The sequence below is a fragment of the Scyliorhinus torazame genome, chromosome 28 (assembly GCF_047496885.1).
Source record: "Scyliorhinus torazame isolate Kashiwa2021f chromosome 28, sScyTor2.1, whole genome shotgun sequence".
NCBI classification, from domain to species: domain Eukaryota; kingdom Metazoa; phylum Chordata; class Chondrichthyes; order Carcharhiniformes; family Scyliorhinidae; genus Scyliorhinus; species Scyliorhinus torazame.
The window spans coordinates 8,153,981-8,442,338 of NC_092734.1; the positions used below are offsets into that span (position 1 = coordinate 8,153,981).

Genomic DNA, 288,358 nt, shown 5'->3' on the forward strand with positions numbered 1-288,358 from the left:
TGGGTGCTTATTAATTGTCATTTATTTCTGCTTCAGCAATGCCTCAATTTAAAAATTCTCATCCTTGTTGCAGATCCTTCCGTGGCTTTTCTCCTCTCCATCTCTGTAATCTCCTCCAGCCCCACAACCCTCTGGGATCTCTGCGCTCCTCTCATTCTGACCTTTTAGCACCCCAATTTGAATTGCCCAACTATTGGCAGGCAAGGCTCATAGCTCTGGAATTCCCTCCCTCGGTCCCTCAACCTCAATCTCATTCTTCCCTTAAGAGACCCCTTAAAACCTACTTCTTTGATCAAGATCCTCTGTCCTAATATCTCCTGAAGTAGCTCCATTTCAACCTTTCCTTTATAACATCCCCATAAGGTGCCTTGGCACATTTTGTTATGTTAAAGGTGCTATAAAATTTAACTTATTGTAATCTAGTTTCTGCTTAAATGCATCTATGCTATTAGCCTCAGTCACTCCCTGTGGTAGCAAGTTCCCCATTCTCATCACTCTTTGGGTAAAGAAGTTTCCCCGATGGGTTTATTAGTCACAATCTTAGAATAATAGGTAGTAAATTTAAAACAGATTTGAGGAGAAATTACTTCTCCCAAAGGGTTGTGAATCTGTGGCATTCACTCCCCCAGAGTGCGGTGGATGCTGGGACAGTGAGTAAATTTAAGGAGAAGTTAGACAGATTTTTAATTGGTAATGGGGTGAAGGGTTATGGAGAATGAGCAGGACAGTGGAGTTGAGGCCAGGATGAGATCAGCCATGATCACATTGAGGGTGTTAGGCTCGGGAGGCTAAATTGCCGACTCCCGCTCCTAGGTCATGTGTTCTAAGGAGGAGATGCTCTGGCTGATTTTGCAATCCAGCTCTTGGTCTGTAACATTGTAGGTAACAGATGAGGAAGACATCAGCCATGATAGAATGGCGGAGCAGACTCGATGGGCCGAATGGCCAAATTCTGCTCCTATGTCTTGTGAACGCCTGGGTTCTTTTAAAATTTAAAGTACCCAATTCATTTTTTCTTTCCAATTAGGGGCAATTTAACGTGACAAATCCACCTACCCTGCACATCTTTGGGTTGTGGGGGCAAAACCCACGCAAACACGGGGAGAATGTGCAAACCCCACACGGACAGTGACCCGGAATCGAACCTGGGACCTCGTCGCCGTGAGGCAGCAATGTTAACCACTGCGCCACCGTGCTGCCCTAGCTCCTGGTTTTGCCCGTAAGTGGAAACATCCACTTTACATCTACCCTGCCAAGCTCTTTTGTCATTTTAACTTTCGATCAGCCCTCAGTTTTCTGTGTAGGGGAAGATCGTTCAGCTCGTCAATCTGTTCAGAACTTCTCAGTTCTGATATTGTGCTGGCAAATCTCATTTTGCACTTTCTCTAGTGTCTCAATATCATTTTTATTCTGGTTCTGATCTTCATACTGTGCTGTTGATTAAATGGTAATTTATTCTGATGCCTCAATTGTAGCAGGACGTACATGTGGAATTTATGGCTGTGTCAATTCACAGAGGTTCTGCATTTATAAAGCACCTTTGATGTAGTAAAGTGGCTTGAGGTGTTTCACAGGAGCCTTATCAAACAACATTTGATATACATCCACATAAGGAGAGATTAGGACAGGCACGATAGTTTATAAGGAGCATCTGAAAGGAGAGGGCAGCACGGCAGCATTGTGGCTGGGCAGCATGGTAGCATTGTGGCTGGGCAGCACGGTGGCATTGTGGACAGCACAATTGCTTCACAGCTCCAGGGTCCCAGGTTCGATTCTGGCTTGGGTCACTGTCTGTGCGGAGTCTGCACATCCTCCCCGTTTGAGCGTGGCTTTCCTCCGGGTGATCCGGTTTCCTCCCACAGTCCAAAGATGTGCAGGTTAGGTGGATTGGCCATGATAAATTGCCCTTAGTGTCCAAAATTGCCCTTAGTGTTGGGTGGGGTTACTGGGTTATGGGGATAGGGTGGAGGTGTTGACCTTGGGTAGGGTGCTCTTTCCAAGAGCCGGTGCAGACTCGATGGGCCGAATGGCCTCCTTCTGCCCTGTAAATTCTATGAGAGGGAGAGAGATGGAGAGGTTCAGGGAGGTAATTTCAGATCTCGAGGCCCAGGCAGCTGAAGGCACAGTCTCGAATGGGCAGGGGCAGCAGGCACATGGGAACACCATCACTTGCAAGTTCCCCTCCAAGCCACTCACCCTCGCAACTTAGAAATATCTCACCGTTCCTTCAATGTCGCTGGGTCAAAATCCTGGAATTCCTGTCCTAACAGCATGGTGGGTGTACCTACACTACATGGACTTCAGTGGTTCAAGAAGGCAGCTTGTCACCATGGTCAATTAGAGATGAGCAATGAATGCTGATTGAGCCAGTGACTCCCTTGCCCCCATGACCAAATAGCGCTGAATGTGAGCTCTTAAATTAGCTGTTAAATGTACCTCCTAGTGGGCTCGAACTTGGAGCTCTCTGAGGGAGATTGCTACCACTAGGCCAAGCTGACACAACTGAGTAAGTTATCGGGCCGTGCACAAGTTGTTATATACCGTTTTCTACTTTCTCTAATTGAAAGGTATTATTACTGAACTAGTGGTTCCTCGCCTGTTAATTTTTATGTAGCTGCATTCTGCACAAATTATAGGAAAGCATAATGTAATTATACTGAAGTCATTTTATATAACACACTTTCACTTAATATCTGCAGTGGTCCTGTTTGAACAGTGTTTAAAAGAACGGTCACTAAATATCCTGTAGTCACTCGTGCGATATTGACTCCATTACCCTGACTGTTTGAGCAATGTAATTTAATGTTTGTGTGTAATTACCTGCCCCTTTGGTTCCTCCATGCATCTGTCGTCTGGGGAGCTTCCTATTGTTATTAAACCTTCAGGCTAATCCTGGATACTCGCTTGTGAAAATGTCTTTAATAAACAGGAACAGCACAGTTCGAGATTCACTACGGCTAAAAAGTACAATGCGTAGGCAGGATCCATCTCGACTCACCACAGGGAATAAGACCATAAGACATAGGAGCAGAATTAGGCCACTTGGCCCATCGAGTCTGCTCCGCCATTCAATCATGGCTGATATTTTCTCATCCCCATTCTCCTGCCTTCTCCCCATAACCCCTGATCCCCTTATTAATCAAAAACCTATCTATCTCTGTCTTAAAGACACTCAGTGATTTGGCCTCCACAGCCTTCTGCGGCAAAGAGTTCCACAGATTCACCACCCTCTGGCTGAAGAAATTCCTCCTCATCTCTGTTTTAAAGGATCGTCCCTTCAGTCTGAGATTGTGTCCTCTGCTTCTAGTTTTTCCTACAAGTGGAAACATCCTCTCCACGTCCACTCTATCCAGGCCTCGCAGTATCCGGTAAGTTTCAATAAGTTTCCCCCTCATCCTTCTAAACTCCAAAGAGTACAGACCCGGAGTCCTCAAACGTTCCTTATACGACAAGTTCTTCATTCCAGGGACCATTCCTGTGAACCTCCTCTCAACCCTTACCAAGGCCAGCACATCCTTCCTCAGATACGGGGCCCGAAACATGCTCTTTTGCAAAGGAGATCTTAATTAGTTCAAACTGTCGGAATGAACTCCGTGTCTCTTTCGACGATTCCCCAGGTGTGTGAAAAGGAAAGAAGCGAAATGCTGGACGTGTAAAAATGAAAACGAAACATGCTGTTTTGTAAAGGAGATCTTAATTAGTTCAGACTGTCGGAACTAACTCAGATTCCCACCCATAGAGCCCAATGTGACTGAGGATTTTACAAGTTGAGAGGATTGTATCATTCGTAAGTGGATACTGGGTCTGTTGAGTACATAGAGAAATGTTGAGTTGGCCTGAAATCTAGATCTGATCATGATTGCAAGTATTTTGGGAAGCATTTTGGGAGATATTGAAATTTGCCAATGCCTAGGTTGCCAGAGTTGAGTGGATTTGTATTCCAAGGTAGCACACAAATTACCCGACAACTACTGAGCAGCTCATTTGGTTGCCTGTCCTGCTCTGAAAGTTGCCAATGCTAACTCTTACTATTAGCTATGCCCAACAGTATTGGCCCACTTGCCAGCCCAGATGTACACAATCTCAAATCAGGTTTGATGTAAGACGTAAAACAGCACAAAATAGCACATGATAGGTTTTGCTTTAGACACCGATAGAGTAGAATATCTCAAAAACATCATTGATTTATATTCCTTCTGCCTCTTGTAAGTAAACGTGCCACTGAACTTAGAGAGCACATTATTGATTGGCTGCAGACTGACAGCACTATTGGTATTTGTCAGTGCATTAATCCAGCACTCTCTGAAAGCATTCGTTTGCACAACTCTGCCTCAGTCTATGAGCTCACGTGGTCAGATTTTGTTTTTCATTTCGCGTTGCTTTGTTGCTCATCTGGCCTGATTGCTTTAGTTGATGCACCCAGCATAAACCTGTCTGTGAAATCCAGGATCATTTCTTTTGCAAAAAAATAAAATTGTGAAAGGTTATCTCGTTATTTTATATCTGTCTCTGCAGGCGCTGAGAAAATTTGGTTGATTCACCTTCCAAATAACTTTTCTTTCAAGTTTTAGAAAGTGTAGGTCATCATCAAGTGTGTGAATATCTAAACAGTAATAAGACTGGACTTGCCAGGTGAGATAGTAGTCCTGGCAATTCACACTCTATTTGTTAGCTGTGCTGTCAAGGTTTCCCTTGGTCACCAAATTAAGCTGCGGGATGGGGCAGGGGAAAGTGTGGGGAATGAAAATTTTGATTTCATGAATCGTAGAACTGTAGTAAACTTGTGTCAGCAATTACAGTGTTAACTCTGTAGCAGTTTAGTCCACTCTTGGGGTGGCATGGTTGCATAGTAGTTAGCACTGCTGTCACTGTCCGTGTGGAGTTTGCGCATTCTCCCCGTGTCTGTGTGGGTTTCACCCCCACAGCCCAAAGATATGCAGGTTAGGTGGATTGGCCATGCTAATTGGAAAAAAATAATTGGGTACACTAAATTTATGTTTAAAAAAATTCAGTCCATTGTAAGGCGGAAGCTCCTCTATACAGTCAGCTTCACTCCCTCAGTGTCCCTCAGATAACAATCTGGGCCAAAATGGTTTCAAAGGTTGTAAATGAGGATATTAATTGCAACCTGTTAGAGTCTCATAGAATCGTGGAATCTTAGAATTTACAGTGCAGAAGGAGGCCATTCGGCCCATGGAGTCTGCACTGACCCACTGAAAGAGCACCCCACGCCCACGCCCACCCTATCCCATAACCCAGTAACCCCACCTGATCTTTTGGACACTAAGGGCCAATTTAGCGTGGCCAATGCACCTACCTTCACAACTTTGGACTGTGGGAGGAAGCCCACGCAGACACGGGGAGAACATGCAGACTCCACACAAACAGTCACCCGAGGCCGGAATTGAACCCGGGTCCCTGGAGCTGTGAGGCAGCCGTGCTAACCACTGTGCCACCACGCTGCCCCAACTTTTCGTGAGCGTCTCCGCGAACCTTTATGTCCACCTATCAAATCCGCTGCCCAAAAACTGGACACGCCCACAGTGGTGGCCACCACCATTCCCGTCGCATTCCCGTCACTCCCAGTCCACCCCCTCCAACCCAAAAGGCACTGGGAACCAACAAGAACATGGGAGCTTATCTGCTCTACTCAAAGCCCAGTTGTGGCAGGGATGCCCAGGAGCACTTGGCAAACCCTTTAGGGAGGGCACGAAGAGGTCACACGTCCTCGCAGACTCATGGGGGTCCTTGGCCTCTGACCATGCAGCAGAAGGGGATGAGGACAGTGTCAGGGTTGCTTACGTCCACCTCACCTGAATGGCTCCCGGTGCTGTCCCACATTGAACTGTCCGCTATCTGACATCACACCATTGACTTCAGCAAAATGGAAACAGCCATCAACGTCTGGAATGAAAACAGGTACTGCTGGATAAACACAGCATTAGTGGAGAGAGAAAGAGAGTTAACATTTCATGTTCATTTGCCCCTTCTACAGAACTGGAGAAGAATGGCGCAGATTCGAAACCTTGACTCTGTCTCACTTTCCACGGATGCTGACAGACCTGCTGAGTTTTTCCAGCGTTTTCTGTTTTAACCGGGTCATTGCTGCGTTGCTGTCTGTGGGATCTTGCTGTACGGAAACTGGCTGCCACCTGCCCAACAGGTAGACTCCAAAAAGTTACTTCATTGGCTGTGAAGCACTTTCGAGCATGCTGAGATTGTGAAAGGCGCTATATAAATGAAAGCTGCAGCGGATGATTTCACTTAAGAATGAACCAGATACAGTGAGGCTGCTGTAATGGGGGTTTGCCCGTGAGCAGAAAAGGACTGATTAAATACGAGAGCATTCCCGCAAGCCCGCTGTCTTCATCTACCATGACACATTTGGCAAGCACTTGCCCATTCGTTTGCAAATACACTGCATAATAATGCCAGGTCCTTCACAATGCCTCATTGCTTGTGACATTAAACTCTCTTCACCTTCCTCAGAGGAAAAAAGGATTTGTCACTTTCCATGAAGACAATCTCGCTAAAAGAAGTTGGCTCAGTTTCACCCAGCAGGCTCCAGATAGGATGTTGTTGTTTTTTTGTGCGTCTGGGAGTCAATTTAAATCTGGCACAGGAAGATGTGATTAAAGTCTCCTGACAAGGGACATGGGCTTCGAACCAATTCGTCAGTAGCGACTATGCAGACCTGTCCTGAATTAAGATCTAATTGATACTCATTTAGCAGCTTTCCCTACAGTCAGTCTCGGGATACAAAGAGTGAATTGCTTCCTGAGATTTCAAAACAGCAAAATGGAGCTTCCCACCCATCACTTATGATTCCTTCTCTTCCCATTACATCACCTGCATCTCCCCCACCATTACTCCCATTACACTTCCTACCTCTTCTGCACTGAACAATTTGCTTAGATTCTCATAGATTTCATAGAATTTACAGTGCAGAAGGAGGCCATTCGGCCCATTGAGTCTGCACCGGCCCTTGGAAAGAGCACCCTATTTATGCCCACACGCCCACCCCATCCCCGTAACCCAGCAATCCCACCCAACATTTTTGATCACTGAGGGGCAATTTAGCACGGCCAATCTGCCTAACCTGCACATCTTTGGACTGTGGGCGGAAACCGGAGCACCCGGAGGAAACCCACGCAGGCACGGGGAGAATGTGCAGACTCTGCACAGACAGTGACCCAGCCGGGAATCGAACCTGGGACCCTGGAGCTGTGGAGCAACAGTACTAACCACTGTGCTACTGTGCTGCCACGGCACCCTCACTGGTCCCTTCTGCTCTCTGACAATCAGCTTCAGGAAGGCCAAAGTTATGGACCAGGATGTAGAGACTCCGTCTTCCAACAGTGGGGACAGTCTCACTCTGGAGGTGGTCGACACCCCGGAGATGATCAATCACCTGCCCCTTAATGCCGAAATCAGCACCGGGATTGCCAAGGCCGCAGATTGCTGAGAGGCCAATTGTAGACCAACAGCTAACTGGAAGTAGAAAGACCCGCGTGTACCAGGCCTGAATTCTCAGCACCCTCCCTGAGAGCAGTGAGGCCTGGGCAACTTATACAAGCCAAGAAAGGCACTGAACAGCTTCCACCTCTGCTGCCACGGATGAACATTAGGCAACCCCTGGTACGGCGAGAGTGCTGTAGCGTTCCTGGAGCCCTGGCATGTTTGGCCTCTGTCATGATATACAGACATCCAGATAATGATATACAGACAGGCAGCTAATGAACACAGAGAACAGGACCAATAAGCAGGCAGAACACTCAGGGGTGGTATCTCACTATAAAAGGCAAAAGGCACTCACACTCTGCCTCTTTCCACTGATGAACATCTACAGAGTGAGTCAGGGTGTTGTCATGATATTCAAACATACATCATAACACATACATAATGATAGACAGATCAACGGACCAATTAGCACACATAACACGACAGCCAATCACAGACAAGAGCAGACACAGTATAAGACAAGAAACACGACACTTCCTGGGCAGTCCATCTGGAGACAGCACAGGGTCAGGGCCTCATTAACAAGACACTCACGCAGTCACCACGTGCTGAGTACACCTCAGATGTGTAAATAGTTAGTTGGAATAAAACTGCGTTGTACCAATCGCAACCGTGTTGGTTCGTCTGTACCTCAGAGCACCCAACACCTCAGGTGTATGTACAGTATCACACCTCCAGCACATGGCTAAGAGCTAGTCTGGTTCAGTCAGACAGAGTAACCACACTTAGGTTAGCAGAGAGTCGAACTCATAGAGAACTGTGCTAACTGTGCTACTGGTTCAATAAATCAGATTGAACTAACTTCAAGGTCTGGAGTGTCCTTTGGTTAAAGCTGAATCCAGTTGCAGCCTGTGTTATCCCAGAGTACATAACACATCAGCCTCTTGAGTCAGTGGCACCTCCACTGCTCAGAATGTTTACATTGTCTAATTCGCCAAGGGGTTTGGTGCTGTCACGGGAAGGGGAGCCAAAACTAATTTCATTCTGTGATGGTGTGATGTGTCATGTCATGACTTGTCAAGAGAAAATGAAAACAGAACCAAATGAAGGGCTATGCGACCTTGAGTGGCTGATGCTGCATGCCCTTCATTGCAAACCTTCACATCATGTCGATGTTATCTAAAATGATACGGAATGCTAATTTCAACATTAGTATCCGTCAGATACTAATGCTGCCGCATCGTATCGAGACAGAAACAGGCCATTCGACCCAACTGGTTTGCTCCTACTTCATCTCACCCCATCAGCTAATCCCCCCCCCCCTCCCCCCATTGTATTTCTCCTACAGAATGAAGAGATAACCCCTTTCTGAGTGAGCTACTGAAACTCCTTCACTGCGTAAGACTGCACCAGGTAAATGCTGAGTGAAAGATAATCTGGGAGCTGCGCTGATGACTCTTGTCTGATTGTCCCTGGTGTGAAGTTCAGTTCATTTTCCATTCACTGGGAGGCTGTCTCACGGCTGTAGAACGATTGCCCTGATTCCCATGGCGTCTTCAAGCAGCCAATTGCGCCCTCCCTGTAGGCTCCTCTCATTACTCTGCATGATCCGAAATGACACATCAGCAAACGATGCTGCCCATCAATCCAGGAGGTGGAGGGAACAGGGGGAGGGGAGCACAGGATGTGTCATTGACTCATGGAAGAAGCATGGACTGAAAGCAAATAATATTCTGAGAAAGGATACCTCTCAACACAGTGAATAAACTTGATCATCAGGTCAGCTCCAAGATCACATAACAATAGCAGGAAATGAGGCATCACCTCACCACCAGCACGGTAGCACAGTGGTCAGCACAGTTGCTTCACAGCGCCAGGGTCCCAGGTTCGATTCCCCGCTGGGTCACTGTCTGTGCGGAGTCTCCACGTTCTCCCCGTGTCTGTGTGGGTTTCCTCCGGGTGCTCCGGTTTTCTCCCACAGTCCAAAGATGTGCAGGTTAGGTGGAGTGGCCATGATAAAAGTAAATCCCACTACTGGCCAATAGCAGGCCTCCTCCCACTGCTGAGAGACACGCTGGGAGGAGACCAGAAAATCGTGGTCCACATCTTTGTTCTTCAGTGATGAACGTTACTCTGTTCTTCGACCCACTTCCAGTCACTGGATGTCCACGCCACTGCATCAAATGCTAAAGCCTTCAATGATCTCCTCATACTTAGTCTGTGTGTGTTTTTAATGTGTTAGCAATTTTACCGATGAATGCACAAATTGATTAATTAAATTGATTCCTCCAAATCAGCTCTACAAACGATTCTATGTTTTTCGGAAATCTTCAATAAATGAGTAACTTGCTCTGAAATGGGATATTCTGTTGTCAGTCCTGTCACCTCCCACTGAGACGCACGTACGGTTTATAGTTTAACTGTTTGAAAGAAAGAAGACCGAACCTGCATTTATACATTACCTCTCACTACCCCGTGAGGTTCCAAAGCACTTCACAGCCAATCAAGTACTTTTTAAAAAGTGCAGTCACTGCTGTGATGAAGTTTATCCCGCAGTCAATTATCGCGCAACAATAACAAAACACAAAAGGTACCATCCCCAGCAACTACAAAGACCATGGGCGGGATTCCCCGTCTCGCCAGGCCAACATTAGAGAAAAAGCGGGGGGGATTTGAGTAGATGGGCAGTAACTTGATTTCTTCCACTTTGCAAATCCACTTTGCAAACAATCTGCAAAGTGTCTGAGCCAGAAATAAACGATTTCACAAGACGGCTGTTAATTCATTGTAAAAACTTCAGGGAGGCTTGTTGTTTTTCAATACATAGTGATATAGTTATTTCTGTGAGGGGCCAGAATATTCGCTGCACATGGCTGCTATTCCAGTCCTGCTTGGCTGCATACAAATCACTGCTGCTGGATCTATTTCAGCTCCTTTGCAAGAAAGGCTTGCTATCTCGGCTGTTAATTTCAATGCATTATAATTGTGCGTGCGTGCACACATCCAGCCTTGTGTAACCAGTTGCATCATTTTACCGTTTACCAGCCCTGACTCAGTGCATTTATCACACTGAATATAGAGCTTGTGGGCACAAAGGACACTCCAGACCCAGTGTGAAATCTCGGATAGATCAGTGCAGTACTGGAGGAGTGCAGCGTTGTTGGAATTGGCATTTCCAGATGAGATATCAAACCCAGGCTTTCATGAGAAGTTGTCCACTTCGGACAAAGAAACAGAATGGCAGAGTATTATTTAAATGGTGATAGGTTGGGCAATGTGGACGTACAGAGGGACCTGGGTGTCCTTGTACACTGGTCACTGAAAGCAAGCATGCAGGTACATCAAGCAGTTAGGAAGGCAAATGGTATGTTGGCTTTCGTTGCAAGAGGACTTCAGCACAGCAGCAAGGATGTCTTACTGCAGCTGCACAGGGCCTAGGTGAGACCACACCTGGATTATTGAGTGCAGTTTTGGTCTCCTGATCTAACAAATGATGTACTTGCCACAGAGGGAGTGCAGCGAAACTGATTCCTGGGAAGGCAGCATTGTCGTGTGAAGAAAAGTCGGGCCTGTGTTCACTGAAGTTTAGTAGAATGAGAGGGGACCTAATTGAAGTGCAAAACGTTTGACATGGTTGGACAGACGAGATGCAGGGATGATGTTTCCTCTGGCTGGGGGGAGTTGGGGGAGGGGGGGGTCTAGAACAAGAGGCCACAGTCTCGTTGTGGCGCACAAAGACTCCGTGAGACAAATAGAGTGAAGTCGATGAGGCTTTATTAAGCGTGTCTGTTCCCCAGCAGCCGGATAGTAACTGGCCTGCGGGGGAAGGCACCGGCTTCTTATACTTCGCCTTCAGGGCGGAGTATGAGGTCAACGGCCAACCAGGACCCGGGATCTGTCAGCCAATGACATTAGGGCTTCCAGTCCCACATGACCCCCAATACATACTACCACATTCACCCCTTGTCAAAAATGAACCCGGCGGGGTGATGCTTCGTATGGTGGTAAGGGTTTACAGTACTGGTCCTGGGAGGATAGAACAGTTACATGGTAGTTGGGGTAGGCCATTTAGGACTGAGATGTGGAGAAACCTCTTCACTCAGAGGGTGGTGGACCTGTGGAATTCCCGACCAGAGAAAGCTGTGGAGGCCAAGTCACTGAATATACTTAAGAAGGAAATAGATAGAATTTGAGATTCTAAAGGCATCGAGGGATACGGGGAGAGCAGTGTTGAGATAGAGGATCAGTCATGATCATATTGAATGGGCTCGATGGGCTGAATGGCCTCCACCTGTTCCTATTTTCTATGTAAACCGAAACTATCATCTGTCTGCTCGGGTGGATGTCAAAGATTACACGGCATTATTTCAAAGAAGAGTAGGCGAGTCACCCTGGTGTCCTGCCCAATATTTATCCCTCAATCAACATCATTAAAACAGATCACCTGATCAAAAACCCTGTGTTCCCCAACAATTCTGGAATGTTATTTATGTCGTCCTTTGTGAAGACAGAACCAAAGTATGTATTTGGTTGGTCAGTCATTTCTTTGTTCCCCGTTACAAATTCTCCTCTTTCTGGCCGTAAGGCAGATATTTTTCACTGATATTTTTCTCTTCACATACCTGGAGAAATTTTCACAGTTTTTATGTTCCCAGCAAGCTTACTCTCTTACTCTCTTTCCCCCTTCTTAATCAATGCTTTTGTCCTCCTTTTGCTGAATTCTAAACAGCTCCCAATCCTGAGATCTACTTTTCTTTAGCCAATTTGTCAGCCTTATGCTTGGATCTAACGCTATCTCTAATTTCCCTTGTCAGCCATGGTTTGGCCACCTTTCCTGTTTATTTTTGCACCAGACAGGAATGAATAATTGTTGCAGTTCCACCATGCTCTCTTCCAATGTTTGCCATTGCCTATCCACTGTCATCCCTTTAAGTAGCATTCCCCAATCCAATGTTCGGCCAACTCGCGCCTCATACCATCGCATTTTCCTTCATTAAGATTCAAGATCATGATCTCAGATTCAACTACGTCATTGTCCAGCTTGATATTATGTTTGCTCATCCACAAGGACCCTCGTACCACTGTATTGCCAATTATTTCTTTCTCATTGCACGCTACCCAGTCTAGGATGGCCTGTTCTTGAGTTGGTTCCTCAACGTATTGGTCTTGAAAACCATCCCTTATACACTCCAGGAATTTCTCCTCTACGGTTTTCTGACTAATTTGATTTGCCCAATCTAAAGTCACCCATGATTTCTTTCTTTTTTTAAATTTAGAGTACCCAATTAATTGTTTTTCCAATTGAGGGGCAATTTAGCGTGGCCAATCCACCCACGGGGAGAATGTGCAAACTCCACACGGACAGTGACCCAGAGCCGGGATCAAACCTGGGAGCTCGGCGCCGTGAGGCCGCAGTGCTAACCCACTGCGCCACCGTGCTGCCCTAAGTCACCCATAATTACGGATGTTCCGTTATCGCACGCATCTCTAATTTCCTGCTTAATACTATTTCCAACATCACCACCATAGTTTGGGGGTCGACATAGTACCTCCACTAACATTTTTTGTCCCTTGATGTTTCTCAGCTCTGCCCATACTGATTCCACATCTTTGCAGAGAACAACGTCTCTCACTCGTGTTAATTTCCTCTTTAAATAGCAATGCAACTCCACCGTCTTTTCCTTTTTGCCTGCCCTTCCTAAACACTCAATACCCCTGGATGTTCAATTCCTATTCCTGGTCACCCTGCAACAATATCTCCGTAATCCCGACTAGGTCATACCCGTTTACATCGATTTGCACGATTAATTCATCCATTTTATTGCGAATGTCCCGCATTAAGGTACAGAGCCTTTTCACATTCCTTGTCCTGATCCCATTATTTTTCACTGTTCCCCTGTTTAATTCTGGGTTTGGATTGGATTTATTGTCACGTGTACCGAGGTACAGTGAAAAGTATTGTTCTGCGTACAGTCCAGACGGATCGTTTCGTACGTGAAATAAGATAGGACATCCAATAAATACACAATGTAAATACATAGGCGCAGACATCAGAGTGTAGTACTACGCAGTGGAGAGCAGCCTTGATTTCTCTGTCTGTCACTTTTCTTATTCCCCTTTCTGCCTTTTGTTTTAGTCCGTGATTCCCCCTCCTCTGACTCCTTGCATATCTTCCCAGCCCCCTGCCATTTTAGTTTGGAGATGGCCCAGTTGAGACAGTTCTGATGCAAGATGGCCCAGTCTCCTTCAGATGTCTCCAAAATCAGGGCCTCCTTATATAACCTACCCCTCGTTTAGCCATGCTGCTTTAAGAACACAAGTATTGATAAAGCACAGGAAATGGTTCAAAGTTGACCATTGGAAACCCGCTGATAGAAACCTCAATCTGACGTCCCAACCTTACCTCTGGAAAATTGGACCCATTCAACGCCAGCAAAGTCATGTGATGTCTCGGGTGAGTGGACTCAATCCATTAAACTTGGATTCTCCTAGGTCACTGGCCCCGTTCCACATTTATCGCTAATGTATTCTAATCATTCTAACAGTTTTTATCAAATAAAATGAAAGCTATCATCCCAGTACAGCACAGGGCCAGGGGAATGTAACTAGAGAAATCCTCTTGGACCAGCCTCTAATAATAACAATTTGGCAGTCCCTCAATATTCATTTAGTTGGTGTGAGGTTATTCATATGAACTATCTACAGGCTTCAGGGAATATTGATTGTGGGTGTTAAGTACAATACATCATAATGTGCCTCGCTACACAGTGTCGTTTGCAGTTCATATTTGGAAGTATATTGAATCTGCTGGCCCCCAACAGCGAATTATTCTAACAACTCAACGAGCCTGGTTTTAAATAGCAGGATAATGTACTGTAGCTGCTTTAGGCTAAAGTACACATTTAGATTTTTATTTTCAATTAATAGATTTTCAGTTGCTGTACCTCATAACTGAGCATGTAAATGCTTTGCTCCTGTTCCCTCATGTTGAAAATATAAATCCCAAAACGACATAAATGGAAAAGAAGAAAGCTACATCACTGGCATCTATCCCCCAATGTGTAAAATTGCCCAGGTAAGTCTTGCCCATAAGAAATAATAATAATCGCTTATTGTCACAAGTAGGCTTCAATGAAGTAACTGTGAAAAGCCCCCAGTCGCCACATTCTGGCGCCTGTTCGGGGAGGCTGGTACGGGAATTGAACCCGTGCTGCTGACCTTGTTCTGCATTACAAGCCAGCTGTTTAGCCCACTGAGCTAAACCAGCCCCTGCAGGCGAAATCTGACCCTGCCAGTTACTACCCATCAGTCACCTCGATCATCTGCAAAGTGATGGAAGGTGTTGTTGACGGTGCTATCAAGCAGCACTCACTCAGAAACAACCTGCTCACTAATGCTCAGTTTGGGTTCCGTCAGGGCCACTCCACTGAACTGAACTAACAATTTAAATACTGTGGCTACACAAGCAGGTCAAAGACTAGGAATTCTGTAGTGACTAGCTCACATCCTGACTCCCCAAAGCCTGTCCGTCATCTACAAGGCACAAGTCGGGAGTGTGATGGAATACTCTCCACTTGCCTGGATGAGTGCGTCACCAACAACACCATCCAGGACAAAGCAGCCCGCTAGATTGATGCCCCATCCAACGCCTTCACCATTCACTCCCTCCACCACAGACACACAGTAGCAGCCGTGTGCACCATCTACAAGGTGCACTGCAGGAACTCACCAAGTCTCCTTCCAAATCCATGACCTGTACTATCTAGAAGGATAAGGGCAGCAGATGCATGAGAACGCCACTATTTGCAAGTTGCCCTCCAAGCCACACTCCATCCTAACTTGTGTCCATAATCGCCGTTCATTCACTGTCGCTGGGTCAAAATCCTGGAACTCCCTCCGTAACAGCGCTGTGGGTGTACCTACACCCCATGGACCGCAGCGATTCAGGAAGGCAGCTCACCACCACCATCTTCATGAGGACAATTAGGGATGGGCAACAAATGCTGGTCTAGGCAGCGATACCGACATCCCGTCAACGATTCATGGATATCTCTTTGATCGCCACTGTCCATTGCAAATATTTACCTCATGGTCTTGGGACTGTTTGTGTCTGCTGTGGAGGTTTCCTGTTATTAATAGAGAAAATCTGAATGTGACTGTGGGATAGTGGATTGTGCCAGAAAGGAATTTGTTGGATAAACAACAGCCTGCGTTTATATAACGGCTTCAACACAATAACACATCCCAAGGTTCTTCACAGGAGTGTTAGAAAGCAAAAGTAGGCACTGGGCCTGAATGGAGGAAAGGCAGGTGGAGAGGCTGAGCGGTTCAGGGAGGAAACTCTACAGCTTGCGGCCCAGGCAGCTGAGGGACAGGGCCAAGGTTGGGGCAATTAAAGTCCTGGTCGCCCACCAGGCCAGAATTGGGGATCACAGAAGGTTGTGTGGCGAGGGGAGATTACAGGGATAGGGAGTGGCAAAAAACATATAGAGGGATCTGAAAACAAGGACAAGAATTTAGGATCAAACCACTGCTTAACCGGAAGCCCATGTAGGTGAGTGAGAATAAAAGTGACGGGTAAGAGGAATTTGGTTGTAGTAAGGTCACGGTTCACAGTCAGTTCTGTGAAGTGTATCAGCATGTCTTACTATATTGAAGCCACGAGTTCTTGTTGTTGTGACTTGGTCGTGAATTACACAGACCCCCTCACATCCTTCCTGTCGAAAATATGTTGCACTCCAGAACTTTCTGCAGTGTGCAGCCTTCACCTTTCTTGGTTTTGGAGATAGGACAGTAAGAAGTCTTACAACGCCAGGTTAAAGCCCAACAGGTTTATTTGGAATCACTAACATTCGGAGCGCAGCTCCTTCACCAGGTGAGTGAAGAGGTAGGTTATCCAAACACAGCATAGAAAGACAAAGCCAATGATGGAGGTATCATGTTGCACATTGGCTTTGTTTTTCTCTGCTGTGTTTGTGTAACCTACCTCTTCACTCACCTGCTGAAGGAGCTGCGCTCCGAAAGGTAGTGATTCCAAATAAACCTGTTGGACTTTAACCTGGTGTTGTAAGACTTCTTACTGTGCCCACCCCAGTCCAACGCCGGCATCTCCACATCTTGGAGATGGGAGACACACGTGTTAGGATTTTACGCTTAAAAGAACGTCCGGATTCTTGTTTGATGTTCTATGTCATAGGAAGGAGGTGAAGGTTGTTCTTTTTTCTTTAATTTAGAGTACCCAATTATCTTTTTCCAATGACGGGGCAATTTAGCGCGGCCAATCCACCTAGCCTGCACATCTCTTGGGTTGTGGGGGCAAAACTCACACAAACACGGGGGGGGGAATGTGCAAACTCCACACGGACAGTGACCCAGAGCCGGGATCAAACCCGGCACCTCGGCACCGTGAGGCAGCAGTAGAGGTGAAGGTTGTTAAGGTTATAGCAGGTATGCTGCTGGAAAGGACCTGCACTACTTGCCTGACGTTTCAGTCAATGCCTTGCGTGTGGCCAGGCAGTCAGTCTGGCTGGATTACATTTGAGAATTGTGGTGATATGCATCACTGTAAATACACAAGGGGTTAATGTAAATACACTAGAACTAAATAAACACTAGAGAGAGCACCAGAGACATCATGACACACAGACATTCAACCAATAGGCCAGTTAGATAGGACACGACTAATGGGCAGTCAAGACACACCCAGAGGTGACACTACCACAAGGGGACTACCCATATAAAAGGACAGGGCACACATGCTCTTTCTCTTTACATAGGCGACATTCAGAGAGACGGGCAGATCAGAGCATCACACCCACCGCATGGATTAGAGCAGACTGGTTAGTTAGGTCGAGTAACTATATGTAGTACCCTCAATAACGACACAAGAGTGTGGAATGGTAAATGAAGGCTTTAATAAGCAGAGAACTAGCCAGCTACAGAGACGTGTGCTTATTGAGTGCCGCCTACAGGGCATCACCTTATATACGGCTCCCTGGTGGGCGGAGCCGGAGGTGGAGTCCCCCAGGGTTCCAAACCCAGTCTTAAAGGGGCATCACCTCCATTCATCACACTACAGTTAGATTAGCAGGAGAGTTGAACCCAAGTAGGAGAATTGTTAACTGTTCAATAAACGTGTTAAATCTATCTCCAAGTCTGAACCTTCCTTTGTCAGAGTGTACATCAAGGAAGCAGCTGATGCTACGTGAAGAAACATAACACAACAAGAATGATGCAGGGAGAACATGCAACCAAAGTTAGAAATGAGAAAGTAGGCTAACCATCTCTTTGCCCAGCTCCAACAAAGAGAAATTACTTATCCACAGGCCAGTCATTTCAATTTCTTCCCTTTAGTCACCAGTATGGAGCCCAGTTTATCATGCAATGTGTCGAGCAATCCTAAGAGAGGAGGCTGAGATCACAGGGTTCCCTAAAGCTAAGTCAGAATCCTACTATTTCAGAATTGAGCAGCTACTACTGCAGGAAAAAACAATTAGGAGCCAGCATGCTGGGCCGTTCTGGAATTGGGGCAGATATAAATCTTTTGAAGAGACCCATAAAAATCTCAGGAGACTGTAACTGAAATGTGAGATGTGCTTTCATAGGTTTTTTTGGTGAAATTTGCGCAGGTGAAGCAAATAGTATCAAGACATTGGTTGTGAGCTAAGATCAAATAGTGTCCTAACGAATAATAATCGCTTATTGTCACAAGAAGGCTTCAATGAGTTTACTGTGAAAAGTCCCTCGTCGCCACATTCCGGCACCTGTTCGGGGAGGCCGGTATGGGAATTGAACCCGCGCTGCTGGCCTTGTTCTGCATTACAAGCCAGCTGTTTAGCCCACTGTGCTCAACCAGCCCCTGAGAAACATATTCAACAAGGGGGCGCAACAACTTAATCGGAGTGTGTGTCATGAGGAATGGAGTACTGTGCTCTGGGAAATAATATTAGGAATGGATGGGAGATGAGTGGTAAATGTGGCTGCATTATTTACCATCCCGTGGCTATCAAAATATACAGGCCTACTTTCCCTTCTCCTTGAGACAGGCAAGCCCAAAGTTACTCAGGGACATTTGTGAGTGATTCTGTAGAGCTGAGTGCCACGTTCCTCAAACAATCCTTGGGCACTCAGTCCTAATCATTTGTTTTCTCGGGTTACATTCACTCAGGAACTTTCTTCAATACAAACTCCTGGGGACAGGCTTCACTAACTTTAGCCCACCTTAAGAAATGAGTAAAGCGTAAACTCCTTTAATTGTTTTACTTTTCTGTCAGAATTAACAACCCCAGGAGTTTCAGCCGCTGTTTTTTCAGCCTATGGCTCTCCATTCATTGTGGGAAAGTCAGGCTAACTTTCTCAGACGCCTTCGGCCTGAAGGTGGGGAAGATGGGCTGTGCTGCAATTTGACTTTAAGGGATATCAGCATGACATCACGAGTATATCATAGAATTGTAGAATCCCTGCAGTGCAGAAGGAGGCCATTTGGCCCATCGAGTCAGCACCGACCCTCTGAAAGAGTGCACCACCCAGGCCCACTCCCCCGCCCCACCCCCGTAACCCCACCCAACCTTTGGACAATAAGGGGCAATTTAGCATGGCGAATCCACCTAACCTGCACATCTTTGGACTGTAGGAAGAAACCGGAGCACCCGGAGGAAACCCACGCAGACATGGCAAGAATGGCCAAACGCCGCACAGACAGTCACCCTAGGGTTAAATTAAACCCGTGTCCCTGGTGCCAAGAGGCAGCAGTGCTGACCACTGTGATCCAGTCTTAGTTTCACTGTTGCTTTGAGCAGAGCACACACACAGCTCTGATGTCTTCAAGCTTTATACCTATCTACAAACGTTCCGTGTGCCCAGTCTTAATAAATAAACCCACAGTGTGTTTGCCCAATCCCTGGTGGGTGAGTGGTGCCTTGTGGCTTGTACAGTAAATAAGCCCAATTATTTCATTATAATAACAAGACAAGGGGTTGGGGTTCGGGTGCAGGGAATTTTATTCTGCACATTGTATGACTGCTCCATTCTCCCGGCAAAGGATAGGTGGTGGGGTGGTCAAGGGACAGGGCTGTGCTGTAGTGCCACCGCTGGAAGGAGGGTATAATTGAAGTGTGACAAGTTTACCGAGGCAATTATCATTAAAAATACAACCACAGATATTTATAATGCAAGAAACAAGGCAGAACTTAAGACTTCAAAATTAGGACTAAATTATGTTTGGGCACCCTGGCCTAATTCTCACACAGTCTCTTAAACCGACGATGCTTGAAGGCCATGTTTGATACTGACTTACTATATGAGGTGACTACAGGAGTGCACTGCACAATTTATCTAGTTTGTAATTGGGAAGTTTGCAAGTCGTCTAACAAAAATGTTCCCTTACAGTTCCGAGTGTCAATCAGAAGACAGACACCCGTATATTTGAATGAATTAGTCTGATCCCCGGAAGGAGAGCTTTGTCCTCTGAAAAGTCATTGAGTGGAATAGATCTCTGCACTTCGGAGTTCTGAGGAATAAGAGGTGATCTGCTTGAAATGGATAAAATTCTTGGAGGGCTTGGCAGTGTTGATGGCGAGGGGTTGGTTCCCCCTGATTGGAGAGTCTCGAACAAGGGCGCAGAATCAAGGATAAGGGGTTGGCCATTTTGGACTGAGTTGTGGAGAACTTTTTTCGGAAGGTTGTGGGTTTTTAGAATTCTCTATTCCAGAGGGTTGTGGACGCTCAACTGTTGAGTATTTTGAGGACTGAGATCAATAGATTGCGAGACACTTGGGAAGTGAAGGGAAATATGAAGAGGGCGTGAGTTGAAGTAGTTGATCGGCTGTGATCTTATTGAATAGCAGAGTAGGCTCAAGGGGCTGCATGGATATTCCTGCCCTATCCCTTACATTCAAGCACAGGGATATTCAGTTAGTTTTACCATAGAGCACAGGACTGGAGTGACCAGTCAGCCATGGAGCACAGGGCCGGAGTGACCAGTCAGCCATGGAGCACAGGACCGGAGTGACCAGTCAGCCATGGAGCACAGGGCTGGAGTGACCAATCGGCCATGGAGCACAGGGCCGGAGTGACCAGTCGGCCATGGAGCACAGGACTGGAGTGACCAGTCGGCCATGGAGCACAGGACCGGAGTGACCAGTCAGCCATGGAGCACAGGACTGGAGTGACCAGTCAGCCATGGAGCACAGGGCTGGAGTGACCAATCGGCCATGGAGCACAGGGCCGGAGTGACCAGTCGGCCATGGAGCACAGGACTGGAGTGACCAGTCGGCCATGGAGCACAGGACCGGAGTGACCAGTCGGCCATGGAGCACAGGACTGGAGTGACCAGTCAGCCATGGAGCACAGGACTGGAGTGACCAGTCGGCCATGGAGCACAGGACCGGAGTGACCAGTCGGCCATGGAGCACAGGACTGGAGTGACCAGTCAGCCATGGAGCACAGGACTGGAGTGATCAGTCAGCCATGGAGCACAGGACTGGAGTGACCAGTCAGCCATGGAGCACAGGGCTGGAGTGACCAGTCCGCCATGGAGCACAGGACTGGAGTGACCAGTCAGCCATTGAGCACAGGACTGGAGTGACCAGTCACCCATGGAGCACAGGACTGGAGTGATCAGTCGGCCATGGAGCACAGGACTGGAGTGATCAGTCAGCCATGGAGCACAGGACTGGAGTGACCAGTCGGCCATGGAGCACAGGACCGGAGTGACCAGTCGGCCATGGAGCACAGGACTGGAGTGACCAGTCAGCCATGGAGCACAGGACTGGAGTGACCAGTCGGCCATGGTGCACAGGACTGGAGTGACCAGTCAGCCATGGAGCACAGGACTGGAGTGACCAGTCGGCCATGGAGCACAGGACTGGAGTGACCAGTCAGCCATGGAGCACAGGACCGGAGTGACCAGTCGGCCATGGAGCACAGGACTGGAGTGACCAGTCGGCCATGGTGCACAGGACTGGAGTGACCAGTCGGCCATGGAGCACAGGACTGGAGTGACCAGTCGGCCATGGAGCACAGGACTGGAGTGACCAGTCAGCCATGGAGCACAGGACTGGAGTGACCAGTCCGCCATGGAGCACAGGACTGGAGTGACCAGTCAGCCATGGAGCACAGGACTGGAGTGACCAGTCAGCCATGGAGCACAGGACTGGAGTGACCAGTCAGCCATGGAGCACAGGGCCGGAGTGACCAGTCGGCCATGGAGCACAGGACTGGAGTGACCAGTCAGCCATGGAGCACAGGACTGGAGTGACCAGTCCGCCATGGAGCACAGGACTGGAGTGACCAGTCAGCCATGGAGCACAGGACTGGAGTGACCAGTCAGCCATGGCGCACAGGACTGGAGTGACCAGTCAGCCATGGCGCACAGGACTGGAGTGACCAGTCAGCCATGGAGCACAGGACTGGAGTGACCAGTCAGCCATGGAGCACAGGACTGGAGTGACCAGTCAGCCATGGCGCACAGGACCGGAGTGACCAGTCACCCATGGAGCACAGGACTGGAGTGACCAGTCGGCCATGGCGCACAGCGGTGGTCAGTTGGATTTTGATTTTTAAAAATAAATTTAGAGTTCGCAATTCATTTTTTCCAATTAAGGGGCAATTTAGCGTGGCCAATCCACCTACCCTGCACATCTTTGGGTTGTGGGGGTGAAACCCACGCAGACACGGGGAGAATGTGCAAACTCCACACGGACAGTGACCCAGGGCCTGGATCGAACCTGGGACCTCGGCGCTGTAAGGCAGCAGTGCTAACCACTGCACCACCGTGCTGCCCCTCAGTTGGATTTTTATTGATCTACCAGCAGCTTTCCTGGTCATTTTACTTGGCGCTAACCCACAGATGAGACAAGTGACATTTGTTTAATATTGACTTTTCATATGATCTTTGGGTCTTATAAAGAGTTCACTGGTAATCTGGGTTCTATACTACCCATATGGCCGTGTTAATGAATCACACGCACTCCTGGATTGGATTGGATTTTGTTTATTGTCACGTGTAGCAAGGTACAGTGAAAATTATTTTCCTGCGAGCTGCTCCTTGGCTTTTCGTTGACTGTTACAAACACACGGACACGCAGAAACACACACACACAAGCATCTCGGTTTGTAGCCCAAGTCAGTTTAATTGGCTGGATTGCCAGGTTTGACAGAACAATCACTTGTACATTGGATGACCCCGACTAACTATCCCAATTACTGTTACATTCACATGGGAACCACTCACATAGCCTCCAGATCATGAAGAGTCTAACTGCATTTACTTAATAATACATGAAAATAAAGTGATCTGTTGAATATTTAGTAAGGATGACTTCAATTTGGTGAATATTATGTCGAAGCAAAACACTTTGCAATCTTAATTGCCATTTTATTTTCAATTGGCATAACTAGACATTGTCAATTCTGACATTGGCAGAGTTAAATCCGACAATACGTTTACATCAGAGACTGGTTAATACGTAGACTATTCTTACCACCTGCATCCCTTCAAAAGTGAGTATAATTTAATCGACTGGATGAGTTTTTTAAAAACCATACTTTGGAGGGTTTAGAAAATGGTTGGTGTGAGACTTGTGTCAGTTGTGGACCCATTCCAGAGTGGAGTAATGTGAGATCTCCCAGGGAATGTATCCCATGTTCAACTTGAAACCTGTGGTCAAAATGCTGTACAAAGCTCTCCACTGAATTTGCTGGTACTCCATTTTATTTTTTATTATTTAAAAATTATTTTTTAAAATTTGGAGTACCCAAATAATTTTTTCCAATTAAGGGGCAATTTAGCGTGGCCAATCCACCTACCCTTGGGTTGTAGGGGTGAGACCCACGCAGACACGGAGCGAATGTGCAAACGCCTAATGGACAGTGACCCGGGACCGGGATCGAACCGGGTCCTCGGGGCTTAGAGGCAGCAGTGCTAACCACTGCGCCACCGTGCCGCCCTTTGGTACTTCATAGCCATACCCAGAGTTTAATCAAAGGTTCAGAGGGTTCGGTGATCCCCCTCTTGTGTTCCCAAAGCATTGGGATTTTCTCCACTGACATTGGAGAGCTGTTGTCTGTCATTTTAATTCCCCACCTTGCTCTCACATTCACTCCCGTTTCCTCGACCTCCTGTCGTGTTCTAATGAAGCTCAACGTCAGCTCGAGGAACAGAACCTTTGTCTTTCGACTTAGGCACTTTACAGTCTTCTGGACTCCACATTGAGTTCCTACGTACATGCAAATATGGAGCAGGAGTAGGCCATTCAGCCCCTCGAGACTGCTCTAAGATTAATAATATCTCGGCTGATTGCATGGCAACCTCAAATCTGCATCCCGCCGACCCCTGATAAACATAACCACGTACAAAAATCTTTCCACCTCTGCATTAAAAATACTCAAAGATTCTGCTTCTCCCGCCTTTTCAGGAAGAGAGTTCCAAAGACTAACAGCCCTCTGACAGAAAAATGTTCACCTCATCTCCATTTTAAATCAGCGACTTCTTGGCTGGGATTCTCCCTTCTGGGGACTAAGTCCCCACGCCGGCGGGAGAACCGGCGCCAACCACTCCGGCGTCAACAGCCCCCGAAAGCGCGGAATTCCGGAGGGGTTGGCGCCCCTCCAGCCGGCGCCGAAGAGACGGTGCGAGTTCGCGCTTGTGCCGAAGGGCCGGCGTGATGTCGCGCATGCGCGGAACCGCCGGCGTAGGTCTGCGCAGACCGGCCGGGGTGTTTTGGCGCATGTGCGAGGGATCTCTTCTCCACACCGGCCATGGCGGAGCTCTACGGGGGCCGGCGCGGAAGGAAGAAGTGCCCCCACCGAACAGGCCCACCCGCAGATCGGTGGGCCCCGCTCGTGGGCCAGGCCACCTAGGGGCCCCCCCGAGGTCAGATCCCCCCCGCGTGCCCCCCCCTCCCTGAGGACCGCCTCCGCTGAATTACCTGTCAGGTCCCGCCGTGTGGGCCCATACGTAATCCACACTGGCGGGACTGGCCAAAAACGGACAGCTGGTCGTGCCCATCGGGGCCTGGAGAATCGCTGGGGGGTCCGTGGCCAACGTGGCCGTGGAGCTAGTTCCCTTTGAGCTATACTCTGGTGGGCCAGTGATGGAGCTAGTTCCCTTTGAGCTATACTCTGGTGGGCCAGTGATGGAGCTATTTCCCTTTGAGCTATACTCTGGTGGGCCAGTGATGGAGCTAGTTCCCTTTGAGCTATACTCTGGTGGGCCAGTGATGGAGCTAGTTCCCTTTTAGCTATACTCTGGTGGGCCAGTGATGGAGCTAGTTCCCTTTGAGCTATACTCTGGTGGGCCAGTGATGGAGCTAGTTCCCTTTGAGCTATACTCTGGTGGGCCAGTGATGGAGCTAGTTCCCTTTGAGCTATACTCTGGTGGGCCAGTGATGGAGCTATTTCCCTTTGAGCTATACTCTGGTGGGCCAGCGATGGAGCTAATTCCCTTTGAGCTATACTCTGGTGGGCCAGTGATGGAGCTAGTTCCCTTTGAGCTATACTCTGGTGGGCCAGTGATGGAGCTATTTCCCTTTGAGCTATACTCTGGTGGGCCAGTGATGGAGCTAGTTCCCTTTGAGCTATACTCTGGTGGGCCAGTGATGGAGCTAGTTCCCTTTGAGCTATACTCTGGTGGGCCAGTGATGGAGCTAGTTCCCTTTGAGCTATACTCTGGTGGGCCAGTGATGGAGCTATTTCCCTTTGAGCTATACTCTGGTGGGCCAGTGATGGAGCTAGTTCCCTTTGAGCTATACTCTGATGGGCCAGTGGTAAAGCAGGTTGGAAGCCAAGCCCACTAATTTTCAGCTATTTATTAACCAATTGGATTTAATTTTGCATCTAATTTTCTTTTGTACGTTCTCCATCACTCACTTGACGTATCATTTTGGTTGAAGTTACATTGTCAAACACAAACTCTGAGACAGTCCACGGCCCCCAACTCAATTTCTGTTTGCGTGGCATCTTACGTCTGATATTCACTTGATCCACATTAAACAAAGGGGTAGGAAATAAACCCGGTGAGGAAATTGATATTTTGTCAAGCTGAGAAATCATTTGTTATTTACATCTAAAATTGAACAAAAATATACAATTCCAAGCACAAGGTTATTTGGGCATAGAAACAATTGAGTTAATGTGGAGTTAGTCACCATATCTGGATTGAAAAAAACTAAGTCTCACAATTGTCAGTTCACACCGAGAATGTGTGTCAGAAGCTCTCATCCCTTGGTAGTTATGTGACAGAGAAATCTCTGGAGAATCCGTTACCGCTTCAAAAATACTTATTTCAGAGGGATTGCTTCAAGCAGTTTTTGTTACTGAAATTCTGAATATTTAATGTGAGTGAGTGTGTCCTGCCTGGCCAGGCTCTTGTCACTCTGGAATTTGCCCCAGGAACCTCATTCTGTTCACCCCAAAAAATTAACCATTTAATGAATTGCTAATGTTTCCGTTTATTAACTTAAGGTGGCAAGTCAATATTGGTGGAACACAGTCTTTCCCCCCCCCCACCCTTTCGTTTTAATTTTTTGGACGCCAAGGGGAAGGTCAGGGGAGTGGAATTGAGGGAGGTGATCGTCCATGATTTCATTGAAAGGACGAGCAGGCTCGAGGGACTGAATGCTGGACTTCCTCGCTGCTTGTGTTTGTTTTCAGGATGTTGGTGATGGCGCCAAGGTTGAGGTGACTGGCTGTCTCTTATGTTCGCTGAGAAAGTGGTGTTTGAATGGCTTCTTGTCCTTGCAGACGATGCTACAGCTCATCCAGGAGCTTCTGGAGCGACTGCCTTGTGGACATTGCCAAGGACTGGGTGTGCCGACGGTAACACCAGATGTAGATGTTTTTGTTTCGGTGCAAGTAGATCTCTCTGTCATGCTTTCTTTCATCTTCTGCCGTTTGCACCATAAATTACAGTGCATTCGGGGTTACTCCAAAGTCAATCCCCAAAAATAAATTTAACTTGACTTTCTGATCATCGCAAGACTTTTCACGTGGCTCCCTGATCGCTTGTGAAAGTCGAAGGGCGCGATTTACCGACCTCGTTGCTCCTCTCGCGAGATTCGTGATGCTCGAAACATCTCGCGGGATTTCTGTTGAATCTCGCGATACGTCGCTATCTGGATCTCGCCCTCGCTGGCCATGATCCAGGTCAGCATATTTAAATAAGCCAATAGGCTCCCAGCACCCGGGATCTGACGGCCGCCCATGGGAGACTTCGCCAGAGCGCCGTTTAGCATTGGTCGACACAAGCCAGGCGTAACGGCACCTAGGAGGATTATCCCAGGACATTAGAGACCTCCGGGTGGTCGGGCTCTGGACAGGGTGGCACCCTACCACTCCTGCTGGCACATGGGCATCTTGGCACTGCCACCCAGGCATCCTGGCACTACCAGGCTGGCAAGGGCACTTCCAGGATGCCAGGTCAGCAATGTCAAGGTGCCTGGGTGCCAGGTTGCCTGTGCCAGAGGTGCCTTGCCCATAAGAGGTAAGTTCTGTGCAGTGGGTGGGGGGGGCGTCCGGAGTCCAGTGGGGTCGCTGAGGGGGGGGGTTGATAGATCAGAGCGGCTTTAAAAATGGCGCCTCGACCTGTGAATTGCAGGAGATTATGTAAGTGCAGCCTCGATGGGCCTTCTCCATTGAGGCCAAAGAACCCCGTCAAATGCCGATGAATAGGGGGGGTCTTCCCTGTCGCTGCAGGCGACAAAAACACACTGCTAAACGTGCCGAAAACGAGGATCTGTTTTCGTCTTGTTGAATCGCGCCCTATATTTGTGAGACTCCTTTCCGAAATCCCCTATTTTCCTTTGGCGCTTCCTGTTGGACGGAGACACAAAGATGTAAAGTCAAACAACACCCTAACTTCAAAATCCTAATTCTTGTTTCCCACTCGGTCAATGGCCTCTCCTTCTGCAGCACAACAACCCTCTGACATATCTGTGCTCCTCTAATCCCGGCCTTTTGTGCATTCCCAACTAGAATTGATCCAGTGTTTTGCAGCGGCGGAGAGGTGCAAACAATAGGAAAGCCCGTTGTCAGCGGCAGAACTGGAAGATCTCACCACTGGCCAATGGTGAACCGCCTCCACAAAACACACCACGCGGGGGGGAGGGGGGGGGAGTGGAAAATCCGGCACAGTATCTCCTTCTGTGGATCGGAGCCATTTTCAGACTTATGAGCCAGGATTCTCCGACCCTGCACCGGGTCGGAGAATCCCCGGTGGGAGGCACGAATCCCACCCCGCCGGTCCGACGCTGGCTGACCTATTCTCCAGCGCCATTTTTGGGGGACCGGCGGGTATCCCGCAGGCCGGTTGGGGCCGTTGACAGTGCCCCCCCCTCCGGTGATTCTCCGGGCCCCGATGGGCCGAGTGGCTGTCCGGTTTTGCCCAGTCCCGCCGGCATGAAGTATTCACCTCACGCACGGCGGGAGCTGGCAGGTAAGTGTGCGGGGGTGGTCCTGAGGGGGGCGCGGGGCGATCCGACCCCAGGAGGGGCCCCCACGATGGTCTGGCCCGCGATCGGGGTCTAGTGATCTGCGGGCGGGCTGGTTCCGTGGGGCCTTCTTTCCTCTGCACCGGGCCCCTGTAGGGCTCCGCCATATTGCCCGGGGGCCGACGCGGAGAAGAAACCCCCCACGCATGCGCGGAAACACGCCGGCCGGTCTGCGCATGCACGGAAATACGCCGGCCAGTCCGCGCATGCGCAAGACTACGCCGGCCCGTTCCGCTCATGCTCAAAGTCGCGCCAGCTCTTCGGCACCGGCAGGAGCGGCGCCAACCACTCCGGCATCAAACTAGCCCCCGGAAACCTGGAGAATTCCTCACTTTTGGGGGTTGTTGACGCCGGAGTGGTTGCCCCCGGTTTTCCCACCAGCGTGGGGACATAGCCCCATTTTCGCAGAATCCCGCCCATGATGTTCTTGGGAAGAGTCTCGGCGTTTTATTTCATTGAGCATGCTATATAAATACAAATTGTGTTGTTGTTGAGATCTTGCCGTTCCGCCCAGCGTGTTTGTGAACTAGCGGATAATATTTATCTGTTCTAAGTTGTGGGTGGCATTGCTAAGATAAGAGAAGAAACATATTTTTTTGAAATGAATAAATAACACTGGAGTAATGCCTTTCAGTTCTGTAAAGCTTCGAAGCGTCTCTATGAGTCAGGCTACCTGGAGTCAGTGAGCAAACCAGTGCTAAAAGAGCTGGCTAGGGAAATTGCAAATGCACTAGCGATAATTTACCAAAATTCACTACACTCTGGGGTGGTCCCGGCGGATTGGAAATTAGCAAACGTGACACCGCTGTTTAAAAAAGGAGGTAGGCAGAAAGCGGGTAATTATAGGCCAGTGAGCTTAACTTCGGTAGTAGGGGAGATGCTGGAATCTATCATCAAGGAAGAAATAGCGAGGCATCTGGATGGAAATTGTCCCATTGGGCAGACGCAGCATGGGTTCATAAAGGGCAGGTCGTGCCTAACTAATTTAGTGGAATTTTTTGAGGACATTAACATTGCGGTAGATAACGGGGAGCCAATGGATATGGTTTATCTGGATTTCCAGAAAGCCTTTGACAAGGTGCCACACAAAAGGTTGCTGCATAAGATAAAGATGCATGGCATTAAGGGGAAAGTTGTAGCATGGATAGAGGATTGGTTAATTAATAGAAAGCAAAGAGTGGAGATTAATGGGTGTTTCTCTGGTTGGCAATCAGTAGCTAGTGATGTCCCTCAGGAATCAGTGTTGGGCCCACAATTTACATAGAGGTTTTGGAGTTGGGGACCAAGGGCAATGTGTCCGAGTTCGCAGACGACACTAAGATGAGTGGTAAAACAAAAAGTGCAGAGGATACTGGAATTCTGCAGAGGGATTTGGATAGGTTAATTGAATGGGCTAGGGTCTGGCAGATGGAATACAATGTTGACAAATGTGAGATTACCATTTTGGTAGGAATAACAGCAAAAGGGATTTTTATTTAAATGATAAAATGTTAAAACATGCTGCTGTGCAGAGGGACCTGGGTGTGCTAGTGCATGAGTTGCAAAAAGTTGGTTCACAGGTGCAACAGGTGATTAAGAAGGCGAATGGAATTTTGTCCTTCATTGGTAGAGGGATAGAGTTTAAGACTAGGGCGGTTATGCTGCAATTGTATAAGGTGTTAGTGAGGCCACACCTGGAGTATTGTGTTCAGTTTTGGTCTCCTTACTTGAGAAAGGACGTACTGGCACTGGAGGGTGTGCAGAGGAGATTCACTAGGTTAATCCCAGAGCTGAAGGGGTTGGATTACGAGGAGAGGTTGAGTAGACTGGGACTGTACTCGTTGGAATTTAGAAGGATGAGGGGGGATCTTATAGAAACATAAAATTATGAAGGGAATAGATAGGATAGATGCGGGCAGGTTGTTTTCACTGGCGGGTGAAAGCAGAACTAGGGGGCATAGCCTCAAAATAAGGGGAAGTAGTTTTAGGACTGAGTTTAGGAGGAACTTCTTCACCCAAAGGGTTGTGAATCTATGGAATTCCTTGCCCAGTGAAGCAGTAGAGGCTCCTTCATTAAATGTTTTTAAGATAAAGATAGATAGTTTTTTGAAGAATAAAGGGATTAAGGGTTATGGTGTTCAGGCCGGAAAGTGGAGCTGAGTCCACAAAAGATCAGCCATGATCTCATTGAATGGCGGAGCAGGCTCGAGGGGCCAGATGGCCTACTCCTGCTCCTAGTTCTTATGTTCTAATCCCATCCAGAGAGGACAGATCACAAAATAATAAATGGAGCACTAAAAGGAGATGGCAGCGGGTTTATAATTTAGCCTTCTTGAAAGTTTAATCTTTGCTTAATTAACTCCCTCAGGAATTGTAACTGTTAAGAAGCCATAACAATCTAAATTTTATATGGTAGACTGCATTACGACAGTGACTATACTTGAAAAGTACAACATTGGCTGGAAAGTGCTTTAGGATGACTGAGGTTGTGAAAGGTGATCTAGAATTCCGGGCCGGAGGGAATGGTCTGGATGGACAGAATGGCCTTTCACCCGTTCTCCAGATCACTTTCCTCCTCCTCCGAGGTGTTCGCTGGATTATTTTAGAATTCTTTATTCGAAATAGCCAGGATGAATCTGGGAAATAATTGCTAAAGGATGGTTGTGTGTGCCTAGAGCTCTCAGAGGCTGCTGATGGCTAGTTTGCCTTCTGGAAGAGTGGGCCTGATGTCCGCCTGCTGCTAACTGTGCCAATTGCATTGTGGTCAACCTTGTCAATACACAAACATCGAGATAATTGTGGCAGGCTATAGATTGCTCAACTCATTCACGACGGTTGTAAATGTTTGTAAATTTCCAGCTTTGAATTAATAATGGGGCTTAATTCATTTTGTTTTAGTCAAAGTGCGATGTCGGGAGTGCGACATTTGCAGTTTAGGCCAGTTTGTCAGTATTATTGTACTGCTCGTATCAGAAAGTCAGCCACTTTAAAAAGAATAAAAACACAGATTTTATTTTTATTTGAATTCGCTGTAAAGTGTCATTAAGTTGCCACACTTGGAAGAGACGCACCTTAATCAGAAAGTGATGGTCAAGCACCTCGGTCAAACGAGCAATTGGTTACAGCTAAACACCCGCACAACGGCCTAGTGGATTCACAACCACAAATTGAAACTCGTTCTAATGGCCACACAGCAAGATCCCCAAAACAGCAATTGCACAAATGATGAGGTCTTTGAAAAGTGCCCACAGATCTTCACTGAATCTCTGAATTGTCCAAAATCTCCGCAATTCCATCCGTGAGACATGAGTCAATTGGATGATCTCAAATCTCTGATGTGATCCTCAGGCAGGTCATTTTCTCATTTGGTAGCAAACAAGCTCCAGATGAAGTTAAACCGATGCTCAGAAGATAGTGCAGACGGGACAATATGTTGGCTATGGTTCAGTGGGTAGCACAATTGTGTATTTTTAATTACTCTGTCACGGGACATGGGGGTCAAGGGCTGTGCCAGCATTTTTCATTCTCATTCCTGTGTTTCCAAGCCAGAAAGCCCTGGGTTCAAATCCCACTCCAGAGACCTGGGAACATAACCCAGGCTGACTCTTCAGCACAGTACGGTGGGAGTGTCATACTGTTGTGGGCGCCGCCTCTCGGAAGAGACGTTGACCATTGACAGCTCGCTGTAAACGATCCATTGGCGCCATCCAAACAGAATGGGAAGTCCTCCTGATGTCTCGACTACTTGTTATCCGTAAATCATTATTACTGAAACAGACCATCTGGTCATTATCACATTGCTGTTTGTGGGATCTTTCTGTGCTCAACGGGCTGCTACAATTCTTACATTATAACACTGACTACACACTTCAAGGTACTTCATTGGTTACAAAGCACTTTGGATTATCCTAATGCTGTGAAAGGCACTATATCAATGCAAGTCTTTCTTTATCACTGGTATTCCAGTATGTGAAACTAGTGAGTTATTCTCAAGTGTCCCTGATTAAACTATCGTCATGCATGTAGTGCAATTATATAACATGGTAGTGCAAAATTTAGTTATTGCACTTGATAGCTGTTTGAATTAAAATTCATACAAAATTATTATATTTTCCTTTCTTTTTTTTCTCTTTTACTTCAGTCTTCCCTTCCCTCTCTTTATTTTTCTTTCTGAATCTGATTTCACTCAAAATGTGACCATTTCCTTCCCTGGCGTTTTTTTCTCAATTCATAAATCTCTTTGGTTAAGGAGCAAGACTGTTCGCCCCATCGTTCATAAGAACATAAGAAACGGGAGCTGGAGTAGGCTCCATGGCGCCTGAAGCATAGTCCCTTCATCAGCAGAACCCCGACTGGCCCTCTCCTCAAATCCACTTTTTTCCTGACTCACACATCCGTCATTCCCACACAGCTCCAAAACCTATTAATCGCAGCCTTGAATATGCTCAAAGACTGAGGGTCCACAGCTCTCTGGAGAGGGGAGGGACTTCCAAAGATTCGCAACCCTCTCTGATTGAAGGAATCTCTCCTCATCTCAGTCCTAAGTGGACTGAAACTATGGGTGGGATTTTCCAGCCCTGCCCACCTTCTGCTCCCTACTGAAGCATGACCCGCCACACTGAGGCTGGCGCAACCTGGCCAACACCACCTATTCCAGACTTTATGTGCAGTAAGAAGTCTTACAACACCAGGTTAAAGCCCAACAGGTTTGTTTCGATGTCACTAGCTTTTGGAGCGCTGCTCCTTCCTCAGGTGAATGAAGAGGCATGTTCCAGAAACATATATATCGACAGATTCAAAGATGCCAGACAATGCTTGGAATGCGAGCATTAGCAGGTGATTAAATCTTTACAGATCCAGAGATGGGGTAACCCCAGGTTAAAGAGGTGTGAATTGTGTCAAGCCAGGACAGTTGGTAGGATTTCGCAGGCCAGATGGTGGGGGATGAATGTAATGCGACATGAATCCCAGGTCCCGGTTGAGGCCGCACTCATGTGTGCGGAACTTGGCTATAAGCTTCTGCTCGGCGACTCTGCGTTGTCGCGCGTCCTGAAGGCTTACTGCATGTGGTTTACTGCAGTCCCAGATGTTCTGCTTAAAACCCCTTTGAGATGAAGAATGGGAGAAAAATATAAAAGTAACTACTTTGCAGACTAGCACCTTCGAAGGGCAGTCACTGGTGCAATGTAGGAAAGGCAGCAGCTATTATGAGCACGGCAGGATCCCACAAACAGGAACGTGATAATGACCAGATAATCTGTTTTAGTAATAACGGTTCAGGGATCAACATTTTTAAAAAAAATTACTTTTTCTGAGTTACCAAGCCAGGGCTCAGAGTGTGAACAGGGGCGAACCCCTAACCCAGCTCCTCGCCTGCTCCAAAAACCAATTCAAATTGAATCCAATTCATGGTCCCCGCAAGAGTGACACACCAGATCTGAGCCAAAAGGCAGAGCAGATACTACACTTGATCTTAGCCAAAGGGCCGAGAAGCGATTTCAGGGGTCAACGTTGACCAGGACATCAGGAAAACGTTTGCTCTCCTCTGAATTGTGCTATATGGGATCTTGTACATCCATTCGAGAGGCTGAATGTTCCACCTGAAACTTGGCCACGGTCCAAGGTGGCCCTCTCCTGCAAAGGTCTGGACCATTATCTCCTATTACACCAGTCACAACTCTGGGTCACCGTTGCATCTTTAACCATCAGTAAGTTCTGCTCGAGAAAAAAGGCTTGGAATAATTTGTGTAAGGACAGCGCTAACATAGCGGGAATTGTACCTGACTTCAGTGTCTCGTGGGTTGCTAATTGGCAGTGCGGCAAATCTAATAAAATATTTAACGTGTCTAATAAGCCTCTAAAGAAAAGGAACGCTTTATTCCTGGAGCAACTTTTAAATAAATGACCTCAAGATGCTGTGTGGTCCCTGTGCCATTTAAAATGTTGATGAATAAGGTTAATTGATAATAGTTTTAGGAACCTGAAACTGTGGAACTCCAGGCAAACACAAGGTAAATTAATAGGACAGAAAATTGCTTCAGGATAAAATCATCACAGAAGCTGAGAAAATATATAAGTTATGTAAAGTCAGTAGTTTAACTGTTTGTGGACCAACAATGCAGGAGTTGCCTTTCTAATATTTACCGTCATGTTCCTGTGGTGTTACCTGTGTGGTCGATAACACGCGTTACTCAATCCTTGGTTGATGGTGAGGTCCTCTGAATCTTGTTGAAGAAGACTTGAACTCATCCAGTAACAACAAAGATTTATTGAGTAACTATAAGTGCATAAGTTCTTTACCTTAACTTGGAAACTAAGGATAAGGTTAACAAGATTTAACAACAATAACTAAATGTAACTCCACTAACTGTCTAAACTATTATAATGTTACCCTGTTCACAGTACACCCACGGGAGAGAGAGACCCTGTGTGGCTGCTTTTTATACCCCTGTTGGTCCTACCCTCTAGTGATCATGTGGTGCTGCTATTTACCCATTAACCTTTGTGTATATGCACCTACAGAGATCACTACAGTTCCATGCACGAAGAGTCAAAGAGGATATTACACTGCACATTCTTGCAAAACAATCTTTGATTTACCTCGATCCAAAAACAGTTGGCATAGCGATCTCACTAACCTTCGGGCACACAATCCAGGCTTGTTGACACTTCAACACTATTGAGGGAGTGAGATCTGGGCACCACACTTTAGGAAGCATATATCGGCAATTGGAGGGAATGTAGCAGAGATTTACTACCTGGAATCCAAGGATTTAGCTGCGAAGGGGTGATTAAACAAATTAGCTATGAACTCTTCTGAAGAAGATGTAAATAAATAAATAAATAACCTTTATTGTCACAAGATGCAGCTGTACAAAACCTTGGTAAGGCCACATTTGGAGTACTGTGTACAGTTCTGGTCGCCTCATTTTAGGAAGGATGTGGAAGCTTTGGAAAAGGTGCAAAGGAGATTTACCAGGATGTTGCCTGGAATGGAGAGGAGGTCTTACGAGGAAAGGTTGAGGGTGCAAGGCCTTTTCTCATTAGAACGGAGAAGGATGAGGGGCGACTTGATAGAGGTTTATAAGATGATCAGGGGAATAGATAGAGTAGACAGTCCCGGGTGGAACAAACCATTACAAGGGGACATAAATTTAAGGTGAATGGTGGAAGATATAGGGGGGATGTTAGAGGTAGGTTCTTTACCCAGAGAGTAGTGGGGGCATGGAATGCACTGCCTGTGGAAGTAGTTGAGTCGGAAACATTAGGGACCTTCAAGCGGCTATTGGATAGGTACATGGGTTATGGTAGAATGATGGGGTGTAGATTAATTTGTTCTTAATCTAGGACAAAAGTTCGGTACAACATCGTGGGCCAAAGGGCCTGTTCTGTGCTGTATTTTTCTATGTTCTATGCTCTAAGTAGGCTTACATTATCACTGCAATTAAGTTACTGTGAAAAGCCCCTAGTCGCCACATTCCGGCACCTGTAAGGGTACACAGAGGGAGAATTCAGAATTCTCAGCTGGTACGGGAATTGTCTAATCGTCTTGAAATGTTAACACTTGTGTTCCTCTCTCCACAGATGTTGCCAGACCTGTTGAGTATATCCAGCATTTTCTGTTTTTATGAAATTAACCAGTGTTGTATTTCCTGGAATTTGGATGGTTAAGGGGTGAATTTGATCCTCGTTTTTAACGTTAAGAAGGGCAATCAGGGTGGATCGTGCCACCTCGACAGGAAGCAGTGACTGAGCTAAAAAAGTTGGCACCATCCAAAATCTTCAGTTTAAGTCGGAGTTCCAAGGGTTCCAGGCACAACGTAATTGCGTTGTTGAAACTCCCTGGGAAATTTCCAGGCAGTCCTTTCACGGACATCTCCCGGGGCATTCCCCAGAACATCTCGCAGGGTACTTCCAGGCTGCAATCTCCTAGGGAATGGGAAAACTGGGACAATAAATCCTGTTCAGCTCAATATAAAAGATTCCCTTGGCACTATATGAAGAAGTGGAGGAGAGTTCATCTTGTTATAAGCAGTAAATAATAATAATCTTTATTATTGTCACAAGCAGGTTTACATTAACACTGCAATGAAGTTGTTGTGAAAATTCCATAGTTGCCACACTCTGGCGCCTGTTCGGGTACACAGAGGGAGAATTCGGAATGTCCAATTCACCTAACAAGCATGTCTTTCGGGACCTCTGAGGCCCCTAGTATACATTCAATATTCTTTAAACTAGAGGGAGAACAGCAAAGGGAGTAATTTAAGGGTAGGTCATGGCAGGGCAGCTGGCCATTTGGAATGCTCCTTCTGTGCAATGTGGGACGTCAGGGTCATGTGCAGGATGTGTCTCCAGCTACAGCTGCTTGAAATCTGCATCTCATGGAGCATCCACAATGCTAAGATCTTTGTGAACAGTGCTACAGTGAGATGGTCACATCACAGGTCAAGAGTGTACAGGCAGAAAGGGAATGGGTGACCACTAGATAGAGTAAAAGCATTAGGCAGATAATGCAGGAGTCTCCTGGGTCCATCCCCCTCTCTTACACATTTTCCATTTTGGATTTTGCTGGCGGAGATGATTTCCCAGGAAAATGCAGCAAGAACCAAGTTTGTGGCACCACGAGTGGCTCAGGTCTTGGTCTATACCGGCACCAATTTCTCTTTATAAGTACTCTAAGTACTCAATTAAACAAGGCCCCTCATCTGCCTATCTTAACAGTATAATTAATTTAGCATTATACTTACTTGTTCAGGTCACATTCTGTTTACAGACTGTTTTCTTTCCAATTTACTGGTCTGTGAATGCTCCCCCCTGTATTCTGGGGTCAAGGGCAATGACAATGAAGTCCACCAGGTATCTTCGTTCCAAGAGCGAATCTTGCCAAAGGGAGGCGCTGTCCAGAGTGGGTTTATTGTCAATTGTGGCGGATATCGCTCCCACTTAAAGCAGACTGGGGAAAACTTAAGATGCAGAAGGTCACAGTCTGATGATGTCACTGGGAGTGTCCGACCGGCCAGGGTAGTAGCAGGACGGTGTTCAAACTCTCCTTCTCTCTGAGCACCTTATGGACATGGTGTCCCATACCCCCAGCGAGGTCAGTCACCCTCACCAGGCACCCTGCACCCTCCCTGCCCTGTCCGCCCAGCTCCCCCTCACCACCCATGCAGGAATCAAGGTTTTAGCATCACTCTCGCATTCCGTAAATGAAGGAAAGTCTGTATTGTTTTTGAAGTAGCAAAGACATGCAATATGTAAGGAGTTAAAATGGGAGCTACCAAAGACTTTTATGAAACAACTCACATTTAGAACGTTTTTTAATTTATTCTTTCTTGGGGTGTGGGTCTCACTGGCAAGGCCAGAATTTGTTGCCCATCACTAATTGCCCTTGATCTGAGTGATTTGCTCGGCCGTGCCAGGGTGCGGTTAAGAGTCAACCACATCGCTGTGGGTCTGGAGTCACATGTAGGCCAGACCGGGTAAGGACGGCAGATTTCCTTCTCTCAAGGACATTAGCGAACCAGATGGGGTTTAATGATCATCAACAATGGTCATCATTACTGAGACTGGTTTTATATTCCAGATTTATTAACTGAATTTTAAATTCCAGCAGTTTCCACGGTGTTATTTGAACCCACATCCCCAGAGGGCTGGCCCTCTATCCAGTGACATCACCACCAAGCCACCGTCTCACAGATGTGCCTCTTACAACCTCAAGATGCCTCAAAGTGTTTCAACGACAAGTACAAAGCATTGCGAGAATGTAATCATTTACAAATTACATCATACAACACTCAAAAACACTTTTCAGAACACTGGCATCTATCTGGCAATATGGAAAACTGCCCAGATGGGTCCTGTCCACAAAATGCAGGACAAATGCAACCCAGCCAGTTACCACCCCATCAGTCTACTCTCGGTCATCAGCAAAGTGATGGAAGGGGTCATCACCAATGTCATCAAGTGGCACTTACTTCGCAATAACCTGCTCACAGACGCTCAGTTTGGGTTCCACCCAGGGCCACTCAGCTCCTGACCGCATTACAGCCTTGGTTCAAACATGGACAAAAGAGCTGAATGCCAGAGGTGAGGTGAGAGTGACTGCCCTTGACATCAAGGCAGCATTTGACCCAATTCACTTCAGCTGCTTTGTCAATTTCCTTTACTCCAACCTAAGGTTAGAAGTGGGGATGTTTGCTGATGGTTGCACCCTGTTCAGCACCATTTGTGACTCCTCAGATTCTGAAGCAGCCCCTGTCCAAATGCAGCAAGACCTGGACAACATTTAAGCTTGGGCTGATAAGTAGCAAGTAACATTCACGCCACACAAGTGGCAGAAGATGGCCAACTCCGACAAAAATGTATCAAACCATCTCACCTTGACATCCAATTGTAAAATCCCCCACTGTCAACATCCTGGGGGTTACCATTAGCCAGAAACTGAAATGGACTAGCCATGGCTACAGGAGCAGTTCAGAGGTTGGGTAACTCCTGACTCGCCGGTGTTTGTCCACCATTTACAAGGCACAAGTTAGGAATGTGATGGAATACTCTCTGTGGTGATATGCATCACTATAAATACACAAGGGGTTAATGTAAATACACTACAACTAAGTAAACACTAGAGGGAGCACCAGAGATGTCATGACATGCAGACATACAGCTAATGAACACATAGAATAAGACACGACCAATGGGCAGTCAAGAAACCCAGTGGTGACACTACCACAAGGGGGCATTACACAACCCATATACAAGGACAGGGCACACATGCTCTGCCTCTTTCCACAGGCGACACTTGGAGAGTAGGACAGGGGCAGATCAGAAGCATCACACCCACCGCGTGGCTTAGAGCAGACTGGTTCATTAGACTGAGTTACGAAAGCAAGATTAGCAGGAGAGCCGAACTCATAGAGAACTGTGCTAATGGTTCACTAAATCACATTGAACTTACTTCAAAGTCTGGAGTATCTTTTGGTCAAAGCTGCATCGAGTTGCAGCCCGTGTTATCCCAGAATACATAACACAACACTCTCCACTTGCCTGGATGAGTAAAGTGCCAACAACGCTCAAGGTGTTTGACATCATCAAGGTCAAAGCAACTCTTGATCAGCGTCCCATCCACCACCTTCAACATTCCCTCCCCTCACCACCGATGCACAGTGGCAGCCCCATGTACCATCTACAAGATGCACTGTCGATATTTAACAAGGTTTCTTCAACAGCTCCTCGCAAACCTACAATCTCTAGCATTTAGAAAATCAAGAACACTACACTCTGCAGGTTCCCCTCCAAGCCACCCACCACCCTGACTTGGAAATATATCACTGTTCCTTCACTGTCGCTGGGGCAACATCCTGGAACTCCCTCCCTAACAGCACTGTGGGTATACCTCCACCACATGAACTGCAGCAGTTTAAGAAGACAGCTCGCCACTATCTTCTCAATGGCAATTAGGGATGAACAAAAATGCAGGCCCAGCCAGCGAAGCACACATGTAGGCCAGACCGGGGAAGGACGGCAGATTTCCTTCCCTCAAAGACATTAGTGAACCAGATGGGCTTTTACGACAATCAACAATTGTTTCATGGTCACCTTTAAACATTTAATTCCAGATTTTTATTGAATTCAAATTTCACCATGTGTGTATATGTGTGTATGGCAGCACGCAACACAGTGGTTAGCACTGTTGATTCACAGCGTCAGGGTCCCAGGTTCGATTCCTGCTTGGGTTTCTGTCTGTGCGGAGTCTGCACATTCTTTCCGTGTCTGCGTGGGTTTCCTCCGGGGGCTCTGGCTTCCTCCCAGAAGCCTCGAAAGACGTGCTTGTTAGGTCATTTGGACATTCTGAATTCTCCCTCAGTGTAGCCGAACAGGTGCCGGAATGTGGCGACTAGGGGATTTTCACAGTAACTTCATTGCAGTGTTAATGCAAACCTACTTGTGACAATAAAGATTATTATTATGTCTGAGTGTTTGTGGATATCTGTGTATGTGTGTGTGTCTGTGTGCGTGGATCTGTGCATGTCTGAGTGTGTGTGTATATCTGTGTTTATGTGTCTGAGTGTGTGTGTACAATTGTATGAATCTGTGTGTGTCTGTGAATGTGTGTATATCAGTGCGTGTGCGTGTGTGTATTTGTGTGTCTGTGTGAATATAATAAGCCTGTGTGCCTGGATGTGTGTGACCTACCAGCGGGAATGAATGACTTTTTGAAAGAGTCACCAGAGGTAGGGAAAGATCGCCAATGTACAAGCACATTACTCACGTCGCAAGGTGACCCCCATGTAACACCACCTTGGGGCAAACACAGCCAATTTACACACGCTCATTGCCGCAAAGGTGTGCAGGCTGAGAGAGCCAGGTGCCAGGATGAAAGATTGAGGGTTCAGATCAAGTGCCAAACCGTGGAGAAAAAATATTTCACATGGACTGGAAAAGGGCTCTGGGGTGGTTACTGTCATATCCCGGCAATAGGTCATCTGTACAAATCTGCAACTGGAACATTAGCATGTGAAATTAACCTGCCTTGGCCTCTCACACTCAACACCCCAGATCCAAAATTATTATTAAACTGGAAGATTTAATGTGGAACAGAAGAGCAAGCCTTCTGATCCCTCACAGTGCTGTTTGCTTAAAATGACCTCCAAGTTACTTCACGATTAATTCTTTCCATTTATTCACAATTATCTTGATGGATTTAGAAGGATTTTCATTAGAACTTGACTTAAGATAATGATTTGGACCATCCTTCTTTAGTGTTGGAGCATAAGTGAGCAGGATTTAAGCACTAAACTTTGCCAGAAACATTAAAAATTGCTTCATTACTCTGACAGATCTCCCATGTGCTGAGATTGTGATAATGCTCCCACATCATCATCAGTATCTCATTGGCAATTCAAACACCACAAGAGAAATGAAATTGGGATTGAAATCAAAGCAGAGCTAGGAATGCATTAGTTGTGTTCCAACTGCAATGTTCACCAATCTGGGATAGGGCCGGTACTTAAAGTAAAATCCATGTTTCAGACAAAGGAAGAAATGAGAAATTCTGCAAACAATCCATTTTATTTTGTCCCCCCCCCCCCCCCCATTAAATTAAGCTTCTTGGATTTGACTCTATGGGTAGAATTCTCTCCAACAATTTCCAAGTGGGGTTTCCAGCGAGGACAAAGAACAATAGAGCACAGGAACAGGCCCTTCAGCCCTCCATGTCAAAGTGAGGTGCGATTCCCGTCGGTGGTTAGGAGCGATACAGATCGCAATCCAGCCACACTTAGAAAGTGTTTTTTGGGGGGGGGTTTGCACTGGCATTGAGGGGTGCCAGTGCAAACCCCCTCTGGGGGGGCCTAAGCACACCAATAAGCCTGATTTTACAGACTCAAAGTGACAGTAAAGGGCCCGCCCCCCACAAAAACTCCAGCATTGGGCCTTCAGTGCCTCCCCCCCTCCCCACCACCATCACCAGCATTGGAGCCCCTCCCCAATGGGTATCCCTTCTGGGCCCCACTTCTCACCAGCATCACACGGCCCCTCCCACCCCCAATCACTGGTTTCAGAAGACCCCCCCCCCCCCCCTGGTGAGCAGTACCCCGCTACGGGGTCACCAAATATCACTGCCTTCAAGCCTCACCCCCATACCCCCTTTTAGGCCCCGCCCCTTGGCTGTGCCAACCCGACACTGTCCCCCAGCACCCTGTCCATGCCAAGCTGGCAGTGCCATTGTGCCAGGGGCTGCCCTATCTCTGACCATCTGGGGGCTCCAATGTCCTCAGAGCCCCGTGACGTGGTCATCACACCTGGTGTCCGGTGGTGGAAGCAAGCGGTGATTCCCGCCGGCTTGGCTTCTGCCGGCAGATTGGAGAAGGCCGAGAGCCGGGAGAATCCGGCTTCAAACTGTCCCGACATAGTTCAACAATTTAAATTTGCTAGTCTAGTTGACGTGAACCAGATTACGTACGGTCCAGCAGGCCGGGAGATCGGCACTGTTTGACAGCCGGTGTGAACCCCATTTAGAAGCTCCCCCGTTATTCTCCCGACATAACGGGATTTGCACAACGCAGCCGGAGAATCGCCCCCATCTTTTGTACGCTGCAGGAAAGGATGTCCCGAAGCGTGGGACATTGGCGAGACCATGCAGACGCTGCGACAACGAATGAATGGACATCGTGCGACAATCACCAGGCAGGAATGTTCCCTTCCAGTCGGGGAACACTTCAGCAGTCGAGGTCATTCAGCCTCTGATCTCCGGGTAAGCGTTCTCCAAGGCGGCCTTCAGGACCCGCGACAACGCAGAATCGCCGAGCAGAAACTTATAGCCAAGTTCCGCACACATGAGTGCGGCCTCAACCGGGACCTGGGATTCATGTCGCATTACATTCATCCCCCACCATCTGGCCTGTGAAATCCTACCAACTGTCCTGGCTTGACACAATTCACACCTCTTTAACCTGGGGTCACCCCATCTCTGGATCTGTAAAGATTTAATCACCTGCTAATGGTCGCATTCCAAGAATTGTCTGGCATCTTTGAATCTGTCTATATATGTTTCTGGAACAAACCTCTTCATTGACCTGAGGAAGGAGCAGCGCTCCAAAAGCTAGTGACATCGAAACAAACCTGTTGGACTTTAACCTGGTGTTGTAAGACTTCGTACTATCTTTTGTAAAGGCATTGATTCCATTCTTGTGATGCAGTCTACACTGTGTAGCGAAGAAAAGGGAGATTTAACGTCAGGGAGAGGGTGTGATTACACATGAGGCCGAATTGCCAGTGGGAAAATCAATGAAAATATGGGCTGCACGGTAGCATTGTGGATAGCACAATTGCTTCACAGCTCCAGGGTCCCAGGTTCAATTCCGGCTTGGGTCACTGGCTGTGCGGAGTCTGCACATCCTCCCCGTGTGTGCGTGGGTTTCCTCCGGGTGCTCCGGTTTCCTCCCACAGTCCAAAGATGTGAGGGTGAGGTGGATTGGCCATGATAATTTGCCCTTAGTGTCCAAAATTGCCCTTAGTGTTGGGAGGGCTTACTGGGTTATGGGGATAGGGTGGAGGTGTTGACCTTGGGTAGGGTGCTCTTTCCAAGAGCCGGTGCAGACTCGATGGGCCGAATGGCCTCCTTCTGCACTGTAAATTCTATGAAATGTGAATCCCATTGACCCCGCTGGCTGATTTTCCGGCCTGAGGGTCATCTGAGCACTTCATTCAAGAGGGTGTTGCATTTAAATGACTGTGATCTGACTCACGCCACGAGGATGGCACCATGGACAGCAGCTCCAGAGCTTTGGCGGGAGCACTCACTCAATTGCTGGATGCCGCGGAGGAGAGGCGGGCCACAGTTTACCCATGGGTTGGCAGGAGGCCCTCCAGCAAAGCCACCAATCCCACCTGGGACACGGTGGCAGCACTGGTCAGTACCAGCAGCCTGACCAAGAATACGAGGGTTCAATGTAGGAAACAAATATATGACCGACTACGATCTGCAAAGGTGAGTGCCCCCTGTCTCCCCTTGGCACTCTGCCCTTCCGTCAACCCCGGAGTGGCATCTTGAGCCCCCATGTTGTCGCCTCACAGATTCCGAGCATCCAACCTCCCAGCATCATCTTCAAATCCCACTCCCCCCCTCATGCTCGGCCACCCTCAACAGCACCTCAGAGGAGATCTCCGCGGAGGACACGGAAAAGGCATCACAATTATCACCACAACAAAGACCATCGGAGAGTCAAGCAGCTCGTTGGCAAACTTAGCAGACAGGCTTCGGTGCATCGACCTGGTGAGCACCACCCTGCTTCTGATGGCAAAGAGAGGAATGTCCCAGGAATGGGAGGTCTGCTGGATCCCAGGACTTAGCTATGGCCCAGCTAGGTGCCTCTGGACTCAGTTGTCCCTCAGCTGCTTCAGATACCACGACAGAGCTGGGAATACCAGGAGGGATTGTCAGAGACATTCCTGCGGCGGCAAGGATGTACGGAGGAGTGCTAAATCCTTCAGTCGCAGGAGGTGTCGCTGGTGGTGCGTAGCACCCAGACCGACACTGCAAGGATGATGTTTGCAGTGGAAATCCTGGGGCAAGATCTCAGAGCCATGACTGGAGAACTCTGAAGCATGGCTCAGTCCCTATGGACCATGGCTGAGGGTTTGAACACCATGGTGCAGACAATTGCGGACCTCCAGGACTGGCAGCATCAGATGGCATTGAGCCTTCTGGAGCTCACTCCAGCTGCCTCTCCATCCCATGGAGTAGCCCAGGGACCCAATGGCACCCGGAGGGAGGAGGAACTGCAGGAGCACCCCCTGAGGCATTCCATCCAGGCGAGCCTGGGAATGACCAGCCCTTCTAAATCTCCCCTTCCTGATACCAGTGCATCTCGGCGAGCAGAACAGGATGACGCAGCAACATCAATGCCAACTGAAAGTAGGCCGGGAGCATCCAGGTCCCGGCCCTCCAGCGGGAGCACGCCAAGGGCATCTCAGGCAGCAGGACGCGGAAGGCAGCAGGATGCCTCCACTTCTGATGTGCATCCTGGGAATATACTGAGACATAGCGGGTGGGTTCGCAATAGTAAGGAGTTGTAGGGGCTCAAACAACCACGGGTGAAGTCAGGCACAGATAGTTGGGTGTCATAATGAAATGTCACAATTGCACTTGTCACCTTGTTAAAACTTCTTGTTGTTCACAACCGTAAGACAACTCTCTTTGGCCTTTCTCCCACTGGGATCGGTCTTCACCCCGACTGGACAAAACGTTTCTCACAAGCCCTCAATGTAATAAAAACGATTAGGCCCATTCTAACCGAGGGTAACATATATCCTGGAAGGACTCTGGCATTAAGCAGTGAACGCTAGACCATCGCCACTAATCCCCTTCTAGTGCCATGGGACAAAGGGTTGTAGTCCCGAACCTCACTCGCACATGAGCCGGGGAGTCAGCGTGCTGGCAGCAGACAGACAGGGGGCAGACATAAGCAAAAGCTGAGGAGCATCAGAGCTTTCCTCACTGCGAGTCGTGATCACCCTCCTGCAGTGACAGGCTGAGCAGGCACAAGGACTTCCCAGGCACGGTACGCTGGGTTTCATGTGGTCCTCCTTTCTCGGCCAGTTGTAATTCGCACCCACGTGACATCTCGCTGGTGGGTGGGAAGATTCAATGAGGTTTGAAGATTTGACTTTAAACTCACTAATGAGATTAAAATTAATTCAAGTTCATTCAAATCAGACTCTCGCCGTTCCTGGGCATGAACCTGATCGCGTCATCAACGAAGGCCTGGGAGCATCACGATCGGAAATCTCGCTGGTGCAAATCCCGTTTTTGGCCTCTTGCGATATTTTGCGGCCATTTGCGTCACAGCTAACGGACCGGCAAAATCGCGCCTGTCAAGTGTAAGTGCACTCCAGTGCAAAGTCTACCCAAACAGTGGCAAGCCACATCACTTCAGTAAACCGGGCCCCCGGTGGGCCTGATGAACATCATAACTAATCTTGGGGCGAGAAAGAAAAGTCACATTGTAGGTAAGTTGCACCCACTTGAACCCAAATTCTTTGTGATATCACACATTGCAATTTCATGACTGTTTGAGGTGCTGTCCCAATACACAGCTCACCTGTAGAAATAAGCTTCCTCACAAGTCAGGCCTGGCCTGTTTCAAGGTACTTTGTGAACTGAGGTCCACTGACGTTTATTGCACTTGATGTCTCGATTTCGTTCTGACCGTGGTGTACATTGAATTATGCTTTGAACAGCGTACACACTCGCATGTCACTTCTTGCTAATGGTCCAAGTCTCTTTGCTTCGTAACCATTTTATAATAATAATAATAATCTTTATTAGTGTCACAAGTAACATTAACATTACATTAACACTGCAAGTTGTGGAATTTTCTGCTGCATTACAAATTGGAGGTTGGAAGTTCTTTTGAGGTTCTTCATAATGCCTAATGAGTTGTACAAGGAGGAAGCTTCATATTAAATACCACCTTCGATTGAGGGTTTAAAGGGGGGGATATTTAAAGACCGTGTCCAGCTGGAGAATTTGGAACTAGGGATTGTTATCTCAGGGGAAGGGTTCCACCGTTTGACACGGAGTTGACAAATATCTTCACACATTGGGTTGAAATTCTCTATCCAGGGGATGTTCTATCAGGGAATATATTCAAGACAGATTGACAGAGTTTTGAACTCTGTGGGACTCAAAAGATTTGGGGATTGTTTTGGAAAGTGGGGTTCAGCTAGAAGCTGGGCCCTGATCTCATTGAATGTTGGTCCAAATGGCTGCGGTTCCTATTTTGTATGTTCTGAATCTATGAGCAGTCTTCAGGCAGACAACCCTCATTTAAAAGCCGATAAATGTGAAGAACCTTTGAGTGAACCATTCTTCTGTTGCCTGCTTCCTGTTGAGGTACACAAAATGTTCCCAGTTTAACTCGCTGGGCTAATCTGCATGCTCGTTCTTTTGGACTATTAATGATTGCAATACCAGGCTATCAGTAACTGTCATGGTTAAGGTAACTGCAGTTTAATGAAAGCACATTTGCTTTTGATTTGCAGTTTGGCAGTTCGAACTTGGTTGAAAGGTAGGATTGAAGTGTTCTTCGTTTGGAGAATCTCACCACTGGGCTAGCTTTAAAAGGTAATCACTCCAAAATTAATTGCAACCATCCATTCCAACCAACCTATTTTCTTACAATTATTATGTAGAGACATAGAAACAGAACAAGGCCCTTCAGCCCCTCTAGTCTGTTCTGCTTGTCAATGAGGTCATAACTAATCTTGCATAAACAATAGCCGCTTTTCGCTTTGCAGTTCTGATTTCAGTAGAGTGCCCGATCCTGGTTTTGTGGCATTGCCAGTCTCCAATACCACCCCACGTTTCTCTTCTTACCCAACACGCAGCAGCTAAACAGACAAATCTGTCAACAAGTCCCCAAGTTCCCAGGACAAACAGGTACCTACAGCCAGAATGAGACCAGTCAATGGTTTTTCTCATTCCCACCGTCCAAGGTAATACAGTTCCAACTTGCTATTGGCACCACATTGAAAACCCTCATCCATGCCTGTGCTCTGAACCTCTGAATCCAACCATTCCAAAGCTCCTGGCAGATCTTCCATCCCCATTAAACCAGAGCTCATCCAAAATCATGTCCTAACTCAAAGCATGTCCCATTCATCTCTCAGCCCTGTGCACACTGACCAACATCAGCTCCTTGTCTTCAAATTCCTCCATGTCGTTGTTCCTCCCTATCTTGGTAATCTCCACCAGCCCTAAAACATTCCGTGTTCTCCACCTCTGTAATCATCACCAATCTAAACCTCTCCATGTTCTCCACCTCTGTAATCACCATCAACCCTAAAACTCTCCGCGTTCTCCACCTCCGTAATCTCCACCAGCGCTAAAACATTCCGTGTTCTCCACCTCTGTAATCACCACCAATCTAAACCTCTCCATGTTCTCCATCTCTGTAATCTCCATGAGCCCAAAAACCCTCCATGTTCTATAGAGTCTTTTGATTATGGCCAGATCTTGCGTGTCCACAATTTCCATGATTTGATTTGATTTGATTTATAGTCACCGAAGTGCAGTGAAAAATATTCTGAGGCCAAGGGAATGTACACAGTACGTACATAGTAGACAAAACAGAGAATAATCGGCAGAGCACATTGACAAATGGTACATTGACAAACAGTGATTGGTTACAGTGCGGAACAAGGGGCCAAACAAAGCAAATACATGAGCAAGAGCAGCATAGGGCGTCGTGAATAGTGTTCCTACGGGGAACAGATCAGTCCGAGGGGGAGTTGATGAGGAGTCTAGTAGCTGTGGGGAAGAAGCTGTTCCTATGTCTGGATGTGCAGGTCATCAGACTTCTGTACCTGACGGAAGGGTCTGGAAGAGGGAAAAGCCTGGGTGGGAGGGGTCTCTGATAATGCTGTCTGCCTTCCTGAGGCAGCGGGAGGTGTACACAGAATCAATGTGAGGGCGACTCCACCAGTCGTGGCTGAGGCCATTGACTTCTGGACTGGCCCCACTAAACCTCTCAACCTCTCTCTCCCTCCTCTGTGTGGTGCAGGGTCAACATTTTAGGCCATCGTTCCCGTGGAGAGACTTGGGACATTTTACAACATTTGAGATACCGCATAATTGCAAATTTCTGTTGTTATGGAACGGGAAAAAAAGCGAGAGACTATTTGGCACTGGTCAGCGAGTCGTTTTGGCTGCTGTTGTGATATATTTGATTTGGTGCTGCACCTAACTGTGAGCAGTGAGAGAGAACCTCTGGGCTGGGAAAGGTTTGCAAACACATTTTGATTTGAATCAGAGAATCATTTTCACCAGTTTTCAGTTTCTCTGATGCTTGCATGTTTTATTTCAGGGTGCTGTGATCATTCTGTGTCAAGTGCTAAACAACGCCGAATTCTGACAATTTATGAACCATTTTCAAAGATTTTGTTTTGATCACTTTCCCTTGGTGGATCAGTGGGATTATAAACGATTTAGCCTACAAAAAAAAAATGAAAATGACCCCCAAAAAATGAGAAAGGATATTATCCTTATATGCAATCTGGTAAATGGTAATTCGCAAACAAATCAGCTTAAATGAGAGTCAGAAAGAATGACAGCACCAACCGTCTGAACTGTGCTTTGATGTACATTTATGAATTTGCAGATTAAGTATGATTAGAATCAGGGTTTATCTGCTGTGTAACAGCTACCTACGATGAATTTGCGAGATATAACTAGGCTAACAGTAGGTAGGAGACATGCAGCCTTAGTTGATAGGGTTGCAGCTTGGAGACATTCTTGCTTTGTCGCACTTCCATAGTTCCAATTTATAATTGAAGCCACTGGCCTGAAAATTGGGAATGCCGCAATTCTGGTCCACTAAATCCCACAATTTATTCTTCAAACTGCACCCTGAGTAAACTTGAACTCATTCAAAACTTTGCTGGCGGCACTCTAATTCACACCAAGACTTGTTCAGCTGACCTGTATTCACTGACCTACAATACCTCTGGGCTGAGTAAACGTTCATCCTTGTTTACAATTCCCTCCAAGGCTTCATCCCTCCCTTTCATGTAACCTGCAATCCTCAAGCAATAATCTCCCTTGAGTAAAGTTGCCATAGTCCCTGTGATGACACCCACGAGACCACGGGGGTGATCTCCCCATGGGGCTCGTGGAATATGAGCTCCCCCACAGCGGGCTTGTTAATAACTGCTGATAAAAGCTGGCCAGGATGGGAACCGACATCTTTGGATGGTCCCGGCTGGGACTAGATGCACTCCCGCCGCTTTGCGGTTTTAGCACTTACTTGTTGAAGAAACCTTTCTGTTTGACCTCTTCTCAATTGTGATTGTAACATTCCCAGATGACCACAGGCTACTTTCCCCTTTGATAGGGGAGAGCTGACTGGTGGAGATTTAACCCGAGGATCACCACACTTCAGGCGAGGGGCAAGGTTGAGAAGGAAGGGCCTTCATGAATAATCTCAGCCGGTGCGGGGAATCGAACCCACGCTCGGTTGATCTCACTCTGCGAAACAAACCAGCTGCCCAGCCAACTGAGCTAAATCCGCTTGAGGATAACCTCCTTTAGCCTGCAACCTCTGCATTCTTTCAAATCTAGCTTGTTGCTCTTTCCTGTTCTCCATTAGAAGCCGTGCCTTCACCTGCCTTGGCCATACGCCCTGGAGCATCTTCCCTCAATCTTGCCGCCTCACCTTCTCTTCTCCTTTAAGATGTTCATTAAAACCTAACTACCTGACCAGAATTCTGGCTTATCTCTCCTGACAGCCTCTTATAGAGCTTCGGTCACATTTTCTTTCAAAACGTTCCTGTCAAAGTGACATTTCGCTAAGCTAAAGGCACTACAACAATGCAAGTTGTTGTTGTTGCACCTTTGGCTGAGATTGAGCAACAGCAATAGCGTGGTTATGCAGATTGTGTCCAGAGAGGTTGAATGGGGTTTCTGTGCAGTGTGGGGAATGTTTTCTGTTATTCTCTGTGCGGGAAGTTATGTATTTGCAGTTGCCACTCAGCCTCTCTGCTCTTTGTGCTGTGTTCTTACTGTACTGCTTCAAAAACCTTTCCTTGTGCAGGTCAGTGAGTATTAGAATGTGGGTTAATGTTCGCAGATCTGTATGTGTGTAGTGTGTCTCTGATATAACCAGCCTCTCGGAGAGTGGGCTGGGTGGAGGGGGGCCAGGCAGTGGACTGCAGTTGAACACTGGTTCGAGAGCAGCAGTGCTGGAGACTTTGGTGTCTGACACCAAATTCCCTCATTTCCTGGTCAGGGAATAGGGTGCCCCTGGTAGGTAGGCATGGACTAATTGTGCTGAATAGCTTCTTTCTGCCCAGTGAATTCTATCTCAGTTTAGTGGCAGTGAAAATTCCGGGAGCTGATCATTACTCGTAAGTCATCAAAACGCATCCTGCTGACACATGGGAAATCATTGACTTACCAGTAGCACAGAGACACTCATTATATGTTATCAGAAACCCTTAGGAGTCACGGTCCGGAATTTGACTTTGGGTCAGATCCTCAGTGACTCTGCATCGTGTCCAGAGCTGTCACCCAGCACTGATTTTGCCCGAATCGGCCAATTAGTTGGCAGAGGAGACATTCACCTTCCAATGAAGGATGGCAGATGGGTGCTCAAAGCTGGGGGGTCAGCAGGAAGCACCGCAGTACTGAAGGAGCTGCAGCCTTCAGGTAAGTAGGTAAGGGAGAGAGAGAGGGGGCCTCCATCTTTAATAATAATAATCATCATTTATTGTCACGAGTAGCCTTCAATGAAGTTACTGTGAAAAGCCCCTAGTCGCCACATTCCGGTGCCTGTTCGGGGAGGCTGGCACGGGAATCCTTCTGTGACTTTTAAAAGATTTGACATGAAAAATGGCCATAGCTATTGGACCACCGTCCATGGAAACCCCTCCACTTGATGGCCTGTGGTTGTATCTGTGGTCAGGTAGATGGAAGTGGTCTCAGAAATCTGCCAGCCATAGCGGAACTGGCCTACATGTTGTTCATTACGCGAGCTTCATGGCTTAATCTATCCTGGGAAGGTTCCCTCTTATCATGAGAAACACTGGTCTGATTCAGGGTAGGTTAATTCAAAAGTACTTTATTTACAGTCTTTACGAGGTGGTCTTGGGCGCAATGTGTAGCATCCCTGCCTCTGGGCTGGAAGCTCCGGGTTTGACTCTCATTCCAGGACTTGACGTCCAAGAAGGTGCGTTCACAATGTGGCCAACCAGGGTGAGTGTGTCAAATTGTAAGTCTTTCCAACACATGCCAGTGATGGTAAGATCAGGGGAGACGCCTGGTCAGCCATACTTAATGTGGAGTGCACCCCTCAAACTATAAGTCTCTGTGGCAGATTAATCACCTCGTCCAGGAAAAATCTCGTAATAGGAACAGATTAATATCTGCCTTGTGCACCACTCGGTGTCTAAATAAAAATAACAAAGAAAAAGATAGTCTACAAAATAGATCCATCTCTCACAGCGCCAGTCCCAGGTTCGATTCCGGCTTGGGTCACTGACTGTGCGGAGTCTGCACGTCCTCCCCGTGTGTGCGTGGGTTTCCTCCGGGTGCTCCGGTTTCCTCCCACAAGTCCCGAAAGACGTGCTGTTAGGTGAATTGGACATTCTGAATTCTCCCTCCGTGTACCCAAACAGGCGCCAGAGTGTGGCGACTAAGGGATTTTCACAATTACTTCATTGAAGAGTTTATGTAAGTCCACTTGTGACAGTAAAGATTATTATTAATTATTATTATTTATGGCCTCCAGTTTGGGTTCAAGTGAAAACATCTTCTTTACGTCCACCCTATCAAACCCTTTCATAATCTTGAAGACCTCAAAAGCATTGCTCCTTCCGTATGTCAGAGAGAGGAGCTCTAGACTGCGCCCAAGGGGTGTAACTTCTCTGTTCTGGTATTGTTCTAATAAAACTTTCCTGCATATCATTATCATTTTTCTACAATGGAGACCAGTAATGGTGACAGTACTCCCAAATGTTATCGAACCTTTACAACTCCTGTGATGTGAAAGCACCTCAAACATGCCGATCTGTTCCCTGCTCTTCAGTCAGTTGAGGCTTATCCAGTTGTTCAGCTGGGAACTGACACAATTGAGGCAATTGAGCTGGAATGGGTGGCAGCTGAATGATTTAAACTGGTGAAGATCTGGCTTGCAGACTTAACTGTGGCAGGATAAGCCCAGTTATATTCAAATCCTCCCCGAGAGCTTTCGAGGACGGGGGATTTTATTCTTGACCCTAAATGAGCTGTGCCATGTTATCAATGGAATGAGATGTGACCCTGTGCAATGGGTAGCTTGACCCCTGAGCTGCTTATCAAGAGCTTAATCTTCAGCTCATCAGGCTTTGCACGAACACAAACGGTTCATCCTGGTAATGCTGCAAAAGGATCATAGCGATCATTACTTCCACTGTACAAGGCGATGTATACCATCACCTGGCTGGTGCAGAAAATGATTTGTGAGGATGGTGTCTGAACAGCGCGGAGACAACTATCAGGAAAACCCCAACAAGCCAGAGCTCTTGACTCTCAAAGGGCAAAGACTGAGGGGTGACATCACAGAATCTCCACAATGCAGAAGGAGGCCATTCGGCCCATCATGTCTGCACCGACCCTCTGATAGAGCACTCTACCCAGGTCCCCACCCTATTCCCTGCAACCCCGCAGCCCCACTTAATTTCCCTGGACACCGAGGGGCAATTTTATTGTGGCCAATCACCTAACCTGCACATCTTTGGACACTAAGGGGCAATTTAGAACGGCCAATCCACCTAACCTGCATATCATTGGACACTAAGGGGTAATTTAGCATGGCCAATCCATCTAACATGCACATCGTTGGACACTAAGGGGCAATTTATCATGGCCAATCCATCTAACCTGCACATCTTTGGACACTAAGGGGCAATTTAGAATGGCCAATCCACCTAACCTGCATATCTTTGGACACTAAAGGGCAATTTAGCACGGCCAATCCACCTAACCTGCACATCTTTGGACTGTGGGAGGAAACCGGAGCACCCGGAGGAAACCCACGCAGACACGGAGAGAATGTGCAAATTCCACACAGTCACCCGAGGCCGGAATTGAAACCGGGTCCCAGGCGTTGTGAGGCAGCAGTGCTAAACACTGTGCCACCGTGTTGCAAATGCAGCCCACTCAGATTACGAAAGGATTTGATTGGCTCAGAGAAAATGTTTTGACTTGTGAGTGAGTCCAATGTTAAGGGCCATAAGTATGGCCTAGTCGCTGATATATCCTCCAGGGAGCTGAGGAGAATCTTCTCTACCCACAGGATGGTGAGAATGTGGAACTCGCTACCATGGAGAATAGCTGAGGTGAGAATCATAGATGTAATTATGGAGAAACCCAGATAAATGGATGAGAGAGGAAGAAATAGAAGCATATGGGTGAAAGGCTGAGGTGAGGAGACTGGAGTGGAACGTGAACACAGCATCGACCCCTTCCTACACTGTAACTCCGCTGCAATATTGTGATGCAATGTGGAGGGGGGAACGAGGGCAATACTTCACTCTGTGGATCCTGGCTTGAATGTCATTATTCTCTGATTGGGAATACTCATATTGATATCTGGGAATCAATAAAATCAATCCAATAAGGAATTCACCTTTACCCAAAGCCTGGTTAAAAATGGGGCTCACTGTCACAGGCGTGGGGAGGTGAATTGAACAGAGGAAGCACTTGACAGCAAAAGGAACAGAATGTTTAGCGTGAGACAAAGGAGCTGATTGGCCGGTGTGGGACGCAAACACCCGGCTGGATTGTGCTTCTGTGTTGTAATCACTTTGTATTTATTCAATTTCCCCACTCTCTGACTGGCAACGTCCTGCTTTTAAATTATTGATGTTAACCAAAGGCATGTCATCAGGTTTTTTTTAAAGTTTGAAGAGCCCAATTTCTTTTCCCAATTAAGGGGCAATTTAGTGTGGCCAATTTACCTGCTGGGGGGCAGGGTAGGGGTGGGAGGGGTGTCTAGTGATGAACATCCCACCGCCGCTGCGCGATGTGGGACAAAGGAGGAATATTCCCATGGATGGAACCTTGAGGTGTTTCATTGGAGTCAGGATTCCTTTGGTCTTGGAGATACTGGTTTTGGCTTGTTAAACGGGGCTCTCTTGTTGAAACCATTGTGTTAGGACAGTTAATGCTTAGGCCATTAGCAGCATTATGGGAGATTAGGATCTGCGTCTTTGTTTGAAGTTGGCTGGAGGGACATTGTGTTGGCTGGGTTGGAATGTTTGTGCTCGGCCAGGAGTGTTACATTCCAGATGTTTGAAGTTCATCTTTATTGCTCTGAAACTGCTGGTAGGCAGCAAGGGAGTCAGCTCAACAATTGGTCATTTTGAAAAGCGCAAAAATCTGACAGTACAAAGTAGTCCAGCTGACGAATATTTTCCTTTACGTCTTGTTTCTGACAATAGATATATGTTTTAGACATTGTTAAAGAACGGCGGACTTTCATTTACATAGCGCCTTTCATGACCTCAGAACCTCCCAAAATGTTTTACAGCCCATGAAATATTTTTGAGGTGTGGTCGCTGTTGTAATGTAGCAATGGCAGCAACCAATGTACGCAGAGCAAGATCCCACAAGCACACTTTTGATTCTCTGTTTTTTTTGTGCTATGTTGATTGAGGGATAAATATTGGCCAGGACACCGGGGACCACTTCCCTGCTGTTTTTGAAATTGTGCCATAATATCTTCTCCATCTTACCCCAGCAGGCAGGTCGTGCTTCATCTGAAAGACATCAGCTTAGACAGTGCAGCACTCCCTCAGTGCAAGGGGAACCTCAGTTTAACTCTCATTTTTTTTGAATGTGGGATTTCTATTGATCATGATTTGTGCACCTCACATAATTGAAGTGAAACATCCCAAGGCTTCGCAAGTGAGAAGGGGGAAGGGGCAGTTAGAATTGAACATAAACGAGCATCAGGGAGGAGTGTAAGAGGATGTGGCTGGAGGACAGATTTACTGACACAGAGGAGTCCTGGGGCAGCTGGGCCTAACATTTCGGAGATTCTGCCTCTGACGATGGCAGAGAGGAGAGGGGATACGCAGTCCAGGTTCCGCCTAACTCTGCAGTTGAATTGACGATGCAGGGCTGGAGGAGCTTGCAGCCAATAAGTGAGGCGAAACTGGAGCCATTTGTAGGAGCACAGCTCAGTGAGGGCTGAATGGATGGCTGAGTGAGACTCCGTACGTGCTAGGTTATGGATTAGTCAGGAATCAAAAGCTGGCAAGGATAAACATTGAGAGAGGAGACTAAATTGGTGACAACATGCAACAATTCCTGCAGCAGAGACCATTAAAAGTAACTTGACAAAGATGAATAATGTAGGTTCTGAGGTTCAATATTTCTGGATTTCACATAATTACCTTTGAATGTCAGAGGAAACTTTGGAGGTCTTCCTCATGAGCTGAATTATGCTGGATAGTGTGGATGGTAGACACAAGCCCTGATTTCTCCAACATTAGTTTCTCTGTGTCTCTGGCTCCGAACGCTCTACTATGTGCAGCTCCTTCTTCAGCCACAGAACTCTTGCCCTCCCGAACTCCCATTCCTGTTCCCTCTAACCTATTCCTCCACCCCCCCGTCAATACCCATTTTCCTCAGATGCCCAGGACTGGATGGTTGGGTTTGTCGGAACCAGACAGTCTCGTGTCCGTTATTGTATTCTCATAGAGTCACAGCCCCCACAGAGGTCACGGGGTGTGGACTATCAGGTTCCCCGTGACCTCAGCAGAGTATAAACATTCCCGTTAACGGGCCAGGTCTTCCGCTTAACAAGAAGAGCCAGTCTAGTATAAAACCCCCGGCCTGAGTGAAGGTACTCCACTTCAGGGAGTAGAGTAGAGTAATTGTGTGTTTCATTAAACCTTTGTTTATGTCTCCTACCTACTGTTTCCTTGTGGTCACTCTGCTCGGATACAACACAGGATCAAGTGGAGCTGCCGGCGGCACCAATTTTTAAGAATTCAGACCACTTTTCAAATGCCTCAGTAGGCCGCTTCTCAGCCAGTAGACATGCAGGAACCATTTGAAGCAGATATGGATGATTGGGGCCAATATGTGGAGCGTATGCAATACTTTCTTCGATCGAATGCTATGATAGTAACGACTTGTGGAGGCGCCACGTATAGCGATATCAATAGCCTCATCTACCCCAATGCCCCGGATACCACCCTAGTTGCTTTGGTAGGTGAGCACTTTAACCCCAAGCGGCCCATAATAGCCAGCCATTTTCAATTGCACACGGCTACCCAAAGTCAGGACCGAATTCCTGGCTTGCCGGCTAAAACCTGTGGATTTTTGGTGCGACCTTAAACAAAACCTTACGGGACCGGTTAGTTTGCGGTATTTGTGATGCGACTACTCAACGAAAACCCCTGGCCAAAACACATCTGGACCAGCAGAGAACGGTCGAGGTATCTGATGCGAGGACTCAAGGACTCGTGTCGGAGTAAAACAGTGGTTTTAATTAACTATCAACTTTGGCTGCCTGCGACTGGTACATACTGAGGGCAGTCCCATAGGCCAGCTACTCTTATACTCCTTCAAAGGGGCGGAGCTATGGGCTGAGCCTGTACATGCTCCAACATCCTCCAACATCTCCCCCTGTGGGTGAAGCCATACAATGGCCCACAGATAAAACCCAGGGTTAATAACATAGAACATAACTGGTGAATTAACTGTATTTACATTCACCACATTCACCCCCTGTAAAAAAATAAAGTCCAGCGGGGGTGTTGGGTCACCATTTCAGCCGGTCCGGCGCCCGGATCGTGCACTGCGACCGCCGAAGCACTGGTGTTGCAGCCGCTTCAGGTGGCTGGGGAAGTGGGTCCGGTGCAGCCCCAGGGGTGGACTCCGGGAGCGGCTCTTCCTGAGCTTCATTCCTGCGGACTGGTGTGCCGGGTGGAAGGGAGCACGGGAGCCAAATGGGCGCGGGGCGCTGGGCATGGGAGTGTTGCTCTTTTTAACCTTAGCCTATTGGCTCTGATTACGTCACCTTTGCTCATGAGTCGCCAGGTATCTTTATGATACCGCCACGTGGTTCAAGTTCAGGTTATGATTAATAATACAGTACACCGCTTAGTAAGGATTAAAACAACGGTCATTTATTATATACAACAAGCAATATTAATACCCTAATACTACTTTCTATATAATAAACCTATCACTACTGGCCAATACTTAATTTAGGAAGAGCCCACCAGGTCAGGGAAACGAATGGCTTGTCCAATCAGGTCTGGCCCGCGGGATTCAAAAGGCTGCTACAGGTCGGTGGCTAGGTGGCTCTACCAGATAGAGATCGCTGGATTCAAACCTACTGTTGCCGGTTGCTGTTCTTGCGAAGGTCTCGAGCAGGCGAAGAGGAGAGAGAGAGAGATCTGAACTTGGCCCCTCACTTTTATAGGGCCCAGGGGCTTCCCGCCTCCCGGGGCGGCCCTTGACCCTGAGTCCCAAGTGATTGGATTTGTTCCCAATCCCTGGGGTCGATGTGTCCAATGATGAGGCGATTCCCCGATCGGGGGGTGGTCGTTCACCTGTCTTTGTTTCGGCCATTGCAGGTGCCGACAGGTCTGGCCTGGTATTCAATTGCTAATATGTTGCAATTGTTCCCGGGGATAGCCGATTAAACTGCAGATGTCTGGATAGATGGGCTGCAAACAGTCCTGAATGTAACTGCAAATACCTGGGTTGATGGGCTGTTGATAGCCCTGAGTATCGATCTGGGCTAACTTCCCCAGAGCCGAATATGCAATACTGTCTGCAGCTGCCTGCTTGTGTCTTGTTAGCTGCTTTTCCCAGCAGTCTTTCGGGTTAGCCATTTCAAACTGGGTTTTGGCCAGATTAGTCGGAACGCAGCCATTTTACGTGGCTACAGGAGAAAGAGCGGGGTACAGCGCGGGGGCGCTGGGCATGGGAGAGAGAGCGGGGTACAGCGCGGGGGGTACTGTGGACGTAGTGGTGGCGGAGCCTGCGGGCGCAAGGTCTCGGAGGGAGACGGTATCCTGTCGACCGTCGGGGTGCTCAACATATGCGTAGTGCGGGTTTGAGTGCAGGAGCTGGACCCTCTCTACCAGGGGGTCGGTCTTATGGGTCTGAACGTGTTTCCGGAGGAGAACCGGACCCGGTGTCATCAGCCAGGGTGGGAGCGAGGCCCCTGAGATAGCTCCCCTCGGGAAAACAAACAAGCGGTCATGAGGAGTCTGGTCTGTGGCCGTGCAAAGGAGGGACCTAATAGCATGGAGCGCATCGGGGAGGACTTCCTGCCAGTGGGAAACTGGGAGATTCCTGCACCGTAGGGTCAGTAGGACGGTCTTCCAGACCGTCGCGTTCTCCCTATCCACCTGTTCGTTTCCTGCAGGTTGTAACTGGTAGTCCTGCTCGAGGCGATGCCTTTACTGAGCAGGTACTGATGCAGTTCGTCGCTCATGAACGACGAGCCCCTGTCGCTGTGGACATAGTTGGGGAAACCGAACAGGGTGAAGACACTGTGCAGGGCTCTGATAACAGTGGGGGTGGTCACATCGGGGCACGGGATGGCAAACGGGAAACGGGAGAACTCATCAATAATGTTGAGAAAGTAGGTATTGCGATTATTCGAGGGGAGGGGCCCTTTGAATTCGATACTGAGGCGTTCAAAGGGCCGGGACGCCTTCGCCAGGTGGGCCTTATCTGGTCGATAGAAGTGCGGTTTACACTCCGCACAGATTTGGCAGTCTCTGGTTACAGCTTTGACCTCCTCGATGGAGTAGGGCAGGTTGCGGGCCTTGATGTAATGGACGAGCCAGGTGTCCCCCATAGAGGCAGAGGTCATTGTGGATAGCCCGTAGTCGGTCCTCTTGCGCACTGGCACATGTGCCGCGGGGCAGGGCATCTGGGGACTCGTTGAGCTTCCCAGGACGATATACTATATCATAGTTATAGGTGGAGAGTTCGATTCTCCACCTCAAGACCTTATCGTTCTTGATTTTGCCCCGCATGTTGAACATGAAGGCTACCGATCGTTGGTCAGTGATGAGGGTAAGATTCTGACCAGCGAGATAGTGCCTCCAGTGCCACATGGCTTCCACGATGGCTTGAGCCTCTTTTTCGACCGAGGAGTGTCGAAGTTCAGAGGCGGTCAAGGTGCGTGAAAAAAACGCAACCTGTCTGCCTGCTTGATTGAGAGTGGCGGCGAGAGCGACCTTTGATGCGTCGCTCTCCACCTGAAAGGGGATGGACTCGTCCACTGTGCGCATCGCGGCTTTGGCGATGTCCGCCTTGATGCAGTTGAAGGCCTGGCGGGCCTCGGCTGCCAGAGGGAAAAGGGTGGCCTTAAATAGTGGGCGGGCTTTGTCCGCATACTGGGGGACCCACTGGGCGTAGTAGGAAAAAAATCCAAGGCACCTCTTGAGGGCCTTGGGACAGTGAGGGAGAGGGAGTTGCAGGAGGGGGCACAGACGGTCAGGGTCGGGCCCTAGGACCCCGTTTTCCACGACGTAGCCGAGGATGGCTAGCCTGGTGGTGCGGAAAACGCATTTCTCCTTATTATAGAGATTAAGTATTTGGGCGGTTTGGAGAAATCGGTGGAGGTTGGCGTCGTGGTCCTGCTGATCATGGCCGCAGATGGTGACGTTGTCCAAGTACGGAAACGTGGCCTGCAGCCCGTACTGGTCCACCATTCGGTCCATTGCCAGGCTCCTTGGGCGAGGAAGAAATTCTCAGTTTAAATTCAGTGCAGCTCCACGTTCGATCGGCGGACCCACAACGGGTGTATCCACGGGAACGACTGCAGTGTGTGCAACCCACCTTAAAATGGAGAGGGGGTTCCAGAAATGTGTGTTGGGGGGGGGGGGGGGGGGAATCCTAATTACTGCAGCAATGGGTTTGAATCCACTGCAATTAAAAGTACAACTGGGCGTTATCACTGACTCATGGTACAAAATAATTGCGCACAGGAGCAAAAGGAGGCCATTCACCCCCTGAGCACATTCTGCCACCTGGTTGGATTATGGCTGACTTTGTAACTCCATCCACCTGCCATGGATCTGAAATGCTTAATTCACCTTCTTCTTTCGAATTCTCCTATTTTACTTGAGTTTGGCAGCATGAAGGCCCATTGCTGAATCCTAGCCACGCGATGGGAGGAGTGGCTTTATCCTCCTTGAACAACCGTTGCCCCATACTACAACCCAGGGATCGGCAGGTGGACTGCTGCCCATAGACTACCCGGGCCTTGGTACTTCCAGCTGTCGCCAGTGGCCGACCGAGCCTCGGTGTCCTGCAAAGACAGGACCTATACTCCCACCCGGTGTTTCTTGAAAGTGCCCTGACTGAGACAGCAGCATCAGTGTCCAACGTCATCAGTAACGGGTGACCATTGACACGAACCGTGACCCTAATAAGGGCAACGTTGGGAGTGGAGATGCAGTTTAGTTGTAAACAATCATCCGTGGATTCCTCCACAAAAAAGACGCGGAACAGGGTGGGGGGCCAGTCCTAGCGGGCCGATGGATGGATGGACGGAGCATCTCGTGGACCCACCAACCACACAGCCCACAGCACCCGGGGTCTACCTCTCCTGGATCACTGGGCCGTTGAGGCCTTAAACTGCTGGTCTGACTCCCAGTGGGTTCCTGCCCACGGCTGAGGACCAGAGATGCCTGGTCGAGGGGGCACCACTCATCGGGGAGGGGTGTGGCCTACACTGAGGACCTCCAGGGCCTGTAACTCTTGCACACCCTGTTCTGCACTTTCCCGCGGCAAGGCGATTTTGATAGCATGTTTGATGTCCAGCTGGATTTCAGCGAGTAACTTCTGCTGGGTTGCTGCAATTTGGACATCGCAGACCAATCTGTCTCCCAACATCTCGGTGAGAGCAACACCACATTCGCAGAACTCCCCAAGTTTCCGAAGGAACGCCAGAAATTCCGTGATGGACTCCGCAGGGGTCCGCTCAGTGTATTGAAACTGTAGCGTCAGATGGACTATTACCGATGGTTTTGGGTTGAAATGCTCACCCATAAGCCCAACCAGATCCATGAATGACTTTGAGTCTGGGGTGGCGGGGTATAAGAAGTTCTTTATCACACTAAAAGTTCTGATTTGCTCCCCTGCCGATGAGGACACTCTGTCCCTAAGCAGGGAAGTTCACACTCCGTGAGAATCACGGGCTCGACCCAGCCTCTTGGGTCACGCATAGGTTACAACACTAATGCTCCTGTGAAGCACCTTGGGATATTTATGCTGTGTTTAAAACTGCTTTTCAAATGCAAATTGTTGTTGTAACTGTCTTGAGCTTAAAATAATCCAAGCGCTTCATTCAGAAATGAAATATTTTTCAGGGTTGTGAATGGGCGTTATTAAAAGAAAAATGTCTTTGTGATGGATTTCCTTTGTTAACATTTAGAAATTTCGCATTTATTTGCATCGGATTGTAATCTCTTGAACAATTCATTTTTATTTTATTGAATAAACTTGACTGTTTCAGTTGAATGTTTCGGGTTGCTGAAGTTTATTCCCATGAACGCCCCGAGGAATACTTTACAAAAACAGAACCTGGTATAAGCCAGCCAGACATTAGCAATGATTAATGTACATGGATACACAGTAGGAGCAGGAAGTGTTTACATATCCGATATTGAATGAATCACAGAAGCTGTTAGATTGGGTTTCTCATTTGTAAGGATTTGAAGATATTAAATGAGAGATTTAAAGGTCCTAAACTTCAGGATTAAAGGTCTACTCATGGAGTTGTACTGATCTCTTGGATCACTTGAGAAATGGATCTCTTCTTGCACTTGGAAACCTGATCCCAAACTCTGCTCCCCGGATCCTAACTCCCACCCGGCTTACTCACTCTTCCACCTTCTTCCATCGGGCAGGAGATACAGAAGTCTGAGAACACGCACGAACAGACTCAAAAACAGCCTCTTCCCCACTGTTACCAAACTCCTAAACAATGCTCTTATGGACTGACCTCATTAACACTACACCCTGTATGCTTCACCCGATGCCGGTGTTTATGTAGTTACATTGCGTACCTTCTCTTGCCCTATTATGTATTTTCTTTTATTCCCTTTTCTTTTCATGTACTTAATGATCTGTTGAGCTGCTCGCAGAAAAATACTTTTCACTGTACCTCGGTACACATGACAATAAACAAATCCAAATCCAAGTCCCTCACTTACCTGTGCTTGCTTCCATTCCGGCAATGCCGCAATTTTAAAAATCTCATCCTTGTTTTCGAAGCATTCCATGGCCTTCATCCCTCCCTATGTCTAATCACCTCCATGGAGCCAGAGAGTTTTACAGCATAGAATGAGGCCCTACGGCCCATCACGTCCGTGCTGGCCATCAAGCACCTATCTGTTCTAATTCCAGTTTCCAGTACTTGGTCCATAGCCTTGTACGCTATGACATTTCAAGTGTTCATCTAAATTCTTCTAAACATTCGTCATGGTTCCCGTCTCTACCTCCCCTTCAGGCAGTGAGTTCCAGATTTTTGTGAGGGCCACGAAGAATCCAGCACGAGTTTTAAGGATACAAAGTAATAACATTTATTTACAAAAACATGTATATATATATATATCAGCAGCAGCAACTTCCCTTGCTACATACTCCTTCCTGCTGGTTCCTAAACTGGCCAGCTTTATTTATACTAGGAGTTTACTAATGGTTTCTCCACCCCCCTCATTGGGAAGCTCATACTCCCACAGGATTGTGGGATTGTCATTAGTCCTCAGCCAATGGTAAGTAGGCAGGTTATAACACAGATTAAAAGGTTTTTCTTCACATCTCCTCTAAATCTCCCGCCCATTACCGTAAATCTATGCCCCCTGGTTATTATCCCCTTCACCAAGGGGAAAGGTTTCTTCCTAACCACCCTATCCAAGTCCCTCATACTTTTGTACATCTCAATCAGGTCCCCCCTCTGCCTTCTCTGCTCCAAGGAAAACAACCCCAGCGTATCCAACCTCTCTTCATTAGTGAAACCAGCCCAGGCAACGTCCTGGTGAATCTCCTCTGCACCCTCTCCAGTGCAATCACTTCCTTCCAATGGTGTAGTGACCAGAACTGCACACTGTACTCTAGCCGTGGCCCAACCAATGTTTTATACAGCTCCATCACAACCTCTCTACTCTTATATCCTATTCCTCGGTTAATATTTTTTAATTTTTTAAAATATAAATTTAGAGTACCCAATTCAATTTTTTCCAATTAAGGGGCAATTTAGCGTGGCCAATCCACCTACCCTGCACATCTTTGGGTTGTGGGGGTCCTCAGCGCTGAGGCAGCACTGTGCCACCATGCTGCCCTTATTCCTCGGTTAATAAAGGCAAGTATCTCCTCTGACTTCTTAACCACCTTATCTACCTGTCCTGCTGCCTTCAGGGATCTATGGACATTCACCCCAAGTTCCCTCTGGTCCGCAGTACATCCCAGGATTCTACTGTTCATTGTATATTCCCTTTGCCATGTTAGTCCCCCAAAATGCATCACCTCACACTTTTCAGGGTTAAATTCCATTTGCTACTGTTTTGCCAATCTGACCAGCCCGTCTATCTCACCCTGTAATCTAAGGCTTTCCTCCTCGCTATTTACCACAACACTAATTTTTGTGTCATCTCCAAACTTACTGATCATAGCCCCCACATTCACGTCTAGATCATTAATATACACTACAAACAGCACCAATCCCTGCAGCATATTATTGGACACAGGCTTCCAGTCACAAATAAACCCTTCGACCAACGCTCTGCCTCCTGCCACTAAGCCAATTTTGGATCCAATTTGTCGAATTGCCCTGGATGTCACGGGCTCTTAGCTTCACGATCCGTCTCCCATGCCAGACGTTGCCAAAAGCCTTACAGAAGTCCAGGTAGGCCGCATCAAATGCACTAGCCTCACCTACACACCAAGTCACCTCCTCGAAAAATTCAATAAATTTATAAGACGTGGGGCGAAATTCTCCGGAAACGGCGCGATGTCCGCCGACTGGCGCCCAAAACGGTGCAAATCAGACGGGCATCGCACCGCCCCAAAGGTGCGGAATGCTCCGCATCTTTGGGGGCCGAGCCCCAACCTTAAGGGGCTAGGTTGGCGCCGGACGAATTTCCGCCCCGCCAGCTGGCGGAAAAGGTCTTTGGTGCCCCGTCAGCTGGCGCGGAAATGACATCTCCGGGCGGCGCATGCACGGGAGCGTCAGCGGCCGCTGACAGCATTCCCACGCATGCGCAGTGGAGGGAGTCTCTTCCGCCTCTGCCATGGTGGAGACCGTGGCGGAGGCGGAAGGGAAAGAGTGCCCCCACGGCACAGGCCCGCCCGCGGATCGGTGGGCCCCGATCGTGGGCCAGGCCACCGTGGGGGCACCCCCCGGGCCAGATCGCCCCGCGCCCCCCCCCCAGGACCCCGGAGCCCGCCCGCGCCGCCTTGTCCCGCCGGTAAGGTAGGTGGTTTAATCTACGCCGGCGGGACAGGCATTTTAGCGGCAGGACTTCGGCCCATCCGGGCTGGAGAATCGCGCGGGGGGGGGGGGCTGCCAACCGACGCGGCGCGATTCCCGCCCCCGCCGAATCTCCGGTGTCGGAGACTTCAGCAACCGGCGGGGGCGGGATTCACGCCAGCCCCCGGCGATTCTCCGACCCGGCGGGGGGTCGGAGAATCTCGCTCATGATCTCCCTTTGACAAAGCTATGCTGACTATCATTGATTAATCCTTGCCTCCCCAAGTGGGAATTAATTATGTCCCTCAACCCTCTGTGAAATCTCTGCTCTTCATTTTATCCTCCTGTGCATTCCCAATTTTGGTCATGCTAACATTGCTGGCTATGCTGTCAGCTCGGTGGCCCCTAATCTCTGGAATTCCCTCCCCAAACCGCTCTATCGTTCTCTCCTCCTTTAAGACACTTTGTAAAATATTCCTCCTTGGCCACCTTCCCTAATATTATGTTGGAATTTTGTTGGATAATCATGCTTGTGAAGGGCCTTGGCATGTTTACTATGGTAAGTTGTTGCAGTACAGGCAAACATCGATCAGACTTTTGTGAAATGCCTGTTGCTGAAGCCTGGGTCTGCCCACCAGTGATTGGGGGGTGAGGACTGACCTTTTACCATTTCCATGATTTCCCTTCAGAAAAATCAACAGGATCTTTTCGGGAAAGTACAGGAAAGTGAGCCAGAGAGTCCAGATCATTAAATGAAGTCAGAAAAATGAAATAGCAATGATGCATTGTTGATTTAGTGACACAGTCAGTGTATTTCCATGAATATATTTCTGTGTTGTCAAGGTTAATGGCTTTGATTAATTTAGTCCAAGTTTATAAAGTTTATTTTCTTTACCTTGGGTTTTTTTTTAAAAGCCTTTTTCTAAAGCTATTTTCTGATGTACTTTAAATCTATTCATAGTCTCTTCATTCAACGGGTGAGAGCAAGGAGAAAAGTAACCAGCAGTCATCGCCCCCATAAAGCTGTATGGTTGGAGTCAATGGAAAATCTCAAAATTAGACACACATATTTCTGATAGGCCAGCGTTTTAAGGATTGTGGAACCCTGCCGATTAAATTCGATTGAACATATTGATCAGCCAACGATTCAATTGAATAGCGGAGCACGTTTGAGGGGCTGAATGCTCCCCTTCTGCTGTTGACGTTCAGTCGAGTAAGATAGTGTCCTTAGTTTAAGTTTGAACCTGAACTTAAATACTGCCAGTGTCAATCTGAAGTGGCCGAACATGCTGACTATCAGCAAGGCACTCAGCAAAGTACCTGTTGTGCGGAGACATTACTGAGTGCAGCCAACTGCAGAGCTGGCCACTGCTGCGGACCACGCACAGAATTCTAAAGGCCTGAATTACTCCACCCTGCACCATTAAATAGAAATTTCCACTCGAGGAGAACACTTAGATGCATTAAAGCTTCATCAATTCTTCCTGTTTATAATGCTGATCACACAGCAGATTCACTGCCTTCTACCCAAAGATTCAATAGGTTAGTATTTAGCTACAGCAGGAAGGTTAATTGATTTGCACGGGAGTGTCTCCGGTCACTCAGCGTGGGTCAGTGCGTGCAAAAGTAAAAGGCCATTCAACCCTTCGAGCCTGTTCGGCCACTTCATTAGATAATGGCAGATCTCTACTTCACCTTTAGTCACTCACATTCAATCCATACCCTTCTTTGCCCGAGTCTCCAGCCTTTTGGGGGAGAGGGATTCTCATTCCCAGTACCCTTTGAGTGCAGAAGAGCTTCCTGATCTCACACCAGCATGGACCAGTTGGGCCGAATGGCCTGTTTCTGTGCTGTAAATTCTATGTAACTTGTTGATGCTGATGCTGATGCTCCAAAGTTGCCTTTCCCCACCCTCAATCATCTCACCCTATCCACAGACCCTTCCTTCTGTTCCCTTTTCCCATCGTGTGTTTATCGAGCTGGTTTTGAATACATCGACACTATCCGCAATTCCCATTCCCTCTGGTAGAGAGTTCCACATTCTTACCACTCTACACGTACCGAGATTTTTCCCAAATGCCTTGTTGGATTTGTAAGTGACCCCCTTGGATTTATAGTCCCCAGTTTTAGATGCTCCCACAACTGGAGTCATCTTCTCCTCATCCATTTAAGGCCAACCGGTGTTATGTTTCCTATGGGAAAGGTGCCAAGATGGAATTCATTCTACAATTATGCCCAAAGTTGTTCAGCCTTGTTAAGCAGAGAGTTGGAAATTTTGTTTTCAAAAGCATTCTTGAATGCAACAGCAAGAGGTGCACATCACCTCCTTTAACAAGTTCGGAAGGTGAAGTCAAACCACCATTTTGCACAGCGAATGCAGCAGTCTTCACTGATTCTAACATTTAAATACATTGCCCAGTGCCCTTTGGAAAGATGAAAACTGTTCCCTGTAGTGCTGTAAATCTTTTTTTTGATAAACACCTCAAACTTTAATCAGCCTCCCTGAACAGACGCCGGAATGTGGCGACTAGGGGCTTTTCACAGTAACTTCATTTGAAGCCTACTTGTGCCAATAAGCGATTTTCATTTCATAACACAGAGCTTGCGTCGTCTTTGAGAAAATTATTACTTGCATTATGAATATTAATCGAGGGGACGAGTGGGCCTGGTTCTGGGGGGTTGTAGGGACAACCTAGGGCCTTCACACAAAGGCTGGCAGAAGTGCGGAGCTCTCTCCGAGCGAGAAACAGTAGATGCTGTAGTTTTCTGTGGTTCGCTGTAACACTGACCAAAACAAGGAGTGTAGTAGTAATAAGTTTATTGAAGTAACTCTGCAGCTGTGAGGAAACACTTGTGCTCTGACTGAGGTCCCAGGCAAATCCGGCACACACCCGCCACGTGACACTAGAGACGAACAAGCCATCACACAGTCATGTGACGGTTTACAGATGCTGTCTCAATGCATCGTTTTTAAATCTGAGATAAATAGATGTTTGGTGGGCGAGGGTACACAGAGCCAAGGCATCATAGATTATCATAGAATTTACAGTGCAGAAGGAGGCCATTCAGCCCATCGAGTCTGCACCGGCTCTTGGAAAGAGCACCCTACCCAAGGTCAACACCTCCACCCCATCACCCAGTAACCCCACCCAACACTAAGGACAATTTTGGACACTAAGGGCAATTTATCACGGCCAACCCACCTAACTTGTACATCTTTGGACTGTGGGAGGAAACCGGAGCACCCGGAAGAAACCCACGCACACATGGGGAGGATGTGCAGGGAGGATTCCGCACAGACAGTGACCCAAGCCAGAATCGAACCTGGGACCCTGGAGCTGTGAAGCAATTGTGCTATCCACAATGCTACCGCGCTGCCCCTTAGGCAGGTGGAAGGTGTTAAGATACAGATCAGCCAGGATCTGATTGAATGGTGGGATAGGTTGTACATCGAATTGACATTGCTTGCTGTCAATGATCAGCGACTTTATAACCTGTAGTTAATCAAGAATTTACAGAGTAAATGCAATCTGAGTCCAGTTCCTTGGTAGTGGAATGTAATCAACAATTTATCGGTAGTTTTGTCAAATTAAATATACAGTCTGTGGGTCTAAATGATTAGTGTCCACACTCCACCTTAATTGTATTCTTCTATTCTGCTTGAAACCTTAATCACTGTGGAGGCAAACCGCAGTGAGGGAGATGCTTTTATTGCTCCCTTTCACATGATGGATTGGGACGCAGAAAATGTGTCAGTTCATTTAGAGTGCCTATGAAAAGGCTGCTCTGCCCATCATACCTGTAGCAATACTCTCAACGAGCGACCAATCAACCCACCACATCTTCCCCATAATTCCACAAATGTTTCCGGTTACAATATTTATCCATTTCCATTTATAATACCAGTATGGGAACCCCATTTCCAAAATATCCACCACACTGAATTTTCACTGCAACTTTTAAATGAACGTGGATATTGTGTTTTACGACCTTGAAGATGGCCAATCTTACAGTGCGGCACTCCCTCAGTACTGACCCTCTGACAGTGCGGCACTCCCTCAGTACTGACCCTCTGACAGTGCGGCACTCCCTCAGTACTGACCCTCTGACAGTGCGGCACTCCCTCAGTACTGACCCTCTGACAGTGCAGCACTCCCTCAGTACTGACCCTCTGACAGTGCTGCACTCCCTCAGTACTGACCCTCTGACAGTGCAGCACTCCCTCTGTACTGACCCTCTGACAGTGCAGCACTCCCTCTGTACAGACCCTCTGACAGTGCGGCACTCCCTCAGTACAGACCCTCTGACAGTGCGGCACTCCCTCAGTACTGACCCTCTGACAGTGCGGCACTCCCTCAGTACTGACCCTCTGACAGTGCGGCGCTTCCTCAGTACTGACCCTCTGACAGTGCAGCACTCCCTCAGTACTGACCCTCTGACAGTGCGGCACTCCCTCAGTACTGACCCTCTGACAGTGCGGAGCTCCCTCAGTACTGACCCTCTGACAGTGCAGCACTCCCTCAGTACTGACCCTCTGACAGTGCGGCACTCCCTCAGTACTGAGCCTCTGACAGTGCAGCACTCCCTCAGTACTGACCCTCTGACAGTGCAGCACTCCCTCAGTACTGACCCTCTGACAGTGCAGCACTCCCTCAGTACTGACCCTCTGACAGTGCGGCACTCCCTCAGTACTGACCCTCTGACAGTGCAGCACTCCCTCAGTACTGACCCCCTGACAGTGCAGCACTCCCTCAGTACTGACCCCCTGACAGTGCGGCACTCCCTCAGTACTGACCCTCTGACAGTGCGGCACTCCCTCAGTACTGACCCCCTGACAGTGCGGCACTCCCTCAGTACTGACCCCCTGACAGTGCGGCACTCCCTCAGTACTGACCCTCTGACAGTGCTGCACTCCCTCAGTACTGACCCCCTGACAGTGCTGCACTCCCTCAGTACTGACCCCCTGACAGTGCTGCACTCCCTCAGTACTGACCCTCTGACAGTGCAGCACTCCCTCAGTACAGGCCCTCTGACAGTGCTGCACTCCCTCAGTACTGACCCCCTGACAGTGCAGCCCTCCCTCAGTACTGACACTCTGACAGTGCAGCACTCCCTCAGCACAGACCCTCTGACAGTGCAGCACTCCCTCAGTACTGACCCTCTGACAGTGCTGCACTCCCTCAGTACTGACCCTCTGACAGTGCTGCACTCCCTCAGTACTGTCCCTCTGACAGTGCTGCACTCCCTCAGTACTGACCCTCTGACAGTGCAGCACTCCCTCAGTACTGACCCTCTGTCAGAGCGGCTCTCCCTCAGTACCGACCCTCTGACAGTGCAGCACTCCCTCAGTACTGACCCTCTGACAGTGCGGCACTCCCTCAGTACTGACCCTCTGACAGTGCTGCACTCCCTCAGTACTGACCCCCTGACAGTGCTGCACTCCCTCAGTATTGACCCTCTGACAGTGCAGCACTCCCTCAGTACTGACCCTCTGACAGTGCTGCACTCCCTCAGTACTGACCCCCTGACAGTGCTGCACTCCCTCAGTATTGACCCTCTGACAGTGCAGCACTCCCTCAGTACTGACCCTCTGACAGTGCGGCACTCCCTCAGTACTGACCCTCTGACAGTGCAGTACTCCCTCAGTACTGACCCCCTGACAGTGCTGCACTCCCTCAGTACTGACCCCCTGACAGTGCTGCACTCCCTCAGTACTGACCCCCTGACAGTGCGGCACGCCCTCAGTACTGACCCTCTGACAGTGCAGCACTCCCTCAGTACTGACCCCCTGACAGTGCGGCACTCCCTCAGTACTGACCCTCTGACAGTGCGGCACTCCCTCAGTACTGACCCTCTGACAGTGCTGCACTCCCTCAGTACTGACCCCCTGACAGTGCGTCACTCCCTCAGTACTGACCCTCTGACAGTGCAGCACTCCCTCAGTACTGACCCTCTGACAGTGCTGCACTCCCTCAGTACTGACCCTCTGACAGTGCTGCACTCCCTCAGTACTGACCCTCTGACAGTGCAGCACTCCCTCAGTACTGACCCTCTGACAGTGCAGCACTCCCTCAGTACTGACCCTCTGACAGTGCTGCACTCCCTCAGTACTGACCCTCTGACAGTGCGGCACTCCCTCAGTACTGACCCTCTGACAGTGCAGCACTCCCTCAGTACTGACCCTCTGACAGTGCAGCACTCCCTCAGTACTGACCCCCTGACAGTGCGGCACTCCCTCAGTACTGACCCTCTGACAGTGCAGCACTCCCTCAGTACTGACCCTCTGACAGTGCGGCACTCCCTCAGCACTGACCCTCTGACAGTGCTGCACTCCCTCAGTACTGACCCCCTGACAGTGCGGCACTCCCTCAGTACTGACCCTCTGACAGTGCGGCACTCCCTCAGTACTGACCCTCTGACAGTGCAGCACTCCCTCAGTACTGACCCTCTGACAGTGTGGCACTCCCTCAGTACTGACCCTCTGACAGTGCAGCACTCCCTCAGTACTGACCCTCTGACAGTGCGGCACTCCCTCAGTACTGACCCCCTGACAGTGCGGCACTCCCTCAGAACTGACCCTCTGACAGTGCGGCACTCCCTCAGTACTGACCCTCTGAAAGTGCGGCACTCCCTCAGTACTGACCCTCTGAAAGTGCGGCACTCCCTCAGTACTGACCCTCTGACAGTGCGGCACTCCCTCAGTACTGACCCTCTGAAAGTGCGGCACTCCCTCAGTACTGACCCTCTGAAAGTGCGGCACTCCCTCAGTACTGACCCTCTGACAGTGCAGCACTCCCTCAGTACTGACCCTCTGACAGTGTGGCACTCCCTCAGTACTGACCCTCTGACAGTGCAGCACTCCCTCAGTACTGACCTTCTGACAGTGTGGCACTCCCTCAGTACTGACCCTCTGACAGTGCAGCACTCCCTCAGTACTGACCTTCTGACATTACGGCACTCCCTCAGTACTGTCCCTCTGACAGTGCAGCACTCCCTCAGTACTGACCCTCTGACAGTGTGGCACTCCCTCAGTACTGACCCTCTGACAGTGCAGCACTCCCTCAGTACTGACCTTCTGACATTACAGCACTCCCTCAGTACTGACCCTCTTACATTGCGGCGCTCCCTCAGCAGTGTAGTGCACTGAGCTTTCAACCGGGATTACGGGTTCAGGTACTGAGGGCTCCCTCTTGAACCCAGAATCCTTTAGGGAGAATTCTTTCAATTCCCCCTACCGGAGTTGCAACGAGTGGGGGTGAGACAGGGGCGGGGCGGGGGGGGGGGGGGGGGGGGGGGGGGGGGCGGGTTGAAAGTGACGCGAGGTCCAAAAATTCGGTTTTATGACAGCATAAATTTCCTGCAGGGTGCTCCGTTGGTGGCCGCTGTAGCCATCTGGGATGGCCATTCCAGAATACAAAATGGATACTCGCAATGAATGTAGGGAACTATGGACAATGTTAGGAAACCAAGCAGGCACGGAGCCTGTATGCATATTGAGAGGGCAGCTCCCAGATGAGACTGAAACTGTAGGTCAATTAACATATTGATGGCCAATCTCCAGGAACAAAGGAAAGACACTCAAGCAACCGATACAGCTCCAGACATCCCGGCGCCAGTTCCCCAAACCGAAAGTGTAAACAAAGCAAGGCCAACGGCCACCGAGGACCCGCCCAGCCATCAGGGCACCCACCCCTTTATTGGTCAAGATCAATACCAGTGATCAAGATACGGCCCAATTGATTGGGGCCAATTTCAAGGCCCGCCTAAAAGGTCGCAAAGCCCCTTCAGGTATAAGAAGAAACCCCCGAGAGAGAATTGCTCTCTTGGAATTGGCTCTCAAAGCGGAGAGACCCGTCCACCAGCTGCACCAGAAGCAAGTAAGTCCAAGGTCAACGCTCGCTACCAGACGGACGACCTTAGCTGTTCTCCTGCACCACTTCCACCCCAGCAACCTCAGATCCGAACAACGGCCATTGTTCCTGTGACTGAGTGGGTGCCCAAAGCTAAGTCTTGGCGTTAGCGTTAGAGATAGTTTAGTTTGTAGTACTTTGTGCATGTGTAGGTCTTACTGTGTGTGTAAATAAGTAGTATTGACTTTGAACTAACTAACTGGTGTATTGGCTCTTTGATCAGTATTCGGGTTTGAACCTTGTGGCGGTATCGAAAGATACCTGGGGACTCTAAAGCAAACGTAATTAGAATTAAGGAAGGCGACCATATTGACCGCCATATTTAGAACCAGAGAATCAGAGCAACACAGCCATGGCAGCTTGGTAAATCTGCTCGAGCCGGCTACACAACTCATTTGCATCTCGCTAATGGGGTGCAGCTGAAAGGCCGAACCGGCCACGCCGGATTCTCTGTGGAGCCAGCGGTAAAACCCATCAGTGTGAATCACGCCTGGAGCGATACGACACTCAGATTTCAGACACTGCTGAACAATGCGTTGGGCTGTCTCCAGAGATCAGGATGGAGGCCGCCAGCAAACCGGGATCCCGGAACGCCAGCATCAGTGAGTGAACATAGAACATAGAACATACAGTGCAGAAGGAGACCATTCGGCCCATCGAGTCTGCACCGACCCACTTAAGCCCACTTCCACCCTATCCCCGTAACCCAATAACCTCTCCAACCTTTTTGGTCACTAAGGGCAATTTACCATGTCCAATCCACCTAACCTGCACGTCTTTGGACTGTGGGAGGAATCCGGAGCACCCGGAGGAAACCCATGCAGACACGGGGAGAACGTGCAGACTCCGCACAGACAGTGACTCAGCGGGGAATCGAACCTGAGACCCTGGCGCTGTGAAGCCACAGTGAGTTATCCACTTGTGCTACCGTGCTGCCCAAGTGGGTAGAGCATCTGCAGATGGAAATTCCAGATCCCGTGTCCTGGAGGAGGCCTATCTTCCAGGACGTTCCTGGATTTCCATCTTCGTTCTCGGGAGGTTTATCTTCCTGTCTTAGAGTCCGCTTGGCAATCCATCTTCATTTGCTGGAGGTCCACCTCCTGTCTTCAATGGTGAGTCAGGGATGTTGGATGCCTTTTGAACATGGCGCTCTGATAGGACAGCAGACCGTGTGCCGTGAAGCCTGCCCCACCAGGAAATACGACGCAAAACACCTGGTTCCATAATTACCCAGGTTGGGGCCAGAAGATTTGGCGTGTTTTCCCACCGACCTCCGCATTGGGAAGCACTCCACATCCCGCCCAGCAATGGATCAGAGAATTCCGCCCTTTGCCTCTGAGGCGAGATGGGTATGTGGGGTGCAATCTAATAATAATAATCTTTATTAGTGTCACAAGTAGGCTTACATTAACACTGCAATGAAGTTACTGTGAAAATCCCTTAGTCACCACACTCCAGCGCCTGTTCGGGTACACAGAGGGAGAATTCGGAATCTCCAATTCACCTAACAGCACGTCTTTCGGGACTTGTGGGAGGAAACCGGGGCACCCGGAGGAAACCCGCGCAGACACGGGGAGAACGTGCAGACTCCGCACAGACAGTGACCCAAGCCGGGAATCGAACCTGGGACCCTGGCGCTGTGAAGATTCAAAATGCACTGCCTGATAGGGTGGCGGATATAGATTCAACTGTTGCCTTCAAAAGTGAATTGGGTAAAGACATGAAGGAGGAAAGATATTGGGCGGCAAAGCTTTAGAGAAAAGAGCGAGGGCGTAGGACTAACTGGGTTGCTCTTCGAAAAAGTCAACACAGACTCGATGGGACAAATGTTCTTCCTTTGCGCTGTTCCGTGATTCCATGAATTCACAAATCCTAGGATAATATTTATCTGCAATAATTAATATTAACTAGGTGACTCTCAGTGGAGCAGTTTTTCTTCTGCTTAATAGAAATCAAGATAAAGGTTTTTTCTTTCCAATTTATTTCCCAGTAGACTGGGGAGTTGAGGTAATATTGTCTTCAGTGCTATCCTGATAGGGAGCTGTCGACGTTTGCTGAATGCAGTGAAAATAGTTGCTGCTGTTTTCTTTTTATTCATTCACGCGATAGAAGGCCAGCATTTATTGCCCAACGCTAATTGCCCAGGAGGAGATGGTGGGGGCTGTCTTCTTGAACCGTTGCAGCCTGTGTGGTGTAGGTACCACCCACAGTGCTGTAAGGAAGGGTGATCCAGCGCTTAGATCCAGCGATAGAGGAGCACAGCGAGAAGTTCCAATTCAGCATGCGGAGGTGTGCTTCGTAGCCTTGGAGGTGGGGATCCATTTAATTTTCTGCCTCGAGGTCTGAACAATTATTCTGACCAGAAAAAGGGGTTCTGCAAAAAACCCATGTCCTGAGTGGAACATCATGGGCTGAACAAGACTCACAAAGAAATGACCCGTCCCTCTCCCGTTACCCCCTGCCGCACCATCGTTGCCATGGCAACTAAACACCAGTCAACCTGAAAGTGGAGGGAGATAAGTTATAAACAGGATTGGTTGAGCAAAGTTTCGTTCGCATTGAATACACAAACAGAAGAAATATAGGAGCACGAGCAGACTATTTTGTATTTCGAACCTGCTCTAACATTCAAAATGATCAATGCTGATCTTCTAACTGGAGTCCACCTTCCGGCACTATCCCGAAAACCCACGGTGCCTCTCAGTCCTGGGGTTTGTCTTGTTAGCTGTTTGCTTCTGTGATTTATTCTAAATTCTATAAATTCATATCGTCTCTTTGTGACTACCAAAGCTGTCCCGCGTACCTGGAACGCTCCATCTGCTACAGGTACCCTGTAAACCTGCTGTTATATTTGACCTTTATATGATCCTCTGATCACATATTGCCACCAACACGAAGTCCACCTCCAAAACATTGCCCGACCTCACCCCCATTTCTCAGCTCATTTGCTCCAGGGCCCCTCGTTCATGCTTCCGTTGCCTCTGGACCCGACTGTACCAGCGTACCAGCGCACCCCATGGAATCAGAGATAGATTTGTGCAGCACAGAATGAGGGCATTTACCTGTGCTGCCTCTTTACTATCCCACTCCCTCATTGCCTGCAAAATTCTCCCCTTCAAGCATTTATCCAATCCCCATTTGAAAGTTACTGTTGAATCTGCTTCCACAGTGGGTTCCAAATCACAACAACTGAATGACTGATAAACAAATCTCTGCTGTCATAGGAGAATAGAATCCCTACAGTGCAGAAGGATACTATTCGGCCCATTGAGGCTACACCGACCCTCTGAAAGAGCACCCTACCTAGGTCCCATCCCCCCGCCTTATCCCCGTAACCCCATCTAACTTGTACATCTTTGGACACAAAGGGGCAATTTATCACGGCAAATCCACCTAACCTGCACATCTTTGGACTGTGGGAGAAAACCGGAGCACCCGGAGGAAACCCACGCAGACACGGGGAGAATGTCCAAATTCCACACAGACAATTACCCGAGGCTGGAATCGAACCCGGGTCCCTGGCACTGTGAGGCAGCTGTGCTAACCACTCTGCCACCCTTGACCAGCGCCGAGTACCCGGGTTCATTCCAGAACCAGCGGAGGTCATTCATGAAGCCCTGGCCTTCTGAACCTTACCCCTCATCTGAGGTGCAGTGACCCTCAGGTTAGATCACCACCAATCAGCTCTCCAAGGGGAGAGCAGCCGATGATCCTTCGCGACTGTGCCGGCATTTACATTTTACCAAAGCCCCCCATGGTTTTATGAACCCCCGATTAAATCTCCCCTAAGCTTTACCTTCCCTGCACGAAGGCGAACAATTCCAGTATCCCGACATCACTGACAATCCTCGACGCTGCTACGATTGTAGCGAATCTCCTCCACACCCTCTCCAATGCCGTGACACCCTTCCTCAAGCGTGGTGCCTGGAACTGTGGACGTAGCGCTCACAAGCTGATGCCCAATTAGAGATCTATAAAGTTTAATTCTTTGATTAAGTCTTAATAATTCAAAACTGCTTTTACTGATGTAAACTAATTGCACTAATGGGATTATTACCGGTTTAATTTGGATGATGTGCAGGGTTGGAGTGTAGCCTTTACTCCAATTGCCTTGACTAATTCATTAGTTTACTCGGAAATTTCACACAACGAGGGAGTAACTTCTTGATTTTATGGTCTGCAAATGATTTCCTTTCTGCTAAAAGATGCAATGCTGAGGCCCGACTTTCCCTATTCCGTCCTGTGGCGTAGGTGTCTGTTGTAGCTTGATTCACTAGGGCTGAACAACTGTAGGGCTTAATAAATTACAATACATTTGCTAAACGTATTAGGGACTGATCTTGTTTTCATTTGGCCCTCAAAACAAAATGTGTCTGGGGATTTATAACCATGATGTGCTATTAAAATGCAAATCACGACATGTAACTGCCTGTCTATTTATAATGCCATAGAGAATAGTCCTGGGAATAAATTAATTAATCTGGACAGAAGTTATAAATCTGTTCCACAGCAATTCCTCTTGGGGGTGAACCGGCAGGAGGGGGTACACACGGCCCTGTGAAGCAGATGATGACAGACTCTGAAGAAAGTAAGTGTTGGATAAAGGAGTAATTCTCATCCATTCCTCATCATAGTTCCGACTCGTAGGGATCGTCAGTTACAGGGTGAGAAATTTGTTAATTGAGAATAAACCTGACCGTAGGGTGAACGAGGGAGAGAAGCTCAACGTAAATTGGCTCCGTTTGAATATTTTTATTTTGAAATTGACATGGAAACTGGCGAGCATTCACCAAGTTTGGATTCAATTTATTTTACCTTGGGCACGGTTTAACGGAAATAAAACAAGGTACGTGTGCCAAGGGTGTTTAGCCGGGGGTGCCCTGGTGCTGGCAATGCCGTGAACGAGACTCTGCTTCATTTCGGGGCCTCAGCGAGGAACGCCCCGTCGAGGCCGCACTCAGTCCCATTTTCTGCACTGATGAGCATTGCTCGCCAGGGAGGAAGAGATAGGGGCGCCGTTTTTAAATCGTGTCCCAATCTCCAGATCCCCTGCTGCATCCTCTGGACCCCCAACGCCCCAATTCATCTATAAGGTGGTCATCGAATCCCCCCGCACCCCTTTCCAATCCTTGAGGGAAGGTTGAGGGAGCTAGGGTTTTTCTCTTTGGAGCGGAGGAGGATGAGAGGCGACTTAATAGAGGTGCATAAGATAATGAGGGGGATAGATAGAGTGGACGTTGAGAGACTATTTCCTCGGGTGGATGTAGCTGTTACAAGGGGGCATAACTATAAGGTTCAGGGTGGGAGATAGAGGAGGGATGTCCGAGGTAGGTTTTTACTCAGAGAGTGGTTAGGGTGTGGAATAGACTGCCTGCTGTGATAGTGGAGTCGGACACTTTAGGAACATTTAAGGGGTTTTTGGATAGGCACATGGAGCACACCAGAATGGGAGTGGGATAGCTTGATCTTGGTTTCGGACAATGCTCGGCACAACATCGAGGGCCGAAGGGCCTGTTCTGTGCTGTACTGTTCTATGTTCTAATCCCCAGCATGGGCAAAATGGCACCTTGGCACTGCCAGCCTGCCTGTGCCACCTGGAAATGCCCCTGCCTCTGTGGCATCAGCAGTGCCAGGTTGCCCCCTACCCAGACATCGACCACCAGGGGACCTCCAATCATCTGGGAGATGTCCCTTGTGCCATTCCACCTGGTCCCCATTTGTGGAGACCAGTGCTAAATGGCAGCCGGTTGGGTCTTCTCAGCAAGGGGATTCGATCCCGGGTGCTGGTTTGATCCGGCGAGTGCATATTCAAGTGTGCCTAACTGCAAACTTAAATATGCAAATGTACGTCCTGCCCATTGTGGGCAGGTTACAGATCATAATGTGTTGTGAGATCCCGTTAGATCACACGAGGCATGGCGATCCAGGTGGTGAGAAGCCTCTTGCGGGATTTACCAGCCACGTCACCCCCCGATTGGGTCGCCAGTGCCGTTGGATTGCGCCCTATTGCGTTGAAAGAGAATGAGTGACTCTGATTATACACACTGCAATAAAATCCAATATTCAGCTGCATTGATCAAACTGCAACCTGTTACCACTCTTAAATACAGTAAGAAGTCTTACAATACCAGGTTAAAGTCCAACAGGTTTGTTTCGATGTCACTAGCTTTCGGAGCGCTGCTCCTTCCTCAGGTGAATGAAGAGGTTTGTTCCAGAAACATATATCTAGACCGATTCAAAGATGCCAGACAATGCTTGGAATACGAGCATTAGCAGGTGATTAAATCTTTACAGATCCAGAGATGGGGTAACCCCTGGTTAAAGAGGTGTGAATTGTGTCAAGCCAGGACAGTTGGTAGGATTTCGCAGGCCAGATGGTGGGGAATGAATGTAATGCGACATGAATCCCAGGTCCCGGTTGAGGCCGCACTCATGTGTGCGGAACTTGGCTATAAGCTTCTGCTCGGCGATTCTGCGTTGTCGCGCGTCCTGAAGGCCGCCTTGGAGAACGCTTAAGCTAATGCTCACATTCCAAGCATTGTCTGGCATCTTTGAATCTGTCTATATATATGTTTCTGGAACATACCTCTTCATTCACCTGAGGAAGGAGCAGCGCTCTGAAAGCTAGTGACATCGAAACAAACCTGTTGGACTTTAACCTGGTGTTGTAAGACTTCGTACTGTGCTCACCCCAGTCCAACGCCGGCATCTCCACATCATGACTCTTAAATACATCAGTGAATTTTAATTTTAAAGCAAATTTTCTTTCTTAAAATTACTTTTCAAGCGTAATAGATTCAAAGGCAAATGGTTATATTTTGTGAAGTTTGAGCTGGTTCATGATAGGTTCTGTGTTCAGTGATATGCAAATGAGCAGAAATTTCGGGATGTGGGGGTGCGGGGAAATAATTCCTTAAAACGAAGATGTAGGTTGTGCCCAGATTACACCAGTTATGACCATAGTGCAAACTGAACGTGATTATTCCAGAGTGGGATTGTTGGCTCAATTCCTGCTGATATCCTCCAAGCCATTACGTTACATTGGTTTGGTATCGATACTTATTTGCTTTGAAGTTTCAGTGCTTTCCTAACCAGATTCGTTCACATTCTGGATCCAAGTGAGGGACAAGTAGAATTGAACTTTTCTGGGGACAACATTCTCCAAATAGGGCGCTGCAGGTTGTGACAAAGATAGCGGGTTTAATGTGAAAGCCTTTGGAGCAGACACTGGTTGTGTCCTCTGTCTGTTCTCTGAGTTAGACAGACATGTACCTCCTCAACTGAGTCAAAGGTCCTCTTTTGTTGAACAAGAAACTTCGGGGTCCATTTGAAACCCGCACCCTGCTCCAGAAAAAGACGCAGCATTAAGGAAGTGGCTGGACCAGGAGGCCACCCATTGATCAAGGAACAGCAGTCAAGAGAAAGAAATGCTTACATTTCTATTAGATTGTGGTCTGGGGAGCACACGGCCCACTCTACAGGTGTGGTACAGCAGAAATCGAAAAGTATTTTTTAAAGCAAAACAATGTTTATTCTATGAATTCAAGTTAACCATTTTAAAACATACAGTGAACATCTTAGCAACCATCAATTCAAATACAACCCCCAAAGAATACAACACTAAGTAATCCTTAATAACTTCCCAAACAGCTGCTTTGTCTGGCTTCAGCTCCAACACTGAAAACGAAACCAAAAACTTACTCTATAAGAGCCTGCTCAAAAATGAAAGTAAAAAGCTGACAGACAGCCCAGCTCCACCCACTCTCTGACATCACTGATAAACACCCATTTCTTAAAGGTACATTTCTTAAACACCCATTTCTTAAAGGTACTCTCACATGACAATCTGTTTTAATGATGTAGATTAAGGGATAATTATAGACTGGAGCTGCAGGGATAGCCCCCCACCCACCTCAACCCTTACTTCCTCAATGTAGTGCCACGGAGATCTTTCATATCCACCTAAGAGGCCGAACGGACCACAGTTTAATGGGTTATCAGATATAAGGCACCTCTGACAGTGCTGCACCCACCCAGTCCTGCACTGGCAGTGATGCCTTGATATTTGTGCTCAGGTCCTGGATAGTCAGATGTGCATAGGGGCCTCACCAAGACAGGGGACAGGATGTGGTTTCCTGAGCTTTTCTTCAATTTTAAGAGGCCGCTTCGTAGGCAGTTTCCGTACAAATGCTGTTATCATGTTTTCTTATTAAAATGATGGATTAAGGTAATTAAAATTGGAATCTCTGGGTTTATAATACAGTGATATGATTCATGAACCATTTTTAAAAATTTACAGCAATGTGCATTGCTGTCACATAATTTACTGACTTGGTCTCAAGGAAGATGGTTCGAGGGATTTTTTTTAATTATTAAGAGCAAATTGATGCATATTACAGTTTATTTTATACCTGAGCAAAACCTAACGTATTTAGCAAACTCTTCTTTACTGCTGATGTGACAGGCAGGCCAGTGAGCATGAAGTGGAATTAAACAGCAGCTGGATGCAGAATTATTATATTTATACATATTTAAGAGACTGGTGAAGTGTTTAATTCTAATTTAAACATACTTCTGCTGTGAGACACTGAATGATTTCATTGCTAGGGGGGGAATTAACACAGACTACAGGGGTCATCAGCCAGTCTCGTTCATCATGGAAATGCTCGGAGATTTAACTTTGCCTGAATTTAAAATGTCTTCACGGCCTTCGATCTCCACCGCATCCTCTTAGCTCCATATCTCCCTGCCCTCTTTGATCAACACCAGCACAAGAATCAGGAGTAGGCCATTAGTCCACTCGAACGTGCTGTGCTATTTGATAAATTGGCCTGATGTGTCCTCAACTCCACTTACCTGTTTGACCCCCTTGGCAGTCAAAAACCTACCTCACTCAGCCTTGAACATGCTCAGGGACTCAGATCTCATTGCTCCCTCTTGGGGAAAGAATTCCGTCGACACCCTGAGAGAAAACAAAATTCTTCTCATCTCAATCTTAAGTGGGAGACCCGCAACAGGAAAACGGCGGCATAATCAAAGATCCCTCGCACCCGGCTTACTCACTCTTCCAACTTCTTCCATCGGGCAGGAGATACAAAAGTCTGAGAACACGCACAAACAGATTCGAAAAAAGCTTCTTCCCCACTGTCACCAGACTCCTAAACGACCCTCTTGTAGACTGATGGATTTATGGACAAATCTGATCTCTTCACATATCTTCACCTGATGCCTGTTTCTATGTATTTACATTGCATATTTTCTGTTTGCCCTATTATGTATTTTCTTTTCGTGTACGGAATGATCTGTTTGAGCTGCATGAAGGACAATACTTTTCACTGTATCTCGGTACAAGTGACACTAAATCAATCCAGTCCTAGTTTTGGACTCTCCCCCACAAGGGGTAATGTTCTCTCCGCATCCAGCCTGTTGCGTCCTCTCACGCTCTTCCACGTGTCAATAGATCACCCCGCAAATCCCCCCCAAACAACCCCCTTCCATTATTCAGGCCTGATGATCATTTCCCTGGCTCTGCTGACACCTTCCCAATGATGGAAGACACTTACCTGCATTGGTCCCATTCTCTAGAAAACCCTCAACTCTTGCCCTGTCCATTTCTCTCTCCTTTCATAGACTTCTCAGAAACCTGCTGTGACCACACTTTGAGTCGACTTTCTTCATCTCTCCCTCCTCGCCTCAGTGTCCCATTCCCCATGTCTGTTCCTGAACTGACTTGGCATTGAGACACAAACACCCCTGCGGCCGTTGATAATAAGAATGTGACTGGCTTCACACTTTGCAGTGATCCAACCCAATGAGGCCAACCCAATCCTGGCCCAAAAGTCTTATTATTCCCAGTATGTGCTCAACTCTGCAACTCATTCTAAAGTGCCAATACAGTCTTTAAAAGTAATCTACACAGGGGGCGGTACCTGGCACAGTAGTTAGTACTGCAGCCTATGGCACTGAGGTCCCAGGTTCGATCCCGGCTCTGGGTCACTGTCCGTGTGGAGTTTGCACATTCTCCCCGTGTCTGCGTGGGTCTCACCCCCACAACCCAAAGATGTGCAGGCTAGGTGGATTGGCCACACTAAATTGCCCCTTAATTGGAAAAAATGAATAGGGTACTCTAAATTTAAAAAAAAAAGTAATCTACGCAGGAAGAATCAACACCAGTGTGTTTAAAATTCTGTTCCTCAAAAACAAGGCTGAAGGGGCAAGTGACAGGATGGGGACAACAAACTGCTCTCTCAGGGAATAATTCTAATTCCATATTTTGCTGGTGTTCTTTCCGTGTGAATGAGGAATTGCTGGGAATCCTCATTCCATTGGTGCTTGTGTGTTATAAAATAATGTCCCTGTCGGGGAGGCAGTGGCATAATGGTATTGTTGCTGGATTAATAATAGAGTCCCAGAGTCACGCTCATGCGACCCAGGTTCAAATCCTGCCATGATGGTGAAATTTGAATTCAATAAAAATCTGAATTGAAAGGTCCAGTGATGACCATGAACCAATTGGCATAAAAACCCATCTGGCATTAATTGAATAAGAAGATTTGGCCCTAATGTTCCCTGGATTTGTCTACACTTAATTAGCTGTGTTGTAGCATTTTACTCCTCCCAACTGTGTAATTTGTTGAACTGCTTGGTTCTCGCAGCTGTGGAGCTGTGTCTCATTCTAACTCCTCTCTGCAGCTGAATGGCTTTCCTGGCATCAGAACACTGCAACTTCTTTATTCTGACTGGGCGAGTTGGTTTAGTTCTGAGTTGCTCTACACAATGGAATGAGGCAGGTTGGAAATGCCTCATCGAGGGACGAGGAATGCCTGCTCTGGAAAGACTTGACTAGTCCACTGCTTTCCTGGCCTGACCCCAAACGTTCATACCCTCGAGCTGATCCACAACTCTGCTGCATTTATTCAACTCGCACCATGTCCTGCTCACCCTAGTGCTCACTGAACTACCTTAGCTCCTGGTTACTGAACAGCTCAGTTATAATATTTTAATCCTTGCGTTCAAATCCTTCGATTATCTTGATCCTCCCCATCTCTGTATCCTTCTGCAGAATGACGGCCCTATTCAGTTCCTGAGCTCCTCCAGCTCTCGACTCTTGTGCATTCTCCACTGTCTTAACTCCACCATTGGCGGCCGAATCTTCAGCTGCCTGGGCCTCCAATCTCTGGATCTCTCTCACCGAACCTCTCTGCCTCTCTACCTCCCTCTCTTTATTTAAGATCCTGCTTAAGTCCTACCTCCTCGACTGAGCTTTTGGTCACGTGTCCTAATGTCTCCTCTTTGGTTTTGGGTCAGATTTGGTATGGTGGACCTCTCTGTTTCTTCACTGGAAGAAGTTCTGTTTTCTGAACCGCATCCCATATCGTGTTCAATTCCTTCTGATGTTGATGACCAGAAACCCAATGTGGCTGTTCCTTTGAGCAGTTGGTGTCCCAGTAGATGTATCTGATTGATCGCTCCATTGCATGTTATAACCTTCCAGACTTCACATTCACTTTGATAATTTCAGACATAACCACTACAGACAACAGTTGTTGCCGATGATTCTGTTGTTCCCATTTACACCTTCTGTCCACACAACTTCCACTTCATTCGCTGTCATATCACCATTTGCTTTTGGCTGGCACCATTATTCCCCTTATCATCAACCTCGCCTGCCTTCCACCCTATCTCAGACCTCCCTCATTGCTCTCTCCTCCTTTGCCCTCCAATTTTCCTCCATTGGCACAAAGGACGGCACGGCGGCACAGTGGTTAGCACTGCTGCCTCACAGCGCCAGGGACCCGGGTTCAATTCTGGCCTCGGGTGACTGTCCATGTCTGCACGTCCTCCCCGTGTCTGCGTGGGTTTCTTCCAGGGGCTCCGGTTTCCTCCCACAAGTCCAGAGATGTGCAGGTTAGGCGGACTGGCCATGCTAAAATTGTCCCTTAGTGTTAAACGGTTACATGGGGTTACTCGGATACTGGGTTACGGTGGGACTGCGGGCCTAGGTAGGGAGCTATTTCAGAGGGTTGGTGCAGACTTGATGAGCCAAATACTTCTGTCTGCACTGTAGCGATTCTCTGATTCTATTCACTTGTTAAAAAAAAACGATTCTGATGAAAGGTAATTGAATTGAAACTTTTAGCACTGTTTCTGTCTCCACAGGTACTGCCTGGCCTGCTGGGTATTTCCAGCATTATGTATGTCTGACTGTATTGTGCTACAGGTGTAATGCTGATGTTTTCACACAATATCCTGTAGAGACTGACTATTTCGCTCACAAAGGCGCAGTTTCTATGTGCTCTTGTACCTCCGCTGTTTGAATTCTATAGGTCTGGAGTTTTGGCAAAGATTCAATCTCTCCATTTCTTCCTTTCCCTGACGAATAAATCCTTAATTTAAACATAAAGATTTGTTGGTTTGAGCAGTTTGGGTTGTACACTAACAAATGGGAACATTGATTCAGACTGCGTATATCTGGCCTGTAAGTCTCCACAGTTACATCTAAGTGGCCTGTTGGGACCAAAGGTTAGAAATTGCTGACGTATTTATGTTCAACATGATTGCTATGGTCACTTTAAAGACTTGTAATATATTATAGCGTTCCATTTTCCATCTGTGAAAAAGAACCTGTTTGTTTCCAATTTAAATCTTCAACAAAAAAGCAATTCTGGTTATTCATTGAGTGCTGTGTGTGTCTGGTACTGTGATGGGTGTTAATTAGCTTCTATTCCTGGTGCTGTACCTTTGCTCTTTCTCAATTTTTGTATTGGAGCTTTTGATCAAAATTCTCATTGATTTCCCAGTGTGATGAAATGAACACGAGGACCCAGTCACCCAAAGTGCGACAGTAGCAATTCTTCTAGGCTCCAAATGGCCGTGGTGTGTGCAAAAAAACAAACTAGAAATCAATAGAAAGGACTTCAAGTCCCGACAAATAACCTTGCATCACGCGTGCACTTGTCGTGTGTGGTGCTCCTTGCACCTCACCTGCTGTTCTGGTGAGCTGGTCAGTCTGGGTTTGCTCAGAGTGTGTCTAAATGCTCCTGGTGAAATGCACAGTGCTGTCAGTGACAATGGTGCCGCAACAATCCCACACTACTGGCGACGCAGTGGTTAGCCCTGCTGCCTCACGGCGGCGAGGTCCCGGGTTCAATCCCAGCTCTGGGTCACTGTCCGTGTGGAGTTTGCACATTCTCCCCGTGTTTGTGTAGATTTCGCCCACACAACCCAAAGATGTGCAGGGCAGGTGGATTGGTCATGCTAAATTGCCCCTTAATTGGAACAAATGAGTTGGGTACTGTAAATTTGGGAAAAAAATAATCCCACACTGCACAACAACAGAAGAAACCTCCCCTTCACTATTCACTCACCTTGGGATGGCGACTCGCGTTCCTATTGAAAGGTAAATGAGTATATGTTCTGTCTCGCGCTCTGGTGTTAAAGATGCCGTGACATGACTTTGAAGAAGAGCAGAGTGGTTCTCCCCACCATATTGACCAATATTTATCTTTTTGCTCAACACCACTAAAACATGTTGTTTTGGGGCATTATCGCGTCTCTGCTTGTGAGAGCTCGCTGTCCGCAAATTGGCTGCCATGTTTCTAACATTACGAGTATTTCATTGGTTGCAATGCATTTTTGGATGCCCTGAGGTCGCAAACGATACAATGGCTGGGATTTTCCATCCGTTCATGCTGGCGGTATCTTTCAATCCTGTCGCTGGCGCAACCCCCCTGTGTGTTTCCCCGCAGCGAGGGGCGCATTCAACGGGAAACCCCATTGACAATGGCAGGACCAGACGGCTAACGGCGGGCTGTCTCTGCCCTGGTGGGTGATTTGGAAACTCCCGCCCTTAACAGCGGCACGGAGGCGCAGTGGTTAGCACTGCTGACTCACGGTGCCAAGGACCAGGGTTCGATTCCAGCCCCGGGTCACTGTCCGTGTGGAGTTTGCACATTCTCCCTGTGTCTGCGTGGGTCTCACCCCCAAAACCCAAAGATGTGCCGACTAGGTGGATTGGCCACACTAAATTGCCCTTTAATGGGAAACATTTAAAACAGAAAAGAAGAAAATCCCACCTCATATAAATGCTTTTATTTTATTTGCGTTTCAAACATGCACAGAATAATTTCTTGCTGCCTTTTTATGGCCATGAGGAGGAGTCAGGATTTTAGAAACATCTTTCTATCTATAAAGGAACAATTTCTTTCCAACTGATCTCAGGAAGTGTAAACAGAAATGAACCCCCAACTGACCAGAGGGTCCACCTAATTACACCAGTTCCTGTGCTTTTCACACCTTACGAAGTCTTACAACATAGATAGTCAGATAGTCAGAGGGATGGATAGTCAGAGGCTTTTCCCCAGGGTAGAGGGGTCAATTACTAGGGGCCATAGGTTTAAGGTGAGAGGGGCAAAGTTTAGAGTAGATGTACGAGGCAAGTTTTTTACGCAGAGGGTAGTGGGCGCCTGGAACTCACTACCGGAGGAGGTAGTGGAAGCAGGGACGATAGGGACATTCAAGGGGCATCTTGACAAATATATGAATAGGATGGGAATAGAAGGATACGGACCCAGGAAGTGTAGAAGATTGTAGTTTAGTCGGGCAGTATGGTCGGCACGGGCTTGGAGGGCCGAAGGGCCTGTTCCTGTGCTGTACATTTCTTTGTTCTTTGTTTTGTTGTTCTTTGTACACCAGGTTAAAGTCCAACAGGTTTGTTTCGATGTCACTAGCTTTCGGAGCGCTGCTCCTTCCTCAGGTGAATGAAGAGGTATGTTCCAGAAACATATACATAGACAGATTCAAAGATGCCAGACAATGCTTGGAATGCGACCATTAGCAGGTGATTAAACCTTTACAGATCCAGAGATGGGGTAACCCCAGGCTAAAGAGGTGGAATTGTATCAAGCCAGGACAGTTGGTAGGATTTCGCAGGCCAGATGGTGGGGGATGAATGTAATGCGACATGAATCCCAGGTCCCGGTTGAGGCCGCAGTCATGTGTGTGGAACTTGGCTATAAGTTTCTGCTCGGCGACTCTGCGTTGTCGCGTGTCCTGAAGGCCGCCTTGGAGAACGCTTACCCGGAGATCAGAGGCTGAATGCCCTTGACTGCTGAAGTGTTCCCCGACTGGAAGGGAACATTCCTGCCTGGTGATTGTCGCGCGATGTCCGTTCATTCGTTATCGCAGCGTCTGCATGGTCTCGCCAATGTACCACGCTTCGGGACATCCTTTCCTGCAGCGTATGAGGTAGACAACGTTGGGTGAGTCGCACGAGTATGTACCGCGTACCTGGTGGGTGGTGTTCTCACGTGTAATAGTGGTATCCATGTCGATGATCTGGCACGTCTTGCAGAGATTGCCATGGCAGGGTTGTGTGGTGTCTTGGTCACTGTTCTGAAGACTGGGTAGTTTGCTGCAAACAATGGTTTGTTTGAGGTTGTGCGGTTGTTTGAAGGCAAGTCGTGGGGGTGTGGGGATGACCTTGGCAAGATGTTCATCGTCATCAATGACGTGTTGAAGGCTGTGAAGAAGATGTTGTAGTTTCTCCGCTCCGGGGAAGTACTGGACGACGAAGGGTACTCTGTCGGTTGTGTCCCATGTTTGTCCACACCTTAGCAGCAGAATAATGCTGTGAATAATGCCACAGATGCTTCACAGATATTCTATTAAACAATGGCTAGTAATGCGTACACTGAAGTGGTCGCTCTTTATCCAGTCCTGGCTCCTCCTTTCTGTTCAGTGTCTGGTTCTGTAAACATTGAAAATAAACGATGTTTTCAGAAGTCTTTTTATGACTTTTTAAAATCTTCTGGCAAATTTGGTCACGTCAGTGATATATGCGATAAGAAAGCTTTATGATGACAGCTTAGTGTAAAGATTTAGAATGTTAGTGAACAAAAACTGGCCTATGTTTTATCAAGTCCAACTGAGTGTTTATCTCCACCCACTCTCCCCCCTCTTTAATATCTCATCCAGTCTAATCCCACTCTCCCCCTCACTCCCTGCACCTTTTAATGTCCCACCCAGTCTAATCCCACTCTCCCCTCACTCCCCACACCCTTTAATATCCCACCTTGTCTAATCCCACTCCCCCCGCACTCCTCATATCTTTCAATATCCCCCCCCCCAGTCTAATCCCACTCTCCCCATTCCCCACATCATTTAATATCCACCCTCTTTCTAATTCTATTCTCTGATTCACTTTCCCCAGTCTTTAATATCCACTCAGTCTGATCATTGATCATAGCATCCACACAGTGCAGAAGAAGGCGGCTATTTGGCCCATTGAGTCTGCACCGACCCTGCGAAACAGCACTCTACCTAGGTCCACTCCCCGCCCTCTCCCCGTAGCTCCGCGCATTGATCATGGCCAATGCACCTCACCTGCACATCTTTGGACTGTGGGAGGAAACCAGAGGATCCGGAAGAAACCCACGCAGACACAGGGAGAACGTGCAAACTCCTCACAGACAGTCATCCAAGGCCAGAATGGAACCCGGGTCCCTGGCATTCTGAGGCAGCAGTGCTAACCACCGTGATTGCTGTTAAACATCATACTGTTTATCATATCATCAAATTCTAATAGACCAGAGCATTTATCAAAGGTACTGAAGTTACTCTCCCACTCATTTCACAAACCTTTTGATATCCCACCCTGTGTGTTTCCACGCATATATTTATTCCCTTCAATGTACTTTTCATGAAACACTTGTAGTGATCTGTATATCTACTGGTATGTAAAGGGTTAACAACTGCATCATAGTGTTAGACAACCACTAGATGGCAGCACTAGATTCATGTATATAAACTGAACTCGGAGGATCTTCCGTCTCTTCGAACCAGGAGTGATTAGACAGCAGAGTGTTAGAGATAAATAGCTCAGTTGGCACGTGTAGTTAAACATAATTAATAATTCTTCTGATTTAGTTGATCATCAGTTATAGTTGTGGAGAGTGAACAAACTCATTAGTATTTATATTCGTTATTGTTCAATGTTGTTTGCTTTACATTGAAGACTGATAGTTTCATTGAAATATAACCATCAGACCATTCTGGGAGTAAAGCAAAGAGTCATGACGTATTACGATCACGTAATATTACATCACTCATGTGGTAAAATGTAATTCTAAAATGATCAGTTAAAGGAAACAGACACATTTGTTGGAGTCCAGTACTCCGAGGGTTAATGAACGCGTGGTCATGTCTCAGCTGTAGGATTCTGCTGTCCTTTTTGTGCTTCTCGAGTGACTGAGATTGTTAAATGTCAGAGGCACCGTCAGCATTGATTTCTTTTTCTCTCCCTCCCAGTCGCTGGAACACCTTCATCCATCTTGTCAGTGCCGCTCCTTCACTTCCTCCCCCTCAAAGCGGGGCACTAAGTCCCCTCGCATTGTGTTCCTCGTGTTGTGCGCTGGTGGTGCAAAGGACACAGGCTCTGTGTGAGGTTGGACAGCAGTTGGGGGGGGGGGGGACAGTGACAAATGGCCTTCTGAAGGCAGCAGAATTGAAGCATGAAGAGAGAGAGGCGGGAAGTTGCCCCACAGCCGGAACCTGGCCGCGGTTCCAATACATCCTCATCTTCAGGAACGATTTGAATGGAGACGTTCGGGTTTCGACTTCACCTGGAGAATAAATTGAATCAGGCTTTAGCTCGGACAGTCTGATTAGCTGCCTTCGACCTATCTGTGAGGACAGTTAATTGTGTGAAATCACCACTATCTGTCAATGTCCTTGAACAGTTTTAAAAAGAACCCATGGAACTAGTTTTCAAACAGAGCTTGATTGTTTTCTTATCTTAAATCCAGATACAAGGAGAAAATCTATCCAAGTGTCAAAATTGGTTCAGGTTTCTGTTCCAGCTCGCACCAGCATCTTTGCCCGGATTGAGCTGTGCAAAATGCTTGAGGTGTTAACATTGTACATCCGTGTTAGTCATTATTACTTGGGAGGCGTTTGTGTTTTTTTTTTCAATTTGGCAGCTGATTTGATTTGATTTTTTTTTAATTGGAGTGCACAGTGGTAATATTCCTGTGTACGTGGTGCAGAGTTTAGTCGATTGCCTGCAAATGACTGTGAACCGGGCTTCATGTTCTGACTGTTTCTACATTAGCAGCATAATGGAGTGTGTTATAGGAGAGAAAATGGCACATTAGAGAGCCTGGTTTTTAAAACTAGTACTTATTAAAGAGTTGGAACTTGTACGTAGGTGCAGTGTGTTTCTTGCACGTCGCGCAATTCTTTATTTTAGAATAGCGCTGGCAATTGACTGCATGTCTATAAGTGCGCACATAGAAGCAAAGGATTTGCATTCCTATAGCACCTTTTATCCTTTTATGACCTCAGGACGCCCCAAGTTCTATGCAGCCAATTAAGGACATTTGAGATATCATCGCTTTTGTAGCGCAGAAAACACAGAAGCGAATGTGTGCCCAGCGAGCTTCCATAAACAGCAATACGACAATGGCCAGGGAATCTGCTTCTTGTGATGTGGGTTGAGGGATAACTTTCCTCTAATAACCTTTATTATTGTCACAAGTAGGCTTACATTAACACTGCAATGAAGTTACTGTGAAAAGCTCCTAGTTGCCACATTCCGGCGCCTGTTCGGGTACGCGGAGGGAGAATTCAGAATGTCCAATTCACCTAACGAGCACGTCTTGTGGGAGGAAACTGGAGTATCTGGAGGAAACCCACGCAGACACGGGGAGAATGTGCAGACTCCGCACAGACAGTGACCCAAGCCGGGAATCGAACCCGGGACCCTGAAGCTGTGAAGCAACAGTGCTAACCACTGTGTTACTGTACTGCCTCTTTTGAATAGTGCCATATGGGACATTTTACATCCACCTGGGAGGGCAGATGGGGCCTCGGTTTAACGCCTAAGCCAAACACTGCTGCCTCTGACAGTGCAGCACTCCCTCAGTACTACACTCAAAATCTCTGGCGTGGATCCGTCTAACTCAAAGACAAATGTCCTACTCACTGAGTCACAACCGACACCAAAGATCCAACAAGCGGCAATGGTGGTAAATTATTAGCTAGCATGATGCTGATGGTATTGGCTGGGAATGGAATGTTGGCTGTGTTTCTCAGGAACATGATGTTCCTTAACAAGACTCAGGGGATGTTCAATATCCATCTGGACATGGAGCATGAGCTTAATGTCTGACCTGAAAGGCTATAGGTGCAAAACCATCAAACTCCGTCAGCACTGCGGCGAAGCCAACTGAGGACATGTGCTCCAAGCAAAGGGGAACAAGACCCAATAGTTTTATGAAAGAAGTGAATGCACCGGCAAAGGCAATTCTGCTGCTGAACAACCTTTGTTCCTGAATCAGAATTGCCTGAATTGAACTTATGGGTTCAAGATAAAGTCCAGAGACGTGAACAGAAAGTCTATGCTGGTATTCCCATGCCAGTAACTGAGGGAGTGCTGCACTGACGGAGGTGCTGCCTTTCAGGTGACTGAGGTTCCAGCTCTCAGGTACATTCTAAAAATCCCGTGGTTCTATATCAAAGAAGAGCAGGGCAGCACAGTAGCATTGTGGATAGCACAATTGCTTCACAGTTCCAGAGTCCCAGGTTCGATTCCGGCTCGGGTCACTGTCTGTGCGGAGTCTGCACGTCCTCCCCGTGTGTGCGTGGGTTTCCTCCGGGTGCTCCGGTTTCCTCCCACTGTCTAAAGATGTGCAGGTTAGGTGGATTGGCCGTGATAAATTGCCCTTAGTGTCCAAAATTGCCCTTAGTGTTGGGTGGGGTTACTGGGTTAAGGGGATAGGGTTGACCTTGGGTAGGGTGCTCTTTCCAGGAGCCGGGGCAGACTCGATGGGCCGAATGGCCTCCTTCTGCACTGTAAATTCTATGAAGAGCGGGGGCGGGTGTGTGTGTGTGGGGGGGGGGGGGGGGGGATTCTCCCCAGTGTCTTGACCAATATCAAACATTGCTGTGGGTCTGGAGTCACATGTAGGCCAGACCAGGTAAGCACGGCAGATTTCCTTCCCTAAAGGACATTAGTGAACCTGATAGGTTTTTTTAACAGCAAATGACAATACAGGTTTTTTTAACAGCAAATGACAATACAATGGTTTCATGGTCACGATTAACGGGAATAGCTTTTTCATTCCAAATGAATTAATTGAATTTAAATTCCACCAGCTGCTGTGGTGGGATTTGAGCCCATGTCCCCAGATCATGAGCCTGGGGCCTCTGGATTACCAGTCCAGTGAGAATACTGGACACTACCCACTCCCCCATACGTTAGCTGGTGGTTATCTTATTGGTGTTTGTGGGGTCTTGCTGTGTGCTAATTAGCTACTGTGTTTCTTTGCTTTGCAATGGTGATCACTGTATATCGTCGTTTGTAAAGTGGTTTGGATGTCCTCAGGCCGTGAAGGATGAGATATAAAGGCAATTCTTTTTCCCCAGCTGTGACAAGCTGATGTGAGCAAGACAGGGCAATCACGTGTCACGTAGACAAAGGGTGGAACAGTTCCTATCAGAATCCCTGGTTAAAAAGAAATACAAGGCAAACCGAGTCAGCACAGTTTTTTCTTTCTATTTCTGTTAATCTTTCTTTAATATCTTTGCAGACTGATTACTTCATTGTGGTTGCTGGCGCGCCCCAGCTATTGAACTTGGCAATATGAAGGAAACTGGATTGACATCAGCAGATAATCATGAACATAGTGTTTCCATGGATATGTCACTCCAATATCTCTGTTAATTCAACTCCCTTGGACTGTTGGACTCACAGATTCCTTCCCGTATTAAGTCATCACTGCTTATATTTAAACCAAAAGTATTCAAGGCAGCTAACATCGCATTTTCAAAGTGCTATTGAACTTTAAACATGTACAGCAAACTCTTCTATTTTGTAAGAAAGGGTTAATTTTCTAATGCACGTTGGAATAGTTGTGGGCCAACATTCAACCCCTCAAACCTGCTCCACCAATCAGTTTGCTCAGAGCCAGCCTTGCTTCCAGAATCTGAAATAGTTTTACCGAACTGAAATCTAACTATCTCGGTTTAGAAATTTGGGTAAAGATTTCCACTACCCTTTGCATGAACAGCTTAACTGTAATTTTAAAGCCCCACCCCCTGCCCTCCCATGTTCTGGACTCAGTCTGTGCAACCTGACTTTATACTTTAACCCTTTAAATCCTGTATTGTTCTGGTGAATCTGTGTCGCCTCCCATTAAAGGTTAATGATCCTTCCTGAGCAGTGATGCCCAAAACTGAGCATAATGCTCTAAACGGGGACCTAACCATATCGGGCGGCACAGTAGCACAGTGGTTAGCACTGTTGCTGCACAGCACCAGGGTACCAGGTTCGATTCCTGGCTTGGGTCACTGTCTGTGCGGAGTCTGCACGTTCTCCCCGTATCTGCGTGGGTTTCCTCCGGATGCTCCGGTTTCCTCCCTACTGTTAGGTAATTTGAACATTCTGAATTCTCCTTCAGTGTACCCGAACAGGCGCCGGAATGTGGCGACTAGGGGCTTTTCACAGTAACTTCATTGCAGTGTTAGTATAAGCCTACTTGTGACAATAAAGATTATTATTATCTTTATATGATTGTAACATAACTTACATCCCTTCGATTCCAGTTACTTTGATATAAAGGCCAACATTCCATTCACCTTCTCTTGTACCCCATATCAACAGTGTGTTTTTATGTTTGGACCCAGGCCGTAATCTCCCTAACCAAACTGAACAAAAGAAATTGGCAAACTTTTTTTGTCAGCAATCTGGGCGATTGCGAGAATTTCTCTTTGAATTCCACTCCTGACGTTGCTAAGTCAGTGAAGTTGGTTTGTGTTCCTTTCACTGGGCTATTTTGGGGGCCACATCTGAAATGCCTTTCTGATTGAAGACAAACTCGATATCAATACTACTTTGCCCTCTGAAATTCAAGATCGAAGCTTTGCTCAATCTTGGCTTTAAGGAGCGGGCAGACAAAGGTGCGATGCCGAGAGAGAATCAGATAAATTAGCTTTCTTACAGCGCTGCGAGGCTGCAGCAGCAGGTTCTATCCTATTAAGCCCTGCTGTCACCGTTCCATACTGATTCACAAGTGGGAGAAGTGCAATTCCCCACAGGCGCTCCAGGAACTGGACTGCAAAGTGCAATTTTACAGCAGGTCCCTCGAGGAGCTGTCACCAGAGCTCGGGGTTGGGGGTTGGGGTTGGGGGGGGGGGGGGGGTGCGTGGAGGCAGAGAAATCAGTCCAAGCTTCGCCACATCCAGTCAGGAACTCTTACAGATGCTAATTGCCGCCTGCTCTGAGCTTGCGATTGGCACAAATTCTGAGATGTATTTTTACTTCCCAATTTGTGAGTGCCCAAGTAATAGATTAAATAAAACAAAACAAAACCATTTACCCTGCACTTTGTCAGCTATTTACCTGGTTTCAATGCAGATAGGGGCAAACGCTCCAGTTATTATTAAAGACTGAAAGGAAAGTTGCAATGCGTGTCTCTGCTCGGTATGCTGAACTAACAAAACATTTTACATTTGCTACTCTTTATCTCCATTTTATGTGAAGCATAACCAGGGGCGATCCATATGCGTCACTGATATTAGATTTGAGTGATTTGTTCTTATGTGTATGTTATATGAGCTAGTCAAACCTCAAAAAGAAAAAATAAACTTGTGGTTATATAGCACCTTTAATAACCAGGAGAGATCCCACAAACAGGCTGTGCATTCCAGACCGTCACCACCATCTGGTTAAAAATGGTTTTCCTCACATCCCACTAATCCTCCTGCCCCTCTCATTGAACTTGTGCCCCCTCGTAACTGACCCTTTGAGGCACGATCAATTTGACTAAAGATGAGAGTTGAATCCAAACTGAGGCTTTTTTGGTATCAGATGTGTGGCCTCCCACAGCAGCTGGCGAAATGGCTGTGAGCTGGAGGACACGCATATTTATACCCCGCCTCCTGGGCAGAGCCAGCAGGCAGGGGCCGAAGGCGAACCTGTAGTCCAGGTTCTACCGTACATCCTCTAATATAAGTACAACAGTGGTTTACCACATTCACCCCCTGTTAAAATTGAGTCCGGCAGGGGTGGTGGATAACTATATACAATCATGATTTTAATATTTACAGAGCAAAACAAATGTCTCTTGGCATCCGGTGGACCGGTCAGAGGTTCAGCTGGTCCGTGGCCTTGATGGTCCTTTGAGAGCGACGAAGCGGCGACGGCCATGTTGGTGCTGACCTGGTCGAAGGTGACTCCGGCAGCGTGCCAAAATCCTCTTCATCGACGGGCGTGGGCAGGGGGAGGACGGACGGTCCTGGGGGGGGGGGGTGGTGTTGTGAGCGACGGGGGAGGGGTGGGTGGCGCCGGGGGTGGTGTGGGGGTGGAACCTGCTGGTGCCAGGTCCCTGAGGGAGACGGTGTCCTGGCGGCCGTCGGGGAACGCCACGTAGGCGTACTGGGGGTTTGCGTGGAGCAGGTGCACCCTTTCCACCAACGGGTCCGCCTTGTGGAGTCGGACATGTTTACGGAGAAGCACGGTTCCCGGAGCTGTGAGCCAAGTCGGGAGCGACACCCCGGATGTGGACGTCCTGGGGAAGGCAAAAAGATGTTCATGGGGTGTATTGTTAGTGGCAGTGCAGAGTAACGAGCGAATGGAATGTAGTGCATCAGGGAGGACCTCTTGCCAGCGGGAGGCCGGTGTCATGATATTCAAACACACACATCATGATGGACACACCAACAGGCAAATCAGAGCACACAACACCACAACCAAGCACACACAAGAACACCAACCACATAAAAAGCACGAGCACGACACCTGGTGGTCAGTAGGTCTGGGGACAAAGACACAGAGAAGAGCTGTTACAAAATCACAAGCAGGGAACCCCCACGTGCAGAGTGTCAAGACAAAACTGTACATAGTAAGTTTAAATAAAATAGCGTTGTACCATATACAACCGTGTTGGCTCATCTGTGTGTCAGAACACCCAACACCACATGGTACAGGAGTGGATCGATACCTGCCTACTAACCTGCCATTCTGGACATGGACCGCACCGACAAACCGCAGCCGTTGCAAGTCGCGGGGAACCTAGGTACCAATTGGAAGCTCTTCAGGCAGCGATTTGACCTGTACATCCGTGCCACCGAAAAACAGAGTGCCTCGGATGAAACGAAGATTGCAATGCTCCTCTTCTACGCAGGTCAGCACGCCGTCGACGTCTTCAACTCACTGGTGTTCGAAGAAGGCGAAAACCAATCCAAATATGACACGGTCATCCTCAAACTGGACCAGCACTTTAAAGTTGAAGTAAATGAAAGTTTTGAAAGATACCTCTTTCAGCAACGCCTGCAAGGTAAGGAGGAGCTTTTTCAACCCTTTTTGACGCACCTCCGGATTCTAGCGCAGTCCTGCGGTTACGGCACCACCACAGAGTCCATGATCAGGGACCAGATTGTTTTTGGCGTTGCCTCTAGTGGCCTACGCCAGCAGCTTCTTAAAATAAAAAGCCTCACCTTAGCATCTGCTGTGGAAGTCTGTGTCCTCCACGAAAATGCTACCTGCCGTTTTGCCCGATTTCAGGCGTCCGAGTTGGCACGGAGGGGGTCCCCAGCCGTCGAATCGGCAAGCCAGGCCGCCCACGACGTCGAACGCATCCAGGCCGTCGATTACTTCCCGACCCACGGCCCGGACGACAGCGGCCGCTTCCCGCGCTTTTCGCGGTCTCCCGCGCAGGTGCGCGCCAAAAATAACGGCCACATCGAGGGACGCACTGCGCAGGCGCGCCCACCGCAAGATCGCACTGCGCATGCGCAGTGGCGCAACGAACGCCGTGACGTCATGACGTGCGGCAATTGTGGAGCTCTACATTTAAAAGGGCAATGTCCTGCAAAAAACCGACAGTGCCTCAGATGTGGCAAGATGGGCCACTACGCTGCCCACTGTCGTTCGACTCAACCCATGGATCCGGCACATCCCCGACAATCTCGCAGACAAGTCAGGACCGTCCAGCCCACGCATCAAGACTTCCAGCTAAGTGATGCAGATGACCAGGATGCCTTCCGCGTTTCCGTCATCGATGTCAACAAGGTCAATGCCATCAATCCAGCCGATGAGTGGTGTGCCACCCTGACGGTCAACCGATCGCGCGTCACCTTCCGTCTGGACACCGGCGCATCCGCCAACCTGATTGCATATTCTGCAGTCCAGGCCATGAAGGTCAAACCACCCATCACGCCATCCCGGCTCAAGATGGTTGACTATAACGGGAACGTCATCCCGTCCATAGGATCTTGCCAGCTACAGGTAACTCACAAGATGCACATGGCCACACTCCCCTTCGAAGTTGTCGGCTCATCAAAAGACTCGTTACTGGGCGCACAGGCGTGTAAGGTCCTTCACCTGGTACAGCGCATTATGTCTCTCTCTCCAGATGAGATATCCGACTTCCCGGATGCTGAGTTCCACGCAAATCTCCATTCCCTCCTTGCTCACAACCAGGAGGTTTTTGAAGGCATGGGGACATTGCCATACACGTACAAGATTCGACTCAAACCGGACGCCATCCCTGTCGTTCACGCACCTCGCAGGGTTCCTGCGCCACTCAAAGACCGCCTCAAGTTACAACTGCAGGTTCTTCAGGACCAAGGGGTCCTATCCAGGGTCACGGAGCCCACGCCATGGGTCAGCTCCATGGTCTGTGTAAAGAAGCCCTCTGGCGAGCTCCGCATATGTATAGATCCTAAAGATCTGAATAACAACATCATGCGGGAACACTATCCCATCCCGAAACGAGAGGACCTCACCAGCGAGATGGCACAAGCCAAAATATTCACCAAATTGGATGCGTCCAAAGGATTTTGGCAGATCCAACTGGACCCGGCCAGCCGAAGACTATGCACATTCAACACCCCTTTTGGCAGGTTCTGCTACAACCGGATGCCATTCGGCATCATTTCAGCATCTGAAGTTTTCCACCGCATTATGGAGCAGATGATGGAAGGCATCGAAGGGGTACGTGTATATGTGGACGATATCATCATTTGGTCCACCACTCCGCAGGAACACATGCATCGTCTACGACGTGTCTTCACCCGCATACGACAAAATGGCCTGCGTCTCAACCGTGCGAAGTGTGCCTTCGGCCAGACGGAGCTGAAATTCCTCGGGGACCACATCTCACGGTCAGGGGTCCGTCCCGATGCAGACAAAGTTAGCGCCATCACAGCCATGCCACGACCGGCTGACAAGAAGGCTGTCCTAAGATTCCTGGGCATGGTCAACTTCCTTGGGAAGTTCATTCCCAACCTGGCTTCTCATACATCGAATATGCGCCATCTCGACAGAATTCAACTGGCACCAATCGCATCAGCGGGAATGGGAGGAGCTCAAGCACAAACTGGTCACGGCACCAGTGCTGGCGTTCTTTGACACGACTCGCCCTACAAAGATCTCAACAGACGCCAGCCAATCTGGTATTGGAGCGGTACTCCTGCAAAAAGACAGCACGTCGTCATGGGCCCCGGTTGCATATGCTTCACGAGCCATGACCCCTACCGAACAGCGCTACGCGCAAATAGAAAAAGAATGCCTGGGCTTGTTAACTGGACTGGACAAGTTCCACGACTATGTGTATGGCCTGCCACGATTTACGGTTGAAACTGACCACCGCCCCCTGGTCAACATCATTAACAAAGACCTGAACGACATGACCCCTCGCCTCCAGCGCATCTTACTTAAACTCAGGAGGTATGATTTCGAACTGATCTACACTCCGGGGAAGGATCTCATCGTGGCGGACACTCTCTCCCGAGCAGTGAGCACACCACCAGATGCGGAGGGGTTTGTGCGTCAAATTGAGGCACACGTAACTCTGACAGCAGCAACTCTGCCAGCTGATGATCCTAGTCTGGCCCACATACGCGCAGAGACGGCGACTGACCCCCTTCTGCAGCGAGTGATGCGCCACATGACGGAAGGGTGGCTCAAAGGGCAGTGCCCCCAGTTTTATAATGTGCGAGATGACCTTACCAACATAGACGGGGTCCTTATGAAATTAGACAGGATCGTTATTCCGCACAGCGTGCGCCAGATGATTCTTCATCAACTACACGAAGGCCACTTGGGCGTCGAAAAATGCAGACGAAGGGCCCGAGAGGCGGTATATTGGCCGGGTATTAATGAAGACATTGCCAACATGGTGCTCAACTGCACAACCTGTCAGAGGTTTCAGCCGGCGCATCCTCCGGAGACACTTCTACCACACGAGATGGTGACGTCCCCCTGGGCGAAGGTGGGTGTTGACCTATTTCACGCGCTCGGCAGAGATTACATCGTTATTATAGACTACTTCTCAAACTACCCGGAAGTCATGCCTCTCCATGATCTGACGTCGTCCGCAGTCATTGGGGCCTGCAAGGAAACATTTGCTCGCCATGGCATTCCAAGGACTGTCATGTCAGACAATGGACCCTGTTTCGCCAGCCGTGAATGGTCGTCCTTTGCCGCAGCATATGGTTTCACTCATGTGACATCCAGCCCTCTACATCCACAATCGAACGGGAAGGCTGAAAAGGGTGTCCACATCGCCAAGCGGCTCCTGTGCAAGGCGGCTGATGCCGGATCGGACTTTAACCTCGCCTTGCTGGCCTATCGATCGGCCCCGCTATCCACGGGTCTCTCGCCAGCGCAGCTACTAATGGGTCGCTCCCTCAGGACGACGGTACCTTCCATCCTGGCACCAACAACAGACCATGAGACGGTTCTTCGGAACATGCAAATGCAGCGTGATCGCCAGAAAAGTCGGTACGACACACGAGCAACGGACCTGCCCCCCCTGTCCTCCGGAGACAAAGTACGCGTCCATCAACCGTATGGTGGCTGGTCAGCACCGGCCGAAGTCCTCCGACAAGTGGCTCCCCGCTCGTTCCTGGTTCGCATGCCGGATGGTTCAGTGCGTCGCCGCAATCGGCGTGCCCTTCGCCGACTTCCACGCTCACAGCCACACAGTACGCACACGCCAGATCCTCAACAGGCTTCCGAGGATGACTTTGTGGAGCTGCCGCAGATCACGCCCTTTCCATCGCCACCCATGGCCATGCCTGCACAGCAGCCGGTGGTTTTTGATCCACCCTTGAGGCGGTCAACCCGAACTCGTCACAAGCCCATTAGACTGGACTTATAATACCGTTCATATGTCTAACAAGTTGCACAATTTTACATGATAACCTGTTGTTGTTTATCGTTCCAGATGTCGTCTGACTGGACAACTGTTCAAGTTTTTTTTTCTTCTCTCGTTCGCATTCATGTTATGTTATGGTACAACTTGGTTCATGTGACGCACCCGACATCGCCCCATGTACATAGTTCCGTCATATGCACATGCTGCACACGACACACACACACTCTTAGATGCACTCACGACACGATCATATTTATTACCACGTAGGCACATATCTTTGTAAAAAGGGGGGATGTCATGATATTCAAACACACACATCATGATGGACACACCAACAGGCAAATCAGAGCACACAACACCACAACCAATCACACACAAGAACACCAACCACATAAAAAGCACGAGCACGACACCTGGTGGTCAGTAGGTCTGGGGACAAAGACACAGAGAAGAGCTGTTACAAAATCACAAGCAGGGAACCCCCACGTGCAGAGTGTCAAGACAAAACTGTACATAGTAAGTTTAAATAAAATAGCGTTGTACCATATACAACCGTGTTGGCTCATCTGTGTGTCAGAACACCCAACACCACAGCCGGGAGATTTCTGGACCGTACGGCCAGCTGGACGGCCCTCCATACCGTCCCATTCTCCCTTTCCCCGGGGGTTGTAGCTTGTCGTTCTGCTGGAGGCGATACCCCTGTTGAGCAGGAACTGACGCAGCTCATCGCTCATGAATGAGGATCCCCTGTCACTGTGGATGTAGGCGGGGAAACCGAACAGAGTGAAGATCGAATTGAGAGCTTTAATGACGGTGGCAGACGTCATGTCGGGGCAAGGGATGACGAAGGGGAACCAGGAGTATTCGTCGATCACACTGAGGAAATATGTGTGATGATCGGTGGAGGGGAGGGGGCTTTTGAAGTCCATGCTGAGGCATTCAAAGGGGCGTGAGGCCTTCACCAGGCATGTGCGGTCCGGCCGGTAGAAGTACGGCTTGCACGCAGCACAGACCTGGCTGTCCCTGGTGATTGTCCTTACTTCCTCGATGGAGTAGGGCAAATTTTGTGCCTTAATGAAGTGGTACAACCGTGTGACCCCTGGGTGACAAAGGCTGTCGTGCAGGGTCCGGAGTCGGTCTACCTGTGCGCTGGCACATGTACCTCGGGATAGGGCGTCTGGGGGCTCGTTGAGTTTGCCAGGGCGATACTTAATCTCGTAGTTATAGGTGGAGAGCTCGATTCTCCACCAGAAGATTTTATCATTTTTGCTCTTGCCCCGCTGTGTGTTGTTGAACATAAAGGCTACCGACCGTTGGTCAGTGAGGAGAGTGAATTTCCTGCCGGCCAGGTAATGACTCCAATGCCGCACAGCTTCAACGATAGCTTGGGCCTCTTTTTCGACGGATGAGTGCCGAATTTCAGAGGCATGGAGGGTGCGTGAAAAGAATGCCACGGGCCTGCCTGCCTGATTGAGGGTGGCGGCAAGGGCGACGTCTGATGTGTCACTTTCTACTTGGAAGGGCAGTGTTTCATCTACAGCGTGCATTGTGGCCTTGGCAATATCAGCTCTGATCCAGGTGAAGGCCCATTGGGCCTCGGTCGTCAGGGGAAACTGGGTGGACTGTATGAGTGGGTGGGCCTTGTCCGCATAGTTTGGGACCCACTGCGCGTAATATGAAAAGAACCCCAGGCAACGTTCGAGGGCCTTGGGGCAGTGGGGGAGGGGGAGTTCCATGTGGGGGCGCATGCGGTCGGGATCGGGCCCCAGAACTCCGTTCTGGACCACATACCTGAGGATGGCTAAGCGGTTCGTGCGGAACACGCACTTCTCCTTGTTGTAAGTGAGGTTTAGGAGAGTAGCGGTGCGGAGAAATTTAGGAAGGTTAGCGTCGTGGTCCTGCTGATCATGGCCGCAGATGGTGACATTGTCTAGGTACGGAAACGTAGCCCGCAAACCGTACCAGTCGACCATTCGGTCCACCTCCCTTTGGAAGACCGAGACCCCGTTAGTGACGCCGAAGGGGACCCTAAGGAAGTGATATAGACGGCTGCCTGCCTCGAAGGCGGTGTATGGACTGTCCGATTTACGGATGAGGAGCTGGTGGTAAGCGGATTTCCGGTCCACCATTGAGAAGACCCGGTACTGTGCAATCTGGTTAACCATGTCAGATATGCGTGGGAGGGGGTACGCGTCGAGCTGCGTGTACCTGTTGTTGGTGTGGCTGTAGTCCACGACCATTCGGTGTTTCTCCCCAGATTTAACCACTACCACTTCAGCTCTCCGGGGGCTGTTGCTGGCCTCGATGATGCCTTCCCGAAACAACCGCTGGACTTCGGACCTGATGAAGGTCTTATCCTGGGTGCTGTACCGTCTGCTCCTGGTGGTGATGGGTTTGCAATCTGGAGTTAGATTTGCAAAGAGGGAAGGTGGGTCGAACTTTAGGGTCACGAGGCCGCATACAGTAAGGGGTGGTAAGGGTTCGCCGAATTTAAGGGTTAGGCTCTGGAGGTTGCACTGGAAACCCAGGTCGAGGATAAGTGCAGCGCAGAGGTTAGGGAGAACGTATTCGGGTGTATGAAGCTCTCGGTGCTCCCGGAGTCCAGCAGGCAAGAGGTCACATGGCCGTCGACTTTCATGCTGGTGGATGCGTTGGTCAGGTTATGCGGGCGAGACTGGTCGAGTGACATGGAGGCGAGTCTTGGTTGGTTGTCGGGTAATGGGGCGGCCGTTGAGTTCAGATCCTGGAATGCTGGTGGTGTCCATGTTCTGAGGGGTAGACAAGATGGCGGCGCCCAAAGATCTTGGGGGTTACAAAATGGCGGCGCCCATGGAACGCTCGTGTTGCGGAGGTGGAGCAAGATGGCGGCACCTACTGATCGCACATGGTCTGGGGAGGTGGGAGAAGATGGCGGCGCCCATTGTCCGTGACTGGGGGGGGTGGGGGCGATCGCGGCCACTGAGCGGGCCTGGCACACCATGGCGAAGTGGCCCTTCTTCCCGCAGGCTTTACAAAGAGCAGCGCGGGCTGGGCAGCGTTGGCGGGGGTGCTTTTGCTGGCCGCCAAAGTAGCATTGGGGTCCCCCGGGGTTTGCTGGCTGGCGTGCAGCGCAGGCGTATTGGGTGGGGCGGCTGCCTGTGAGGTCCATGAAGCGTAGGAGGGGTGGGCCGCGCGGTTGGGGGTATAGGACTGGACGTTGCGCAGGGCGACCGTCATGGAGAGCGCTAGCATTTTAGTCTTTGCGAGGTCGCTGACGTATGATGTCTGACCCAATTCCAGTCACAAAGGAGTCCCGCATAAGGATGTCTGAGTGTTCCTTAGCTGTAACGTCCTGGCAGTCAGAGTCGCGGACTAGTGGGATTAGGGCCCTCTAGAAGTCTTCTATGGACTAACCCGGTAGTTGAGAACGCGTTGTGAGCGCGTGCCTGGCGAAGAGCGTGTTTATCTTCTGCTCGTAATTGTCCTTGAGTCGAGTCATGGCTTCGGCGTAGTTTGGCGCATCCTGGATCAGCGGGAAGACTTTGGAGCTCAGCCTGGAATATAAGATCTGGATCTTCTGAGCCTCTGGAACAGGGGTTGGCACCGCCTTGCTATACGCTTCAAAGCAAGCTAGCCAGTGCTGGAAGTCCTTTCTGGCGTCGCTTGAGTGCGGATCCAGCTGCAGGCGATCTGGTTTAATACAGAGGTCCATCCTTCAAAACTGATACCAATAAATTGAGGCACGATCAATTTGACTATAGACGAGAGTTGAATCCAAACTGAGGCTTTATTGGTCTCAGATGTGTGGCCTCCCACAGCAGCTGGCGAAATGGCTGTGAGCTGGAGGACACGCATATTTATACCCCGCCTCCTGGGCGGAGCCAGCAGGCAGGGGCCACAGGCGAACCTATAGTCCAGGTTCTACCGTACATCCTCTAATATAAGTACAACAGTGGTTTACCACACCCTTCAACTCAGGGGAACAGATGCTCCATATCCACCTTGCCTCTGCCCCTCATAATCTTACACATCTCGATCAGGTCGCCCCTCAGTCTTCTCTGTTCCAGCGAAAACAACCCAAGCCTAACCAACCTCTCTTCATAACTTAAATGCTCCATCCCAGGCAACATCCTGGTGAATCGCCTCTGCACCCCCTCCAGTGCAATCACATCCTTCCTATAATGTGGCGACCAGAATTGAACACAATGCTCCAGCTGTGGCCTCACCAAGGTATCATACATCTGTTAGGTTTCTGGTCACAAGCTGCAAATAAAAAACCCCAATCACAATCCACCTTCTCTGTGAAATTGACCAGCAAAGTGTTGCCAGTGTGTTCAGTGCAGGAAAAGAGCAACATGTGTTCAAAAATTACAGCCAAAATAAATCCTGAATAATACAACAAGGACAAAAGACACATTATCACTGGGACAGAGGGGCTTTGTATCTGAGAGTTCTTTCTCGATGTGATTTTACCTTTGTGCGCGTGAAGTACAACTGCGCTTGTTAAAATATAATTAATGATTGAAAAACAAACCCTGAAACCCATGGTGATGAGAAGACCTGAGGCAGCCAGCCTTCCCCGTAAATGATTATAAATATAGTTGCGGGCAGCACGGTGGCACAGTGGTTAGCACTGCAGCCTCACGGCGCCGAGGTCCCAGGTTCGATCCCGGCTCTGGGTCACTGTCCATGTGGAGTTTGCACATTCTCCCCGTGTCTGCGTGGGTTTCGCCCCCACAACCCAAAGATGTGCAGGGTAGGTGGGTTGGCCGCGCTAAATTGCCCCTTAATTGAAAAAACATAATTGGGTACTTTACATTTATTTTTGAAAATAGATTTATTGCTACCCAGAGCAACTGCTGCTGGTGAGGTTTTGATGCTGTTTTTAAAAATTCATTCATGAGGCATGCACAAAATTGGCTAGGCCAGCATTCATTGCCCAACCCTCCGCCACCTTCTTGAACTGCTCCAGTCCATCTGGGGTAGGTACACCCACAGTGCTGTTGGAGTGGAGTTCCCTGATTCTGCCCTCCAACGACAGTGAAGGCACGGTGATTATGGTTTCAAACAAGGGTGGAATGTGATTTGGAATGGGCATTGCAAGTGGTGGTGTTCGCATACGATTGCTACCCTTGTTCTTCAATATGGTAGAGGTCATGGATTCGGAAGGCACTGACGAGGGAGACTTGGCAGGTTGCTGCACTGTGCCTTGTGGATGGTACACACGGATGCTCATGAGGGCTGGTGTTGGAGGAGTGAGTGTTGAAGGTGGTGGAGTGTGGTTCTCAATCTGCACCCGATTGCATCCGGAATACAGGCCTGGGAACCGGAGGGAAACATCTCTGCTCCTCTTTGAATGGTATTATGCAATCTTTTACATCAACTGGAAAGGAGAGGTGGATCCTTGGTTTAACGTCACATCTGAAATACCACGTCTCTGACAGTGCAGCGTTCTCTCAGCACTGCGTTGGCGTGTCAGACTCGATTATGTACTCAAGTCTCTGAAACCATGATGCTAAGTGAGAGACGAGAGTGATACTTACTGAACCATGCGTGACACTGAACACGCGTGTGTTCTCAATAAAAATGCACAGTACTGCATTGGCTGGAAGGATGAGCAGAACAATGAGCGAAAAGGAACAATAATGCAACACAATAGGACCAGTGATAACACTTTGTTAAATTTCAGCAGGTTATAGAACATAGAACAATACAGCGCAGTACAGGCCCTTCGGCCCACGATGTTGCACTGAAACAAAAGCCATCTAACCTACAGTATGCCATTATCATCCATATGTTTATCCAATAAACTTTTAAATGCCCTCAATGTTGGCGAGTTCACTACTGTAGCAGGTAGGGCATTCCACGGCCTCACTACTCTTTGCGTAAAGAACCTACCTCTGACCTCTGTCCTATATCTATTACCCCTCAGTTTAAAGCTATGTCCCCTCGTGCCAGCCATTTCCATCCGCGGGAGAAGGCTCTCACTGTCCACCCTATTCAACCCCCTGATCATTTTGTATGCCTCTGTTAAGTCTCCTCTTAACCTTCTTCTCTCCAACGAAAACAACCTCAAGTCCATCAGCCTTTCCTCATAAGATTTTCCCTCCATACCAGGCAACATCCTGGTAAATCTCCTCTGCACCCGCTCCAAAGCCTCCACATCCTTCCTATAATGCGGTGACCAGAACTGTACGCAATACTCCAAATGCGGCCGTACCAGAGTTCTGTACAGCTGCAACATGACCTCCTGACTCCGGAACTCAATCCCTCTACCAATAAAGGACAACACTCCATAGGCCTTCTTCACAACCCTATCAACCTGGGTGGCAACTTTCAGGGATCTATGTACATGGACACCTAGATCCCTCTGCTCATCCACACTTTCAAGAACTTTACCATTAGCCAAATATTCCGCATTCCTGTTATTCCTTCCAAAGTGAATCACCTCACACTTCTCTACATTAAACTCCATTTGCCACCTCTCAGCCCAGCTCTGCAGCTTATCTATATCCCTCTGTAACCTGCTACATCCTTCCACACTATCGACAACACCACCGACTTTAGTATCGTCTGCAAATTTACTCACCCACCCTTCTGCGCCTTTCTCTAGGTCATTGATAAAAATGACAAACAGCAACGGCCCCAGAACAGATTCTTTTATGGTTCTCTTGGTTACACTAAACATTACACCAAGAACGTTTAATGTGCCACAAAGCTAGCGTGAGTGAACTGTGTCTGTAGAGGGAAAACTCTAAACTAAGCCTTAATTTGAACATGTACAATTTCTGTTTAGACAGGAAGTTTGATTTCATAACTACTTCCAGCAAAAGTTTCAATGTGTGAACATTCCGGGTAAGGACGATTTCCATTTATTCTGATAACTACAATGAATCCTCCATGACTTGTGAGATTTACACATGGTTTCTGCTTGAAATATTTGCAAAGCTCATTCCTTCTTTCAGGGGACTCCGAGGCAGAAGGTTGTGAGTTCGTGCCTCACTCCAAGGTTTGAGCACATCATCTAGAATGACATTTCAGTGCAGTACTGTGGGAGAGCTGCCATTCAAGATGCCATTCTTCGTTTAGCCTTTGTTCTGGTGATTCAGCCCGATGCTAAGATCTCACACGGCTATTTGCTGAAGAGTAGGGAGCTCTCCCATCACACAGTCCAACATTAAATCCAAAATCGCTGAAAAGAGAGACGTGTTGCTGAAGTTTTTCGTCTAACGCTCAACAGGGCAAAGGCAAGAACACCAAGTTTCACAACAATTTATACCACAGGCGAAAAAGGTGCTGATTGGTTGGCAGGTTGACTTGGACTGATTAATGTTACGATCCCAGTTGGTTTTACAACTGGACGAGAAGATCTCAGAATGGAACCCTGGCTCCAAAGACTGTGGGTGGGATTCTCCGCCCTGCCGCACCCGTTTTCTGGCGTGGAGCGACCCCTCCCTCCCCCCCCCCGCCCCCCCCCCACCCCGGAAGCAGGATCCTCCGTCCCGGCAGCCGGCCAATGGGGTTTCCCATTGTCGGCATATCCGCGGGCGTGAGTGCGCTGCCTGTGAAACGGAGAATCCGGCCGACGGAGAATCCAGCCCTGCAACTTTTATTCGTTTTTTTATAAAATGTGGAGAAGAGTCACAGGAATGCTAATTAGTTTAACAACAACAAAAAATATTTATTAAACATGAAAGGTTTGATTATAACACACTACTCCTTTACTCCCCCTTATCTTAACAATTACCCACAGATTTTAGGTTTATCATGGATTACAAAGTCCACCTTAATCTACAATGATCTGATTAACACACAGTTCCTTTTAAACACACAAGATGACTGTGGGCAAATGCACTCTCCACTCTGAATCACAAGTTTTTGGCTCTTCAGAATCCCCCCCGGATGATTGTCACAAAAGATTTTCAAAACTCCTCTCCCAAAAACATGCTTTAAAATCATCTCTCATAATTGTGCTTTCCGTTAGCAGTTTGCATTCCGTATTCCAGACCGACTTTTCCAAATGGCACTTTTAAACAAAGCTTCTGCTCATAAATTATCATAGAATTTACAGTGCAGAAGGAGGCCATTCGGCCCATCGAGTCTGCACCGGCTCTTGGAAAGAGCACCCTACCCAAGTCAACACCTCCACCCAATCCCCATAACCCAGTGACCCCACCCAACACTAAGGGCAATTTTGGACACTAAGGGCAATTTATAATGGCTAATCCACCTAACCTGCACATCTTTGGACTGTGGGAGGAAACCGGAGCACCCGGAGGAAACCCACGCACACACGGGGAGGATGTGCAGACTCCACACAGACAGTGATCCAATCCGGAATCGAACCTGGGACCCTGGAGCTGTGAAGCAATTGTGCTATCCACAATGCGACCGCGCTGCTCCATTCATAACAGCGGATTCAGTCCAGGATTTTACACCACCCCATTTCAGCTTTTCTTTGTCTTAACTGCTTTTACACAAACTTCGAGATCTAGTCACCGATTTCCATAGTTATTACAGCTTACATTCCACAGACTGTGGAACAGGTGTGATGTTGTCCTAGAACATTCTCCCCACACTCTGGTACAGCTCACGTCCGACAGTCCATCACTTTTCATAAGGGAATCCTTCGGAAATTCAGAAACTGCCAAAGTGAAACATTCAGCTCAGGGTTACTGAGGTGGCAAATTCCCGAGCGATTGAATAGGCCCCGCCTATCGATTACGTGTGGCGCAAGTTAGTGACCCTCATTACCCAGAAATGAGCTATTTCCCCCCATCACAAGCACGTCTGTTCTGAATCAGAAGAGAAGTACTCACCCTGGGGGAAAGGTAAGCTGAAGAATAATAAAAATTGACACCAAGGGTTATACTTTAACAGACAAGAGTTGGCGTTCCACTTTCAGTGTGAACCCAGATTTTCAGTGTGAAACCCAATGGATGCAGATGTTGATGCAAAAAGTGTCCATGGAGAAATTGTATCAGTGTACACTACCCCCAAGTGCCATACAAGTGATATATATACCACGTATGCTAACTTGTATTCCAGTGTAAAATTTCAGAAAGGTGGACTTGAGTAGTCAGAATTATTATTTTATTTATTTATAAATTTAGAGTAACCAATTATTTTTTTTTCCAATTAAGGGGCAATTTAGCGTGGCCAATCCACCTAACCTGCACATCTTTGGGTTGTGGAGGTGAGACCCACACAGACACGGGGAGAATGTGCAAACTCCCCACGGACAGTGACCCCGGGCCGGGATCGAACCCAGATCCTTGGCGCCGCGAGGCAGCGGTGCTAACCACTGTGCTACAGTGCCGCCCTGTAGTAGACGGAATTATTTCTGCAACTGAGTGGGTTGTTCTGTCTCTTCAGATTCAACCACCGTGTGAACCCTTCACGTCGCCTGATTAGCCTTGATCAGGTAAGGCTGCGAATCCTCTTCCTTGAAGGACTCTGCTGGAACTGATGGGTCTTTTTGGAAATCTGGTAGCTTTTGTCGTTCTATTTTGCAGACTAATCAATACATTTCATTCAATTTCACAATCTGGCCCTGTGGAATTTGAACACGCGAGCTCGGGAGCGTATGTTTCTGCCCAGACATCACAGTTGGCGAGCTGTACGCTGTGATGCTGCGTGTGCTTTGTCAGGGTGGCGGGCAGGGCAGCAAAGGGTCCCTGTTACAGACAGCGGTTTTCGCGATTCCGCCACAAAATCGAGGGTCTGAGTAGATCTCTGTGTAAATATTGGCGGCAAATCAAAAAGATGAAACCTTCGCAGGAGGAGCTGGCTGAAGAACAGGCTCCAAACATTTCAGGAGCCATTTAAAATTGCTGCTTTTGGCATTTGTTAGTGCAGTAGCCCTGTGTGCAAAACAAAGAGGCTGAAATGGACGACATTAATAATTCAGACAGTCAATTGAGCTGCTTATTGCTTACATGAATAATAAGGCATAATTTGATATTGTGATGTGAGGGAATTGAATATCTCCTGATTGACAAATCCTGGGCTACTGGAGGTAAAGACATATTTCCACCCGTGCCTTGTGAAGCTGTTCATACATTCTACCTGAATATTTACACAGTCCATGGATTCCCATTTTCCCATATGCGTTAATTGGTATTAAAATTATAAAAAACACATTTTCTTATGTTAAAAAGGGCGCACGCTCCCATTATTGGTCATGCCAGGCAGTTCAATTTAAAGTGTTCATTAACCAGATCATGTTAGGTTATGCTAATGTGAAAAAAAGCAGGTTATCCAAGAAACAAAGTGATGAAAAACTCTAATAACATTCATGCTGGGGAAATGAAAGGCAAATCATTTCATTCGTATTTTATCAGAAAAGGACGACAGATTTCTCCTGCCGCATTCATTGGGCAGATGAAGCTAGTCATTTTGTGCAACACTGGCCTATTTCCATTAGGAATCTCTATTGTGGTCCGGCACGGTGGCACAGTGGTTAGCACTGCTGTCTCACGGCGCCGAGGACCCGGGTTCGATCTCGGTCCCGGGTTACTGTCCGTGTGGAGTTTGCACGTTCTCCCCGTGTCTGCGTGGGTTTTATCCGGGTGCTCCGGTTTCCACCTACAAGTCCCGAAAGACGTGCTGTTAGTTAATTTGTATATTCTGAATTCTCCCTCCGTGTACCCGAACAGGCGCCGGAATAGTACTTAATAATAATAATCTTTATTGTCGCAAGTAGGCTCACATTAACACTGCAATGAAGTTACTGTGAAAAGCCCCTAGTCGCCACATTCCGGCGCCTGTTTGGGTACACAGAGGGAGAATTCAGAATGTCCAATTCGCCCGAACAAGAACGTTTTTTGGGACTTGTGGGAGGAAACCGGAGCACCCGGAGGAAACCCACGCAGACACGGGGAGAACGTGCAGACTCCGCACAGACAGTGACCCAAGCAACAATGAAGTATTGAAGTAAGGCCTTCAGGACTAGACACAGGTATAACACTTCCATAGAGTCCATCGAATCCCGACAGTGCATTCGGCCCATCAAATCTGCACCGACCCCCTGAAAGAGCACCTTACCCAGGCCCACACACCCTCCCTATCTCTGCAACCCCATCCAACCCGCACACCTTCTGTATTGCACATGCAGAGAACGCAGTACTGTGTGAAACATCAGTGGATTAATTGTATTGCGAGCACAATGAAGCAAGTACATTTGAGTAGCTACAGGGTATGGCTGATGTGAGCAGGCTGTGGTGATATGCATCACTGTAAAGACACAAGGGGTTAATGTAAATACATGTAGACTAGCTAGACACTAGAGGGAGCACCAGAGACATGACACACAGACACTCAACCAATAGAACAGTTAGATAGGACACGATCAATGGGCATTCACAATGCTGTGACACAACCACAGGAGGGCATTACACCAACCCATATAAAAAAGGGCACCACACACATGATCTTCCTCTTTCCAGTGGAGACAGTCAGTGAGTAGAGACATAGGGTTGATTCAATATTACACCCACCACGTGGATTGTAGCAGACTGGTTAATCAGCCTGAGTAGCTATAGAAGGATTAACAGTAGTGGCGAACCCGAGTAGGAGAAGTGTAAATAGTTTAATAAACGTGTTGAAGTTATCTCCACGTCTGAACCTTCCTTTGTCAAGTGCACCACAAGGAAGCCGCTTATGCTACGCCTAGAGCGTAACAAGACACAGGCGTTTCAGAGGAACCATCATCATGCAGATGAAAAGCAAAATACTAATATTGTGTGATACTGAAATGCTGTGAAGTTGAAGCCAGAGATCAAGTTGCCCACCAGTGTGTGTGAAACATTTCTTTTTTAAGATTTTGGATTTTGGAACAGGATAGACAAGTGGATATCTTACTGATGGATGGTTAATAAATCAAATAAAAGAATGAAGAAGTCTGAAGTTCTGCTGTTCAGTCAAGCCCGACCACTGAGTGCTCTTTCTTCTGTTTTATTCTGCTTGATGAGAACTTTGAAATTGCTCAGGCTAAACTGCAAGAACCTTTCATCCAGGGAGTTGAATACAGAGGTCACTGGTTTTTACATTGAAATTAACTACAGGCAATAATGGGTTTCCTCACGCTGAGCCTGAAGCGATAGGTCTAACCAGAGAATAATTTCTGCTTCTTCGTTCAAGACAAGAGCTAAAGCCATCAGCTAAACCAGACTAGCAGGGCAACACGGTGGTGCAGTGGTTGGCTCTGCTGCCTTACAGCAGCGAGGACCCGGGTTCGATCCCGGCCCTGGGTCACAGTCCATGTGCAGTTTGCACATTCTCCCCGTGTCTCACCCCCACAACCCAAAGATGTGCTGGTTTGGTGGACTGGCCACGTTAAATTGCCCCTTAATTGAAAAAAAAGAATTGTGCAATAAATTTAAGAAAAGAAAAAATATAAAAAAAGCTAACCCATACTAGCAATACAAGACTAAGCTAGCGTCACGGACTAATGACACAGACACTTGTTGGTTGTGGCAAGGCTTAAACAACATAACGGGCTACAAAGCGAAGCCGAATAGAATCACCGGCAGCAGCGCACCCATCTTCGATGAACTCAATGCATTCTATGCTCGGTTCGAGCAGGAAAGCATCAAACCGCTGACAACTGCCCCAGCAGCCTCGGACACACCCATACCCACTGTCAGCTTGTGAAGTCAGATCGACCTTCTTGAAAGTGAACCCTTGGAAAGCAATGGGTCAGGTCCGGACGGGATCCCTCGTCGTGCGCTCAGATCCTGCGTGGACCAGCTGGCGGATGTGTTCGCGGACATCGTCAACCTCTCCATACTCTGTCCCGAGGTTTCCACCTGCTTCAAGCAGATCACCATCATACGAGTGCCAAAAAAGAACCAGGCAACGTGCATCACCGACTACATCCAGTGACCTTGACATCTACCATTGTGAAGTGCTTCGAGAGGTTGGTCATGAGACACATCAACTTCATATTCCCAGAATGCCTTGACCCACTGCAATTCGCATACCGCCACAACTGGTCCACAGCAGACGCCATCTCCCTGGCCCTACACTCATCCCTGGAGCATCTCGACAACAAGGACTCCTACATGAGACTCCTAGTCATTGACTACACCTCCGCCTTCAACACCATACTCCCAGCCAAGCTCATATCAAAACTCCACAACGTAAGGCTTAGCTCCTCCCTCTGCAACTGAATCCTTGACCTCCTCACCCAGAGATCCCACTCAGTAAGGCTAAATAACAACACCTCCTCCACGATAGTCTTCAATACTGGGACCCCTCAAGGCTGAGTTGCTCCCTACTATACTCCCTCTCCACACACGATTGTGCGGAAAAATTTGGCCACAACTACATCTACAAGGTTGCTGATGACACGACATAGTGGGTCGGTTCTCGAACAATGACGAGTCAGAATACAGGCGGGAGATACAGAACCTAGAACCTCGGTACAATAAATCAATCCAAATCCAAAAAGCTGCCTTTGACAATAACAAACAAATCGCTTGCACACTGTCAGACTGTCTGGTGACTGTCATGTTGTAGTGTGTGTGGGAGCTTCCTGTGCATCAGTTGGTTACAGCAATTCCTACATTATAACAGTGACCACGGTTGTATTTCATTGGCTGTGAAGCATCTTGCGATGTCCTGAAGTCCAGTAATTAAAATCCCAAACTTCGTATACCTAACGACTCAAATATCTTTGTATCGAAGACTGATTCGCCATTAATATGGCAGCAGCCTAACCCTCTATCTAATCATATTTATACCTATCTGTCAACCGATTCACCAATTAGTCTGAAGTTTTGGAAATATACAAATCAGTTGTAGTCAGGAAGATCTCCCTCGTTTGTTGTGACCATGTCGTTGGCCCGACAATGTTATGACACTGAGATTTGTAATGAAATTGTCCCTCGGTTTCAGACATCTCAAAGCACTCTGTGTGCAGCGTGTTCAGCGTGCGGTGACTGCTGTTGTGTGAGCAAATTCAACAGCAAGATCCCGCAGTCAGCCACGCAGTGAGCCAGTGAATCGTTTGCTGGTCCTGTGCTTTAAGGAAGGAGGGCGGGATTTACCGGCTGTTCACTTCAGCGGATTATTCCGGTTCCACTGGCGACACGTGACTTTCCAGGCGATGAGGGGTGCGGCCAAAGGGAAATTTTAAATAGGAAGGGCACCTACATCTGAAATGCAGTGGACATATTATTCCAAATCTGCTAAAGCTTTAGGAAAACTCGAGGTGGGTTGGTCAATAAATCCCGCCCAATATTGCTCTCGTCGAAAGCCTAATGGATCATTTAAATATCATTATCTGGGTGTGATCCAGATCGCGTCGGGCACTGTGCGTCGGGTGGCCCCCGCCCGCTGTGGAGCCTGATTTGGGCCTATCCCACAATGCACCAGGTGCTCCCAGATCGACACCGGACGCAACAGGGTGGTAAAATCGGACTCTCTGTGCTCTTGTCCTGGAGGGTGCCTTTGAGCCTGTTAATTCAGAGACAGTACTGCTAACTGAACCAGCGGTTAGCATTTTGGTCATTACATGAGGAACACCATCGCTGCCTTTATTTCCTCCATGTTACTGAGTTTGATGCTTCCACGTCTTGGTCTTCGGTGTGTCTCACGAGGGTAGGAAGTTTGAAAGGCATGAGGCTGGAATCGAAACAGTAAGAATGGGATGTTCCTCGAGAAGGTCGTTTACTTTGGCTAAACACAACGGGTCAGAGTATTCAGGCCACACGAGTGTTTTGAATACCAATCCCATTGTGAGGTGACTGTGTCAACGGGAACACAGACTGGAGGCTTTTCTGTTCAAGCATTACTTGGAGTGATTTGTCGGGGACGTTCATTTACAGCAAAGGGAAGCAGGAAAAAAATGGCAAGAATGTTAATTGAAACGCAAACACTTTATTGCAGAATGCAACAAAGGGAGAAGGAAATATTTGAAATAGCAAATTAATGGGTACGGAGGTGTTTTGGGTTTTATTCTCAACCTTTTGAGAAATTGTTCAATTACTAGCGTGAAAGATTTTCACCTTCAGACAAGCTTTAAAACGGTCAATGCCAATAATTTCTGAAATGGATTTTGTTCAATTTCCCTGAGGATTCTCTGAAATATTCTGTTCTGGGTGTAATTCAGAGTTGTCCAACATTCGGCCCGAGGGTCACATTCCAGCCCTACATGCCTCTCTCTCCGGATGCTGGACGGACTGCTCAACATACTGGTAAATGGACATGGCAGATCTACTCGGAGCTGCTCTTCCAACCACAGGCAGCCTCTAGCTGGGGGAATTAGCGGGTCCGTGGCTGTGCATTCGCATGGCGGCGGCCTGCAGCGGCCACGGCGTGCTTCATGGCGGATGCCGCCCGCGGCCAGGCCCGTGAAATAGTCCCCCCCTTCGGATGGCTCACGCATCCCGGACCACCCCACCACAGTGCCCCCAGCCCCGAATATGTCCACCCCTGTCCGCGGATCGGCCCTCCCCCGAATGTGGGGGTGCTGGACTGGGTCCGCAGCCGCCGCGCTGCGTTCCCGACGGGTGAGACCGCACTTGTCCCACGCCGTCGGAAACTCGGCCGATCGCCGACGGAGCATCGTGGGGTGGGCCTCAGCCAACCTAAGGAGGCTGTGGATACGGCATGAGGCGTACTCACAGACTACTCCGCGCTCCAGGAGGCGGAGTACCGCGAAGGCGGCACCGTCCCCGACTTCAACATCATCGGGGATTCTCCGCCCCGTCGCCGACGCGATTTTGGCGTCAGGGATCGGAGAATCCAGTCCCTGATCTTCCCGAGGAGGGAGCAGTGCTCCGAAAGCTAGTGATTTGAAACAAACCTGTTGGACTTTAACCTGGTGTTGTAAGACTTCTGACTGTTCTGAAATTTGCTCATGGGTCCCCTGAGTGAGAAATGCGGCCCGTCCCATCATGGAACGATTGGACAAGCCGGATCTAATTGGGTGGCTGTTTCAGAGAGATGAGGCTGGAATGATGGACCGAATGGACTCCTTCTGTAGTTTATGATTCTCTTAGTTAATGAACTATCACAGAAGCTATCGACGAACAGCTCTCCGTCTTTGAAAGACAGTGGAAAACATGATTGTAACACGAACCGCATAAGGTTAATCTTTTTAACCGCTACATGCAGTAAGAACGGTTAGTGGGAGTGTTCAATTTGCCGGGAACCACAGGAGGGCAGTGACTACATTTTAAGCCATTCCAATGCCACACTTTGCTCCCTCCCATTCCTCCCCAAAACCACCTTTGAGGCAAAGAACAGGTCTGCTGTGCATAGAGCTTCTTTGTTGTGAATCAGCTGATAGAGAGATCGTTCCTCACTGCCACTGCAAACTGCCACTTCCTCTGACAGGCTCCGTTTGGATTTATTTCCACAGCTGTTTAGCACAGGGCTAAATCGCTGGCTTTGGAAGCAGACCAAGGCAGGCCAGCAGCACGGTTCATTTCCTGTAACAGCCTCCCAGAACAGGCGCCGGAATGTGGCGACTAGGGGCTTTTCACAGTAACTTCATTTGAAGCCTACTTGTGACAATAAGCGATTTTCATTTTCATTTCAGTTAGCTGTTGATAAAGGGGTAGACACATTTCTCCCCAGGAGATTAAATTTCTCTGGGCAGTGAGGCTGTTTCCCCAGCATATCAGCTCTCTTGGTAAAGGCTCTGCTCCTGTCCACCTCCTGTCAATAGAGAACAGTCCTTACAAACTGGTGCCCACATTAGTTGTCTACATTGGGCATTTTGGTTTCCGAGCTTGGCGGCTGAGACACAGAAAGAAATTCCAGTGATGATGGAATTAAGGAAGATTCTCCCTAATCCCGGTTTGTGTATCTGGAGCTTCTTATGAATTGACTTTTGAAGGATTTCTGACCTCTGTCAGAGAATCATTGAATGGTTTGAGCTCAGAAGGAGGCTATTTGGCCCATTGAAACCTTACCAGCCCTCTGCCATTTAGCTGGTCTTCCTCCCTGAACCTTTCCTCTTAACTCTGTGAATGTTCTCCCTCCAGCTGCTTGTACAATTCACTTTGAAGGTTGCGACTGAATCTGTCTCCAGCTCCTCCTCAGGCAGTGCATTCCAGATCCTAACCTCACCTTGAGTAAAATAAAATGTTTTTCCTCGCATCACCATTAGTTCTTTTGCCAAACATTTTAAATCTCAAGTGCCCAACCACTCTGTAACAATTCATCTATATCTACTCTGCCTGGAAGCCTCGTGATTGCCAACATTTCTTTTTAAAATAAATTTAGAGTACCCAATTTTTTTCCAATTAAGGGGCAATTTTGCGTGGCCAATCCATCTACCCTGCACATCTTTAGGTTGTGGGGGTGAGACCCACTCAGACATGGGGAGAATGTGCAAACTCCACACGGACAGTGACCCGGGGCCTGGATCGAAACCAGATCCTCGGCGCCATGAGGCAGCAGTGCTAACCACTATGCCACCGCACCGCCCTGATTGTGAACATTTTTATCATATATCCTCTCAACCTTCTCTCCCTAAGGGGAACAGTCCCAGCTCCTCCAATCTACCTGTCAAACCAAGTCCCTCACCCACGAAAACATTCTTGTGAATCTTTTCTGTGCCCACTTAAACCTTCACATCCTTCCTAAACCGGTGCCCAGATTTGGACGCAATCTACTTGGGGTCGAACCAGAGTTTTACAAATGAAGCTTATGTGCTCTATGCCTCTCTTTATAAAGTCCACGATACCATGTGCCATTTTAACCACTTTCTCAACCACCTTTCATGAAAGCTCAGTAAGCAAATGCAGCATCCAACTCGCACACCAACAATGAGGATATTAATGACCACATCACATATTAGAGGCAGACACAACAGTGCAGCGTTGAGCGAGAATTCCTGGTGCCTTGACATCACTCCATTGTCATAAGCAGAATGGACAGATTGCTCCTTGAGGGAACCCGTCCGATTGTCATTGTGTGGACCTTAATGGTACAAAATTCGTTAGAGGCTAGGCTGCTCGGGTGACTGTCCCAGGTGGCGGTGTTGAAAACTAACTGGGCAGGTTGCTGTTTGTGGAATCTTGCTGTGCGAAATTAGGCTGCTGCCATTGCCAGTACAACAACAATCATACCCACACGATTCAGGAGCACAATGAGGTTTGACTATGAGCCCAGAGCAATAAGAGGATTAGCTGAAGTGAATTGTTGACTTTGTTTGATTGATACTTTGAAGTGGTTACAATAAGTTGTTTTTACAGTGATCTCTTTTGTCAATGTCTCAATATTTATATGGATAAGATTAAGAGTGCGAAGCACTTGAAGCCTCTCATTGATATTTTAATGGTCTTTCTGATTGACACTTTTCTAGGTTTGTACAAACAGCAGTCATTTTATTTTCAAATGAAGCAGTTCCACACTTGCCATTGTTATTATCTGGCTTATTGATTGTGTACAGAGTGCATATTTGGTCAATGGGCATGGGCGGGGTGTGACTGGGCATTGAATTGACATGAAAGTAGGAGGGGTGGCTGGGGGTTTTTGGGAGGGGGGTGTTGGTGAAGGGGGTCTGAGGGATCTGAATGGTCTAAATTCTTTTAACACAACTGTAAGGAAGTCCCAAAGAACTGAGGCGGGCCATCGAACCAGTCTATCTTGGCACTGTTCCACCGGTGCTCTGCTTCCAAGCTCATAAGATATCAGGGCAGAATAGGCTATTTGGCCCATCAAGTCTGCTCTGCCACTTGACCATGGCTGAGCTCACCCTGGCCTTAACACCCCCGTTCTGCCCGTTATCCATAACCTTTCAACCCATTACCAATTAAAAAACTGTCTAACTCCTCCTTAAAGTTACTTACTGTCCCAGCATGCACTGCATTCTGGAGCAGTGAATTCCACAGATTCACAACCCTTTGGGAGAAGTGGTTTCTCCTCAACCCTGTTTTAAACGGAAGCTAAAGAAATTTGGCATGGCTGCATCGACTCTCACAAGCTTCTACAGATGTGCGATAGACAGCATCCTATCCGGCTGCATCACAGCCTGGTGTGGCAACTGCTCGGCCCAAGATCGTGAGAAACTGCAGAGTGTGGTGAACTCAGCCCAACGCATCACACAAGCTGCCACCCCCACATTGATTCTGTCTACACCTCCCGCTGCCTCAGGAAGGCAGACAGGGGTGGGGGGGGGGGGGGGTTGGGTGGGGGGGGGGGGGGATGGGTGGGGGGTGGGGGTGGGTGGGTGGGGGGGGGGTGACATTAATGAGGTGAGAATGGGACTTCTGCCCCTCCAGGGAAAGCAGGCCCTGTCCTTGAGAGGTGTGGCCAGGAGCTGAGCAGTCTCAGCAGTGCCAGAGCTCTGTAGTGGCCATTGCTGGGACTACATATGAGTCCCTGGGAAGAAGTGTCATAGATGCCCGACTAACGTAAGTTGGGAGCTTTGGGGCAATGAGGGATCTGGGAACCTGGCTGGGGGAGGCTTAGTGGTGCATTCGTAACTGGGGAGGGGGCCGAACAAAGTGGGCTGTACCCCCTTATGGGTGGTTCCCTGCCTGATGCGCAGCGTGCACCACCCCCAAGGTGGTACCCCTCTTACTTCCCACTTGAAAAATGAAACTCGCTTATTGTCACAAGTAGGCTTCAAATGAAGTTACTGTGAAAAGCCCCTAGTCGCCACATTCCACCTCCTGTTTGGGGAGGCTGGTACGGCTGGTACTTTGTCACAAATACCCAGACTATTTGGTCAGTATCGCATAGCTGGCAGTGGGAGCAAGCCAGCAATCCTATTTTTCATGCTCCCCCCCCGCCCCCACCTCCGCAACGCAACATCTCAAACATGCCCAGCTGTGTGGCATAAACCCATCCCCCGTAGATTCTGTCTGGATAATTATTATTTACCATCTTATCAGGTGGATTTAAATCCTTGTCAAATTTAGCATCCGTTTGCAAAAGTGTTGGAAGTCTTTCATAAATGCTGCAGAGTTTGTACATTGGGTACAATACAAAGAGAATACAGAATGGGTGTTTCTCTTCAATGAAAACTGGTTGAATCAGATGAATAAAGTGTTGGTTAAAGCAAGAGCTAAGAGACATTCCCACTAATTAGATGAAGAATCGAAGTAATTAAATGAAATAAATAGCATTTCCAGTGGCTGTTTAATTTCCTTTCAAACGTGTTGTACACAAATATTGTCTATTCTTTGTTGAATGTAAAGTGCTCGCTCGCTGTGCTAACATGCAGTCATATGAATAATGCCAAGGGTTCTTTAACAAAGGACCAAATCAACATTTACATTAAAATAGCAAACAAAGAGACTTCTGCAACAAAAACCTTCAATGGACTAAATATTCACAAAATATTCAAGGTCAATGCTTGTCAGCAACATACATAGAATAAACATGTAAGCACGTCACAGTCATCGAGGTCTACAGGGCAGAAAAAGCCCATCGGCCCATCGCATCTGCGCTTGTCATAAGCAACCACCTAACTATTCTAATCCCATTTTCCAGCACTTCACCCATAGCCTTGTCTGCCCTGGCATCGTAAGTGCACATCCAAATACTCCTTAAATGTTCTGAGGGTCTCTGCCTCCACCCCCCTTTCAGGCAGCGAGTTCCAGACTCCCTTTTCTGGGTGAAAAGGTTTCCCCTCACATCCCCTCTCAACCTCCTGTCCCTCACCTTAAATCTCTGCCCCCAGGTCATTGATCCCTCCACCAAGGGGAAAAGTTTCTTCCTGTCCACTCTATCCCTCGTTCTTTTACCCATCTCAATCATGTTCTCCTTCATTCTCCTCTGCTCCAAGGAAAACAACCCCAGTCTATCCAATCTCTCTAAAACTAAATAACTAAAACTCTCCAGCCCAGGCAACATCCTGGTAAATCTCCTCTGCACCCTTTCCAGTTCTGTCACATCCCTCCTATAATGTGGATTCCAGAACTGCCCACAATACTCCAGCTGTGGCCTAACCAACGTTTTATACAATTCCAGCGTAACCTCCCTGCTCTTAAACTCTATGTCTCGGCAAATAAAGGCAATGTTACCATTTGCCTTCTGAACCACTGTATCCACCAGCTCTGCTACCTTAAGGGACGGGTGTACATGCACACCCAGGTCCCTCTGATCCTCGGTGCTTCCCAGGGTCCTGCCGTTTACCATGTATTCCCTTGCCCTGTTTGTCCTGCCCAAGTGCATCATCTCACACTTATCCAGATTGAATTCCATGTGCCACTGATCAGCCTGTCTGACCAGCCCGTCGATATCCTCCTGTAATCAAAGGCTATCCTCCTCACTATTTACCACCCCACCAATTTTTGCACCATCTGTGAACTTATTGATCAATCCTCCTACATTCATGTCTAAATCATTAATATAAACTATAAATAGCAAGGTCCCCACTGGACACAGGCTTCCAGTCAGAAAAACACCCTCGACCATCACCCACTGCTTCCTGCCACCCAGCCAATTCTGGATCCAATTTTGCCAAATTTCCTTGGATCCCGTGGGCTCTTACCTTCGCTATCAGCCTCCCATGTGGAACCTTATCGAAAGCCTTGCTGAAGTCCAAGGAGAGTCATAGAATCCCTACACTGTAGAAGGAGGCCATTCAGCCCACCGAGTCTGCACTGACCTTTCGAAAGAGCACACTACCCATGTCCACTCATCCATCCACCCCGATCGATCCCCATAACCCCATACCCATACATCTTTGGACTATGGGAGGAAACCAGAGCACCTGGAGGACTACGTCAAATGCACTGTCCTCATCTACACGCCTGGTCACCTCTTCGAAACATTCAATCAAGTTCGACAGACATGACATCCCCTGAGCAAAACCACGCTGGTTTGTTCTTGATTAACCCTTGCCTTTCAAATTGTAGGTTAATTCTGCCTTCCAATAGTTTCCCCACCGCTGAGGTTAGACTGACTGGCCTGTGGTTACCTGGTTCCCTTCTTGAATAATGGTACCACATTGGCTATCCTCCAGTCCTTTGGCTCCTCTCCTGTGGCAGACACAGAAGGGAATTGAAAATTATTGCCAGTGTCCCCACTATTTCCTCCCTTGCCTCACTCACCAGCCTTTCATTTCATCCAGCCCTGGAGATTTTAATCCTGTCAGACCATTCAGAAGTTCAGAAATTCCTCTCTATCCATGTTCATTTCTTTCATTTTATTACAGTCTTTCTCCCTGATTTCTATATCCACACTGTCTCTCTCACGAATGAACACCGACACAAAGTATTCATTTAGAACTCTACAAACATCCTTCCGGCTCCACACACAAAACCAGGGATGTACTTCTGAGGCTGTATAAGGCTCTGGTCAGACCCCATTTGGAGAATATTGTGAGCAGTTTTGGGCCCCGTGTCTAAGGAAGGATGTGCTGGCCCTGGAAAGGGTCCAGAGGAGGTTCACAAGAATTATCCCTGGAATGAAGAACTTGTCGCATGAGGAACGTTTGAGGACTCTGGGTCTGTACTCGTTGGAGTTTAGAAGGATGAGAGCGGATCTTATTGAAACTTACAAGATATTGCGAGGCCTGGATAGAGTGGACGTGGATCTTTTCGTCCTCACTGTCAACAGGGGTGGTACCAGGGGATTGGAGAGTGGCAAATGTTGTGCCCCTGTTCAAAAAAGGGACTAGGGATAACCCTGGGAATTACAGGCCAGTTAGTCTTACTTCGGTGGTAGGCAAAGTCATGGAAAGGGTACTGAAGGATAGGATTTCTGAGCATCTGGAAAGACACTGCTTGATTAGGGATAGTCAGCACGGATTTGTGAGGGGTAGGTCTTGCATTACAAGTCTTATTGAATTCTTTGAGGAGGTGACCAAGCATGTGGATGAAGGTAAAGCAGTGGATGTAGTGTACATGGATTTTAGTAAGGCATTTGATAAGGTTCCCCATGGTAGGCTTCTGCAGAAAGTAAGGAGGCATGGGATAGTGGGAAATTTGGCCAGTTGGATAACAAACTGGCTAACCGATAGAAGTCAGAGAGTGGTGGTGGATGGCAAATATTCAGCCTGGATCCCAGTTACCAGTGGCATACCGCAGGGATCAGCTCTGGGTCCTCTGCTGTTTGTGATTTTCATTAATGACTTGGATGAGGGAGTTGAAGGGTGGGTCAGTAAATTTGCAGATGATACGAAGATTGATGGAGTTGTGGATAGTGAGGAGGGCTGTTGTCGGCTGCAAAGAGACATAGATAGGATGCAGAGCTGGGCTGAGAAGTGGCAGATGGAGTTTAACCCTGAAAAGTGTGAGGTTGTCCATTTTGGAAGGACAAATATGAATGCGGAATACAGGGTTAACGGTAGAGTTCCTGGCAATGTGGAGGAGCAGTGAGATCTTGGGGTCTATGTTCATACATCTTTGAAAGTTGCCACTCAAGTGGATAGAGCTGTGGAGAAGGCCTATGGTGTGCTCGCGTTCATTAACAGAGGGATTGAATATAAGAGCCGTGAGGTGATGATGCAGCTGTACAAAACTTTGGTAAGGCCACATTTGGAGTACTGTGTACAGTTCTGGTCGCCTCATTTTTGGAAGGATGTGGAAGCTTTGGAAAAGGTGCAAAGGAGATTTACCAGGATGTTGCCTGGAATGGAGCGTAGGTCTTACGAGGAAAGGTTGAGGGTGCTAGGCCTTTTCTCATTAGAACGGAGAAGGAGGAGGGGCGACTTGATAGAGGTTTATAAGATGATCAGGGGAATAGATAGAGTAGACAGTCAGAGACTTTTCCCCCGGGTGGAACAAACCATTACAAGGGGACATAAATTTAAGGTGAATGGTGGAAGATATAGGGGGGATGTCAGAGGTAGGTTCTTTACCCAGAGAGTAGTGGGGGCATGGAATGCACTGCCTGTGGAAGTAGTTGAGTCGGAAACATTAGGGACCTTCAAGCAGCTATTGGATAGGTACATGGATTACTGTAAAATGATATAGTGTAGATTTATTTGTTCTTAAGGGCAACACGGTAGCACAGTGGTTAGCACAATTGCTTCACAGCTCCAGGGTCCCAGGTTCGATTCCCGGCTTGGGTCACTGTCTGTGCGGAGTCTGCACATCCTCCCCGTGTCTGCATGGGTTTCCTCTGGGTGTTCCGGTTTCCTCCCACAGTTCAAAGATGTGCAGGTTAGGTGGATTGGCTATGATAAATTGCCCTTAGTGTCCAAAATTGCCCTTAGTGTTGGGTGGAGGTGTTGACTTTGGGTAGGGTGCTCTTTCCAAGAGCTGGTGCAGACTCAATGGGCCGAATGGCCTCCTTCTGCACTGTAAATTCAATGATAATCTATGATTAATCTAGGACAAAGGTTCGGCACAACATTGTGGGCCGAAGGGCCTGTTCTGTGCTGTATTTTTCTATGTTCTATGAGAGGATGTTTCCAGTTGTAGGAAAAACTAGAACCTGAGGACACCATCTCACACTAAAGGGACGATCCTTTAAAACAGAGATGTGGAGGAATTTCTTCAGCCAGAGAGTCCCCTACTGATACTTCAACCACTTGCCCGGCTTTGTTACCTAAACTTAAGTACAGGGCTACCCCTTCGCTTGTAGGATCTTCTACCTACTGACCTAAAAGGTTTCCTGGACACATTTTAAGAATTTCCCTTCCTCTAAACCATTCACACTATGACTACCCACAATATTGAATGAAAAGCAGAAACAAGTGTTAGGAAAATTAAGGTATTTTTATGTGTTTTATATTTGTATTGGTGAACATTAGAAATACAGTTTAGTTTTAAGAGGATTCAATTTAATGTTTCTGTCCCTGGAAGGGGAAAATCTGTAGTTAGATTCATGCTGGACAAAGAGATTGCAAATGTGGGGTTGGTTAATTTCCAACTGTGTTTCCATTGTGTTTAGAGAGGGCTACGACATGAAGAATAAATAAAGCATGTGTGTGTTGCTTAACAAGTAGAGATCATTTTAAGGAAAAAGGTTTTTAAGTTTTAGTTTTAGCGAGATATATTGCAGTTGGTGACAGGACACTGGGAGTGAACCTCTCTCAATTCTGCCAGGAGAAACGGGACAGGAGAAGGGAGTTGCAAAGATGCAAACTTCCTATGAAATGAGATACAATCCAGATAACCAGGGAATTGAAACAGAAAGAATGTCTAAGATGACTGAAGTTAAGCGAACAAAGGCCGAGGTACTGTTCAGAAGAATTCAAGGAAGAGTAGGCAAAGCGTTCTGAGTTAAATCAGCACCTGGTTGATGATCCCATGTTGGGATTCCCAGGCTTTGACCTCCCATGTGGCACATGGGCCAAACTGGACAGGTTTTGCACTGGAGTCGGACCCCATCACAAGAAACCTGGGCGCGATTCTCCGACCCCCCACCGGGTCGGAGAATCGCCGGGGGCTGGCGTGAATCCCGCCCCCGCCGTGTCCCGAATTCTCCGCCACCAGAGATTCGGCAGGGGCGGGAATCGTGCCGCACCGGTCAGCGGGCCCACCGCCGGCGATTCTCCGGCTCGCGATGGGCCGAAGTCCCGCCGCTGTCAACCCTCTCCAGCCGGCGTGCATTAAACCACCTTTTGAACGGCGGGACAAGGCGGCGCGGGCAGGCTCCGGGGTTCTGTGGGGGCGGCGCGAGGCGATCTGGCCCTAGGGGGTGCCCCCACGGTGGCCTGGCCCGCGATCGGGGCCCACCGATCCGCGGGCGGGCCTTTGTCGTGGGGGCACTCTTTTTCTTCCACCTTCGCCATGGTCTTCACTATGGCGGAGGCGGAAGAAACCCCCTCCGCTGCGCATGCGCGGGGATGACGTCAGCAGTTGCTGACGCTCCCGCGTATGCGTCGCCCGGTGAAGACCTTTCGCCGCCTGCTGGCGTGGCGCCATAGGCCTTTCCCACCAGCCGGCGGAGCGGAAACCAGTCCGGCGCGGGCCTAGCCCCTCAAGGTGAGGGCTTGGCCCCTAAAGGTGCGTAGACTTCCGCACCTTTTGGGGCGGCCTGACGCCGGGGTGGTTCCCGCCACTCCATCACGCCGGAACCCCCTGCCCCGCCGGGTAGGGGAGAATCCCGCCCCATATCCGTTGAGGTCATCGTAACTCATCCCTGTGCAATTGTGGTGAAGTGCAAACTATGGTGCACATAGTCAGCAAGTGCCCTTACCTGTGCTTCAGTGGTGCTCTTGCTGCTCTTTAGTGTATACAATAGTAGTCATAGTAGTCTGCACTAAAGAGGCAATTGCAGTAACTAGATTTAAAGTGGGACAGCATACTTCAGAGGTAAATGAAACATTTGATGATATTTTAATATAGGGTGAAATTCTCCACCTCGCGACACCACATACGCAAACCCCGATCAGCTGGAGAATCGGGTGTCCAGCAAAAATCGAGGCCCACGTCCGGCACTGATCCGGGCACCATGCTCTGCTCCCTCACTGGTGGCGATAACAAGGTATGCGCCCTGCTCCAGCAGGGACATATAAAACAGGTATCTGCACGCATTTAAATGTGATTAGCGGGTTGGACATGATATGTTCTGCCTTTCCGTGATGCTCCACCCCTCACATTGGGTGAAGTCTCATGGGTATGAACTCCTACAAGCAGTGACAATCATAAGGGTGGCACAGTGGCACAGTGGTTAACACTGCTGCCTACCGCACTGAGGACCCGGGTTCGATCATAGCTCTGGGTCACTGTCCATGTGGAACAAAGAACAAAGAACAAAGAAAAGTACAGCACAGGAACAGGCCCTTCGGCCCTCCAAGCCCGTGCCGACCATGCTGCCCTTCTAAACTACAATCTTCTACATTTCCTGGGTCCGTATCCCTCTATTCCCATCCTATTCATGTATTTGTCAAGATGCCCCTTAAATGTCACTATCGTCCCTGCTTCCACCACCTCCTCCAGTAGTGAGTTCCAGGCACCCACTATCCTCTGCGTAAAAAACTTGCCTCGTACATCTACTCTAAACCTTGCCCCTCGCACCTTAAACCTATGCCCCCTAGTAATTGACCCCTCTACCCTGGGAAAAAGCCTCTGACTATCCACTCTGTCTATGCCCCTCATAATTTTGTAGACCTCTATCAGGTCGCCCCTCAACCTCCGTCGTTCCAGTGAGAACAAATCGAGTTTATTCAACCGCTCCTCATAGCTAATGCCCTCCATACCAGGCAACATCCTGGTAAATCTCTTCTGCACCCTCTCTAAAGCCTCCACATCCTTCTGGTAGTGTGGCGACCAGAATTGAACACTATACTCCAAGTGTGGCCTAAGGTTCTATACAGCTGCAACATGACTTGCCAATTCTTATATTCAGTGCCCCGGCCAATGAAGGCAAGCATGCCGTATGCCTTCTTGACTACCTTCTCCACCTGTGTTGCCCCTTTCAGTGACCTGTGGACCTGTACACCTAGATCTCTCTGACTTTCAATACTCTTGAGGGTTCTACCATTCACTGTATATTCCCTACCTGCATTAGACCTTCCAAAATGCATTACCTCACATTTGTCCGGATTAAACTCCATCTGCCATCTCTCCGCCCAAGTCTCCAAACAATCTAAATCCTGCTGTATCCTCTGACAGTCCTCATCGCTATCCGCAATTCCACTAACCTTTGTGTCGTCTGCAAACTTACGAATCAGACCAGTTACATTTTCCTCCAAATCATTTATATATACTAGTTTGCACATTCTCTCCGAGTCTGCGTGGGTCCCACCCCCACAATCCAAAATGATGTGCAGGTTAGGTGGATTGGCCACGCTAAATTGTCCCTTCATTGGAAAAAAAATAATTGGATGTATTGACAAATGAGGTCTGGGCGCCATGACTGCGGAGGGGAAGCGGGAGGCTAAAGAAGTACTGAAAAACCGTTGAAAATTGTGGGGCTTGCTGGGGCATGGCTGCCCGGGCCAGGGTCTGTAGCAGGTAGTGACTTGATGCCAAGTAAGTGGACTTGGTGTGACCCCCTTGGGATCGGGGGTGGCCTGGCTCAGACCCCCATTGCTGCAGCCTGTCTATTAAAGACACCCGTTTAGTGCTCCTTACAGGCTCCTGGCTGCTCACTCTGCTGAGTGCTGCCTGTGTCCTTTAAATGCTCAGAAGGCCTCTGGTCATCTGGGAGCCCACCCAGGCCGCCCCTCTGGACACCCTCAGACCCCAGCTGTATCATCAAGGGCCAAGCTCAATCAGGGGCCCACCAGGTAATGGCTCTCCTCAGAAGCTCTGGCCCACTGCAGAGGAAGCAGGGGGTCAGCAGAGCTCACCCCAACCAGAGGACACCTGCACTGTGGCCTTTGGAACCCCCCCTGGTTCTCTGCCCCTCTCAGGGCAGAGGACTCACCAGTGACCCTCACCTCTCAGGATCACCAGCTGTTACTTCCCAGTGAGACTGGCAGCGCTGACTGCCTCTGCCACCCCCTCCCAGGTGGTGTTCATGAGGGCAGGCCCACCCTGGGGAAGAATGTGTCCCTCCGCTCCTTACTAGCCTGGAGCTGTGGGTCCACTTCGGACCCGATCTCGGGGGCAGGTCTTCTCTGAACCATCGCGGTAGCTGCAGTGAGTGTGTGGGTAGGTGCAGCGCTTAATACAGCTCCAGCCGCCAGGCTCTTTGTGCTGACTCTGGCCCCAGCGATTAGAATGCCCACTGGGCCAGGAATCGCTCGGAATTCGCACCAGCAGAGTGATGGATCGTTAGCATGTCTGGAATTGCCCACAAATAGCGCCCCCAACTGGAACGCGAACCGCACGCAATTCAGTCCCAGCGCCAACACTTGGGATAATTTCACCCATAGACTGAGAATCGAGAGTCACAGCAATTGTGAACAGTTTGTACAGCAGTCAAGGCAGAGAGTTGTTGGTGTAAAATCCTGCACTGGGTTTCTTGTTAAAAGAGGAGCGGAAACTTGTTTAAAGATGTCATTTGATCGCTTCTCGGCCTTTGGCTGAGGTGAGCGTGAGGTCAGGTGCAGTGCCTGGATCTGGTATCTCTCTCTTGTGGGGACCATGAATTGGATTCAATTTGAATTTGAATTGTTTTTTGGAGCAGGCGAGGAGCTGGATTAGGGTTTTGCCCCTGTCCAAACTCTGAGCCCTGGCTTTGTAACTCTGATAAAGTAATAAGTAATAGGGGCTGGTTTAGCACAGTGGGCTAAGACAGCTGGCTTGTAATGCAGAACAAGCCCAATAGCGCAGGTTCAATTCCCGTACCAGCCTCCCCGGACAGGCGCCGGTATGTGGCGACTAGGGGCTTTTCACAGTCACTTCATTGAAGCCTACTTGTGACAATAAGTTATTATTATTAAAAAAGTGTCATTTGGAAAATCTGGTCTGGATTTCGGAATGCAAACCACTGCTAGAAATAAGATTTGTAAGAAAGGACATTATTGTGAAAGGAGATTTTAAAGCGTTTTTTGGGGGGAAGTGGAGCTTGAAAAGTCTCATGTGACAATCATCTGAGGAGACATCCTTCGGAGCCACTTGAGGTTCAGAGTGGAGAGTATTTCACCATAGTCATCCTGTGTGCTAAAAAGGGACTTTCTGTTAATGAGACCATTGTTGTTTAAGAAGTACTTTGTAATCCATGTTAATCTTTAAATCTCTCTGTATTTGTTAAGCTAAGGGGAGAGTAAAGGAGTATTCTATTATAATCCAATGTATCCATGTTTAATAAATGTTTTTTCTTGTTGTTAAATCTAATTAGCCTTCTTTTGATTCTGTTCCTCCACGTTTTAAGGAAAAAGTAAAAGCTACCCGTGCCGTTGAACTCAGTTCAGCTGTGGGTCCAATCCTCTGAGTCTAGGTTATATCAGGGTCTTCGTCCGTGAAGGTGGGTCTCACACATTGCTTCCTCCCGTCCTCTGGTCTGACGTTGAATCTTCGCTGCTAACTTGGTGTCGAGTCTTCACTCGAGAGGGTCCTGGGCGGTCGATCTTTATACCCCTCATCGTGCATTTCCAGAAGGTTCTCCAGCCCTCAGCCAATGAGGTATCGGGGCGGGGGTCGCAACACCCAATGGAGTTGCCGAGTGCAACTCTGCAGGACACCAGGGTTCCATCTCCAGGTACATTGTCCACACATAACCGTACTCTATAGATGGTGATCTAGGTGTCAGATTGTCTGGCTTCATCTGGGCAATCCACAACAATCGATCCATTTGAATGGAACCGATTATCTTCCGATGTCTTGTTTTCAGGACAGGCCCAAACTTGCTGTGGCTGTCTGTCTCTGTCCAGTGTATTCAAACCTAGCTGTTCGAATTCCCATCAGGCCTGTCTGTGGTCTTGACTGTGGTTTAATTTAAAATGTCCAATTCTTAATTTAAAGTGTCCAATTCTGTATGTTGGCCATTTTAACAAAGTGGTGTCCACTTTTAAAACAAAACACAGCTTTTTGCCAAAACTTCCTGGCTGGACTGAGCATGACAATGCTTAAAAGTTCATTTGTAGACATAGCGAATAGCAACAAGGTGGAAAAGGATAGAAATTAAATGAGAATTGCCGTTTAGCTACTGGTAAAAAAAATCAGCAGGAGCATTTTCTATTGGTTATATCTATCCCTGTTCCTTATATTGGTCTAATGCAGTATTGAAGTAAACTGGATTACTCTTCTAGTGAAAATTGAATCTTTGGTGAATCAGCATTGACAGGCCAAACAGGGAGTAATGGAGAAGAGGCTATAATGGTTTCTCTGACAGTTCACATTGGCTGTCCCTGAATCTAATGGACTGTTGCAACTTAAATTCAGACTTTCGATCACACCGCAGTCTCCTGCATTGAGTGAGGGATGAGGAGAGTTCGCACCAGCTCTTGTCCATTTGCATTTCCTCAATGACCATTTATCACTTGGTGAAAGTAACCTTGCAGGACTTTTACAATCATCTGTGGATTATGGACCCTCGGTCCAATATAATGTCTTACCCATAAACAATCTGCACTCTATTTAAGTCCAACATTCTCACTATCTGGTGCTCATTAATCAACATTACTCCATGTTTATCCAGCAAATAAACTGAAGGTGGAAAGGGAAGAAATGCTCGTTGTTTGTCAGTGCAGACATTACCATTTAAATGTATTTCATATACAAACGAGTCCTGTCACTTCAGTCCGCATGGAACAAGAAGTGCTTAGGCATTTTATGACACAGTACAGGTGCTCAATAATATCACAAGAATGAAGCCACAATGATCGTAAGTGTGTGGAATACCATTTTGAATAGTATTCTCTGTTGAAGACACAAATCTTCAATGGCAACCTCATATGTCATATGCGCAAAGCTGAGGCACATCGCAATGCAAACTTCAAGTTCGAACCGCCTGGGGCTGAGAGTTATAAACGCAGTTCAGAAGAAATTAGCTGCATCAGCCATAAGATCGAAGAAACTCTAGTGTAAGTTGCATTGAGTGTCAATCAAGATTCTACAATCTTTAGCCTTTGCTTTAAAAATCACCTAGGCCAAAGATGGACCCATCCAAAAGTGGACCACGCCAGCAGACTGAAATAATGAAGGTGTCACATCTGGTTTCTAGATTTCAAGGACGCTCTTTAAATCAACCTTGTCTTTCCAGGCAGCGCACGGCATATTTTAAAAGTTTCTAACATGTTAAAAGTGATTTAACTTATGACAAAACTGACACAGATGCAAATAGTAAATTGTTTTGGCAAGTGTAATTTTCATGATGTAAAATCCGCTATTCACGGGTGGTGGATTATTGGGCGTGATTTGACGGCAAAAAAAAGTCCCGTTTTGGGCATGAATAGTGAGGTGTTGCTGAGAACGACCTCACTATCACAAGGGACTCATTCTTTTTGGCCATTGGTCCAGAACACCCCACTGAGGCCTCACTTACCTCACTTCCTGCACAGACAAGCTCAGTTCACCAGTACAGGAAAAGATTGGAGCGCCATTTTTAAATGCCACCCCGCTCTCTTGACCCCTCTCAGACTACTCACTGCGGTCTCTCGACCCCTCCCCCAACGCCCCTCTTAGGGGGTCCTCGAGCCCCCTCCACCACCCCACCCCTTAAGGGCAAGGCTCACCTAGGCCCGATCCCTAGCACGGGCAACCTGGCATCTGGGCACCTTGGCACTGCCAGCCTGGTATCCTGGCAGCACCCCCTGCCAGTCTGGCATTACCACCAGGGCATCTTGGCAATGCCAGTGTGGCGCATCATGGTGCCTGAATGACATTGCCAGGGTGCCCGAGTCGCAGTGCTAAGGTGCCAGGCTGGCAGTGCCATGGTGCCCAGGTGCCAGCAGGAGTGTCAGGGTACCACCCTGCCCAGAGCCCGACCACCCAGGGACCTACAATGGCCTGGGAGAGCCCCCCGCCCCCCCCCCCCCCCCAGTTGCCATTTCACCTGGTCCACATTTGTGTGGACCAGTGCTAAGTGGCGCCACGGGGATATCTCCCAGGCTCAGGCGTTGGTTCCAGGGCCTCAGGAGAATTGGCGGCGGTATATTTAAATAGGCCTAATGGGCATGAGCTTGCCACAGACTCCTAATGGCTCACTTAAATATGTAAATCCGGAACTCGCCCAGCGAAGGCGAGTTCTAGGTCACAACTTCTCACGAGATCTCATCAAATCTCGCCAGGCGTCCCGAGCATCGCAAATCTAGTGAGAGGCCTTTAACGAGATTTAATGGCCTCGTCTCGTCACCCATTCAGGCGCGACGGGGCCATTCGATCGCACCCGAGGTTTTTGTTTAAAAATCCTAACTTTTTTTTGTGATAAACCCAGTATTGATAAAACGGCATCAGATTTCCAGTTGTAAATATCTCACTGAATTATTCATATTGTAGAACAACAAAAATAAACAATTCTTTTTCAGTACATTAACCAACTAGGCTGCTGCATTGAAGGTTTGTGGTTAGGTGAGTATATTTTAGTGGAAAATTATACTGTAACCCAGGCAGCACAAATTTAAGCCCAATCGTGTCAAATTTCCCCAGTTCCCAGAGAAATGCCACAAGCTCTTGTTTCATTTCACTGTGCCCCGAATGAGCCAGAAATCTTGGCGTCATCTGTTTTTTGAAGAAAGGGATTTGGCATTCATATTTTGGGTTAAAGTGGGCCTTTTGTTCCCCTCACACCAGAGCCTTTGGGGTGATGTTCAATTCTATCAATAGTGAAAAACAGAGAATGGCAAATCAGACACCTGTCACACACTCTTAATGTAAACAGGCTGACAATTTCCTATAGGCTCTGTAATTCTATCTGGGGCTCAATCTCTTCCAGAATCTTCTTTTAACCATCCTTCCTAAAAATATTCTCCGTTAGAAAAATTATGAAACATCAGAAAACCTTGGGATAAGGTTTATAATGTTCGTGTCCGGTGAGCCAGAGGTATGAGTTCCCCGTCAGTGATTTATGGGTACCTGTGATGACAAGAGTAGCGAATACTGATGCAGCCTGACCTAGCCTCTGCCTGACAATTTCCCAGTCTCCTCTTAATGCCCGTCTGGGCGACCGCATGAGTAAACGCTCCCATTTGACTTGCAGAATCTAATTTGCACTGAATAAGTCAGCCACTCTGTGGATTGAGTGTGATCCTCCAAAACCATATGGTCTGTCATGAAGGAGTCTGTGGCAAGTTCATGCCCTCGAGCCACCTTGTGAACATCTGTGCCCTCAGCATGCCAAGCAGCGTCAGAGTTGCTGCTGTGGTTTGGGCGCAGACAGGCGCAGTGTGGCAGGCCGATTGAACTGAACTCCACCAGCTGTTTGGAAAGAGAAATTTCAAGATATCCGACTGCTCCCGTGAAGCCGTGACATCCCTGGACAATAACAGTAAGAAAGACTTTCATTTATACAGCTCCTTTCACAACCTCAGGATATCCCACCGCACTTTGCAGCCAATTCGGAAATTCGGCAACAAATTAGCACAGAGCAAGCTCCCGCTTCCAGCAATGTGATAATGGCAAGGTCGTCTGTTTTAGTGATGGTTAAGCAATAAATATTGCCCAGGATGATCTGCCGAACACCCCTGCTCTTCTCAAAATAGTGCCGTGGGATCTTTGCACCCAACCTGGGAGGGGGGGGGCGGGGGGGGGGGGGGGGGGGGGGGGGGGGGATGGTCCTCGACTTAACATCAAGTCTGAAAGCCTGCACCTCTGACAGTGCAGCCCTCCTGCGCTTGGCGTGCCAGCTTAGGTTGTGTCTGGAGAGGCATTTGAACAAAAAAACTTCCTGACCTTGGCAGGGGTGAAACCCAGCGAGCTCTGGCTGATGTTACAGAATATGATTAATGTGGATAATTGAACTTAGATTCCTATCTCACCTTCTGGACAATAGGTAACAGCGGTGTTCTGATATGCCACCCTCCTCTTCCTCTTCTCCATGTTGGTCCAGCCTCACTGCCTTTCCCCACTCTGAGTTGGGCCTCAAATCGCCATCTCACGCACGCTGGAACCCTGGCTGAACAGACCAGAGGCGCGATGGAACCGAATGGGAACAGGGTCCCGTAACAAGCGCGTTTAGCCGGGTGATTCCCAGCGCTTGCAGTGCCGAGAAACACCAGGCTATCTACTGGGACTCTGGTTCTATTTGCCTCACCGAGGCTGCACAAAGTCCCATTTCCTGCTCCACTCGCCGGAATTTTTAAATGGTGTTACAATCCCAGTTCATGTTATAACTAGACGGGAAGATTCTAGAACGGAACCCTGGCGCAGAAGACAAACTTATTTTTTTAATTATAAAATGTGGAGGAAGAGCCAAAGAAATACTGGTTAGTTTTAATAATAAGGAAAAAACATTTATTGAACATGGAAAAACTGGATCATAGTATAGACTATAGATTATTTTAACAATTACACATTGATTTAAAGATTAACATGGATTACAAAATACATCTTAAACTACAAAGGACTCATTAACACACAAAGTCCCTTTTAAGCACATATGATGACTGTGGTAAGGCACATTCCTCTCTGAACCCAAGTGAATGTCTGTGGATTCATCCTCAACATCCCCCCAGATAATTCTTATACCGTGAACCACCCTGTCTCACTGAACTCCATCTTGCACACGAGTGATTTCAAATTCCACTTTCAAATGTCACACTTTCAAATTTATTTTAAATTATACTTTGCCTCTGCTGCTTCCGTCAAGGTTAAAAGTTCAGGTTTTACACCTCTCCTTTCAGGTTTCTTTGTCTTAAAGGCTTTTGCACAAACTCCGAGGTCCAGCCACCAATTCTCACGATTTCAAATAATCTCTCCCAAACTCTAGTGCTTTCTCTCAATCATTAGCACTACCGCAAATGTCTTTCTGGCCTCTCACGATCCAATGCCTTTTCAACTCTCTGTGACTTTATTGAACAGTAATCAGTTCTGGTTCCTAGTTACCTCTGTTACCATTACTCCATAGTATGGCTTTTCTTCAAGCAAGGCTGAAAAAGATGTTCCCTCTTTAGCCTTCTAAAATCAACTGCTTCTCGGAAAAATGTGAGAGCTGCCTTCTCTCTCGCTACCCCTCTCCAATGGCAATCAAATAAACTAAACTAAAACTGAAAAGCTTCTCTATCTTACAAGGCCCCATCTGCGAAGCAGCCACTGCTGGTTTATTTACCCTTCATGCCGTAGCCTTCTCTAAGCACAATATAATCAAAATTGGAACATAAACCAACCCTCTCCCATGCAAACACCTTGTCCAGCATGAATCTAACTATAGGTTTTATCCTTCCAGATACAGAAAATTAAACCCACTTAAAACAATACCTTGTTTACCAATATTTACCAATACAGATATAAATCCTTAAAAAACACCTTTTAATTCCCTAACACGGAAACAGTCTGGACTCAGCCATGACAACATTACACTGCTTTGTTTTTTCAATTAATAAAAGTGTTAATTAAGGTAGTGCTGTGAGTATTTAGTTTGAGTCTGTTTTGCCAAATTCTCATCAGCTTTTAATGGGCAGTCAGAGATGGTGACAAAGTGTGACTGGTGCTGTAAATTAATCAAATCAGGGAGTAGGATGATTGCAGCAGCTTCCTTTCGACAAGTAAAGAAAAGGTGGAAATGGGCTGTAGATTGGGACGGTGGAAATAAAGAGGTTTTTTTTAAACCAGTGGATGTACAGCTGTGTATTATTTCTTCATTATTATTATTCTCTCTCTGCTCACTTAAAATATGGGATTCAGGGTAGAAAAGAAAGGCTTCCATTTATATCGCCTCTTTTCACAATCTCTTGCTGTCCCAATGTCCCAAATACAATGAAGTATTTTGAAGTGTAGTCACTGTTGTAATGTCAGAAATGTGGTAGCTAGTTTGCACACAGCAACACCTCGCCGGGATTTCCCGCTCCTGCCTGTGATAGGAATCGTTGCAGGCGTGAAGAAAAGTTGATGGACCAGCCAAAGGTCTATGGACCTCAGGTGGGAATTGTGGGAGCGGAATATCTAGTCTCGGTTTTCGTAATATTGATTGAGGAATAAATATTGACCAGGACATTGCAGGTAACTCTTCAGCTCTTCGAAATAATGGCCATGGGATCTTTAACACCCACCCGTGTGGGCAGATGGGACCTCAGTATAACCTCTCATCCAAAAATTGGCACCGCTGGCAGTGTAGGTCCCCCTCAGTGGCATGTCAGCATTGACTGATGTAACTAAGCTCTACGGTGGGTCCTGACCCCATAGCCTACAGACTCAGAGACAAGTGTGCTATCAGCTGGGCTACAGCACTGAGAAAGCCCTTCTCTATCCTCAAATCATTCAGCGTTACCCCATCCGAGCAAGTTCTCTGTCTTTGACAGTTTGGACACTGCAATTGTAAAGCTTCTTTTGATAATGTAGAGAGGCAGATGTGGAGGAGGGTGAATGTTTAGTGTTGAAGTCTTTCATTAACAACTCAATTTTATTATTCTACCAATGGAGGCCCTGTCTTCAGCTGCCTAGCCTCTAGGCTCTCGAATGTCTTCCTTCAATCTCCCCCCTCACCCGTCCTTTAAGATTCTCCTTAAAATCAACTTGTGCGAGCAAACGTTTTGTCATATTATCCAATAACTTTTTATCTTTGTGTCAAACATATTTTGATGAAAGCTCTTGCAAGTGCCTTGGGGTGTTTAAGACATGAAGGTGTAATATTGACCCAGTTTTAGGTAAGTGTTTAGTTGAGGAATACTGAAGCTTGCATTTGCCTTGGGAATATAAACACAACTTGTTGCCGTCGGAGACCTGGGAGTGACAATAGTTCTGTCGCTGTGGAACAAGCCGAGATTGGCATGGTTTTGCTGCCAGTTTGGTGCCCCTCCAGTGGAGCTGCTTTCCAAAATCCGTGCAGCTGAAGTGGCATCTGTGTGGGTCTTTGGGTTTTCCAGAGGGTCAGTCTCTTTTTTTCCTCTCTCATTACGCTCACAGCTTGATGTGTGAACACACTTGTGATTGGTGTTGGAAAATGTGTCAGGAAGTCTCTTGCTGATTTACAGGACGTCTTTCAAACAAGCGCTTTCACTCTCCGGACACAACAAAATGAATTAGAAATAGCAGCAACACCTTGGAGGGAATTTGTAAATTGCTTCTTTGTGCCGCCTCTCCTTCCTTCCTTTTGCCTGCTCTCCTTTCCAGTCTCCAAGGCGCTGCAGTTGAATCAGGTATGAAAACACAGAATTCATTCCAAGGTTCATACATAGTAAACATCGTGGCTTCCATTCTTTCGCGTTCTGTTGCACACAGCATTTAACTGCAGGCTATTTAATGGTAACCTTTTTTATGTAGGATTAATGAGGAAGGTGCGTGGATTCGAAGGGGATTGTGGTCACTTTCAGAATTCTGTTCCACATGTTTATGACGTGTGGACTGAAATGAAAATCTTCCCTGCGCTGAACTCAAATCTGCCCTCCCCCCTCCCCCCCCCCCCCCCCCCCCCCCCCCCCCCCCGCCCACACTCCTTCATTACGGGGATTGTCGCTGTAAGAGGGGTTGAGTAATTCTGTACTGAAAGGAATTGTGAATGTCTTCATCTGATTCCCAGCCCTGAAACTCTCTCTCTCCCCATCACAGGGGTGTGTGAGCGCTGGTGCGATTGAGAACCCGTTGGAATGCATTTGAACGTCGCCATCGGCGGTAGCAAGAACAGCAGTCAACACAGAGCGTGAGCGAATAAACACACCCTTCCCATCTAGCAGAGAGGGTGAATAAAAAATACTGGATGCCAGAGAGTGATTTAAAGGCTGTAATTGAATCCAGTTGTGAAAACAGAAGATGCGGAAAACTCAACAGGTCTGGCAGCATCTATGGAGAGAGCAACACAGTTAATGTTTCGAGACCAACAGGACTCTTCTTTGGAACTCAAATGTGCAACACTAACAGTGTTTTGCTTTTAGCAAGTTTAGTTGATGGGTTTGGGTGAGTTAGAAACTGTTTGAAGAGTGGCTCGGTGGTGCACTGGTGCCTCACGGCGCCAAGATCCCAGCTTCGATCCCGTCTCTGGGTCACTGTCCGTGTGGAGTTTACACATTCTCCCCGTGTCTGCGTGGGTTTCACCCCCACAACCCAACGATGTGCAGGGTAGGTGGATTGGCCATGCTAAATTGCCCCTTAATTGGAAAAAAATTAATCGGGCACACTAAATTTATTTTAAAAACTTTGAAGCCTATTCTGGTAATAAACTATATGATTTTGATTAGATTGTTCTCGGTTTGCATAGCCCGAGGTGTCATTGATTCTTGGTTTCTGCCAGTGATCTTTTGCTATATGGAGATGATATAAATGATTTTCTGAATATATGATCCATAGAGGTAGGTCTTGACTTTTGCCTGACCCTGTAAGTTATTTTTCTGGAGCAAACTTCTCCATTTTCTTTACAATCTAATTTAATTCGGTAAACTCTCCTTTCAAGACAGAAGAACACTGCTCCTTCCTCCGGTGAATGAAGAGGTAGGTACCCGAACATATATATAGACAAAGTCAAAGATGCAAGACGATACTTTGAATGCGAGCATTTGCAGGTAATTAAGTCTTTACAGATCCTACCTCTGGAACCTACCTCTTCATTCTGGAACCTACCACTTCATTCACCTGAGGAAGGAGCAGTGCTCCGAAAGCTAGTGAACAAAGAACAAAGAAAAGTACAGCACAGGAACAAGCCCTTCGGCCCTCCAAGCCTGCGCCGACCATGCTGCCCGTCTGAACTAAACTTTTCTACACTTCCGGGGTCCGTATCCCTCTATTCCCCTCCTATTCATGTATTTGTCAAGATGCCCCTTAAATGTCCCTATTGTCCCTGCTTCCACCACCTCCTCCGGCAGCGAGTTCCAGGCACCCACTACACTCTGTGTAAAAAACTTACCTCGTACATCTCCTCTAAACCTTGCCCCTCGCACCTTAAAACTAGGCCCCCTAGTAATTGACCCCTCTACCCTGCGAAAAAGTCTCTGACTATCCACTCTGTCTATGCCCCTCATAATTTTATAGACCTCTATCAGGTCGCCCCTCAACCTCCTTCGTTCCAGTGAGAACAAACCAAGTTTATTCAACCTCTCCTCATTGCCAATGCCCTCCATACCAGGCAACATCCTGGTAAATCTCTTCTGCACCCTCTCTAAAGCCTCCACATCCTTCTGGTAGTGTGGCGACCAGAATTGAACGCTATACTCCAAGTGTGGCCTAACTAAGGTTCTATACAGCTGCAACATGATTTGCCAAGTTTTATACTCAATGCCCCGGCCAATGAAGGCAAGCATGCCGTATACCTTCTTGACTACCTTCTCCACCTGTGTCGTCCCTTTCAGTGACCTGTGGACCTGTACACCAAGATCTCTGACTTTCAATACTCTTGAGGGTTCTACCATTCACTGTATATTCCCTACCTGCATTAGACCTTCCAAAATGCATTACCTCACATTTGTCCGGATTAAACTCCATCTGCCATCTCTCCGCCCAAGTCTCCAAACAATCTAAATCCTGCTGTATCCTCTGACAGTCCTCATCGCTATCCACAATTCCACCAACCTTTGTGTCGTTTGCAAAATACTAATCAGACCAGTTACATTTTCCTCCAAATCATTTATATATACTACAAACAGCAAAGGTCCCAGCACTGATCCCTGCGGAACACCACTAGTCACAGCCCTCGTGATTTGAAACAAACCAGTTGGACTTTAACCTGGTGTTGTAAGACTTCTTACTGTGCTCACCCCAGTCCAACGCCGGCATCTCCACATCATGGCTACCATCGACACCGCAAACTGCCGGCTCAAAGTGGAGAGGATCTCCAAGACGATCGCGCATGTAGACACTGACATTAAGTTTCTACAAAGATGCAAGAAAGCAAAATATTTATAGCTGAGCACTTAGAAAACAGCGGTAGGATCGGACGAGTTAGCATGGATTTATGAAGGGGAAATCATGCTTGACAAATTCACTGAGGATGTGACCAGTAGAATTGATGAAGGGGAGCCAGTGCATGCAATGTATTTGTACTTTCAGAAGGCTTTTAAAAAAGTTCCACGTAAGAGATTAGCGTGTAAAACTAAAGCGCATGGGATTAGTGTTTTGAGATGGAAAGAAAACTTTTTTCTTTATAAATTTAGAGTTTTTCTTTCCAATTAAGGGGCAATTTAGTGTGGCTAATCCACCTACCCTGCACATCTTTGGGTGAGACCCACGCAGACACGGAGAGAATGTGCAAACTCTTAAGTGGACAGTGTCCCGGATCGTATTATTAGGGAGGTTATGCTGCAAAATAGGGAGGTTATGCTGCAATTGTATAAGGTGTTAGTGAGGCCACACCTGGAGTATTGTGTTCAGTTTTGGTCTCCTTACTTGAGAAAGGACGTACTGGCACTGGAGGGTGTGCAGAGGAGATTCACTAGGTTAATCCCAGAGCTGAAGGGGTTGGATTACGAGGAGAGGTTGAGCAGACTGAGACTGTACTCATTGGAATTTAGAAGGATGAGGGGGGATCTTATAGAAACATATAAAATTATGAAGGGAATAGATAGGATAGATGCGGGCAGGTTGTTTCCACTGGCGGGTGAAAGCAGAACTAGGGGGCATAGCCTCAAAATAAGGGGAAGTAGATTTAGGACTGAGTTTAGGAGGAACTTCTTCACCCAAAGGGTTGTGAATCTATGGAATTCCTTGCCCAGTGAAGCAGTAGAGGCTCCTTCATTAAATGTTTTTAAGACAAAGATAGATAGTTTTTGAAAAATAAAAGGATTCAAGGTTATGGTGTTCGGGCCGGAAAGTGGAGCTGAGTCCACAAAAGATCAGCCATGATCTCATTGAATGGCGGAGCAGGCTCGAGGGTCCAGATGGCCTACTCCTGCTCCTAGTTCTTATGTTCTTATGTATCCGGGTCCTTAGCGCTATGAGGCAGCAGTGCCAACCACTGCACCACTGTGCTGCCCAAGATGGATAGAAAACTGGTTGGCAGACAAGAAACAAAGAGTAGGAATGAATGGATCTTTTTCAAATTGGCAGGCAGTGACTAGTGGGGTACCGCAGGTATCGGTGCTAGGACCCCAGCTATTCACAATGTAGATTAATGATTTAGATGAGGGAACAAAATGTCATGGCTGGGATTCTTCTTTCAATTTGCAGATGACACAAAGCTGGGTGGGAGGGAGAGCTGTGAGGAGGATGCAGAGATCCTTCAGTGGGATTTACACAAGTTGAGTGAGTGGGCAAATGAATGGCAGATACAGTATAATTTGGATAAATGCGAGGTTATCCACTTCGGTAGCAAAAACAAGAAGGCAGATTATTGTCTAAATGGCCATAAATTAGGAGAATGGAATGTGCAATGAGACCTGGGCATCCACATACACCAGTCACTGAAGGTAAGCCTGAAGGTGCAGCAGGCAGTAAAGAAGGCAAATGGTGTGTTGGCCTTCATTGCAAGAGTACAGGAGCAGAGATGTCTTGCTGCAATTATACAGGGCCTTGGTGAGGCCACACCTGGAATATTGTGTGCAGGTTTAGTCTCCTTGTCTGAGGAAAGATGTTCTTGCTCTCAAGGAAGTGCAGCGAAGGTTTACCAGACTGATTCCTGGGATGGTGGGACTGGGATATGAGGAGAGGTTGAATTGGTTAGGATTGTATTCGCTGGAGTTCAGGCGAATCGGGGGGAATCTCATTGAAACGTTTCAAATTCTAAAACAGGACTGGACAGGGTAGATGCAGGAAGGATGTTGCCAATGGTGAGGGTGTCCAGAACCAGGGGCGAGATTCTCCGACCCCCCGCCGGGTCGGAGAATCGCTGGGGCTGGCGTGAATCCCGCCCCCGCCGGTTGCCGAATTCTCCGGCACCGGATATTCGGCGGAAGCGAGAATCGCGCCGCGCCGGTTGGCGGGCCCCCCCCCGCGATTCTCCAACCCGGATGGGCCGAAGTCCCGCTACTAGAATGCCTGTCCCGCCGGCGTGGATTGAACCACCCACCTTACCGGCGGGACAAGGTTGCGCGGGCGGGCTCTGGGGTCCTGGGGGGGGTGCGCGGGGCGATCTGGCCCCGGGGGGTGCCCCCACGGTGGCCTGGCCCGCGATCGGGGCCCACCGACCCGCGGGCAGGCCTGTGCCATGGGGGGCACTCTTTTCCTTCCGCCTTCGCCACGGTCTCCACCATGGCGGAGGCGGAAGAGACTCCCTCCACAGCGCAAGCGCGGGGATGCCGTGAGCGGCCGCGAACGCTCCCGCTCACGCGCCGCCCGGAGATGTCATTTCCGCGCCAGCTGGCGAGGCACCAAAGGCCTTTTCCGCCAGCTGGCGGGGCGGAAATTAGTCCGGCGCGGGCCTAGCCCCTTAAGGTTGGGGCTCGGTCCTCAAGATGCGGAGCATTCCGCACCTTTGGGGCGGTGCGATGCCCGGCTGATTTGCGCCGTTTTGGGCGCCGGTCGGCGGACATCGCGCCGATACCGGAGAATTTCACCCCAGGAATCACAGTCTGAGGATACGAGGCATTTAGGACAGAGATGAGGAGAAATGTCTTCACCCAGAAGAGTGGTGAGCCTGTGGAATTCACTACCACAGGAAGTAGTTGAGGCCAAAACATTGTATGTTTTCAAGAAGCAGTTAGATATAGCACTGAGGGCAAAGGGGAACAAAGGATCCCACAATATAAATTTCAGACTCATCACATCAAAGAACCATTTATGTCACATAATAATCTTTAATAATCTTTATTATTGTCACATTAACACTGCAATGAAGTCACTGTGAAAAGCCTCTAGTCGCCACACTCCGGCGCCTGTTCAGGTACATAGAGGGAGAATTCAGAATGTCCAAATTACCTAACCTGCACATCTTTGGACTGTGGGAGGAAACCGGAGCACCCGGAGGAAACCCACGCAGACACGGGGAGAACGTGCAGACTCCGCACAGACAGTGACCCAAGCCGGGAATCGAACCTGGGACCCTGGAGCTGTGAAGCAACAGTGCTAACCACTGTGCTACCGTGCCGCCCTGTTGGACATTTCCACGGGACGGCCTGTGACAAAAACTGCATTTTCTTCTGGAGAATGGCAGCTGTTTAATTTCATGGAATGTCAATTACCGTTCTTGTTGCAATATCAGTTGTATGTTTCTTTAATCATCCTGCCATTGTGCTTCACCTCACTCCATCAGCATATCTTTCTCTTCCTCTCCACTCCCGTGTTTATCGAGCTTCCTCATCATGCGCATTCACCACAACTATTCCCTTTGATGGTGGGTTCCAGGTTCTCAACACTTCCTGGGTTTCTCTTGAATTCTTCACTGAGTTCAAAGAGGATTTTGAGGCCAATGGAATCTGAGATGAAAGAGAAAAAGGATATTTCAGGAAAGATGTTTAACTGAGTTGTGGTGGGGGCTGTGTGTGGGAAATACTTGAGACCAGGGCGCGATTCTCCCAAAAGGCAGTGCGAGAAACACCTGGCTATTCAACGCGACTCGCGTTGTATAAGGGGCCTGAATGTGCGCCCGAGACCGCACAGACCCCTTTTTGTACATTGGGGAGCTCTGTTCGCCAGAACCCCCAGTGTAGCGAGAGATCGGGATGCCGTTTTTAAATGGCGTCCCAATCTCCGAGGCCCCTGAAACCATGCCTGACCCCGCCCCTAATCCAAACGCACTACTTGAGGGTCCCCGGCCCACCCCTCACACCCAGGGGCTGGTTTAGCACACCGGGCTAAATCGCTGGCTTTTAAAGCAGACCAAAGCAGGCCAGCAGCACGGTTCAATTCCCGTACCAGCCTCCCCGAACAGGCGCCAGAATGTGGCGACTAGGGGCTTTTCACAGTCACTTCATTTGAAGCCTACTTGTGACAATAAGCGATTTTCATTTCATTGCACACCGGGCATACCAGCCCGATCATGCAATAAATGCCAGCGTCACCCTGCCCAAAGGGCATGCAGCTGGGGGTCTCCGATCTCCTGGGAGACTCCCACGACTGCCGGTCCATATGGTCACCATTTGTGGAGATCAGTGCGGAACAGCCCTTACCCAAGGTCTCCGAGACAAAGAAGATGAATCCCAAAGCCTCAGGTACCTCGGGAATCTGCACATTAGAGTGAGGCTTACTGCCTCGTTCTAATATGCAGATTTGCCAAAAAGTGATCCCGCCCACAATGGGTCGGATTTACATCGCAACGTCTCGCGAGATCCAACGCGATGGATCTCGCGAAGCATGGAGAGCCGGGTGGAACCCGAGAGCGGGGTCTGCCGGTTTTCATCGGCCACGCTGCGTCCGCGGTGAGCTGCTTCTCCGGCGCAGCTTGGCCATTGGATTGCGTCCCCGATCTGTGCTGGGGACTGCGTGAAGGGTGTGAATCTGAAGCAGCTACCCAATCAAAGCTGCAAAGTCTCTGTTTTCAGAAAGTCTCTCAACCTTCCTATTGGATTTCACATCAGAATGAAATTGCGTAGTGTACATTAATGAAAGTGACAGCAGTTCTTTCCTGTAATATTCCTGGATTTTTATTGTTAAAAACCGAGAAGGGAGTTGTTGCCAAGGAGATAGTTTACCTGTGCATTCTGACCAGGTGTTTTATTTCGGGGAGTTGTCCTGTAAAACTGTTTTAACTGTGTAACCTTAATCTTATGCGCTTAAGGTTCTTTTCCTTGTTAATAAATCTTTTAATTTTTTAAATCTTTGAAGTGTTACTGGAGTTCAATGCTTCTGGGGTCAGTAGCTATTCCTCCTCATTTCAAAATACAAAAACAAATGGTTCATGGTTAGTCTGGCAGGATTCCCTCTGGGATCTGACTTGCTCAGTAAAATATCATCTGCTGTGCTCGTACCAAGTGTCACCGTCACACTGTGCGTCTCTTGGATCACAGAGCGAATGAGAGATAATTGAACACTGTGCTAGTGTTTTCTTTGGTTAGTGCATTGTCCCGAAGGACAGTAATGTAATGGTTTGGATGCAGTGTCCCCTGCGGGCCATTGCCTGAGGCCCGTCCCCCCGATGCTATGCCCCCGACCGGCCGAGTTCCTGATGGCGTGGGTCTCTCGTGGTCTCACCCGTCGGGAACTCGGCGTGGCGGCTGGCGGGTAGGGTTGGACATTATTCGGGGCTGGGGGCACTGTGGAGGGGGGGGGGGGTGGTCCGGGGCGCGCGAGCCGGCTGAAGGGGTGGACTGTTTTGCGGGCCGGGGCCACGAGCGACCTCCCCCTTGAAGCACGGCGCGACCGCTGCAGGCCACCACCGTGCGCATGCGTGGCCACGGACCCGGCAATTCTTTGGGGTGTATCGGCAGCTCGAGCCGGGTGCTCTACGCTGCCGTCCTGCTGCCCCCAGCAAAACGGGGCATCAATAGCCTTTTTGCGACAGTTTCTCCACCGTTCCCACGCTGGCGTGGGGACATAGCCCGAGGATTGGAGAATCCAGCCTAAGTTTCATGAAATGGGGCGTCATTCTCCGACCCCCCCGCCGGGTTGGAGAATCGCCGGGGGCTGCCGTGAATCCCGCCCCCGCCGGTTGCCGAAGTCTCCGGTACCGGATATTCGGCGGGGGGCGGGAATCGGGCTGCGCCGGTTGGCGGGCCCCCCCCCGCTCGATTCTCCGGCCCGGATGGGCCGAAGTCTCGCCGATAAATTGCCTGTCCCGCCGGCGTGGATGAAACCACCTTTTGAACGGCGGGACAAGGCGGCGCGGGCGGGCTCCGGGGTCCTGGGGGGGGCGCGGGGCGATCTGGCCCCGGGGGGTGCCCCCACGGTGGCCTGGCCCGCGATCGGGGCCCACCGATCCGCGGGCGGGCCTGTGCCGTGGGGGCACTCTTTCCCTTCCGCCTCCGCCACGGTCTCCACCATGGCGGAGGCAGAAGAGCCTCCCTCCACTGCGCATGCGTGGGAAACTGTCAGCGGCCGCTGACGCTCCCGCGCATGCGCCGCCCGGGGATGTCATTTCCGCGCCAGCTGGCGGGGCAACAAAGGTCGTTTCCGCCAGCTTGCGGGGCGGAAATTCCTCCGGCACCGGCCTAGCCCCTCAATGTTGGGGCTCGGCCCCCAAAGATGCGGAGCATTCCGCACCTTTGGGGCGGCGCGATGCCCGTCTGATTGGCGCTGTTTTGGGCGCCAGTCGGCGGACATCGCGCCGTTTCGGGAGAATTTCGCCCCACTTTCTAAATTATTTTTCCCCCCAGTTTTGCCAATGCTCAAGCGTTCAGAACCTTTGAATTAAATCTTTTCATATATTGGCGATAACGAGTAATTTGTCTCAAATAAAGGAGAACAATTGCCCCAGTTGAAACGGAGACTGAGAGTTTTGTCAAAGACACATGGCACGGACAAACTTACAACGCATGTTGCTACCTTAAACGATGCAGAGGAGATTCGCCAGAATGTTGCCCGGGCTGGAGCGTTTCAGCGTGGGTTTCCTCCGGGTGCTCCGGTTTCCTCCCACAAGCCCCGAAAGACGTGCTGTTAGGTAATTTGGACATTCTGAATTCTCCCTCTGTGTACCCGGACAGGCGCCGGAATGTGGCGACTAGGGACTTTTCACAGCAACTTCATTGCAGTGTTAATGTAAGCCAGCTTGTGGCACTAATAAAGATTATTATTATGAGGAGAGGCTGGATAGGCTGTGGTTGTTTTCCTTGGAGCAGGGAAGGCCGAGGGGGGATTTCATCGAGGTGTACAAAATCATGAGGGACATAGATAGGGTGGATAATAATGCTCCTGACGTTGTCACCAGGATTTCCCATTGAATGCACCCCCTGCCACCATGAGGCCCGCAGCGGGGGGTGCGCCCGCTGGCAGGACCGGAAGATCCTGACTAAAAGAATATTACCAGTGTCTCTATAAAATCAACAGGTTATACTGTAGAGCGATTGATGAAGGCCTTTCATATTTAAACAGAGGGTGTCATGTCAATTCAAAAAGATTTAAAAATCATAAGGCGTATGAGTGAGGCTGCAGCGAAACTAGTAAGTTCCTAACTTCATTGTAACTCAGGAAAGAACAGGAAAGTATTATTGCTGGTGCGGTTGTCTGAAAGTGAAGTTGGGTAACTTCGTCCATTACAATAAATTGTCTAATTTACCACTACAATTGCTGCTGGTAACTCAGTCAGCAGTTCCAATAGCTCCTTCAAGGATGCAGTTATACTGTCACTTAACGTTCGCCGCAAAGTGGAATTTTCAAAACTGGCAAAACTGTGAGAGGGAATTTAACCCCAGCCAGCCTGTCGTCGACTGTCTGTATGGGGATGGAGGACCTCTTTACACTCTTCCCCATTTTATCCAGCATTGGTTTCACTGAGTGAGCAGATGTGTTCCATGACACCCACCCACCACCAAGCACCCTCCCACCCTGACCGATTAGGTTAAAATAACCGTGCTTATTCCGGAGTCAGGTCCCAACACTGGAACCGGGGGATGTTGGGTCTCGTGGGTAGATCAAGGGCTTCTCGCATGTGATTGAACACCACGTTGAGTATAACTCCCGTCTGCTGACAAACTGGGTGGGATTCTCCATCCCCCCGGACCCGTTTTCTGGTGGGGCGCACCCCCGTCGGCAGAGGGATTCTCCGTCCCGGCAGCCGGCCAAGGGGGGTTTCCCACTGTGGGGCATCTCCAAGCAGTCGGGAAATCCGCTGGGGTGAGTGCGCTGCCAGCGATTCGGAGATTCCAGCCCACTGTTCTTCAAAATCGCTGAGGCAGCTCTGTAGACTTGCTATCTCACTCCTGTTCCCCAAACCCAGAACTTGCAGGCTGCGACCAGAGATCTGGTGAGCTCTGGGAACCGCTCGAGGTTTAGCTGAACTATTGAAATCGGACAATCCGTTAAACTGGAATCAACTTGGAAATGACTGGTCTTCGCCTTTTCTGCTACGATTAAAGTAAAGTTTAAGAATGATGGGGTTCACACCCGGAGTGTTAAATGCTTCCGGTACCAGGTGCCTCCTGTGTTTCCTGCTTTTCTTTCAGTTTACCAAAATTTGCTGTTTTAATTTTAGTATCACTTTAAGAATGTGCTGACTGTTGTTCCTGATATTGAAATGAGATGTTAATATTACACGACTCTATTGGGAATTAGTGTCATGGTCACCGGCCAAATTAGATGCTTTAATTTTAATTAACTATACGCTAATGAATGTTAATTACAAAATAATCGCTTTGATTTGAACCAAGAGATTAGACTACATGAAGCAAAGGTGATTGACTTCAACTGAAATCAGTTTTCATTCTCATTACACTTGTCTCTTGACAATACTGAGAAAATCTTAGCGATATTTCTGAATTCCAGGAATTCTGAGAAAAGGTGATTGTGATCCAGAAGCTTTTAATCGCGTCCTGACATTGCCCCGAGCTCCTCAATGTCGCTAGGCGGTAGTTTTAACTTCGCTCCCTGCAAACGTCCAGCTCCATCGTCTTCTCAAGGGCAGTTGGGGATGGCCGACAAATGCTGGCCTCGCGAGCGACACACATCCCATAGAGGAAGGAAACAAAATGAATGGCCCTGGCGCAAACGAAATGTGAACAAGCTTAGCTTGATCCATGTGTTAATGAGCTTCTGAGGAGATGTGACAAGGGGATAACTGATACCATGAGTCGACTGAAACTTGCTTCACACAATTGTTTGCATTTTACTAATTTATGGAGTTCCCCTCTACCCCAATCAGCACGCTCTATTCCAATTTGCGTAGCCACTCTCCATCCTCAAATAACTTTTAATGTACCCCTTCTGATATATTCATTCAAATCACATTTCTTTTGCAAAGACAGGAAGAATTGTGAAGCTAAAATGAATACGTTGAAATGAGATGTCTATGATAGTTTCAATTATGTGAGATCCCTTTGTGATTTTGTGTTGAACATGTAAAATCCTCTATTTACAATAATTAGAATGAAGACAAGTTGCTTGATTGCGAGAAACACAACTTTGTAATGATACTTTTCCCTCCCTGCCTTTTGTACCTCAATACTTAATTGCGTTGTGTCAGGTACGGGCCTCAATCATCTCACAGTGAGTGGTCGGGACAGAATTAAATGAGTTTAATTTCTCATCACACCGTAATAGACTATTTCTGCCATTAATTACAGACTCACACTTTTACTATTTAAAGATGCTTAAGTTTTGCTATCTCAAGACGTGCAGGTTTTGAAACTGCCCTCTCCAATGTTTCAGCAAAAGCAGCAATCCATTTAAAGTGAGTGCTTTAATGCCTCGTTAAATATTGGAGAAAAGAATTTCAGCAGAATGTGTTGAGCAGCTATCTGTGCTCGAATAGCGCACTGTGTTACTGTTCATGTTATCGAGAACTTGTTCCAAAATACTGCCATGAATTTGGATTTTTCTTTTTAAGATTTGTCCGTTTTACAAAGTTATGTTGATTGTTTATTTTATCATATTAATCTCTTGCTTCACTGTGCTCCATTTGTTGATTTTTACCTGGAAATAAATCTGAACAAATTGTTTAGCCTGTGCAAAGGGTGCTATCGTTCAATGTGTTTTAAGGAGGAGACTTAAAGACATGGCAGATATCACACATATTCTCCAAAGAGCAATTTCTTGCAATGTCAGAGAAATTGTTAGACATTTGTTGACTGAAGCATAACTTGTTGGTTCCCAAGGAATTGAAGTTGCTTGTAGAAGATGCAGTCCAGCTGCAAACGTGAGAAGTGTTGGGGGGGAAGAGCCTGAATTGTTCTGTTTGAACTCGCTTAATGCTGCCGTTAAAATCAGAGGCGGACTTACACTTCTGGAGGCCATCGATCTCCTTCTTTGGAGGGCCCCATGTCTCGCCCCCACCCCCTAGTGACATAGCGACCTGCCCTCAATGACATTGAGCCCCAGCCACAATGACATCGAGCTCCACCCTGAATTACGTCCATGCCCTCTTGACCCCATCCACCCTTAGCTCACACAATGCTAGGCACAGAAACCCAAAATCACTGCTTGGAGGACTGCTGTAGTGCTCTTTAACTTAAGGCCAACAACAGGCCTGTAGTGTAATTGATCAATTGAAATCCAAGCCTGCCTGTTGTCAGCGTGACGGCAGAGATGGTCAATGGTGCGATCTGCGTGTTTTGTGGAAGGCGAACATGAATCTGGCTGATGAGCAACAGGATGGAGAAATCAGCCGGTGATATGACTGCAGACCAGCACCGGTCACTGCAGGACAGAATGAGCCAGAAAAAGTCCAGTGTAGGAGCAAATGCTCCAATGAAGCGGAGCTTCCAGTCCAAGTCTACTATCAGTGACTTTGCTGGCAATTGTCTGTCAGGATTCCATTCTTGAATTGTCCAGAGTAGTAAGAAGAGACTTTCTGAAGGCCAATATAGAGCGAAGGGGGATGAAACTTACTCACCAGTTATAACTGCCTACATGTGACCACCAGCCAATATATCAGACCAGCAGATGTTCTCTCCTAAAGGACAGATTTTAGACTGGAGAACATAGTAGAGGGACAGATTTTTTAGATTTTCTTGCGTCAGTAGTTGTTTACAATCCATGGCAACTTAGATAGCTTTTCCTCTGAACTTTATCTTCACAAAATCATCAATCACATCATCATAGGCAAAATCTTGTAAGGCTGCGTTTTCAATTGTTGCTGAACTTGTCAAATGTTCCTGACTCATCGTATTTTGCAGATAATATTTCAATCCTTTTAATACAGAGAAAGAACATTCACTGGAAGCATTTGTGACAGGTATTGTTAAAAGATCTTCAGGATGGTTTCCACATTTGGAAAGGTTGCCTGCAAACCATCACATACAAGTCTGTAAAAATCAGCTGGTGATCTCGAAGCACAGAGCTCATAATTATCGATGAAATGAATGAATTGTTTCACTTCACCTTCAAAAGGATTTGTGTCTGTGTCCTCCTGGTAGAATTCAATTGACCTCTTACTGCATCCTCATCCAAACTTTTGTCAAAAACCGCGCAAAATAATTCAACAGTCTTCTTCAGAGATTCACTTCTACTCTGTAATTCACCATTACTGTCTCACGAATAATGTTGACAGTCTCAACGATGACCTTCACTTTTCCTTTTAAAAGAATTTCATTGTCTCAAGTTTCTTCAAAAAATAACTTCATGTGTCTTATAAGCTCTCATCATCAGAGGGACCTGTTATTAATGTCAGTGTCACATCTTGTTCAAGTTTCTCCAGCAATGTGTTGTCTCTGGAAATCAGCAGGTAAAAGTCATCAAACAAGTCAGCAAGACCTCTTGTTGATGTTCATGTTGAGGATGAATGTGCAGTTTGGGCACTACTCAATGCTCCAGACCTTTTAAAGTGAAGTGGCAAACTGTCTTTTTGCCGAACTCCATCCTCTTGTCTCACCTTCAACTTCCTGTGTTTTTGCCTGTCAGATTCATCATGTCTCTTCACATTGACTGGGGGTGATCTGTCCTGATTTCTACGATTCACGAGTCTTCAGAAATTGTGAAAAGAATCGGTGTGAGTTCACGGCCAAACTCCGACCGGAGTTACTGGTTGCTGGCAATAATTTTTGGGAAAGCTGCCGGGCATCGTAAAGCATACCACAGTCGATTAGATAGAGGAATGGCTGACACCAAAAAAGGCAGTAAATTCAACATGCAAAAATAATAATAATAAGATGCTGTTTGTTGCCCAACCTTCTCGCTCCCAGCTCTGCCTGGCTGGCCTCTGGCTTTGGTCGCCCCGCTCCCGCTGGCCGCTGTGCCTCGATTCCCCGAGGCACAGCACCACAGCTGGTCTGGTCTTCTTCACCTCCTGACTGCTCTCTGCTCAGCTATCGGCTCTCGCTCGGGTGGTTGGGCCTCGAGCCTCGACCCTCGTTGGCCGTGGGTGCTACGGACTATCTGGTGGTGGCCTCTGTCCTTTTTGGATGGTTTTGTTCTGCCCCCTTTCTCAATGAAAGTTCAGAAACTTCGCACCAATTCAGGGGATCCGTGTCTGAACTGCTCTCAGCCTCCACCACCCCTCACCGTCTGGCAAAATGTTTCCCCGCTCGAAAGGAGAATCCACCAATCAGAGCTCAATGTTGTTCTGCATTGCCTGATATCAGCAAATTTAGAGATACCAAGGCTATGATTGGTGTCCCCATGGTCTCCCCAACATGACAGTCAACTCTGATTGGTGTCCCCATTGGTCAGGGCCCCAGGCTGCAGTACTGTGTGTTTCATTGAAAGTCCTCCTCTGATTCGCACGATCCTGTGAAATATTTACGGGGTGAGATTTCCACGGCGTTATTCGAAGGCTGTTGCTCCACTTTGAATTCTAGAAAGCATCTAACAGCCGCCCTCGTTAGTTGTGCATTTCTCTCGAGCACACCAGTTCTAATTCACTTCCTCTGCGAAAATAAATCACTTTTATGTTGCTGCTAACGAGGCCCCTCACCTCTGAGATCACGTCTTCCTGACGAAGTTGATTATTAATAGTCGCCTCCTTCTTCGAACGAAGTCTGCAAAGAGAGTTAGCTTGATTCATATGTCAGGACAGCAGAAGCAAGACTGACAGTCTTAGATTTAAACTTTGTACGCAGAGTCCATTCCAGCTCCATTTAAATCAGGTTCCTCGTGTGTTCTGGCTGACGGACTGATTAGCCTAGTTGTCTTCACGGCTGGAGTGTGGTGCAGAATAATGTCAAAAACATGGGTTCTATCCCTGTACCAGCTGAGGTGGTTCTTGGGGCCTACCCCATGGCATGAGCCATGATTAGCATCTCTTTGAAAATGAAGGGGTGACGTGGAGAGAGAGCGGCTACTTCTCAAAAGAAGTAACTTAATTCGCAACTTCTAAAGAAAGACTTGCATTTTTTTAGCACAATTCACAGCCACCGGACATCCCAAAGTGCTTTGCAGCCAATGAACTGAGTGTAGTCACTGTTGTAATGTGGGAAACACAGCAGCCAATTTGAGCACAGCAAGCTCCCACAAACAGCAACCTGATAATGACTAGCTAGTGCGTTTTAATGATTTCAGAGCAGGTTAGAAATATTGGTCAGCACCCATGGATAAATGCGCTATTTCTGAAATACGGGCGGTGGAACCTTTCGCATCCAGCTGAGATGGCACAGCGGGCCTCAGCTTGACCATTCATCCAGGAGCCATCGCTGCCAGCAGGGCAACACTCCCTCAGTACTGATCTGGACATCCAGCACAGAACCGACGCACAGGTCGCTGGAGTTGGGACGTGAACCCACACCCTCCTGCCTTCAAATGGTGAGAGCACTAACGCACGGAACCACAGCTGACTCCGAGAGCCTAATGAAACCATTCAGTTTGCTTGGATTGGTATTGCCGGTAGCACAGTGGTTAGCACTGTTGCCTCACAGCGCCTGGGACCTGTGTTCGATTCCAGGCTTGGGTCACTGTCTGTGCGGAGTCGGCACCTCCTCCCCGTGTCTGCGTGGGTTTCCTCTGGGTGCTCCGATTTCCTCCCACAAGTCCCGAAAGACGTGCTTATTTGGTGAATCAGACATTCTGAATTCTCCCTCCGTGTACCCGAACAGGCGCCGGAGTGTGGCGACTCAGGGTTTTTCACAGTAACCTCATTGCAGTTTTAATGTAAGCCTGCTTGTGACAATAATAAAGATAATTTTTGTGAAAAGATGATTTTTAAAATTCCGATCGACTTCAGTTGGATTCTGTGGATTCACTCAGCATCGGATGACTTCAACATTTCCTCTTCCCTTTTGTTAAAAAAATACTCCTTATCATATTGTTAATAATCAAATACACCTCTTCCTGTGAGCTCGGAATGGATAAATAATTTAGCTTTCCATCATTTGCTTATTGCTAAGGTAGAAACCCACTCAAGGGAAAAATTGAGTTTTAAAAGACAAGGCAATTTAGATTTAGTTCACAAAAATCTGAGATTCATTTCAATGACTCTATCTATTTAAAAATATCAGTCATCAGTCCGAACTGTATTCATATCTTGTACACTCTGATTTACTTACCAATCATCTATTTCTCTCCCTTTACCATTATGGATTGAATAAATATGTTTGTTACCTATATTTGTTTTCAAATGTTTCTTTGTTTTATTTCAAAATCTTAAATTGGCAAATCAATTTGCCTCTATTAGGGGTGGGATATTACAAGACTGCGGTTTCCTCTGTGGTGGGTGGAATTTAAGGTTTCCTCGGGATATTATGTGACAGTCCTGTCTCTGATCCAGGCTCCAGGGTCATAGTGAAGCCTCATGAAGTGACTCCAAGGAGGCCACGTAAGACTCCGCACTGGTCAAGAGTTGGAAAAGATGCTCAGGAGGGCGACTGGAGCTCAGGTTGAGGAGGTCGGTACTCAGGAGGCTTTAGAAAGACAACGTGACGTGGTGAATGTGACTGGGGCAGATGTTGGATTGGACAAGAGGTACCCAGGCTGCAGGCTGTGGGTGAGACAGCGGCAAAGTGGTAATGTTGCTAGGGTAGCAATGTAGAGGTCCAGGCAAATAACCTGGGGATGTGGGTTCAAACCCCACCCGAGCTGCTTGTGGAATTTAAATTCAAATTGTTACTACAACCCTTCCGGTTGACTAACACCCCATTTACGGAAGAAAATCTGCTGTCTTTAAATGAATATGGCGGACTGTTAATGATCCTCTGAAATGGCCGTGGGCCACTCAGTTCAAGAGCAATTAGGGATGGACAACAAATACAGGATTTGACAGCAACACCTACGTGCCATGAAAGAATATCAAAAAGCATAAGTCAGCGTCTTGTGGATTAGTTTTAATCACCTGAAGGATTCGGATGGAGATTTTCCAGACTCTGTCACCTCATCGCTCTTGGATTTTAACTCTCTTTATTCCACCTCCAGTTTCAGGAGAATCCATGTTTCCAGGTGGGTAAGGAGCATCTGTAACATGATGCATAAGTCATCATGACTGTGAGGTACCCTGGCTGAGATGGGGAAGAAAATAAATTATGATGTCAGCTTGTATGGACCAGGGTATGGAGGATAAAGAGACCACGTAAGTGACGTGTTGAAGATGTAAAGGGGCCGATAGGGTAACTAGAGAGAAACTAGCTTGTATTTCCAGAAGGGGGAATAACGTCACAATTGGAGCTGGACCATTGTGGGGAGATGCCGGGAAGTAGTCTTCACACATGGGGGAGCAGAAATCTGGAACTCCTTCCCCAAGAAGCTTTTGAGGTTGTGAGTTAATTAAACATTTCAGGGGGCTGCACGGTTGCACAGTGGTTAGCACTGCTGTCGCGCGGCGCCGAGGTCCCACGTTCGATCCCGGCTCTGGGTCACTGTCCGTGTGGAGTTTGCACATTCTCCCCGTGTTTGCGTGGGTTTCATCCCCACAACCCAAAGATATGCAGGCGAGGTGGATTGGCCATGCTAAATTGCCCCTTAATTGCAAAAAAATGAATTGGGTACTCTAAATTTATAACAATAAAAAAATTAAACATTTCAAAACTGACATTGATAAAGTTTTGTTAGGCAAGGGTGTTGAGGGGAATGGAATCGAGGCGGATGGATGGAATTACGATACAGATCAGCCATGATCTCATTGAATGTTGGGATATGTTCAAGCGGCTGATTCGCCTCCTCTAGAGTTGAAACTTCCATTAAAATGGAGCTTCGGGAAATTAGTCCACGTGTCGATGAGGATGTGTGGGCGAGACGGGAATCTTAGAATTCATTCAAGAGTTTTCCAGAAGTCTCGAGGCACTTGAGGAGGAGATGGTACGATGAGTTTGTGCTGACAGGATAGACACCGGTTGTGTACTTAGGAGATCTCGTTTCCTGGCCTCCTCCATTTTGTATTGCTTTCTTTTCAATGAATGAACTCACCCGAAGCTCTCCAGTTCGCAAGATCTTACTTAAGCGAGGCCTTGGGAGGGACATGTTGAAGATGAGCAGTCCTAGTTTAGGAATACTGAGTGACGGTCATCTTTACCCCTGAATGGAAACGTGACCAGATAAATGTCCAATCTGTAGGAGTAGAAACATAACCGAGTTCCAGCTGACTTAAATTGAAGCTTCCAAAACCAAGCAGGAACTAAGGTGGCAGGTCTAACTATCAAAAACTTCAAAATGTTTATTCTTTTTAACAGAAGCAACAGTTCAAATACACAGTAGCCAGGTAAAGCACAGCTATTTGAAAAGATGGTCATGTACCAACATATGCAATGCACGGTGGCAAAGTGGTTAGCACTGCACCCTCACAGCGCCAGGGTCCCAGGTTCGATTCCCGGTCTCAGGTGACTGTCTGTGTGGAGTCTGCACGTTCTCCCCGTGTCTGCGTGGGTTTCCTCCGGGTGCTCCGGCTTCCTCCCACAAGTCCCGAAAGACGTGCTGTTAGGTAGACTGGCCATGATCAATGCGCAGGGTTACGGGGATAGGGCGGGTGAGCGGGCCTTGGTAGATACTCCTTTGGAGGGTCAGTGCAGACTCGATTCCAAATGGCCTCCTCCTGCACTGTAGGGATTCTAAGACAATGACATATCTCCAGTTCTTAACACTGGTTATTTCAAGCAGAAATCGTGTTGTGCCAATTAGCTCCTTCGCTGAATTCACACTCCCCGCTGATGCCGGCCGCGATTTAATGCTCAAACACCAGAGCCTGGTTTTGGACACGTGTGGCCGGGTGTTTCTCAGCACCAACAACAGCCCCACTATCAAACGGGACTCTGATGTTTTTCTCTGGCCTCGTTGGGAACGCCTCGCTGAGGCCGCAGTTACCTCACTTCCTGCACTGACGAGCTCAGCCATCTTTAAATGCTGCCCCGCTCTCTCGACCCATCTCCGCAGCCTCCGGACCCCCCCCCCAGTGTCCCAACTTACGATTTAGTGGGTCCTCAAGCCCCCCCTTCACCCCACTTCTTAAGGGCTGGGAACCCCTAGGCACGGGCGACTTGGCACCCTGTCATTGCCCCTGCCGGGTGGCACTGCTAGGATACCAGGCTGGCAGTGCCAAGGTGCTCGGGTGGCAGTGGGAATGCCCAGAGTACCACCCTGCCCAGAGCCCAACCACCCGGGGGTCTCTGATGGCCTAGGAGACCCCTCCCCCCGGTGCTGTTATGCTCAGTCCACGTATTTGTGGAGCAGTGGTAAATGGCGCAATGGCGAGGTCTCCCAGGGGAGACATTCGTTCCAGAGCTTCGGGTGAATCGGGCACCAATATATTTAAAAGAACCTTAAATATGTAAATCTGGGGGCGACACAGAGGCGCAGTGGTTAGCACTGCTGCCTCACACCGCCGAGGACTCGGTTTCAATCCCAGTCCTGGGTCACTGTCCGTGTGGAGTTTGCACATTCTCCCCGTGTCTGCGTGAGTCTCACCCCCACAACCCAAAGCTGTGCAGGGTAGGTAGATTGGCCACGCTAAATTGCCCCTTTATTGGAAAAAAACAGAATTGGATACTCTAAATGTACTTAAAAAAATTATGTATATCTGCATATCGCCCAGCGAGGTCCAGATCTCGATCGCAACGTCTCATGAAATCTCGTTAGATCTTGCGTCACAATTTCCGTTCCGAGCATCACAAATCTTGCAAGAGGCCTCTCGCGAGATTTAACAGCCTCGTCACATCATCGAGGTGGGCATGAAGAGACCGTTCGACAGCTCCCGCTGTTTCGATTTGATCTGCTCCAGTCCCAGGACGGGCATACAGCCTGGATCTAGAATCAGGCTGAGCTGAGGCCAGATCGAAGTGCAGTGAGGCACCTAGAAGGAGTGGGCACTCCTCAGCCTTCCTGTTTTGGATTCAGTCCAGCCTGAGGAACCCGATCTGTTCTCCCACCAGCGGCTCTATCGAAGCTGCTTGATGTTAAGGCGAAATCTGACAACACGAGAGAATCTCTCTTGTTGAATCTGGAGCTGTTTCCGTCACCCAAATGTGTGAATTTGATTAATGCTGCCTTCTGATCTATTTTCTAACATCTCTGTTCCTGTCTTCTTGAAGAACGGTGTTATCTGAGTAAGATTCTCGGGCAAGCTAAATTGCATCAGATTTCACTAAATTACATTTTGTCTCCTTGTGATTTGATCAATACACACCACAGTGAGTCTTCATTACCAATATTACATTCTCAGATGATAGATCCCAAAGATCATCGCCTTTTATACTAAAGACCTGCCCAAGTGAAACTGAAGAATAATTAACTTGAAAATGCTTGCTATTTCAGGCAAGGCGTTTTCATCTCCCTGCCATTTTCTGGGACAAGTTCCGTCCTCAGTGTATGGGCAGACAGAGATAATGTTTGAAAGCCATTTAAATGGTTCATTAAATAACTCATTGGTCTCTCTGCTTCACAGGGTAAAACTGGAGAATAAACTGCTCAGTATCACATAACCCTTACCTGCTTTGTATTTATGGCGACAAGGAAAGGAAAATACTGCAGATGCTGAAAATCTGAAATAAACACAGAAAATGTTGAAAATGCTCAGCCGGTCAGGCAGCACCTGGGAAGAGAGAAGCAGCGTTAATATCATAGATATCATAGAATTTACAGTGCAGAAGGAGGCTATTCGGCCCATCGAGCCTGCACCAGCTCTTGGAAAGAGCACCCCGACCCAAGCCCACACTCCCACCCCATCCCCATAACCCAGTAACCCCACCCAACACTAAGGGCAATTTTGGACATTAAGGGCAATTTTAGCATGGCCAATCCACCTAACGTGCACATCTTTGGACTGTGGGAGGAAACCGGATCACCCGGAGGAAACCCACGCACACACGGGGAGAACGTGCAGACTCCGCACAGACAGCGACCCAAGCCGGAATCGAACCTGGGACCCTGGAGCTGTGAAGCAATTGTGCTAACCACTATGCTACCGTGCTGCCCATCAACATTTCAAGTTGTTGACCTTCATTGACCAGAATATATGTTCTTGTTGCTGCTGAGATGTCATGTTCATGTCTGTTTAAGGTGACCAAGCCTAATTGTTCTGCCTTCCTGAGGTCAGTTAGAGGCTAATTGCTCTCAGGAAGGTACAGAAGTCAGTCAAATGTCAGAGGAAACCAGTAGATTTGTTTTCTTTTTGTCCTTTCTTTCTAACATACTCTTAAGGCGGTGAATAGAAATTTATAATAATCTAATAATCTTTATTGTCACAAGTAGGCTTACATTAACACTGCAATGAAGTTACTGTGAGAAGCCCCTTGCCGCCACATTCCAGCGCCTGTTCGGGTACACCGAGGGAGAATTCAGAATGTCCAAATTACCTAACCACACGTCTTTCGGGACTTGTGGGAGGAAACCGGAGCACCCGGAGGAAACCCACGCAGATATGGGGAGATGTGAGGGAAGTTATGATCACCAAGGTGTGATGGATTTATTGGGAAAGATTTGCATAGACAGGTGAATGTGTCATTGCATTAACCAATGCAGAGGTTGGACCGTTTTCTAAGGACAGAAGTGATTTACCCCCGAATACCTTATTCTGCTTCTGGGGTAAAACTGCAACTGACCAAGGCTGCAAAGTATAATTGTTGTTAAGTAAACACTGGGTGAGTTTGACCAGAGTTTAATAATCCTTCAGGCTGCAGGTCAGATTCTGGGATGTATTGCTGAGGTCCATCGCAAGTTCTAGACAATGTCGGCTACAGTGAATTCATGATCTCAGTTATTTAGTATCTGTGTCCATTCTAAATTTACTAGCTTTCTTAATACATACCGAGCAAAAAAAACGTGTGGTGCAGTGGTTAGCACTGCAGTCTCACGCCGCTGAGGACCCGGGCTCGATCCCGGACCCGGGTCACTGTCCGTGTGGAGTTTGCACCTTCTCCCCGTGTCTGCGTGGGTCTCACCCCCACAACCCAAAGATGTGCAGGGTAGGTGGATTGGCCGGGCTAAATTGCACCTTAATTGGGGGAAAAAAAAAGAATTGGGTGCTTTAAATTTAAAAAAGAATACCTACCAAAAAGCTGCACACCTAAATGGATCTGAGTTAATCACACCATTATATGACGCTGCTACCACAACTTACATTTATATAGTGCCTTGGTAAAACCTTCCAGGGCACTTCACAGGACAAACCAATGGCTGTCACAGTGCCGTCCTGTGAGGAGAAAGTTTGAATCAGTTCCTACATGGAAAGGAGATTTTCTTATTGCGAAAGGACTTGCTATGCCTGTCTCTGCTCTTCATGAATAATAACAAACTCCAGTTTCAGTTATTTTTGTTAAGATTTTTTATTTGGTCCTATTAAAGGCTATTGCACAAACTGGGAAACAGCATTTCTAAATATAGAATGCCATTCTCCTCACCCATTGTGTGACTTTGTTATAAACAATACACCAACCCACGTAGGAACTGTAACCGCACAATTTAATTTGTGTTCATTCCGGCTGACGTGGCTTCTGAAAGATGTGATAAGGTGCTGTATGTAATTGCAAGTAATTTTGTTCTTTAATGCCTTCAGGTATGAAGACGCCGCATGTCCTACTCAGCGGGGAGGAAGGACAAGGTGAAAGACAGCTAAGCAATGAAGTGAATATGAAAACCAAAGATACAGAAAGAATTGGGAACCTGTCCTACGTGGCCATCTTTTCCTGGTGCTTCAAAATGACCTTATCGTAAAATAAAAAAAAAACTTCTATCCTTCAAGCCAGAGTGATCATCAAAATGGAGTCCACCGAGATGACACTACTCAACCAATCACACACTTCATCGATTATTTCATCAGTCATCGAGTGTGTAATATGGTTGCCTCCTTAGTCAAGGCAATCAGGTCTCCTCGCTCACTGTAAGCACAATTTTCCTTCCTTTATATGAGCGTTCCCTTGTCTAGCTCCTGGGATGAGCGGCAGATCGAGTGACGGGGCCTATATTCTGGAATAGAGAAGGCTGAGAGCTGACCTCATTGAAATGTATAAAATTCTTCAGTGGCTTGACGAGGGTAGAAGAAAATTTTTTCTCTGACTGGGGGGGGAGGGGGGGGGGGGGGTTGCAACGGGGTCAACCATTTATGGCTGAGATGGGGAGAACTTACTTCACTCAAAACATCATAAATCTTTGGAATTCTCGACTCCAGGGAGTTGTGAATGCTTCATCATTAATATATTCAAGTCGCAGGTTGATATATTTTTGGATACAGGAGAAATTGAAGGCCGTGGGGACAGTAAGGGATGAGTCCATGCTTTGTACTGTAAACGTGTGGGCAGTTGAACCAACGTTCTGGTCCCTGGAAGGTGGAAGGTGTTGACCAGTGCTGTGAATGGAAATGATCAGGAGCTTTGCCCACTGTGTTGCTTGTCTTCAGGACCCCAGCAGTTAAGAAGCAGACATACATCTGTACAATGAAATTATGGTCACTCTTGCCAACTCTCTGACTACAGAGAAATGTGGACTCCAGGAAGTGAAGCCTGAGGAGGGAGACACTTGCCGGCCACTGTAGAATGACCTTTGGCCTTGTGTCACCATGGAAGTTGTCCCCTCGGCAATGTCATTTTAAGAAAATTTAGACCTGACCAATAAATCAGGTCTTCTGACCAATAAATCAGATTTTCTGCCCCCCCCCCCCACCCCCCCCCCCCCCCAACTGAGGCGTGTTTTTTGGCGGTGGGGGCAGCTCACCATTGGCTGCCAGTGGGATCTTCCTGTTCCAACAACGTCTACTGCGTCTTGGGTGGCCACCTGTCCTGCTGCCGGAAAACCCACCTCAGGGAAGGGTGGAGGGGTGGGGGTGGGGAGGGATGGCTGGATTTGTGGACTTCCACGACAGCAAAACTGGCGGCTTACCTGAACCGATTCAGCGACTATGTTAGTGCAGGAAATTCACACCTTAGATCTGACTCCCGCCCCCAAAACAAGGGGGACAGAGGCTGGGGGGGAACGGAAACACCATTCTGCTCGTTCCCTACTTTCACTAGATTCGGAAATCGATTGATGCTTCATTGTGGGCGGCACGTTAGCCCAGTGGTTAGCACTGTTGCTTCATGGCGCTAGGGACCCGGGTTCGATCCCCGGCTTGAGTCACTGTCTGTGCGGAATCTGCACGTTCTCCCCGTGTCTGCGTGGGTTCCTTCCGGGTGCTCCGGTTTCCTCCCACAAATCCCGAAAGACGCGCGTATTAGGTGAATTGGACATTCTGAATTCTCCCTCTGCGTACCCGAACAGGCGCCGGAATATGGCGACTAGGGGATTTTCACAGTGTGGTGAATGTATTATACCAATAATCCACCACTGTATCAGTACCATTCTTTGCCTTTGCATTTGCACCTATGCTATGCTGTTGCCCTTGTGGGCTCCACCTATGGGCCATTGTATGGCATCATCCATTGGGGAACATGTTGGGAGACGTATGGGCTCTGCCCATGGCTCCTCCCCTTGAGGGGGGGTATAAAGAGCAGTTGACCTGTAGGCGTCGCACAGTATCGTATCAGTCGCAGGCAGGCACTGTTCTAAGTTGATTAAAGCCACGGTTTACTTTTACTCTTGTCTCGAGTGAATTGATGCTCGCATCACACAGTAACTTCACTGCAGTGTGAATATAAGCCTACTTGTGACAATAATAAAGCTGATTATATTTTTAAAAAATCAGGAAACATCGAACTGGAGAAGAGTGGCTTGTGATTCTGGGAAAGGCTTCTCCAACCTGTCGTTGGGAAGGTATTGGGTCTGCCTGCCGCGCTGCGAAGATTCTGCCTCGACAATACATTGGAAAGAATGAAGCAAACCGGGAATCGTGGATCAAAAACAGAAAATACCAGGCAATCTCAGCAGCTCTGACAGCATCTGCCAAAGCTGGGATTTACAAAGAGTCATCCAGACTTGAAACAACTCCCTCCCCACAGAGGCTGTCAGATCTGCTGAGATTGTCGAGTATTTTCTGTTTTGGTTTCAGATTGCAGCATCCGCACTAATTTGCTCTTATCTGTCGAGCCTTGGATGTTTGTTGCCTGTGGGCAAATGTCTGAAGAAGAATGAGTCATCGCTACACTTTCCACATTGTGGCGATTCAACATTTCCCCTTTGTGCAAAATGTACTCGTGACCTCTGCAATTCAAAGGGCCAGTTTGTACATCTAACTCGCTGTGTGTCTCTGCTGCTGACCTTGATATCTGAATACGGTGTATTCCTATTTGAATGCAAATGTCGTGCAGCTCTTTGGTTTCTTCCCTTTGTGGCAGCAGGGGAACATCAGGCTGCTGCCTCTGCATCCATCATAAAATAATCCATGATAAAATACCTTACACCGTCTAATATATCTTAGTTTTCAGCCAGTGTTGCTCTGTAGTTTTGATAAACTCTGCCGGTTCCTTTCGTCATTGAATGCATTCATTCCCCGATTACCAGCGACACAGGCTGGAAAGGTACGAGCCACACACCTTGTTCACCCAAGCTAACCTCCTTCAGGAAAACAGCCCATTTGGATTAGAACTGTGTGGGCTCAGCTAGAAGTTTTGACAGGGCAGCCAACATGGCGTAGGTCAGATAATGCTCATTCATCAACTCTGCTGCTTCCCATCTCAACCTCTTAAGAGACTGGATCCTCAATCAAGAGGAATGCAGATGGGGTAAGATGTCACACCAAGGCAAACAAGACTGATTGCTGACTCCGAGAACACAGAGTCAGGCAGTTCAGCCCATCGACCCTGTGCCGGCTCTTTGAAAGCGCTCCCCAATTTAACCCACTCCTCCCAGCTCTTTCCCCATCGTCCTGTAAATTGCGCCTTTTAAGTCTTATGTCCAATTAAAGTTACTATTGCGTCTGCTTCCTCTATCCTTTTAGGCATTCCTGATCGAAACAACTTACTACGTAAAAATATTTTCCTCATCTTCTCCCCTGTTTTATTACGACAAATTACCTTAATTCTGTGTCCCCTGGTTGTTGACCCTCCTGTCAACAGAATCAGTTTTTCATTATCCACTCTATCAAAATCCCTCACGTTTTGAATGCTTCGACTAAATCTCCTCTTGACTGTCTCTCCTCCAGGTAGAACCACTTCAGCTTCTCCCCTCTCAACCCTGATACCAGTCGAATAAATCTCCATTGCTCTCCCTCCAAGGCCTTGACAGCCTTCCTAAAAAAGTGTGAAAATTGAATTTCTAATGAATTAAAATTGGACTTGACGGAAAATTAAGTGCTGTTTTATTGGAACCTTGCACATAAAAATACAAATTGTCAGGGCAGTTTAGTCTATCAATCAATGGTTATGCTGAAGTATTCACAGGCCATTGTGAGCAGCGACAACAGTTACCAAGAGGATTTCTCCTCTGTGGAGCACATCCATAATAGGCCTCAAAACTAGATCCCCCACGGAGTCCCTCGAGACTTCAGGAGATAGTGTCAGCCGTGGGTGAGGTCGATTGAAGGTTGGGGGTTCACGTCTCTCTCTCTCTCTCGTTGATACTCTGGGACTGTACTTGGAGGAGTGCTGCAGTGCCACAGGCACTGACTTCTGGATGAGACATTAAACCAAGGCTCCATTTGCCTTCTCAGGTGCACGTAAAAGTACCCATGGCACTATTTTGAAGAAGGGCATGGGAATTATTCATGCCTGCCCTCACAGCACTGGGGACCCGGGTTCGATTCCCACCTTGGGTCTCTGTGCGGAGTCTGCACGCTCTCTCCGTGTCTGCGTGGATTTCCTCCGGGTGCTCCGATTTCCTCCCACAGTCCAAATGTGCAGATTAGGTGGCCATGCGAAGTTGCCCTTTGGTTGCCAGAGATGTGGGGCTGTGGGTTTTTGGGGTTATGAGATAGGGCAGGGGAGTGGGCCTAGGTAGGGTGCTCTTTCAGAGAGTCGGTGCAGACTCGATGGGCTGAATGGCCTCCTTCTGCACTGTAGGGATTCTACGTTTCAATATTTATCCTTCAATCAACATCACAAAAACAGATGATCTTGATCATTAGCAGATTGCTGTTTGTGGGAGCTTGCTGTGCGTAGGTAGGCGGACACATTACCTTTATTACAACAGTGGCTACACTTCCGCAGCACGTCATTGGCTGTCAAGCATTTTGGGTCATTCAGAGGTTGTAAAAGGTGCTATTTAAATGCTTGTCTTGCTTTATTTAGTTTCCCTCATCTCTGACCTCTGAGGACTGGGAGGCAGACTGCCCATCACACTCTTCCCTGTGGTCCAGGTCTGACCTTTTTAATATGTGAACCACTTCGCCCTAATTGTCAGTAAAACCAATTTAAGATAAGGAACTTAGCAAAGAGCCTTCAGGCCATGAATACAAATTAATCAGCAGTTTAACCTGGCAATGAAATACATTTTCTCAATCTCATTAATCACAATTGTTATTCTTACATAACCCAGTGTGTGGAGTGTGCAGCAGAGAAACATGCTGTCTGGCCCAACTCGTCCAAGCTCAACATGAAGCTGCTCCCCATACCCCCTCCACACACCCCCTGCTCCACCTGCTTCATCTCATCCTATCACCATTATGGGCAGCACAGTAGCACAGTGGTTAGCACGGTTGCTTCACAGCGCCAGGGTCCCAGGTTCGATTCCCGGCCTTGGGTCACTGTCTGTGCGGAGTCTGCACGTTCTCCCCGTGTGTGCGTGGGTTTCCTCCGGGTGCTCCGGTTTCCTCCCACAGTCCAAAGATGTGCAGGTTAGGTGGGTGATTCTCCGAGCCACGCGCCGGGCTGGAGAATCACCGCAACCGCGCCCCGACGCTGGCGCGCGATTCTCCGAGGTGCGGAGAAACGGCGCCATTTGCGCCGGCGTGTCTGGTGCGGCGCTGGATATGACTGAGTCCCGCCGGCGCTTTTCACCCCTGGTCGCTGCCGGCGGGAACTCTGCGCGAACGGTCGGGGGGCGGCCTGTTGGGGGTGGGGGGGGGGGGGGGGGGGCGTCCAATGGGGTCTGGTCCACCGATCGGCGGGCCCGCCTCTCCCCCAACTGGGCTTACTTTCTTTCGCGGCCGGCCCCTGAACACCTACGCCATGCTGAGTCGGCGCGCTGAAGAAGTCCCCCACGCATGCGCAGATTGGCGCGGCGCCCATTTGGCGTGAACCGCTCCAGCGCCGTGCTGGCCCCAATCGGTCGTCCCCATGCCCGTTTCGCGCTGTCGTGAAACGCGACAGTGTTCACGACGGCGTGAACACTTGGGCTCCATTTAGGAGAATCGCCCCCTAGGTGTATTGGCCTTGATAAATTGCCCTGAGTGTCCAATGTTGCTAACTTTCCAGTTGGTTCAATTGCTCTGTTTTATTACCTTTGCTCTCGAGTCGCCAGGTATCTTTATGATACCGCCACGAGGTTCAAGTCCAAGTAATGATCAATAACCCAATACACCGATTAGTAAGATTCAAATCAAAGCACATTTATTATACACAGTAATCGCCGCTCATGCACAAATTCTACGTCTAAGCGACTTCTACAACTAACAGGCCTATACTTAACTTCGGACTGGCCCACCAGGTCAGGGGAACAAATGGCCTTTCGTTCGGGTTCTGAGTCTGCGGGATTCGAAGTTGGTACGGATTGGTAGCTCGGAGCGCCTATCTCGTAGCGAGCGTTGAATTAAGACTTACTTCTGTCGGTGGTCACTGCACCGGTCACGGTCAATGTTGGTTCGTGTTGCTGGGTGACCCGGGCAGGACGAAGAGAGAGCTGAAGAGCGATTTGAACTTGGGGCTTAACTCTTATAGTCCCCAGGGGCTTCCCGCCTTTCGGGGCGGACCCTGTACCTGGTCCCAAGTGATTGGACTTTGTCCCAATCGCTTGGTTCGATTTCTCCAATACTGGAGCGGTTCCCTGATCGATGGCGGTCTTGAGGTGCTCGTTCACCTCCTTTGTGTTGGCTCCTGCTGGCGCCGGGGAGTCTGGCTTTGCTTTGTGTGTCCCAAATGTTACTTATTGTTCCCGGGGATTGCTCATCAGTATGTAGGTGGCTGCTACATTGTTACGCTGATGGTCGCTGGTATCGATGTTGTCTGGCCTTTTGCAGAGTTAAGTACACAGCAAACCTGCACCTGCTGGTTTCTGTCTATGTTGGCTGACTTTCCCATCAGCCTTTGCCGTTCGCCATTTTAAATCGGGAGTTGGCCAATTTAGGTGGCTACACCAAAAAGGTTAGATAGGGTTACTGGGATAGGGTGGAGGTGTGGGCGTAAGTAGGGTGCTCTTTCCAAGGTCAGGTGCAGACTCGATGGGCCGAATGGCCTCTTCTGCACTGTAAATTCTATGATTCTTTGATTCTATTCCTTTCCCCCTTGTGGTTATCCAGATTGCCCTCAGATGCCACACTCTGCTGCTGCATCTCGTCATAATTTTGACATCCTTCTCTCCATCACCATATTAAATATTCACCTGGACCCCTCCCTGCAATTGTGAGTTTCACACTCTCACCACTCTCTGGGAAAATAGATTTCACCTTAAATTCCCTATTTGTGACGATCTTCGATTGATGGCTCCTAGTTCGGATCTTGTCCACAACTGGAAATACCTTCCCCTTGTTTAACCTATCAAACCATTTCAAGATTTTAAGTTGGAGCTTCCCAGTTGGAGCTTCAGCTGGAGCGGAGTGCAGAGGCTGCTGGTGAGTACTGAAATCCTAAAGTAACTTACCTTTACAGGAGCAGATCTTGGAGTTTCAGCGGGAACGCAGAGGCAGCTGGAGGGTGAGTATTTAGGTAAAACACTTACCTGCTCCCGGTTTTTTTTCGGTCCCTCTCTGCTGTTTCTTTTAAATTTCAGTGTTTAAGGCGGGAACAGGAAGTTCGACCCGCGGACTTCTGGGAAGTCCCTCACCAATAAATTCTGGTGGAGAGGAAACTCGAGACACTACACGTGTAGTGTCTCCCACCCGCCCTCCTCCTCTAACCTAATAATAAAACCCATTGGTGTGAGGTAAGTACCATATTTTATTATTATTATTATTTTTTTAAATTTAATTTCGTTGTTAGCCAGATCTTGGTAGAAAGTTAGAGGGATGGCAGGGAAGGGAGTGCAATGTTCCTCCTGCAGGATGTTTGAGGTGAGGGATGCCGTTAGTGTCCCTGCTGATTTTACCTGCAGGAAGTGCTGCCATCTCCAGCTCCTCCAAGACCGAGTTAGGGAACTGGAGCTGGAGTTGGAAGAACTTCGGATCATTCGGGAGGCAGAGGGGGTCATAGATAGCAGCTTCAGGGAATTAGTTACACCAAAGATTGGAGATAGATGGGTAACTGTAAGAGGGACTGGGAAGAAGCAATCAGTGCAGGGATCCCCTGCGGTCGTTCCCCTGAGAAACAAGTATACCGCTTTGGATACTTGTGGGGGGGGGGGACTTACCAGGGGTAAGCCATGGGGTACGGGCCTCTGGCACGGAGTCTGTCCCTGTTGCTCAGAAGGGAAGGGGGGAGAGGAGCAGAGCATTAGTAATTGGGGACTCGATAGTCAGGGGCACAGATAGGAGATTTTGTGGGAGCGTGAGAGACTCACGTTTGGTATGTTGCCTCCCAGGTGCAAGGGTACGTGATGTCTCGGATCGTGTTTTCCGGGTCCTTAAGGGGGAGCAGCCCCAAGTCGTGGTCCACATTGGCACTAACGACATGGGTAGGAAAGGGGACAAGGATGTCAGGCAGGCTTTCAGGGAGCTAGGATGGAAGCTCAGAACTAGAACAAACAGAGTTGTTATCTCTGGGTTGTTGCCCATGCCACGTGATAGTGAGATGAGGAATAGGGAGAGAGAGCAATTAAACACGTGGCTACAGGGATGGTGCAGGCGGGAGGGATTCAGATTTCTGGATAACTGGGGCTCTTTCTGGGGAAGGTGGGACCTCTACAGACAGGATGGTCTACATCTGAACCTGAGGGGCACAAATATCCTGGGGGGGAGATTTGTTAGTGCTCTTTGGGGGGGTTTAAACTAATGCAGCAGGGGCGTGGGAACCTGGATTATAGTTTTAGGGTAAGGGAGAATGAGAGTATAGAGGTCAGGAGCACAGATTTGACGTCGCAGGAGGGGGCCAGTGTTCAGGTAGGTGGTTTGAAGTGTGTCTATTTCAATGCCAGGAGTATACGAAATAAGGTAGGGGAACTGGCAGCATGGGTTGGTACCTGGGACTTCGATGTTGTGGCCATTTCGGAGACATGGTTAGAGCAGGGACAGGAATGGATGTTGCAGGTTCCGGGGTTTAAGTGTTTTAGTAAGCTCAGAGAAGGAGGCAAAAGAGGGGGAGGTGTGGCGCTGCTAGTCAAGAGCAGTATTACGGTGGCGGAAAGGATGCTAGATGGGGACTCATCTTCCGAGGTAGTATGGGCTGAGGTTAGAAACAGGAAAGGAGAGGTCACCCTGCTGGGAGTTTTCTATAGGCCTCCAAATAGTTCCAGGGATGTAGAGGAAAGGATGGCGAAGATGATTCTGGATAAGAGCGAAAGTAACAGGGTAGTTATTATGGGAGACTTTAACTTTCCAAATATTGACTGGAAAAGATATAGTTCGAGTACATTAGATGGGTCGTTTTTTGTACAGTGTGTGCAGGAGGGTTTCCTGACACAATATGTTGACAGGCCAACAAGAGGCGAGGCCACGTTGGATTTGGTTTTGGGTAATGAACCAGGCCAGGTGTTGGATTTGGAGGTAGGAGAGCACTTTGGGGACAGTGACCACAATTCGGTGACGTTTACGTTAATGATGGAAAGGGATAAGTATACACTGCAGGGCAAGAGTTATAGCTGGGAGAAGGGCGATTATGATGCCATTAGACGTGACTTGGGGGGGATAAGGTGGAGAAGTAGGCTGCAAGTGTTGGGCACACTAGATAAGTGGAGCTTGTTCAAGGGTCAACTACTGCGTGTTCTTGATAAGTATGTACCGGTCAGGCAGGGAGGAAGGTGTAGAGCGAGGGAACCGTGGTTTACCAATGAAGTGGAATCTCTTGTTAAGAGGAAGAAGGAGGCCTATGTGAAGATGAGGTGTGAAGTTTCAGTTGGGGCGATGGATAGTTACAAGGTAGCGAGGAAGGATCTAAAGACAGAGCTAAGAAGAGCAAGGAGGGGACATGAGAAGTATTTGGCAGGTAGGATCAAGGAAAACCCAAAAGCTTTCTATAGGTTTGTCAGGAATAAGCGAATGACTAGGGATAGAGTAGGACCAGTCAAGGACAGGGATGGGAAGTTGTGCGTGGAGTCTGAAGAGATAGGAGAGATACTAAATGAATATTTTTCGTCAGTATTCACTCTGGAAAAAGATAATGTTGTGGAGGAGAATGCTGAGACCCAGGCTATTAGAATAGATGACATTGAGGTACGTAGGGAAGAGGTGTTGGCAATTCTGGACAGGCTGAAAATAGATAAGTCCCCGGGGCCTGATGGGATTTATCCTAGGATTCTCTGGGAAGCCAGGGAAGAGATTGCTGGACCTTTGGCTTTGATTTTTATGTCACCATTGGCTACAGGAATAGTGCCAGAGGACTGGAGGATAGCAAATGTGGTCCCTTTGTTCAAAAAGGGGAGCAGAGACAACCCCGGCAACTATAGACCGGTGAGCCTCACGTCTGTAGTGGGTAAAGTCTTGGAGGGGATTATAAGAGACAAGATTTACAATCACCTAGATAGGAATAATATGATCAGGGATAGTCAGCATGGCTTTGTGAAGGGTAGGTCATGCCTCACAAACCTTATTGAGTTCTTTGAGAAGGTGACTGAACAGGTAGACGAGGGTAGAGCAGTTGATGTGGTGTATATGGATTTCAGTAAAGCGTTTGATAAGGTTCCCCACGGTAGGCTATTGCAGAAAATACGGAGGCTGGGGATTGAGGGTGATTTAGAGATATGGATCAGAAATTGGCTAGCTGAAAGAAGACAGAGGGTGGTGGCTGATGGGAAATGTTCAGAATGGAGTTCAGTTACAAGTGGCGTACCACAAGGATCTGTTCTGGGGCCGTTGCTGTTTGTCATTTTTATCAATGACCTAGAGGAGGGCGCAGAAGGGTGGGTGAGTAAATTTGCAGATGATACTAAAGTCGGTGGTGTTGTCGACAGTGTGGAAGGATGTAGCAGGTTACAGAGGGATATAGATAAGCTGCAGAGCTGGGCTGAGAGGTGGCAAATGGAGTTTAATGTAGAGAAGTGTGAGGTGATTCACTTTGGAAGGAATAACAGGAATGTGGAATATTTGGCTAATGGTAAAGTTCTTGGAAGTGTGGATGAGCAGAGGGATCTAGGTGTCCATGTACATTGATCCCTGAAAGTTGCCACCCAGGTTAATAGGGTTGTGAAGAAGGCCTATGGAGTGTTGGCCTTTATTGGTAGAGGGATTGAGTTCCGGAGTCAGGAGGTCATGTTGCAGCTGTACAAAACTCTGGTGCGGCCGCATTTGGAGTATTGTGTACAGTTCTGGTCACCGCATTATAGGAAGGACGTGGAGGCTTTGGAGTGGGTGCAGAGGAGATTTACCAGGATGTTGCCTGGTATGGAGGGAAAGTCTTATGAGGAAAGGCTGATGGACTTGAGGTTGTTTTCGTTGGAGAGAAGAAGGTTAAGAGGAGACTTAATAGAGGCATACAAAATGATCAGGGGGTTAGATAGGGTGGACAGTGAGAGACTTCTCCCGCGGATGGATATGGCTGGCACGAGGGGACATAGCTTTAAACTGAGGGGTAATAGATATAGGACAGAGGTCAGAGGTAGGTTCTTTACGCAAAGAGTAGTGAGGCCGTGGAATGCCCTACCTGCAACAGTAGTGAACTCGCCAACATTGAGGGCATTTAAAAGTTTATTGGATAAACATATGGATGATAATGGCATAGTGTAGGTTAGATGGCTTTTGTTTCGGTGCAACATCGTGGGCCGAAGGGCCTGTACTGCGCTGTATTGTTCTATGTTCTATGTTCTAAGGACCACACTTTTTATTTTCATTGGCCCTATCCTTTGGCTTGCTTTCCAAAAGTTCCCTTTTGCATCTCGGTTTGCGCTCCCTCCCACCTCAAACCCTTCTTCATTTGGGAAGAACTGGGTGGCTAGATTTATGAAGTTCTCGGGGGCTATAAATCTGCTTTGGGTAATGATGAATCACCCTCCTCCTCCCACATCCCCCCCCTTACTCCCCATTCCTCGTTTACAAGGCAATGGAAAAGGAGACTGTAAACTGGGAATCTTTTCACAATCATCTGGTCTCCCTCTTTGCAATTTTCCAACTTTGCATCTTGTTACAGCATCGACATCGTCCTCCCCACCCTGTATCGAGTATACAACATCAAACATCTCAACCAGGCAGCGTGGCCGCAGTGGTCGCAAGAGCAGCAAGAGTTTCTCAAGCGCTGCTTCACGGAATTGAAAACAGAGCTGCTGGAGCCGATGCGACAAGCTGGTCGAGACCCAGAAGGCCCAAGGGGCGGCAATCCGGGAGGTGCGCCAGAAGGCCTCGGAGAATGAGGATGAGATATTGGGCCTGGCGGTGAAGGTGGAGGCGCACGAGGCGCTGCATAAGAAATGGCAGGAGAAGTTCGAGGACATGGAGAATCGGTCGAGGAAGAAGAATCTGCGGATTCTGGGTCTCCCGGAGGGAGTGGAGGGGCCGGATGCTGGAGCATACGTTGTCACGATGCTAAACACCTTGATGGGCGCGGGTGCCTTCCTGAGGCCCCTGGAGCTGGATGGGCCCACCGAATCCTGGCGAGGAGGCCCAAGTCTAACGAGCCGCTGCGGGCGGTATTGGTGCAGTTCCACCGGTTGGTGGACAGGGAATGTGTCCTAAGATGGGCAAAAAAGGAGCGGAGCAGCAGGTGGGAGAATGCAGAGGTCCGTATATACCAGGACTGGAGCGCGGAGGTGGCCAAGAAGAGGGCCGGGTACAATCGGGCTAAGGCGGTTCTGCATCGGAAGGGGGTGAAATTCGGGATGCAGCAGCCGGCGCGACTGTGGGTCACGTTTAAGGACCGGCACCATTACTTTGAGACGCCGGAGGAGGCGTGGACCTTTATTCAGGCCGAAAAGTTGGACACGGACCGAGGGTCGGTTGTGAGGGCAGGTCGTGGGGGGCTACTTTGGTTACTGTGCTTTGGGGGACATTGGGGGATGTTCTGTTCTGTTCTGTATTGTTTCCTTGGGTGCTGGGTGGGTTGGGTGAAATGGTTCGAAGTGAGGGTTTTGTGAGAGTTTGGGCGTCGGTGGTTGGAAGGACGGGACCCCGTTGGGGGGAGGGGAGATGGGAGGCCCGAGGTGGGGGAGCTGGGATTAGGCCGCAAAAGGGAGCTGTGCCAGAGAGGGCGGGGCCGGTTTGATGGAAAGCGCGGGCTTTTTCCCGCGCTAGGGAAGGAAGGGGGCAGGGCCGGGGGGAAGGGCGGTGTTGGAGAGGAGCGCCCGCTGATGGACAGGGGGGGGAGACTACCACACTGGGGGGTCGATGGAGTGGCAGGACTGGCCAGGGTCAGCAAGAGTCAGCTGACTTACAGGAGTGCTATGGGGGGAGCAACGCAGCTAGGGGGGGACCTAGCTGGGTGGGGAGGGGAGGGGGGGGGGAGGCAGGGGGAACTGGGTTGCTGCTGCATTGGCCAAAGGTGAGCTGGAGCTCGGAGAGAGAGTCGAGGTGGGGGTCTGCCGCTGGGGGGAATGGAGAGTGCGAGAGGCGCGGGCACGTGTCTGGCCTAGAAAAGGGGATGGCTAATCGGCAGGGAGGTGGGCGGATAGGAAGACCCCTGATCCGGCTGATAACTTGGAATGTGAGAGGCCTGAACAGGCCGGTCAAGAGGGCCCGTGTGTTCGCGCACCTGAAGGGACTGAAGGCAGATGTGGTTATGCTCCAGGAGACGCATTTGAGGGTGGCAGATCAGGTTAGGCTGAGAAAGGGGTGGGTAGGGCAGGTTTTCCACTCGGGGTTGGACGCAAAGAATCGCGGGGTGGCGATTTTGGTGGGGAAGCGGGTGTCGTTTGAGGTGCTGAACATCGTGGCAGACAATGGAGGTAGGTATGTGATGGTGAGTGGTAAGCTGCAGGGGGTGAGGGTGGTATTAGTGAATGTATATGCCCCGAATTGGGACGATGCCGGATTTATGCGGCGCATGTTGGGCCGGATTCCGGACCTGGAGGAGGGGGGGGGGGAGACACACACACACACACACGACTTCAACAAGGTACTGGATCCAGCATTGGACCGCTCCAGGTCCAGGACGGGTAAGAGGCCGCCGGCAGCCAAGGTGCTGAGGGGCTTTATGGACCAGATGGGAGGAGTGGGCCCATGGAGGTTTGTCAGGCCGGGGGCCAGAGAATTTTCTTTTTTTTCCCACGTCCATAAAGCCTACTCCCGGATAGACTTCTTCGTTATGAGCAGGGCACTAATCCCAAGGGTGAAGGACACGGAATATTCGGCCATAGCCATCTCAGACCATGCCCCACATTGGGTGGAGCTGGAGCTGGGGGAGGAGAGGGACCAGCTCCCACTGTGGCACCTGGATGTGGGCTTGCTGGCGGATGAGGAGGTGAGCGGGCGGATCCGGGGGTGCATTGAAAGCTATCTAGAGGCTAACGATAATGGGGTGCAGGTGGGGGTGATCTGGGAGGCGCTGAAGGCGGTGATTAGGGAAGAGCTAATCTCCACTAGGGCCCACAAGGAGAAGAAGAAGAGGAGAGAGAGGGCGAGATTGATGGGGGAGATTTTAAGGGTGGATAGGAGGTATGCACAGGTCCCCGAGGAGGGAGTACTCAAGGAGCGACAAAGCCTCCAGGCCGAGTTCGACCTGTTGACCACCAAGAAGGCAGAGGTGCAGTGGAGGAAAGCGCAATGGGCAGTGTATGAGTACGGGGAGAAGGCTAGCCGGATGTTGGCACACCAGCTTCGGAAGCGGGAGGCAGCAAGGGAGATTGGGGGAGTTAGGGATAAAGGGGGGAACACGGTGCGGAGTGCGGTGGAAATAAATGGGGTATTTAGAGACTTTTATGAGGGGCTGTATAGGTCTGAGCCCCCAAAGGAGGGGGGGTTGCGTCGATTTTTGGATGGACTGAGGTTCCAGAGGGTGGAGGAGGAGCAGGTGGCTGGGCTTGGGGCACCGGTAGGGCTGGAGGAGCTGACTACGGGGCTGGGGAGTATGCAGGTGGGGAAGGCACCGGGGCCAGATGGGTTCCCGGTGGAATTTTACCGGAAGTACATGGACCTGCTGGGCCCTCTATTAGTGAGGACTTTCAATAAGGCGAGGGAGGGGGGGGCCCTACCACCGACGATGTCCAGGGTGCCCGACGATGTCCAGGGCGCTGATCACACCAGGTATCGTTGTATGCCGATGACCTGTTACTGTATGTGGCGGACCCAGTGGGGGGGATGCCGGAGGTGATGCAGATCCTCAGGGAGTTTGGGGACTTTTCCAGGTATAAGCTCAACATGGGGAAGGGTGAGCTCTTCGTGGTACACCCTGGGGACCAGGGAAGGGGGATAGACGAGCTTCCACTGAAGAGGGCGGAAATAAGTTTTTGGTACCTAGGGATCCAGGTGGCCAGGAGCTGGGGGGCCCTACACAAGCTCAACTTGACGAGGCTGGTGGAGCAGATGGAGGAGGAGTTTAAAAGGTGAGATATGCTGCCACTCTCCCTGGTGGGTAGGTGCTCCCGAGGTTCCTTTTTATATTCCAGGGCCTCCCCATCCTGATCCCTAAGGCCTTTTTTAAGCGGGCCAGTAGGAGCATCATGGGATTCGTGTGGGCGAAAAAGACCCCGAGGGCGAGAAGGGTGTTTCTGGAGCGGAGTAGGGACAGAGGAGGGTTAGCGTTACCTAATCTGTGTGGGTATTACTGGGCTGCCAATGTGGCGATGATACGCAAGTGGGTAATGGAGGGGGAGGGGGCGGTGTGGAAGAGGCTGGAGATGGCGTCCTGTGTGGGCACGAGTCTGGGAGCGCTGGTGACAGCACCGCTGCCGCTCCCGCCGACTAGGTACACCACGAGTCCGGTGGTGGCGGCGACTTTGAAAATTTTGGGGCAGTGGAGACGCCACAGGAGTGAGGTAGAGGCTTCGGTTTGGTCCCCGATCCGGGAGAACCATCGGTTCGTCGCGGGGAGAATGGATGGAGGGTTCCTGAGCTGGCACAGGGCAGGAATTAGAAGGATGGGGGACCTGTTTTTAGATGGGACGTTTGCGAGCCTTGAGGTGCTGGAGGAAAGATTCGGGCTTCCCCCCGGAAATGCCTTCAGGTACATGCAGGTAAGGGCGTTTGTAAGACAACAGGTGAGGGAGTTCCCGCTGCTTCCAGCCCTCGGGATCCAGGATAGGGTTCTCTCGGGGGTGTGGGTTGGAGAGGGCAGGGTCTCGGCGATCTACCAGGAGATGCAGGAGGAGGAGGAGACCTCGGTGGAGGAGCTAAAGGGTAAATGGGAGGAGGAGCTTGGGGAGGATATAGACGAGGGTGCGTGGGCGGACACCCTGGGTAGGGTTAATTCTTCCTCCTCTTGCGCCAGGCTTAGCCTGATACAATTTAAGGTTCTTCACAGAGCGCATATGACGGGGCGAGGCTGAGCAGGTTCTTTGGGGTGGAAGACAGGTGTGGGAGGTGCTCGGGGAGCCCAGCAAATCACACTCACATGTAGTGGGCGTGCCCGGCGCTGGATGGGTTCTGGAGGGGTATTGCGAGGACGGTGTCTACGGTGGTGAACACCCGGGTTAAGCCGAGCTGGGAGTTAGCACTATTTGGGGTTTCGGACGATCCGGGAGTGCAAGAGGCGAAAGAGGCCGGTATCCTGGCCTTTGCGTCCCTGGTAGCCCAGCGGAGGATTCTGCGATAGTGGAAAGATATGAGGCCCTCGAGCGTGGAAGCCTGGATCAGCGACATGGCAGGGTTCATTAAATTGGAGAGGGTAAAAGTTGCCTTGAGAGGGTCTGTACAAGGGTTCTTCAGGCGGTGGCAATCGTTCCTAGACTTTCTAGCGGGGGGTTAGGAGGTGGTCAGCAGCAGCAGCAACCCAGCGGGGGCGGGGGGGGGGGTGTACTTTGTGTTTTCTACTGTGTTTATTGTTGCTTAATGGGGGGTTTGTATATTGGGGGAATTCGTGAGGTAGTTGTAAGATATTTATTTATGTGTTCTTTTTCTTTTTTCTGTCATTTCTGTTGAAAATATGGAAAAATTTGATTAAAAATATTTCCAATAAAAAACATCAAACATCTCAACATGCCCGGGAAAAGAACCTTTTGTCTCACCCTTGCTATGTCGGAGGCCATTCAGCCCCTGTCCTGCCTCTCAATTGGATTGTGGCTATTTTATACCTTGGCTGTCTTGGTCTCGTTTCTCCTAAAACTCCTGCCGAATAGAAATGTAAACAATCTCTCATTTGGAATTTCCAACTGGTTCCCCCATCAGCAGGGGTTTTGGCGAGAGAGAATGACAGATTTCTAAAATCGGGTAGTTTGAAGATAGAATTAAAAATCGGCATTCCATTTCATAATAGTTTGCAAAGGTGGATCTCCCTAATTAATTGTTTTCCACATGCACAGTTTGAGATTAATCATCATTGATGGAAAGTGAATTTATATATAAACATATATAAAATATATATATATCAGCGACTCAGTCAGGGAAATCTGCTAACATTTATCAAGTGCAGATATGTCATATGTTAATATCAGTGTATTCATTGTTATTTTATTTAATCACACTGAACTACTTTACTGATTCAATAGCCCTTTTTTCCCCCTGATGATGGCACTGACCTCTTGCTGAGTGCTTTCAGCACAAATTAATGTAACCAGCAAGAAGGAATATCCACCAGCAGATCACAGAATGTTGAAGGAAACTTTGTCATTTATGCCGGGACTCAGTCTGTTCTCCCAGGTGGATGGGGAGGATCCCATGGCAATATCCCTCAGGAGAGTTCTCCCTCGTGTCCCAACCAATATTTGTCCCTCAGCCAACATCATAGAAGCAGAATATCTGGTCATTACCTCATGGTGCTTGTGGGAGCTTGCTGTGCACAAATTGGGTGCCGCGTCTCCTGTGTTTCAACAGTGACTACACTCCAAAAGAGCTCTGCTTCCAAAACCATTCATCGGCCGTAAGGCGGTTTGGAATGCCGTGAGATCATGAAAGGCGCAGTATAAATGCAAGTCTTTTTATTCTTTGTGATACTAAACCAATTTCTTTGAAGTTGCACATCTGGCAGGAAGTTTGGTCAGCCTGCAGGAGACAGCAGGCAATGGGTCGTTTTTTGTACAGTGTGTGCAGGAGGGTTTCCTGAAACAATATGTTGACAGGCCAACAAGAGGCGAGGCCACGTTGGATTTGGTTTTGGGTAATGAACCAGGCCAGGTGTTGGATTTGGAGGTAGGAGAGCACTTTGGGGACAGTGACCACAATTCGGTGACGTTTACGTTAATGATGGAAAGGGATAAGTATACACCGCAGGGCAAGAGTTATAGCTGGGGGAAGGGCAATTATGATGCCATTAGACGTGACTTGGGGGGGATAAGGTGGAGAAGTAGGCTGCAAGTGTTGGGGACACTGGATAAGTGGGGCTTGTTCAAGGATCAGCTACTGCGTGTTCTTGATAAGTATATACCGGTCAGACAGGGAGGAAGGCGTCGAGCGAGGGAACCGTGGTTTACCAAGGAAGTGGAATCTCTTGTTAAGAGGAAGAAGGAGGCCTATGTGAAGATGAAGTGTGAAGTTTCGGTTGGGGCGATGGATAGTTACAAGGTAGCGAGGAAGGATCTAAAGAGAGAGCTAAGACGAGCAAGGAGGGGACATGAGAAGTATTTGGCAGGAAGGATCAAGGAAAACCCAAAAGCTTTCTATAGGTATGTCAGGAATAAGCGAATGACTAGGGAAAGAGTAGGACCAGTCAAGGACAGGGATGGGAAATTGTGTGTGGAGTCTGAAGAGATAGGCGAGATACTAAATGAATATTTTTCGTCAGTATTCACTCAGGAAAAAGATAATGTTGTGGAGGAGAATGCTGAGCCCCAGGCTAATAGAATAGATGGCATTGAGGTACGTAGGGAAGAGGTGTTGGCAATTCTGGACAGGCTGAAAATAGATAAGTCCCCGGGACCTGATGGGATTTAGCCTAGGATTCTCTGGGAGGCCAGGGAAGAGATTGCTGGACCTTTGGCTTTGATTTTTATGTCATCATTGGCTACAGGAATAGTGCCAGAGGACTGGAGGACAGCAAATGTGGTCCCTTTGTTCAAAAAGGGGAGCAGAGACAACCCCGGCAACTATAGACCGGTGAGCCTCACGTCTGTAGTGGGTAACGTCTTGGAGGGGATTATAAGAGACAAGATTTATAATCACCTAGATAGGAATAATATGATCAGGGATAGTCAGCATGGCTTTGTGAAGGGTAGGTCATGCCTCACAAACCTTATTAAGTTCTTTGAGAAGGTGACTGAACAGGTAGACGAGGGTAGAGCAGTTGATGTGGTGTATATGGATTTCAGCAAAGCGTTTGATAAGGTTCCCCACGGTAGGCTATTGCAAAAAATACGGAGGCTGGGGATTGAGGGTGATTTAGAGATATGGATCAGAAATTGGCTAGCTGAAAGAAGACAGAGGGTGGTGGTTGATGGGAAATGTTCAGAATGGAGTACAGTCACAAGTGGAGTACCACAAGGACCTGTTCCGGGGCCGTTGCTGTTTGTCATTTTTATCAATGACCTAGAGGAAGGCGCAGAAGGGTGGGTGAGTAAATTTGCAGACGATACTAAAGTCGGTGGTGTTGTCGATAGTGTGGAAGGATGTAGCAGGTTACAGAGGGATATAGATAAGCTGCAGAGCTGGGCTGAGAGGTGGCAAATGGAGTTTAATGTAGAGAAGTGTGAGGTGATTCACTTTGGAAGGAATAACAGGAATGCGGAATATTTGGCTAATGGTAAAGTTCTTGAAAGTGTGGATGAGCAGAGGGATCTAGGTGTCCATGTACATAGATCCCTGAAAGTTGCCACCCAGGTTGATAGGGTTGTGAAGAAGGCCTATGGAGTGTTGGCCTTTATTGGTAGAGGGATTGAGTTCCGTAGTCGGGAGGTCATGTTGCAGCTGTACAGAACTCTGGTACGGCCGCATTTGGAGTATTGCGTACAGTTCTGGTCACCGCATTATAGGATGGACGTGGAGGCTTTGGAGCGGGTGCAGAGGAGATTTGCCAGGATGTTGCCTGGTATGGAGGGAAAATCTTATGCGGAAAGGCTGATGGACTTGAGGTTGTTTTCGTTGGAGAGAAGAAGGTTAAGAGGAGACTTAATAGAGGCATACAAAATGATCAGGGGGTTGGATAGGGTGGACAGTGAGAGCCTTCTCCCGCGGATGGATATGGCTGGCACGAGGGGACATAACTTTAAACTGAGGGGTAATAGATATAGGACAGAGGTCAGAGGTAGGTTCTTTACGCAAAGAGTAGTGAGGCCGTGGAATGCCCTACCTGCTACAGTAGTGAACTCGCCAACATTGAGGACATTTAAAAGTTTATTGGATAAACATATGGATGATAATGGCATAGTGTAGGTTAGATGGCTTTTGTTTCGGTGCAACATCGTGGGCCGAAGGGCCTGTACTGTGCTGTAATGTTCTATGTTCTATGTTCTATTGCGGGCCTGAAGTTGCGTAATGTTCAGCTCGCCATTGACAGCGAGATGAAAGTTTGCTCAGTGTTTGCCAAATTGTGTGGATGGGGAACTGGCTGGAGGATAAGAGGGAGAAGGAGGGAGGTGGGGAAGGAAGCCAATGGAGCCAGTGGCTGGGATGGTGGTGGTGGTGGGGGTAAGTAGTCCCTTATTTGTGGAAGCAGTGGGGAGAACGCCAGTTTTGATATAGACACTGCCTGCTGGTACAAGTGCAGTGAGAGGTGCACATTTGGTTCATTAACAAGTACCCACTTCCTGCTTGCCAAATGGGAGCTGGAGGAGGCTGGTTAGTAGGATGATATGCATAAGCAATCATGTAAATAGTGATATAAAAGACCTCCAACCAGCAGGTGACAGTGTAAATCTGCCACGTGACTCTGTACCTCGAGGAGTCCGGAGATAGCCGTGTTAGTGGATAGTCATACTTGCAGTAGCTCTAGGATAATTTATCATAATGAGTAGTTTGTAATATATTTCTCACGGATATCTGAACCACGCATTTATTTGATAATAAAACATTTTAACTTGTCAAGAACTAGACGCTCTGTTGTGCATCATTCCTACCGGCCAAGCACCAGAATGTAACAGCACCCGAGAAATGGACACTGTGCAGGTAACTCGTCTGCTGTATTGCCAACTCCTTGCTGGTATTGAGCCTGAATTAGTTGCCCGAGTGGCAATGTCACATTTACCCGGTAATGTTTAGAAATTCTGCTGTGCGCAGTGTAATAACTCTGGGACACAGATCCTAAATCCCTCTCTCAAAAGGGTCGGACCAAGTGTTGAATCTAATAATGTAGTAAACCTTGTGGGAAATTAAGAATTCAATGGCTGAAAAATGGCACAGACGGGCTGTCGGAACATGCATCCAATAAAATACACTTAAAGTACGAAGCCTTGGGTTAAACACTGCACACAAAAAAATTTAAATAGTAAATTTCAAGGACAGTGACATTGTAAAGAGAGCTATAAATAATGTCAAGATGGAATGAAGCAATGTCAAATAAATAGTGTTGTGTACAAGATAGATGGAATCCAGTGCTGGAGATCCATCTGCCTTCTCGGTGTCTACAACTGGCAGTCAAGGTTTTCCCCAGGCAGCCTGCAGGTTCTTCCAGCTCCACTCGGCCCCTCGAGCTTGGGCCAGCTACTTGAAAATAGGGAATCCAATTAGTCCCACACCTCCGGCTGCTGCCCGAGAGGAATTTCTAGCCCTGCACCTTTCCATTTTAAATGGAGGCTGGGAATGATTGATGTGCCCTTGCTTTCATCAATGTCCAGTTGGTTCAATGTGCTTCGCCCTAAAAGAGTGTCGCTCCAACCCATGGGACTACATGGTGATTTGTTAAAAACATTATTTCATGGGACGTAGGTGCTTCTGGTAAGGCCAGCATTCGTTGCCCACCCTGAATTGAACTGAGGTAATTTAAGAATCGACCACGTTGCTGTGGGACTGGAGCCTAATGTAGTCCAGACCAGGTAAGGGTGGCAGATTTCCTTCCCCATGGTGAACCAGTTGGGTTTTCAATAATGGCTTCATAGCTACCGTTTCTGAGACTAGTTTAAGATTTATTAACAAATTGAATTCAAACTCCACTCGGTTCAGTGGTGGGATTTGAACCCATGCCACCAGTGCATTAGTCTGGTCCACTGGATTACTGGTCCAGTGACATTACCACTACAGCATTACTGACCCAGATGGTGATGCCCGCTACCTCATTGAGGACATAGAGTGAGCAGTGACCAGTTTTTTAGTTATTATAACCCCATGCCCAGGTTTCTACCCTTACCCCTGTTAGGCTGGAGGTTTAACGTGGCATCGACTCTGCTGCCATTTGCCACACATAGGCTTTGGACGTCAGGAAGATATTTATTTGCACTGGGAGGCCACCATTGCAGCCTGCGCACAAATGCAGGTCCCGGGGTGCGGTCACCCGATGACGATCTGAATACTAACTATGGAGATGGAACTGGGGGAGTGGTCTTGGCCTGACAGGGAAGGAGAGTGATGGCTAGGAACTGGGCAGACCCCGCTCACTGTGTACCCAGAACCTTGGGGCCAAAGGCAGACGTCGGAGATTCCTGACAGCAGAATGGCAGTGGTCCTCGAAAGCCACAATGACTGAATGAAAAAAATGAAAATCGCTTATTGTCACAAGTAGGCTTCAAATGAAGTTACTGTGAAAAGCCCCTAGTCACCACATTCCGGCGCCTGTTCGGGGAGGCTGTTACCGGAAATGAACCGTGCTGCTGGCCTGCCTTGGTCTGCTTTCAAAGCCAGCGATTTAGCCCTGTGCTAAACAGCCCCTAATGACATCGCAAACTGACATCGCAAACATTAATGAGGGCGCCATAACGTCAGAGTGACCACCCAGCGAGAACTAAAATGAGTTTACTTTCCTTTGCGGCCATGAAGATGCTGAAGACAAGCATAATTTCCCGGCTCCTAGTCGCTACCTCAGTGTCAATTGGTAAGGACCCGGGCCATACTAATTTATTGATTTAGCACAGACTGCACCAGACTGTAAAACCATCAGGATCTCTCGTTTATTTGTTATATAAAATGTATGTTTTTTAAATGTTAACGATGCTGAACTAAACACCATTTGGTGGAAGGAATCTTTGGAATTCTGTGGTGCAGTGAGCACTGCTGCCTCTCGGCACCGAGGACCCGGGTTTGATCCCGGCCCTGGGTCACTGTCCGTGTGGAGTTTGCACATTCTCCCCATGTCTGTGTGGGTCTCACCCCCAAAACCCAAAGACGTGCTGGTTAGGTGGATTGGCCACACTGAATTGCCCCTAAACTGGGAAAAAAAGAATTGGGTAGTCCAAATTTAAAAAAAACCGAATGCTTACACTTATCACAGAATATTATAGCACAGCAGAGGCCGTTCAGCCTATTGTGTTTCTACTAGCTCTTTGAAAGAGGAATCCAAGTGGTCCCACTTTCCCTAGTTCTACTTTCTCCATTTTTTTTCTTTCGCACATTTATGTTCAATTCAGTTTAAAAAAAGTTACTTCAGGATTGTTAAGCAACGGAACATACATTTGTTTAAACAATAAAAAAATGTTGAAGAATAATGTTCTGTTCAGTATTTGGCTTCCTGTGAATTCTACCATCGGCATGATGGGAAAAGCGCTTGGCGATCGGATTCCAAAATGGCAGCTTTTGATTTGTTGAAACGACTTGGTTGAGCAGATAAGAGCAAGTAAATGTTTTTTGAGGCAGTTTACCCAGACAGGGACTGGAAATCAGACTGGAGCTCCAGGAAAATGAACAGTTTCTATTCTGAATCTTGATTATAATTCCCTTGGGCCTATTGCCAGGCATAGGTCCCCGCAGATGTAAACAATGAGCAGGATGGTTGGTGAGCCCAGGAGGGTAGAGGCAGACTGATGAAAGTAACTCAGTGTGAAGTAATGCAGTTTGGTAGCAAGGATGAGGAGTTGCAGTTTGAACTAAATGGTAAACTCACGCAGGAGCAGCGAGGCTGCAGGGCGGATGCACACAAATCTCTCGCGTTTGCAGGAGAATTTGAGATGGTCGTTTAAAAAAGCATTTGGGGTCCTTGCCAATATAGAGGCATAGGGTACGACCATTGGAATATTAGGCGGGATTCGCCAGCCCCTCCCCCCACTCCGCAGGGGAGGCGACTCGCTATCAGTCGCGTTGAGATCTTCCGGTCTTGCTGAAATCAATGGTGAATAACATTCGGTGCCTGTGCAGTGGCAAAGGCTGGCGAATTCCACCTATTGGACCATATTTCCCGGTTCCTCCAGCCGCATGTTTCTCGGCGGCGTGCCCTTTGCTGGCGGGGGGGTTTTCTTTTCCCTTCACTTGTCAATGGGATTTCCCATTGAAGCCACCCCACCCGGTCGGGAAACCCGCGGATGGGGGTGTGCTGCCAGGGGGAAAAAATAATCCCATCGGCCGCAGAATTCCGGCCATTCTAGACACGTCATTTTTGGTAGGATATACAAACCTGAGAGAGGGTACAGAGCAGATTTACGAGATGGGGGGACCTCAGACATGTGGTGGGATTAGAGAAACTAGGCTTTGTTCTCATTGGAGCAGAGAATGTTAAGGGGAAAGTTGATAGCATCAATGGGAACGAAGTAGAAAGGGTCGAGAGCTTCAGGTTTGTCGGTGTACAGATCACCAACAACCTGTCCTGGTCCCCCCATGCCGACACTATAGTTAAGAAAGCCCACCAATGACTCTAATTTCTCAGAAGACTAAGGAAATTTGGCATGTCAGCTACGACTCTCACCAACATTTACAGATGCACCATAGAAAGCATTCTTTCTGGTTGTATCACAGCTTGGTATGGAGCCTGCTCTGCCCAAGACCGCAGGAAACTACAAAAGGTTGTGAATGTAGCCCAGTCCATCACGCAAACCAGCCTCCCATCCATTGACTCTGTCTATAATTCCCGCTGCCTCGGAAAGGCAACCAGCATAATTAAGGTCCCCACGCACCCCGGACATACTCTCTTCCACCTTCTTCCGTCAGGAAAAAGATACCAAAGTTTGAGGTCACGTACCAACCGACTCAAGAACAGCTTCTTCCCTACTGCCATCAGACTTTTGAATGGACCTACCTCGTATTAAGTTGATCTTTTCTCTACACCTTGCTATAACTGTAACACTATATTCTGCAGTCTCTTCTTCCTTCCCTGTACGGTATGCATTGTTTGTACAGCATACAAGAAACAATACTTTTCACTGTATACTAATACATGTGACAATAATAAATCAAATCAAATCAAATAGTGGCGTGCAAAATTATGAAGGGTTTCGATAGAGTAAAACAAGGAGGAACTGTTTTCCACTGGTTGGGGAGCTGGAAACCGATGGACACTGCTTTGAGATGTTTGGCAAAAGAGTCAGAGGGGAGCTGAGGATTTTTGTTACGCGCCATGTTGTTATGTGCTGTTTGGACGGAGGATGAAAGCAGCTTGAACAGGACCTTTCAAATGAAGATTTACTTGAAGCTGAAAGACTTGCTGGCTGTGGGGAGAGATGAGTGGTACCAATTAGAGAAGGCTTTCAAAGAGCTGGTGCACACATAATGGTCCAAATAGCTTCCTTTTCTGCACATTAAGATTCTCAGAATTAATCACAGGTGTTTAAAGATCCAGATCCTCGCGCATGGTTGATTCAGTCAGTCAGAATCTGACCCAGGACCAAGGTTTGCAGAGCGGGCGCAGTATTTAGGCTGGAGAAAGTGGACTGATTGTAACTCCTGACTCTGCTATTCTCCACCGACACAGGAGACTGATGGTTTGTGCAGAGCACAAGACAGCAGAAAATAAACAGTGTCTTTCATTCATGTAATTGGTGGCACCAAATAGACATCACAACGGATAAACAGTAAATCGCTATTGACCTGCATCTCAGTAACTAATAGCCATAAAAGTGAAGGAGTCATTATAGAGATTCACAGAACATTTTACATTAAAATCAGGACAACTATTTGTGTTTTATGGTCACTTTCTTGCTCTGTATTGATCAAACAAAAATCTGTTTAATTAGTCATTGGCAGACATGTGTAAAGGCTCCTCTTGTACTGCTGGCTAAATAAAACGTTGTTCATTACGCTGAGGTGATGAAGTATTCTTGTCCGGCTCTCGCAGGTGCTCAGCATCTATTAGACATAGTTGCATAACAACAGATTCATTACTGGTTCTCAGAGCATCATAGAAGAATCCCTACAGTGCAGAAGGAAGCCATTCGGCCCATCAAGCCAGCACCGACCCTCTGAAAGAGCACCCTAACCAGGCTCTCACCCTATCCCTGCAACCCCTTTCACCTGCACATCCCTGGACACTAAGGGTAAGTTTAGCATGGCCTATCCACCGAACCTGCGCATCTTTGGACTGTGGGAGGAAACCGGAGCATCCGGAGGAAACCCACGCACACACGGGGAGAACGTGCAGACTCCACACAGTCACCGAGACCGGAATTGAACCCGGGTCCCTGGCACTGTGAGGCAGCAGTGCTAACCACTGTGCCACCGTGCCGCCCCATCAAGTTAAAGGGCACCACATCTTTCTTTTCACCTCTAGTGAGTTGAAACCACACTAAACCTTCAAAGGACCAGCATTGCCATATTCATAAATATATCTATCTACATAAATCTATCTACACCTCCCGCTGCCTGGGGAAAGCGGGCAGCATAATCAAAGACCCCTCCCACCCGGCTTACTCACTCTTCCAACTTCTTCCATCGGGCAGGAGATACAAAAGTCTGAGAACACGCACGAACAGACTCAAAAACAGCTACTTTCCCGCTGTTACCAGACTCCTAAACGACCCTCTTATGGACTGACCTGATTAATACTACACCCTGTATGCTTCATCTGATGCCGGTGTCTATGTATTTACATTGTGGACCTTGTGTTGCCCTTTTATGTATTTTCTTTTTCTTTTATTTTCTTTCCATGTACTTAATGATCTGTTGAGCTGCTCGCAGAAAAATACTTTTCACTGTACCTCGGTACACGTGACAATAAACAAATACAAATAAAATCATGAGGTACAGTCGAGCTAATAAACAGATTCACTCAATTCATGAATAAACCTGCAGTGGAGGCCATATTTTAGATGAGTTACATAGAAACATACATAGAAAATAGAGGTCGGAATTGGCCATTCGGCCCTTCGAGCCTGCTCCACCATTCATTGTGATCATGGCTGGTCAAGTTCAATACCCTGATCCCACCTTCCCCTGTGAAACCTGCTTATGCAGATCAACATTACAGACTTTGCAAGGGTCCAAGCCCTCGTTCTTCCTTTGACCAACATTGCCAGAAATCGGAATAGCTGGTCATTGTTGCTTGGGGAACATTGTGGGTGTGATTGCAATATTCCCTTACAGAACAGTCACCACAGTTAAAAGTCAGTTTTTGTGTCTGGAAAGCTTTGCGATATTTCAGAGAGATTATAGGGTGTTTTATAAATGCAGGTCTTTTTATTTTTGGAATAAAGACTCTTAATCTTCTTTAATTCTGCCCCAAGCAAGAATCCGTGTTCTGGAAAAGTTAAATGCTACTTTCTACTTAGTTTTCCAACGTGAATCACAGGCATTACAAATGTTCCAGTAAATCACGAGGTTTATAAACACTGGCATCAAACAGATCATTAGCCAAGACAGCTTACAAAACGGAATGAAACATCAAGCACTGGTATATGAGGAGAGGCAATGCCAAGAAGAGATCATCAAAGATTTGTTTTTACAGTTTCTAGAATCATCTGACCTATTTTGATGTATAATAATGTCGCAGGTTTGAACAATGTTTGTGTTTAAGATTCTATGTTGTCTCATTAAGAGGTCTAAAGGCATGTATGGTTGAACAATACCGTTTTTTAGCAACACAGAACTATATATATATATAGAATACAGTCTTGACTAGGTGCGATGGTGCGGCATGGTGGCACAGTGGTTAGCACTGCTGCCTCACAGGGCCAGGGACTCGGGTTTGATTCCGGCCTCGGGTGACTGTCTGTGTGGGGTTTGCATGCTCTCCACGTGTCTGCGTGGGTTTCCTCCGAGTGCTCTGGTTTCCTCCCACAGTCCAAAGATGTGCAGGTTGGGTGGATTGGCCATGATAAATTGCCCCTTAGTGTTGAGGGATGTGCAGGTTAGGTGGATTGGCTAAATTGTCCCTTGGTGTCCAGGGATGTGCAGGTTAGCTGGGGTTACGGGGTTAGGGAGGGGGAGTGGACCTAGTGGGGGGTGATCTTTCAGAGGGTCGGTGGAGACCCGATCGGCCGAATTGATGGGTGTGGGGTAGCAATATGGAGTTGTGTACTTCCTTCATTTCAATGGGGACAGCGGGGCTGGGACGATCACTTTGTAACATGTGGTAATCTCCTTGAGCGCCTTTTCTGTCTGCAAAGCCTTGGTTGTAGTTCCCTTTGGAGGGGACGGGGAGAGGGACAGAAAATGAGGGTGCCAAGTGCAATCTGTGAAATGACATTCAATGGTGTGTGATGGGAACAGGTTAGACTGCAGACTGAAAGTCAAATCGTGTTAAATTGAGTTGAACAGAATGAGTGCTCTCAGTTTGCAATCGGATTTCTGAAACGTTGCTTTTTGTTCCAGAGGGAATCGTGGATATATAGATGGAAGGAAAGCGCTCGTGAAAAGCAACGGAATCAGCACAAAGTAGCTTTCCTGGATCTCCGTGATATTTGTTGCTAACTTTTGGTTGGCTCTGAAATGTTGCTCGTTGTATCTTTACTTAATTGGCTCTGTTTCTGTAACCTTTGCTCTAGAGTCGCCAGGTATCTTTTTGATACCGCCACGAGGTTCAAGTTCAAGTGCTGATCAATAACTCAATACACCAGTTAGTAAGTTTCAAATCAAAACACATTTATTATACACAGTCAATCACTACTCATGCATAAAACTCTACTTACTAGACTATCTCTATCACTAAAAGGCCTTCCTTAGCTTTGGAACTGGCCCACCAGGTCAGGGGAACAAATGGCCTTTTGTTCGATTCTTAGTCTGCAGGATTCAAAGCTGGTATAGACTGGTAGTTAGGAGCGCCTATCTCGTAGCGAGCGTTGACTGGAGACTTACTTGGTTGATGTAGCTACTAGGCGGGTCACTGTCAAGGGTTGTTTCGAGCTGTTGAGTGACCCTGCCAAGAAGGACGAATTGAACTTGGGGACTCTATTTTATAGTCCCCAGGGGCTTCGCGCCGTTCGGGGTGGACCCCCTATCTGGTTCCAAGTGATTGGACTGCGTTCCGATCACTTGGATCGATTTCTCCAATACTGGAGCTGTTCCCTGATCGCTGGGCGGTCCCTAGGTGTCCGTTGGCCTTCCTTTGTCTTGGCTCCTGCTGGCGCCGAGGAGTCTGGCTTGGCCTTGTTTACCTTAAATGTTTCCAATTGTTCCCGGGGATCGCTCATTAATATGCAGATGGCTGTTAGTTTCAGTGCTGTCTGGGTTTCTGCAAGGTCTAATACACAGGAAACTTTGCACCTGCTTGTATTTCCTGGCTTGGCTGAATTTCCCTGCATTCTTTGCGGATCTCCATTTTGATAAAGATTATTATTCTAGAAAATCCATTGAGATGTACAAATGGTATTTCTCATGGCAATTTTCAGAGCCAAGACTCGAGTTGTGTTCAATATTACTCTGATTCACTCAGATGAATAAACAAGCATAGCTGAGCTGTCGATTGTTGTCTTTGCTGCTCAATTTCTGCCAGATATTCACGGTTCCCGTGTCTTGCGGCCTGCTTTCGTACACGGCCATGATGAGCTTATCATTGTCCATTTCCATCATCATTAAGCCAGTTTGTCCCACAGCAGCCGGAGCAATTCTCGAGCCACTCACCCATAAGGCTTTCTGCTTATGTCAAATATATCCCAACTTGACTTCTTAATGGGCACCTCCTTACAGAGGAGATATGGAGAAAAGTTTCCCCCAGTGGGGGAATGAAGGACAAAGTCTAAGCTAAGCCAGACAGGAGGGAAATCCTGAATCACTTTTTCACACAAACGGCAGTGGAAATCTTGAGCTGTCCCTCTTCCACCAATAGCGGTGAGTGCTGGAGATCACGAAAGGTTTCAAGACTGAGATTGATGTGTTTTTGACATTTTGGGCCAATGAGCAGAAAGACTATCTCTGCTCCTCGCTCAACAGGTATGGCCAGGCCTACTCAATATTTTCAGTATTTCCTTGGGGTTGGGGGGCGGGGGGGGGGGGGGGGGGGGGGGGTTCCATTTCCAATTTTCAGCATTTGTTTTGCTTTTGATATGTTTTCGTTGGGCAAAGAGGTGAAGAGGCAGAGGCGAGAAAATGGAGTTAAGCTGTTTATCAGCCGCAGTCTAGTTGAAATGAAATGAAATGAAAATGAAATGAAAATCGCTTATTGTCACGAGTAGGCTTCAAATGAAGTTACTGTGAAAAGCCCCTAGTCGCCACATTCCGGCGCCTGTTCAGGGAGGCTGGTACGGGAATGGCGGGGTAGACTTGAGGGGTTGAATGGCCTCATCCTGTTCCAATGTAATGGGTGAGGAGTGAGATATTTGGTGATCAAGTGGAGTAGCCTTTCCACTCTGGAAACCAATTGAACAGCAAATCTTCATGAGGTGACCAAAGTAATACACCCCCTTTTTCAGATTCACAATTCACCCTTATTATCACAGTTTTTCAAAAACTGGTCATTGTTCCTTGTGTTCTGGGGTTTGTTCATTCCAGCCTCGACTGTCACGACCTGTAATCTAACTTATTGAATTGAGTCTGTTATGGCCCATGTTTAATGCAGTCGTGGTATTTATTAATCCCTGAGAGTCTGCATGCTGTAGGTCACCATTACTCAGTGAAGGCAGCCCTTTAATGCGACCAGGGATTAAACAGTGTTGATAATGTGCGTCCTGGGGCGAAATTCTCCCGAAACGGCGCGATGTCCGCCGACTGGCGCCCAAAACGGCGCCAATCAGACGGTCATTGCGCTGCCCCAAAGGTGCCAACATTGAGGGGCTAGGCTGACGCCGGAGGAATTTCCGCCCCGCCAGCTGGCGGAAACGGCCTTTGGTGCCCCGCCAGCTGGCGCGGAAATGACATCCCCGGGCGGCTCATGCGCGGGAGCGTCAGCGGCCGCTGACAGTTTCCCACGCATGCGCAGTGGAGGGAGTCTCTTCCGCCTCCGCCATGGTGGAGACCGTGGCGGAGGCGGAAGGGAAAGAGTGCCCCCACGGCACAGGCCACTGTGAGGGCACCCCCCAGGACCCCGGAGCCCGCCCACGCCGCCTTGTCCCGCCGTTCAAAAGGTGGTTTAATCCACGCCGGCGGGACAGGCAATTTATCGGCGGGACTTCGGCCCATCCGGGCCAGAGAATCGAGTGGGGGGGCCCGCCAACCGGCGCGGCCCGATTCCCGCCCCCGTCGAATCTCTGGTGCCGGAGACTTCGGCAACCGGCGGGGGCGGGATTCACGCCAGCCCCCGGCGATTCTCCGACCCGGCGGGGGGTCGGAGAATTTCGTCCCTGATCTTTGCTGAATGTTGCATGTCACAGGAAATATGTCATATCACAGGATAACAATATGCCAGACAGTTTAGTGACCACAATTTGGTTTTTTTCCCAAGTGTAGAGAGAATGAACACTGATCCTAGTCTACCTAAACTCTACTCTATAAATATTAATGGTAGAAGACTGTAAAACTGGACAAAAGCTATACATGGGAGTGTGCTGTGGAGTCATATTAAACACGTGTTTGCATCGATAGTGATAGAATTTCTCAATGTAATCCAGTCCATTTCTACTGACACGGGAATGTTAGAAAAACATCTCTTTCCAGGAAGTTACAGGAACAGTTAAGTGGAGCAGAATGAGATGCTGAAGTGTGAGGTCATTCACTTAGGTTCTGAGGAATATGGCAAGAGGGAGCAGGACATTCAGTCCCTCGAGCCTGTTCAATGACATCATGGCTGCCCTTTGATCAAACTCCAAATACCCATCTTTGCCCCACATCTCTTAATAATACAATGGGTTAACAAAAGTAATTGAAAAAGAAACAGTGTTGGTCTTTTTCTCAAAAGTGAGTTGAATACACAGGGCAGGAAGTGACATTTCAGCTTTACAGTCTTTTGTCGAGGGCTACATGGGCTGTGTTCAGTCCTGGGTCCACACCTCAGGAAGGTTATATTGGCATTAGAAGGGGGGCAATGTAGATTAGCTAGTGCCAATCAATAGGGTAATTTTGGTGGACTGAATGGTGTTCCCTTTTGTATGTACAAGAGATGGTTGTACTGAATCAAAACAATAACGTAAGTGTTACATTACAAAGCGAGCGATGCGGCAGTGTTGAAACACAAAGGAGGTTTATTGAACTAAGGTGATCGATATACACTGGTCAGTATAACTAATGCACAGGTCTTGTTCCCACGACTTCCGGGCTAACCCCAATGGCCAGAACCACATCGAAACCTGGATACCGTAAGCCTATGACCCCATAGGCTCAAGGCCTGTCACGCGGCCCTTAAAGGGGGCCACGCTACCACATTCCTCCCCGCTTAAGTTCCCTTACAGATCCCTGGAAAACAAAAGCAGGTTATTTACAGATATATACATGCAAAAGGGTTACAGTAAAGGAGCTTAAAACAAAGCTCATAAGATAAGTCTACCTGGTGACTTCCTAACTCTTGCCGAGCTAACTCGTGTCCAGATTAGGAGTATTTGAGTCTCCCACAAAGGCAGACGGATCTGTAGAGTTCACAGCAGGGGTTGTGCTGACAACCACATCAGCTCCCTCCGTGGCCCTTGATGAACCCCATGAGAAGATCTCGGTTCTAACACCACCGCCGCGGCAAGTGGTATCCTGGAAACCGGGATTGGGGGCCAGTGGCCATTTTCAGGGATGTCAGATTCTCAGCTCCTCAAATAGTCAATATGCGTTCTAGCCTCATGGCCCTGTAGATCTATGACATAGGGTACCGGCCCAGTCCTTTTAACAACGTTTCCAGGCAACCATCCAGGTGCTCCACCAAAGTTCTACTAAGTCATCTGCTTGAAACAACCTGTCCTTCTTGGTTGCATCGCGATGGCTTTTCTGTGAGGCTTGCTCAGCCACCACCCTCCCTGACAAATTTAGGTAAATAAGGCTGAGCCAGGTCCTGAGGCCCTCTAACCCCAGCGGTGGAATGTGGGGTTGAACCGTACAAGAGCGAGAAGTCTGCCAAGTGAAGCCGTGGTGGCTGTCTTTTCCCTACGACTCCTGGGCTAACTCTGGTCAAGCCAGAGCTGCACCTAAACCTCTGATAGGTTTGCTTTTGTGTGCTGCTTCCTCATAGGCTCTCGGCCCGTCACATGGCCCGCAAAGTATCGCCCCTTGAAGTGGCCATGCGACCACAATAAGATGCTTAAGAATGGTTATTCCACCCGTAAATATGTATTGTGATATTGGGCATTAGTTATTGTCATCGTTGTAAGAAATGCTACAATTCAATGCTACACTTTGAATAACTAAAATGTTGCATGAACTGCATGAGATAGCCGGGACTCTGTAACACTGAGATTCATGGCCTGAACTTCCCACAACTATTTGACTGATGCGACTTGGCACCAGAACCAGGCGGTCAAATCAACATTGAGAAGAATGTGCCCCCAAACCTTTGTCACAACCTCTCTGTTCAAAGGCACAGTGAAAAAAACAACACTTTAGTATTCTCAATGTGACAGCCTCACCCCAAACACCGAGTTGCCCTGCCGACTCCTCTGGCTTTTTCTTAATTAGAAATAATTTAAAGACCTTCAATGTTTGCTTGAATCATCAGTTGACATTTGCGGTGTAGAATCTATTTTTGGACAGGTATGAGGTGATGATATTCCCTCCGAGCCCTGAGGGTACAGCTCGCTTCAGTAGAAATTGTTGTTATCATCCTGGACAATCACACAGGGAGGAGCATCTGTGCTGAGTGACCCAAGCTGCTCACTGTAAGAATTAATAAGAAATATTCAACTTGAGCATTCACCGTCTATTTTTGATGAGGGATCGACATTGTCGCTGTTAAGTATGATTTGCTATTCGCAATATAATTTAACTTGATGTACATTATTGCCAGTGAATCAGTAACTTCTGTAAATGCCAGTGTGACATCTAGAATCATCTTCTAAGGGCAGCACGGTGGCACAGTGGGTTAGCCCTGCAGTCTCATGGCGCCGAGGTCCCAGGTTCGATCCTGGCTCTGGGTCACTGTCCGTGTGGAGTTTACACATTCTCCCCGTGTCTGCGTGGGTTTCGCCCCCACAACCCAAAGATGTGCAGGCTAGGTGGATTGGCCACGCTAAATTGCCCCTTAATTGGAAAAAATGAATTGGGTACTCTAAAAATTAAAAAAATTAAATAAAAATTGAATCATCATCTACAAATGATTCTGGTTATTTTACATGTGGATGTTCTTGAGTGTTGTGGTATGATGTTGGATGGTCCTCCTCTTCCCAGAGAATAGGCATGGTCGCACAGTGGTTAGCGCTGTTGCTGCACAGCTCCAGGGTCCCAGGTTCGATTCCCGGCTTGGGTGACTGTCTGTGCGAAGTCTGCACGTTCTCCCCGTGTCTGCGTGGGTTTCCTCCGGGTGCTCCAGTTTCCTCCCACAAGTCTTGAAAGACGTGCGTGTTAGGTGAATTGGACATTCTGAATTCTCCCTCTGTGTACCCGAACAGGCGCCGGAATGTGGCGACTAGAGGGACTTTTCACAGCAACTTCTGTACAGTGTTAATGTAAGCCTACTTGTGACAATAATAAAGATTATTATTATTGTAGGCGGCATGTCGACAATTCATGTGGGCAACGCTGATTGATTCTATACCTTCAAAAGGAAGCGGGCTGGGTTTCACCTGGTTTCAGTCAGCACATCATATGGAAGGTAAGTATCAAGTAATGTAAAGCAGAATTGATGTGGTCTCCTGGGCTAGTTTCAACCACCTAGGCAGGTTGATGGGATTGGATTGGATTGGATTTGTTTATTGTCACGTGTACCGAGGTGACAAAGATTAATTTCTTTACCCGTCAGTCTGGCCTCAATAAAAGTCGAGATGGATTTGCAGGTACAGCATTAGTTATTTTATTTGACTTGCAAGCCTGACTCAGTTCACAGCGGTACAAAACACATCTTGCTTTCTGTACCACCGGAATCAAGTGAGTCTGTAGGACAAAGGAATCTCTACTGATACACACAAATGGCATCAAGTTTCACATACACGATTCCCATAGGTCATCCTATACCCCTCCTGACCTGGCCATACATCCTAATTGTCTCACTTCCAATCCCTTCCTCTGGCCCCCTATTACCCAGCATCCTTTTCCCCTCCATAGCTGGATACACCTCCTCCTTGCTTTGCCATGCGTTCTGAAATCCTTTGTCTGTGAACTCACCAAAATGAGACTGGCCTATCTCTACATTACAGTAACTAATATCTCTAAAACAATTATTTTATATTACATTCGTCATTCCCTCCTTTTATCATTCCATGATAACCGAACTATTCAATCCATAGCTACGGTCCCTCATCTAAAAAGATCCGTCGCTGCATTTCCAATTCCTGTAGTAGCCCCCCTTCATCCGCTGCACCCTCATGGATTTTGACAGCCAAGATTTTAGGGGCGTTGATCTGTTCCAGTGCACCCCGCATTCTACCCATCACACATTTAAGGATAGCTGGGCCCACAAAGATGCAGCCAATAGCCACTGCTAATTACATGGCCATATTTATCAACCAGTCCTTCCAACCTCCAAATCCCCAGTTACCCCAAGAGCCAAGATCCTGCATTCCGTCCAGGTGATCCCGTATGCGATCCATAAATTTAGTGATGTTAGCGGTTAAGTCATGAACTGCCATGATACACTTGCCCTGTACTATGGCGCATGCCCCACCCTCATGGACCAGAAGATAGTCAAGAGCATACCGGTTCTGCATTGCAAACAACCGCAGCTACAAGACGCTCAGAATTCCCCCACCCGGCTGAGTGGCCCCGGTTGGGTGCGAGAACCTGAGGTTTTTTCCAGTTCTCGCAGAATTCAGCTGAGACTGCCCGGCGGGTTAACTGAGTATGCAGCATCCACGCCGATGGGCAGGGGACTGTGGTAGGGACTAGAGTCCCAATAGCAATTTGGCCGGGAAATGGGGCTGACAAAACATTGGTCGCTGTGCCATTAAATAAAAAGTAGTATCCTTGCTCCGTGTGCAGGCTAGCATCACAATCAGTATATCGATTGCGCAGGGATCCCCCAGTAGCCCAGTTTATCCAGCTTTGAAACGCCCATTCGGGCCACCTAGCAATGCGGAAAGCCCTAGTCCCAACAGTGATATGAGAGACATTCGCCCAGCCACAAAGGAGCTGGAGGCCGGCGTTCAATGGAACGCAGGTGGTGTTATAACAAACGCATTGGCCAGACGCCTGGGTGATATGACACCTCCTGTCCGTACAGGTGGGGAACAGACATGTTATATTCGTTTCCACCTCTACCAGCAAACAGCCGTATCCTTCACTTCTGAAACAATTCTCGTACGACCGGCAATCCCTATTGGGAGTGAAGTGGCTAGGTATGTACGCCCTCCATCGTTGCAGCCTATCATACTGTGAGTGGGAATTATCCCGAGGAAGGGGAAGGCAAATAGCCAGTGGTGCTGAACCCGGATCGTAAGGAAGAGTGACTTGCTCGGGCGGTGGCTCGGAACGCTGACAATGAACCACCGTTTGGGGAGTGCCCCAAAGCGGTGAAACAGAAAATAACCTAGACACCGCTGCGGGGTTCGGGTAGCAGACAACCCGTCCGTGGCCATACAAGCGGTGGTAAATCTGGTAGAAGAGATTCATACTACCCGGGTTTTCCTCAGTTTGGCCTTTAACTAAATTAAGTGTATCTCCTGATAACCTACGTTCTAGCTGTACTTCCCTTCTCACACGCCCCGTCCTCTGTCTAGTCCCCCTCTCTCTCTAACAGCCTCTTCCTACGCTCTCCTGATGGTCTGATGTTACCTTTATCACACCAATCTTAACACATCCAAAATCAAATTTACATGTACTCCAAAAACAAGGCAATGTCCATGTAATGTTTCCTTCCCATCGCCGGGACCGGTGCAATTGCTTCATGAGTCCTGCATTGTCCGTGAATTTGATGACCTTCCATGAGTCAATACCATGTCCTCGTATATGGGGCAGCGAAGAACATCACCTTTGCATAACCGAAATGTCCTTGTAGTTTGGTTGGGGTTACAAATGTAGATAATATTTCCCTTTCCATGTCCGTCGCCAATAACACTCCAAGCGAGGTGAGGCCAAATATCACACAGACGGTGCGTAGCCACCCCATCATGCTCCACACCTGTAAAACAGCGCTGGGGAAGGGAGGCAGGTTAATCTGTCCAAGAAAATGAGGCCCGTTATCAGAACTCAACTGAGCTGGTATACCGTACCGGGGAATGATTTCCCGCATCAGAACTTTAACCACAGTAGCAGCTTTATTATCGATAGTCGGATACGCCTCAACCCATCTGCTGAACACATCCACAATGACCAAAACATATTTATAACATTGACATCTTTCCAACTCAATGTAATCCATTTGGAGCGTCTCAAAGGGACCACTGGCCAACGGGGTTCGCCCCATACCACAAGGGATACCTTTGCCGGTGTTATATTGCTGACAAATCAAACACCGAGTGTTGATATTCTGAGCCAACCCCTGCATTTTAGGGTGCCACCAAGTGTCCAGCAACAAATCACTAGTCCCCCGAGCCCCACAATGAGTTGCAAAGTGTACACATTCAGTGACCCATAAAGCCAGTACATCAGACATACAAGTCTGATGTGCTGGCGTGGTCCATAAAGAGGAAACAGAATCATATGTACAACCTAACCGTTTCCACATTTGTTTATCACTCTCAGGAGCGTCCTCCTGTAACCTTATGACGTCTTGGATGGTTAGCATTGGCTTGTCAGAGGCAGACCTATTTATTGCAGAACGTCTAGTCTGACTTAACATTTTAGGCACCATCACTTGCTGAATTTGCGCGGCTGTCCGCGCTGCACAATCTGCTTGTTCATTACCAACGTCGACTGGGGTCTTACTGTTTGTGTGGGCAGCGCATTTAATGACGGAAATCTGCGCGGGCATAAGGAGGGCCTGCAGTAAGTCATTAATTAGACCCCGGTGGGATATTTGACCACACATAATCATGTCAGGTTGTTCTGACGAAATATCACTCAAATCGTCCCTTATTGTGGTAGTTTCCTGAATCAAGGCTAAACAGTCGTGGCCAGGTGCGTCTTCATGGACAGGGGGACCTGGATTGATAGTGGTACAGTGTTTAAATGTCAGACGTGGATTGTTCAAAAGGTATACCTCACACCTATTCTGACGAGCTGCGGTAAGATGCTGAGTCTGCAGTTGCCTCAGTAGTGCGATGACCGAGTGGGAGCTATACACCGTAATATCCTGTTGGAGAGTGAGAGCATGTAACGGCTGTGCGATGGCATTGATTGAACGTAAATCCTGTACTAATCAGTACTGGTCTGGCTTGGCTGGTTTAGGCACAGCAAGTATGGGGGTGTTACATTCTGATTGGCAAGGGACCAAAATACCCTGTTGCAACAGCTCTCGGATTAATTTGTCTATAGACGGGGCTGCAGTCGAGTGTTAATCGTTTCAGGGACCTCAAAATATTTTATGGCAGTGCCGTCTGGCGTGACCTGAAGTGCGCACTCTGTTGGATCTGAATGATCCACTGCCCTCCTTACCATAGGCCCCAGATCCCTGGCATGGTACTGGTCGTGGACCTGACGGGTAATATGAGGGCTTACCGAAGCTGACTGTGGCCATAAATGTGGTGGTATTGTAACAAAATCGGCTGTACCTTCTTTTCCCGTGACTGTGGCTGTAACTTTGACTGGCCATTCGGTCCCAATTAATGGCCGGTATTTGTCCTCCAACTCCCTGTTTTGTCCGGTTCTGTCATAGGCCAGGGTAACGTGATGCAGTGAATGTTCAATGTCTAACGTCCACCACTGGGGGGTGGTAGAAATATAGCACTGTTGTCTCATCCTCCATGATTGAACCGTTACCCCTTCGTCTCCGTACTCTAGCTGTAGCTGGAAGATACACAGTAAATCTCGGGCCAACAAGTTACAGTCCAATCCAGTAGTCACTACAAACTGATGATCCGCAGACTTATTCTCGTAAGTGACTGTCACAAGTTCAGAGATAGGATACTCACACACCTGTCCTTGGAACCCTGACAAATGCTGAGTGTGGTAGTCGAAGTTCTGATTGTACCGAAGACATGGCTGCTCCAGTGTCGATTACAAATGGGTGATGTTGATCTCCTATCTGCAGAGAGATAATAGGTTCCCTGTCCGATTGGAGAGTCCTTATGACTAAATTAGCTAGTCAATCCTGTGTTGGATAAGGGTTTGCCTGGGAGAAGTCAGTGTATCTCGTCTGTCCTCCCCTTGGTGGGTACCCCCTCCTTCTGCTGCCCGTCTTTTAAAGGGGCATTCCTGTTGCCAGTGATCTGCACGGCCGCAATTAAAACATGAATTGCTCCCTCTATATCTGCCCCGTCCTTTTTTCCCAGTAGACCAATGGCCCCTCAGAGGGGGCGGCGGTTGTAAAGCTGTTGGTGCTTACGGTGGGCCATAAAGAGGAGCTGAGGGTCCATTTGGGTGGGTTTGATATCCTCCCCCTCGCTGATCCACCCACCCAAAGTCACAATATTGGGGTTCCAGCTGGTAAGCTACCGTTTCTGCCGCTTGTTGGGGTCTCAGATCATCCTTTTTTATTACATACTCAGTCTTAACCTTTGTAACTGAGCCTCCTTCCTGGCCTACACCGTCCTTCCAATAAAATCTGACTGCCCTGGCCATCTGGGAAGGGTCGTTCTCTGTCCAATTCATGTTATTACATTTCACAGCAGTAGCCACGGAAGGTGGTAGGCAAAGCATTAACAGAACACAATATTGAGGGGAATTCTGACCATTTTGATATGGCAAGCCGCCTGACTGCCCACGGTAGATTTCATTAAAACGTTCCAGAAATTCCTCTGGCTCTTCAATCTTTTTAGGTTTGAGGTCTAAGATAGCAGAAATATTTATGGGCTTTTGAAATGTGCTATTCAATGCATTCAGGATTTGTGTCCGTCTATCATCGTCCAACGCATGGGCTTGCTGAAGTGCGGCGTGGCTAGCATAATTCAAGTGATTAAGGTGATTGCGGTACTCTGCTGGGGTTAAAACCTGCTGGACTAGGGCCCAGAGGTCCCTAGAATCAGCTTGATAAATTGAGATGGTAGTTCTCAGGGAATCCACGAAAGCAGCAGGAGATTTTTTTCTATCTGTGATTGTAGCCATAATAGCCATCATCTCACTGGGTGTCCATGGGAAATAAACGTCTATCGTGGGCTGGGCCCCGGCGGTCACTGCTTCAAGGTTTGGTATCTTCCTAATCGGCAACTGTCTCCGAGTCTCACCAGGGGGCACTCTAGCTATTTCCTCTGGTTCTTCCAAGACTTCGACGTCCCTCCCTGTCACTAGAGGGAGCTCTTTCTCTTCAGAACCATCCCTTTCCTCCCCCTTTGTTCTCAAAGTTTGTGGTTTCCCCTTGGTCTGAAGGGATTTAGGTGGTATGCTTGATTGTTTCTGGTTAGGATGAGGCCCTTCTCTCGCTGTCCGAGATCAGGTCCTAGAGCTAACTGGGCTTGTGGAACAGAGCTCCTCTTCCCTCTTAGAGTGTGGAGATGGTAAATTAGGACCCACGCTATCAACCAAAAGGGCTGGAGTGACTGGCATGATTGGAATCTGGGGAGCAGTGACTGGATATAAATTATTATACTCTGGTGGTTCTGGAATTAGTGCAGACAATGCTACAGGTGCAGTCGAAATCCTAGCCGACCTGGTCAAATTATCTTAATCTTCATCTTCTGCCTCTGTCAATGCAAGGCCAGCCATTGAACTACGTAGCCCATTGTTTTTTTTTTTCACTAATTGGAATCCTCATTTTAAGGGCATTTTCTTGCCAACTTAATAACATGATCTTATCCCTCTCATGTTGACGATATTGTCTCCATAATCTAATTAACTCTTTAGCTTTCATACTTTGGCTCTTTCTTTTTTTTTATTTTTTATTATATATATATTTTTTATTTGCTTATTTATAACCAATGGCAATTTTTTGCTCCTTGGCAAAATTATTAAAAAGGTTCTAACAGTGTTCTTTTAAAACTTAAAATGTTTTTGAAAATTCAAATTGAATTACTGCAACTTGCAAGCTTAGCTCTGATCTCAACTCAGAACTAAATTTACGATTTGCTTAACACAAACTTGTATAACATTTACAACTTAATTAATTCTTTATCTTAACAATTTTTCTTTTAACAAGTTTTTCTTACATTCTCAAAATGTTGGCTGCTATCAATGAGGGAGCAGTTAGCTGCGGTGATGTATACCGGAGCAAAGTCAACTGTCATCTCCAGATTTACACTTTTTAAAATGGTGTCAGTGAGTTTCTTTCAGTTTCTATTAATTCACAAATAAAATGAGATAAACATTATTTCAAGTAAGTAAAACTTAAGATTCTGGCAATTCAAATCAATTGCTTTCGAAAATAATAACTTTTATCAAAGAGGTGGAGAAACCCACTGGTTTCCTTTAATTAATTCAAAACGTAACTTTGCTGGAGTTCACTGACTCAAAGGAAAGGTATCCGATTACACCACAGGCTGCTGCTGTTATCTCAAGGCCTGTGTGAGAAGCACTGTCTGTAGTCTTTAACTTTGGCTGCTGCTGTTAACCCTTTGAGAGACTTCTGCTTTAACTAACATGCAGCATCCAGTTCTATGGATGTTCTTTGTTTTGAAATTTATCCAAGCAATTCCCCATAATCTCAACTAGTCCTCAGAACTGCGTTTTTCGCCACTACAGTCCAAGGGTACAATTTTAGCTTAATCAACTATAGATTTAAAACACTCACACATGGAATTGAATCATCTGTTTTAGATGTTGCATCAACCCATAACCTAACCCAAGCCGAATCAGAACTCACACATGGAGTTGAACCATCTTTGTTTAGATGTTCCATCAACCCATAACCTAACCCAAGCCGAATCAACAATATGAAATCCCATCAATTAAATTTCTAATCCCCAGACTGACCTTTGATTTTGTCGAGACGATCTTTCCGTACCAACCGCGAGTGACCAGACTAATCAGACGATAAGAAGAGGGGAAAAAGCAATGCGCGGTCATTTTCCAGCTATACATTGTGGGCCCCTTCTTCCCACTCTCCCTGTTCATAATCAGTCTAATTCTGATTTCGCGGTTGGTCAGAACCGTCTTGAGAAATCCCGGGTTTCGGGCACCAAATGACAAAGATTAATTTCTTTACCCGTCAGTCTGGCCTCAATAAAAGTCGAGATGGATTTGCAGGTACAGCATTAGTTATTTTATTTGACTTGCAAGCCTGACTCAGTTCACAGTGGTACAAAACACATCTTGCTTTCTGTACCTCCGGAATCAAGTGAGTCTGTAGGACAAAGGAATCTCTACTGATACATTCAAATGGCATCAAGTTTCACATACACGATTCCCATAGGTCATCCTATACCCCTCCTGACCTGGCCATACATCCTAATTGTCTCACTTCCAATCCCTTCCGCTGGCCCCCTATTACCCAGCATCCTTTTCCCCTCCGTAGCTGGACACACCTCCTCCTTGCTTTGCCATGCGTTCTGAAATCCTTTGTCTGTGAACTCACCAAAATGAGACTGGCCTATCTCTACATCACAGTAACTAATATCTCTAAAACAATTATTTTATATCACATTCGTCATTGGTACAGTGAAAAGTATTTTTCTGCGAGCAGCTCAACAGATCATTAAGTACATGAGAAGAAAAGGGAATAAAAGAAAATACATAATAGGGCAACACAACATATACAAGGTAACTACATAAGCACTGCTTTCCAGGGATTTCACCTCTCTCAGGAGATGATGTAAGGTGGTTCAATGGGATGGGAATCATGAAGGTGTCACATTGTACATGACAGGCTAAAAGAACCACCCTGTCATTTCCTGTCCATCATTGCTGTGTGATTAGAAGTCACCGTCAAATGAAGATCTTCAGATTTGAAACCTTCCCAAAGCAAATTAACTAATAATGAACCAAATGGCCCCATCCCCTAATGCCATCCAGCAATTTGTTCACAGGATTAAGTTTTCCTTTTTTAAATACATTTTTTGAATAAACAAGATTTGTTTGTGATTTGTTTAGGGAACATTTCCACTAAGATCGGCTGTTCAATTAGTCAGCAGTGTTGCTAACAAGCCAACAGCATAGATCAGATTGGTTGTGTAAATACATTCATCAAAGTTTGCCATTTTATTGCTTCACAATATTTCCAGGATCTCTCGGGAGATGAGGTGCTGCACAATATTTCTCCGTGTTTCCGTGGCTAATGTTAGACTGTCGTGACTTCAGAATTCCTCAGGAGTAAGTTAAGAGATTTTTCCTTTACTTTCTGTGCTCAGTTCTCTGCGAAGGAATACCCACTGCAGAAAGTCTAGTCTAGTCAAGGCCGCAACTCACTTCGCAGTGAGAGCGAGGCAGTCGTATAGGCACACCCACTGCCAGTGAGTGCGACTCTATCAGCTGCTTAAAGGTTGTTTTGCTTTGGAACTAGAAATAAAAGGGAGGTTGATTTACTCTGGAAGTAAATCACACAATGCACGGTCCCCTGGAGTGCCGGCTTGGAGACAGGGCTGCACAGGAAGTGGATTGTTGGCAGCGAGCGTGTCCAGTCTGCTTTGAGAATGGCTCACAATGGAGCACTGCACTATTGAGCCATCATGAGGTCTCCAGACACAAACACTGTGGCTGCATGAATATAATTCACATTCTTAAGTATCCTTCAGGTTCGCCCTTCAACAAGTCCACGGTAAGAAGTTAATAGAGGAAAGAACTTTCAGTGCGCATCATTTCACCATGGAAACCATGTTTGCAAAATGATTAATAGCTTGAGAAAGTATTATAGACAGGTAAAAACACAACAGTATGTAATATAATCTACTGGGTTGGGGTCAGGCATACAGAATGGATTAATGTGTGGTTGACTCTTAAATGCCCTCTGAAATGGCTAGGCCATTTTTATATATCAAACCGCTACAAGATTTACAAAGAGGAATGAAATTGGATGGACCACCCAGCATTGACCTCGGCACCGGAAAAGACAAAAGCAAACCCAGCCTTGCCGAACCTGAAACATCCCCTTACTGAGATTTGTGGGCTAGCAGTTAAATTGGGAGAGCTGTCCCATAGACTGGTCGAGCAGTCTGACATAACCACACTCGTAAAATCGTACCTCACAGACAATGCCCCAGACACCACCATCACCATTCCTGGGTGTGTCCTGTCTCACTGAGATCTAGCAACTCCAAACAGGGCATTCATGAGGGGCTGTGGGTCATCAGCAGCAAGGCAATTGCATTCAACCACAAATGGTAACCTCATGGCCCAGCATATCCCCCACTCTACCATTACTACCAAGCCAAGGGAATTAACCCTGGTTCAATGAAGAGTGCAGGAGAGCGTGCCAGGAGCAACAACAGGCACACCGAAAACTGAGGTGTCAGCCTGGAGAAGCTACTTTCGTGCCAATTTGTAGAAGCTCCATGCGGTAGAAACAACCAACAGATCAGATCTAGGCTCTGCAGTCCTGCCACATCCAGCCGGGAATGGTGGGGGACAATTAAACAACTCACCGGAGGAGGAGGCTCCACAAATATCCCCATCCTCAATGATGGAGGAGCCCAGCACATCAGCACAAGAGACGTGACTGAAGCATTTGCAACAATCTTCAGCTGGAGGTGCCGAGAGGATGATCCACTTTGGCGTCCTCTGGAGCTTCCCAGGATCACAAATGGCAGTCCTCAGCCAGTTCAATTTACTCCACATGGTATTAAGAAATGAATGAAGATACTGGATGCTGCAAAGGCTGTGGGCGCTGACAATATTCTGACAATAATATGGGAGAATTGTGCTCCAGACCTAGCCATACCCCGAGCCAACTCAGATTGGCAGCAGTGTGTGCCATCTACAAGATGCACGGCAGCACCCACCAAGGTTAGTTTTCCAAAACCTTCCAAAGCCGCAGCCTCTTACCACCTAGGACAAGGGCAGCAGACACATGGGAACACCACCACCTGCAAGTTCTCCTCCAAGTCATTCACCATCCTGACTTGGAACCATATCACTGTTCCTTCACCATCGCAATGTCAAAATCCAGGATCTCCCCCTCCCTAACAGCACAGCTTGGACTAATAAGTGCCAAATAATATTTGTGCGACACAAATGTCGGGCAATAACCATCTCCAGAAGGAGAAAATCTGACCATCTCCCCATGACATTCAAAGGCATTATCAACATGCTGAGGGTTACCATTAAACAGAAACTGTACCTACACCACAGGGACTGCAGCGGTTCAAGGAGGGGGCTCACCACAACCTCCTCGAGGGCAATTAGAAATGGGCAATAAAAAGATGCCCTCATCTTGTGAAAGAATTAAAAATAATAAGATTCATGGAAAATTCTTCTCACCAACTTGTATAGGAACGACATGCAGGTATTGAAAAGGTCATGAATGGAGACTTCCGGGTGCAGCGATGACCAGCTAAGTCGCACGTTTCGGCAGCTCCCGGTGGAACGGACTTTTGGGCTCTTAATTGGAGCCCCAACGGCAATTTTAACGGCTAAAAACACTGCGGTAAACCAGAAGGGAATCCCCCCTGGACACGGATGGAAAAAGGAGAGGAAAGTGGCCGGATTGCGGTGGATCCTTTAGAGCAGCGGCAAGGAAGGCAAGCACAAACCAAGATGGCGTCGGAAGGTGGCAGTTTAATATGGGGCCCTGAACAACACGAGTTCTTGAAGCGCTGCGTGGAAGAACTTAAAAAGGAGATGAAGAAGGAGCTGTTGGCCCCGATATTACAGGCGATCGAAGGGCTAAAGGATGGGCAAAAGACCCAGGAGCGGGAGCTTCGGGTCGTGAAGGCAAAGGCTGCCGAGAACAAGGAAGATATACAAGGCCTGGTGGTGAAGATGGAGATGCACGAGGCACAACACAAAAGGTGTGTGGAAAGGCTGGAGGTGCTGGAGAGTAATGCGAGGAGGAAGAATTTAAGGATTCTTGGTCTTCCCGAGGGTGCAGAGGGGGCGGACGTCGGGGCATATGTGAGCACGATGCTGCACTCGTTAATGGGATCGGAGGCCCCGACGGGTCCGTTGGAGGTGGAGGAAGCCAATCGAGTTATAGCGCGAAGACCGAGGGCTGGAGAAATTCCCCGAGCCATAGTGGTGAGATTTCTCCGATATAAGGACAGAGAGATGGTCCTCAGATGGGCAAAGAAAACTCGGAGCAGTAGGTGGGAGAACGCGGTGATCCGCGTATATCAAGATTGGAGTGCGGAGGTGGCGAGAAGGAGGGCGAGCTTTAATCGGGCCAAGGCGGTGCTTCATAATAGGAAGGTCAAATTTGGAATGCTGCAGCCGGCAAGACTGTGGGTCACACATCAAGGGAAACACCACTACTTTGAAACGGCAGATGAGGCATGGACATTTATTGTCGAAGAGAAATTGGAATAAGTGGATTACAAAAAAGAACGTTTGAGATAAAGTGGTGGGGCGAATATGGGGGGCGAAGAGGGGGGATAAGGGAGGAGAGATGATTTTTAAGTTGTTAATCCTGCGACCCTGTAACTTTTCTCTCTTCCCCATGTTATGGGGGAGGGAGGGAGGTGGAGGAGCTGGGGGCGTCGGCCATTGGGGGCGGGGCCAAAAGGGAAGCACGGGCTTTGTTCCCGCGCTATGATAATTGTGGCGGGAACAGGGAAGCAGGAAGGAGGGGGCGTCGCACAGTGCGAGCCGAGGTCACGGGGGGAAGCCGAGGTCGGCCAGAGTTTGCTGACCTCTGGGAGCAACATGGGGGGTGCAATTACGCTAGTGAGGGATCTAGCGGGGGGGGGGGGGGTTAACTGGGTTGCTGCTGCTGGGGAGAAGGGGGAGCTGGTATGGGGTGGGGTGGGCGGGGCGGGGGGGGGCGCCGCCTGGGGGGGACACAGCTACGTGGGAACCGGGTGAGGAGCTGGATAAAAAAAGGGGATGGCTAGTCGACAAGGGGGGGGGGGTAAAGAGCCCCCCAACCCGGCTGATCACGTGGAATGTGAGAGGGCTGAACGGGCCGATAAAGAGGGCACGGGTACTCGCACACCTAAAGAAACTTAAGGCAGATGTGGTTATGCTGCAGGAGACGCATTTGAAACTGATAGACCAGGTCAGGCTACGCAAAGGATGGGTGGGGCAGGTGTTTCATTCGGGGCTAGATGCAAAAAACAGGGGGGTGGCCATACTAGTGGGGAAGCGGGTAATGTTTGAGGCAAAGACCATAGTGGCGGATAGTGGGGGCAGATACGTGATGGTGAGTGGCAAATTACAAGGGGAGGCGGTGGTCTTAGTGAACGTATATGCCCCGAACTGGGATGATGCCAACTTTATGAGGCGCATGCTAGGACGTATCCCGGACCTAGAGGCGGGGAAGCTGGTAATGGGTGGAGATTTTAACACGGTGCTGGAACCAGGGCTGGACAGATCGAGGTCCAAGACCGGAAGGAGGCCGGCAGCAGCTAGGGTGTTTAAGGACTTTATGGAGCAGATGGGAGGAGTAGACCCCTGGAGATTTAGTAGACCTAGGAGCAAGGAGTTTTCGTTTTTCTCCTATGTCCACAAAGTTTATTCACGGATAGACTTTTTTGTTTTGGGAAGGGCGCTGATTCCGAAGGTGACGGGGACGGAATATATGGCTATAGCTATTTCGGATCACGCTCCACATTGGGTGGACTTGGAGATAGGGGAGGAAAAAGAACAGCGTCCACCCTGGAGAATGGACATGGGACTATTGGCGGACGAGGGGGTGTGCTTAAGGGTGAGGGGGTGTATTGAAAGGTACTTGGAACTCAATGATAATGGTGAGGTCCAGGTGGGAGTGGTCTGGGAGGCGCTGAAGGCAGTGGTTAGAGGGGAGCTGATATCAATCAGGGCACATCAAGGAAAGCAGGAGGGTAGGGAACGGGAGCGGTTGCTGAAAGAACTTCTGAGGGTGGACAGGCAATATGCGGAGGCAGCGGAGGAGGGACTGTACAGGGAAAGGCAAAGGCTACATGTAGAATTTGATTTGCTGACTACGGGTAATGCAGAGGCACAATGGAGGAAGGCACAGGGTGTACAGTACGAATATGGGGAGAAGGCGAGCAGGTTGCTGGCCCACCAACTGAGGAAAAGGGGAGCAGCGAGGGAGATAGGTAGAGTGAGAGATGAGGAGGGAGAGATGGAGCGGGGAGCGGAGAGGGTGAATGGAGTGTTCAAGGCATTCTATGAAAGATTATATGAAGCTCAGCCCCCGGATGGGAAGGAGAGAATGATGTGCTTCCTGGACCAGCTGGAATTTCCCAAGGTGGAGGAGCAGGAGAGGGTGGGACTGGGAGCACAGATTGAAACGGAGGAAGTAGTGAAAGGAATTCGGAGCATGCAGGCGGGGAAGGCCCCGGGACCAGACGGATTCCCAGTTGAATTTTATAGGAAATATGTGGACTTGCTGGCCCCGCTACTGATGAGAACCTTTAATGAGGCGAGGGAAAGGGGGCAGCTGCCCCTGACTATGTCAGAGGCAACGATATCGCTCCTCCTAAAGAAGGAAAAAGACCCGCTGCAATGCGGGTCCTATAGGCCTATTTCCCTCCTGAACGTGGACGCTAAGATTCTGGCCAAAGTAATGGCAATGAGGATAGAGGATTGTGTCCCGGGGGTGGTCCATGAGGACCAAACTGGGTTTGTGAAGGGGAGACAGCTGAATACGAATATACGGAGGCTGCTAGGGGTAATGATGATGCCCCCACCAGAGGGGGAAGCGGAGATAGTGGTGGCGATGGATGCCGAGAAAGCATTTGATAGAGTGGAGTGGGATTATTTGTGGGAGGTGCTGAGGAGATTTGGCTTTGGAGATGGGTATATAAGATGGGTACAGCTGCTGTATAGGGCCCCGATGGCGAGCGTGGTCATGAATGGACGGGGGTCTGAATATTTTCGGCTGCATAGAGGGACGAGGCAGGGATGTCCTCTGTCCCCATTATTGTTTGCACTGGCGATTGAGCCCCTGGCAATAGCATTGAGGGGTTCCAAGAAGTGGAGGGGAGTACTCAGGGGAGGAGAAGAACACCGGGTATCTCTGTATGCAGATGATTTGTTGTTATATGTGGCGGACCCGGCGGAGGGGATGCCAGAAATAATGCGGATACTTGGGGAGTTTGGAGATTTCTCAGGGTATAAATTGAACATGGGGAAAAGTGAGTTGTTTGTGGTGCATCCAGGGGAGCAGAGCAGAGAAATAGAGGACTTACCGTTGCGGAAGGTAACAAGGGACTTTCGTTACTTGGGGATCCAGATAGCCAAGAATTGGGGTACATTGCATAGGCTAAATTTAACGCGGTTGGTGGAACAGATGGAGGAGGACTTCAAGAGATGGGACATGGTGTCCCTGTCACTGGCAGGGAGGGTGCAGGCGGTTAAAATGGTGGTCCTCCCGAGATTCCTTTTTGTGTTTCAGTGCCTCCCGGTCGTGGTCACGAAGGCTTTTTTCAAAAGAATTGAGAAGAGTATTATGAGTTTTGTGTGGGCCGGGAAGACCCCTAGAGTGAGGAGGGGATTTTTGCAGCGTAGTAGGGACAGGGGGGGGCTGGCACTACCGAGCCAGAGTGAGTACTACTGGGCCGCCAATATCTCAATGGTGTGTAAGTGGATGGGAGAAGAGGAGGGAGCGGCGTGGAAGAGATTGGAGAGGGCGTCCTGCAGGGGGACTAGCCTACAAGCGATGGTGACGGCGCCGTTGCCGTTCTCGCCGAAGAAATACACCACAAGCCCGGTGGTGGTGGCCACACTGAAAATCTGGGGGCAGTGGAGACGGCATGGGGGAAAGACGGGAGCCTCGGTGCGGTCCCCGATAAGAAATAACCATAGGTTTGTTCCGAGGAGAATGGATGGGGGATTTGGAGCATGGCAAAGAGCAGGGGTAACACAATTGAGAGATCTGTTCGTAGATGGGACGTTTGCGAGTCTGGGAGCGCTGACGGAAAAATATGGGTTGCCCCAAGGGAATGCATTTCGGTATATGCAACTGAGGGCTTTTGCGAGGCAACAGGTGAAGGAATTCCCGCAGCTCCCGACGCAGGAGGTGCAGGACAGAGTGATCTCAGAGACATGGGTGGGGGACGGTAAGGTGTCAGACATATATAGGGAAATGAGGGACGAGGGGGAGATCATGGTAGATGAGCTGAAAGGGAAATGGGAAGAAGAGCTGGGGGAGGAGATTGAGGAGGGGCTGTGGGCTGATGCCCTAAGTAGGGTAAACTCATCGTCCTCGTGTGCCAGGCTAAGCCTGATACAATTTAAGGTGTTACACAGGGCGCATATGACTGGAGCACGGCTCAGTAAATTTTTTGGAGTAGAGGATAGGTGTGCGAGATGCTCGAGAAGCCCAGCGAATCATACCCACATGTTCTGGTCATGCCCGGCACTATAGGGGTCTTGGGTGGGGGTGGCAAAGGTGCTTTCGAAGGTGGTGGGGGTCCAGGTCGAACCAAGCTGGGGGTTGGCTATATTCGGGGTTGCAGAAGAGCCAGGAGTGCAGGAGGCGAGAGAGGCTGATGTTTTGGCCTTTGCGTCCCTAGTAGCCCGGCGCAGGATATTGTTAATGTGGAAGGAAGCCAAGCCCCCCGGGGTGGAGACCTGGATAAATGACATGGCAGGGTTTATAAAGTTGGAACGGATTAAGTTCGTTCTAAGGGGGTCGGCTCAAGGGTTCACCAGGCGGTGGCAACCGTTCGTCGAATACCTCACAGAAAGATGGGGGGAATGGAAAAGAAGAAGACAGCAGCAGCCCGGGGGGGGGGGGGGGGGGAGGAATCAGAAGGACTCTCAGGGATGTTATTGTATATGTATAGGTAGTTGGTATATGTAATTGTATATTGGATTGTTGGATTGTATTTTTGGAGAGTATTTATCTTGGATAAGGCAGTTGCCATTTAGTTTTATTTTTTGATTTTGTTCATATATTATTTATTTACTTGTTTAAAACTGGCCATTGTTATTTATATTGTTTTATTGCTGTGTAAAGGAAACGCTATGTGCTGTTATGTTTGGCCAAAAAATCTTGAATAAAATATATTTAAAAAAAAAGAAAAGGTCATGAATGAATGAAATGAAATGAAAATTGCTTATTGTCACAAGTAGGCTTCAAATGAAGTTACTGTGAAAAGCCCCTAGTCACCACATTCCAGCGCCTGTTCCGTCTAGGTGAATTGAACCATGCTACTGGCCTGCCTTGGTTTGCTTTAAAAGCCAGCGAATTAGCCCAGTGTGCTGAACCAGCCCCAGATTCCGGTCGACCTGGATTAACTACTGTACCTTAGGCCTAAAAGATATTGATGCCCTAAAATCATTTAAACCTGCGGCTGCAAGATTCCTTTTCGCCAAGATGGAAATGTAGATTAGTCACCGGGATTGAATCTGGACTGTGTTGGGTTCACTGCCCATATCTGCCTGGAGGGTGTCAAGACCAGGTTCTTGTGTTATGCTGGGGCAGAGGGACGGAGATGCAACTGCTGTTTTGTAATAAAGACCTTCCCCAGCACGTTCCTCATGGCCCACACTGGAAATCCTCTTGAGCTGCTTCCCCCATCTATTGCTGGCAATCTATACATTTCCACATTACCTGCTGTGCTCATCGTTGAAAGTAACTCCTCAACTGATGGGCTGAGATTTCAAAATCTACGCAATGTCCAACTGTTGGACTAGGTTTGTACAATTAAATAAAAGTTTACACACACTCGGAGGAACCTTTCGAATGCTCAACCCCAGGGTGCAGTAGGGGCTCAGTTATTGAGTGTATTCCAGTCGGACATCGATAGATCTTTGGAACGAAGGGAATTGCGGGATATGAGGATGGAGCTGGAAAGTGGAGTTGAAGTAGATGATCAGCCAAGATCTGACTAAATGAGCGAACAGGCTGGAGGGGCTGATAGGTCTACTCCGCTCTGCTAGCTGTGAGTATTTTCTATGGCATTAATGAGCCATGAAGGTTTTTTTTTTAGAATCATGTAGAGCTCTAGAGGACATTTGTGAAGTTGTTTGGGAAAGTCCAAAACAATTAGTCCTAAATATAAGAGAGTTGCTTATAAACCCAGTCAGTAATTCAGGAGGAACATTGTTACTCAGAGAGTGCTGAGAATGTGGAACTCACTGATGGGAAGCACCTGGGCGGCATGGTCGCACAGCGGTTAGCACTGTTGCTTCACAGCACCTTGGTCCCAGGTTCAATTCCCGGCTAGGGTCACTGCCTGTGCGGAGTCTGCACATTCTCCCCGTGTCTGCGTGAGTTTCCTGCGAGTCCTCCCACAAGTCCCGAAAGACGTGCTAATCGGTAATTTGGACATTCCCCGTGTAATCGAACAGGCGCCGGAGTGTGGCGACTAGGGGCTTTTCACAGTAACTTCATTGCAGTGTTAATGTAAGCCTGCTTGTGACACTAATAAAGATTATTATTATTAAGATGAGGGGAAGGAACAGACTGATAGGGTGAGATCGGTGGAGCAACAACATTGGTATGGTAACATTAGGGCAGCACTGTAACATAGTGATTAGCACAATTGCTTCACAGCTCCAGGGTCCCAGGTTCGATTCCCGGCTTGGGTCACTGTCTGTGCGGAGTCTGCACATCCTCCCCGTGTGTGCGTGGGTTTCCTCCGGGTGCTCCGGTTTCCTCCCACAGTCCAAAGATGTGCAGGTTAGGTGGATTGGCCATGCAAAATTGCCCTTAGTGTCCAAAATTGCCCTTAGTGTTGGGTGGGGTAATTGGGTTATGGGGATAGGGTGGAGATGTGCGGTTGGGAAGGGTGCTCTTTCCAAGAGCTGGTGCAGACTCGATGGGCTGAATGGCCTCCTGCTGCTCTGTAAATTCTATAAATAGCCTGTTTCTGTGCTGTAATATTCCACTCATTCCACGTAATTGCAATAACGCTGAATGGCTTTTAGTCGCTAACCGCCACAGGAGTCGGTCCACAGATCAGTGCAGATTCCAATTATTTTCATGCAAAAAGCACAAATGGGTGATTCTGAAATGCAAAGGTTCTGTGGTGATATTTTAGAAACCAGTATCATTGGGAATTCAATCCACATTGACGCAATATGGAACCTCATTTCACTGCCTGTGGCAGTTCAAGAGTTTTCCCATTGTAATTGCGTTAAATAATATTGATTGTAGCCCCTTTCATATCCAAATTATATTGTGTTGACATATGGAAAATGGGTTAAATGGGCTTTAATCTTTGCTTTTTGCAGCGAATGTTTAATATTAGGCAAGTCTTTTCACTGTAATTATCTTATATTAATGTTCTGTTTAGTGGCGGGTTTCTCTTGAGCGGTGTGTATTTGATGTTTGGCAGTTTTTATTCTTCACCCAACTCACAATTACACTAGGCAAATGATTAATAAATGCCTGACCTTTTTAAAAGCCATGACGTTAAACTGAGGTCTGAGATGACAAAATGTCACGGTCCCCGCAGATAGAGCACGCAAAACAAGCCTTCAGCAAAGCAGCAAACTCAAAGGAATGCCGCGCGCGGGCCAGAGGCAAACCTGGCTGACTGCCTCTATTGTCACATCAGGAGTCCTTCCTTCTAATCATCTCGGTGACAAAGGTCTCATTGAAGAACAGTGAGCCAATAAATGATCATTTGTATGCTCCAGTACTTGCATTAACACCACCTCGGGTGGTCCCTTACTAATTATCAGAACACATCAATAGTTTGGCATTTCAGATGTGATATGGCTTTATGCAATTTCATTGGAAAGAGACACTCGGTAAAACGTTCTCCTAACTTTTACCTAATGGCCTCTATAAGCCTACTTGTGACAATAAGCGATTTTCATTTCATTTCATTTCATTAGGTCCTGTCTGCAGTTGAGCTCATGGCCAGGGGGCAATGTGGAACGATTGAGAGAGGGAGACACCGCCATTGGATAGAGACTGAGGAGTGACGAGATGGTGAAACAGTGTAAAATGAAATCAGGACAACCCAAACTGGCCTTTCTCTGCCTGTCATCACAGAATTATAGACTCATACAAACCGTGCAGTGCAGAAGGAGGCCGTTCAGCCCATTGAGTCTGCACCGACCCTCTGAAAGAGCATCCTCCCAGACCCATTCCCCCGTCCCCTCCCTGTAACCCCACATAACCTTTGGACACTAAAGGGCAATTTAACCCCGCCAATCCACCTAATCTGCACATCTTTGAACTGTGGGAGGAAACCGGAGCACCCGAAGGATAGAACTGTTGATTCACAGCTCCTGGGTCCCAGGTTCAGTTCCCACTTGGGTCGCTGTCTGTGTGGAGTTTGCACCTTCTCCCTGTGTCTGCCTGGGTTTCCTCCGGGTGCTCCGGTTTCCTCCCACAAGTCCCGAAAGACGTGCTTGTTAGGTGAATTGGACATTTTGAATTCCCCGTCAATGTACCCGAACAGGCACCGGAGTGTGGTGACTAGGGGCTTTTCACAGTAACCTCATTGCAGTGTTAATGTTCATTGTCGGGTTTTTACGTCACTGCTGGAGAAGCTTTGTTGTGAAAAGTACATGACTGCATTTTATAGGGATTATTTTTAAAAAATAAATTTAGAGCACCCAATTATTTTTTTTCCAATTAAGGGGCAATTTAGCGTGGCCAATCCACCTAACCTGCACATCTTTGGGTTGTGGGGGTGAAACCCACACAGACACGGGGAGAATGTGCAAACCCCACACGGACAGTGACCCAGGGCCGGAATTTGTACCCGGGTCCTCAGCGCCGTAGTCCCAGTGCTAACCACTGTGTCACCCTGCTGCCCCGTGTGGGGCTTATTTTGCTGATGAACTGTTAATTGAGTTTGGCCAGAGGAATATCTCGTTTGCAAAATAATGGGGTCGAATTAGGGTCTTGTGGCCTCCATAGTATGGCCTTTGAGCAGGCACAGGGAAAGCTCAACATTCGCGTCCAAGGTCACTAACTGCACCTCCACCTGATATTGTGACAGGTGTTTGGGCCCTTCTCATATGTTAATGGAGGCCTAATATCTGCTTTAGGACGTTAGTGTGACATTGGTATCCTCGCGTGGAAGTGATATCAGGTGCTCGGCCCCCCCAAAAAAAGCCAATCTCTGTCAGTGGGTAACACTGCCAACCCTCAGTGAGGAGGTGGTCAGTTCACCTCTCACTCCAGAGATGTGAACTCAAAAACCGGTCTGGCTCCCCAGTGCAGTACTCAGGGAGTGCTGCACTGTCGGAGGTGACGTTGCCAGGTGCGATGTCAGACAGAGATCCTTCACTCTTGGGTGGATGTAAAACAATTTCTTGCCACTCATTCGAGGAAGATCAAGGGAGATATTCCCGGTGTTCTGGCTGGCTATAGTCTCAATCCCTCCACCAGCATCACTAAATTAGATAATCTGGCCGTTACCACATTGCTGTTTGTGGGGTCTTGCTCTGTGCAAATTTCCTGACACACTTCCTACATTACAGCAGAGACTACACTTCAGAAGTACGTCATTGGTTGTAAAGTACATTGGGATAGAACAGAGAACAGAACAGTACAGCACAGTACAGGCCCTTCGGCCCACAATGTTGTGCCGACCATTTATCCTAATCTCAGATCAACCTAACCTACATCCCTTCAATTTACTGCTGTCCATGTGCCTGTCTAAGAGTCGCTTAAATGTCCCTAATGACTCTGACTCCACCACCTCTGCTGGCAGTGCGTTCCACACACCCACCACTCTCTGTGTAAAGAACCTACCTCTGACATCTCCCCTATACCTTCCTCCAATCACCTTAAAATTATGTCCCCTCGTGACAGCCATTTCCACCCTGGGGAAAAGTCTCTGGCTATCCACTCTATCCATGCCTCTCATCACCTTGTACACCTCTATCAAATCACCTCTCTTCCTTCTTCGCTCTGTTGTGTGATGCTGCTTCGGATAACACAGGCTGCTACTTGATGCAGTCTTAACTAAAGGATGCTCCAGACTCTGAAATTAGTTCAACGTGTTTATTGAACTATTAACACAGTTCTCAAATGAGTTCGACTCTCTGCTAATCTAACTGTAGTAACTCAGTCTAACTGTACCAGCTTGCTCTAAGCCACGTGCTGGGGTGTGATGCTTCTGATCAACCCTGTCTAACTCTCTAGATGCCTGTCTTTGGAAAGAGGCAGGGTGTGAGTGCCCCATCCCTTTTATAGTGTTTATGTCATGCCCCCTTGTGGTGATGCCACCTCTGAGTCGAACAACAACAGCCGGAGCAGACCATCCACCATCCGGTATCTTGATCCTGACCGTGTCTGCTGGGGATAGCACGTCCAGATCGGTGGCATGTGCGTCATAGCCCTGCTTCTGGCTATCGCGAAGCTGCTGCATCTTCTGCAGCACCGGGAGGTGATCAGGGTTGGGCAGGTGTATGGCTGGAAGCGTCGTCCGCAGGTCCCTGTTCATCAGCAGTTGAGCTGGCGACATGCCAGTGGACAAGGGAGTCGCCCGGTACGCAATAGTGCAAGGTGTATGTCGGAAGCGGAGTCCGAGGCCTTGCGGACGAGCTGCTTAACGATGTGCACCCCTTTTTCGACTTTGCCATTGGACTGCGGATAGTGCGGACTGGAGGTGACATGACTGAAATTGTAGCTCTTGGCAAACGTGGACCATTCTCGACTGTGGAAGCACGGGCCACTGCGCTCATGACGGTGTTCGGGATGCCATGCCGTGAGAATGTCTCTTTACACGCTTTGATGACGGTCCGTGAGGTGAGGTCTGGCAGCTTCAGCACCTCAGAATAGGTCAAAAAGTAATCGATGATTAAGATATAGTCGCGACCATTCGCGTGGAATTGGTCAATCCAACCTTGGACCATGGAGTGGTCTCTAGGTCATGTGGTTGGAGCGTCTCCTTGCTCTACGCTGGTTGGAACCTCTGACAGGTTTCGCAGTTCAGGACCATGTCCGTGATGTCCTGGTTAATGCGAGGCCAGTAGACAGCTTGCCGGGCCTTGCGTCTGCACTTTTCTACGCCCAGGTGTCCCTCATGAATCTGCCATAGCACCGTGCTCTGGAGACGTAGCGGGGTGACTATCCTGTCCAGCTTGAGCAGGATGCCGTCAATCTGCGTCAGGTCGTCCTTGACGTTGTAGAATTGAGGGCATTGCCCTTTTGCCAGCCATTGCTGAGGTTGTGGATGACTCGCTGCAACAGGAGGTCTTTGACCGTCTCTTCTCGGATGAGAACGATCTTGCTGGCCTCATCCCTTTTATAGTGTTTATGTCATGCCCCCTTGTGGTGATGCCACCTCTGAGTGTCCTGACTGCCCATTGGTTGTGTCCTATTCTGAGTGTTCATTGATTGCATGTTTGCATATCATGACATGCGCCAGTGAGAAAAGCCCTAGTTCCCTCAATCTTTCTTCATAGGACACGCCCTCCAGTCCAGGCAGCATCTTGGTAAATCTCCTCTATACCCTCTCCGAAGCATCCATATCCTTCCTATAATGAGGCGACCAGAGCTGGACACAATATTCCAAGTGTGGTCGAACTAGGTTTTATAACTGTGGTTTTATAAAGCTGCAGCAAAACCTCATGGTTCTTAAACTCAATCGCCCTGTTAATGAAAGCCAACACACCATACGCCTTCTTAACAGCCCTATCAACCTGGGTGGTAACTTTAAGGGACCTATGTACGTGGACCCCAAGATCCCTCTGTTCCTCCACACTTCCAAGAATCCTGCCTTTAACCCTGTATTCAACATTCAAATTCGACCTTCCAAAATGAATCACTTCACATTTATCAAGGTTGAACTCCATCTGCCACTTCTCAGCCCAGCTCTGCATCCTGTCAATGTCCTGTTGTAACCTGCAACAGCCCTCGACACTATTTAAAATTCCGCCAACCTTCGTGTCATTGGCAAACTTGCTAACCCACCCTTCCACTTCCTCATCCAAGTCATTTATAAAACCTCAGAGCAGAGGTCCCAGAACAGATCCTTCCTCGCTGTCTTCTTTCAGCCAGCCAATTCTGTATCCAGACAGCCAAATTCCCCTGTATCCCATGCCCCCAAACTTTCTGAATGAGCCTACCATGGGGAACCTTATCAAATGCCTTGCTGAAATCCATATACACCACATCCACTGCCTGGCCTTCATCAATGTGTCTTGTCACATGCTCAAAGAATTCAATGAGGCTTGTGAGGCATGACCTGCCCCTCACAAAGCCATGCTGACTATTTTTTTTTAAACATTTTGAGTACCCAACTATTTTTTCCAATTAAGGGCAATTTAGTGTGACCAATCCACCTACCCTGCACATCTTTGGGTTGTGGGGGTGAAACCCACGTAGACACGGGGAGAATGTGCAAACTCCACACGGACAGGGACCCAGAGCCGGGATTCGAACCCGGGTCCTCAGTGCCGTAGGCAGCAATGCTAACCACTGTGCCACCGTGCTGCCCTATGCTGACTATTTTAAAGATAACTATGTTTTTCTAAATAATTATAAATCCTCAGTGGGATTCTCCGACCCCTCACCGTGTCAGAGAATCCCAGGGGGGCGGCGCGAATCCGGCCCCGACGCCAGCTGACGTATTCACCGGCGCCGGTTTTCGGGCGGGGGAGGGGTTCATGCCACGCCGGTCGGGGGCCGTTGGCAGCGGCCCCCCCGGCAATTCCCCGAGCCCCGATGGAGCGGCCGCCCATTTTTGGCCAGTCCCGCTGGCGTGGATTGACATGGTCCCACACCATGTTAAAAAGGATTCTGTACAGTTTATGCGCCTCAGCTCCTGTCTAATAGCAGTTGAATTTCCCCTTCCCCAATTAAATACCTTCCCATACTGTCTGTTCCTATCCCTCTCCATGACTATGGTAAAGGTCAAGGAGTTGTAGTCACTGTCACCGAAATGCTCTCCCACCGAGACATCTGTCACCTGGTCTGGTTCGTTGCCAAGCACCAAATGCAATATGGCCTCCCCCCTAGTCGGCCTATCTACACATTGAGTCGGGAAGCCTTCCTGTACACACATGACAAAACCTGCTCCATCCAAACCATTTGCAGTAAGGAGGTTCCAGTCAATATTAGGGAATTTGAAGTCACCCATGACAACAACTCTGTTACTTCTGGACCTTTCCAAGATCTGCCGCCCAATCTGTTCCACCATCTCTCTGCTGCTCTTGGGGGTTCTATAGAGAACTTCCAATAAAGTGACTGCTCCTTTCTTGTTTCTGACTCCCACCCATACTGACTCAGCAGACAAACCCTCCTCAACTACCTCCTTTTCTGCAGCTGGTATGTACTCCTTAATTAACAGTGCCACTCCTCTTTTACCTCCTTCCCTTTTCTTCTTAAAACATCTAAACCCCGGAACATCTAACAACCATTCCTGCCCCTGTGAAATCCATGTTTCCGTAATGGCCACAACATCGAAGTCCCAAGTACTGATATCCATGCTCTAAGTTCATCTCCCTTATTCCTGACACTCCTTGCATTGAAACAGACACACTTTAACCCATTCCACTGAGTGCAACTTTGCCCTATCAACTGTCGATCCTTCCTCACAGACTCGCTGCAGACTATTTCTGCCTGTTCAACAGCTACCCTCTCCTCTGATCCATTGCTCTGGTTCCCACCCTCCTGCCAAACTAGTTTAAACCACCCCCCCTGCTGTCCTGTGGCCATGTAAGAGGCTTTTTAAAAATTGAGACTGACCCCTATTTTTAGGCTAACATGGAGTAATTCAGGCTGGTGAACATCCCTAATGAGCTTAAACACAAGTGAGGGCTGTAGAGAAATGAGTGCACTCCCCACACTGACATCATTGTGCTCCTCAGACCTAAGTTTCAATTAACTCCAAATACTACAGATTTGTTTGAAAGTAAATTCTATTTGGAAATTTGTTGAAATGTAATTTGCTTCATGAAGCTCACCCTTACTAACTAACAATCTGATTACACAGGGACAGAAAACAAATTGATTTAAAAACTGCAGACCTCAGCAGAGAGAGAGAGACGCAGTGACACGGTCCAAGCTAATAGCTCGGCAATGTTAATAAATCTGCTACAAATAGCCTGAGGAAGATCATGGGCGGGATTCTCCGAGCCCGCGCCGGGCTGGAGAATCACCGGGGACGCGGGAAATTCCCGCCACGCCGCTCCGCGCCGGACGGGATTCTCCGGAGAATCGGCGCCAATCCCGCCCACGTGGTCGCCACGGCACTGGTTGGGGGCTGCTGAAAGAGGGGGGTGGGGTGGGGGGGCGGGGGGGATCTGACTCCGGGGGGGGGGGCCACGAGGCCCAGACCGGCGATCGGGGGCTTCAGATTGGCGGGGGCCTTCGATCTGGAGGGGGGCCTACCTCCTTCCGCGTGGGCCCGCCGTCGGTCTCCGGCATGTTGCTCCGCTCTGGCGCGGAGACGGCCGTCGCGCGCATGCGTGGACCCGCGCCGGCCATGCAGGGCCGCCTTTCGGTGCCGCAGCAGCGCACAGCACTCCGGCTTCGTGCTAGCCCCCTGAAGACCGCTGAGTTGCTGGGCCAGGAGACCCGTTGACGCCGGCGTACACCACTCCGGTGTTTACGCCGGCGTCAACACTTGGCCGGGATTTCGGAAAATCCTGGCCCATGAATTCAGCAACTGAAATGAAAGTCGCCACAGTCCCAGGTGACCATCAGCTGCTCTCCCCTTTAAGAGAGGGAGGGGGGGAGAGCTGACTGGCGGTGGTTTAACCTGAGGGTCACCACACCTCAGGCGAGGGACAAGGCCTGTACGGGAATTGAACCCACGCTGTTGGCGTGGCTCTCCATCACGAACCAGCCATCCAGCCAACTGAGCTAAACTGGCTAATTGAGCTCTACAGCAGAAATAGGTCTCTCTGTACCTGAACGTTCAGTAATTAATTCAGTAATCCACTCCAGTTAGTTCCACTGATGTTCCAGTCAGTGAAAACTTGCCTAATGTGGCGGATCGACATTGTTCTCCAGTATTCAATGAGAGGCCTTACCCTCTGCATCCCATTCATCACAGTTCAGGTGGAGATTTGCAGATGGTGAATGGATATTTGTTATGCTTGGGAGCTTCAACTTGCTGTCCTGTTTCAATTAGGAAGGATGTGTTTGTATATACATGTATGGTGGTGTGTGCATATGTGTGTTGGTGTGTGAGTGTCTGTGTTGGTGTGCACATATGTGTGTTGGTGTGTGCGTGTGTGTAGTATTAATAGTACTGATGCCTCGTCAATTCTACAGATTCACTGTTTCATAGAATCATGGAATACCTACAGTGCAGAAGGAGGCCATTCGGCCAAGCGAGGCTGCACTGACTTTCTGAAAGACCACCCTACCTAGGCCCACTCCTCCTGCCCTATCCCTCGTAACACAACCTAACCCGCACATCTTTGGTCTGTGGGAGGAAACCGGAGCACCCGGAGGAAACCCACGCAGACACGGGGAGAACGTGCAAACTCCACAGACAGTCACCCGAGACCGGAATCGAACCCGGGCCCCTGGCGCTGTGAGGCAGCAGTGCTAGCCACTGTGACAGAATTTATTTTTGTATAATTTATAACTGCCCCAAAGCTGTGCAGTAATTAACAAATGCCTTCTGACAATTTCAACTTTAGGAATCATTTAAAATTCAAAATTCAAAAATCACATTTATCACTGTGCTAAACATCTCATCTACCTGTGCCTCTCGAAGTGCAAAGCAAGAGGGAATAAAGTTGTTGGAAACTTGTGCCGAGTGTCTTGTTACAGACTGTTCTGGGCGACTGACGACTGATCACTTCATTAAAAAGTAGAAGTAGAAAGGAAAGGTGTTAATGGGACTGTACAGCTACAATTAGCATTCCTCCCTGCAGCTTCACAATGAAGAGGTAAGAGAGAGGGTAGAGGAGGGAATTGTTGTTGATGTGGTGTACATGGGGAGGAATTCTCCCGTTTTGAGACTAATTGCGTTGGACGGGCATCTCTGCCACCTGCTGGTCAGAATGGCGGGGACCACTCCACTTGTCAACAAACACATCACTTTATTTTTTGAAGTCCCATCACGTTTGGAGGCAAACTGCACTTTGCGCACAGTTCGATCCCAAAAGTGAATCACCCAGGTAATGTGTTGGTGGGGGTGCTGCTTGATGGAGGAATGTTAGTCAGCACACCGAGGAAAAGCCCTGTTCCTGTCCTGATTGTACCAGAGAAACTTTAATAGGAGATATGGGGCCCTTGGTTTAATATCCTCCTTAAAGGATAGCACCTCCTCCTTCTGTCCTCAGTACTCTACCGGGTTTTAGCTGAGAATGTGTGCTCAAACTCAGAGGACTTTACCCAGTCCTTTCCATCCAGCCTTTGTCTGAGCTCAACGTGGGTGCCTTGGCATCTTACACTCTCTTTACCTGGCACCTCCCTCGCTCCTCCAGCTACGTAGTGACTAATCTGATGTGCTGAGGCTCCAGGGTTGGTGTTGTACCGCTAAATCCTGAGTTCAGACCATGCGGCCCTGAGCAGGGGCTTCATCTGATTTTGGACAGTATTCCAGCCCACGCACTGCTTATATTGAATACACTGGTCAAGTGAAACGTTGCTGATGGGATACGAGTGTGGTTGGAGGTGATGCTGTCACACACTCAACTTCAATTTAGCCGTCACAGTGATGCGAGCACTGAGCACTTCGGCTGCTCTGTATGTGGAATTGACGAATGATCAGAGAAATCAGAGATCCCCACCGTGTAGAAGGAGGCCATTCAGCCCTATGAGTCTGCCCGGAACCTTCACATTCCTGGGTGTGCACATCACCAAACACCTGTCCTGGTCCACCCACGTCGACGCTGTGAACAAGAAAGCTATTCTTCCTCAGGAAACTAAGGCAATTCGGCATGTCCACATTGACTCTTACAAACATTTACAGATGCACCATAGAAAGCATCCCATCGGGCTGCATCACAGCCTGGTATGGCAACTGCTCGGCCCAGGACCGCAAGAAACTTCAGAGAGTCGCGAACATCGCCCAGTCCATCACACGAACATGCTTCCCATCCATTGACTCCATCTACACCTCCCGCTGCCTGGGGAAAGTGGGCAGCATAATCAAAGATCCCTCCCACCCGGCTTACTCACTCTTCCAATTTCTTCCATCGGGCAGGAGATACAGAAGTCTGAGAACACGCACGAACAGACTCAAAAACAGCTTCTTCCCCACTGTCACCAGACTCCTAAATGACCCTCTTATGGACTGACCTCATTAACATTACACCCTGTATGCTTCATCCGATGCCAGTGCTTATGTAGTACCTTGTGTTGCCCTATTATGTATTTTCTTTTCATGTACTAAATTCTCTGTTTGAGCTGCTCGCAGAAAATTACTTTTCGCTGCACCTCGGTACATGTGACAGTAAACAAATCCAATCCAATCCACATCCAACCTCCGAAAGAGCACCCGACCTAGGCCCATTCATATGTCAATCTGTGTCCTAAATCTTTCTTTGGGATAGGAGGGATGCACAAGGGGCCAGAATTGGAGGAGTGCAGAGGTCTCCGAGGGTCGGAGGGGCTCTGGGGGAGGTTGGGGAGGTAGGGAGGGGCGAGGTCAGGGTGCAATTTGAAAACGAGGATGAGAATTTTAAAATGGAAGTGGACTGGGCGTGAGTGTTGTCGAGGGAGTGCGGGGGGTTGGGGGGGGGGGGGGGCAGCGGTGGGATGGACAAACAGCATGGTGCAAATTGGGATAAAGGATAGATCATTTACAATAGATGACCAATGAAAAATCTTGCTCCTTTACATCGTTTCAGTGGAAGGCCACAGCCATCAATCTGAAACGGAACTGATTAACCTGTAGGCATGTTCTTCGAGATGAACTCAGTGCATTCTGTTAGAAATGTGTCCGGACTGAGGGCTCGAATCTGTATTTTACCCATGGTCTGAGGCAGCCCCGTGTGCCCGTCTCTGAGCTGGAAGTGTTCACATTGCGCACAGTGATTTTCTGTGACTGATGGCGGTGTCTCTGTGCTAACCTCAGGATTAATTGCTTTTGAAATGTGTTTGTAAATGTCACGGAGCCTGATGGCGAGTCAGGAAAGGGGCCTGGCTGTCGATCTAAATATTTTATTGTGCAATTTGGTTTCTAATTCTGTCCCTGTGTGTCTGTGCTGAGAGTGGTGTGTACTTTGACATCACACTGACATAACCCACTCCCTGGAACAGCAACAAAATGAATTTGACAAACCCAATCATGCACTTTTCTGCTACATTTCCCACCAATCAAGCGAATGTTGGCCGTGTGCACAATCTTAAAACTAATCCTCGTTAAAGCAGGTGAATTATTAATTTCTACTTTGCGTTATCAATATTTTAAAAGTGAATTTTTCTATTATTTGCCCATGTTTATTTTCCTATTCTCATTCCTGATTTTTCTTTCTGAGTTTCTAGCTCCAGCTTACCTTTGGGTCTGATCATTTCCACCTCCCAGCGTGGCCTAGAACATAGAACGTACATAGCAGAAGGAGGCCATTCGGCCCATCGAGTCTGTACGGCTCTTGGAAAGAGCACCCTACTGAAGCCCACGCCTCCACCCTATTCCCGTAACCCAGTAACCCCACCTAACCTTTTGGACACTAAGGGCAATTTATCACGGGCAGTCCACCTAACCTGCACATCTTTGGACTGTGGGAGGAAACCGGAGCACCCGGAGGAAACCCACGCACACACGGGGAGAACGTGCAGACTCCGCACAGACAGTGACCCAAGCCGGGAATCGAACTTGGGACCCTGGAGCTGTGACGTAACTGTGCTAACCACTGTGCTGTCCCTGTCTCTTTTGCCATGCCGTTCGTCTAATCCACCTCCCAGTTTCTCCCTCTCTCTCTCTCACTCTCCTCCCTCCCTCTCTTTCTCCTCTCTCCCTCTTTCTCCCTCTCTCACCTTGTCTCCTGCCTCTCTCCCTTTCTCCCTCTCTTTCTTTCCTTCCCTCCCTCCTCTATCCTCTAGCACAGTGGCTAGCATGTCTATTAGGTGAATTGGACATTCTGATTTCTCCCGCTGTGTACCTGAAAAGGTGCCGGAATGTGGCGACTAGGGGCTTTTCACAGTAACTTCATTGCAGTGTTAATGTAAGCCTACTTGTGACAATAAAGATTATTATTATCTCTACTCTTTCCCTCTCACTCCTTCTCTCTCTCTCTCTCTCTCCTCTCTCTCTCCTTCTCACTCTCCTCTCTCACTCTTGCCTTCTCACTTTCTCTCTCTCCTCTCCCTCTGTCTCCACCCCTCTCCTCTCTCTGCTTTCCCTCTCTCTCTCCTCTCTCCCTCTCTCTCTCCTCTCTCCCCCTCTCCTCTCTCTCCTCACTCCCTCTCTCTCTCTCCTTCTCTCTGCTCTCTCACTCTTGCTTTCTCACTTTCTCCCCCTCCCTCCTCTCCCTCTCGCTCCCCTTCCTCTCTCCTTTCTACTTTCCCTCTCTCTCCCTCACTTGCTCTCTCTCCTCTCTCCTGCTCTCTTTCCTTCTCTCTCTCCTCTCTCCCTCTCTCTTTCTCCTTCTCTCTATCCTCTCTCCCTCTTGCCTTCTCACTTTCTCTCTCTCTCCTCTTTCCCTCTCTCTCTGCACTCCTTCCTCTCTCCCTCTTTCTTTTTCCTCTCTCTCTCCTCTCTCCTTCTTGCTTTCTCATTTTCGCCTTTTCCCTCCTCTCTCTCCATGTTTTTGCCCTTCTTTGCCTCCCTTTGTTCACACAATCTACCTGAACCTGAGCATATTTTATAATATATTTTAATATGATTAGGCGGTTTAACTACTTCTGCCCTCACTGCATGTTCCCACCCAGCTGGCGTGACACCGTGCCGGCGCGAATCACTACTGGTTTTCAAAAAGGGAAACACAGGGAGTGCACAGAGAGGCATAGCCCCCAGGGGGGCAGAACATGGCTGTCCAGTGCCCCTGTCACTGTCACCTTGACACCGCCCCCTGGTGGTGCCAGGGTGGCATTGCCAAGGGCGGACCCTCTCTCGAGCCGCATTGAGGGGTTCTCTGTATGTGTGTGTGTTGAGGGGGGGCTGATGCTTGTGAAGGGGGTGGGGTGGTGCCTGGATTTGGGGGGGGGGGTGGCACGGTGCCTGTGAAGAGGAGGCGGTGGCCTGATCAGGTTGGGGGGGGGGAGGGGGGGCATGTCCCGATGCTTGTAGGGGGGGGGTCAGATTGGGCCAGACCTTTGCATTGTGGGGAGGTACCCCGACTGCGTTGTGTTGGGAGGGGTGCCCTGATACATTGAGTGGAGTCCCGATGTACATTGGAGGGGAGGCGACCCGATCTCAGATTCTCAGCTTTAGGCCCCGCCCCTCCAGCTGGCTGTGTGATCCTTATCAGCGCTCTGAAATTGAGATTTTGTTGCTTTTCTTTTCAGGCATGAGCGGGACTGGTGGCCTCAAGTGCATTTGTTCTAATGCAAGAAGTATAACAGGTAAGGCAGATGAACTTAGAGCTTGGATTAGTACTTGGAACTATGATGTTGTTGCCATTACCGAGACCTGGTTGAGGGAAGGACAGGATTGGCAGCTAAACATTCCAGGATTTAGATGTTTCAGGCGGGATAGAGGGGGATGTAAAAGGGGTGGAGGAGTTGTGCTACTGGTTAGGGAGAATATCACAGCTGTACTGCGGGAGGACACCACAGAGGGAAACGAGGCTATATGGGTAGAGATCAGGAATAAGAAGGGTGCAGTCACAATGTTGGGGGTTTACTACAGGCCTCCCAACAGCCAGCGGGAGATAGAGGAGCAGATAGGTAGACAGATTTTGGAAAGGAGTAAAAGCAACAGGGTTGTTGTGATGGGAGACTTCAACTTCCCCAATATTGACTGGGACTCACTTAGTACTCGGGACTTGGACGGGGCAGCGTTTGCAAGGAGCATCCAGGAGGACTTCTTAATACAATATGTAGATAGTCCAACTAAGGAAGGGGCTGTACTGGACCTGGTATTGGGGAATGAGCCTGGCCAGGTGGTAGAAGTTTCAGTAGGGAATCATTTCGAGAACAGTGACCACAATTCAGTAAGTTTTAAAGTGCTGGTGGACAAGGATAAAAGTGGTCCTGGGGTGAATGTGCTAAATTGGGGGAAGGCTAATTATAACAATATTAGGCAGGAACTGAAGATCACAGATTGGGGGCGGATGTTTGAGGGTAAATCAACATCTGACATGTGGGAGGCTTTCAAGTGTCAGTTGAAAGGAATTCAGGACCGGCATGTTCCTGTGCGGAAGAAGGATAAATATGGAAAATTTCGCTATCCTTGGATAACGAGGGATATTGTAGGCCTCGTCAAAAAGAAGAAGGAGGCATTTGTCAGGGCTAGAAGGCTGGGAACCGATGAAGCCTGTGTGGAATATAAGGAAAGTAGGAAGGAACTTAAGCAAGGAGTCAGGAGGGCTAAAAGGGGTCACGAAAAGTCATTGGCAAATAGGGTTAAGGAAAATCCTAAGGCTTTTTACACGTACATAAAAAGCAAGAGGGTAGCCAGGGAAAGGATTGGTCCACTGAAGGATAGGCAAGGGAATCTATGTGTGGAGCCAGAGGAAATGGGCGAGGTACTAAATGAATACTTTGCATCAGTATTCACCAAAGAGAAGGAACTGCTGGATGTTGAGTCTGGAGAAGGGTGTAGATAGCCTGGGTCACATTGAAATCCAAAAAGACGAGGTGTTGGGCGTGTTGAAAAATATTAAGGTGCATAAGTCCCCAGGGCCTGATGGGATCTACCCCAGAATACTGAAGGAGGCAAGAGAGGAAATTGCTGAGGCCTTGACAGAAATCTTTGGATCCTCACTGACTTCAGGTGATGCCCTGGAGGACTGGAGAATAGCCAATGTTGTTCCTTTGTTTAAGAAGGGTAGCAAGGATAATCCAGGGAACTACAGGCCGGTAAGCCTTATGTCAATGGTAGGGAAATTACTGGAGAGAATTGTTCGAAACAGGATCGACTCCCATTTGGAAGCAAGGGGTCGTATTAGTGAAAGGCCGCATGGTTTTGTGAGGGGGAGGTTGTGTCTCACTAACTTGATAGAGGTTTTCGAGGAGGTCACAAAGATGATTGATGCAGGTAGGGTAATGGATGTTGTCTATAAGGACTTCAGTAAGGCCCTTGACAAGATCCCTCATGGCAGACTGGTACAGCAGGTGAAGTCACACGGGATCAGAGATGAGCTGGCAAGATGGATACAGAACTGGCTAGGTCATAGAAGGCAGAGAGTAGCAATGGAAGGATGCTTTTCTGATTGGAGGGCTGTGACTAGTGGTGTTCTGCAGGGATCAGTGCTGGGACCTTTGCTGTTTGTAGTATATATCAATGGTTTGGAGGAAAATGTAACTGGCCTGATTAGTAAGTTTGCGGACGACACAAATGTTGGTGGAATTGCGGATAGCGATGAGGACTGTCAGAGGGTACAGCAGAATTTAGATCATTTGGCGACTTGGGCGGCGAGATTGCAGATGGAGTTTAATCCGGACAAATGTGAGGTAATGCATTTTGGAAGGTCTAATACAGGTAGGGAATATACAGTGAATAGTAGAACCCTCAAGAGTATTGACAGTCAGAGAGATCTTGGTGTACAGGTCCACAGGTCACTGAAGGGGCAACACAGGTGGAGACGGTAGTCAAGAAAGCATACGGCATGCTTGCCTTCATTGGCAGGGGCATTGAGTATAAAAATTGGCAAATCATGTTGCAGCTGTATAGAACCTTAGTTAGGCCACACTTGGAGTATAGTGTTCAATTCTGGTCGCCACACTACCAGAAGGATGTGGAGGCTTTGGAGAGGGTGCAGAAGAGATTTACCAGGATGTTGCCTGGTATGGAGGGCATTAGCTATGAGGAGAGGTTGAATAAACTCAGTTTGTTCTCACTGGAACGAAGGAGGTTGAGGGGCGACCTGATAGAGGTCTACAAAACTATGAGGGGCATAGGCAGAGTGGATAGTCAGAGACTTTTTCCCAGGATAGAGGGGTCAATTACTAGGGGGCATAGGTTTAAGGTGAGAGGGGCAAGGTTTAAAGGAGATGTACGAGGCAAGTTTTTTACACAGAGGGTAGTGGGTGGCTGGAACTTGCTGCCGGAGGAGGTGGTGGAAGCAGGGACGATAGTGACATTTAAGGGGCATCTTGACAAATACATGAATAGGATGGGAATAGAGCGATACGGACCCAGGAAGTGTAGAAGATTTTAGTTTAGACGGGCAGCATGGTCAGCACAGGCTTGGAGGGGCCGAAGGGCCTGTTCCTGTGCTGTACTTTTCTTTGTTCTTGGTTCTTTGTCATTATTGGAGACTATTATGAATGCAAAGTTCAAGCGCCACATTGGAGCGAGTGCCGAGGAGATTCACAAACAGTGGGTCTCGGGATGATGAACTGTAGCTATGAGGAGAGATTGGGGAGTTCGGGACTGTTCTGCTCGGAGAACAGAAGGTTGGGAGGAGACTCGATAGAGGCATTCAAGATGCTGAAGGATATGGACAGGGTAAATAGTGAGTTGGGCCGCAAAGGGATGTATAGCCCCTGTGGGGGAGAGAGACATGTCTGCCCCTGAAATCAAGAAAGCATCAATAACTCGAGGGCACAGATTCAAAATAATTGGCACAAAGAGTAAACATGATGGGAAAACAAATCTATTCACCCAGAGGGCTGGTTGGAGTCTGGTACAAACTTCCTGAGAGGGTGGTGGAGGAGGCAGGTTCCATCGAGCTACTCGAAAGGGAATTGGATTGGATCTGAAAAGAAATAACGTGCAAGGTTACGGGGATAGTATGGGATAGTATGGCATGGAGATATAGAATCAGCCATGATCATATTGAAATACAGAGCAGGCTCAAAGGACCGAATGGCCTATTCCTGCTCCTATTTTATATGCTTCTCTAAGGCAAGGGAGTGGGATGAGGTAGAATGCTCTTTCAGCAAGCCAGTGCAGACTCGATGGGCCGAACGACCTCCTTCCCTATTGTGAAGACTCTGTGGTTCTGTTGGGAGGGGTTCAGAGCCTCAGCTATGAAAGAATTGGGAAAATCAAAAGTACCAAAATGGTCCTTGGACACCTTGAGGTTGCGAAAGGTGCTATAAAAATGTAGGGGGCGATTTTCAGCCCACGATCACAGCCAGAGAGGTCGGCGGTACAGACGGAACATCCGGAGAGAATCGGAAAATGCGATTCTCTGCAGAGAGACCGTGTTTCCCCACTTTCCCCATCTCTCGCCGAAGACATCCCAAGATTCCTACCCTGGGCGTGAAGCTCATTTAAATGTATTGTAATAGATTTTAACATTATCAACGGGCCTCTGCGCAACATAATCCCCCCTCACTAAATATTCGTCCCTCATCGACGTGACATGACGTTAGGTCAGCGAGGTTTACAACAGCTTTTTAAATACTGGATTCAGTTCACTGGATCCCTATGCGCCGCAAAGGGCTGTATAGTCCCTGTGGGGGAGAGAGACATGTCTGCCCCCGGCACTGCCCTTGCACTTCCCACTGCCACCTCCCACTGGCATTGCCCCCGGCACTGCCCTTGCACTTCCCACTGCCACCTCCCACTGGCACTTCTCACTGCCATTTCCCACTGCCACTTCCCACTGGCACTTCCCACTGCCACTTCCCACTGGCACTTCCCACTGCCACTTCCCACTGCCACCTCCCACTGCCACTTCCCACTGGCATTGCCCACTGCCACCTCCCACTGGCATTGCCCCCGGCACTGCCCTTACACTTCCTACTGGCACCTCCCACTGCCACTTCCCACTGCCACTTCCCACTGGCACTTCCCACTGCCACTTCCCACTGCCATTTCCCACTGCCACTTCCCACTGCCACCTCCCACTGGCATTGCCCACTGCCACTTCCCACTGCCACTTCCCACTGCCATTTCCCACTGGCACCTCCCACTGCCACTTCCCACTGCCACTTCCCACTGCCACTTCCCACTGGTACCTCCCACTGCCACTTCCCACTGCCACTTCCCACTGCCACTTCCCACTGCCACCTCCCACTGGCATTGCCCACTGCCACCTCCCACTGGCATTGCCCACTGCCACTTCCCACTGGCCCCCGTGGTGGCCCCATGAAGGGGAGGGGGAGGCACCCTTTGAAGACGACGCCCTGATCTCTATGGAGCCAGGTGCTGGGTGCTGGGTACCGGGTGCCTATCAGACCCCAGCCTGCCGAAGTGACGGCGTACAGCGCGCCCACTCATTTATTTTCTTTAAAAAGTCTCAAGAGCTGGAGTGAAAACCGCTGAGTGAAACTGGCGAGATACATGCCAGTTTTCAGTCTGGGCCTGACACTTTGAAAAAATATGATAAGATCGCGCCGGTAGATCTTTGCTAATGATTTAACTCCCTCACACTGATGCGTTAAACCCTCTCGTTTCTCATTAATCAGCAAGATGGAGATGTCTTTTCGTCTCAATTTATTTTTAATCAATGTCAGTTTTAAGCAAATGCTTAGGAATGGGTCATTAAAGTCAATAATTCTTTGTGACTGTTTGCTTTTCTATTTTATCACTTAGATCATCTTGCAAAATCCAGACGTGCATTTTATTTGGCCCATTGCACGTCCCATATTGTGAAATGAAATCTGACCGTGATCATCTTCACTGTCCTACCCTGGCCCACAGAAGCTCTGATTCTACCACCCGCTCACGTCCGGATTAAGCTGTTATTTTTAAAACATTCTTTAATGGAGTGTGGATTTCGCTGGCAAGGTCAGGATTTGTTATCCAACTCAAAGGTCCTTGAACTGAGTGGTTAGCTGGGCTGTTAAGGGTCATTGTGAACAACATTGCTGTGGATCTGGAGTCAGGCCAGACCAGGTAAGGACGGCAGATTCCCTTTCCTGAGAGACATTAGTGAACCCTATTTATTCATTGAATTTAAATTCCACCAGCTGCCGTGGTGGGATTTGAACCCCTGTCCCCAGAGGGTTGTCCGGGGCTTCTGGATTACTGGGCAAGTTAGAACATAGAACAGTACAGCACAGAACAGGCCCTTCGGCCCTCGATGTTGTGCCGAGCATTGTCCGAAACCAAGATTAAGCTATCCCACTCCCTGTCATTCTGGTGTGCTCCATGGGCCTATCCAATAACTGCTTGAAAGTTCCTAAAGTGTCCGACTCCACTATCACAGCAGGCAGTCCATTCCACACCCTAACCACTCTCTGAGTAAAGAACCTACCTCAGACATCCCTCCGATATCTCCCACCCTGAATCTTATAGTTATGCCCCCTTGTAACAGCTACATCCACCCGAGGAAATAGTCTCTGAACGTCCACTCTATCTATCCCCCTCATCATCTTATAAACCTCTATTAAGTCGCCTCTCATCCTCCTCATCTCCAGAAAGAAAAGCCCAAGCTCCCTCAACCTTTCCTCATAAGACCTATCCTGCAATCCAGGCAGCATCCTGGTAAATCTCCTTTGCACCCTTTCCAATGCTTCCACATCCTTCCTATAATGAGGTGACCAGAACTGCACACAATACTCCAAATGTGGTCTCACCAGGGTCATGTATAGTTGCAGCATAACCCCGCGGCTCTTAAACTCAAGCCCCCTGTTAATAAACGCTAACACACTATAGGCCTTCTTCACGGCTCTATCCACTTGAGTGGCAACCTTCAGAGATCTATGGACATGAACCCCAAGATCGCTCTGTTCCTCCACATTCCTCAGAACCCTGCCGTTGACCCTGTAATCCGCATTCAAATGTTTTCTACCAAAATGAATCACCTCGCACTTATCAGGGTTAAACTCCATCTGCCATTTGTAGGCCCAGCTTTGCATCCTATCAATGTCTCTTTGCGGCCTACAACAACCCTCCACCTCATCCACTACTCCACCAATCTTGGTGTCATCAGCAAATTTACTGACCCACCCTTCAGTCCCCTCCTCCAAGTCATTGATAAAAATCACAAATAGCAGAGGACCCAGCACTGATCCCTGTGGTACACCGCTGGTAACTGGTCTCCAGTCTGAACATTTTCCATCCACCACCACCCTCTGTCTTCTATGTGATAGCCAGTTACTTATCCAATTGGCCAAATTTCCCTCTATCCCACACCTCCTTACTTTCTTCATGAGCCGGCCATGGGGAACCTTATCAAACGCCTTATTAAAATCCATGCATACGACATCAACTGCTCTACCTTCATCTCCACATTTAATTACCTCCTCAAAGAATTCAATCAAATTTGTGAGGCAAGACCTACCCTTCACGAATCCATGTTGACTATCCTGGATTAAGCTGCATCTTTCCAAATGGTCATAAATCCTATCCTTCAGGACCTTTTCCATTATCTTACCGACCACCGCAGTAAGACTAACTGGCCTATAATTACCTGTGTCATTCCTATTCCCTTTCTTGAACAGAGGAACAACATTCGCCACTCTCCAGTCCTCTGGCACTATCCCCGTGGACAGTGAGGACCCAAAGATCAAAGCCAAAGGCTCTGCAATCTCATCCCTTGCCTCCCATAGAATCCTTGGATATATCCCATCTGGCCCAGGGGATTTGTCGACCCTCAGGTTTTTCTAAATTGCTAATACATCCTTCTTCAGAACATCTACCTCCTCCAGCCTACCCGCCTGTATCACACTCTCATCCTCAAAAACATGGCCCCTCTCCTTGGTGAACACTGAAGAAAAGTATTCATTCAACGCCTCTCCTATTTCTTCTGACTCCATGCACAAGTTCCCACTACTGTCCTTGACCAGCCCTACCCTCACCCTGGTCACTCTTTTATTTCTCACATAAGAGTAAAAAGCTTTGGGGTTTTCCATGATCCAACCCGCCAAGGACTTCTCATGCCCCCTCCTAGCTTTCCTAAGCCCTTTTTTAGCTCATTCCTTGCTACCTTGTAACCCTCAAGTGACCTAACTGAACCTTGTTTTCTCATCCTTACATACGCTTCCTTTTTCCTCTTGACAAGACATTCAACCTCTTTTGTGACCATGGTTCCCTCACACGGCCATTTCCTCCCTGCCTGATAGGGACATACCTATCAAGGACACGCAGTATTTGTTCCTTGAGCAAGCTCCACTTTTCATTTGTGCCTTTCCCTGACAGTTTCATGTGACCACACCGAATTGTGGTCACTATCTCCAAAGTGCTCTCCCACAAACAAATCTAACACTTGGCCCGGTTCATTACCCAGTACCAAATCCAATGTGGCCCCCCTCTTGTCGGCCTATCCACATATTGTGTCAGGAATCCTTCCTGCACACACTGTACAAAAACTGCCCCATCCGAACTGTTCAACCTATAGAGGTTCCAATCAATATTTGGAAAGTTAAAGTCAACCATGACAACTACCCTGAGACCTCCACACCTATCCATAATCTGTTTTGCAATTTCTTCCTCCACATCTCTATTACTATTTGGGGGCCTATAGAAAACTCCTAACAATGTGACCGCTCCTTTCCTATTTCTAACTTCGGTAGGCAGATCCTCTTCGAACTGCCTTTTTGCAGCCGTTAAACTATCCTTGATTAACAATGCTACTCCTCCACCTCTTTTACCACCTTCCCTACTCTTACTGAAACATTTATACCCCGGAACTTCCAACAACCATTCCTGTCCCTGTTCTAACCATGTCTCCGTAATGGCCACAACATCATAGACCCAAGTACCAATCCACGCTCCAAGTTCACCTACCTTATTCCGGATGTTCCTTGCATTGAAGCAGACACACTTCAACCCGCCTTTCTGTCTGCTGGTACACTCCTGCGACCTTGATACCCTCCTCAGTACCTCACTATTCTCAACACTGGCTTCTGGACTACAGCTCGTTTTCCCAGCCCCCTGACAAATTGGTTTAAACCCCCGCCGAAGAGCCGTAGCAAATTTCCCTCCCGGGATTAACAATGCTACTCCTCCACCTCTTTTACCACCTTCCCTACTCTTACTGAAACATTTATACCCCGGAACTTCCAACAACCATTCCTGTCCCTGTTCTAACCATGTCTCCGTAATGGCCACAACATCATAGACCCAAGTACCAATCCACGCTCCAAGTTCACCTACCTTATTCCGGATGCTCCTTGCATTGAAGCAGACACACTTCAACCCGCCTTTCTGTCTGCTGGTACACTCCTGCGACCTTGATACCCTCCTCAGTACCTCACTATTCTCAACACTGGCTTCTGGACTACAGCTCGTTTTCCCAGCCCCCTGACAAATTCGTTTAAACCCCCGCCGAAGAGCCGTAGCAAATTTCCCTCCCGGGATATTGGTGCCCCTCTGGTTCAGGTGCAAACCGTCCTGTCTGTACAGGTCCCACCTTCCCCAGAATGTGCTCCAATTTCCAAGTACCTGAAACCCTCCCTCCTACACCATCCCTGCAGCCACATGTTTATCTGCACTCTTATCTGCAAGAAGAGTTGCAATACCACTATGCGAAGTGATTTATCAGGTCAGGATTCTGCTGAGGGAGTTAGGGAAGCAAATACAACAGTAACTTTCAAAAGGGGATGGGAGAAAAACTTGAAAAGAAAAATGAGGGCAGCAAGGTGGCGTAGTGGTTAGCACTGCCCCAGGTCACTGTCCGTGTGGAGTTTGAACTTCATCCCCGTGTCTGCGTGGGTCTCACCCCCACAACCCCAAAAGATGTGCAGGGTAGGTGGATTGGCCGCGCTAAATTGCTCGTTAATTGGAGAAAAAAAATTGGGGACTCTAAATTTATAAAGAAAAGAAAAAGAAGTTGCAGGACTGTGGGGAATGAGCGAGTGAGATGAATTAGAGTCGGTGCAAGCATGATGGGTCGATTGGCCTCCTTCTGCTACATAATCCTCTAGTCTCTTAGGTAGGGGTTTTCCTGCGGGAATGCCTGCTGTTTCTCCTGGTCTCAGTCTCTGAGGCGATTGGGTCCTTGTTTTAACACCGCAATGAAGTTACTGTGAAAAGCCCCTAGTCGCCACATTCCGGCACCTGTTCGGGTACACAGAGGGAGTATTCAGAATGTCCAATTCACCTAACAGCACGTCTTTCGGGACTTGTGGGATAAAACCAGAGCATCTGGAGGAAACCCACGCAGACACGGGGATAACGTGCAGACTCCGCACAGATAGAGACCCAAGCCGGGAATCGAACCTGGGACCTTGGCGCTGTGAAGCCATAGTGCTAACCACTGTGTTACCGTGCTGCCCAGTCCCCGACACAAATGCATTGCCTTGAGAATCTTGTATGTTGTGGGAATATTCAGCGAGATGGGGTCCTGTTGCAGAATCAGTGAGTATGGGTCACAGATTTGGGACTATCATGTAACTCTTTATCTCCTGCCTTACTCAACACCAGCAACCCCCCCACACCCATCCCAAGGACCACACTCCACATTGCATGTGTGCATGTGTTAGCCATTGACAAATTGGCTGTTATATTTTAGGCCATATTTATTCGCCGGCAAACATTTCCATTGTCTGTGTAAATAACTGTTCAGAGGTTTTCTGTGATGATAGCGTAGTTTCTGTTGTCAGACGGTGTTTTGTTCTTGGAAGTTCGGACAGAGAAGTGAGAACCTTGAGAGTGTGTCCGAGTTTTCACAGCATCCTGGGACTGGTATTGGGAAGTGTCTCAGTGGGAAGCTACTGGATCCAACATGTCACTTCATGGAATGTTTTATTCATGATCATAACAGCAACAGCTTGCATTTATGTCAACTCTTTAATGTAACAATAAGTCGCCAAAAAATTCACAGGGATACATCTGACAAATAACACTTGACCAAGCTCACGAAGGCAGGTTTTGAGGTAGGTCCTGAGGGACATCTCAAAGGATGAGAGAGGTTTAGCTCTGGTGAATTCCAGAGTTTAGGGCCCAGAAGGCTGGTGGCAGGATCATCACTGGGGAAAAAGAATCCACTTTGAATGCGCAGGAGGTCAGAACGGGAAGAATGCAACGTTCTTAGAGGTTTGAAGCGATTGCAGAGAGAGGCAGCACAGGGCCACGGAGGGATTTGAACGCAGGATGAGATCTTTAAAATCGAGGCCGTGCCAAACTAGGAGCCAGCGTACGTCAGTGGGAGGCGGACAAACTAAAGGAACGGTAGGTTATGGACAGCCAAAAGTTGGATCTGCTGAAGATTATAGAAGGTGACAAATGAAAGGTTGGTCGGGAAAGCAAGTTGAATGGTAACGAAGGCTGAGGATGAGGGTTTCAGCAGCGGACGTGTTGAGCAAGGGGTGAAGGTGGACAATATTCCCAAGTTTACCAGAATCAAAGATATCCTGGACAGACAGATGCTGCCTCAGATTTACATGTCTTCTACTATCTGTCTTGAAGCAGCTAACAGTCATGGCTGTCCTCTGGGTTTGACCTCGCATATTGATTGGCCGCTGCTGGTCCTAACAGTAAGGAAAAGGGAATCCTTGGGATCATATCATTACAAGGGCACAAAATGTTTTAGAATAGAACTCTAAGAGATCAGTTTGTTCTTAATGAAAGTAATGAATGACCTTGGAACACCTTTTGGGAGCTGATTTCTTGAGGAAGTATTGCTGCTTGAGGACTTCACTGATTGGACACAGATAACAGGCTTCGCTGACTCAATACCCATGATTTTCCACCACACAACGATAGAAAAACATTGTGCGACCACAGGAACAGGATTAGGTCAATGTCCCCAAGTCCTTTCACCCCTTTGAGCCTGCCCCACCATTTGATTAAGGCATGACTGATCTGATTGTAATTTCAACTCCACTTTCCTGACAGCCGAGCACAGCCCCAACACCCGGCCCACCCCACTCCACCCCACCCTCCTCAACCCCCTGCCCGTCAAAAAACACTCAAACTCAGACTTGAACCATTTCAATCATCCAAATATCCGAAAGAGCATTACAAGCCTTTCAGCAGCACGGTAGCTCAGTGGTTAGCACTGTTGCTTCACAGCTCCAGGGTCCCAGGTTCGATTCCCAGCTTGGGTCACTGTCTGTGCGGAGTCTACACGTTCTCCCCGTGTCTGCGTGGCTTTCCTCTGGGTGCTCCGGTTTCCTCCCACAGTCCAAAGATGTGCAGATTAGGTGGATCGGCCATGCTGAATTGCCCTTAGTGTCCAAAAAAAAACATTAGGTGGGGTTACTGGCTTACGGGGATAGGGTGGAGGTGTGGGCTTAAGTAGGGAGCTCTTTCCAAGGGCCGGTGCCGACTCGATGGGCCGGTTGGCCTCCTTCTGCACTGTCAGTTCTATGTCCGATGAAAGACCTCACGCAAAGTACAATAATATTCAGGTTTTCTACGTACATCCCGTGGACTGACCCACTTCCTGTTTCCAGCACCCTTCTTCAAAAGAAAACAATTCTGACCTTGTCGCAGGTTTTGAGTAGCTTCAAACTTTTACACAAAAAAGTTGTGACTTTTGAGTCGAAGAGAGTTAAATTCTAGGACTCAAAAGTTCCAAGGTTAAACCGTTGCAAAAGCAACACACAACTTTGCACTTCATTTATCTTTTTTTAGACTATACACTTTTAGTTACACAGGATAATTGGGCAGTCCAGTTGGGCAGGAGGAATGTCGCTGGCAATTGAGGGCGAGAGGGCTGATTGCAGGATTTCTGGTCACATATTTCAAGCAGGCCAGCACTCTATCATTACCCAGTGAGAACCGCTCCTGCGAGATTTTATTTAAATTCAATCTCTTTTCTTTAAATTATAAAAAAACAAACTGCAATTAAAATACGGTTTTAGGAGCTTTCTTGGATAAAAATACACCTTTGCTTGGTGGCTTTAGGCTGTTGGTTTTGGTGACAGGGTAAGGGCTTGGGGTTCCTCAATATTAAACTTGAGGTTCTCATTCTTTGGAATGAGCAAAGTCAAGCGTTCAGAAGAGGGAGATCAAGAAAATTTGGATAACAAAGTAATTTATGTTGCTTTTGTGTTAATTGCTGATTAACCCATCTTTCCGACAAAATGTTAAACTGAGGCCTTCTTGTCTGGACATTAAGGACTCCAAAAGACACGTTCAAACAGTGCCCGTTCCAGCCTTGGGCCTTTTGTGAATTATCTGGGAGCTTGGGCAGCCGAGTTGTTTTCTCAATAGCTATATGCCTTAGCCAATCAGAGTAGATCTGCCAACTATTGCCATCCTTTTCTCCTGTAGTATAAATTGTACTGATTATTTGAAATTTGGAATTCTTGCAATTGTCCTGATGAATGCAAGACCAAAAGCTTCAACAACACATCTCTTTTCTCAGCAATATCAAAGATCCCCTAGTGCTATTTTGAAGTAGAGCAGGGGGCCTCTCTTTCCCCATGTATCCTTTCCCAAGTGCCCCTCCCCCCGAGACCCCCCCCAAATCCCAATCACCTCTGGAACCGCCTCCTCACTTGTGTCATAATATACACCAGTATATCATGGTGCAGGCACACACACTGATGGACACACAGTGGGACCAATCAACACACACAACACCGCAGCCAATCACCAGTTAGAGCACACTCACTATATAGTCAGAGGGCATCAGAGTTCCCGCTCATTCGGGATGCAGCCTCTCAGAAGGACAGAGCTTACAGCTTACAGCACAGATCTTCACCATGTGCTGAGTGCATAGACTGGTTCGGACAGGCATAGGTCTTTAGTTTAATCTAACATCGTGTTAACCCACAGTGAAAGTATGTTCAACAGTTTCTAACTTAATGAAATAGTGTTGTACTATTTTAAGTGTTGGTGGCCTGTATGTGTTCCACGGATCCAGAGCGCCCAACACATCAACTTGATTGGGAAGCCACAGGCCCAGCCTCAAGCTGAGTCCTATTAACATCCGAATTCCTGCTCCCACCCACTGCCCACATTGATTCTTGCTGGGCCTTGGACAGAAGCGCGAGTCTTGAGTACAGCCACGAGGCCCCAGGAGTCAAAAGCCCTGTGGGTGCATCACAGCCCTCGGCTCAGCATAGAGGGAACCTGCCTGACCTAAAACCAGTGTTGTACACGCAGCTCATTCACTGCCATCGTCTTTCGCATGCTTCCATCTCCAAAACAAAGCCTCTCCTACACTCCGCATGAAGCTTCTCAAAAAAAAAAATCAAATTTCAATTAAAAATTAATTTAAGGGCACATAAAGGTTGGAAAATATCTTGCCGAGAGAATGTGACAGTAATTGAGTCTTGTGGTTTGTGATAGGAGTGAGTCATGATTCAGATTTATCTCTATAACAGTCTGTTAACTGACGTGTTGGAATACAACACATCAAATAAGATGATATACTTTGCAGAGATATGAACAAGTCTGGCATTTATTGTACAATTGCAAAACGTCTGCTTTATATTTGACCAGTTCGCAACCCACAATTCGCAATTGTCGAGATAGATAACTTGCTGTAAGTTCACAGTAAGGGTTCAGCATCTTCAATCTCAGGAACTTGGTGCTGAGAAAGATTGACTTGCATTTTTACAGCACCTTTCATAATATCATTAGAAATAGGTGCGGGGTTAGGCCATTCAGCCCATCGAGCCTGCTCCGGCATTCAATAATATCATGGCTAATCCCGACTGTGACCTTAACTGTGCTTTCCTTATCCTCCGCCCCGGAATTGTTGGTCAAACACCTGGCTCGCTTTTAAAAAGTACAGGTAACAAGCATGGCTGCCTTGAACCACGTGAACGATTACTAGGTTGAAGCCCTTCGAGAAAAAGGATTCTGGGCTGTTTTGCGTCACATGCTGTGTTTTGGCCTTCTGCACATTGAGAGGTTTTAAGACAGCCAATGTCAGTTTGATTGCATGACCCATTCAATTTAAGTTACTCTTTGAATGTGTTTCATGAAAAGAAAAATGGGTTTTGATGGCGAGTGGGTTGATACATAGATTTCATAGAATTTACAGTGCAGAAGGAGGCCATTCAGCCCATCGAGTCTGCACCGGCTCTTGGAAAGAGCACCCTACCCAAGATCCACACCTCCACCCTATCCCCATAACCCAGTAACCCCACCCAACACTAAGGGCAATTTTGGACACTAAGGGCAATTTAGCATGGCCAATCCACCTAACCTGCACATCTTTGGACTGTGGGAGGAAACCGGAGCACCCGGAGGAAACCCACGCCACACAGGGAGGACGTGCAGACTCCGCACAGACAGTGACCCAAGCCAGAATCGAACCTGGGACCTTGGAGCTGTGAAGCAATTGTGCTAATCACTATGCTACCGTGCTGCCCATGATAGCATTGTCCTTAACAAAAGTGTTGTGTTGGGTGTTCTGATGTACAAACGATCCAACACGGCTGGAGATGGTGTAACTCAATTTTATTAACTACTCAACTGTAACAGCACACTGCTAACTTGGGTACGTGCATTACCAGCTAATCTGTGGACCCTGTCCTATTACTATCTGGGTGAGTCACTCAGCACATGGTGAATGTCTGAGTGGCAGGCTCTGAGCTCGGTGCTCTGAGCTGGCTGCTGCTGGAATGAGCAGGAACTGTAGTGTCCCCTGTTTTTATGGTGTGCTCTCACTGGTGATTGGCTGCGATGTTGTGTGTGTGTTGGTTGGCCCTACTGCATGTCCATCAGTGTGTGTTTATTGCACCATGATATGCTGATCTGAATATCATGACAAAAAGGATCCCAACAAGTGGCTGGGATTGTCTACAATTTAAGGAGGTATTTGCTTGAGTTTCAGTTCTATCTGGAGTGGGTACGGCTGTGGTCACAGGTGTGTCATCAGTCATCTTAAAAACTGTTGTGTCCATTTTAAAAATATATAGACCAGGGTCTTCGGGTCTCTGGATGGACGCACCCTGGGGGTACCCTGATAATCCTACACTATGAGGAAAGGATGCCTGAACAGGTAGCCCCACATTTCTCAGGAGGCCTGGTTAGAGTGTCCAAGTGAGGAACGTGGAACTCCAGTGCAAGGTAAGCAAATAGAAAGTGAAAAAGAGCCAAGGCAATTAACAGACAAGGATAACAAGCGAAATCAGGGCACAAGATACCAGAGTGCTTCTCATTGTTTTTTGGAAGTCCAGTTGAGTTTCAGCGCTAATTCGTCAGCTTCCCTGGTCATTGCTTAGCAACCCCGAGCGATTGGAGTTCATGAGTTCAGTTCTACAACTTGGCAGAGATGGGAATTGGAACCTATTGACTCATTGGTTGCAATCTGAGTTCAATAAAATAAAGAGGGACACTAACTTTGATCATGGCCAAATTGGCCAAAATTTGCTTTTACTGCCTGGAATTCCGGGATTTTTTCATGTTTCTTTAAGGATTGCATTTCCAGATTCCATCTGTTTACGAATCGGATTATTGCTTTCCAGTAACTGAGTAAAATTCTGTTTTCTCTGGATGGGATTTGGGGGTTTTTAACCAGTATTTTGCAAGTTGAATATTCTGATTTTATTAATGGTATTGGCCATGGGGCAGTGGGTAGCACTCTTGCCTCTGAGTCAGAAGGTTGTGGTTTCAAGTCATTTGAGCGCAAAAAAAAAAAATCAAAGATGCGGCACCGAGGGAGTGCTGCATTGCCCATAGTGCTGACTTCCAGGTGACCTTTGAGGCCTGCCCTGCCCTTCAGCAGGACTATTCCTGTGGCACTATTGTGAAGGAGAGCTGGGAAGATACCCTCAGGATGAAAGCAAATGACTGCGGATGCTGGGGGTCTGAAATAAAAACCAGACAGTGCTGTAAAAGATCAGCCGGACAATCATCCTTGGTATCCTGGCCAGTATGTATCCATCAGCAAACATCAGAAGGATGGGGTCATTATCACGTTGCTGCATGCGGGATCTTGCTGATTGCAAATTGGCTGCGCATTCCCTATATTGCAACAGTGACGACACTTCAGAAGTACTGTAAATCGGGGCATATCAATCCACCTGGCGTGTAAGATGACCCCATTTTTCTGGCCCTAGTGATCATATGTTTTCGCATATTGACCCCCCATTTTCAGCCATGCCACCTTAGTCGTCAACCTCAGTTTTTCATCTCACAGATGTATGTTTTACTTGCCAATGCCGCGCAACTGGGCAAAGGGATCAAGTAGGCGATACAGGTTGCAAGGATGTGCCTGAGTTTAGGACACACTCACTCTTTTCCCGAGTGACCATCCACATCTGCATCGACATTTCACTTTTATACTCAGAGTATAAGTTGACCCTCATTTTTGTAGGGATTTTTTGAGGCATCAGAAGTTGATTTAGACGTCGACATCCACAATACTTAATTGCCTGGGAAGCACTTCAGGACCTCCTGTGGTTGTGAGGGGTGTGATGGCTTTTACATAGAACATAGAACATACAGTGCAGAAGGAGGCCATTCGGCCCATCGAGTCGGCACTGACCCACCTAAGCCCCCACTTCCACCCCATCCCCGTAACCCAATAACCTCTCCAACCTTTTTGGTCACTAAGGACAATTTATCATGGCCAATCCACCTGACTTGCACATCTTTGGACTGTGGGAGGAAACCGGAGCACCCGGAGGAAACCCACGCAGACACGGGGAGAACGTGCAGACTCTGCACAGACAGTGACCCAGCGGGGAATCGAACCTGGGACCCTGGCGCTGTGAAGCCACAGTGCTATCCGCTTGTGCTACCGTGCTGCCCATTCCAGTGGCCTTAACATTAGGTTAGAAATTATTGGTGCTGATGTTATTGTGTGAATCCTTTAACTCCCTTATACTGAATTCCCCTTTGTTTTCATGGAGGTTTTAACCAACTTAAAATGAATGACAATCCCGGCAGATTGTTCTGTTCAATATTACCATTGCTTTTGTTTTCAGCTATTTTATTCACCGCTTGACACCATAGACTGAATAACATATTGTTTACAGCCCAGGAAACTCAAGGTCAAACTGTTTTTTTAAGCTAATGACATTGGGTTTATTTGCATATTAATGTTCCTCTTCAACACAAAATTAATATGAAAATTATCTTCATGCTGTGAATGATTTTCACATTATATCCATTGCCTTCAGCAGTGAGGCCCTCCTAGTTTTTGCATCTCATCAAAACGACTTGTCAATTCTACCCGTTCTAATGGATTATTAATCATTTCACCTGGCAAAGACCAACATATTTAAATTATCAAGTGGTTTTCGAGGACATAAGGTGTAACGTAGATAATGGAAATCATTATATCCGCAGTTCCACTGCCTTCAACCTCCTTTAATCATCACTGGGGCTAATATCTGTTCAGTCATTGCAACAAAAAAAAAAATAGAAGCACCATTAAGTTTCCCTCCAAGGGTTTTGAGATCTACAGAGACTGAACATTCTGGCTGTATAACTGGGCAGTCAAGTTAACCTGATCTTCAGTGGAGCTTGTAGCCATCTGTCTTGTGACAATTCCATTTTTACCATCTCTCTCTACACCAGTCAGGGACATTCCTGCGCCTCCAACAGAACAATGATTTTACACGGCAATCGAACAGCACATTTTCCATATGTTGGCAACAATTCATAGAGGGGAATTAGGGAGCCCACGTTATTCCAGTATTTTGGAGCGAATTAATTTCATACAAAAATGAATTTTGTCCACTTTCCGTACCCAGCTGTAACGCCATCTATGATGCAGGGAGGTTTCGATCTGTTTTGAAATCTAAATATCCGATGTTACCACAGGGATGTTGCGACGCTACCCTTTCTCTTTATTTAGAAATCCACTTTTTATTTTCCGTCGCGGTAACGAAGCGAGGAACCGTTGGGCAAGTGGTTAGCATAGCTGTCTCATGGCGCCGAGATCCCAGGTTCGATCCCGGCTCTGGGTCACTGTCCATGTGGAATTCTCCCCGTGTTTGTGTGGGTTTTGCTCCCGCAACCCAAAGATGTGCAGGATAGGTGGATTGGCCACGCTGAATTGTCCCTTAATTGGAAAAAATGAATTGGGGTACACTGAATGTATTTTTTTTAAAACTTGCCCAAAGACCGTGCTTAACAAAAAAAAATCAACCAGCAAATGTAACGTGGTGACAGAGGCTTTGGCACTCTTTCCTGCTCAAGCTGCAATATTAAAGCTCATGTGACGGGGTGTCTGTCTTCTGCCAGATAGGCTTGGAATGGAGGACAGGCTGTCAAACCCTGAGACAGAGCAAAACAGTATTTTCATCCTCATGTTCAAACCCCTCCCTGGCCTCAACCCCACCCCCTGTCTTTGTAACCAACCCTCTCCCCCCTCACCAACCCTACCACCCTCCACATATCCGCGTTCCTCTAACTCAGGCCTCCTGTGGGTTGAGCTTGAAGGTACCTTGTGGTCCAGTTATGTGGTCGTGCCTTGAATCTGATGCAAGTCTGACTTAAACATTAGTATTCCAAGGAGAAAATAGATGACGTACTTGAGACATTTTGATTTTTATAAAACGCCTTTGGTGGTGTGGTCATACCAGGTATTGGGGTACCTGAGAGGTGGGTGACCATTGGCTAGACCCAGGAGTCTACCATTGGCTGATGTACATAGCTCCGCCCTGAGAGGCGGAGTATAAGAACCGATGCCGTCCCAGCAGCCTTCACTTTCTGTATCGAAGCTGCTGGGGAAGAGTTCTAGCAGATTAAAGCCTATTAGTTATGACTCACCTTGTCTCGAGAGTAATTGATTGTGCATCAGGTGGTTTAGCCTTTGTTTGATTATCTGGTATTTAATTGTAGAGATTTCATTTACTTTTCTTTATTCATTCATGGGAGGTGGGTGTTGTTGGCCGGGCCAGCATTTATTGCCCATCCCTAATTGCCCTTGAACTGAGTGTCTTGCTCGGCCATTTCAGAGAGCAGTTAAGAGTCAACCACATTGCTGTGGGTCTGGATTCACATGTAGGCCAGACCGGGTAAGGCCGGCAGATTTCCTTCCCTCAAGGACATTAGTGAACCAGATGTGTTTTTACAACAGCCGAAGATAGTTCCATGGTCACCACTACTGAGACTAGCTTTACGTTCGAGATTTATTAATTCCAACAGCTACTGTAATGGGATTCGATTCCATGCCCCTAGGACGTTAGCCGGGGCCTCTGGATAACTAGTTTAATGATATTACCAAAATGTCCTCATCTCCCCAAACAACATAAGAGTGGAATTTTTAGTGAAGTGGACAGACCACTGAAAGGGCAAATAGCCTAATAAACTGGCAATTATAATTCCAGTATTCTCTAGAAACATGGGAAAATGAGGAACATCAATAGGCCACCCAGCATTTGGCCTGCTCTGTCATCCAATTCAATCAATCCTGCCGTCTACCTCAATTGTATGTTCCTATCTTTTCTCCATACCCCATTGATATCCTTTTCTAACTGCAATCTCTCAAATTGTGTCCCCCCGCGTTCATAACTTTTCAGGAAGAAAGTTCCAAACTTCTACTTCAACTATTGACACAGTTGTGATATGGCAGCCATGCCTTCACCTGCGGGGGCCCCACCTTCTGGAATTCCCTCTCCAGACCCACCTACAAGGCTCCTCTTAAAACCCACCTGGAAACTGTTGGTCACCACTTCTCGTGAGTTTAAGTTGCTCCATCACTTTCTCTTCACTCCAAGCAATGGAATATCCTCGCCAAACCTCTTTCTCTTCCTTCACGATGCTCCTTCACACCCACTTCACCTGCCCAAAAGCAGCCTCCGATGGCTTGGTGAATTCTGCTTGAAAGCGGCCCTGAAAGCTGACTTGGCGTGATTCACGACAGGCGCTATATAAATGCAAACTGTTGATGTTGAACGTAACCAGGATGAATTTAGCCGTCAAACCGTCAATGAAATAAGGAAGACTGCAAGGTCAGCCATGAGTTCAAGCTTTAAACATTTTAATTTTACAAATAATTTAACCAAAATAAAGCTAGACTTTAATATCTCCCGATCTAGCAGAAGAAGGGTAATTGTATAAATAGGTGTTTATACCTATTTTTATACCGACTAAAGAAATTTGGCATGTCAGCTACGACCCTCACCAACTTCGACAGATGCACCATAGAAAGCATTCTTTCTGGTTGTATCACAGCTTGGTATGGATCCTGCTCTGCCCAAGACCGCAGGAAACTACAAAAGGTTGTGAATGTAGCCCAGTCCATCACACAAACCAGCCTCCCATCCATTGACTCTGTCTATAATTCCCGCTGCCTCGGAAAGGCATCCAGCATTATTAAGGACCCCACGCACCCCGGACATACTCTCTTTCACCTTCTTCCGTCAGGAAAAAGATACCAAAGTTTGAGGTCACGTACCAACCGACTCAAGAACAGCTTCTTCCCTACTGCCATCAGACTTTTGAATGGACCTACCTCGTATTAAGTTGATCTTTTCTCTACACCTTGCTATAACTGTAACACTATATTCTGCAGTCTCTCCTTCCTTCCCTATGTACGGTATGCATTGTTTGTACAGCATGCAAAAAACAATACTTTTCACTGTATACTAATACATGTGACAATAATAAATCAAATCAAATCAAAGCAAATAGGAGGAAGGAAGCAGATCTGCTTTTGACTTACCTTGTCTCAGTATAAGAATCCAATATCTACATTCTGTCAGTATTCCTTTGGGTAACACTGCCCATAGGCAGGCAAGCTGCTGGGATGGCAGCCCTGATAGTGAAAAACCTATCAGTGGAAATGATCTAAGGATGTGTCGCGAAGATCTCATGCGAAGGAGTTGTGAGTATTTCCTTTGTCAGCTTGTTCTATTGTAGGATTGTCCTTGGGAAGAAAGATTGCTGCTGTCTTGGAACCAAAAATGGTCTTTGTAGTTGGTGTGGATGCTTTCTTCATGTATTGTCATTGCCCGAGGACACCAGATACATGTTTCAGATCAATTCCCATCAGTCCATTCCATATTTTATACAACATAGTCCGCCTATTCTTTCTCCCTCTTTTGTTGTTGATCAAGGATGTGGCGCTGGTGGATTTCCCAGACTGACTTGCGTGGGATCTCGCAGCACATCCGTGGGACATTGCAACCCTATCTCTGTGTTTTGCTGTGTAAGGATCCCGTCCACAGCAGGTGGGTGTTCAGAATTTTGAAAATGAATCCTCCGGGTTTAGACGACAGGGGCTGGTCAGGACTTTTGAAGTTGCAATGCAACATTCCAACTGATGGCTCTGCAAAATGCCTCGAGGCGATTGTTTTAGCACACTAATGACATCTTTATAAATACTAACTCTTATGTTTCAGTCAAAAGTATACAAGAACGCTTTCTCGCTTTTAGCAAAAATCTTCACTCTGCACCCAGAGTTGGCCGAGGAATTGGAGGATTCCGCACCCATTTCTTTGGATACTAAAAGGTTTGCCAGGCCTCCACATGGCAGAATATAGGTTAATCATCGAGCCTGAGTTGCAGGGCAGCCTTGAGAAGTTGCCCGCATTGTAGAAAGATAGAAAATAGGAGGAGGCCATTGAGAACCGCGGCCAGGCGCCAGTTTGCGATGCAACCGACCTGCTCCCCTAGGCGGAATCGGGATCTCACCACGGAAACGGGTGAGGCCGGGCTGCCAGCACCTGAGGAGATACCAGGTGCGGCGGCCTCTGCAGGAAGTACCCAGCAGAGGCCGCCAACTCGGTGGAGTTCCGCAGCTCTGCCAGAAAGCGGAGACCACCAGAGAGATTAAATCTATGATGGACGGGTTGAATCGGTTAAATGTTAAATTTATTGGGGACTGTACAGTTTAACGGTTGTCATCGTATAAAAGGATTTACGGGGGAGGGGTGAGGTGTCTCTGCAAATTGCTCGGAGATAGCCAATAGGTGCACACAGCTGGAAAATACTGAAACTGTTTCCCAATATTCCTGAAACGTTAATATATTCACGTTCTTCAAAATCAGGGAACAATCTCATCGTCAAATTTATGGCATGGAAACAGAACATTCACCCCAACTGGTCCAAGCTGATGTTTGAGCTCCACACAAGCCACTTCCCACCATACCTCCTCTCATCCTGTTTTCTTTACTTCCTCAGGTACTTATTCAACTCCCCCTTAAGTGTGTCTATCCTGTTGGCCTCAACCACTCCACATGGCAGCTACTCCACGTGTGGTATGTATTAGGGGTAATACGGTACACCATGAATGCCGAGGAGCTATTGGAGGACAGATGCTGGGTCCCAATTGGATCTGCCGCCTACTGGGCTCCACCCAGATAGGCGGGGTATAAGAACCCGGTTTACTCCCCGCAGCTGCATTCTGTGACTGAGCTGCTGGGGAACAAGTCTGAACAAGTCTGCTCAATAAAGCTTCGATTAAAGTTCTCTACGTCTCGCCTCGTGTGTGATCGATGGTGCTACAATTTATTGAGCAGACTTAAAAAGGAATATGGAGCTCCGGATCGCCCCGGAGTGCCTGCGAATCGGCCCCCAAGCAGCTAACGCAACATCGGCGATTAAGCACTGGCTGGCGTGCTTTGAGGGGTACCTCCGAACGGCCCCCGGCAGACTAACGGAAGACCAGAAGATGCAGGTCCCGCATTCCAGAGTGAGTCCCGAAATCTACGCTCTCATCGAGGACGCGGAAGAGTTCCCAGCGGCGATCAACTTGCTGAAACAGACCTACATTAGGCCCGTCAACCAGGTCTACGCACGCTACCAGCTCGCGACGAGATGACAAATCCCCGGGGAATCGCTGGATGAATTCTTCAATGCGCTGACGATCCTGGGAAGAAACTGCGACTGCCCAGCGGTAACGGCGAATGAACATACGGACCTCCTGATCAGAGATGCTTACGTAGCAGGTTTGGCATCGTCGCAAATTCGCCAGAGACTTTTAGAGAAAGACTCTCTCGGACTCACAGACGCACGGGCCCTTGCAGCCTCCCTCGACGTGGCCTCCCAAAACGGGTTTTGCGCCTATGCCCCCGACCGCACTACAGCCCCTTGGGCTCCGTGGACCCCCGCCGTGACCGACCCCCCGACACCCCCACCCTTCCGCAAGCGTGCGCGGCCAGAATCCCAGACCACCCGGGGGGGGGCCCGCTGCTACTTTTGCGGGCAGCCGAAACACCCCCGCCAGCACTGCCCGGCCCGCTCGGCCACCTGTAAAAGCTGCGGCAAAAAGGGGCACTACGCAGCGGTGTGCCAGTCCCGTGGGGTCGCCGCTATCTCCGGGGAAGAAATGGGACCACAGGCTCAACCCCCCCAGCGACCCACGGGTGGCCAACGGGCGCCGCCATTTTGGACCCCGGACACCACCAGGGGGGGGACGGGCGGCGCCATCTTCCTACCCACGGGCCGCGTGCGATCCATGGGAGCGGCCATTTTGTCCACTCCCGGCCGCGTGCGACCCATGGGAGTGGCCATTTTGTCCACCCCCGGCAGCGTGCGATCCATGGACGCCGCCATCTTGGCTGACAGGCAAGGACCCCAGCGTGGACGGCTCCACACTGCCTGAAGACAACGATCTGATGCACCAACCACGTTTGGCATCGGTGACCCTCGACCAGTCGCGGCCCCGGACGCTCCAGACGACAACGACAAAGGTGCTGGTGAACGGGCACGAGACGCCGTGTTTGATCGACTCGGGGAGCATGGAGAGTTTTATTTATCCGGACACGGTAAGACGCTGTTCCTTTGTAATTCGGCCAAGCACCCAAAACATTTTCCTGGCGGCGGGGTCCCACTCCGTTGCAATCAAAGGGTTCTGCGTCGCAAACCTAACGGTGCAGGGGAGAGAGTTCAAAAATTACCGGCTGTATGTCCTCCCCCATCTCTGCGCTCCCACTCTCCTGGGGGTGGACTTCCAATGCAACCGCCAGAGCTTAACATTTAAATTTGGCGGCCCTATACCCCCACTGACTATCTGCTGCCTCGTGACACTCAAGGTCGAACCGCCCTCCTTGTTTGCGAACCTCACCCCGGATTGCAAACCCGTCACCACTAGGAGCAGACGGTACAGCACCCAGGACCGGACGTTTATCAGGGCCGAAGTCCAGCGGCTGCTGAAGGAAGGCATAATCCAGGCCAGCAATAGTCCCTGGAGAGCTCAGGTGGTAGTAGTGAAGACAGGAGAGAAGCAGAGGATGGTCATAGACTACAGTCAGACCATCAACAGGTAGACGCAGCTAGATGCGTACCCTCTTCCCAGCATATCCGACATGGTCAATCGGATTGCACAGTACAAGGTCTTCTCCACCGTGGACCTTAAATCCGCCTACCACCAGCTCCCCATCCGTCCCGGTGACCGCAAGTACACTGCCTTCAAAGCAGACGGGCGGCTATACCACTTCTGAAGGGTTCCATTCGGCGTCACGAACGGAGTCGCGGTCTTCCAACGGGAGATGGACCGAATGGTTGACCAGCACGGTTTATGGGCCCCTTTCCCGTACCTCGACAACGTCACCATCTGCGGCCACGACCAGCAGGACCACGACGCCAACCTCCGCAAATTCCTCCAGACCGCTAACGCCCTCAACCTCACCTACAACGAAGAAAAATGCGTGTTTAGCACCGACCGTCTAGCCATCTTGGGCTACGTAGTGCGTAATGGAGTGATAGGCCCCGACCCTGAACGCATGCGCCCCCTCATGGAGTTCCCTCTCCCCCACTGTGCCAAAGCCCTGAAACGCTGCCTGGGCTTCTTTTCTTATTACGCCCAGTGGGTCCCCCAGTACACAGACAAGGCCCGCCCACTAATCCAGTCCACTACTTTTCCCCTGTCGACAGAGGCCCGCCAGGCCTTCAGCCGCATCAAAGCGGATATCGCAAAGGCCACGATGCACGCCATCGATGAGTCCCTCCCCTTTCAAGTCGAGAGTGGCGCATCCGACGTAGCTCTGGCGGCCACTCTCAACCAAGTGGGCAGACCCGTGGCCTTTTCCTCCCGGACCCTCCACGCTTCAGAAATTCGCCACTCCAAGGCCCAAGCCATAGTGGAAGCTGTGCGACATTGGAGGCATTACCTGGCCGGTAGGAGATTCACTCTCCTCACTGACCAACGGTCGGTAGCCTTCATGTTCGATAATGCACAGCGGGGCAAGATAAAGAACGACAAGATCCTGCGGTGGAGGATCGAACTCTCCACCTACAACTATTTTTTCAGGCCAGATAGAGCGCACCTGATAAAGGCTTCCCGTCCCTTTGAACGCCTCAGTTTGGATTTCAAAGGCCCCCTCCCCTCCACCGATCGCAACACGTACTTTCTTAACGTCGTTGACGAACACTCCCGTTTCCCCTTCGCCATCCCCTGCCCCGACATAACCGTGGCCACGGTCATTAAAGCCCTCTGCACCATCTTTACCCTGTTCGGTTTCCCTGCCTACATCCATAGCGACAGGGGGTCCTTCTTCAAGAGTGACGAGCTGCGTCAATTCCTGCTCAGCAAGGGCATAGCCTCGAGCAGGACGAACAGCTACAACCCCCGGGGGAACGGGCAGGTAGAGAGGGAGAACGGAACGGTCTGGAAGACCGTCCTACTGGCCCTACGGTCTAGGAGTCTCCCAACTTCCCGCTGGCAGGAAGTCCTCCCGGATGCCCTTCATTCAACCCTCAAGTGTATTGAAAGTCAAAGAGATCTAGGAGTACAGGTCCACAGGTCATTGAAAGGGGCAACACAGGTGGAGAAGGTAGTCAAGAAGGCATACGGCATGCTTGCCTTCATTGGCCGGGGCATTGAGTATAAGAATTGGCAAGTCATGTTGCAGCTGTATAGAACCTTAGTTAGGCCACACTTGGAGTATAGTGTTCAATTCTGGTCGCCACACTACCAGAAGGATGTGGAGGCTTTAGAGAGGGTGCAGAAGAGATTTACCAGAATGTTGCCTGGTATGGAGGGCATTAGCTATGAGGAGCGGTTGAATAAACTCGGTTTGTTCTCACTGGAACGAAGGAGGTTGAGGGGAGACCTGATCGAGGTATACAAAATTATGAGGGGCATAGACAGAGTGGATAGTCAGAGGCTTTTCCACAGGGTAGAGGGGTCAATTACTAGGGGGCATAGGTTTAAGGTGAGAGGGGCAAGGTTTAGAGTAGATGTACGAGGCAAGTTTTTTACGCAGAGGGTAGTGGGTGCCTGGAACTCACTACCGGAGGAGGTGGTGGAAGCAGGGACGATAGTGACATTTAAGGGGCATCTTGACAAATACATGAATAGGATGGGAATAGAGTGATACGGACCCAGGAAGTGTAGAAGATTGTAGTTTAGTCGGGCAGCATGGTCGGCACGGGCTTGGAGGGCCGAAGGGCCTGTTCCTGTGCTGTACATTTCTTTGTTCTTTGTTGTTGTTCTATCCTGTCCCTGCTGTGCACCACCACGAACCAAACGCCTCATGACCGCCTCCTTGTCTTCCCTAGGAAGTCCGCTTCTGGAACGTCACTTCCGACCTGGCTGGCAGCCCCGGGACCCATTCTGCTCCGGAAACACCACTGGTGGAAAAGGTACATCTACTCCACGCCAACCCGCAGTACGCCTACGTGGCGTTCCCAGACGGCCGACAGGACATGGTCTCGCTGCGGGACCTGGCACCCGCCGGAGCTCCCCACACCCCCCCAACACCAATCACCACCCCCTCACTCCCGCCGGTGCACCCCACAGCCACCCCCTTCCCGGGGGATCGGTTCTCCTCCCAGGCCCGCCCAGGAGTAAGGAAACAGAGAGGGACAGCGCGATGCTCCCAGAGTCGACCGGACCCAAGCCAGCACCACCACCACCACCACCACCCTGGCTGAGACGATCGGAAAGGGCGACCAGAGCACCATCTCGACACATCAAGTCGACTTAAGAATTCAGTGGCCCAGTAAAGCGGCATGGTTGTAAATAGTTAACGCTGCTAATCGGGTAAAATGTGACTAATTCAGTGGCCCAGTAAAAGCGGCATGATTGTATATAGTTCAATGGTTAAGGCACCGACCCTGTAAACCCCGACCACCATACCACCCACCACCCCGCCGGGTTCCTTTTTAACAAGGGGAGGATGTGGTGGTATGTATTAGGGGTAATACGGTACGCCATGAATGCCGAGGAGCTATTGGAGGACAGATGCTGGGTCCCGATTGGATCTGCCGCCTACTGGGCTCCACCCAGATAGGCGGGGTATAAGAACCCGGTTTACTCCCCGCAGCTGCATTCTGTGACTGAGCTGCTGGGGAACAAGTCTGAACAAGTCTGCTCAATAAAGCCTCGATTGAAGTTCTCTACGTCTCGCCTCGTGTGTGATCGATGGTGCTACACTCTGATACAACTTAATTATTATTTATCTGATAACACAAGCAACCTGAGCGGGATTCTCCGGTCTCTGACGGCGAAATCGTATGCTGCGCGGCCACGGACCCGGCAATTCTCCCGGCCTTATCGGCAGCTAGAGCCACGGGTGCTCTACGCTGCTAGGCTGCGAGACCCCAGCCAAACGGAGGATCGGTGGTCATTTTGCACCGGATTTTCGGTTGTAAACCGCCACCGTTCCCACGCCAGCATCAGGACATAGCCTCGCAATCGGAGAAGGCAGCCCCCATGTCCGAAATTCTCTGGCCGTTGGGATTTTCTTTCCCCGCCGGGAGCACACCCCGACCCATGGGTTTCCCGGTGGCGTGGGGGTGACGTCAATGGGAATTCCATTGACAAGCAGCGGGAGTAGGGAATTTCACCGCCCACAGACAGCGCTGCCAAGAATCACGCGGCAGGGGGAGCGGAGAATCCAGTCCATTGTTATAATTTGATGTTGTAGATTCCCCCTTACCCCGTGTGTAAGATGAAGTTCCATATCGACAAAGTGAAATCAGTTTGACGTGAGAGCCTGGCACCTGCGGCAGCCTCTGAAGATTCTGCAATGGAATTGGAAAATAATTCTTGCCCACTTTCAGAAAAACCCTCCAGGATCTGATTGCCCTATGATGCTCCTTACATCCTGTTCTTCATGGTCCAGTGTTGTTAGATTCACAAGGGGATGCTCTCACATGGAAACTAATGATGAGAGTAACATGAGCAACGTAAATTGTTGAAAAGTCAATAGTAAAGGAAGGTTAAAATAGAACGGAGGAAATGTCGATCAACGCCTCTTGTTCCCAGCTTGATTCTTTTTGTGCGATAAAAAAAAATACTTTATTGCATCCGAACTGGATCCTGCTCAGCGCGGGTGGAATATCAACAACAACTTACATTGTATAGCACCGTTAATGTAGTGAACTGTCCCAAGCCGACTTGAATGCACCTTGTTATCAAATCAAATTTGACACTTAAAGTTTGATCAATGAGGTAGTTTTTAAGGAGCAATATAAAGGAGGAGCGAGAGAGAGGCAGAGAGATTTAGGAAGGGCTTGGCGCCCAGATAGCTCAATGCACAGTTTCCAATTGTGGAGGGATTAAAATCTGGGAAATGCACGAGGCCAGAGTTAGAGGAGTGTGGAGGGTTGCAAGGCTGGAGGTGGGCATTGCTGACAAGGCCAAGCATTTGTTGCCCATCCCTAATTGCCCTTGAACTGATTGGTTTGCTGGGCCAATTCAGGGGGCATTTAAAAGTCAACCACGTTGCTGTGGGTCTGGAGTCACATATAGACCAGAACGGCAGATTCCCTTCCCTAACGGACATGAGAGAAGCAGATGGGCTTTTACAACAATCCAGAATGGTTTCACGGTCACCACTAGTGATCTTTCATTGAATTCGAATTTCGCCATCTGGGATTAGAACCCGGGTCCCTCGAACATTCCCTGGGGCTCTGGATGACTGGCCCACTGCCTCCCCTGCCGAATCGGGGAGTCAATGTGGGTCAGTGAGCCACTGAGACTGATACAGGTCCAGATGGGAATGACATCTGGGGAGATGAACAAGGCAAGATCAAATCTCTCAGGTTGTTGCCCGGTAAGAATAGGAGAATGCGCTATATTATAGCACACTGACAAAGTGTCACAGTAAAGTGTGACCCTACAGGAAGGGCACAGTACACAAGAGACTTCATTGATGAGACGCAGACGAGGCAATTTTATGACAATGTACCTGTTGTTTTTCTAAAAGTTTGTATGGCACACCAGCTTAAATGTAAATCAAAATGTAGAACATTGGTTTATTTGAGCCTCTGGAGCTCTTGCTATCCTTTGCCAGTTTCAAGTAACCCACTCCATTTGTAAGGCTGAACATTGTTGAGCAGAGATGTGAGACCTGTGATTTACTGAGGTGCGTTGCGGATGTGAGTTTTGGCGACAGCACATTTGAGTGAAGAAATAATGAAAGGCGTTTGCAATTCGGAGACAATTGGCCATTTGAATCTGTGTGGTGATAGGTCATTTTTTTGGAAGAATTTATTGACTTTTAAAAAGAATTGGGTTGTGGCCAACGTTGGTGTTGCTAAAAACAGAGATCAGAAGATATGACGGAATTGCTGCCTGAGCTTAAAGCAGTTTAACCGCAGCCACCTTGGACTGAGTGCGACTTTCAATCAGCTAAATTGTATGGTACTTACACCTCGAAGCTTTTAGCAACAAGCTCCTCTGTTGATTAGTTTAATGAGAAGCCAGTTTGTTCAAGGTTACCATTCAGGAATTAAATCTCTTTTAACTCGGTTGTGCTCAATGGGGTTGGAACTCAAACCTGTTAATCAGCGAATGTTGTAGTCACACCTTGAATGATCTCATGTTGTGTAAATTCTAGAAAGCTGTCGGTAAAAAGGCAAAGCAGAACTCAGTACATTTTGCTTCCAAGATCATCAGAAACACACAACATTCAAAGGCAGCTTTCTCACACTAGTGAAATGTGTTTTGGTCTCACGGAGTTTTCGACACTGGGAAGGTATTGTTGGAATTGTCACTGGGCTAGTAACCCAGAGGCCCAGGGTCTAGGGACCCGTGTTTGAATCCCACCTTGGACGGGGGTGAAATTTGAATTCAATCAAAAATCTGGAATTAAAAGTCGAAAGATGATCATGAAACCATTGTTGGTTATCGTTAAAATCCATCATGAATGTCCTTTAGGGAAGGAGACCTCCTTTCCTAAACTGCATCCACCCGATACATGAGTCCAGATCCACAGCGCTCCGAAATGGACTGGCCAGCCACTCGGTTCTATTAAACTGCTAAAAAGTCTCAAAGGAATGAGACCAGATGCATCAACCGGCATCAATCTAGGCACTGGAAATTACACCTGCAAACTCAGCCCTGTCGACTCTGCAAAGTCCTCCTTGCTAACATCTGGGGGTACTTCCTCATGTTTCATACCATTTGGAGAAAGCACCGAGGGTGGCAAGTGCGCAGAATTTACTTTGGGTGGGGGACTTCAATGTCCATCGCCAAGAGTGGCTTGATAGCTGGCCGGGTCCTAAAGGACAAAGCTCCGAGACCGTGTGTGCGGCAGGTGGCAAGGGTACCAACAAGAGGGGAAAACATACTCATCACCAACTTGCCTGCTGCCGATGAATCTGTCCATGACAGTATCGGTAGGAGTGAACATCACACAGACCTTGTGGAGGCAAAAGTCCCATCTTCACCTTGAGGGTACCCTCCATCGTGTTGTGTGGCACTACCACTGTGCTAAATGGGGTAGACTTCGAACAGATTTAGCAACTCATCCATGAGGCGTGTGGGCTATCAGCCGCAGCAGAATTATAGACAATCACAATCTGTAACTTCATGGTCCGACATATCCCCCACTCTATCTATACCACTAAGCCAGGGTATCTATCATGGTTCAATGAAGAGTGAAGGAGAGCATTTCAGGAGCAACAGCAGGAATACTGAAAAATGAGGTGTCAGCCATGTGAAGCTACAACACAGGATTTCTTTCATGTCAAACAGCATAAGCACCAATGAACGCATCAGATTTAAGCCCTGCAGTCTTGCCACATCCAGCCGTGAATGGTGGTGGACAATTAAACAACTCACTGGAGGAGGAGGCTCCACAAATATCCCCATTCTCAATGATGGAGGAGCCCAGCATATCAGTGCAAAAGACAAGGTTGAAGCATTCGCAACAATCTTCAGCCAGAAGTGCCGAGTGGATGATCCATCTCGGTCTCCTCCAGAGGTCCCCAGCATCACAGATGTCAGTCTACAGTCAATCCCTTTCGCTCCACATGATATCAAGAAACGGCTGCAGGCACTGGATACTGCAAAGGCTATGGGCCCTGACAATATTCTGGCAATAGTGCTGAAGACTTGTACTCCAGAACGTGCTGCACCCCGAGCCAAGCTGTTCCAGTACAGCTACAACACTGGAATCTACCTGGCAATGTGAAAAAATGCCCAGGTATGTCCTGCACACAAATCCAACCAAATCCAATTAATGCCCTATCAATCTACTCTCCATCATCAGTAAAATGATGATGTGGAGATGCCGGCGTTGGACTGGGGTGAGCACAGTAAGAAGTCTTACAACACCAGGCCCTCGATGTTGCGCCGACCTGTGAAACCACTCTAAAGCCCATCTACACTATTCCCTTATCGTCCAAATGTCTATCCAATGACCAGTTGAATACCCTTAATATTGGCGAGTCCACTACTGTTGCAGGCAGGGCATTCCACGTCCTTATTACTCTCTGAGTAAAGTACCTACCTCTGACATCTGTCCTATATCTATCTCCCCTCAATTTAAAGCTATGTCCCCTCGTGCTAGACATCACCATCCGAGGAAAAAGGCTCTCACTGCCCACCCTATCCAATCCTCTGATCATCTTGTATGCCTCACTTAAGTCACCTCTTAACCTTCTTCTCTCTAACGAAAACAGCCTCAAGTCCCTCAGCCTTCCCTCATAAGATCTTCCCTCCATACCAGGCAACATCCTGGTAAATCTCCTCTGCACCCTTTCCAATGCTTCCACATCCTTCCTATAATGCGGCGACCAGAATTGCACGCAATACTCCAAATGCGGCCGCACCAGAGTTTTGTACAGCTGCAACATGACCTCATGGCTCCGAAACTCAATCCCTCTACCAATAAAAGCTAACACACCGTACGCCTTCTTAACAACCCTCTCAACCTGGGTGACAACTTTCAGAGATCTATGTACATGGACACCGATATCTCTCTGCTCATCCACACTGCCAAGAATCTTACCATTAGCCCAGTACTCTGTCTTCCTGTTATTCCTTCCAAAATGAATCACTTCACACTTTTATGCATTAAACTCCATTTGCCACCTCTCAGCCCAGCGGTGCAGCTCCCTCTGAAACTTGTAACATCCTTCTGCACTGTCCACTGAACCAGACTATGTCTGATTGCAAAAAGACGAGCTCCCAGGCCATTGGAAATCCCTGGGTGGTCAGGGACAGGAAAGGGTGGATTGCTGGCTCTCCTGCTGGCACTAGGCACCCATATGGTGTCACCCACCACCCTGGCAGTGCCACTGGGCAGGCTGACATGGCCAGGGATCGGGCCCGGGGGCCTTACCAGATACAGGTGGGGTGATGGGGTTTTGAGGGTCCTCCCTAAAGTTAGGGGGGGGTGGAAAACGGGGGGACCTGAAAGGTGGGGGGGGGGGGGGGCGCGATCGGGACAGCCTTCCAAAGGCGCCCTGATCTATGAGCTGCCTTGCCTGCTGGCAAGCTCACTCCAGATGCAGTTTCACTGGAGAGCCACTCCCCGAGGCCAAGGGAAATAGCAAAGTGCTCTTGAATAGGGAGATGTTTCTCGGTCTTGCAACCGTTGAGAAACACCCCATTAAACCCGCCCAGAACCGGGCGTAGAAATTGCTCGGGTGAATCACGCCATTTCTGTGTGTTTTGCGTGGCTGCTGTTCTGAATTCCTCTGGACACGGGCATTCCGCGAGTACCTTGCCCCACGTGAACTGCAGAGAAGCTAAAGAACAAAAGCCTCCTTGAGCCAGAGAAAAGCACAGTCAAGTGCTCAGGTGGTTTGGAGTCATTTTCACAACAGTTCAGGCTACAAATTCTGTCCAGAATATCTTTGCATTGTTCAGTTCTGTGGTTGTGTTCCATGCGAGGACGAATTGAAAACTAAACCTTTCTCTGAGGTCCTATCCAAAAATGTATCCCTCAACTAAAAAGGTTAGCGATACATCTCCATATTGCTATATGCTTATTGGCTGCCAGGTTTCCTACATTACAACACTTCAAATGCACTTGGCTGGTTGTAGAGAGTTTAGGGATGGACACCTCAGTCCATTGTGATTCCCTTTTAAGAGCAGCACTGGATCATCATTAACGCTGTCCCTCACACTGTGCAACTGAAATTCCAATTCTGCTGGAAGAGATTAAGTGTGCCTTGGTGTTGCTAAAAATATAATGGCACAAGGTTTGATTTCTGTTAAATGGATAATGAAAATGAAAATTGCTTATTGTCACAAGTAGGCTTCAATGAAGTTACTGTGAAAAGCCCCTAGTCGCCACATTCCGGCGCCTGGTACGGGAAATGAACCGTGCTGTTGGCCTGCCTTTAAAAGCCAGTGATTTAGCCCAGTGAGCTAAACCAGCCCCTGATAGATATTAGCTTAAAGCACAAACCAGAAATGCTCACTTTGAAATATGTACAAAATGAAAATTGCTGGTCAGCTCGTTCCTAACATCTGTTTATTTTGTAAGGGCTATTCCCCTGGACTGCTGTTTGCTGTGAGTTTCAAACTATGTCTATTACAAGGAATATTGATCGTCAATCTGTGCACTACTCACAAAAAGAAAATATGGGCTGTTGTGTTTGATTCACGTTTTTGTGCATTGTTCACGATCTGGCCTGTTTTCTTCCCTCTGCAGAATGGAAAATAAAAACTTGCGTTTGGATAAACTTGCACTCTCAGGATATGTCAAAGCACGCTACACCCAATGAAACACTTTTAAAAAGCGCAGTCACTGTCATTACGTGGGAAATGCGACAATTAATTTACACATGGCAAGCTCGCACGGACAACAGTGCGATGGCGACCAGATGACCAGATCAATGGTACAGAAGAATATTTGCTGTACAGAGACACACTTTGAGAAAGAGTTCTCTTGACACTGCTTTCCAGAACAGATCTGACTTCGGTCTGATCCATTGCAGAAGGTCTGGCTGAATATCTTCAAAAAGCTGTTTCCAGCTGGCTTGTTTCAGCAAAGGTTGGTGGAATTGCGGATAGCGATGAGGACTGTCTGAGGATACAGCAGGATTTAGATTGTCTGGAGACTTGGGCGGAGATATGGCAGATGGAGTTTAACCTGGACAAATGTGAGGTAATGCATTTTGGAAGGGCTAATGCAGGTAGGGAATATACGGTGAATGGTAGAACCCTCAAGAGTATTGAAAGTCAAAGAGATCTAGGAGTACAGGTCCACAGATCACTGAAAGGGGCTACACAGGTGGAGAAGGTAGTCAAGAAGGCATACGGCATGCTTGCCTTCATTGGCCGGGGCATTGAGTATAAGAATTGGCAAGTCATGTTGCAGCTGTATAGAACCTTAGTTAGGCCACACTTGGAGTATAGTGTTCAATTCTGGTCGCCACACTACCAGAAGGATGTGGAGGCTTTAGAGAGGGTGCAGAAGAGATTTACCAGAATGTTGCCTGGTATGGAGGGCATATGCTATGAGGAGCGATTGAATAAACTCGGTTTGTTCTCACTGGAACGAAGGAGGTTGAGGGGCGACCTGATAGAGGTATACAAAATTATGAGGGGCATAGACAGAGTGGATAGTCAGAGGCTTTTCCCCAGGGTAGAGGGGTCAATTACTAGGGGGCATAGGTTTAAGGTGAGAGGGGCAAAGTTTAGAGTAGATGTACGAGGCAAGTTTTTTACGCAGAGGGTAGTGGGTGCCTGGAACTCACTACCGGAGGAGGTAGTGGAGGCAGGGACGATAGGGACATTTAAGGGGCATCTTGACAAATATATGAATAGGATGGGAATAGAAGGATACGGACCCAGGAAGTGTAGAAGATTGTAGTTTAGTCGGGCAGTATGGTCGGCACGGGCTTGGAGGGCCGAAGGGCCTGTTCCTGTGCTGTACATTTCTTTGTTCTTTGTCTTTGTTCTTTGTCCCCCTTGACCTCAGACAAGTCAGCACTGCTTTAAATATTGTTAATCTTATTTAACTAATTTACAGTGAGAGCAAAATTGTTTCACTGGGCACACAGTTTCAGCCAGATCAAAACTGAAGCTGACAAATGCTTTCTCAAAAGGCTTGATGCCTTTTTTCCACCCAGCAATGACATAATCTCACCAAACGGAAATCTAATTAACTCCCAGGGTATCCCTTAATCAAAACAAAATTGCATTAGCCCAAGTTTTTTATGATGGTTAATTGTACCTCTGGCTCCTAAAGCCTTTGTTGCCTTTCAAACCAAGATTCTTTGAAAAACATGACTTCAGCATTCAAACACACTCTAATCCAGACTTTCAACCCTTACTTCACCAAACACCGAAAATACAGTATGGCTGAAATTCTACATTCATTTTGTGATGTTCTTTGAGGGTAACATTGAGCATAGAGAAATCCTGATATTTTATTTTTAACAACCCTCTGAGAAGATAGGTGTGGTCATCTCGTTCGACTGGAGAGTGTCTCCGACAGTGCAGCACTCCCTCAGTGCTGGAGTGCCAATGTTTCTCCTTGTGCTCAGGTCCCGGACTGGGACTTGAACCTGCAACTTTCCAGCTCATGTGAGAGTGTTCCCCACTGGGCCATGATAGTATGGGGAATTCTATGGAAGCCTTCAGTTGTTAATGATCAGCTGGCACTTACAAAGAAAAAAATCACTTGTGGGTACTTTTTTAAGAAAAAGCTCAACATCAGCTTTTTAGGGAGAAAGAAAATCCATGATCCCCCTTTCACTTCAAAAGTGCCCGTCAAACACATTGAGTCGTCCGATGGTCTTGCGAAGTGCTATAAAAATGCAAGTCTTTCAATCTTTGTAGCTAGTTCACTTCCAACTCCCTCCGTGATAGAGAGAAAATGATTCTGACTCGATTCTCTTTTGTAAAGTGGATGGAAGCTCGTCTTTTCATGATGGATTTTTCTTGCCAGTAAAGCAAATAATTACCGTTGCCCTCTGACCTCACGGTTTACATTTCCATGGATTTGGTAGGTGAGATTAACATCTGAGATTAACTGTCACGTGACTCCCTGCCTGCCAGCAAGGGGTTAAGAAAGAACCCCGTTCGCATATTTAAATAATCCACGTTTTTAAAAAGAAAACTATATCTGAGTTCTGCAGGAGCGGGTCCTAATTGCCTCTTAATGGTCCAATTCTGAAATTCATTTGTCCCTTAATCGAAACTCCTGATGATTAACTTGTTCGAGAACAATGAAGAATGAATTTGATGTTTTCGGCTTTAGTCACGGAAATGACATTAAAATCCTATATTAGCTTCAGACTAATGACGGCTTGAAGCTGAAACAGATCATTGCGCCTGACGTTGGACTCCATTTTGATATTAAAAAATGCAAACGGGATTGAATCAAAGTCAGTGGCAGGATTGCCGTGGAAAGATTTGTGCAACACCTTACACAATGTTCCAAATTTACAGTCAATTCAGTACTTTTTGTACTGTAGGCATTAGAAAGTGGCATCGGGCCATCGGGCAGGAGATACAGAAGTCTAAGAACACGCACGAACAGACTCAAAAACAGCTTCTTCCCCACTGTTACCAGACTCCTAAATGACCCTCTTATGGACTGACCTCATTAACACTACACCCTGTATGCTTCATCCGATGCCGGTGCTTATGTAGTTACATTGTATATGTTGTGTTGCCCTATTATGTATTTTCTTTTATTCCCTTTTCTTCTCATGTACTTAATGATCCGTTGAGCTGCTCGCAGAAAAATACTTTTCACTGTAGCTCGGTACACATGACAATAAACAAATCCAATCCAATCCAATCCAATCCAAGAAAGACGGCAGTCAATTAATTTGCACATAGCAAGCTCTGCAAACAGCAGTATATTGATGACTAGATGCTTGTTTTTATTGTGGGTTGAGTTACAAATGTTGGTCACCAGGGGGAGGCAGTGGCCTGGTCGTAACGGTCTGGGGACATGGGTTCAGCTGGTGGAAGTTTAATTCAGTTAGTAAGTCTGGAATTGTAAAGCTAGTCCCAGCAATGGTGACAGTGAAACCATTGTCGATTGTCCTAAAAACGCACCTGGTGTCCTTCCGAGAGGGAAATCTGCCATCCTCACCTGGTCTGGCCTACATGTGACTCTAGTCCCACAGCAATGTGGTTGACCCTTACCTGTCCCCCTCTGAAATGGCCCAGCGAGACACTCAGTTCAAGGGCAATTAGGGATGGGCAACAAATGACATACTCATCCAATACTGCCCATCAGGTCAAAATGGGAAATTTCTCCGTATTCCTGTCACCTGGCTCCACTGTTTCTTCTCATTCACTGAGAAGGCAGGTATTTATTACGCCTCCTTAATTGTCCTCCAGAAGCTGGTGGTGAGCTATCTTTGTGAACCGCAGCAGTCCAGTCTGATGTAGGTACACCCACAGTGCTGTTAGGGAGGAAGTTCCAGAATTATAGAACATAGAACATCCAGTGCAGAAGGCGGCCATTCGGCCCATCGAGTCTGCACTGACCCACTTAAGCCCTCACCACCCTATCGCCCTAATCCAATAACCCCTCCTAACCTTTTTGGTCACTAAGGGCAATTTAGCATGGCCAATCCACCCAACCTGCACACCTTTCGACTGTGGGAGGAAACCGGAGCACTCGGAGGAAACCCACGCACACACGGGGAGAACGTGCAGACTCCGCACAGACAGTGACCCAGCCGGGTATTGAACCAGGGACCCTGGCGCAGTGCTATCCGCTTGTGCTACCGTGCTGCCCACGTGACAGTGTAGGAATGACGATTAATTCCCAAGTCAAAATGGTAATGATTTGACGTTGTTCCCATGCATCTGCTTTCTTGTACCTATAGGGCGTGATTCAGCGGAATGTTTTCTAAGCCCGCTTTCGGGTGCGTTTGGCAGGGTATTTCTCAGCAGCTGTAATGCTAATTACGCCAGCTATTCGCTGGCACTTTGTTGGTATTTTGGGCATCAGGACATTTCTCCCGTCCAATCCCATGCTTTCGCTGATTTCCTGCTGGCGATCTGCCCTCTGCACCACCCCTTTCAGGCTGCATCGCTTTATTGGCCACCACCTTACCCCCCCCCCCCCCTCGACTTTCTTGAAGTCCCTGGAACCCCCCCTCCCCCCCCCCATTAAACCCCGTGTAACGGGCAAGGCTTCACCGGCCCTGACTCCTGGCAGTGCCAATCTGGCACCCAGGCAACATGGCACTGCCAGTCTGCCACCATGGCAGTGCCCCTGGCACACTGGCAGTGCCACCCTTGGGGTCTCCAATGGCCGCGAGTCCCCCAGAGGTGTCATCGCACCCGCCCCACGTTTGCAGAAACCAGTGCTAAACGGCGCCCTGGCCAGGTGCAGCCGTTGACCCCCAGGCACCGTGAATGTGCCATCTAGGTATTTAAATGAGCCGAATGGATCATTTAAATATGCAGATCTGGATCACGCCCAGCGAGGGAGAGATCCAGATCGTGGGCGAGTTGGGCGTCTCGCGATTGGCACGGCGCAGAGCCTGATTTGGGCTCTCGCACGATTCACCTGTTGCGCCCAGCTCCGCACCGGGCGCAGTACGGTAGCTGAATGGCGCCCAGAGTTGGTGAAGCTTGCCATTCTCCCAGCCAGTCCTGCCACCACCACTACAGTGTGTACTTCCTGCAGCGTATACAGCAATAACCTGGGTAAAAGGCTTTCTCAACAGCTCAAGCCTCTTTTGTAAATGACCTCCATGCCCAGAATATTTCTATAGTACCTTGGCCATCCCGTTGCAGTATTCAAGGTGCAGACTGAGAAGAGCATTCTACAATAGGACCTTCCGACTTACACTTCTGGCGAGCCAGGGATGTGGTTGAATTGTGATGTCCACCTTCCTCCTCTCACCCCTTCTACTTCCGCAAGTGGTGACTACGAAGAGCGAAAATGCTTTGACTTGGCCTACCACCGGCGATCCATCAAGCCATTGTCCGGGTGCAAGGCAACTGCCTCTCTGTGTTGCAGCTTCACACCTTAACCTCCAATCGAGAGTGGACTCTCTGTCCACTACAGTCTTCCTGCCGCTCTCTGTCTCTATTGCTGTCCCGGTTACAATTTCACAAAGATTGCAATGAGTCAGTTCGGGTGAAGGCTATTCGTCAAGTCTGTCCTGGCTCTTCCTCCCCATCATGCTGCCCCCCCCCCTTCCCCTTCACATACTTATCCAATTCACTTTTGAAAGTTTTTATCACATCTGTTTTTAATCGGATTTTCAGATTACGGCAATTCACTGAACCAATTATTTTTCTCATGACGTCTGTTTTATTTGCCAGATTTCTGCCTGGTTCCTGGGGAGTGTTGGATATCAATGAAGTGGAGTAATACATTCTCCCATAAATAAATAAACCAGACCATTCTCAGCTCGTGTTACAGATGATTGGGACTCACACACCTGAATTACAGGATGCCACATTTCAGAGTATTTGAATTCTTCACCAGTGATAGCCACAAGCCTTATTAATATTTCAAAAGTTCTGTCGATAGAATTGACATTGAATGGATGTTTGTGATAGAGACCAGACCTTCGGGACATATTTTAAAAATAAGGGGTCTCCCATTTAAGACGGAGATGAGGTTAACATGAGGAGATGAGGGCAGCAGAGTGGTTAGCACTGTTGCCTCACAGCGGCAGGTACCCTGGTTCGGTTCCGACCTTGAGAGACTGTGTGGAACATAAAACATAGAGTGCAGAAGGAGGCCATTCAGCCCATCGAGTCTGCACCGACCCACTTAAGCCCTCACTTCCACCCCAGCCCTGTAACCCAATAACCCCGCCTAACCTTTTTTTTTTTGGTCACTAAGGACGATTTAGCATGGCCAATCCACCTAACCTGCACGTCTTTGGACTGTGTGAGGAAACCAGAGCACCCGGAGGAAACCCACGCACACACAGGGAGAACGTGCAGACTCTGCACAGACAGTGACCCAGCGTGGATTTGAACCTGGAACCCTAGCGCTGTGAAGCCACAATGCTGTCCACTTGTGCTACCGTGCTACCCCAAGGTGGAGTTTACACCTTTTCCCCGTGACTGCATGCGTTTACTCTGGGAGCTCTGGTTTCCTCCCACAGTCCAAAGATGTGCGGATTAGTTGGATTGGCCGTGCTAAATTGTCCATTAATGTCCAAAAGGTGCGCAGGTTAGGTGGGGTTACGGGGATAGGGCAGGGGTGTGGGCCTAGTTAGGGTGCTCTTTCAGTGGGTCAGTGCAGACTCGATGGGCCAAATGGCCTCCTTCTGCACTGTAAGGATTCTATGGATTCTATGAAATTTCATCTCCCAGAGGATGATTAGTCTGTGGAATTGTCTTCCCCAGAAAGCGGTGGAAGCTGAATCACTGAATATCGTTAAGGCAGACGGAGGTAGATTCTTTTTTTAAAATTTAGAGTACCCAATTAGAGTTCCAATTATGGGGTAATTTAGCGTGGCCAATCCACCTACCCTGCACACCTTTGGGTTGTGGGGGCGAAACTCACGCAGATACGGGGAGAATGTGCAAACTCCACACGGACAGTGACCCAGAGCCGGGATCGAACCTGGGACCTCGGTGCCGTGAGGCCGCAGTGCTAACCACTGCGCCACGTGCCGCCCACGAGGGAGGGCAGATTCTTGATCAACAAGAGAGTCGAAGGTTATTGGGGGTAGGTGGAATGTGGAATTGAGGCCACAATCAGATCGGCCAGGGTCTCATTGAAAGGCAGAGTGGGTTTGAGGGGCTGATGGGACTCCTGAGTTGTATGTGCATATGTTCACATAGTACCTAGACACGTCTTCAAAACTCTCTCAGCTATAGGGTCTCTCATTAATGTGAAATGGGCGCGTGTAAGCGTCAAGGTGTTATTCGGAATAGTGAATGTGCGTTTTGATCATCTGATATCTTTCTCTTGAGTTTATCAATTGTTTTCCATGAGTTCTCGTCTGGGTTTTAATTTTTGTTTTCAATCTCAGGGACTGAAGGATTGGGCTCTTTGGGTGGAAATTGAATTTCTCCATGGGGCGTACAACAACAACTTGAATTTACATAGTACTTTTAGCATGGTAACACATCCCAAGGCACGCCACAGTAGCGTAATGAAAGAAAATTTGACAGCGAGTCAACGTAAGGAGATAAAACCTTGGTCAAAGAGATGGGTTTTAAGGAGCAATTTAAAGGAGGGGAGAGAGATATAGAGGTTGAGCAAGGGAATTCCTGAATTCAGGATCCAGTTAGTTGAATGCACAGCATCCAAAGGTGTACCGATTAAAATTGAGAATGTGCAGGATGCCAGAATTGGGGATCTTAGAGGAGTATAGGGCTGCAGGAGGTTACAGAGATAGGGGGGAGTGTAGAGGTTGGAGGAGGTTACAGAGATAGGGAGGAGTGTAGGGGTTGGAGGAGGTTACAGAGATAGGGAGGAGTGTAGGGGTTGGAGGAGGTTACAGAGATAGGGAGAAGTGCAGGGTTGGAGGAAGTTACAGAGATAGGGAGCAGTGTAGGGGCTGGAGGAGGTTACAGAGATAGGGAGGAGTGCAGGGTTGGAGGAAGTTACAGAGATAGGGAGCAGTGTAGGGGCTGGAGGAGGTTACAGAGATAGGGAGGGTTTATTTTTTATTAAAGTTTTCACAAAATGTCAACAACAAAATGTAAAAGGAACCCAATAGAATTAAATACAAAACAAAACAACCCAGTGCCCCCCTCCCCCCTGTACATAAATAATATATTAACACCTGCCGAAACACATAGCAAACATAGCAAATATATACACCCCCTGAGATAGGGAAGGCTGAGGAGAAAGAACAATTTGAGATCTGCTCACACTGGAATGAAACTCCGCCCCCTCTTAATATCGGCCCTGTCAATGTAAGGACAATGGATTGGGGTATAACGGGGGTTATAATGGGTGCTGGATCTACCACTGCCCAGTTTGTGCCATTGCTGTGGTTGGCTCTCAGCCCCTTTGTGCTGTTATATATTCACCTCCGGAGAAAGTAGAACTCCAATCAGAAATTGGGTCAAAGAGAATCATTGTCTAAATATATAACTCTGTATCTCAGCAAAGCTTTTTATAAAGGTTACGTTCAGTGATACTTTCCATTTATTCAGCAAGAAAACTAAGCTCCCCTGAGATTCGGCATTATGCAGATCAGTGTCACGATGAATCTCACCTACACCATTCCTGTAAAGTTTCTCAATAGCCAGCACTGAGTCAGGCCGTACTTCCATGTGCAGACACTGCCTCAACTCAATCTTTCCAACAGAAGCTCATCTCGCATTTGTTTTGCTGGGTGGGAGGAAGCCCTGAGTTGAAGATTGTGGATCCAAATACTCCTCCGAGACTTGAGTACAAAACCTTAGCTGACGTTGCATTGCCGTGTGGATTGAGAGCTGCACTGTTGGATTTCCCCAATCTGACGCTGCTCCACATTCCGTCTAAGATCTTCCAATTTTCCAAAAATGGGGAGCATGGAGTCATCAGGACACTCTGTGGGACAGGGTGTCCATCAGGACACTCTGTGGGACAGGGTGTCCATCAGGACACTCTGTGGGACAGGGTGTCCATCAGGGCACTCTGTGGGACAGGGTGTCCATCAGGGCACTCTGTGGGGGTAGGGTGCCCATCAGGGCACTCTGTGGGGGTAGAGTGTCCATCAGGGCACTCTGTGGAGGTAGGGTGCCCATCAGGGCACTCTGTGGAGGTAGGGTGCCCATCAGGGCACTCTGTGGGACAGGGTGTCCATCAGGGCACTCTGTGGGACAGGGTGTCCATCAGGGCACTCTGTGGGGGTAGGGTGCCCATCAGGGCACTCTGTGGGACAGGGTGTCCATCAGGGCACTCTGTGGGGGTAGGGTGCCCATCAGGGCACTCTGTGGGACAGGGTGTCCATCAGGACACTCTGTGGGACAGGGTGTCCATCAGGGCACTCTGTGGGACAGGGTGTCCATCAGGGCACTCTGTGGGACAGGGTGTCCATCAGGGCACTCTGTGGGGGTAGGGTGTCCATCAGGACACTCTGTGGGGGTAGGGTGCCCATCAGGACACTCTGTGGGACAGGTTGTCCATCTGAACACTCTGTGGGAGAATGGGGAATCCAGGACATGTCCCCTCTTTAGCTCTCATGTGGAAGTATAAATTTCCAGTCTTTCAAGGTTAATGAATGATTGAGCGGATAATGAGTGAATCACTCGGGTGATACGGTAGGGGGTTCAATTCCCAGCTGAGGTTATTCATGAAGGCCCCACCTTCTCAACCTTGCCCCTCGCCTGAGGTGTGGTGACCCTCAGGTTAAACCACCACCAGTCAGCTCTCCCCCCTCAAAGGGGAAAGCAGCCTGTGGTCATCTGGGACTGTGGCGACTTTACCTTATCTTACGGTAGGTAGGTGAGTGAGGTGAATGATTTGGTAGGGTGGGTGAGGTAGGTAGATGGGCGATGTGGATCGGGGTGGGTTGTGGTAGTCTGGTCAGATTGGGGAAGGTGAGATGGGAAGTTGGGTAGAGGTAGTTGTGTTGGGTGGGGGGTGTTGTTTGCAGGTTTGAAGGGTTGGTAGGGCAGGTCTAGGGGTAACTGGGTCGTGAATGCAGATGGCTGGTCAGGGAGGCAATGAAAATAAAAATTGCTTATTGTCACAAGTAGGCTTCAAATGAAGTTACTGTGAAAAGCCCCTAGTCGCCACTTTTCCGGCGCCCGTTCGGGGAGGCTGTTACGGGAATCTGGTTGGATTGTGGGATGAGATCAAGTTGTTGGGTGTAGTCAGGTTCAAGGGTGGTCAGGGGGGTAGTTGGGTGGTCGGAGGGGTTTTCGGGTTGTCAGTGGATCGGAGGGTATTTGGGATCAATGTCAGGGACTGGTGGTTCAGTTCTGGAGTTACTCGGAACGAAAATAAGGTCCGACCTTTGCGGCCTAAATTTAATTTACCATTTCCTAGGTGACAATCCGGAGGATACACTGGAAATGTCCCGGGTCTTTTACTCTAACACCTTGAGGACCCCGAGGCTCAGGCGAATTGCATGTTGGAAGTTGAAACTTCCAAGTAAATTCCCCGTGGGTCCATGTGTCAGGACCTCTTGAGCTGACACTCCTGTGCAGTGCAGCGGGAATGCTGCACTGTCAGAGGTGTTGTTAATTTGAGATGGAGGCCTATCCTGCCATCACAGGGAACACAATGTCACTATTTTGAGGAAGAGAAGGTAAGTTCTCCCTGAAACCCTGCACCAAAATTTATCTCTTATCTAACATATCCAAAACAAATGATCAATTAATTTATCTCATTGCTCTTTACGAGAGAAGAATCCCTACAGAAGGAGGCCATTTGGCCCATCGAGTCTGCACCGACCCTCTGAAAGAGCCCCCTAACTAGGCCCACTCCCCTGCCCTATCTCCGTAACCCCACCTATCCTGAACATTGTAGACTGTGGGTGGAAACCCATGCAGACACGGGGAGAACGTGCAAACTCCACACAGAGAGTCACCCAAGGCCAGAATTGAACTTGGGTCCCTGGTGCTAAGCACTGTGCTGCCGTGATTGTGGAAGGTTGATGTCACATTTCTCTGCACTCTAACAGTGGCTACACTGTTTTGTTATGCTCTTGACGTAGCATAAGCTGCTTCCTTGATGTGCACTCTGACAAAGGAAGGTTCAGACTTGGAGATAGCTTTAACACGTTTATTAAACTATTAACAATTCTCCGACTTGGATTCGATGCTACTGTTAATCCTGCTATAGCTACTCAGACTAACTAACCAGTCTGCTACAATCCACGTGGTGTGAGTGATGTTCAATCAACCCTGTGTCTGTACTCACTGAGAGTCTCCACTGGAAAGAGACAGAGCATGTGTGCTGTGTCCTTTTATATGGGTTGGTGTAATGCCCCCCTGTGGTAGTGTCACGTCTGGGTGTGTCTTGACTGCCCATTGGTCGTATCCTACCTTACTGACCTATTGGTTGAATGTCTGTGTGTCATGATGTCTCTGGTGCTCCCTCTAGTGTCTATCTAGTGTATATACATTAACCCCTTGTGTATTTACAGTGATGCATATCACCACATACACTTCCAAAGTACTTGATTCGTTGTGAAGCACCCTGGGGTGTCATGCACAAGATTTGCTTGACAAAAGGATAAGCCTTCCATTCCTTAAGCCAACAGCCCATTTAACCTGTGGAATGGTAACAGCATCAGCACTTAAAATAAAAACTGTCCCTTATCGTACAAAACAAAACAGCTCGAAGCATGTCCCAAAAATGGAATGCCCCAATCCTAAAACAAAATAGATGGTTTGTCCAAAGTACGATCAACTTTGCAAACCATAAATGGAAAATTCAAATGAATAGCACATTTGATTGCATGTGGAGCCATCGATTCACATGGTCTTATCTCATGATCTAAAGCTGGGAACCTGGGCTAGCTCTCTCTGCTGTCTTCATTTCAGCAAGTATTAATGCTACAAATCATTTTCTATGTCATTCAGACATGTTCCTTTAACAGCCTCTGGCTGTGTACCAATCGGAAGGCTGGTTCTAACCAGAGCAGGTGAACATTGGTTATAATTAGTTGAACTTTTGTTATACATAAATCCAAGTAAAGTTACTGCTTTTCATTTAACCTCAAATTACAACGACTCCTAAAACAAGTCCCGAAAAAAGAATTTTTCTGCTGGTATCTAATTTATATTTATGTTATGGGGTCTTCAAGTGTAATAGATATATAATATTCTCAGTAGTGAAAATTTCGAACATATTTCTTGGGATTTAAAGTTTTCTGCCTTGGGTTTTTCGATGCCCGACACAGCTTTTTTTATCTATCGCTGCTCAGCTAAGTTTCCATAATGGGACTGTTCACCGAATCCAACTCGAACGGACAGCTCCCGCACAGGGAAACCAGATGCTCAGTGTCGCTATCTATTGAATAAAGGTAAAATACTACAGACACTGGAAATGTGAAATATAAACAGAATGTACTGGGAATATTCAGCAGATCCGGCAAAGTCTATGGAGAGAGAAAGGGAGTGAACCTTTTGAGCTGAGTATGATGTACTACTGCTAAGAATAATAATCTTTATGAGTGTCACAAGTAGGTTTACATTAACACTGCAATGAAGTTACTGTGAAAAGCCCCTAGTCACCACACTCCGGTGCCTGTTCGGGTACACAGAGGGAGAATTCAGAATGTCCAATTCACCTAACAAGCACGTCTTTCGGGACTTGTGGGAGGCAAATGGAGCACCCGGAGGAAACCCACGCAGACACGGGGAGAACGTGCAGACTCTGCACAGACAGTGACCCAAACCGGGAATCGAACCTGGGACCCTGGAGCTGTGAAGCAACCGTGCTAATCATTGTGCTACCTTTACGATGTCATGGAATAAGAGGCAATGGGAATAATTGTAGGAAAGAAACTGAATTTATCATTGTACCTTGAACATCCCTGCTCTGTTCTTGCATTAGGAAACACCGGACACATTAACGTACTGTGTGTCATGCCTGTGTCAGCCATGGCTTTCTTATTACTCTTGCTTATAAGTTAGAAGGTTGTGGGTTTGAGTCCCAGTTGAGCGACTTCAGCTCCAGAGTCCTAGATGGTACTCCCGTGCGGGACTGAGGGAGAACTGCACTGTTAGAGGTGCCTATCTTTAAATGCTATGTTAAACTGAGGCCTCGTCTGCACTCTCAGGTGGACGTAAAAGACCCTATGGAGTTATTCTGAAGATGAGTGGGGGGGGGGGGAGTCCTCCCTGCTGATCAATAGTCATCCTGCAATCAACACCATGCAACAAAAAACAAATGTGGTCATTATCAGATTGCTGTTTGAGGGAGCTTGCTGTGCACAAACCGACTGTCACATTTCCTACCTTATAACACTGACTACGCTGTCAGGGGGCTTCATTAGCTGTACAGTGTTTGGGACATCCTGAGAGTGTGAAAGGGGCAATGGCGGGGTAGTGGTTATGTCACTGGTCTAGTAACCCAGAGGCCCAGGGTTGACTCTTTTATTCTTCCCTGGGGTGTGGGTGTCATTGGCAAGGGCACCATTTGTTGCTATCCTTAATTGCCCTTGAACTGAATGGCTTGCTCTGGCCACTTCAGAGGGCATTTAAGAATCAGCCACATTGCTGCGGGTCTGGAGTCACGTGTGGGCCAGATTTCCCTCCCTAAAGGACATTAGTGAACCAGATGGGTTTTTACGTCAATCGACAAGGGTTTCATGGTCATGATTAGGCTTTTAAGTCCAGATTTCTATCGAATTCAATTGATCTGCAACAGGATATTAATATTGTAAACTGTGTGACGGAAATCAGACCTGAAACAATGACAGATTCTGTGGTTAAATAGATTTATTGGGAGGAGCTTCAGAGCTCAGAGTGCAGTGATGAAACTCAGAATCAGTAAAGCACAGGGACTTTGGAGGGTTCCGGGATTGGAAGGGATTGCAGAGGTAGGGAGGGACCACGATCTGCAGGGGGACCTGAAAACAACATGAGGATTTTCAAATCGAGACACTGCTTAATGGGGAGACACTTCCGTTAGCGAGGGTGGGGGTGTGGGGGGGGGGGGGGGGGGGGGTGGTGGTGGAGGGTGTTGTGTTCTGCTTCATCGTGTAGCATAAGCTGCTTCCTTGATGTGCGCTCTGACAAAGGAAGGTCCAGACTTTGTAATGAGTTCAATATGTGTATTGAATTATTAACACAGTTCTTAAATGAGTTTGACTCTCCTGCTAATCTTACTGTAGTAACTCAGTCTAACTAAACCCGTCTGCTCTAAGCCACGTGCTGAGTGTGATGCTTCTAATCAACCCTGATGTACTCTCTAGTTGTGGGGCTGTGGAAAGAGAAAGAGAAAGAGCATGTGTGCTCTGTCCTCTTATATGGGTTGTGTAATGCCCCCTTGTGGTAATGCCACCTCTGGGTGTCCTGATTACCCATTGGTTGTGTCCTGTTGTAATGACTCATTGGCTGTATGTCTGTGTGTCATGACATCTCTGGTGCTCCCTCTAGTGGTTACTTAGTTGTAGTGCATTTACATTAACCCCTTGTGTATATACAGTGATGCATATCACCACAGAGGGCGGGGGGAGTGTGTGTGTGGGCAAACAGGGCTTGGTGCAAGTTAACATAAGACCCAGAGATTTGGATGAGCTCCAGTTTAGAGAGGGCAGGAGATGAGATGATGGAGGATTAGCGACCTGCCAAGCAAGTGGAAATGATGGTTTAATATTTACTCTTTCACAACCTTGCTCTCCCCCAAAAGATCATCTATTCAATGCACTTAAACCTTTTCTGATGAAGCCCCTATTTCACTTACTTTCCTTCATAAAAATTACTTATCAGTCCTGGTATCATTCTAGTGAATCTTTGTTGTAACCTTTCATGGCTCCAATATCCTTCCTATAATTAGAAAGATGTACATTTTATTGCGCATAGTTCAAAGCTGTGGATTTTTGCACTAAACTCTCTCCATTGCCCTATAACACAACACATTCCATTTGCCCATGAATTATTTATCAGCGCTCATTACACTGGTGTGAGCAAAGAAAGGATTTGGGGGGTGGAGAGGGGGCGGGGCGGGGGGGGGGGGGGAAAGGGGTGGGGAAGAGTGTAGGTTGGGACAAATGATTCCCTTGTGTCAAATTCCTCTACGTTGGTATTCAATTTGTGCGCACCGATGAATGGGACTCGCGAGGGATACGCCTTTGTGAATGTGTAGGTAAACGTGAGTCCCCAACAAAGGTTTCGCTGTACAACCTGGGGCAAGAATTTAGAAGCTCGGTCCCTTTTGAGTTGGATTCTGTTCCAGTTCTTAGTCTCACAGATCGACGTCTGGAGAGGTGTCTTCTGCTGTAATGTTGTTCTGACAGTTTTCCTTGTACAGTTATTTTAGGAATGAAAGCTGGTGAAGCACAACATTTGTTAAAAAGGGAGAGGCAGGGAATGCACTGAGTGGTCGGAAGCTCTTAAATGCCAGTTCCTGAATGCTTGGTGTGTTGTTTACAGGAGTTGGGTGGAACTTTGAGAAAACACTGGGCAGTTAGTGAGCAAAACGCCAAAGTTTCTGATGGGCGATTTTCCACTGGGAAAGTTCTAATGAGCATCAGCAGGAGATCTGACAGAGAAAGTTTGAAGCTTTAACGATTGAAATAACTTCTGGTTTTCTCTCTCTCTCTCTCTCTCTCGAGCCTTTCGGAACCTCATAACACCCCAAATCTCTTCATAAGCACGTCCTTTTGAAGCGTAGTCACTGCGGCAACATAGGGAACGCCACAGCCAATCTGCACACATCAAGGTCTCGGCAGCAGCAATATGACAATGACCAGATAATCGGTCTCCGTGATGTAGGTCAAGGTGTAAATGTTGCCCAGGACACGGGTAAAACTCGTGCCCTTCTTCGCATTACTGGCAGTGGGAACCTTTCACACGGGGCCTTGGTTTGACGGTCAGTGTGAAAGACGGCTCCTCCGACACCGCACTCCAGTGTCAGCCAAGGTTATGTCCTCACCTCACAGGATTGGAACATAAGCCCGAGATCTTAAGGGGCACAACTGAGGGTACCAGCCACAAAGTATGCGATGCCTGTCACGAGCCTAAGCCCACAAGACATAGGAGCAGAATTAGGCCATTCGGCCCATCCAGTCTGCTCCGCCATTCAATCATGGCTGATATTTTTCTCATCCCCATTTTCCTGCCTTCTCCCCATAACCCCTGATCCCCTTATTAATCAAGAACCTATCCATCTCTGTCTTAAAGACACTCAGTGAATGGGCCTCCACAGCCTTCTGCGGCAAAGTGTTCCACAGACTCACCACCCTCTGGCTGAAGAAATTCCTCCTCATCTCTGTTTTAAAGGATCGTCCCTTCAAAGAACAAAGAACAAAGAAATGTACAGCACAGGAACAGGCCCTTCGGCCCTCCAAGCCCGTGCCAACCATACTGCCCGACTAAACTACAATCTTCTACACTTCCTGGGTCCGTATCCTTCTATTCCCATCCTATTCATATATTTGTCAAGATGCCCCTTAAATGTCCCTATCGTCCCTGCTTCCACTACCTCCTCCGGTAGTGAGTTCCAGGCACCCACTACCCTCTGCGTAAAAAACTTGCCTCGTACATCTACTCTAAACCTTGCCCCTCTCACCTTAAACCTATGCCCCCTAGTAATTGACCCCTCTACCCTGGGGAAAAGCCTCTGACTATCCACTCTGTCTATGCCCCTCAAAATTTTGTATACCTCTATCAGGTCGCCCCTCAACCTCCTTCGTTCCAGTGAGAACAAACCGAGTTTATTCAATCGCTCCTCATAGCTTATGCCCTCCATACCAGGCAACATTCTGGTAAATCTCTTCTGCACCCTCTCTAAAGCCTCCACATCCTTCTGGTAGTGTGGCGACCAGAATTGAACACTATACTCCAAGTGTGGCCTAACTAAGGTTCTATACAGCTGCAACATGACTTGCCAATTCTTATACTCAATGCCCCGGCCAATGAAGGCAAGCATGCCGTATGCCTTCTTGACTACCTTCTCCACCTGTGTTGCCCCTTTCAATGACCTGTGGACCTGTACTCCTAGATCTCTTTGACTTTCAATACTCTTGAGGGTTCTACCATTCACTGTATATTCCCTACCTGCATTAGCCCTTCCAAAATGCATTACCTCACATTTGTCCGGATTAAACTCCATCTGCCATCTCTCCGCCCAAGTCTCCAGACAATCTAAATCCTGCTGTATCCTCAGACAGTCCTCATCGCTATCCGCAATTCCACCAACCTTTGTGTCGTCTGCAAACTTACTAATCAGACCAGTTACATTTTCCTCCAAATCATTTATATACACTACAAACAGCAAAGGTCCCAGCACTGATCCCTGTGGAACACCACTGGTCACAGCCCTCCAATTAGAAAAGCATCCCTCCATTGCTACCCTCTGCCTTCTATGGCCTAGCCAGTTCTGTATCCACCTTGCCAGTTCACCCCTGATCCCGTGTGACTTCACCTTTTGTACTAGTCTACCATGAGGGACCTTGTCAAAGGCCTTACTGAAGTCCATATAGACAACATCTACTGCCCTGTCTGAGATTGTGTCCTCTGCTTCTAGTTTTTCTTACCAGTGGAAACATCCTCTCCACATCCACTCTATCCGGGCCTCGCAGTATCCTGTAAGTTTCAATAAGACCCCCCCTCATCCTTCTAAACTCCAATGAGCACAGACTCATTGAGTCCTCAACCACACTGCACATGACAAGCTCTTCATTCCAGGGATCAATCTTGTGAACCTCCTCTGGACCCTTTCCAAGGCCAGCACATCCTTCCTTAGACACGGGGCCCAAAACTGCTCACAGTACTCCAAATGGGGTCTGACCAGAGCCTTACACAGCCTAATCCTGCTCTTGTATTCCAGCCCTCTCGACATGAATGCTAACATTGCATTTGCCTTCCTAACTGCCGACTGAACCTGCACGTTAACCTCAAGGGAATCTTGAACCAGGATTCCTAAATCCCTTGGTGCTTCTGATTTCCTGAGCCTTTTCCCATTTAGAAATTGGTCTATGCCTCCATTCTTCCTTCCAAAGTGCATAACCTCACACTTTTCCACCCTGGCGACGGAGAGAAAACCATGGAATGAAGCCCGAAATATTAAAGTTTTATATTTGAAAATGGACACAAACCCCCAAAATCTGGCTGAGAATGTACCGTCAGCACTGGACAAGAATCGCTGCAGGATGTGTTTCTCAATGGAACCCCTCCCTGGTTCCAGACAAGAGATACTTCGAAAAGCATCCACACACTGATTACGGGCTCCGGTCAAGACAAAGGGACATAAAGGCGACCCTATCTGGGGAAATCCAGCTTGTGCAGCCTGGACAGAGCAGCCGATTCCATTTTCCACTTGAAGTTTGCTTTGTTTGTCCCCTTGTTCCGCACTGTAACCAATCACTGTTTGTCGATGTACCATTTGTCAATGTTCTCTGTTGATTATTCTTTTTGTCTACTATGTACCTTCCCTCGGCCACAGAAAAATACTTTTCACTGTACTCCGGCACATGTGACAATAAATCAAATCCAATCAAGTAGTCAAAAAAGGGGCTGCAAAGCTGGTTGAGAGAGCTGTCTGTGTGTGCTCCGTGACCATAGGCAGCTGTGTACTTCAAATCTCTCTGTGACTGGGACAGGCGCCCTGACCGGCAAAAAGATCGCAGCTGGAAAGAGAACTGGGGCGAAATTCTCCGGTATCGGCGTGATGTCCGCCGACTGGCGGCCAAAACGGCGCGAATCAGTCGGGCATCGCGCCGCCCCAAAGGTGCGGAATGCTCCGCATCTTGGGGGGGCCGAGCCCCAACCTTAAGGGGCTAGGCCCGCGCCGGACTAATTTCCGCCCCACCAGCTGGCGGAAAAGGCCTTTGGTGCCCCGCCAGCTGGCGCGGAAATGACATCTCCGGGTGGCGCATGCGCGGGAGCGTTAGCGGCCGCTGACGGCATTCCCGCGCATGCGCAGTGGAGGGAGTCTCTTCCGCCTCCGCCGTGGTGGAGACCGTGGCGAAGGCGGAAGGAAAAGAGTGCCCCCACGGCACAGGCCCGCCCGCGGATCGGTGGGCCCCGATCGCGGGCCAGGCCACCGTGGGGGCACCTCCCGGGGCCAGATTGCCCCGCGCCCCCCCCAGGTCCCCGGAGCCCACCCGCGCAGCCTTGTCCCGCCGGTAAGGTAGGTGGTTTAATCTACGCCGGCGGGACAGGCATTTTAGCAGCGGGACTTTGGCCCATCCGGGCCAGAGAATCGCGGGGGGGGGGGCCCACCAACCGGTGCGGCGCGATTCCCGCCCCCGCCGAATATCCGGTGCCGGAGAATTCGGCAATCGGCGGGGGCGGGATTCACGCCAGCCCCCGGCGATTCTCCGACCCGGCGGGGGGGTCGGAGAATCTCACCCCTGAAATTACGCTGCCCAACCACAGAACATCCGAACCGAACAAGCAACTATTCGCCTGCAGAAGTCAACTTTACTGGAATCAAACTGTGACGGCCGCCACCTACTCCTCGCGAGTCAAGGACTGTTCCATAAACATTTTTATTTCTAGTTGCTTGTCATTGAACTGAATTCTTATTTCTGATATGTATGAATGTATACGTGCGAGTTTTACCATTTCTCCATACCTTTTTAGGAGTTAATAAACTTATTCCAACTTAAGTCAAGAAAGCCTGGGTAAATTGACTCCTTTTTAAACATGACTATTGGGTCTGGAAAAGGTACCCAAGGGAAAGGGTGATGCGACCATCAATTCACTCGAAGACACATGGAGAAGTAAACCGTGGTTTTAATCAGCTTAGAACTGAGTCTGCCTGTGACCGGTACAACACTGAAGGCGGCCCCGCAGGTCGGCAGCTCTTATACATCCTGTAAAGGGGGTGGAGCCATGGGCGGAGCCCGTACATGCCCCAACATATCCCCTGTGGGTGAAGCTATACAATGGCCCATAGGTAGAGCCCACAGGGTTAATAACATAACACAGTGCACTGGTGAATCATCAGTAATTATACATTCACCACAAAGGGAACCTGGTTAGATTAATCCTTTGGTGCTCTCAGTCGTCAGGGGGAGGGGGGGGGGGGGGGGGGGGGGGGCTGGGCTGGGGGTGAGTTGAATAAAGACACTGAGCCTGTCACCACTCCTCACCTGCCTTTATATCACCTTTATATCGACATGGCTGGGGGGCGGGGGGGGGTTATCCCAGCCTAATGGTGGCAAATTGGGGGGTCTCGCCTGGATCAACAGTGTTTGGGAGCCTCCCCTGGGGGTGGGCATACCACAGTGCATGTGAGAATGCAGTCGGTGGGATAGATTTGAAGGGATTTGAACACACGAGTGTTTTGATTTCCAGATGATTGCTGCTGGGCTCACAGTCAATAACACTGCTGAATAAGAACTGCAAGAGCCACTTTTCCCGTCCCTCCCACCCTGTGCCTTCGGTTCTGCGAAACTAAGCACAAATTAATTCTCTATTGAAACGCGACAGGGATATTGAACCAAGCCAAATGCATCTTGGAACGCGCATCAGCATTTTGGAATCCAACAAAAACAAAACATTTCTCAATCGCCATGTGATTTATCTACACAGGGTGTTACTGCGTTCCCAAAAATAAATCCAACGTACTTTAAAAATGCACGCTTCTGGCAACTGCACCGGCCTTTTGAAGGTTTTAGTGTTTCAACTCTGTCTGATCTGTACAAAAAATGTTTTGTTTGTGATATAGAGAGTCTTGAAGTCGAGGGTTTTCCTCCAATGCTCTGTGTTATTTCAGCATCTTTCAACAGACTCCTATCTGAACAGACTGGCCGGAAAATAAAAAAAAAAACACTTTTGTTTTTGATATGATGGAATGCCAGATCCTGACGGAGCAGCGGGGGTCAAAGTTCAAACAGGCCCAGAACAATTAGAGGCCTTTTATCTGAGCTGTGAGTGCTGAAGCAAGCTGTTTAACAGCGGGGCATGTGCTTTCAAAATCATATTTAACAGGAGGTAATGTGCACTGGGACCATACCACGCGCAATAATGGCTGCCGAGGAAATACATCTATATTTAAAAAAAACCTCAAACAGATTTTTCAAAGATTTAAGGTTGGTTTCAATGCAAGCTTCTTTTTTTCAACGATAAAAGATCTTTGCAATTTCGGTACTCGGCACTTGAAAGCTGAAGGCTTACAGTTAAATTTTATCTGGATTAACACAAACTCACAGAACCGCTTTTCCTCAACGGGGCTCTGATGGAAGGACATTTCTGGGAGGTTTTGGTTATTAACGTGTGTACCTGTGTATGTACAGCCAGGCGGAGAGGGGTAGACGATACCCCCCTCTTTTCCCTCCCCTCGATTGGTAGCAGCAGACGTTTCTTCTTTGGTTTCCAAAAAGCCATTCTAGAGGGGGGAGCAAAAAGACAAGTGGTAGTTGTAGGGGATTCAAACATTAGGGGGATTGATGGCATCCTTTGTCAGCCAGATCGAGAGTCCCGCATGGTATGTTGCCTGCCCGGTGCCAGGGTGAGGGACATCTCTGATCGGCTTGAAAGGATTTTGGAGAGGGAGGGGGAGGATCCAGTTGTTGTGGTCCACGTTGGGACTAACAACATAGGTAAGACTAGGAAAGAGGACCTGTCTGGGGATTATCAAACACTAGGGACTAAATTGAAGAACAGGTCCTCCAGGGTTATAATCTCTGGATTACTACCCGAGCCACGTGCCAATTGGCATAGGGTTGAGAAAATTAGGGAAGTTAACACGTGGCTAAAGGAGTGGTGCGGGAAAGAGGGATTCCATTTCATGGGGCATTTGCATCAGTACTGGGGCAGGAAGGACCTGTACCATTGGGACGGTCTTCACCTGAACCATTCTGGGACCAGTGTTCTAGCGAATAGGATAAATAGGTTGGTCACAAGGACTTTAAACTAGCAAATTGGGGGGAAGGGAAGGGTAAAGCTATGGACAGTATAATGGTTAATGGAGAGCAAGGCAGCAGGTTACGTGACAGGGACCTTAGAATCAGCGCGGGAATTTTGAAAAGCGCGGGGGCTGCGAGACAGAGGGGACCATTTAAAAGGTTGCTGTCTGTGGTGAGGTGAGTACAGATTAACTTACTTGCCTTGCAGGTCAGCTGTTGAGTTCGGGAGTGAGAGCTGGGACCTTAGAATCAGCGCGGGAATTTTGAAAAGCGCGGGGGCTGCGAGACAGAGGGGACCATTTAAAAGGTTGCTGTCTGTGGTGAGGTGAGTACAGATTAACTTACTTACCTTGCAGGTCAGCTGTTGAGTTCGGGAGTGAGAGCTGGGACCTTAGAATCAGCGCGGGAATTTTGAAAAGCGCGGGGGCTGCGAGGCAGAGGGGACCATTTAAAAGGTTGCTGTCTGTGGTGAGGTGAGTACAGATTAACTTACTTACCTTGCAGGTCAGCTGTTGAGTTCGGGAGTGAGAGCTGGGACCTTAGAATCAGCGCGGGAATTTTGAAAAGCGCGGGGGCTGCGAGACAGAGGGGACCATTTAAAAGGTTGCTGTCTGTGGTGAGGTGAGTACAGATTAACTTACTTACCTTGCAGGTCAGCTGTTGAGTTCGGGAGTGAGAGCTGGGACCTTAGAATCAGCGCGGGAATTTTGAAAAGCGCGGGGGCTGCGAGGCAGAGGGGACCATTTAAAAGGTTGCTGTCTGTGGTGAGGTGAGTACAGATTAACTTACTTGCCTTGCAGGTCAGCTGTTGAGTTCGGGAGTGAGAGCTGGGACCTTAGAATCAGCGCGGGAATTTTGAAAAGCGCGGGGGCTGCGAGACAGAGGGGACCATTTAAAAGGTTGCTGTCTGTGGTGAGGTGAGTACAGATTAACTTACTTACCTTGCAGGTCAGCTGTTGAGTTCGGGAGTGAGAGCTGGGACCTTAGAATCAGCGCGGGAATTTTGAAAAGCGCGGGGGCTGCGAGGCAGAGGGGACCATTTAAAAGGTTGCTGTCTGTGGTGAGGTGAGTACAGATTAACTTACTTGCCTTGCAGGTCAGCTGTTGAGTTCGGGAGTGAGAGCTGGGACCTTAGAATCAGCGCGGGAATTTTGAAAAGCGCGGGGGCTGCGAGGCAGAGGGGACCATTTAAAAGGTTGCTGTCTGTGGTGAGGTGAGTACAGATTAACTTACTTGCCTTGCAGGTCAGCTGTTGAGTTCGGGAGTGAGAGCTGGGACCTTAGAATCAGCGCGGGAATTTTGAAAAAGCGCAGATTAACAACTTGCTTACCTTGCAGGCCAAGTCGATTTCAGCAGGAGCGGAGCAGGTTAGTCCATTGCCGCGGGGGCAGTGCGGAAGTGATTTCTGGGAGGTAAGTTTCTCCTTTAAATAAATTTTTTTAAAAAATTCTAGTGTTTAAGGTGGGAACAGGAAGTCGACCCGCGGACGTCTGGGAAGACCCTCACCAATAAATTCTGGTGGAGAGGAAACCCGAGACACTACACGTGTAGTGTCTCCCACCCGCCCTCCTCCTCTAACCTAATAATAAAACCCTTTGGTGTGAGGTAAGTACCATATTTTATTATTGTTATTAATAATTTTTATTCTTTATTTTTTTTTTATATATAAAATTTTTTTTAAATTTAGTTGTTAGCCAGATCTTGGTAGAAAGTTAGAGGAATGGCAGGTAAGGGAGTGCAATGTTCCTCCTGCAGGATGTTTGAGGTGAGGGATGCCGTTAGTGTCCCTGCTGATTTTACCTGCAGGAAGTGCTGCCATCTCCAGCTCCTCCAAGACCGAGTTAGGGAACTGGAGCTGGAGTTGGAAGAACTTCGGATCATTCGGGAGGCAGAGGGGGTCATAGATAGCAGCTTCAGGGAATTAGTTACACCAAAGATTGGAGATAGATGGGTAACTGTAAGAGGGACGGGGAAAAAACAGTCAGTGCAGGGATCCCCTGCGGTCGTTCCCCTGAGAAACAAGTATACCGCTTTGGATACTTGTGGGGGGGACGACTTACCAGGGGTAAGCCATGGGGTACAGACCTCTGGCACAGAGTCTGTCCCTGTTGCTCAGAAGGGAAGGGGGGAGAGGAGCAGAGCATTAGTAATTGGGGACTCTATAGTCAGGGGCACAGATAGGAGATTTTGTGGGAGCGTGAGAGACTCACGTTTGGTATGTTGCCTCCCAGGTGCAAGGGTACGTGATGTCTCGGATCGTGTTTTCCGGGTCCTTAAGGGGGAGGGGGAGCAGCCCCAAGTCGTGGTCCACATTGGCACTAACGACATAGGTAGGAAAGGGGATAAGGATGTCAGGCAGGCTTTCAGGGAGCTAGGATGGAAGCTCAGAACTAGAACAAACAGAGTTGTTATCTCTGGGTTGTTGCCCGTGCCACGTGATAGTGAGATGAGGAATAGGGAGAGAGAGCAATTAAACACGTGGCTACAGGGATGGTGCAGGCGGGAGGGATTCAGATTTCTGGATAACTGGGGCGCTTTCTGGGGAAGGTGGGACCTCTACAGACAGGATGGTCTACATCTGAACCTGCGGGGCACAAATATCCTGGGGGGGAGATTTGTTAGTGCTCTTTGGGGGGGTTTAAACTAATGCAGCAGGGGCATGGGAACCTGGATTGTAGTTTTAGGGTAAGGGAGAATGAGAGTATAGAGGTCAGGAGCTCAGATTTGACGTCGGAGGAGGGGGCCAGTGTTCAGGTAGGTGGTTTGAAGTGTGTCTACTTCAATGCCAGGAGTATACGAAATAAGGTAGGGGAACTGGCAGCATGGGTTGGTACCTGGGACTTCGATGTTGTGGCCATTTCGGAGACGTGGATAGAGCAGGGACAGGAATGGATGTTGCAGGTTCCGGGGTTTAGGTGTTTTAGTAAGCTCAGGGAAGGAGGCAAAAGAGGGGGAGGTGTGGCGCTGCTAGTCAAGAGCAGTATTACGGTGGCGGAGAGGATGCTGGATGGGGACTCATCTTCCGAGGTAGTATGGGCTGAGGTTAGAAACAGGAAAGGAGAGGTCACCCTGTTGGGAGTTTTCTATAGGCCTCCAAATAGTTCTAGGGATGTAGAGGAAAGGATGGTGAAGATGATCCTGGATATGAGCGAAAGTAACAGGGTAGTTATTATGGGAGACTTTAACTTTGGGGCATAGGTTTAAGGTGAGAGGGGCAAAGTTTAGAGTAGATGTACGAGGCAAGTGTTTTACGCAGAGGGTAGTGGGTGCCTGGAACTCGCTACCGGAGGAGGTAGTGGAGGCAGGGACGATAGGGACATTTAAGGGGCATCTTGACAAATATATGAATAGGATGGGAATAGAAGGATACGGACCCAGGAAGTGTAGAAGATTGTAGTTTAGTCGGGCAGTATGGTCGGCACGGGCTTGGAGGGCCGAAGGGCCTGTTCCTGTGCTGTACATTTCTTTGTTCTTTGTTCTTTGTTTGTTATTATGTAGAGATATGGGTTCAAAGACAAGGAAAATTAGGAGAAAGGGTAAGAGGAAAAATAATTTGCGAAAAGTTACTGATCAAGGTGTTAGGATTCATAACAAAGACATAAAAAACAGCATAAGTGTACTTTACCTGAATGCTCGTAGTATACGGAATAAGGTGAATGAGTTGATGGCGCAAATCATCGTGAATGACTATGATTTAGTGGCCATTACTGAAACATGGTTAAAGGATGGTCACGACTGGGAGTTAAATATCCAAGGGTATCAAACTATACGAAAGGATAGAATGGACGGTAAGGGCAGTGGTGTAGCTTTGTTGTTTAAGGATGGCATCCGGGCAATAGTAAGGGATGATATTGGTGCTATGGAGGACAAGGTTGAATCAATTTGGGTGGAAATCAGGAATAGTAAGGCGAAAAGGTCACTGATTGGAGTAGTCTATAGGCCACCTAATAGTAACAGGATGGTAGGGCAGGCAATAAGCAAAGAAATAACGGATGCATGTAGAAATGGTACAGCGGTTATCATGGGGGATTTTAATCTACATGTCGATTGGTTTAACCAGTTGGTAAAGGCAGCCTTGAGGAGGAGTTTATAGAATGTGTCCGGGATAATTTCCTGGAACAGTATGTAATCGAACCTACAAGGGAACAAGCGGTCCTAGATCTGGTCCTGTGTAATGAGGCAGGATTGATTAATGATTTCATAGTTCGGGATCCTCTTGGAAGGAGCGACCACAATATGGTGGAATTTAAAATACAGTTGGAGGATGACAAGGTAAAATCAAACACTAGTGTTTTGTGCTTAAACAAAGGCGATTACAATGGGATGAGAGAAGAACTAGCTAAGGGAGACTGGGAGCAAAGACTTCATGGTGAAGCAGTTGAGGAACAGTGGAGAACCTTCTGAGCGACCTTTCACAGTGTTCAGAAAAGGTTCATACCGACAAAAAAGAAAGACGGTAGAAAGGGGAAAAATCGACCGTGGATATCTAAGGAGGTGAGGGAGAGTATCAAATTGAAGGAAAAAACATACAAAGTGGCAAAAATTAGTGGGAGGCTGGAGGACTGGGAAGTCTTTAGGGGACAACAGAAAGCTACTAAAAAAGCTATAAAGGAGAGTAAGGTAGACTATGAAAGTAAACTGACTCAGAACATAAAAGCAGATAGTAAAAGCTTCTACAAATATATAAGACAAAAAAGAGTGGCTAAGGTAAATATTGGTCCTTTGAAAGATGAGAAGGGAGATTTAATAATAGGAGACGGGGAAATGGCTGAGGAGCTGAACAAGTTTTTTGGGTCAGTCTTCACAGTGGAAGACACAAATAACATGCCAGTGACTGATGGAAATAAAGATATGATAGGTGAGGACCTTGAGATGATTGTATCACTAAGGAGGCAGTATTGGGCAAGCTAATGGGGCTAAAGATAGACAAGTCTCCTGGCCCTGATGGGATGCATCCCAGAGTGTTAAAAGAGATGGCTAGGGAAATTGTAAACGCACTAGTGATAATTTATCAAAATTCACTAGACTCTGGGGTGGTCCCAGAGGATTGGAAAGCAGCAAACGTGACACCACTGTTTAAAAAAGGAGGTCGGCAGAAAGCGGGTAATTATAGGCCGGTAAGTTTAACTTCAGTTGTAGGGAAAATGCTGGAATCTATCATTAAGGAGGAAATAGCGGGACACCTGGAGGGAAATTGTCCCATTGGGCAGACGCAGCATGGGTTCACAAAGGGTAGGTCGTGTCTGACTAATTTGGTAGAATTTTTTGAGGAAGTTACCAGTGCAGTAGATAACGGGGAGC

At 48.2% G+C, this 288,358-nt stretch overlaps 1 non-coding gene across 1 annotated transcript; it reads right to left on the reverse strand.

The window, feature by feature from the left end:
- Positions 1-33,229: 33,229 nt before the first annotated feature.
- LOC140403712 (U2 spliceosomal RNA) lies at positions 33,230-33,423 on the reverse strand. The gene has a single exon (XR_011938394.1). It is a non-coding gene; the product is annotated as a U2 spliceosomal RNA (small nuclear RNA).
- Positions 33,424-288,358: the final 254,935 nt, after the last annotated feature.